The following is a 288,358-nucleotide window of genomic DNA, read 5'->3' as shown; positions in this document are numbered from 1 at the left end:
TAATATATGGTGTGGGAGGACCATAAATACTGGGACAGAAGATCTAATGTACATGGAGGGTGCTTGGGGTTTTCTTTCACCTGAAATGACCTAAGCCTTGTTCTGATAAATGTTGAGGAGAGCTACATGATACCCAAAATTTATTCCAACTTGGTAATTCTAAGATTTTTCCTACTGGAATGAAAGTAGTCTAGAACTTCCCTGGTGGCACAGTGGTTAAGAATCCGCCTGCCAATGCAGGAGACATGGGTTTTAGTCCTGGTCCGGGAAGATCCCACATGCCACGGAGCAACTAAGCCCGTGCATCACAACTACTGAGCCAGCGCTCTAGAGCCTGAGAGCTACAACTACTGAGCCCGAGAGCCACAGCTACTGAAGCCCACGTGCCCAGAGTCCATGCTCTGCAATAAGAGAAGCCACCGCAATGAGAAGTCCATGCACCACAATGAAAAGTAGCCCCCGCTCGCCGCAACTAGAGAAAAGCCCGTGCACAGCAATGAACACACAACACAGCCAAAAATAAAATAAATTAAAAAAAAAGAAAGTAGTCTAGAGTGCTTTCACGTGGCCCAAGTTTTAGAGGCTCTGAGACTTGTAGATAGGCACTCATTTGTATTAATAATTTCTAGTTGCAGTAGTGTGATTTTTGAAAAAAGTTTATAGTTCTGAAAGTAAAATGATTTGGTCTTATGCTTTGCATTAGCTCTCCTAGAGATCTTATTATTCATTTGGAAAGAATGTGTTTGTGGTGATCAGGACAGTAACAAGTAGAAACTTTCTGAATGGGCACTGAGCCCATTTCTCCCCTGGGCACCAGATAAACTCACACCACAAGTTATCAGCAGAGTTCTATGTGGTTAAAAATATCCAATTGAAACCCAGAAACCCCATGAAACTCTGAAGCAATCTCTTCATCTCAAGGTTTTTTCCTAGGCTCAGAAGGAAATAGCCTTATTTGAATTACTCTGAAAATTCTCTTCAATCCTAAGGCTAGCATCAGAACACATAAACAAGCTTGAAATTTCTTTTTTTCTATTTATATTTGTTTTCTCTCCATCTGCCCTGCAGAATGATAATGGGATAAAGCCATTGCTTCCATTAACCATCATGGCTCATATCTCATCTTTTCAGTTCTGATGCTAATCACGGCAAAGCCGCAGCAGCCCCTTGAAGCACTGCTGAGTAATCCAGGTTCAACTGTGACCTGAATTCTAAAAGTGAAAAATAAAGCCAATGTTTCCTAATAGCTTATCAAGAAATGTTTTCACAGATAGCACAGTCCAATTTCAGGCACTCTTAAGATATGACATTTCAGTTATTTATTTCCATGTTCTTCTTTCTGTTCTCTTTTCTCATACTGGTTTGAACGTTCCTGTGATCCTTAGCATTTATATTCATTGCTGATGATCTGATTATCATTCATTTAGATGAGAAAAATATGGTTGTTGCTCTCAAAGGCTTTATATAGATGAATTAAAACAGGGGTAGGGGACCTATGGCCTGTGAGTCATACTTGGCCCAACACCTGTTTTTGCATGGCCTAAGAGCTGTGAATGGTTTTATATTTTTAAATAGTTAGGGGAAAAATCAAACAAAAAAGTATTTGGGGACACATGAAAATTATATGAAATTCAAATTGCGGTGTCCATAAATAAAGTTTTATTGGAACACAGACATGCTCATTTGTTTATGCATTATCTATGGCTACTTTCATGCTACAACAGAGTTGAGTAGCAAATACCAAGACTGCCTGGCCTGCAAAACTGAAAATATTTTCAATCCAGCCTTTTACAGAAAGTTTGCTGACCCCAGAATTAGAATATAAAGTAGGAAATTCTAAAATGCAGACATGAAGAAAGTGCTGCCCTGAGGGGGAAATGAGTAACTGCCTGGAACAGTTACATTTTCCACAATCAATTTTTCCTGTTTAATATTGAAGATATCTCATACTTGCAGAGGTTTTTTTTCCATCAATAGTATTTAACCATCACAGCTAATACAAGCTAAGGTGACTCCACAATTACAGTGAGTCAGAAGGAAATGGCTCTTCCCACCGTGAATGAGGCTTAATGAGAAAACTGAATCCATAGGAAAGGAAAAAATTGCTTTATATGTAACATTCTCCTAAATATTAATGAATAAATGTGCATTGCTAAGGGAATTGGAGAAGAATTTTCTACTCTCCCTAATATTGCCTTGGCTATTCTATGGCTGAAGAAGAGTCTAGGCCTAGGGTTTCACGTATGAAAGAATGATGAGCAGAGAGGCAATGCTTTCCCAAGATTCTTCCACATAGCTGATTTCTAAATTCTCAGTCCCTTCTCCTCTGCCTATTTAGCCATTTTGGGGTCAATCATCCCTTATCTTTGAGATTAAGGAGACTTACAATGCTTAATCCCATTGCATGCTGCTTTCATTTGTCAGGTCCTGATCATTATTTAGCTGGGTACATGCTTTTTGATGAGCATTTTTAGTACTCCACTCCTCTGTAAAGTTTCTGAGCATCCTGTCTACTGATTAATGTCTTAAAGAGAGGAACAGTGGGAGAAAGAGGGAAGAAAGAACTAGCTTCCAAGAATATGATCCTTACAAAGCTACAGTAATCAAAACACGATGGTATTAGCACAAAAAAACCACATAGATCAATGAAATAACATAGAGAGCGCAGAAATAAACTCACCCACCTGTGGCCAATTAATTTGCAACAAAGGAGGCAAGAACATACAATGGAGATAAGACAGTCTCTTCAATAAGTGGTGCTGGGAAAACTGGACAGCTACATGTAAAAGAAAGAAATTAGAACATTCTCTAACATCATACACACACACACACACAAACACAACTCAAAAATGGATTAAAGGCCTAAATGTAAGACCTGAAACCACAAAACTCCTAGAAGAGAACACAGGCAGAGCACTCTTGGACATAAATTGTAGCAATATGTTTTTTGGATCTGTCCCCTAAGGCAAAAGAAATAAAAGCAAAAATAAACAAAATGGGACATAATTAAACATAAAAGCTTTTGCTCAGCAAAGGAAACCATCAACAAAACAAAAAGAAACCTACAGAATAGGAGAAAATATTTGCAAATGATATGAACTTATAAGGGGTTGTTATTCAAATTATATAAATAGCTCATACAACTTAATATCATAAAAACCCCAAACAACCCAATGAAAAAATTGAACAGAAAACCTAAATAGACATTTTTCCAAAGAAGACATACAGATGGCCAATAGACACATGAACATCATTAATTATTAGAGAAATGCAAATCAAAACCACAGTGAGATATCAACTCATACCTGTCAGAATGGCCATCATCAAAAAGTCCACAAATAACAAGTGTTGGAGAGGGTATGGAGAAAAGGTAACTCTTGTGCACTGTTGGTGGGAATGCAAATTGGTACAGCCACTATGGGTAACAGTATGGAAGTTCTTAAAAAAACTAAAAATAGAATTATCACATGATCCAGCAATTCCTCTCCTGGGTAAATATTCGGAAAAAATGAAAATACTAATTCTAAAAGATACATGAACCCCAATGTTCAAGGCAGCACTATTTACAACAGCCAAGATAAGAAAGCAACCCAAATGTCCTTCAACAGATGAATGGATAAAGAAAGAGTGATATGTATATATATATATATATATATAATGGAATAAAAAGAATGAAATTCCATGAAAAGAATGAAATTCTGCCATTTGCAGCAACATGGATGTTAGGCCTAGAGAATATTATGCTTAGTTAAATAAGTCAGACAGAGAAAAACAAATACTGTTTGATATCACTTATATGTGGAATCTGGAAAAGAAAATGAATATATACAGTAAAAGAAAAAGTTTATAGACTCACAGATATAGAAAATAAGCTAGTGGTTACCAGTAGGGAGAGGGAAGTAGGGAGGGGCAGAAAAGGGGTATGGGATGAAGAGATACAAACTACTATGTTTAAAATAGATAAGCAGCAAGGATATCTTGAATGGCACAAGAAATTATAGACATTATTTTGTAATAACTTTTAATGAAGCATAATCTATAAAAATACTGAATCACTATGCTATACACCTGAAACTAATATAATACTGTAAATCAACCATACTTCAATAAAAACCAAAAACCAAACCAATCAAACAAAAAAGAATGATGATCCTGATTCTTTATTATCTCCTTACACAGTATGCCTTTTAAAAGGCACACTTAGCTGTGAAAGTGCTCCCTGGAATTAAAGAGCAAAAACCTACTCATGAATAGCAAATGGGGAGGGTTAGCACACCTATCCTAATTTGACATCTGAGAAAACTGAGGCTTGAAAAGGTTAACGAATTACCCAGGTTTATAGAGTTTGGGAAGTGGCAGAATTGGAATGTATACCATTGGGTAGAAATCTTGAGCTCCTTCTACTTTATCACAGCTACCTCTCTGTTATAGAATATAATGAAAGCTACATGTCTAGACGTAGCTCTGTTGGACAGAGCTCTCTGTTGGACATAGTTTAAATATATTAACTTAGCATATTGTATCTCTGCAAGAAAATCACCCTGAAACCCATCATATGATCTGTATCACCCAACACAGGGCCCCTTGGAAGGTCTTGAAGCCCTATACCTGACAATATCAGCTCTTAAGCTAACATTGTCTCGAGACCTCCATATTTATATCAAGGCCTGAATGATAACTTTCTTTTAAAAGCAAGATAGATGCAGATGGCTCACAGAAGAATGAAGACAAAGTCTTGCCAGGTGGGGCCCCCCAGATAACTCAGTGCAGACTCGACCAGATGTGTGGCACAGGGAAGGAGTACTGGCAGGGGAAACCAGTCCTAAGTCAGAAGTGGAAAAACTCCCCTCATTCAAGTGGAATTCTGTAATGCTTACCATCAGGTGGGAAGGTATCACAGAAGTCCTATTTATGCAGGGCTGTCTTAATCTATACTGGACTTTCTGGAGGATATAAAGCTCCTCAGAGAGGTTAAAGTATAATTAGGGAGATAGGACATATATTATGTGACAGTGTTCTCATTAAATAAAATTGTGCTCCTTGTAAAGAATCTGAACTTGGGCAGCTCTTCTGAGTTATAGATGGTAATAGCTATATACTGACTTGCCTGTTATTGCACAATAGTAGCTATTAGCTCAGGAAGTACAATGAGGAATTTTCCATCCACATAAAGAAACAGTGTACAGGTTAAAAAGTGGTCTCTTGAGGCCAGCTGCTTCCATTTGGATTTCTCATTTACCACTTTCTACCTCTGTGATATTGGGCAAGTCATACAAACAGTTTGTGTCTCAGCTGCAAAACTAGGAGGACAATACCTAATCTGTGAGGATTAAATAAACTATCACATGTAAAGCACATTTAAGTTGTTTGACACATAGTGAAAATTCAATAAAAATAACTATAACATATACATTAATGATCCAGTATACAGTTCAATATTTCTTTAGGGTTCCAATTCCAATTGGAGCATAAGCAGTAGCTTTTGAATTTGAATTTTGCATTTGAATTTGCTGGATATATGCTGAAATGAAAAATTATAATGCACTTTATCATGGGAAGATGTGCCATTATCATTGGTACAATCAGAGAGAAAAGATGAAAGTAAAATTTATGATTATATAATAGCTTGTACTTATATAATAGCATATACTTCTATGTCCCAGAAACTATTCTAAGCTCTTTTATATAAATTTAATTCACTTAATCCTTACAACAATGCTAGGAGATAGGTAAGTACTATTATTATCCCCATTTTACATACACGGGAATATAGGCACAGAGAAACTGAGAGAGAAGAACAATGTCATTATTTGAATTGTTTTTTGTCTTATGTTGATGGTAACTATGAACTCTTGGCCTTTCATTAGATCTCATTCTTTTACATGTTTAAAATTAATTTAATTTTTAAAGTGAAGTTTCATCTATGAATTATTTATATTAGGATTTTGTTGATTGTTTATTCCGTGGAGGGTCATTTGAGGACAGGGCCAAGCTGACTGAGGAATGGATTTCAGTGGCTGGGTGGTTTCTGGGGATGATTAACAGATGGGTCAGAGAACTAGAGAAGCCAACACAAATGACAACTGCTAACAATAGAGTAATTTTGAAATTACTTTCTGGTTTAATATAACCAGATTCCAAAATGTTAAACATGTTTCCTAGGTACTTAGTCAATCATTTTATGAGTAGCTCATAATGGCAAAAGCTCATCTAGCAAAGCATCCCAAGAAGCTTTCCATCAGAAGTACCAATAAAAGGGTCATGATTTCTAGCTATTCTCTGAAACGACTCTTTATTTAGGTCTTCTTAGAATATGTTTCTGCTTGAAATCCATGAATTTACTTTCTTATTATAAACAGTGACCTTTGAAAGGAACATAGTCAGTGCTATTACCACCCACTCAGTTTGAATTGAACCAATTACTCAAATCATGATGGATTTGAATTAGTTTTCTTTGTGTTTATGAAAATGTGCTTGTGGAACTGAATTTTTCTTTTCCATCATTTATCAGTAAGAGGAAAGTGCAAGTATTTCAGAATAAGAGTATAATTCCCTATGATTGGTTTACAAGCGATGTTGAACTATTTTGATACTCAAATGGATTGTGGAAACTACTTTTAGATAGGTGATATTTTCAATTTTAAAGGTTGGCTTGTATATTGAAGTTGCTACTGTGCTTCAACTGTAACAGACCTACTTCTCTCTTCTGCCCCCAGAGAATGGCCGGCGTACATGTTAGAACTGGATAGAAGTTCCTGCAAAAGGAAGAGATACTTCCTGCCTCTCACCACACTTCAGAGCCTTCACTCCTCAACTTCCAACATCTGACTTTTGACTCCGCAGGTGAAGACTCAAGGCAAATAGTAATGTAGAGTTACCCTATTCCTTCTGTCTTTGAGTGAAGCAGTCTATAAGGCAACACTGCAAAATATTTTTCTGAAAAACATGCGAGAAAACTCAAGAAATCTCTCTCATCCTCCAGATGGAAATTTCCTTCTAATTTTCCTCCTGAAGTGCTGGTGGAACCATTCCGCCTTGCAGAGGTGGAGTTCCCGAAGGGCTTGTACTCCCTCCAGTTATCCTGATGGAGGTGGTAAGTGTTCTGGTAAGCTCTTCCAAGCGTGGGAAGACAGTGGTGATTTTTTCTTGTGAGCACATGATAGATGGAGAATCATAGAATTTTAGGTCTAGTTATACCCTTCTTGATTTAACAGCTGGGGAGCATGGGACACCAGAGCTTAGGATGACTTGGTTTCACAGCCAGTGTAAGAATGCAGATCTCCTTGTGCTACTTTGCCTCCTCCAGGTCACAACTCAAAGGGTCCAGGAGTCTTAGGTAACTCTTAATTCCTCTTTTCTCAGTAGCAGATTATACTGTTCTGAGTGTAATGAGTAGTAGATTATACTGTTCGTGAGTTATCATATCCAAAACTGTATAAGAGTCCCTCCAAACTACAGCTAGTTTGCATTCTGTTTAGAATATATAGCTGAGACTCAAAACCATTCTCCTTGACATAAAGGAACTCAATATTCTTCGAGTAGCAAAACACTGATTGCCTTATTTATTGATACTTCCTACAGTAAAACATCATAGACATGGAGCATGGAGCTCTCATTTGGTTCCAAGCTAATTAGAGTACAGTTTTGAGAAATGATTTTATAATATAAAACATTAACATAAAAAATATTGATGAAAATTTCTTCTTTAAATCAAGTTATAATAATTTACGTGGAATTGTAAGTTAGACGATCTATTCCCCCAACCAACCCCAGACCCAGTTCTATGCTCAGTTTGGAACCACCTATAATGTAATATTTTAACTCAAGAGCAAATTTAGCTGTCTAAATGTAAGAGGTGGAGGTAGGTAGCAAAGGACCAAGAGAACTCAGCTGCCCACTAGTTGGGTTAGTCATCTGCTACATACATGGTGGTCACTTCAAGACCCATATTAACCTAAAAACTCAAAATCCATGCAAGAAGGTGAATGGGTCAGTCCCCATTAAGAACATGGACTTCAGGTATGAGAGTGGGTTTTCTTTTCCCTTCCTTCCTCCCTCCCTCCCTTGTTCCCTCTCTTCTCCTTCTTTCTTTTCTTTTCTTTTTTTTGTTGTTCTGAAGAGATTTTTTGCCTCTGCACTCAGGAAGGCCTCAGGCTTATGTTCTCTTCAGAGGACAGCAAAGTAGCAAAATCCATTACACGATGTTTATGCCTTGAGGAGTCTAGTCTAAAGGATCACTTCTACCTTATTAGAAATGGTGCTGATTTAAAATTCTGATTCTATATGGATCTAGGAGAGGGGTTGGCCAAGGTCATGGTGGTTACAAGAAGGATTTCAGAGGTTCTGTCCAACTGGAAAAAAGCAGTAGAACAATAAAAGATGGTACAGGAGAACAAGGAAGACAAATACGAATAATCTCTGATTAACAAAAAATTATTTTTGAAACAGTGCAAGTAGGTCAGAATGATGAAAAAGAGGCACCTAAATAACTTTCCCCTTAGGATCTCAAACCCAAGAAATCGTTGGCTGCCTTATTGCAGAGATCCAGCTCGCTGTCTCCCTCCCAACCGTCCACCCCTCAAACTCACCAAGGCCACGCTCTGTCTTTCCATTTGCAGGAACGAGACGTTCCTGCAGACCAGAGGGGCAATGCTCAGAATTCAGGTTGGATGCAGTCTCTTGCAGTGTCCACATCCACCTTTCCTGCCCACTAAGAAATGAATGTCACTGTTTCTCCAAAAGCCTCTATCAAACTCTGAGTTATTTTAAGACACTGCCATGTCTATTTATCTTAGGCCCTGCATAAAAGTGAGAGGTGGGCAAAAATATTTTAAATGTGATCTTCGTGTTCCTGAGCAAATCACTTCACCTCCCCAAACTCTGTCTATGTAGATATAAAATTGGAGTAATAATGATATTTTGTATCCTGGGTTGGTATGGCCCCTGTGAGGTACCAGGTATGATACCTCACCCATTAGGCTGGAGCCACAGTGTGGGAGTGGGTCTGGAAACGTCAGACTGTGACAGCCCATTATGAAAGAGCCGAAGGTTCTGGGATTGCATCAGAAAGGCAACATGCTCAATAGACTGCCTTATTGTGCCGAGCTAGAAAGGAAATGATACATTTGACTCCAACTTGTTTGATGATAACATTGATATCTTTGCTGACCTAACTGTAAAACCGAAAGAAAAGTCCAAAAAGAAAGTGGAAGTTAAGTCTGTATTTGATGATGATATGGATGATATCTTCTCCTCTGGTATCCAGGCTAACAACCAAACCAAAAAGTCAATCTTCACAGACGATGCCTGAATCAAGATCTGAACAGAAGGTGTCCAACATATTTGATGATCCCTTGAACGCCTTTGGAGGCCAGCAGAGTGTACAGGGTATCCTTCAGCTACATCCTTGAGTTAATGATGCTGTCTTCTGCATCCAGAAGAGGACCCAACAGATCAGAGGCTAAAGAAGCCAAAGGAACCCAGGCATCAAAATCCAAACGGAGACTAGAAGCAAAGGGGAGGCAAGAAGGTTTAAGCAGGAGATTTGACCTAGATGAGGTGGAGCTGGAGCTGGATGGGAGACAATTCGGTGCAGGTTGAAGCTCAAGGATGCTGAGATGCCAAAGAAAGGTTATTGTGGGGGCATAATCTATGAGGGGTAACTTTGTAAAGGGCAGAATTCTAGTTAACGAGTTAACAGTCTACATAGTCTAGTAATGGTGGACTATGCCACTGTTTGACAGTGTTCTGTGCTCCTACCTAGGGAAGGATTATACCATTCAGCCTATTAAATTCAGATGTGGCCATGAGATTTGCTTTGTCCAATGCAACTTAAGCCACTTGGCAGAGCAGAGTCCCCAGATGACCCTTAATGAACATGTAGCAAGAAATAAAATTTTTGTTATTTGTTGCCACTGAAAAAAAATTTTTTTTAAATCACAGCATTATCTAACTGCTCTTGACTGATACAAATGAAGATTACCGGTTGGAAGCCAGTAATTAATGGTCATGCCTGGTTAGACTTATTTTAATATGACAGGCAAAGTAGGACAATGATGTTGCAAGAGAAAACAACTAGGAACAAATACGACTACAATGTTTACTTAGGATGATTTGTAACAAAGAGTGAAGTCTGTGGATAAATTATTACTTCTGCTAATAGTATAGCCAGTCAAGTGGAAAAATACATTAATAGGAGATCCAGCCTTCTTTATTCTCAAGTATCTAAGTATTCAGCCTAATCAGAAAGCCTGAACAATTTCACACACACACACACACACACACACACACACACACACACACACACACACACTACTTTCACTGGATAAAAACATGTAAAAAGGTTCAAGTCCTGCCACTGTAAGAGTCCAAAGTCAAAGAAGACCAAAGGTACAAGTTTGCCGAGTTATATTATTGTGATTGTACTGTTATTCTAATTATCATCATCATCATCATTATTTTACTGTTGTTGTTGTGATGTTAGATATTAAGAAGATATAAAAAGAGCAGTTGTTGACAGGAGTTGAAAAAATAAGTTCCATTATTCTTCTTTGCCATATTTAGTTCTCTGAGCCAGGTAGCCTTTGAATGGACAATACTTGAAGGAAGAAATGTAATTTATTATTTTAGATAAATAGAGGGCCTAGGAATAGGGAAGTGGTTTTGTAGTGATGGGAACTACAGAATGAGAGAGGTTTAAAAAAAAGATGCAAGGAACTGTAATCAGGGAGCCAGACAAGGCATGGACTCCAACCTAGAGGGAAATCAAGACAGAGCCCCAGGAGCCAGTGAGAGCTCGTCTCAGATCATAGAAGCTAATCCTTAAGGTAAGACTAGGGAAGGGGTCTCTGTTAATGATGAATGTCCCATTCTGCCATCCTGACTAGGCCTATGAACGTGGGCATGTGCAGGGAATGATGGAGAGATTTTTCTTCATCCTTTTCGCATTTGCCAACACAGCTTTTCTTGGCTTGCACATTAGTAATCCATAGTCCACTGAATACTGCATTGGTATTTGACCCAAGCCCCTAACCATATTCGTGATATGCAACACCAATTATGGGGTTACTGGGAACACTAAATGTTCATTTTTCTCAGTTGATGCCACACCTACTTTTGAAGTAAGAAAAATGTTGAGAACAAAAACAAGGGCCCTTTCTGAAACTAACAATGAAGGGCATTCTCATGAGGACAAAGGCAGATGGAAGTGAGACTTGGCTGATAATCTGCTCTGTCTCAGCTTATTTTAAGGTGCTATCCTTGAGCATTTCAAATGAAGAGTTGACTTTTTCACAGCTCTTTGAAAATTGTTACTGAACTCTATTCAGTCCCTAGTAATTCGCCATGTAGCATTTTCACCTCTGCGGTAGTCATCTACACTGAACATATTGAAGTATCAATATACGCTATGCATTTGTTTATGTACAATTGCTACAAAATAAAGTTTATAAAAACCTAGTTTTTTTCTTTTAGATTAAACATGCTATCTAGTGCTTCAGCCACACAACCCTTCTAAAATGACTTTATCCTTCAAAACTTGAAAACAAGTATATCTAGCCTTTCCTAGCAATGAGAAAATTCATTGAATACATAAAAAAAATTTTAAAAAAAGTCTGCTACCACTAATGACATATAATCTACTTCATAGCTTTCTTCAAACAGTTCTGAAATTTAATGGGATATAAATACATATACATAAATAAATGAACAAATAAATAATTAAATAGAAGTTAGCCATATAAATGAATAAACAGATAACGCATAAAATAGACACTGCATGTTATGGGAAAACCAGGGCGATAGCTTAGATCCTATGGCACTGCGTGTGATTACAAGAACTCAGATTTTGGGCTTCCCTGGTGGCGCAGTGGTTGGGAGTCCGCCTGCCACTGCAGGGGACACGGATTCGTGCCCCGGTCCGGGAGGATCCCACATGCCGCTGAGCGGCTGCGCCCGTGAGCCGTGGCCGCTGAGTCTGCGCTCCGCGACGGGAGGGGCCCCAGCGGTGAGAGGCCCGCGTACCGCAAAAAAAAAAAAAAAAAACAAAAAAACTCAGATTTTGAGTGCACACAAGATGCTTGAGGAGGGTGGAGAAGGATCAGCTTTACTTATATGCAGAATGGACCACAGCCCTTGAGGGGAGATTCTGGGTGTGTGAGGAAGCCTTTGTTCTCAAAGAATTATCCATCCATTTGCTGCTGGTACTTAGGATAACACTGTAAAGAGACTCATTGGGTTTCAGGCAAGATTTTTATTTATTTTTTTAATGTTTTGCTCATACTACACTGACCATCTTTGCAAAGAGAAATTGCACATAGTTAAACAACATGCACATGGTTAGACAGTCAAATTGCTTAGAAAGGCTTATGCTGAAAAGTAGCTACTCTGTGCACTGCTCATCTCTTAGATCTAACCCCAGGGAGAACGAAATTTTAACAGTTGCCCTTTTTAGTTCTCTTGATTTTTTTAATTAAATAATCGACCTCACTCTTGCCTATTTGGTCAATGTTGACAACCTCTATTCTGTTCCTGCCGTCATAAGTGATGATTTCGCTCAGTCCCCACCACCACCCATCTTGATAGCTACATCAGGATTCCTGGCCCACTAGTTAGTTACAACCCGGGAGGGCAGAGCGGTCACTCATTTTTCCCCAGGCCTTCCACTTCTTCTTATTTTTAGCCCCACTTCTCTTCCTGACCTTAGTCTTCCCTGCTGCACGGTCACCTCCTACGCAGCTGCAGCCTCCTGTGCATGTTTTCCAAGCTTGGCGTCACCAGCCAGCACTCCTCCATCCACTCTCCTCTCCCAGAAATAGACCAGCCTTTTCTCTGCCTCTTGTTCTACCCTGTTGTCTTTACCACTATGGGCTTTTATTATGGTCGTGTTTACTACCACTTTAACAGGAGGTAAGAAGGGGAGGAAGGAGGGAAGGAAGAAAGAGGAGATGCATGTATTTTGAATGGGCATTTCAGCCAGGGGTTCTCATAGCAGGATATATGCATTTTTCTAACGATGGGTCCATGCATTCAATCCATTTTTTCAAAGAGGTCTGTGATACCCCAAATTTTAAGCTTAAGGTTCTTTCCTCACAGAGTTAAAATGCCTAACATGACCAAATATTCAAGGAGAGGAAAAAAAATATTTAACTATGTTACTTTCAAAGCGTAGACTTCATACTCACTACATCATTAATCATAGTGGTTTCTTATTCAACATACAGATTCTTGGCCTTACTGAATTGAATAATCTGGACGCGGGTCCCTCAAATCTGCATGCTTAACAAGCTTGTGATGTAATTTAATATTAATTTATTTTATTTATAAGTGAGTTGATGTAATTTAATATTAATAACAGAAACACATGATTTATAACATTTATATACTTGCTATACATAAACATTTAATATGTATTATTTTAAGGCAAAATTATAGATGGTAGGTCTCTTATCAAGGTTTGGAATGTAGAACTGAAAGAGAAACGTGTACCTTCATTATGTGCCTTTTAACATAATATGCTATATGACTGGAACTTTTGATTGATCTCATTGAAATATTTGTAAACTTAAATATTTTTTCAAGCAGCAACTGATTACATACATAATCTATCAAATGTTGAGGCAGCTGAAATTTGCATTCAGTAATCACACACCATAACTTCTGCTAATTACCACGTTCTCAGCCTCCTTTCATAATTTCTACAAGTTTATAAATATCAGAAATTGAGCTTGGTTTTTCATAATTTTTCAACAAGAATTTTTAAACTACTTCATATGATTTTTTCCTCCTCTGTTTTCAAATTAACTTTACAGTGGCAAGATTTTTAGTTCCAGAATTTTGTCAGGTATAAAAGTCAGGCTAAAAGGTCAGTAATTCTCAGGTACATTCTATTTCATTTTCTAAATCATCTTGATGTTCTAAGCTGCTTAATCCTCAAACTGTCCATGCAGCTTCCCTTCTAAAATGCAGCCGTTGAACAGAAGGAAAGAACAATGCCAAAATGACAGCATAAAGATTCAGAGGGATGGTTTGCATAAAACTCTAATTGGCACTTTATATGACATTTTAAAGGCATTAAGTATTTCAAAGTCATTAAGAAAATTGTTATTATTGCACAAGTCATTTTAAAAGAATAAATTTACCCACCAGGCTATTAACTCCTCAGTATGAATTTCCTTTGAACAGTGAATAATCCATAGTGATGTTCTTACACTTTCATACTGTAATTAGAATTAATAACTTAAATTTTACAAATATTGTCTCTAAATAAAATTAATACAATGTATCTTGTGAAGTTGTTCCTTTTTAGGGTTGGACATCAGCATTTTCATGAGCATGATGTATTTCCTTCCCATATGCTTTATTATTTTTGAGTTAGAAAGGAATAAATAAACAAATGATAATTTTTAGGGCAATCTGTAATCCTGACAAGTATAAATTTCTCAGTGTTTTCCTTCTTTCAAAGGTAATTCCACAGAGTTGCTCATTGTTTGTCTCCCATTTTCATTTAGAATACTTCTCTGTTCCAGCTTCATCGGCTAATTGAGTATTCACCATACCACAGATGCGATGTGTACAGAAATGCGTTCAAGAAAAGATTAAACCAGGAGGTTGCCAATTTGCAGTTGGACTTTAACCTGCTTGCTTTTAATAATGCTTGAATATAGATCCTAATTTATAGGCTTGGTGCGAATAGTATTAAACCTTCCTGACTATTCCCTTGCACTTTGAATGTTCACTGACCTGTGAAGATAGCCAAGTGGATAAACTTATACTTAGACCCAGCAAATCAGAGGGCTATTAGAAATTGAGCTAATCTCAATTTTTTCTTTTAACTTCATGTTACATATGTATTGATTTTTTTTTAAACTAAGAAGACCTGAAAATAAAAATGACACACTTAAACTGACTTTCAATTCTTTCTTAATGAATTGACAGTGATGGAGTCATTAATGCATATCCTAGTCTGCCTGTTTTTACATCCTCAATTTCACATTTCCTGGTAGTCACGAGTTATACTTGGCTTGAGCCTCAGAAGGCAAAAGAGAGCCTCTGAAGGCAGAAGGCACCAAAGAAGAGGGGCTCTAAGGGCTGAGATGTCAGTTCCTGCCACTCCATCCATCTTGCTCTGTGTATTCTTTCATCGGGACCTTCCTTGAAGAGTGTGGTCAGCCATGTCCAACGTTGCCACAAAGAACAAGGAAGATTAATGCTAAAGGTTTTCTTGGTTTTGGTTTTGGTTTTTTTGCTTGAGGCAATTAGAAGCCACAGATAACCTTGTGAAATCAAGTCCTGTAGAGAGGTAAGGACATAATTCAGATGCCTGCTGGGTGAATAGTGAAGGGGAGGTGAGGAAGAGGGAAATAGTGGTGGAGGTGGGCTCATCTGTCAGGAAGCTTAGCAACCATTGCTAGAAAGTGAGCTCCTGGGGCCCCTTACCAGGGAGCCTCCTAGAGTTGTGCAGTGCACAATCTGAACCAAGTCAAGCAGGGACCTAGTACCCATAGCTTTTATTCTTTGCAACACTGAACACAGAACATAACTGACCCTTAATGAATGAACTTAATGAATGTTCCTTGAATGACATCAAAGAAAAATGTACCCAAAAGAAGGAAGAAAAGATTCTTTACCAAGAATCTAGTGATGAAAATGAAAAGAAAATCATGTTTCTGTTTTGAAGATTATACCAAGAATCAATTCAATTTTATTTTGAGAATTAGGCAGAGTCAGAGGAAACATAATGATAGTAATAACAGCACAGCCTTGTGTTGGCATAAAGCTTGACTGCTCATGAACTTTTTTTTTCATATTCGCTGTTTATTTCTTTATGGAAAAGTGCAGCATAGGAAATTTAGGAAAGAACTGTAACCTAAAGAACATTAAAAGTGAAACAAAAGGTAGGAAAAGAGAAGGTAGGGAAAGTTCTTAAAACAGATTTCCAACAATATTAACTCATGGTGTTGTGTAGTAAAAAGAAAGATTGAATTGACACCCAGGAATAACCCTGGGGTCGGAATGGATCAGAGAAGCATAGCATATATAACCTATGAAATCGTCCTACGTCATCACAATTTCATGTTAGTCTAAAACATGAAACAGCTCTGTGTACCCTCCTATGCTCCCCGTTTAAAGCTGGACAAGAAAGCAGAAATCTGGGGAGGAATTCAGAGAAGAGCTATAAAGATGATTAATGACTAAACGACTAGGACCTACTGTGAAATTTTCAAAGAAATAAACTTTTTGTAAATCCTTATTCATTGTTGCAGAATTCATGATGATTGAAGTAATGTAACTGCATGGGAGAGGGGCTGATACCAATCATTCCAATGATGATTATTCTAGAAAAGAAATATCCAAACTTGGCTGGAAGATCTTTGTAGCAACAGATCTTCATCAAATGTTCTTTGGTTTACCTAGTTCAGCTTCCTTGGGGAAGCGCATTCCAACAGAATCTTGTGGTGGTTAATGACTGCAGCGGGGATAGAATAAAAAGAAATGGGCCGACTCATTTAGACTAAGTAAGCAACGGAGGAGTTAGTTTAAACAGAGGTTGTCAGAGGGGGATTTGGAATCTACTTCTCTGGAGAGTTTTAAAAATAGGCCAGGCACTCATCTCCCTGGGATGGCCTCCGCCTGCAGAGTAGCTAGAGGACAGCTACAGCCTTCTTGTGTTCCCTGCCACCTCTACCCATAGCAAGGCGACAATATCTGAGGGGGCCTCCGGGCAGGGGAGCCTGCAGTAATCCAGGCTTGTTTCTAACTAGAGTCCTTTCTTACCACATGGCCACATGGAACGACAAGTATATAAGTGAGGGTGAGGTCAGAATGTTCCCTGAACCACACTCTGTTAGCATTACTGAGACAGGGAGTTCTGTCCGCCAGCACCGTCGGCTGAAAAGCATGAAGGACACCAGTTTGTATTGAATGGCAGTGCTCTGTTGGATTTCATTTGTTCCACTGTTGTGTGTGTGTGTGTGTGTGTGTGTGTGTGTGAAGATACAGTAAGTTACACTAATTGGAAAGGAATTTCTGTTAAAAATCTGGAAAACATCTGGGGAAAGAACCTTCATGTTTCTCGTGAGGTTAGGTTCTAATGTCAAGCATTTGATTCTGACATTAGATCCTAACATTTAGCATTTGAATTTCCTTGGGTCTGAGACTTATCCGGGATTGTTGTCTCTTGCTAGCAGATAGGGGTTTTCCTCTTAGAAAATGAGCTCCCTTCCAGTCCCCTAGAGCTACTGGGTCACGGCCAGCTTCTCACAAGAGCTGAAGAGACAGCAGAGCTGACAGGCACAGGCAGAGTTAGCTTTAAATACCATGCACCCCATCATTTGGTGGGTGGGTATTGTTGCTATGTTTCCCCTTAAACAAAGAACGTGGTGAGTTGCCAAAAAAACAAGGATGTTCCATCTTAAGGATTAGGCTGAATTCTTTCCAGAGAAGCACCTTTTTTTTTTTTTAAGATGAATTTTATCCTAAAATATTTTCCAAATTTATTCAGGCATTCTATCCAAGGAAAATAAGTATTGTGCCGTGTAACTATAATCTTTAGAATTAGTACAACTTTCTCTTAACAAAGGTGTATCTTTATTCATCAAGTGGTCTCTGATGGCCTGTGTGGGGTGAGGTGACTGCCAAGGTCACAGTTATGCAGGCTGCCCAAAGGAGACACTGGATCTGGCGACCTACCACGTAGTCAATTTACAAACAGGTGGTAAAAATAGGATTTTGTTCTCTTTTAATTGTTCTTTCCTCAACGCCCCTCATAACTGCTGCTTTTCTGAAAGGGCAATTTTGTCTTCTTTAGGAAAAGGAGTCTTCCCTTTACCTCCCAAATGCTAAGTTGATGCCCTTCCCCAGAAGTCTTCCCATTAATTAAGTTGGCCTGAAGGTCATAAACCATGATCAATTTGGAGGCTGGTCGCTGCAAGGTGCTAATTAACACCCCCAAAGAGGAACAGTGTCAACAATCAATAGAGAAGAACAGAGCCCTGGTAGATTTATGGCTTTGATTTTGAAAAGGTATGGGAATGCCCTGTGATGTTTTCCCCCATACTCCTTTTGAATGTTAATGCTTTCTTGAAGATGATTTCAGACACACTGCTAGGATACTGCCTCTACTCGCTGAAGCAGAATCCTCTGAAGAGTTGCTGAGGCAGAACCGAAATCATGGCTCGCCTCAGAGAAGCAGCTGTATTGGCCGCTAATGATGCCTCACACAGAAAGAGGATGCTCCTTTAACTCGGGGTGTTAATGGGAAGTTTCTAAGCCTGAAACAACAGCTTTAGCTCTGGGGTATGTCATCAGCTGCTTGCAGCTTACCACTGTCTACTGCTTTAACACAGCTTGGTTGGGAAGAATGGAAACTAAAGAGGCTTGTAACTACCTGTAACTGTTCCACCAGGAAATGGATCAAGTGTTTGTTCAGCCAGATCCAGGTATTTGACCAAAATCTGTATCTCTGATGGGCTAATTAAACGCTTTTCTCTAACTTTAAATATATGCATGAGCCATGATCGCATGGATGCCTTCTGGATCCAAGTTCTGAATTTAGATCTAGCTGTCAGATAAAGTCTAATTAAATAGTTGCTAGGTAAAGTTAATGCGAGCGGGTGAAATGTAATGATGCCTTTATTTTTAAAGCATGCTTACGTTTATAATGCTACAGATACTGGATAAAGAGTAGTAAAACGCTTTTTTCTTTGCTAAGCTGCAGTAAATTATTCTTGAAAGCTCTTTGCCCATTACAATATATTTTTTTCTGTTCACCTAAAACATCCAGCCTTCCAAAATGTAACAGGGATGTTCTAATTTGTTTACAAAGGATCTCAACCCAACAACTCATAATGATGGTGCTGACCGTCCCTGCTGTCCCTGGGTGATGAGCAATGTGCAGCCCTAGCCTTTTGAGGTATCAGCAAGCACTCTCTTTCACTAGGAAACACACAAGGGAAAGAAAACTGAGTAGAACAGTAAGGTTTATCGTTTGAGGTTAAAAGTTCCGGTTTGCTAGTGATGCCTTTTGATACCCCCATTTACTGACTGGGCTCTTGCACGGTATTTTTCTGTTGTTCTCAGCAAGGCTGCAACCTTGCCCTGCAGTGCCTTTAAAACTCTTTAAGCAGATATTAGGAGGAAGATGAAGATAGGGAAGAAGTAAAACTGAGGTTAGGGCTCAGGCTGAAGACAAAGGTCTCCTGCTGACCAGCATGGTGAACCAGGTACAACAGGGTTTACTCGCAAACCCAAGCAAACGTGTCTGCAGGCTGACTTTGCAGGGATGGGCAGAGGAAACAGACTTTCTGGTGCAGTAGTGGGGGCTGGCAGCAGTTCTGAAACTGCCTGTTGACATTTGTAGCTGACCACATTCGCTTGTCTTTAAAATCATTATTTATGGACTTTCTACTAGCCTTGGTCTATTTTTTGAGTGTTCAAAATAATTTTACTCTTAACCATCCTGTGAATTCGGAAGCATCAGGACTGTTGTATTGGAACAGGAGTTCTGTATTTGGAAAAGAGGAATATGGAAGTAGCCATGTATTTATGTGAGCTGAGAAAATGGTGTGGGGGGAGTCATGGTTAAAACGCAGGAAGTACTTAGAAAGAGCCAGGAAGTCTTTACCTGAAGGTCTTGGCTGGCCACCAAGAGGGCCATGAATTCTTTGAATTTATAGGAAATATTTTGCATCTTTGCATATATATCCTGGAATGCAAGTTGCTGTTCACTGGATTCAGCCACAGAATTTCCAAAAGAGATGAGGTGGCTTTGACGGAGGGCTCCCAATTGTGGGAGGAGATGTATAATAGGGTTGATGGGATGCTTAGACGTCTGGGGTGGCTGGGTGGGATGGAGGGTGGGGAGTGCCTCCAGACACTTCAGCTATACAAACAGCCATGCAGCTGAGGCTTCCTTTAGCTCAGAAAGTCGACAGTGATTCTCTTCTGCATCAGTCTCAGGATATGTATTACTTCAATCATTAAAAGCCAGGTTAACATTTCAACAGCCAGTTTCAGAACGGTTGCAGGATAGTGCAGCACTTTGAGGAAGTTCGTCCCTGCCAGTCGTTGCAAATTCAGTCCCGCTTACGTAGCCAATTCCCTTCCTGTTACAGTCTACTGACTGGTCTCACCACGCTGCCAGATAAATATAAACAAGGTACACAGGATGTCTTTGTGGGACAAAGTATCCTGTCCGTCATGTGTGAGTGTATACTGGACAAGCCTGTGAGTGTTCTTGTTCAATGGACGAACTACTTTTTACATCTCCTTTTGAAATTATGTCAAGTCATATAACTAGGTTTGTGGCCTAGAAGTTTCAAAAATTAGGTACAGCAATTATGTGGTTTCGGAGTACTTAAAATACAGACTGCATTGTTTCACTGTACCCTGCATGCCATTAACAGCTGAGGGATGACGACTTCCTACTGATTCCGACATTCTTTTGGGGGACGCTACTCTTCTGAATTTTATGATTTGGGGTGGTTTACTTACAATCTCCATTCCTGGCTTGAAAATTAGAAATAAATCTCATTTTGCACAAAAATCAGTTAAAGAGAAAACAGTCGCTCATCATCACCTATTTCTTGAGCACACACTATGTGCCAAGCAGGACTACACACGTACTGCATATACTGCAGCTGTTATTGCAATTCACTGCGGGAGGGAGGGTGCCTGAGTTGAGGACCACAGAAGTGAGATGGTGAAATCAAATGCCTGTGTGTGGTTTCCCAGGACAAGGGGGCAAATGCACTGAACTGATTCTGTTGCTGCCACTTGAAAACTAAGAAAAGAAACACGTCATTGTTTTAAGATAGATTTTCTCCAGATAAAATATTTTTTCTTACCGTGAAATTGTAAAATAAGATGCTAATGAGATGAAAAGTCTGAAGGACCCAAGCTTGAGATGGGTACGTGTTGACATTGATAGTTTCCATGTAAGACAATGGGATTTAGGATATTTTAAATGACTACCCTTCCCCACCAAAAAAGCAAGATAGGTAAGAAAGGATTGACCCCTTAAACATAGGGAGAGTGCTTAATTCTAGCTGATTTCTCTATTTTGGACCCATCAGCACTGAGGCCAAAGAAAATTAAAAAAACCAAACAACTGCTTCTTAAATCATGAGCTTTATGACTATTAAAGTGTCGTTGTGACCCAGACTATTTGTGATTCTTTGAAACAGGATCTATTTCAAACACAATGGTCTGACATCCCAGTTAGGCTGGATGACATGTGCTTTTTTTCCCCTTCCCTGTATCAGCCGGCACCTCCAAGTTTAAATTCAGTTCCCTGGACTCTAAGGGGCCAGAGATTTGCTTCAACCTCTATTTAGAGAGACAGTGACCACAGAGCAGCAAGGAATTCCTCAAGGACCTTGTTGTTTAATAAGGGGAAGTTGACGAACACCGTGGAGACATGTCCTGTAATAGATGCTGCCACAGGATGCAGGTGAAATGCTGCTGGGGACAGAGCAGGAAGCCCTGGTGCCTTGGGTGAAGGGAGAGACGGAGGCTCCACCAAGGAGGTGGGATTTGGTGTGGACCCCGAGGGAGGGAGAGAAAGCTGAAGGTGGGAACAGGGCGAGGAGGAGAGGATCAGGCAGAGAGCATCACGACTCAAAGCTCAGAGGTGGGAAACCTGGAGGTGTTCAAAGAATAGCAGGTGTCAGGTAGAGCTGCAGAGCAGACAAGAGTCAGGACGCTCTCCTTAGGTGTCTGCAGATCAATTACGTGTAAGTTTGTTTTTGTCCACTGGCCATTTTACTCAAAACCAAATGTGATTTGATCTTTGTTGTTTTTTGAACTTATTTTGAAAATATAGTAATACCTTAGAAAAATTTCACTGTCAGAGTATGTGATCTAATTTGTGGTCCAGAAAACAAGGGTATTGGGTCCATAAGGGGGTTGATGGATGGGTTAGGATCTTGGACATGGGAGCATGTGGGTTTTCTGAGGGGAGGAGTGGTAAGACTTGAGCTTAGAATGATGAATCATGACGCAGTATAGAGGAAGTATGGGGAAAGAAAGAGAGGGCTTCTTTGCAAATTAACCAAAGTGAGTGGCCTATAGTGAGAAGGACCATGGCTGGGATGGACTGCTCACACAGGGCTTCGTGACTAATTCAGGGTGTATACACTTTGGAACATCAGAGTCCAGGGAGCTTGGTTTGAGAAAAGGGATGTATTATATGACTTTTGAAAATGGCATCTTTTAACTAAGGTTTCCTTAGTCCATATTAAAATTAGACTTTATTTCCTAAGCACACACAAATGGACCCAGCAAAGGGAAGACAGGTATGCTGCGTGATGGGGGAAGCCAGTCAGGATTAAAATACTGCCACGAGTAACTCTGGTCCTTCTTGTACTTAAAATAACTGCCTTTTATTTTTATTAACACTGATGACGGTTGTGTCAAAATCTTTCGAAATAATTTACTCGCCCAAATTCCACTGTTCATCTAAAAGAAACATTGCATTTTTTAGGTAAAAGCAATCGTGAACATTTCCTAAGAATCATTTCTACCCAAAAGGGACATTTTACTCTAAGACAGACATTTACAAAATTTAGAGGTCTTTGAATATTTTTGTACTGTGGTGGCCAAGTGTTTACATTTATTTCTATTTCTGCATCTTATTATACTGATGCTTCCTTTAACTTAAACATGCTGTTGAGCTTTCCAAATCTGTAAATTATTGATTAGCTGATTGCAGGTTTAAAATCAAGCAGGCTTTTCTAGGGATTTCCATCAGTCCCAGGCAAAATTGTGTAACAGTTGCCATTTCTTTCTGGACCTCTGGATCTCCATCTCCCTTTATAACCATCTCCTGCTCTTCTCATCTCTACCCAGTCTCCTTCATCCTTCCCCAGGACTCTCCTGCTGGACGATCTGCTCACAGTACCCATGTCTGCTTCCCACAAGTCCTTTCTAGCAGCCCCTCGTTCCCGGCAAGATACTCCTTCAATTTCCTTTCTATCTACCACATTTCTCCCTCCTTCAAAAAGGAAAAGTATTCAAAGACAAATCCCTACTAATGTGTTAATGTGTCACTTTCCTTGATAAAATACTGCAATTTAATAGAGACCTTTGGTGATTTGACCAAATGAAGTTATTTTAATAGGAACTTGGGCACCACACAATATGCTGGGAAGGGAGAGGCTTACAGTTTATAAAGATTTGTAGAGTTCTCAAAATGCTTTCATCTCTAATGTCTCCTCAATTTGGTATATCTAAAAGGGGTTGGTGGTGAAAGGGTCAGAGAATAAGAGTATATATTTATATTTTAGCAGGCTTCTCAAAACACGTGATTAGGCTACAAAGAGGGTTAACCATATCCTTGCATCTGCCTTTTAATCAGCATAGGGTGGTAAAATTGCAAATTAAAACTGAGTTTTAAATCATTCTAGTTGTGGCTTCCCTGTGAAGAAGCGAAACCCCAGACTTATTTATAGGGAGATGTGGCTCATAATTTGAATTAAGATGACTAGGTTATTTACTGGATCTTCTTGGAATGGTTGCCCATCAGTGCAGCCCCCAAATGAATTGTGTACCCATTCTAAAACCTGAGTTATGGGATAAGCCTAGAAATTATAAGATGTTGAGCTAGGAGAAGAAGACTTGATACTTTGCCTCGTACAAAGGCCGAGGCTGGAGAAGACTGGTCCAGGGAGTCACGGCGGCGCTCACTGAGTGGAGACCAGTGGTGGGAAGGGAGGGACTGAACAGGTATTGCTATACTGGTCAGCCAGCTTACGGCTAGGGAGTCATTAACACAGGCTCACAAGGTTCTGTACCCAGTTCTCCACTGTTTCCATTGAACTTCACAGACCTAGCAATCTTTATGTTGTAAATGTACACAGTTAATGGTCCTCATTTTTCTTCTACTTCCCATTTGGATTAGGTAGTGTTTTCACAAAGAACTTCCTGAAAATGCATACCTGCCTCAGCTGTGTTGAGAACAGACAAAGACAAGGGCTCTGGCTTCATTGGGGCTGGGGGGAAAATGGACATAGAATGGGATTTTAGTAAGCCAGTGGGGATGGCAGGGGCCAAAGGGAGGGGTCCTGAATAGGATATGAAAAGACAAGAGGGAACATGGTAGGCGCTGCCTAGGCATCTATTCTTCTATCACTACATGGCTTTCTTTTGGCCCAGCCCTTGGAGAAAGTGTAGAGATTCCTTCTTTTCTCTGAAAAATATGATGGTGAGCCCAGAAATAAAGTTGCCCGTTGGCGTTGACTCTTTCTCCTTCCCTTTCTTTATTCTGCAGCTTCTTCAAGGTGCAGCCACCATGATCTCAGCAGGCTGATGATGGAAGAGAAGGAACCTGGGAGACCCTGTGCTCCAGCTTCCCTGGACGATGGATGGAGGACAGCCTGTCCCTTCACCCCTAGTGCCCCTTGGGAACGTGTCATCAGATTCTAGCATGTCTCTGGAGCAGAAAACCACATTTGTTTTTGTGATTTTGTTGTTTATTTTCTTGGGCATCCTCATAGTCAGGTGCTTCCGGATTCTTCTGGACCCGTATCGGAGCATGCCAACCTCGACCTGGGCTGACGGACTTGAAGGCCTGGAGAAAGGGCAGTTTGACCATGCCCTTGCTTAACAGGACAGGAGCAGGAACCCATCCTGAGGAGGAGAAATGCTTCATGTCTTGGCGCAGGATTCTCTTTAGTCAACGTTCTCAGCAACTCAAATTTTATCCGTATCTGATTCTAGAACCACAGTTCATTTATTCGGTGAACTTTTGAGGATATTGGAAATGGAAGTTTATATTCCTAACCCAAAATAGGAAGGTTTAAATTTCAATATTTACTCAATGAATGAATGTTGAATGTGTGTGATGGTGCAACTGAGAACATCTATAGTGACTTTGCCTAAAATGAAGCCCTACCGGACCTGACCAGAGAAAAAGACTAGAAATGATCTGATCTGAATCTGATGGCAGGGCCAAAAGAGACTTCCTTGTTCTAATCATGTCTCCCAGTTTGTTTTATTTTCATGGGAAGCTGGGTCCTGGGCAAAGAATGAGGAAGAAGTTGCTGAGTGGACCCAAAGCAGGTATTTGTTTTCTCCTAAAGCAAAGAGCACTGAAAGGCAATAGGAATGCTTAGAAGAGGTGGTTGATTCCTGGAAAATATGGGTGAGGATGATATCATTTTACTTTTCAAATAAAACTGAATTCAAAGGCTTACGGAGGTTTAAAAACTATTTACCAGGCCAAGTACATTCTGGGTATTCATATTAGTAACATGCGTAGAGGTAACTATACATAACCTGAATTTACTTTCTTTGCACAACTGGTTGAAATAATAGGTTGCAAGTACTGCTTCAACGTTTTTTTAAAATAAAAAGTTAATTGTTTAAAGGAGAAGACTTTTACAGTCTTAAGAGGAATGTGTGTTTATGACTGAATAGAAACCAAATAAAACTTTTCAAGAAACAGAAGTGTCTCCTCTCTTATTTCAGCGCTCGGGAGGCAGAGAGTGGCATCGAATACTGAGGGCTAACTGTTCTGAGAAAGAGAGCAAAGACCACAAAATGTCATGTAATTCATCCCTCTCCCATTTCAGGAAGGGTTCCCACAAATTTTTCTGACACGTAAGACCTATTCTAAGCACTGTTTAAGTCCCCCCAAAAGAGAGATATGAAAACCTCTTATTCCAACTTCTGTACTGATAGGAAAAGCTTGCATCTAAACTCCTTAGGTTGTATTTATAGTCTATGTCTTCTAATTTTCTCCTCAGCTAGCCATCATTTTTTACATTAAAAAAAAGTTAAAAAAAACCAACTGTGCCTAAAAAGACAGCCCTTAGTAAACAAGCTCCCTTGTATCTCTCTCTCTCTCTCTCTTTTTTTTTTAACATTTTGACAGTCCTTCTGCCCAGATTTCCCCCCTCCCCATGTTCCCTCTTGATTTTTTTCATTAAAAAAAATAACAGCTTTATTAAAATATAATTCACATACCATAAAATTTAGCCTTTTAAAGTATACAATTCATTGGCTTTTAGTATATTCACAGAATTTTGTGTGACCATCATCACAATATAATTCCAGAATTCTATACTCACCAGCAGTCACTTCCCATCCCTCTTTCTCTCAGACCCAATAATTTCTAATCCAGTAACTTCTAATCTATGGATTTGCCAATTCTGGATGTTTCATACTATTGGAATCAAAGAGTACATGGCCTTTTGTGTCTGGCTTCTTTCACTTAGCATGTTTTTAAAGCAGGTTCATCCATGTTGTAAAATGATCAGTACTTCATTTCTCTGTATGGCCAAATAATGTCCCGTTGTTTGGTTATACTACGTTTTGTTTATTCATCATCGATCATGGTAATCCGTTGGCCAGTCTGAAGAATGCTGCTATGAACATATCTGTACACAATTTTGTATGGATATGTGTTTTCAATTCTCTTGAGTAAATTCCTATGAGTGGATTTGCTAGGCCATATGTTAATTCTATGTTTAACTTTTTGGAGAACTGTGAGATTGTTTCCCAAAGCAGCTGCATTATTTTACATTCCCACTGGCAATGTATATACGTTTTGATTCTTTTCTTAACTCTTCCCAACTACTCAGATTTCTTCTTTAGCTATAGAATTTATAACTGAACACATCACTTCAAGAATGAGCCAGGTTAAAAAGAGAACCACCTCATAGTTTCTTCATGCTACAAGTTAATTGATGCCTTCAAAGATCCTTTGCTTCTAGATCTAAAACAAAACACTGATGCTGATCTCTGATCATCCTGTGCTCTATTAAGTCACCTGAGTATTTTTTCTGTCTTACTATTACATCTTTCTTTAACCCACTAATTATAAAGTTTTCTTTTTTCTTCAAATGTACCATGTCGTGTAACCTTATTTAATTTTTTTCCTATTTTTATGGGGAGTCTATTCAAACCCATTCAGGTATTTATTGAGCACCTGCTTTGAGCCTGGCATTTCTAGCACTGGAGAGATAGGAAAAGTGCAGGGCTAGTTCTTGCTCTTGAGTAACTTTCTACCTCATTGAAGAGCTGAGAAATGCAAGAAGACATGTGTCTGAATCATTGTTCAAATGACTGTGGCAACCTATGGCTCCTACGCCATCAGCATCATCTGGGAGCTTAACAAAGATATATGCCTCCACACACACTAATTTTAGTATAAAAGGTGTATATGATCACAGTAAAAATGTAGAAACAATATGGAAAAATATAAAGGAAATAGCAAGAGTCAACATTCTGCCTCCTTAGTTCCTTAGATCGCCTCAGTTTCTCTTCCTGTAAACTCTTCCTGTAATCAATCTAGAGATTGATTCTGTAGAGGTGGATCAGTGAACAAGTGCTTCAGGAGATAGAATATGGGAGAGATGGATGTGGGCCAAGATAGTCAAGGAAATGTCCCAGGAAATAATGGCTCAGGTGAGGATGGTACATGTTTAAGTGCTTGGTATAAAGCTTTATGCAATGTAAGTTATTATTCTGAAATAAATTCTATCTTGACCTAAGAGGATGGACGTGTTTTAGATATGTGCAACGGAAGAGAGGAGGGAAAGCCACAGAAGAGGAGAAGGAGGTGTGGCTGTGGGGCTTTTAGGCAGGAGGGCAGCCTGGCTGAGAAGACAGCCGGAGGGGTAGCTGGAACTCACATAGGCAGGATGAGGGTGGAGCTGAACATCCAAAGGTCCTAAGAGTCAAAATGAAAGTGATTTCTTTCTCAAGAATCCCTGTAGATTCTTGAGAAAGAAAATGACACGAGGAGTGGTGGTCAAGGCCGGTTTCAGTACCCTCCCTCGGGGCCACGCTAGGATCTGCTTCTATAACGGGAACAGACTGAAATAGCCCTCCACGAGGCTTTTGAGAATACGACTGCCAGTAAGTGCCACAGGGCCTCCCAAAGCCTGCTCTTCTTTCTTTCCTCCCTTTATCCTCCTCTCTATTTTTGTTTTCCCTTCTCAGATTACTGCTCCTTCTTCAGCCACCCCCTCGCTGGGTCCCCCGTTCTCCACCCTCCATCGTCCAGAGCAAGAGACCAGAACAGGTGATAAAATGCTTTGGGCTGTTCGGGGTAAATTGATCCCTCCTGTGAGAAGTGCTAACTCTCTGTTTTAATTACTCAGGGCTCCTTGGGGTGAACAGCATATTCTCAAAAGGTCACAGAAGCCCTCTCTTTCCTGGCTACAGGAGTTACAGTGCAGCATTTTGCCTACCTTACAGGATATTAATAATGAGTGCAGCTGCCCTCTATCATGTATATCTGCATCCCAGGATGACAAAAATTACTTTCCCAAGGTCACTGTAGAATAGAGCTGACTTCTGATTCAGAAAAATGTGGCAAACTCATTCTCAGTCTGGGCTCTGACTGGTTAGTTCTCCCAAGAGACCCCAAGTTCTAGATCAACATTTCTCCCTCCAAGAGACATCTTTATTAAAGCATCTTAAATACTGTAAAGTAAGTCGAATATGGGGTTTGAAGGAGATTAACTTGACTCCTGCTGTTAAATTAATGAACATTCCAAGTGAGATCATTCTTTTACTATATTTAAGGGTTAAAGCTGAAACAAAATAAGCAACAGCTTTTAGAGGCAGAAATTAGAGCAGATACTTATGTATGCAGGAAAAAAATATGTATTCAAGTTCGTTTTTTATTGAATTCATTTCATGGTGTTTTTTAAAAATTGTTTAATTTTACTTATTTTTTATATGGCAAATTCTTAATAGTTATCAATTTTATACATATTAATGTATACATGTCAATCCCAATCTCCCAATTTATCACACCACCACCACCCTCCGTCACTTCCCCCCCTTGGTGTCCATACGTTTGTTCTCTATATCTGTGTCTCTATTTCTGCCCTGCAAACCAGTTCGTCTGTACCATTTTTCTAGGTTCCACATATATGTGTTAATATACTATATTTGTTTTTCTCTTTCTGACTTACTTCACTCTGTATGACAGTCTCTAGATCCATCCATGTCTCTACAAATGACCCAATTTCATTCATTTTTATGTCTGAGTAATATTCCATTGTATATATGTACCACATCTTCTTTATCCATTCATCTGTCAATGGGTATTTGGGTTGCTTCCGTGACCTGGCTATTTAAATAGTGATGCAATGAAGAGTAGGGTGCATGTGTCTTTTTGAATTATGGTTTTCTCAGGGTATATGCCCAGTAGTGGGATTGCTGGGTCATATGGTAGTTCTATTTTTAGTTTTTAAAGGAACCTCCATACTGTTCTCCATAGTGACTGTATTGATTTACATTCCCACCAACAGTACAAGAGGGTTCCCTTTTCTCCACACCCTCTCCAGCATTGTTGTTTGTAGATTTTCTGATGATGATTATTCTAAGTGGTGTGAGGTGATACCTCATTGTAGTTTTGATTTGCATTTCTCTAATAATTAGTGATGTTGAGCAGCTTTTCACGTGCTTCTTGCCCATCTGTATGTCTTCTTAGGAGAAATGTCTATTTAGATCTTCTGCCCATTTTTTGATTGGGCTGTTTGATTTTTAATATTGAGCTGCATGAGCTGTTTTGCATAATCTGCATAATCTCCAATATTTTGGAGATTAATCTTTTGCCCATTGATTCATTTGCAAATATTTTCTCCTGAGGGTTGTCTTTTTGTCTAGTTTGTTGTTTCCTTTGCTTTGCAAAAGCTTTTAAGTTTCATTAGGTCCCATTTGTTTATTTTTGTTTTTATTTCCATTACACTAGGAGGTGGATCAAAAAAGATCTTGCTGTGATTTATGTCAGAGTATTCTTCCTATGTGTTCCTCTCAGAGTTTTATAGTGTCCGGTCTTACATTTAGGTCTCTAATCCATTTTGAGTTTATTTTTATGTATGGTGTTAATTTCATTCTTTTACATGTAGCTGTCCAGTTTCCCCAGCACCACTTATTGAAGAGACTGTATTTTCTCCATTGTTTATCCTTGTCTCCTTTGTCATAGATTAGTTGACCATAGGTATGTGGGTTTATCTCTGAGCTTTCTATCCTGTTCCATTGATCTATATTTCTGTTTTTGTGCCAGTACCATATTGTCTTGATTACTGTAGCTTTGTAGTATAGTCTGAAGTAAGGGAGTCTGATTCCTCCAGCTCTGTTCTCTTCCCTCAAGACTGCTTTGGCTATTCAGGGTCTTTTGTGTCTCTATACAACTTTTAAGAATTTTTGTTCTGGTTCTGTAAAAAATGCCATTGGTAATTTGATAGGGATTGCATTGAATCTGTAGATTGTTTTGGGTAGTAGAGTCATTTTCACAATGTTGATTCTTCCAATCCGAGAACATGGTATATCTCTCCATCTGTTGGTATCATCTTTAATTTCTTTCATCACTGTCTTATAGTTTTCTGCATACAGGTCTTTTGTCTCCCTAGGTAGGTTTATTCCTAGGTATTTTATTCTTTTTGCTGCAGTGGTAAATGGGAGTGCTTCCTTAATTTCCCTTTCAGAGTTTTCATCATTAGTGTATAGGAATGTAAGAGATTTCTGTGCATTAATTTTGTATATTGCAACTTTACCAAATGCATTGTTAGCTCTAGTAGTTTTCTGGTGGCATCTTTAGGATTTTCTATGTATAGTATCATGTCATCTGCAAACAGTGACAGTTTTACTTCTTCTTTTCCAATTTGCATTACTTTTATTTCTTTTTCTTCTCTGATTGCTGTGGCTAGGACTTCCAAAGCTATGTTGAATAATAATGGTGAGAGTGGACATCCTTGTCTTGTTCCTGATCTTAGAGGAAATGCTTTCAGTTTTTCACCACTGAGAATGATGTTTGCTGGGGGTTTGTTGTATATGGCCTTTATTATGTTGAGGTAGGTTCCCTTTATGCCCACTTTCTGGAGGGTTTTTATCATAAATGGGTGTTGAATTCTGTCAAAAGCCTTTTCTGCATCTATTGAGATGATCATATGGTTTTTCTTCTTCAATTTGTTAATATGGTGCATCACATTGATTTGCGTATATTGAAGAATTCTTGCATCCCTGGGAAAAATCCCACTTGCTCATTGTGTGTGATCCTTTCAATGTGTTGTTGGATTCTGTTTGCTAGTATTTTGTTGAGGATTTTTGCATCTATATTCATCAATGATATTGATCTGTAATTTTCTTTTTTTGTAGTATCTTTGTCTGGTTTGGGGATTGGGGTGATGGTGGCCTCATAGGATGAGCTTGGGAGTGTTTCATCCTCTGCAATTTTTTGAAGGGTTTGAGAAGGATGAGTGTTAGCTCTTCTCTAAATGTTTGATAGAATTCACCTGTGAAGCCATCTGGCCCTGGACTTTTGTTTGTTGAAAGATTTTTAATCACAGTTTCAATTTCATTAGTTGTGATTGGTCTGTTAATATTTTCTATTTCTTCCTGGTTCAGTCTTGGAAGATTATATCTTTCTAAGAATTTGTCCATTTCTTCCAGGTTGTCCATTTTATTGGCATAGAGTTGCTTGTACTAGTCTCTTAGGATGCTTTGTATTTCTGCAGTGTCAGTTGTTACTTCTCCTTTCTCAATTCTAATTCTGTTGATTTGAGTCTTCTCCCTTTTTTTCTTGATGAGTCTGGCTAATGGTTTATCAATTTTGTTTATCTTCTCAAAGAACCAGCTTTTAGTTTTATTGATCTTTGCTATTGTTTTCTTTGTTTCTATTTCATTTATTTCTGCTCTGACATTTATGATTTTTTTCCTTCTACTAACTTTGGGTTTTGTTTGTTCTTCTTTCTGTAGTTCCTCTAGGTGTAAGGTTAGATTGTTTATTTGTGATTTTTCTTGTTTCTTGAGGTAGGCTTGTACTGCTATAAACTTCCCTCTTAGAACTGCTTTTGCTGCATCCCATAGGTTTTGGATCATTGTAAGTCATCTCTAGGTACTTTTTGATTTCCTCTTTGATTTCTTCAGTGATATCTGGGATATTTAGTAACGTATTGTTTAGCCTCCATGTGTTTGTGTTTTAACGTTTTTTCTCATAGCATTGTGGTCAGAAAAGATGCATGATATGATCTCAATTTTCTTAAGTTTACTGAGGCTTGATTTGTGACCCAAGATGTGATCTATTCTGGAGAATGTTCTGTGTGCACTTGAGAAGAAAGTGTAATCTGCTGTTTTTGGATGGAATGTGCTATAAATATCAATTATATCTATCTGGTCTGTTGTGTCATTTAAAGCTTGTGTTTCCTAATTAATTTTCTGTTTGGATGATTTCTCCATTGGTGTAAGTGAGGTGTTAAAGTCCCCACTATGATTGTGTTACTGTTGATTTCCTCTTTTATAGCTGTTAGCACTTGCCTTATGTATTGAGGTGCTCCTAAGTTGGGTGCATATATATTTATAATTGTTATATCTTCTTATTGGATTTATTGCTTGATCACTATGTAGTGTCCTTCCTTGTCTCTTGTAACATTCTTTATTTTAAAGTCTATTCTATCTGATATGAGTATTCCTACTCCAGGTTCCTTTTGATTTCCATTTGCATGTAATATCTTTTTCCATCCCCTCACCTTCAGTCTGTATATGTCCCTAGGTCTGAAGTGGGTCTCTTGTAGACAGCATATATATGGGTCTTGTTTTTGTATCCATTCAGCAAGCCTGTTTCTTTTAGTTGGAGCATTTAAGCCATTCACGTTTAAGGTAATTATCGATATGTATGCTCCTATGACCATTTTCTTAATTGTTTTGGGTTTGTTTTTGTAAGTCCTTTTCTTCTCTTGTGTTTCCCACTTACAGAAGTTACTTTAGCATTTGTTGTAGAGCTGGTTTGGTGGTGCTGAATTCTCTTAGCTTTTGCTTGTCAGTGAAGCTTTTGATTTCTCTGTTGAATCTGAATGAGATCCTTGCTGGGTAGAGTAATCTTGGTGGTAGGTTCTTCCCTTTCATGACTTTAAATATACCATGGTACTCCCTTCTGGCTTGTAGAGTTTCTGCTGAGAAATAAGCTGTTAATCTTATGGGAGTTCCCTTGTATGTTATTTGTCATTTTTCCCTTGTTGCTTTCAATAATTTTTCTTTGTCTTTAATTTTTGTCAGTTTGATTACTATGTGTCTCAGCATGTTGTTTCTTGGATTCATCCTGTATGGGACTCTCTGTGCTTCCTGGACTTGGGTGGTTATTTCCTTTCCCATGTTAGTGAAGCTTTCGACTATAATCTCTTCAAATATTTTCTCGGGTCCTTTCTCTCTCTCTTCTCCTTCTGGGACTCCTATAATGTGAATGTTGTTGCATTTAATCTTGTCCCAGAGGTTTCTTAGTCTGTCTTCATTTCTTTTCATTCTTTTTTCTTTATTCTGTTCCATGGCAGTGAATTCCACCATTCTGTCTTCCAGGTAACTTATCTGTTCTTCTGCCTCAGTTATTCTGCTATTGATTCCTTCTAGTGTATTTTTCATTTCAGTTATTGTATTGTTCATTTCTGTTTATTTGTTCTTTAATTCTTCTAGGTCTTTGTTCTTTAATTCTTCTAGGTCTTTGTTAAACTTTTTTTTTTTTTTTTTTTTTTTTTGCGGTACGCGGGCCTCTCACTGTTGTGGCCTTTCCCGCTGCGGAGCACAGGCTCTGGATGCGCAGGCTCAGCGGCCACGGCTCACAGGCCCAGCCACTCCACGGCATGTGGGATATTCCCGGACCAGGGCACGAACCCACGTCTCCTGCATTTGCAGGCGGACTCTCAACCACTGTGCCACCAGGGAAGCCCTGTTAAACATTTCTTTCATCTTCTCGATCTTTGCCTCCATTTTTTTTCTGAGGTCCTGAATCATCTTCATTGTCATTATTCTGAATTCTTTTTCTGGAAGCTTGCCTATCTCCACTTCATTTGGTTGCTTTTCTGGGGTTTTATCTTGTTCCTTCATCTGGTACATAACCCTATGCTTTTTCATCTTGTCTATCATTCTGTGAATGTGGTTTTTGTTCCACAGGCTGTAAGATTATAGTTTTTCTTGCTTCTGCTGTCTGCCCTCTGGTGGATAACGCTATCTAAGAGGCTTGTCTCATTTCATAGTGTTTTACTGAAACAGTGAAACTTTTATATTATATTGATAAATTTGGTTTGATGAGAAATTTTACTTGCCCACCATAAATCACCTAAAAAAAACTTGTAGTTTGAAGAGGTCAGCTTTCAGAATTGACATGTAAACATATTGAAACACAATTATTTTCAAAAAATATTTTAAGCTCCAAAGCATTGAATAAATTCTACCTGATTTTTGAGATCAGAGATGTATGTCTTCTGAGACAAATTATGCAAAGGGGGATGTCTCAATTATTGATTCATCACAAAGTGCAGAGCTGTGATCTCCAGAAAATATGCTCAAATCCCTATATGTGCATATGTAATGTGGATCAAACTGGCCCACACCAGAAGAGGTTAGTTACTTGCTTGTTTTGAGATGCAAAAGAAGGACCATCTAAACTTTGTGTCTCCTGTTACTTAAAAGAATAAATTAATTCTTTCCAGATAGGTGTCTACCTCTTCAGGAGCAAGTCCTCCCCATCCTTACAGCTTGCTCTGGCCTGATGAGTCAGCATCCAATCCTTCAGCCAGTCTGGGGCCCTTACCAAAGTCACTTTTTAGAATAGGATTCCCTGATGAATTGATAATAGAATGGAACTTTTGCTTCCAGTTTCCTGCCATAAACTACACTTATGTCTTGTCACAACAAACACCACAAGATATTCTTATATAATTCCATCCCATAGACTTTTCCAGTATCCTGATTGATGTGTCTATGCTTTAGCCTCAGAGAGATTCCCTTAAACCATCTTTCAAAGGGAATTTCCACTTCTTTTCTTCTAAGATTCCCATTATTTTCTTCTATGCCCTATTACATTCTTAGAGCTCTGAATTTTAGCCAGCTTTTAAGAAAGCAGTTCTTCCTGGATTCTTTGGAGTTTTCAAAGCTGGAAAGAAATGCTGCTGTCATCTATTTCACCCCCTGTTACTTTTCATATAAAGAAATAGAGAGGCAAAGAGGTCAAATGGCATACCCACAGTCACATCTCCACCCATAGTTGTGTCATCTTACATATGTGGTGTGTGTGCACGTGAATTCAAACAGAATGAGCAGTTAATAAATCTATGAAGTGAAAAATGTCCTTTTGCTAATTGACATGAGAGTTATTCTTAAATAATCTCTTTTTTCTTGGAGGGGGGAAGACACTTGTGTGTTTTTAAAAACAACCCTATGGACAACATATTTTCCTTTGGGATAGTCCCAAGCTCCAGTTTAGGCATCTGGACAACCAGAAGTATTTCCAGGTAGATTATAAAGGATTCCTTAGCAAAGATTCTCCTTCTCTAGACAAAGGATAATCAATCTAGGATAAGCCTTCAAAGTTTCTTTATTTCCAAATAGATCTTTGAGCTGTTTTTCTTAGCTGAAGAGACCCACCAAGGGAGATTACAACATAAAGTTCATAAACGCTTTGGATTTAGCCCTGTCTCTGGTTTATCAAAGAGATGTCTGGGTCCTCTTAGGACATAGATAGAACTTCAGAAGTTATACAATGAAGTATTTCAAGTTTGAAATATCCTTTTCTGTCATGCATTTTTTCCTAGTTTCCTCACTTCTTTCCTTCCCTCTGTTTTCTGATAAGTGGAGTTCTGGAAGGAGCTTAATACAACATTAAATTCAGTACTTCTCTGGTATGTGAATATTTCTTCAATAGTCACAACAAACGGCTGCCTGACTTCTGCCTCAACATGCCTAACTTCTTAAGGAGTCCATTTTGAGCTTGTTCTGTTTTATATAAAATATTTTTAACCTACTATAAACTTGTATTTTGGCAATTTTCACTAATTGGACACTGTTTTTTTCTTCTGAAGTGACAGATTTCTAATATTCTTTAACAGGACAACCCTCGAGATATAGCTATTGTTGAACGAAAATTCTCCATGGATCCCTCTTCTTTTTGCATGTCTTTCCAGCCAAGTCACTGACAGCATTTTGTTCTTTTCCAAGATGTTTGTTTAGAGATCATATCTCCTTTTCCCTAATAAGATGGTTAGGCAGATTTGCTTGTAGCCTATTATAAAATATTGGGATTTCCTAACTCGGGGTTCCTCTCCTATAAGGCAGCCCACTGTGTGTGCAAGCATTATCTGGTCTGATTTGCATTGCCCTGTGGGAACTGGGCTAAGAAATTGACACCGGGAAGTGTTGATACTCTGGGTACTATGATTGCTGTGAGTAATGAACTTCTACCAGCATCCATGAAACTATGTCAGGCTAACATGTCAGCTTGAAAGTATGGTCAAATTTCATCTCCTTCAGCGTTTTTGACAGTTACCATTATTCCCCGAGGATAAAAAACTCCACTTCCTTCAACCACCCTTCATCTTGTCATACGTTTTGAATCATCTCTTGTTCTTATCAAACATTCTGGATGCTCTTCAGTTTAACTATGTCCCTGCTGCATAGAAAGGAAAATAATAGCCCATACGTGGCTGACTAAAATGAGTAAAACCAAATTATGATTTATTTCATTCTGAGAAGCACATGTTATAAGGCAGCCCAAGATGAAACGATCCTTTTTGCCACCACATAACTGTTGACTCATACCAAATTCACAGTCAGCTGAAACTCTCAGGCATTTTTATCTATACCAAGGTAGAAATTTACCTATGCCATGTTATGTCAAATGTTATGTCAAACGTAAATTCCCATTCTGCTCTTGTACAGTTTTAAAATTTTGCACCCCAGTCTAAGAATTTAGCATTTCTCTTTCTTGATTTCATTGTATTCCATTTGGTCCATCATTCTAGGCTTTTTATAATCTGATTCCCTCATTATCATATTCATTGTGCTCACCATCTTTGTGTCATCCATATGTTGGTTCAGCAAGCCTTCTATATTTTTATCCACATTAATGCTAAAACTTTGAATACATCAGAGCCAAGTAGAGAGCCCTGGGCCATGCCACAGAGATCTCAATGCATTTTAGGAGTTCAGTTGGCAGGAGTAATCATAAGCAATTGCCCCCTATGGTAATCTCCACGGAGATGTTTAACTGAGGGGAAATCTGTGAAGCATGACGACTCATTCAATTCTGCAGCAAAGCTTCAGAAGACAGTGAAGCCATCAAAATGATAGTTGCATAACTTTCAGAGTGCAGCTGACGTGCTGTGGATCCAAATTGGCAAATGGGAGTCACACAAATGGCAACAAGAGACTCTACATTTACTAGAGCTTAAAACTCATAGGCAGTGAAAAGACTTTTAGCTACACCCACCTCTCTGCCCAGCACTGTAACTTTGGTTACACATAAAAATAATCATGCAATATCCACCGGAGAAAATTCCTCCTGGTGGCAGAGATCATCAATCATATATTAATCCACTTGAGATAGCACAGAATAGTGAAAGAGCACACATCTGGCAGCTTGGGTTCTTTACTGTCCTGCAACGAGCTGGCTGAGAGGCTTTTTAAAGTCCATTCATTCCTCTAGGCCTCACTTTCTTTACTTGTAAATTGAGAAGTTTAGACTAGTTAATCTCCAAATACCCTTTTAGTGCTAAAAAAAAGCATTTATAGCTAGAAATTTGGGAACCATTTACTGAACACAAATATGAAAGAGACTTGAAGAACTTAGATAATATATCTCAGGTCCCATGGCCAGTGTGAGGCAAAGTGAGAATGTGAATTCAGTTTGCCATGGAACGCTTGCCTATCTACAGAATAGCCCCAGGAATCAAACCAATAGCAAAAACTATAAGTAAGACAAACTCTAGAAATAGAAATAGGGTTTTCTAGAAATACTAAATTGAATCAACATTCTCCTGACACTTCTGTTGTTATTATTATTTTTAAGAAACCACCTGGAAAAAAGATTTTATGGGCCAAAAAGGAGCCTTTCACAGGACTGTGAGGTTGACTTAACATACTAAGTTTTGCTTTGTTTTGGATACTCAGCCTGTTTACATTTGGCCTCCAACCCTTGTTCATTTTGTGGCCTTGGGAAAGTGACTTAACTTTTTTTGTGTGTGGTACGAGGGCCTCTCACTGTTGTGGCCTCTCCCATTGCGAAGGTTCCGGACATGCAGGCTCACTGGCCATGGCTCACGGGCCCAGCCGCTCTGCGGCATGTGGGATCTTCCAGGACTGGGGCACGAACTCGTGTCCTCAGAATCGGCAGGCAGACTCTCAACCACTGCGCCACCAGGGAAGCCCAGGAAAGTGACTTAACTTTTGTATACCTCATTTCTCATCTGTAAAATGGGCGTGCTATTAATAACATCTTCCCCACAGGGGTTTTTACAAGAACTAAATGAGAAGATGAGACTAGTACCTAACTAACAAGCTTTTGACAAATATTGACTTGATAACGATTTCAATGCAGGAGGGATATTTTACATGTGTACCTCACTGAGACACTAAGTTGTGTAAATAGGCACACCAAACACAAAACTCTGCCATTAAAAATTAGGCTATTAAGGGCAAATTTTATAAAACTGTGCTTTTGTGATTCCAAGTTCTGGATAAAATGAAGAAATATCCAGTTAAAGTAATGATTAATTTGAGCTCATTACCTAAAATAAAAGCTTTATCTTTGGAACTAGTTTAGACCTCTAGGCATTGAGAGACAAGGTTTCTCTTTTTCATTCCCAGAAGTGCTCTTTGATCATACAAATTTTTTGCTTTACATGAGCCAACTTTGAAAATATTTGGAAGCAGAAAGGATTCACTCTCAGGTTTCTTATCATTACTTAGCTGGTGATCTTGGTAAAGTCAATTGAGTTCCTTCATGTTCCCCATAAAATGGAAGTAATAAATGGGACTATTTGGCAAATAAATCAATGATCTTTTAAGTGTGCAAAATCTTGCCAAAACATTAAATATCAAAATGTGTATATTTGAAAATAATTTCTTTTATGGCCCCAAAAGAAATAGATTAAGCACACATTTTATTGATAAAACAACACACATGGCACGTGAAATGCTACTTCATAGTCCCCGAGTAATGTATTTAATCCTGAAATATTGGAGAATTTTTTGTGGATGTTCTCTAGCAGTATAATCCCTGCCCCTTGCCAGCCTGCCACCCCCTTCTAAGGTAAGTAGAGCCTTTTGCAGCTATTTTTAGTTTTAAATTAGTTTTAAATAGGGAAAACACTAATCTTGTGATTACCCTCCTCACAGAATTCCAAGACTGAGTTTTCATGGCGGCGACTCTGTTCCTCTGAGTGGTCTGTAAGTGAAGTTTCAAAGAATACCCAGCTAGTGAGTCCAGGAATGAAACTATGTGTTTATTTAAATATCTCACCAAGGAGGGCAAAATATGAGAAGGATATGTCCTCTAAGTTTTGCAAAGGAATTCTTGGCAATAAATCTCGTTGACACTTCAGAATTGGATAGGTCTGCTTAGTACGTTGGACAGTTTTCCAGGATATCAGGTTATTGGCCACAGCTTTTGGTGGTAAGGTTTCTATGGGGTAAACATCTCTGGGGAGAAATCTATGACTGGTGCATCCTATAGGATGTCACTGTGAGACTGCATAGACTAGCCCCTGTGGCCAGCTACTATCCTCCCCTAGAAACTTTTCTCAGAATGTAACTTCTCCCTTATGCCCTGGGAAACAGCTGCCTGTGTTCTTGGATTGTTCTATATTACTGAGTCATTCTCTACCTTTGCTTACCTTTCTGGGTAATTTAAATTTAAGAAGTGAAAGTGTCCAAATGCTGCAAGATCACATTTTGCATTAATCAATTAATTCATTCATCAACATACATTACTGAGTCCCTAATGGCTATCGGGCATTGTACTAGGGCCTCATTAAGTTTACAGAGATATATAAAAGTACCTACTCTTGAGGAGGAGACATTCTAGTTGGGAAGCAGAAAATGGTTCAACTTCTATTTATTACTTTTTGAAGAAGCTAACATTCTGATAATATTTTGCCCAAGATGCCCCTTAAGTTTGATTTGTTTCAATTTACTTTCTAGAAACAATATTACTCTCCATTAGTTTTTAAATGAGTATAATTTAAAAACATTTCATAAAATTCAGTAAAATGCAAAATATGAGTAAATGTTATTGAAATATATAAATATCTTAAATGATGTCTTCAGATCTCAGAACTACCCAATGTTTTATTTCTGGAAGTGTCTTTAAGATAGAGTTAGAGAAAACACTTGGATTTAGGCCAAATGATGAACCATAAGTTCTAGGAAGCCAAATTAAATAAGTTAAATGATGAATAGAAAAAGTTATCCAGGTAATTCAGACCTCTTCTCCCCTTAAGGAAACAGTGCTAAAGTCTGTAAATGGAGAAAGGGTTGACACTCAGATCAGCTGATAGATAAATAGTATCCACAGTACCTGAAATCTCTGCTTAATCTGATGATAGGAATTATTTGTAATCATCTTTATTGACCACATATTTCCTAGTCAGCACACTGATTTAGATATAACAAATACTTAATAATTATTTGTTGCATAGAAGTGAATTTAATTGAGGTAAGTGCCCGAATATCTACTTATCCCTGTGGCCACTAAATACTGCCTGTGATAAACTTCCATACTTTTGACTCTTAAGGTCAAAAACACGAAAGGCCTGTTAATGTCTTTTTTTTTTTTCTTTCTTTCTATCCAACCCCTCCCATTTAAAAAATTATTAGTAAATCCTCTATGAGGGAATTTTGTGTGTGTGTATGCAGCAATTTTCCTCAGGGCTAACTCTCATTTGGGAAATAAGTTTTACTTTCTAACCATCCTTTGAGCCCCATGTAAAGAACATATTTAAAAATAGAAATATATTGGTGATTTTGTCTCTTTTAAGCTTAACTCATCTTATATGAAATTTCTGCTTTTGAAAAGTTACCCTACAACCCTAGTTTGAAATGGAGTTTAGTATAATAAACATTTACTTAATAAACTATACCAGGACAGAAGAATTGGATGATGGATTATCATACATTTAAACATCCACTGGCAAAAACTAACCAACTCTTTTTCAATTTAACTTGACTGGATCTTTTTGGCTGGCTGCCCTTCTGCACTCAGCTGAACTGGCACTCCTCATATTTTAAAGAGACACATGGATTTCCAAACTTAATCTTTAAATCCCTAATAGCTTGGTCTCTGCTAAAATTCACTAATTCCCTTCTGCTTGTTCTAATGAAAGGAAAGGCTTAGCAAGGAGGGATGAAATTATTGTTTTTGTTTAAAAAAATCACTAACAAACCTTGAAAGAAATGTGGAGTCTTTTATTCAAGGAGACCAAAATGCATTGGATTATGGCTTATATTTTTTGCCCATTCATGCATCCATTTTTCTCATATTATAGATTCAAAAGCCAAGGTTTCAATTTGCTATGTCATATTCCTTTGTTCAATCATTTTTTTGACAGAAACGCTTGGAGAGTTTCCTGCGTGGATGGCATTTTACTGGATGTACATTGAGTCAGATAGCATCATTGGCTTCAAAATGTTTAAAATCCAATAAGGGAGCTAAGGATCACAAACATACAGCAGGTTACAGACTGAGTGTGGGCAAAGAAGGATGGACTTCTGCTGGTTGGTCATAATGAAAGAGGTGACATTTATCTTAGGTCTTGAAGAATAGATGGAATTTCAATAAGCAAAATCAGAAGAAAGAGGAAGGGTGAATGATGTGGTATAAAAGGAACAAGACTGGAAAGTGACAGATCTGAGTTCTGGAAACTGCCAGAAATTCACTTCATGGGCTGTAGGACATCAGGGTCTTCATTCATAAAGTGAAGAATTGGGTTAGGTGATCTCTGCCTTCCCTTACAGTCCTATCATCCTATGGCCATGGAAATACATAGAATCTGTATGGATGGTCTGGAATGAGCAGTAATCAAGATGAGCTGGTGTGTAGGGGTTCATGTTGGAAGAAACGGTAGTAGGATTTGGTCTTGAATATCAAACTGAGGAGACTACCTTCAACAATATTAACAATAATGACAAGGTCTACTATTAAACAGTATTAGATTTTTGTGTGGAAAAACAAAAACTTCTGAGTCATCTCCACCCATCGGTTGTCATTCAGAAAAACATCCTGAATGACCTGATATTTACATTAGGTTTTGTTACTCATCTGTTTGTTCTTCCAGTTATGTATAATTGCTTCAGAAAAGTTTGGTTGCTTTTTGCTCTTCTCAGAGAGGAACCGGTCGCACTGGTGGGTAAAATTTAGGTATTTGGGATCTTTAAGACACAATGTTGGCATCTCAAAGGAGGAGCTAACCCTCTTCAGTGGCATCAGGAACCCCTCCTTCTATCCTGTATTTACACAAATTACTGGGTTTTGTCAACAGATTGGTGGCTTTGGGGACTCATAAAGGATGTATTATTTCAGCTTATAAAATACTTGCAAAGGATAAATTTTTCTGAGTCAGGCTTATTCAAGTTAAAGTAATTGAACAGCCCCTATGGAGATGCCACATGACCCCTCCCCCAGCTTCTTCTCAAAAAACGAATAAGATTTTTCCAGCTAAGCAGAGCTTCATCTTGCTATACAATACCCTGTTATCCCAAGGCATCACAGCTAATATGTGAAGGAGGAAAAAGCTGGGGGGCATAAGGTTAACAGCTGATCTTTCAGCAGAAACTCTGCAAGCCAGAAGGGAGTGTCAGGACATATTTAAAGTGATGAAGGAGAAAAACCTACAACCAAGATTACTCTACCCAGCAAGGATCTCATTCATATTTGACAGAGAAATGAAAACCTTTACAAACAAGCAAAAGCTAAGAGAATTCAGCACCACCAAACCAGCTTTATAACAAATGCTAAAGGAACTTCTCTAGGCAGGAAACATAAGAAAAGGAAAAGACCTACAATAACAAACCCAAAAGAATTAAGAAAATGGTAATAGGAACATAAATATCGATAATTACCTTAAATGTAAATGGATTAAAGGCTCCAACCAAAAGATATAGACTGGCTGAATGGATACAAAAACAAGACCCATATATATGCTGTCTACAGGAGACCCACCTCAGACCTAGGACACATACAGACTGAAAGTGAGGGGATGGAAAAAGATATTCCACACAAATGGAAATCAAAAGAAAGCTGGAGTAGCAATTCTCACATCAGACAAAATAGACTTTAAAATAAAGACTATTACAAGAGACAAAGAAGGACACTACATAATGATCAAGGGATCAATCCAAGAAGATATAACAGTTGTAAATATTTATGCACTGAACATAGGTGCACCTCAATACATAAGGCAAATACTAACAGCCATAAAAGGAGAAATCGACAGTAACACAATCATAGTAGGGAACTTTAACACCCCACTATCACCAATGGACAGATCATCCAAAATGAGAATAAATAAGGAAACACAAGCTTTAAATGATACATTAAACAAGATGGACTTAATTTATATTTGTAGGACATTCCATCCAAAAACAACAGAATACACATTCTTCTCAAGTGCTCATGGAACATTCTCCAGGACAGATCATATCTTGGGTTAAAAATCAAGCCTTAGTAAATTTAAGAAAATTGAAATTGTATCAAGTATCTATTCTGACCACAACGCTATGAGACTAGATATCAATTACAGGAAAAAAAAAACTGTAAAAAAATACAAACACATGGAGGTTAAACAATATGCTACTAAATAACCAAGAGATCACTGAAGAAGTCAAAGAGGAAATCAAAAAATACCTAGAAAAAATGATAATGAAAACATGACGACCCAAAACCTATGGGATGCAGCAAAACCAGTTCTAAGGGGGAAGTTTATAGCAATTCAATCCTACCTTAAGAAACAAGAAACATCTCAAATAAACAACCTAAACTTACACCTAAAGCAATTAAAGAAAGAAGAAAAAAAACACCCAAAGTTAGCAGAAGGCAAGAAATCATAAAGATCAGATCAGAAATAAATGAAAAAGAAATGAAGGAAATGATAGCAAAGATCAATAAAACTAAAAGCTGGATCTTTGAGAACATAAACAAAATTGATAAACCTTTAGCCAGACTCATCAAGAAAAGGAGGGAGAGGACTCAAATCAATAAAATTAGAAATGAAAAAGGAGATGTTGCAACAGACACTGCAGAAATACAAAGCATCATAAGAGACTACTACAAACAACTCTATGCCAATAAAATGGACAACCTGGAAGAAATGGACAAATCCTTTGAAAGGTATAAACTACGAAGACTGAACCAGGGAAAATGCAAAATATGAACAGACCAATCACAAGCAATGAAATTGAAACTGTGATTAAAAATCCTTCAACAAACAAAAGTCCAGGACCAGATGGCTTCACCGGTGAATTCTATCAAACATTCAGAGAAGAGCTAACACCCATCCTTCTCAAACTCTTCCAAAAAATTGCAGAGGAAGGAACACTCTCAAACTCATTCTATGAGGCCACCATCACACTGATACCAACACCAAACAAAGATACTACAAAAAAAAAAACACTACAGACCAATATCACTGATAAGTATAGATGCAAAAATCCTCAACAAATACTAGCAGACAGAATCCAACAAGACAAATAAAGGATCATACACCATGATCAAGTGGGGTTTATCCCAGGAATGCAAGGATTCTTCAATATACGCAAGTCAATCAATGTGATACACCATATTAACAAATTGAAGGAGAAAAACCATACGATCATCTCAATAGATGCAGAGAAAGCTTTCAGCAAAATTCAACACCAATTTATGATAAAAACCCTGCAGAAAGTAGGCATAGAGTGAACTTTCCTCAACATAATAAAGACCATATATGACAAACCCACAGCCAACATCATCCTCAATGGTGAAAAACTGAAACCATTTCCACTAACATCAGGTAGAAGACAAGTTTGCCCACTCTCACCAATATTATTCAACATAGTTTTGGAAGTTTTAGCCACAGCAATCAGAGAAGAAAAAGAATCCAAATCGGAAAAGAGGAAGTAAAGCTGTCACCATTTGCAGATGACATGATACTGTACATAGAGAATCCTAAAGATGCTACCAGAAAACTACTCTAGCTAATCAATGAATCTGGTAAAGTAGAAGGATACAAAATTAATGTACAGAAGTCTCTTGCATTCCTATACATTAATGATGAAAAATCTGAGAGTGAAATTAAGAAAACACTCCCATTTACCATTGCAACAAAAAGAATAAAATATCTAGGAATAAACCTACCTAGGGAGACAAAAGACCTGTATGCCGAAAACTATAAGACACTGATGAAAGAAATTAAAGATGATGCAAATAGATGGAGATATATACCATGTTCTTGGATTGGAAGAATCAACATTGTGAAAATGACTCTACTACCCAAAGCAATCTACAGATTCAATGCAATCCCTATCAAACTACCACTGGCATTTTTCACAGAACTACAAGAAAAAATTTCACAATTTGTATGTAAACACAAAAGACCCCGAATAGCCAAAGTAATCTTGAGAAAGAAAAACAGAGTTGGAGGAATCAGGCTCCCTGACTTCAGACTATACTACAAAGCTACAGTAAAGAAGACAGTACGGTACTGGCACAAAAACAGAAATATAGATCAATGGAACAGGATAGAAAGCCCAGAGATAAACCTACGCACATATGGTCACCTTATCTTCGATAAAAGAGGCAAGAATATACAGTGGAGAAAAGAGAGCCTCTTCAATAAGTGGTACTGGGAAAACTGGACAGCTACATGTAAAAGAATGAAATTAGGACACTGCCTAACACCATACACAAAAATAAACTCAAAATGGATTAAAAACCTAAATGTAAGGCCAGACACTATGAAATTCTTAGAGGAAAACATAGGCAGAACACTCTATGACATAAATCACAGCAAGATCCTTTTTGACCCACCTCCTAGAGAAATGGAAATAAAAACAAAAATAAACAAATGGGACCTTATGAAACTTAAAAGCTTTTGCATAGCAAAGGAAACCATTAACAAGACAAGAAGACAACCCTCAGAATGGGAGAAAGTATTTGCAAATGAAGCAACTGACAAAGGATTAATCTCCAAAATTTATAAGTGGCTCATGCAGCTCAATATCAAAAAAACAAAAACTCTATCCAAAAACGGGTAGAAGACCTAAATAGACATTTCTCCAAAGAAGATATACAGATTTCCAACAAAAACATGAAAGAATGTGCAACATCATTAATTATTACAGAAATGCAAACTAAAACTACAATGTGATATCATCTCACACCAGTCAGAATGGCCATCATCAAAAAATCTACAAACAATATATGTTGGAAAGGGTGTGGAGAAAAGGGAACCCTCTTGCACTGTTAGTGGGAATGTAAATTGATACAGCCACTATGGAGAACAGTATGGAGTTCCTTAAAAAACTAAATAGAACTACCGTACGACCCAGCAATCCCACTACTGGGCATATACCCTGAGAAAACCATAATTCAGAAAGATTCACGTACCACAATGTTCATTGAAGCTCTATTTACCATAGCCAGGACATGGAAGCAACCTAAGTGTCCATCAACCAATGAACAGATATAGAAGATGTGGCACATATATACAATGGAATATTACTCAGCCATAAAAAGAAACAAAATTGAGTTATTGTGTTGAGGTGGATGGACCTAGAGTCTGTCATACAGAGTGAAGTAAGTCAGAAAGAGAAAAACAAATACCATAGGCTAACACATATATATGGAATCTAAAAAAAAAAAAAAAAAGGTCATAAGAACCTAGGGGCAAGACGGGAATAAAGACAAAGACCTACTAGAGAATGGACTTCATGATACGGGGAGGGGGAAGGGTAAGCTGGGACAAAGTGAGAGAGTGGCATGGACATATATACACTACCAAACATAAAATAGATAGCTAGTGGGAAGCAGCTGCATAGCACTGGGAGATCAGCTCAGTGCTTTATGACCACCTAGAGGGGTGGGATAGGGAGGGTGGGAGGGAGGGAGACGTAAGAGGGAAGAGATATGGGGAGGTATGTATATGTATAACTGATTCACTTTGTTATAAAGCAGAAACTAACACACCACTGTAAAGCAATTATACTCCAATAAAGATGTTTAAGGAAAAAAAAATCCTGGGGGCTATAACAGTTTAGACTTTATCTGATGAACAGAGAGAAGTAATTTTTTAAAATTTTTGAGTAGGGAATGGTTTGATTTGAACCATTCACTAGGAAGAATGATTTGGAGACAGAACGCAACATGGATGAGGGACATTGGAGGAGGGAGATTGTAGACAGGGAAACCTGCTAGGATACATTGTAAGAAGCTTGAACTAGAGGATAATAATAAGACTGAAATAGAAGATATTCAAGAAATATTGAGGAGGAAGACTAGAATAATCTAGAACAACACAGTTCAATAGAAATATAAAGTAATCCACAGATGTAATTTAAATTTTCATGTGGCCACATTAAAATAAAACAAAAAGAAATAGGAGACATTAATTTTAATATTTTACTTTGCACAATATATCCGAAATATTGTCATTTCAACATGTAATCAATGTAAAAAAGTATTAAAGAAATATTTTATGTTCTTGTTCACTGTACTAAGTGTTCAAAATGTAGTGTACACTTTGCACTTACATCTCATCTCAATTCAACCTAGTCACATTTCAAGTGTTCAATAGCTCCCTGTGGTTAATGGCTACCATATTGTTCAGTGCAGTTCTAGAATGACAACAAATCATACATGAACTGGAACATGGAAGAAGAGAGGAGAGAGAATCTGAGGACATGAGTCTAAAGGAAGAAGGAGAGAGGCTCCTTTATTAAAACTGGAAATGTTAGAAGATGCTTGTGGTTGGGGAAAAAGAGTGGATCTAGAGGACGAACAAGTAATGAGTCCATCATTTTGACTTGAGGGTTCCAGTAAACAACTATAGGGAAATATGGAGCAGGCAGTTGGAAAGGCAGGGTTAAAATTCAGCATTGGAAGACAGAACTCAGAATGGAGATACAGACTTGGGAACTGGTTCTAAGGGAGTGACAAATGGAATGGTGATATTCAGTGGGTTATCTAGCACAGGGAGAGGAAAGAGCCTTGAGAAATGCTGCAATTGGAGGATACAAGAAGGAATGCAATTTGGTAAATGAAAAAGGGTCACAGCAGAAGCCTGGAAGGAGATCCAGGTCTGGCAGAGCCAGAGTGAGGGGCCAGTGCACTGGAGCCTACCCAGGATTCAGAAGGCACACTGGACTGGAGGGAAATGGAAGCACAATAAGAAAGTTTTAGTAAGAAAGGCATGTCTTAAGTTTGAGTTTCATTCTGCTATTCACTGACTTTAGAGAAACTACTGTCTGAATTTCCACTTTCTAATTGTAATAATAAAATAATAGAAGGTAAGACATATTACTTGCTTCCTCTCCTGCACCAAATACTGTGCTAAAAGCTTTACAAACATTATCTTATTTAGTTTTCACAAAAGCCCTTTGAAATAAATTTTAGGGATTATGCTGTGATAGAGTATTATTAGACGATGATATGGCTAAGGGATCCATTTACAAATTATTCTAGACATCTTTCTTCTTAATGAAGCTCTCAAGAGGTAGACAGATGTGTATGGGGCATGGAAAATAGCAGATTGATAAATTTATTTCATGTACTTACATGTATTTTTTTATCCCCCCCAAAAAACACTGCTTATATCAGCTTAACAACATACTTTCTTGGGATACTGGGCACACTGATGTCAAAACACCAAGTTATTATATGAGGGTTGATTCTGAAAACAACTTTGCTGTACTAATTTGGTCTAAACTCTCTGGTCAGAGATCTAAAAAATGTCCAAGACAGGGGAAAGACATTACATTTTAGACTTTAGTTAAACTCTGTTAAACTTGATCATTCTTACCTTGTGTTTGGCATAAACCTCCTGTGATTTAACTCAAGATCCCGCCTCCCCATATCTTCTTAAATAGATTATTGATCTTCAAAAAACTGAGCCTAAAATAACATTGGTTTTTTCAAACCAATAATAGCCAACGTTTTGTGCAAGTTGCCAATTTGGAAATATGAGCTATGATTTTCATTCAACCATAGCAAAGTAGTCAGCATGTATACTATGTACCAGGTATTCTATAAGATGATCGTGAATTAATTACTGTAATTATCCCAAGATTCTGTGAATTAGATGCTATTATTATCCCTGTTTTATAGAGTAAGTCTAGGCAGAGGACATTTATGCTATCTGCTCAAAATCACACAATAAGTAAATTGGAGAGTGGGATTCAAAAAGAGTGTGGCTTTAACCCATAAGTTATATTACATTTCAAATAGAGGAAATGGATGTCTGAAATGCACAGAAACATTCTAAAAAGTTTAGGCTGCAATTTAAGAACCAGTTATAATTTCTTAATCAAAATCACAAGCTAATTGGAAATTCTGTCCTTTCATTATATCAATGCTCATTTACTTAGCATCCATGATACAGCATAGCAATGGAAGACGTGGTCATGCATAATGATAACACAGAGTTCTTGCCCTTGAGTTATCTATAATCTAGTTGTGAAGACAAAACTGATGCACAGATCATTCAGAGAGCAATAAAAGCATGTAGTTAAATGCTAAGTCAAGTGGTGCGTAAAATCGTATACTAGACAGGCAAGAAGAGGGAGAAGGCAGAGGGCCAGTGGGCTGGGAAAGACTCTCAAAGGATTTTAAATGATAGGGAGAAGCTGGATGAGGAGACAGGATAGAAGGATATACCTGTCAAGAAGTTCAAGATGAAGATAAATGGAAGCTCTTTAGCACTGAATAATATTCCATTGTCGGGATGTACCACAGTTTATTTATCTGTTTACCAACCGAAGGACATCTTAGTTGTTTCCAAGTTTTGACATCTGCTCAGCTTTTCTGCGTACCTAAAACAGCTCTAAAAAATAAAATCTATGAAACATACCAAAAAAAAAAAAAAAGATAAATGGGAGCTCAGGGAGGGGAATGAGTATGGTGTGACAGTTTTTATTCTTCATTCCTCTCTCATCTTCTTCATCTTCTCCCTCTATCTCCCTCTCTCTGTACACACACACATTCATACATAGATACATGCTTATGGCTCTATGAGTGTGTATGTAGGTAAATATACATAGGTTTACTTCCAAATAATACTTGTCTCCCACCAGTATTAAAATGTTTCTGATAAACTCAGAAACGTGATATGCTGCTGGATGATGACAATCTATAATTTTTAAATCTGCATTTTATGGCTAACCCATAAAATGAGAGGGCATGAGGAAGAAATGAGGTATTGGCTGCCCCTGACTAAATCCAACAAAACCATCCTCCTTTCAGAAATCAGGGACAGGTCAACACCTACAACAGGAAGATGTTTATATTAAAAAAGGACTCTTTATATGGCAAAATTGATTGTTTTTTGATTGACACCATACTTTAGTCTTACTTATACACATTTTTGGTTTAACATTGCTATGGGCAATAGAGAGAAAATTGCTCTGTAATATTATCCCTCTGTGTTTGACAATAAAATCTAAGAAAAATAAAGTATTCCTCCAGTACAATGAGTTAGGTGACTGAGATGAAAATTCAGTTTTATAGGTTGAAGTAAAGTTGTGAATCATGGGTGCTATTACCAAAAAGCTAGGTTTCTAAGACCAGGGTAAGGAATTCTTATATAAAATTCACAATGTCTTCTGCTACCTTGATTGTGTAAAACAAAGGGACCAACATTTCTGTTTTGTTTGTTTTTTAATTTTGAGACATAGTAAATTGGATTGGATTTGCCACAGGATTTTTACAACTGGTAAAAATATATTACTTCATCTTTACCTCAAAACTGCTGTAGTTCACAGATTTGGACTTAAAAACTATCTTTTCCAACATCAGTTGAGTATGATATTCTTGTTGTTTTATTGTATCTTTAACAACCTCCATAAGCAGTTTGTGGACGAGTAGCCATAGCTGTATTCTGCAGTTGTACTCAACTGGGCCAATGAAATCTGTGAGTTCACTGACATGGTATAACCAGGGGACAAAATTGATTCTCTCCTCCTTTCTTTTACAAAACCCATCATGAATTTATAGATGTGATAAAAGGCATCGGCAGTAGCATTATTTCTGGTTCCATCCATAGGAAGTCTATCTGTATGTGAGACTTCATGTCCAGGTGTGTAACCAAGACAGTAGCTTCTTGGAGTAAGTACAAGTATTCTAGAATTCGAGTCACTTTTCCTTTAATGTTTAAGTAAAAAATTCGTTGACTCCTCTTTTCACATATTGCTGCAAATGTGAACAATATGTGAAATCTCTTCTCAGCCTTTCACTTGCTGTCGGGGCCCTTTCTTCACTATTTCACTCTGCTTTACGCCGTCTGAATCTCTCTACTAGCAAAATACCTTTGAGTCTAGGCTATGTGCCTAGCAGATTTTCTGGAAGGACTTCAGGTGTTAAAGGAGAGTTATATAAAATATGCAGCATATTTGACCGACTTTAACCTTCAATGTTAGACAGGTTTGTTCTTAAACTTGATCATTCCTACTGAGTTAATTTTTACTGGTTAAATACTTGACTTTGTCTGCAGTCTACTGTCATGTTGCTGGGTTCCCCTCTCTTCATTCAACTCTTTGTCTCTCTTCATCTTGCTAATCCTTAACACCCAAATTCCTGTTCACTTCTTCTCTAGAATAGTTTATGTATATCTTCAAGTAGAAGAATATTACCAAGTATGGTTACACTAGGCTCTGCTCTGAAGACCTAATCTTCATCATCAAAACACTCCTTGATACTATTTATGTGGTTAACTCATACGTTTAAAATGTTTTTCTAAAGAGTAATATATGCTGAAAATATTACAGAAGAAATGATATGTCTGGAGCTTGTTTCAAAATAATCTGAGAGAGAGAAGTAGGTAGAGGTAGACATGAAACAACAGTGACTATAGGTTATTGTGTCAGTATTGTTGTGTTGTGTCAATATTGATCATGACTGTTGAATTTGGGTGATGGATACAAGGGGTCCATTATATTTTTCACTCTACTTTTGTATATGTTTAAAATACTCTATAATAACAAGCTAAATTTTTTCTACCTGATATATATAAATATATATAATATATAATTTATATATCATCAGTTAAGATATACTATAATATATAAAATATAATATATACTATATAATTAATAATTCTACTATATATAATTATAATACATATAATTAGTATAAACCAGTCTAAGAGATTAACAGACAAAAATTGGAGGATGTAAGCAAATACTGAATGAAAGACAAACTTAAAGGCACACTACAAGTGTTTTAAGAAGAGTTGCAATGATAACAAACATATTAGTTTGTGCTACTAAACAACCAATGGATCACTGAAGAAATCAAAGAGGAAATCAAAAAATACTTAGAGACAAACGAAAATGAAAACACAATGATCCAAAATCTATGGGAGACAGCAAAAGCAGTTCTAATAGGGAAGTTTATAGCAATACAACCTTACCTTAGGGAACAAGAAAAATCTCAAATAAACAACCTAACCTTACACCTAAAGCAACTAGAGAAAGAAGAACAAACAAAACCCAAAGTTAGTAGAAGGAAAGAAATCATAAAGATCAGAACAGAAATAAATGAAATAGAGATGAAGAAAACAATAGAAAAGATCAATGAAACTAAGAGCTGGCTCTTTGAAAAGATGAAGAAAATTGATAAACCTTTAGCCAGACTCATCAAGAAGAAAGGGAGAGGGCTCAAATCAATAAAATTAGAAATGAAAAAGACATTACAACTGACACCACAGAAATACAAAGGATCATAGAGACTACTACAAGCAACTCTATGCCAATAAAATGGAAAACCTGGAAGAAATGGACAAATTCTTAGAAAGGTACAATCTCCTGAGACTGAACCAGGAAGAAATAGAAAATATGAACAGACCAATCACAAGGACTGAAATTGAAACTTCCAATGAACAAATGGCCAGGACTAGATGGCTTCCCAGGAAAATTCTATTAAACATTTAGAGAAGAGCTAACGCCTATCATTCTGAAACTATTTCAAAAAATTACAGAGGAAGGAACATTCCCAAATTCATTCTATGAGGCCACCATCACTCTGATACCAAAATCAGACAAAGATACCACAAAAAAGAAAATTATAGGCCAATATCACTGATGAACATAGATGTAAAACTCCTCAACAAAATACTAGCAAACAGAATCCAACAACACATTAAAAGGATCATACACCATGATCAAGTGGGATTTATCCCAGTGATGCAAGGATTCTTTAATATTCACAAATTAATCAGGGTGATACACCACATTAACAAATTAAAGAATAAAAACCAAATGATCATCTCAATAGATGCAGGAAAAGCTTTCAACACCAATTTATGATAAAAACTCTCCAGAAAGTGGGCATAGAGAGAAAAATACCTCAACATAATAAAGGCCATATATGGCAAACCAACAGCTAACATCATTCTCAATGGTGAAAAGCTGAAAGTATTTCCTCTAAGATCAGGAATGAGACAAGGATGTTCACTCTCACCACTTTTATTCAATATAGCTTTGGAAGTCTTAGTGACAGCAATCAGAAGAAAAAGAAATAAAAGGAATCCAAATTGGAAAAGAAGAAGTAAAATTGTTACTGTTTGCAGATGACATGATATTATACAAAGAAAATCATAAAGGTGCTACCAGAAAACTACTAGAGCTCGTCAATGAATTCAGTAAAGTTGCAGGATATAAAATTAATACATAGAAATCTGTTGTATTTCTGCACACTAACAACAAAAGATCAGAAAGAGAAATTAAGGAAACAATCCCATTTACCATCATATCAAAAAGAGTAAAATACCTAGGAATAAACCTTCCTAAGGAGGCAAAAGACCTGTACTCAAAAAACTATAAGATACTGATGAAAGAAATCAAAGATGGCACAAACAGATGGAGAGATATACCATATTCTTGGATTGGAAGAGTCAATATTGTCAAAATGACTATACTACCCAAGGCAATCTACAGGTTCAATGCAGTCCCTATCAAATTACCAATGGCATGTTTCACAGAACGAGAACAAAAAAAAACCTTAAAATTTATATGGAAACACAAAAGACCTGGAATAGCCAAAGCAACCTTGAGAAAGAACAACAGAGCTGGAATAATCAGGCTCCCTGACTTCAGAATATACTATAAAGCTACATTAATCAAAACTGTATGGCACTGGCACAAAAACAGAAATATTGGTCAATGGAACAGGATAGAAAGCCCAGAAATAAACCCACACACCTATGGTCAATTAATCTATGACAAAGGAGGCAAGAACATACAATGGAGAAGAGACAGTCTCTTCAATAAGTGGTGCTGGGAAAATTGGACAATTACATGTAAAAGAATGAAATTAGAACATTCTCTAACACCATACACAAAAATAAACTCAGAATGGATTAAAGACCTAAATGTAAGACCAGATACTATGAAAACATAGGCAGAACACTCTTTGACATATAGTGCAGCATATCTTTCTGCCTCTACCTCCTAGAGTAAGGAAAATAAAAACAAAGAAATGGGACCTAATTAAACTTAGAAGCTTTTCCACAGCAAAGGAAATCAGAAGCAAAATGAAAAGACAAGCCACAGAATGGGAGAAAATATTTGCAAATGATGTGACCTACAAGGGATTAATCTCCAAAATATACAAGCAGCTCATACTGTTGAATACCAAAAAAACAAAAAACCCATAAACCCAATCAGAAAATGGGCAGAAGATCTAAATAGACCTTTCTCCAAAGAAGGCACACAGATGGGCAAAAAGCAAATGAAAAGATGCTCAACGTTGCTAATTATTAGAGAAACGCAAATCAAAACTACAATGAGGCATTGCCTCACACTGGTCAGAATGACCATCATCAAAAAGTCTACAAACAATAAATGCTGGAGAAGATGTGGAGAAAAGGGAACCCTCCTACACTGTTGGTGGGAATGTAAATTGGTACACCACTATGGAGAACAGTATGGAGGTTTCTTATAAAATGAAAAATGGAACTACCATATGATCCAGCAATCCCACTCCTGGGCATATACCTGGAGAAAGCCATAATTTGAAAAGATACATGCACCCCAATGTTCATAGCAGCATTATTTACAATAGCCAAGACATGGAATCAACATAAATGTCCATCGACAGAGGACTGGATACAGAAGATGTGATACATATGTACTATAAAATATTACTAAGCCATAAAGATGAAATAATGCTATTTGCAGCAACATGGATGGACCTAGAGATTATCATATTAAGTGAAGTCAGACAGAGAAAGACAAATATCATATGATAACACTTATATGTGGAATCTGAAAAAATGATACAAATGAAATTATTTACAAAGCAGAAAGAGACACACAGACGTAGAAAACAAATGTATGGTTACCTAAGGGAAAGGTGGGGGGAGGGATAAATTAGGAGTTTGGGATTAACATACACACACTTCTATATATAAAATAGAAAATCAACAAGGACTTACTGTATAGCACAGGGAACTCTACTCAATACTCTGTAATAACCTATATGGGAAAAGAATCTGAAAAAGAATAGATATATGTATATGTATGACTGAAACACTTTGCTGTACACCTGAAACTAACACAACCTTGTAAATCAACTGTACTCCAATATAAAAAAAAATTTTGGAAAAGGCACACTAGAAATATTTTAAGAAGAGATGCAGTGATAACAAATATATTATCTTCCAGTACACAAGAAATTATAACAAAGTTTAGTGGCTAAAAACAACAAATACTTACTATCCCAAAGCCCTGTGGGTCAGGAATCTGACCATGGATGGATCACGGTCTCTCACAGGGCTGCAAGTAAGTTGTTGATTAACACTTAAGTCATTTCAAGGTTTGACTAGGTAAGTATGTGCTTCCAAACTCATTTATGTAGCTCTTGGCGGGTCTCAGATCCTGACTGATTGTTGGCCAGAGACATTAGTTCCTTGCCCACGTGTGTCTCTCCACTGGGTAGCTCCACAACATGGCAGTGGTTTTCTTTAGAGAGTGATTAAGAGAGCAAACTTAAGGTAGAAGCCACAGTCTTTTTGTCACGTAATTTCAGATGACATGCCATTGCTTCTGTTATATTCTGTTTGTTAGAAGCATGTCAATAATCCAGCCCAGAAGGGAGAGGATTACATAAAGTTAGAATACCAGGAGGTGGAGATCACTGCGGGCCGTAAAGGAGGCTGTCTACTACATTCTGCACTTTAGGCCCCAATAATTCACATTCTTCTCACATTCAACATGCATACACCCCCTCCAAGGTCCCCAGAGTCCCATTCCTTAACATCATCAGCTCAAAGTCCAGAATCTCATCATCTAAATCAGGTCCAGGTATGGATGAGGCTTCTCAGGTGTAGTTTCTTTTCTTTTTTTTCTTTTGTTTTTTTTTGCGGTACGCGGGCCTCTCACTGTTGTGGCCTCTCCCGTTGCGGAGCACAGGCTCCGGACACGCAGGCTCAGCGGCCATGGCTCATGGGCCCAGCCGCTCCGTGGCATGTGGGATCTTCCCGGACTGGGGCACGAACCCGTGTCCCCTGCATCGGCAGGCAGACTCTCAACCACTGCGCCACCAGGGAAGCCCTCAGGTGTAGTTTCTTAAATATAGTTTTTTTGTGTGAAATTTTTCTCAACATACGGACCTGGGAAACTAAAGATCTAGGTTACCTGCTCCTCACACACTCAACATACAATGGTGAAACAGACCTATAGGATAACCATTATAAACATTCCTAGTCAGAAAAAGTGAAAAATGGGAGGTCACAAAGGAGAATTTGATGCAGTGTAATTCTGAAATCTAACTGGGAAAATGTTGGAAATTCCTTGATTAGGCCCAGCAATCATTCTCTGCGGCTTTTGACGATGCCCTCTGGACTTGTATTGGCTGGCTTGGTCTACCATAACAATACCACAGGCTTGGTTGCTTAAACAACAGAAATTTATTTTCTCATAATTCTGGAGTCCAGAAGTCCAACATCAAGGGGCCAGCAGTGTTGATGTCTGGTGAGGCCTCTCTTCCTGGTCTGCAGACAGCTACCGTCTTGCCATGTCCTCACATGGTCTTCCCTCTCTGCATGTGCAGTGAGAGAGGGAGATCTGGGGTCTCTTCTTCTCAGAAAGATGCTGTTCCTGCCCAACTAGGACTCTACTTTCATGACCTCATTTAACCCTCATGGCCTCCTTAAAGGCCATATATCCAAATATAGTCATACTGAGGGTTATGGCTTCAACATATGAATTTTGGGAGATATAATTCAGTTCAGAACAGGGCTCTCAATTCAACCTGCTGAGTCATCCTTCCTTCTTCATGAAAGATGTCACATTTGCTGATGAGTAGTTTTCCCAGCCTACTTTCTGATATCTTGGGGGACCTGTTTGCCTCTTTGTACTTTTAGGTTGTCTGTGTCCTTTTCAACCCAAGGTGGCATGGTACATCTTTAATCTCAAAGGGACTTTTGTGTGACTGAATAATTCTCTGAGGCCCTACCTTTCATCTTACTAAGGTCCTAATAAAAGATTTTGCTGTCATATGCTCAGCTTCATCTCTAGACCAAGGGCATAATATTATGTCTTTGGTATTTTTGTCAAAAATGCACAACTGAATTTAATCATGAGGAAACATTAGACAAACCCAAACTGAGAGACATTCTACAAAATAACCACCCGATATTCTTCAAAAGAGTCAAGGTAATGAAAGATGAAGAGAGCCTGAGGAGCCATCCCAGATTAAAGGAGACAAAAATGATGTGACAACTAAATACAGCATGGGGTCCTTTACTGGATTCTACTCCAAAAAATGGACATTAGGGGAAACCTGGCAAAATCTGAACAAAATATGTAGATTACTTAATAGTATAGTCATTTAAGGAAGCTGGATGAAAGTTATACAGGCATAGTACAATACTATTTTAGAAAATTTTTTATAAGTGTGATATTCAAGATAACAGGTTTTTTTTAAAAAAAACTTTAAATAATTTACCAAGGAGTAGTTATACAGAGAAGATGTAAATTTTAAGAGTGTAGACTAGGAAGTAGTTAGTAGTAGAGGAACTGTCAGAAGAACAAGCTAACAGGTAAAACATATTACTTAGCCATTCCCAACTATTCCAAATTTTGAGGCCTCCAAATTGAACTAATTGTGGTCATGAAAATTTGGTCTATGTTGAGCATTGAATATCTCTGTTGATTTTGTTCATTTTATTTATGTTTTATAGATAGAAATGTAAAGATACAAAGATAGAAATCTCCCATCCCATCATTTAGATGTCAATTCAATATGTATAAAATTTGGGACAGATTACTCATTTGTAGACCATTTATCTTCATAGCTATTAAATAACAAGCCAATAAATGTATAATATTACATATCCAAATAAGCAGTGATGGCATAGCAGAAAAATGTCTTCTCTCTGTAGGTCTGAATGCTAGAATGCTGTTATGTTAGTGGAATGTTAATATGACAGTCTTATACGAAATGAGACAAAGTGAAACCAAGAATCTCCACATCTGGAACCAGGGCCACAAATCTAGCCTTAGGACAGGTTATTCCAGGGGCACTGAAGATGGAAACTTGTGTAGCATGTGGGTGGAGACAGAGGAAGAAAATGGAGCTCTCCAAATTAAATTGTCAAAGGAATGTGTACACTGAGGCATAGTTTAAGTTTGTGCTGACATTCATCTCCAATCTGGTGAGTCTGCAAAACCAAAGGCATCTCTAGACAGTCCTGATTCAAAATTGAAGCCATATCATATGGGTTAGAGCAATACAGACTATCCAGTTTAGCCAAGTGGGAAAGCATGGTATATGAATATGTTAACTCCCAGAGAATAATAGTCAATAAAAAAAAGGGTACACAGGGATAGTGGAGTATAGAATAGTCATTAGCACAGTTTTTATCATCATATAGTTTCTGGTGCTGCCCAGTGATGTGAGGTTTGGAATGATAATTAATTCTGATCCTTGGTTTCAGCATAGTACACCCTACCTCATAGAGTTACTATGCACATTAAATGAGGAAATGTATATGTCAAGAACATGGCACAGAGAAAGCATTTGATAAATGGCAGCCTTTGTTTATGTCATGATAATGATGATGATGATGATGATGATGATGATGATGATGATGATGATGATGATGATGATGGTGATGATGATGATGATGATGTTAAGCCACATCTAAGCAGACTGGTGTTTTGTGCAGAGGTGTCCCACAAAGACACTGGATAACGAAGCAGCTAAAAGGATGAAAGTTGAAAGAACTTTCATGACAATTTGTTAATATTCCATGAGTAAGGGCAAGAGTTATAGCTAAATAAGCCTTGGAAGTTTCAGGGTTCCACTCAGACACTACAGATCCATGGCTGAATCCAGAAAGACTATTTCTGGTCTCTCCACCCATAGGTAGAAGTGGAACTAATATGTTCATTTTATTGCTCAGTAAATGAAGATAATTCAGCTACAATTGTCTTTCTCAACAGCACCACTACAGTTATTTTGGGTCAGAGAATTCCGAACCCTGGTTCCCTGAAGAATGGGTAGGTGGGAAGAATGAAGTAACTGGCAACTAAGGGACCCCAAATATGAATTTATTAGGCTTGTGTTTCAAAGGCATGGAATGAAGTTCAAAAATATAATACTATTTTCTACAATTAAAATATATCTTCTGACTTTGAGTCTTCATGCACACAAACAGAATCATAATTTATTTTAGGTAAACTCAGTGAAAATATGGTAATTTCTCAGACAATCCTAGTTTATAATGCAGGCACACTCTGGATAGAACTTCCTCTTTGGCTTTTCTCCCTTCTCTTCTCCCTGGATTTGAGCCTAAGTTGGAGGAATGGGGTGGGTTAATAAAGAAATTTGCTCCAAAGCCATGCAGTATATTATTGGGAAGGAAGCCATTTGCTTCTTAGTTCTGATGTGTTTTTATCCTATGCAGATGTCCTTTGAGCTGTTACTAATCTGCTTCAATTTTCAGGCATATCTCATGTTTTACCACCTGCCAAAATGCACAATTTTACAGTCAGAGTTTGATCATTAGACTCTGCCCAGGGTTTATTTATTTAGAAGTTTGTGGCGTTGCCATGGTCTCTGGTTGTCACACTACATTTTCCTTAGCCCAACCTCTAGGCTTCTTTTGGTCTTCCTTTCCATGTCCTAGTTTTTCTCCCCCCATCTTGAGATTCAGGGTTCAGGGATACTCAGAGACTCTCACTGCATCCCTAACACTGCCTCTGACCCATCTCTGCTCTATTATCTACAAACTCTGCTCTCATTAGGACACTGGCTTGGTGGCTACTCCTAGAGTTCAGACTGGACCTGTGAGGTATTCGCTTCTATCATGATGGTGTCAGGAACTTCTCTATGCAGTAAGCCTCACCCAGGATGCAAGAGATGTGTCCCTTTTGTTATCAGAAATCAAAATTTAAATGACAATTTCACTGTATTTTTCTCCATCTTCAGGTGTGGGGTGAGAGATGGGGAAGGGGAGGGGCAGGGCACAGAAACAGACAGAAGTCTGTAGGTTCTTGCTTCTCTTCCAGATTTTCTCTCTTTTCCTGCACAGCTCAGATGGTTTTCTGCTCTGAGGGCAAGGGTAGAAGCATGCATGAGCTTTACCAGATTGCTTTTCCTTTCAAGACTTTTTGGTCATACATTACACCTGTATCAACGCTTTTGAACCTAGGAGCCAAGAATTTGGAGTCTTTGCTCTCCGGCCCTATCAGAGAATAGATCCTATGTGAATGACAGCCCTATATCTCAAGACCCATCATGGAATGGGCACAGGAGGAAAAGATGAATTGGTATCAAATGATTCCCCTGACAAGTGAATATTGTTCAGGTCTAATGTGTCTTCTAATAGAATTCCTTCCATTCATAACTCTGCTAACAATAGCTTGCAGGGCACCCTGAAAAGCATTCTAGCATCTCATACACTCCTCTGATAGAGCACCACCAGCTCTCCTTGGAGGAGTATTCTGATTTCATTCATTCCACATGCATTCCCCTCTCCGTCATCTGGTTCCTGTTGTTTCACAGACTGGAGACGTCCAATCTTCCCTTCATTTTCCTGGTTCTTAATTTCAGCTGTCTCATGACATCTTTCCTAAGCATCTCTCTTCTTTAACTAGCTAAAAGTTAATTCCTTCTGTTTTCAGTTGTTTAGGATTTGTTTCATGATTGTTACATATTTTCCCCTACAAGAATATGTCACTTGAATGTAGTAATCATGCCACATACTCTATTTATATGCTGTGAATTGTTTATTATGATGCTGGTACATAGTAGATGCTAAACACTGATTCATCGTTCTACACTGGTTTAAAAAGAAATATGGAAGTCTAAGCAGTGTTGTCAATTGTTTTCTAAGTTTTAATAACAGTTTGATTTCTGTTTCCTGGAGACATAAAAGGCTTCTGAGAAACCAAAATTGAATAAAGCCAATTTCCTAAATTTTTACCTAATGATTTACAATGAAATAATGATCATAGATATGACAAGCATTTAAAATTTCCAAGGAAACAGTCTAGTTTGCTTCTGTGTATTTGCCATTACTGATTTTCATCATGTTATGCTGTTTTCTGAGTCAGTTATACTTGCCATTTTAAAGTTCTCTTTAGAAGGCATGGGTACAAAAATATGTTTAATAAAGCAAAGAAAGGCCAGTATAACATGAGTATAGAGATTGGAGGAACAATTAGATATGTTATTAATACCAACCATAATAATAATTTCTCAGAATGTCTTTCTTGTAGATAAAAATAACTAAACATTCCAATGAATAGATGAAAATTATGTTCAATTATAAAAAGAACTATATAATTGTATTATTATTCTATTATTTTTGTCTTACTAATAAGACGTGATTTTGTCAGTATTACATCCGTCTATTCATTCATTCATTCATTCAACAAATGATTATTAAATACTTACTACTTGCTAGGTATTGAGGTTACAATGGTCTCTGCCATCACAGAACTTAAAAACTGTAGTTTCTAATTCTGTTGACCAATTTTCTATGTCAGAAAGGACTATAATTGGATGGATTTAGAGACTGTCATACAGAGTGAAGTAAGTCAGAAAGAGAAAAACAAATATCGTATATTAACGCATGTATGTGGAACCTAGAAAAATGGTACAGATGAACTGGTTTGCAGGGCAGAAGTTGAGACACAGATGTAGAGAACAAGTGTATGGACACCAAGGGGGGAAAACCACAGTGGAGTGGGGATGGTGGTGTGATGAATTGGGCAATTGGGATTGACATGTATACACTGTTGTGTATAAAACTGATGACTAATAAGTATCTGCAGTATAAAAAAACAAACAAAAAAAAGAAAATACCTTTTTTCATGCTTTGTTCCTTTTTCTCTTGGTGCTTGACATATCAATATTGTATGTAGGTATGTTTATATCTTGGTTAATTTTAATAAACAATATTGTATGGCACTGATAGGACTCTTCCAAATTATTGTTTGTCCTTTTTAGCTCAAGCAAGTGTTGTAAACTTTGACTACTACTTTTGTTCTTTTTTCCCCCATATGTTATCTGTTAAAAGAAATGGCAATAAGACTCTAAAAAGCTTTGAGAAAACAACAACAAAAAAGAAAGGACTATAATCAAAATAAGAATTTTTTCAGGTATCTTGTAAACTCCCTATAACTCTATATTTGTAAACATTTTTAGAAACTTTAAAAATATTTCATGAATATGCTTAAAAGTTAAAAGAGCAATAGAATTTCCTAAATATATGACTATTTTAAATTTTGGCTTAAAATATGTATTTGCTTTTTAACTTCTGGCCAAGCAGACACTTGTGATTTGTGTTGAAAGAGGCAGCACAGTGACTTATACTTTTCAAAGATAATTGCCCCTATGGAAGACTCTAGAAGAGAAGAAATGATGCTCAGAAACTCAGGCTCACAGTCGCCTGAATCAAGAGCTTTGTTTTAATATTAGCACTTAGAAGATAAACACTAGCAGCCTCCAAAGAGGTGATGTTCACTGGATATCATATGACTTCAAGTGGGAAGACAGAGAAACTACTCAACTGTTGAGAAGCAGAGGCAAGTAAACATTTATGCCAGAAATGTACACATTTACCATCATAACATCACTCCTACTCAACTGCCTTGGTAGATAAATAGACATTCTAGAGTCCTCCCAGGAATATGGCATTTGTAGGATATTATTTTACTTTAAATACTTTTCAGTAGGATGTGAAAGAAAGTCTCTATACAGACAAATACACCAGATATCTAATAGCTCTTTGGATAATTTAACAGAGCCCTACCCAACATTCTTCATGGCCAGAGACTGTCATTTGACAAGGCTAGAATATTACCAGCACCTCTGCTTTTGTTGGTATGCTGTACTCTGCTAATGTCTGTGGTGCTTTGTTGACCTGGGAGAATATTAGTAAATATTAGGAATGCATCGATACCCCATATTCATTTTGACAAATGAAATACAGTCCTGGAGGGAAAAATGGGCCTTTGCAGTTCCATCTTCCAGGCCACTACTGAAGGCATGGTGAACAGAATCCCATTACCTCTCTTTTTTCCTTTGCTAGAAATGGCACATAAATTGCCAATCACCCTTCTAAAATTCAAAAGTAATCCAACAATTAAAATGTATCTCTGTTTAGAAAATATTAGAGCCCAGTTGCTCAGTTTTTTTTCTACTTCAAAGCTGAACAATGTATTTTCAAACAGCATTCTCATTAGAGGAGATTTTTGTAAGCTTGCTTTGATTCTTTGCCTTTGATTCTTTGAATACTCAGTTGGTTCCTGCTCAGGTTATTTTAGTTTGTTTAGTAAAGCTCACATTATGATTTTCTCAGTGTAGGCAAAAACTTCTAGTTAATTAAATCACATCAATCAATTGCATCCATCTCAATTACTTCTGAGACGTGATATACTAATAACTGTTCCTTTTAATAACTAAATTAAATGGGTCATGAGTGAAGGCTAAACCACTTGAAATATGACTGAGTGAGGAAAATTTACCACTGGAAGGGGGCTAAAAAGTAGAGGATTTCTCTTGAATTTATAAATACTGGTTAGGTTCTCTGGTTAGGTTCTCTGGTTTAAGTATTAAAATATCAAGTTACAGGGGCCTCAACATGGCCAGGAATATTTCCTTCACTACAGCCCCAGAAAAACAAAGGAGAGATTCCTAATTCACATGGGGTGGGGGTTATTCTGCATTTCTCATCTGATTTGAATGGAAACACAGGTAGATTTTTTCACCCAGGTCTTCACTTTTGCCAAAAATCTTAGATTGGAAGAAAAGCACACTGTAAGTCAGGGAAAAGGAAAAATATTTGAATAATCATTTTCCATTGTGTAAGTTGTTATGAGATTCTCTGTTTTTATAATAGACACCACATAACATAAAGTGAATAGAAGAGAAATTGCCAAGGGTCTCAGAAGCCCACCTCAGAAAATGTAAAATGAGAAAAAACCCCTTGAAAATTCTCCTAATGTATCTCTCAGGATGGAAAGAACTATAACTATTTTAGGTCTGCACTTCTGATCCCACTTTCCTTCTAGCCAGTCAACAGAATTCAATAATCAAATTCTCCGAAGGATGCCAAAGGGTCTGACATAATTCACAGGGACAGTTATTGGAGTTACTGCTGGGGAAAGGCAGAAACTATAGGTGCATCTTTGTTGAGTCTAGGTCTGATTCAAGACCAGAGGAAAGCCATTAATGCATCAGGCCAAGAAGACAATTGTATGTTTGCCCTTCCTGTAGAGACAACTGTAGGTCTATTAGACTTCCACAATGTCTCAAAGCAAATTTCTGGATTTTATCTACCATAAATTCCCTTCCTGAGACTCGTAGAGCAGCCCACATTCAAGAACAAGGTGCTGTATAAAAACAAGATTTAATTAGGGAGCCAGGAGGTGGCAAAGATTTAGCATTATGCAATCAAATTAAATATTCTTCTGAAGCTTTTTGTTTTCTTAACAGCTTAGCAAAGTTACTCGGAATATAATAAATCCAATGGAGAATAAAACCAAGTGATTAATCAGTAGTGGCAAACTCTATGACCTTTTCAGAGGGTACTTGGTTGTCCATTTTTGTCTGAATCCATTCCAAGAAGAACTAACATCAGCAATAATGTGGAAAATCGTTTGATCCAGTGTGAAAAATTCTGGGTTTTGTTAGAAAGAATCAAATTGTGCCTTTATGTCTGAGAATCTAGGGAGTACTATTTCAGTGAGTTCTTTACGTTTAAAAGTTTTAAGTGTCCACTGTGGACTAACTGGGAAAGCACTGGGGTCTAGTTCTAGCTTCATTCATTAATTTCTTTATTCATTCATTCATTTACTCACTCACATTACTCATTCTTTCTACAAATACTTGTTGGGAATTACTATGTGTTAGGCACTAGTGATACCATATTGATAAAAACCAGCCTTTGTCCTTCAGAGCAAGAAGGAAACATGACACAAAATGATGACTATACTCTAAAGTTCTTTAAAGGGACATGATGTTATGACAGGACACCTCAACTAGTCTGGGCACCAATGGAAAGTCTCCTTGAGGAAGCAAGGTTTAAGTTCTTACTTATCTGAAGGATAAGTAAGAAGAGTTCACTATGTGAAGAGGAGAGAAGAGCATTCCAGGTAGAGGGAATAACATATACAAAAGCCTTAGGCAGGAGAGAGGATGATGTTTTGGAAAAGGTAAAGAAAGCCTAATGTGAATTGAAGGAGCAACAACCCTCAGAGTTTGATTCTTGGTTTCTAAATATCATGTATCAGCAACCAAAACCAGGACTCCCTGGAAAAATGGCCAATTCCAGGGCTAGGGATGGGAAAGTACAAGATGAGGCAAAGAAACGTAGTAAGGTAGATAGCTAGTTGGAAGCAGCCGCATGGCACAGGGATATTGGCTTGGTGCTTTGTGACAGCCTGGAGGGGTGGGATAAGGAGGGTGGGAGGGAGGGAGATGCAAGAGGGAAGACATATGGGAACATATGTATATGTATAACTGATTCACTTTGTTATAAAGCAGAAACTAACACACCATTGTAAAGCAATTATACCCCAATAAAGATGTTAAAAAAAAAAAAAAGAAATCTTGCTGTCAGAAAGTAAGGAAGTGCTCAGAGTATAGAGGGGGTCTTGTCAAAATAACACTGCAGCAAAGCCAGCTTTAAGAAGCCAGGATGCAACAGAGAGGAGATATGGGGATATATGTATAGCTGATTCACTTTGTTATAAAGCAGAAACTAACACACCATTGTAAAGCAATTATACTCCAATAAAGATGTTAAAAAAAAAAAAAAAGAAGCCAGGTCATGAAGCAACCTAAATGCCCACCAACAGACGAATGGATAAAGAAGATGTAGTAAATATATACAACGGAATATTACTCAGCCATAAAAAGGCATGAAATTCGGTCATTTGTAGAGACATGGGTGGACCTAGAGACTGTCATACAGAGTGAAGTAAGTCAGAAAAAGAAAACAAATATCCTATATTAATGCATATATGTGGAATCTAGAAAAATGGTATACATGAACTAGTTTGCAAGGCAGAAATAGAGACACAGATGTAGAGAACAAATATATGGACACCAAGGGGGGAAAGTTGGGGGGGGATGCATGGTGGTGGGATGAATTGAGAGACTGGGATTGACATATATACACTAATATGTATAAAACAGATAACTAATAAGAACCTGCTGTATAAAAAAATAAAAAAAGGAAGTTCCATTTGACCAATTTCTGGCAATTTGAGTATTAAAATAAGTAATAATAGTAGCATATTATAAAACAATGAATAAAATAGAAAATCATGAGTCCATACTGATACAATTATTATACACAAATAAATTTAAAGTTTGGTAATGAATGAGATATTTACATAGTCTCAAATTACCTTCCTACAAAATATTTCTTAATTACAAAGGGAAGAAGAATACTTTACAATGGAGGATCTTGGCAGACACCACCTTGTTATCAAAATTAACAACACTAGTAATCATAAAAGTAGAAATTGTATGCTATTTTAAAGTAATCAGTGAGAAGAAAACAGTTTCATTTCTCCAATATGCACAATCGTCATGAAGAAAAACTGGACCAATCCAAACGAAGGGATATTCTCTGACATAACTGGCCTGTGATCTTCAAGTTTCAAGATGATAAAAGCCAAGGAAAGCATGAGAAAATGTCCCAAGTTGAATGAGTCTAAAGAGAGGTGACAGCTAAACAATATTTAACTCCAAATTGGATCTCTGACTCTAAAGGATATTATTTGGATACTATGTAAAAACTGAATGGGATGCAAGAGATGAATGTGATATGAAGATTTTGATGGTTGTGTAGTAAGTATGCAGGTGAATTCTCTGTTCTGAAAGAGTTCATGTGATTAGGTTAAGCCATTCAGATAATTTCTCTACCTTAAGGTCAATTGATTAGTAACCTTAACTATATCTGCAAAATCCCTTTCGTTGTAAAACAACACAATCATAGGAGTAACAACAGGGAGCAAAGATTGTGGGGGTAGTTTTAGAATTTTGCCCATCACAAGATGGAAGAGAGAAATGTATTCAAGTCTTCTATCAAACAATATATGTAAAGAAGGGAAGGTGAAAATCTGCTTCTCAGATTCATGAAATGGGCATTGGGAAATTCTGGACTATGACCTTTGAGACATCTTCAGCAGTGAAATTCTTTGATTTGTCTTTATTAGGCTGTAAGAGCAGGTGCAATATGTTTCTGATTTACTGTTGCATTCCCAGCACTTAGCTTAAGGACTGGCACATAGTAGATGATCAAAAATGTTGAGGGTATGAAGAATAAACTATGAGTGAAGAATTAGCTATGGCAACCATAGATTTATTTCCTTATTTGACTAACCAAAATCTACAGTGCTGGAGGGAGGAACACTCCCAAACTCATGCTACGAGGCCACCATCACCCTGATACCAAAACCAGAAAAAGATGTCACAAAGAAAGAAAACTACAGGCCAATATCACTGATGAACATAGATGCAAAAATCCTCAAAAAAATACTAGCAAACAGAATCCAACAGCACATTAAAAGGATCATACACCATGATCAAGTAGGGTTTATCCCAGGAATGCAAGGATTCTTCCATATACACAAATCAATCAATGTGATAAACCATATTAACAAACTGAAGGAGAAAAACCATATGATCATCCCAATAGATGCAGAAAAAGCTTTCAACAAAATTGAACACCGATTTATGATAAAAGCCCTCTAGAAAGTAGGCACAGAGGGAATTTACCTCAACATAATAAAGGCCATATATGACAAACCCACAGCCAACATCGTCCTCAATAGTGAAAAACCAAAACCATTTCCACTAAGATCAGGAACAAGACAAGGTTGTCCACATTCACCACTACTATTCAACATAGTTTTGGAAGTTTTAGCCACAGCAATCAGAGAAGAAAAGGAAATAAAAGGAATCCAAATCAGAAAAGAAGTAAAGCTGTCACTGTTTGCAGATGACATGATACTATACATAGAGAATCCTAAAGATGCTACCAGAAATCTACTAGAGCTAATCAATGAATTGGGTAAAGTAGCAGGGTACAAAATTAATGCAAAGAAATCTCTTGCATTCCTATACACTAATGATGAAAAATCTGAAAGAGAAATTAAGGAAACACTCCCATTCACCATTGCAACAAAAAGAATAAAATACCTAGGAATAAACCTACCTAAGGAGACAAAAGATCCGTATGCAGAAAACTAAAAGACATTGATGAAAGAAATTAAAGATGATACCAACAGATGGAGAGATATACCACGTTCTTGGATTGGAAGAATCAATATCGTGAAAATTACTATACTACCCAAAGCAATCTACAGATTCAATGCAATCCCTATCAAACTACCAATGGCTGAACCAATTCACATTCCCACCAGCAGTGTAAGAGTGTGAATTGGCTCAGCCACTATGGAGAACAGTATGGAGGTTCCTTAAAAAACTACAAATAGAACTACCATATGACCCAGCAATCCCACTACTGGGCATATACCCTGAGAAAACCAAAATTCAAAAAGAGTCATGTACCAAAATATTCATTGCAGCTCTATTTACAATAGCCAGGACAAGGAAGCAAGCTAGATGTCCACTGACAGATGAATGGATAAAGAAGATGTGGCACATATATATAATGGAATATTACTCTGTCACAAAAAGAAACGAAATTGAGTTATTTGTAGTGAGGTGGATGGATCTAGAGTCTGTCATACAGAGTGAAGTAAGTCAGAAAGAGAAAAAAAAAATACCGTATGCTAGCACATATATATGGAATCTAAAAAAAAAAAAAAAGGTCATGAAGAACCTAGGGGCAGGACAGGAATAAAGATGCAGATGTAGAGAATGGACTTGAGGACACGGGGAGGGGGAAGGGTAAGCTGGGACGAAGTTAGAGAGTGGCATGGACTTATATACACTACCAAATGTAAAATAGATAGCTTGTGGGAAGCAGCTTCATAGCACAGGGAGATCAGCTCGGTGCTTTGTGACCACCTAGAGGGGTGGGATAGGGAGGGTGGGAGGGAGACGCAAGAGGGAAGAGATATGGGAACATATGTATATGTATAGCTGATTCACTTTGTTATAAAGCAGAAACTAACACACCACTGTAAAGAAATTATACTCCAATAAAGATGTGGAAAAAAAAAAAGAAAGTGAATGCAAAAAAAAAAAAAGTGAAGCTTGAGGTTATACTAGCTAGTATTTGTTCTTGAAAAGATCTGAGGCACTGATATGTAGGGAAGGGGAATCGTACCTACTTCTCCAGTTTTCCAGAAGTAAATGTGATTGCCAGGACTCTAAATATTCAGTGGGTGAATTAGAGTACTCTACTTCACAACCTAAAAATATCCATGATAACATTTTGAGTGGTAGTGGGCTATAGGAAATATATTATAGCACAGTGGCAAAGAGTATAGATTTTAGTAACAAAAAGACATATATTTGAATTTCAGGCCCTCTAGTTACTAGCTGTGAGATCTTCGGTAAATTATTTAACTTCTCCAAGTCTTGGTTTCTTCATATGGGAAACAGCAATAATCATAATGGCTGTCACCACACTATTAAAATGAAATAATGTAAATAGAACTAAGTCTGGCACAGTCTAAGATCTCAATAAATGATAGCTCTGTTTATATTGTTATCATTTATGCATTCTTAAGTTATGTATAAAAATGAAGATGTTGTGATATATTTTAATGATATTCCTAAGGTTCTGAGTCCATTCATCCTCATAATCAATACACATATAAATTTGTCATTTTATAGCAGCATTTTTCTCTTATGTGGGTATACTTTCTTTGGCAAAACAAACTAAATCAATATTTTGTAAACCAAATTACATTTGATAATGAGGGATGGGCATTACACTAAAGAAACATAATTTTTAAACTTTGTTGAAACATATAGTCTTTCAGAAATCTGAGGACAGCTCTGTGTCCTTTTTTTTGGCCAAACGCACAAATCCTTACATACATAAAACTTTGTGTACAGTTAAGGCGGCACAAGGACCTCCTCTAAAAAAAACTGAGGTTTTTAATGAGGTGAATAAATAATTAGTATTTCAAATAAACCAATCCTTAATCTATCTGTTGTAGAAATTCAAATTTTCACATAATGACATTTAATGAAGTACCTCACATAGACTATTGATGTTTAATGTGGTCTGAAACATAGTCATGTGCCATAACGTTTGCCAAAAAAACCCATTTTTATCCCAGGCTTATTAACTATGTTGTACCTAGCAGTTTTGTATCCAGTGAACAGTCACTGGTGTACCATTAATATTAGTGTTGGGGGTAATACGAAATCATACAATCTGATTAATACTTTTCTTTTATGCTTTTTCTGTACTGAAGAGCCAGCAGCAAACACAATGGCCTTTTTTTTTTTCCAGAACAGTTTTTTTAAACTTTATATTTTCGATAAGTCTCTCTTAGAAATTTCTGTAAAGTACTTATTTTTCTAGTATATCTTGTCTAATAAATATTAAAAACATATCTAATGGGAGTAATTGAACATTTGAATCTTAAAATCAATCAGTAAGGTGACAAGTTTTCCCCTAAATAACTTGACTTTGCTCCTATAGCCAATACTACATTAAAGTTAATGTAATAATGCAGTGTTTCAATGTTTGAAAATAACAAACATCAACAGACTTTAAAGACTCCCTTGCCAGCAAAATCTGTCATTTCTGCTAATAAAAACAAATCACAACAACTTCTGAATATACGTTTAAAGGTAAGTTTTGAAAGATACAAAAAATCTTGAGGAAATAGAGTTTAGTTACTAGTTAACTTCTACATTCTCATTTCTGAAGTTGCAAAATAACCACAGAAATATTTTACTTTAAGGAGAGGTTTTCAACCTAGGATAAGCTACAGTATCATCTCATTTGTGGGTTTGATCTCCTTTATATTTCCAGCTTCAACTAAGGGAGTCTGATGGTTTGCTTCATTTTTTTCTTCATAAGCAAATTCATGAAACCTCAGTGTGAGATTTACGGGTTTTAAAAACATTGTCATTAGGTAAATTAATAGACAAATGAAAGTAGTTCCCATAGTGATAACCGAGCAACCACCTCCACTGGCAGGAGTTTTGTTTGGTTGCTGATCTGTTGCATCTGCCATGTGTGAAATGATAGGAAGATCATTCAGGAAATTCAATATACCCACAGGAAGAAGCCAAATGTGTCAGCTTATTTTGGGAACCATTCTATCATGAGGATACATTTGTTCTCAGAGCAGCCTCACAACACCTCCCTTTTATCAGACTGTGTCTTGATTAAAAGGACAGCTGATGTCTACTACATAGAGAATGGTTTTCTCTTGACAAATTGGTCTTATTGTCAATAAATATTTCATTGTTAAATATTTGTTTTTTGTCTGTTTTCAGCAGCACAGGTTGAAAGATGGCTCCTGGAAGGCTCGGCACAGTCATCTCATAAATTACCACTAGTAAATCCTTATAATAATGCATATGGCATTTTAATCTTATAAACAATATACTGCTGAAGAAGCAGACATGGGAATGTAACTGCTATTTCTTTACCTTTTTTATTTTTAAGTGTTAGACTTGCAGTATAGTTCACCAAAATTCATTTAGTAACTAAAATTTAGAAACCAATTTAGAAGCTATTGTGTTTTTATAAGAGCCTTTAGATGAAAGCAAATAATTGTATATTAATTGTAGTTAAAATTAAGAATGACAATTATTAATGCACTTCGTTATGTTTTTTATTCTCTTGAATTATTTTCTTTCCTTTACCTATAATTTCTACCCAATTTTGGGATTTACAGTTCATGTAACTTCTTTCACTAATGCAAATCAGAATGGCCAAAATAATCCTTCGCAAATGGTGAGTAACAAGTGTGATATATTGAAAGTGGTAAGGCAGCTCCATCTTACCAGTTTCTGGGACTGAAACTTTTAGATTCAGCAAGAATGTCACAAACTTTCTCATAGAATAATAAAATAATAATCAAAGTCTTACAAGGACAAGCAATAATTCACTTATTGAAGTGTGTCTGGTAGATTGTGAGCATTTTTCTCCCTGTGTGGTATAGGCTGGGTGTTCCTAATTAACACTAAGAACACTGACAAAATTGCTTGCCTTTTTGAGTTGCTCTATTTAAACTTTTTCCCTTATTTTTTACCGGCCATACATTAACCTGACCAAGGTCAAATTTACTCCTTAAAATTAAAATAATAAATAAAACATCCTCAATACTTTTTAGTTGTTTAAGCTTAACTGATTTTTGAATAATTTTCTTCTGTTGTCTAGGAAACACACAAATACTGTCCTGCGCTGAAATGGGCAGATTCTAAGAGGAATCGTTTCTCCACTGTGCTGATACTTCATGATGACGAATACTTCTAGAATGGCGAAACGTTCCCTGCATTGAATAAGTACAGGTGGTGCTGATTGTCTTTCCTACTTGTCATTTACTTTCAACTCACATTCATGTCAAGTTCCAAAGTGTTGTCTTCTTGGTGAAGGGTAATGAAGATGTGACTTACAGTCATATTTAGACTCTGGTAATTGGAGTTGAGAACTCTTTCCTGCTACTCAGTGGCCTGATATAAGCCCTTTTGTAAGGAAAATGCGTGTACTTTTCTCATATCTCCATTCTCTCCTGTCCTTATCCCAATTCTGAATCTTCTGACCTCTCTTTCAGTGTTCTATGTACTTTGGGAAGGGTATAGAAACCCTTCAAAATCCTTGTGCATTGTACAAGTAACACACACACACACACACACACACACACACACACACACATACACACACCTTCAGTGCTCAGTAGTGCCTGGCACAGACTAAGTGTTCAATCAATTGAATGCAGTCAATAAATGGTAGAAAGAATAAAGGAATAATAATGAACTACATTAAATAAAGGAATAATAATGAACTACATTAAATAATAATGAACTGCATTAAAGGAATAATAATGAACTACATTAAATAAAGGAATAATAATGAACTACATTAAATAAAGGAATAATAATGAACTACATTAAATAAAGGAATAATAATGAACTACATTAAAATAATAATGAACTAGACTGAAGGAAGATTTCAGTGAATTTTTGAGCTGATCAAGATGTTTTGTTTTGTTGCTGGTTCTATGACAGTAAAGATAAAGTTTCATCATTCTCAGGATAGAGAGATTAAAATGGATGTCTTTTCCAAAGTAAATAAACACATCATTAGACATAAAAATTTTAAAATAATTTCTAGTTTATAGCTACAAGATGATTGGTAATTTCACAAATGTAATAGGGTTAGTGAGTACAATGTATTTTAAGTAGAAATATTATATTCTGAAAATAAATGATATATAAACTACTACGTGGTTACTGTTTATTTACTACATAGTATTATCTAAAATAGTGCTTCTCAGATTATATTTCAGATAAAAATATTAAGTGCTCTTACCCTTTGACTTTTTGTTTCTCCTGCTGGTATATACCTCAATGAGAAAGAATAAAAACACAAAAATAGAGATATAATGACCTTAAGGATTGTAATAGTAAATTAATCTTACTGAATATTTTTCTAGTCTAGATAACATGAAAAAATATGTAAAGCACTTATATGGCAACATCCTGTATTTGTAAGATACAATCATTCTTATTTCTAATAAAATAATCAAATAAGAAATGCATATGTGAATTATATACAAATTATGTGCAAACGTATGCCTGCATTGGCTAGTGTTAAAGCCTCCCAAATATATTTCATCCTTCCTCACTATGTAGTGGCCATGTGATCTGAATGACATTGATCCCATCCCCAGTCCTAAGGGTGGGTTCTCATGGATACTTTTCTGTTGCCATAGTAGTTGGTTTGAGGGTGGGTATATATTTAAGATTTGAGTCAATCAACATTTCCCCAGCCAAAGTGATTCAATTATTTAGGATTACCCAATTAAAACAAAACTTATGACTTTTGTTTTAAAGTTTTGGAAGGCAACTCTCTTTCTCTATCTCTAGCCATGAACAAAATCACCTGTAGTCACATTTACTACTGGCAGCCATTCTATGCCCACGAGGAAAGCAAGCCTTCAGAAGAAGCCAACACTGTTGATAGAAGAATGGTGAGATACTATGTGCTGATACGATCACTGGTTAACCTTGAAGAACCTTTAATCTCTGGACCTCCTACTCACATGAGCCAGCAAATTCCCTTATGAGTTAACTACTGTGCGTTGCCTTTCCTATTACTTGTAACTGAAAGTGTCCTTCACAATTAAATGTTCATCAAAACATGTTCATTCATTTGGCTGTGAGCCATGAAAAAAATCCTAGTGGGGAAGATGATTTTTCTGAGAAATGGCTTCTTAGGATTCTCTACTGTCACCTTGTTTGGTTTTACTTGTTTGAGTCTAGATTCTTTGTTGGAAGTATAAAAAATCACTAAAGAGCTAAAAATATAATATTTAAATAAATTATATTTAATCTTACAGCTAACAAATCTGTAAGAAATTTTAACAGAGACACAATTAGAGTTATAAAGGACATAGAGTCTACAGAGCCTAGTGTAGCAAAGCATTAGGAGAAACATGAAGAATATTTAAAAATACTTTAAACTAAAAGAGAAAGTTTTTGGTGAGTGTACCAATCTAACAAATATGTCTTGGAACCATTACTGTTTTTAACTATGTCTATCTCCAATATCTTACACTGTGATAGGAACATACATAATAATAAATGTTTTTAAATGAATGAATGATTTACTCTCAAGAAGTGAATAACTATAAATGAACAGTAGGTCAATCGTAGAAGGAACACGAGTATGTCCTCAACAAGAGCACTGAATGTAAGCAGAAGAATGAATGAGGACTGTGCTGTAGGTTGAACAGTTGGCTTTCCTGGATAAAAATCAACAGTAATATGAAAAATATAAGTGCATGAATTAGACTTTGGTTCAAAGCAACAGAAACCAATGCTGGCAAAGAAAAGAAAAATGGAATTAATTGGCAGTATATTAGGGCTCATGAAATCAGCAGAGGTTGCAGTTAGGGTTGGTTAGGAATGGGCAGAAACCAAGGCCATTCCAGAGACTAAGGAGCAGGACTCATAATAGGGAAAATTCAGGTCAGGATGCAGCGATTGAAGGGAGGTGACAAGGTGGAAGTTGGTGGTGGCCTGAATGAAAGCCATTCCAGAGGATACTATGAATGGCTGGAGAAGACTGAAGAGAGGTGGAAAAATAAGCAAGTTTTTGGATGCATTTTTCTGTGAAGGGGAGCACACAAAGACATGAGGTCAGAGAGGTTTTCATGCTGCTACTCAGAATGTTTCTATGACAATGGGACTGAACCACTGGCTAGAGCACTCTTCCCTGCAAGGGTCCCTAGGCTGGTTTCTTCCCATCCTTCATGTTTCAGTTCTATGCTATCACCTGCTCCTAGTTGTACATCTTTGTTTTATTCTCTTTACAGCACTCGTTTCTGTCTGAAATTACCTTCTGAATTTTTTTATTGCCTCCACCAACTCAAGTATGAAGTTGCTAAGGGCAGCAACTTTGTCTTTCTTATTACCACTATATCACCAGCACCTAGAAAAATACCTGGCATGTAGCAGAACCTCAATAAATATTTGTGAAAAAATTAATGAGCAAATGGATAACTAGAACTTCAACTGCTTCTTTTATTCTTATATCACTTGTTTGAGATTCAAAGTCCCAGGATCCAGTTGGTGAATAGCCAAGTTCAGATGCTATGCAGTCCTTTGTCTGGTCAGGGTTTGTCCCTCCTTGGGTTCTATGGTGGGTGCTGAGTACATGAATTTACTGTCCCTCTAAAACCAAGTACAAGGGGACAGAGACAATTCCCACAGAGACATTAGGGCTATTTGGGATCTCCAAATGACAAATGCTCATGTAATACAGAATTGTAAGGAGGGAAAAGGAATATTTACTTCCTGCCATAAAAAAGCCATAAATGAAAAGTTTACATTCCTGCTCATCAGCTAATTGCTTTCAATTTATTCCTGTTTCCTGACAAAAGACTTTAGGACCAAGGGGTAAGCAAGTCTCTCTGCTCACACAGATAAACATTCCTCTCCATTAAAACAGGCTGGAAGCCTGGAGATAATGAGACCCACTGTGCCAAGCAATCAGCAACACAGGGAAGAGGTCACAAAAATGACAAGAGAGCTGGCTAATTCTTGAGAGAAACAGAAGGAAAATCATTGCAATCAGTTGAAAAATGTTTGGGTTGTTAAGGTTCATGGAATGAGCAATTCACGTACTTGTTTGTAAGATGTTACTGTGGTTTTTTTCTCACCTTCATGACCTCCTCTTGTCCTCCCATATAGCTCAGACACACCCTGACTCCCAGTCACAGGTACTGTCACCTTGTGTCCACTACAATGAAAACATAGCCAACTTCCCTAGGTCAACTCTGTGAAACGTGGTCATTTGTCTCCACAGGACGGTACCTCCACAGGAGGAGTACCTATGAGGTACTTCTCTTTGCTTTCATTAATTTATTTTTTGGTGCTAGGGATCTCTTAAGTTAGAATACCCTTTGGGAAATCCAAGACTTTCTTCATTTGCTCTTTTTGCAATAGAACATTCATGGCTACTAGAATGACAACCTTGATGGAATGATAAACAGATCAGCTGAATTGATACTGAGAACAGGGACCGTACCAATTTTATTTATGCTTAGCACCATGCTTGGTACACAACGGGTCTTCAATATTTATTGAAGAAGTGAATGTACAATTGAAAGTGAGTGGACGGATAAAAGCCAAAGGTCTATTTCCCAAGCACAAACTCTAAAAACCTCCACTGCAGCTTTGTCTTCTCTCCTCAGCCATTCTACTTCATTGTAAATCTACTATCTGTTCTGTCTTGCTCTCTCCTCATTATATGTTTCTTTTTCTACCTTCCTTTCTGGTCTTATCTTATTTCAGCTCTGACCTAAGTTTGATAAGGCATCCTGATAAGTATTAGGATGAGAGCACATAAAGTATGTATAATCCTTGAGTCCTCCTTATATGCATATATATGATTTCTGATTCTAAGAAAAGATGCACTTCTGACAGACCACGGGTAAGTTTTCAAATTGTGCATAGTAGTCTTTAAGAGCCCTGATGAGCTGATGAGCTCACAGTATTTTTTGTTTTTTTGAGTTTAAAATACTTTTAATGGTGGAAATGCCAATGATTTATATATATTTCTAGAAGTTTTGTTTTAACACCCCCTCTTTTCCTCTAGACTAGGGGAATTGGTAGTTTTTCTAAAAATTCAGCCCAACTTTTTTTTTTTTTTTTTTTTAGCTGAGAGAACATTTAATATCATATGGATCATAATTATTAAATGCAAAACAAGTTCAGATTTAAGAAATATAGTCAACAAACTGATAATACTTGTGTAACTAAGCAATGGGCTATTCTTCAACTGGTTTCTTTATTCTACCAATAATAGGATTTTTCCTTTCAGGAAGAACAGATCACTAAAATTCATGATGACTTTCAAATATTTGAATGTTTGGAACAATTGACTTTCAAATATTCCAAGACTACACCGTCCCAGGATGGTATTTCCAAACCCGATGTCTTGGACTTATGAGCCTCATTCCCAGCATTAACTGCAATCTTACCATTCTCCTCCAATAAGATTACAATCTTACCACTGAAATAAATTTTTAATATCTTTTCACTTTTAGTCAATGACTCACATTTTTCTAAAATATTCAGCATTACTGTTTTTCCCACTATTTCTAAAAGTACATCTGATTCTGAACAAATAAAAGTATTTTGGATTAAAAAAAAGATGAATACTTTCACCAAAAAATAACTAAATTTTAGCATCCCTTTGGAAGCAAAATGACAGTCGAACTAATATCCAATATTTAACTTTATCTCAGGATTCTCAGTTCCTTAAAACACCTTGGAAAATGCTTTTAAAACAGAAGTCTTGCACTTATAACCAGATGCCAGCTACGGTCTCTTTGTCCCTTAATATTTAAGATGTCTTTTTGCATCCCTACAGAACAATGTCCTCTCAAAGATTGTGCTTCACATTCCCTGACTCTAGCATTTTCATGGTTTCTGCTGGCTCTGAGCTCCTGCTTTGCTAAATTAATTAAATTTAGGGATCATATTGTATTTCACTTGTGTTGTCCTGCTTATACCTTAGTGAAAGTCAGGACTTTTATTTAATTTCTTCCCTAACAGACAACTCACATAGTATTAGTTTGCATTAAATATTTTAGGGAAAAAAATGGAAATTAGAGTTAAATATTCTTTTTATTTTTTAATTTTTTTTCAACTTTCAAAAAAACTTTATTAACCATATACATGAGATTAACTGCAGGTTTCTTTAGACCCAATATCTAAAACCTTAGACAAAAACTCACTAATCCATATTATAACTGCTAACATCCCTCTTCCAATCAAGTGTGGTCATGGGAGTTGAGAGACATAAAACAATACAACTCCAAAATGAACTTAATGATTAGACATAAAATAAGCCAGTAATTAGAATAAGAATGGCTACCATGCAGACAATCCAGAATATGTCTACTCTAACCTAATATTAATTGTAGTTAACTATCTGATTCATCCTTTTTTTTTTTTTTTTTTTTTTTTGCGGTACTTGGGCCTCTCACTGTTGTGGCCTCTCCTGTTGCGGAGCACAGGCTCCGGACGCGCACGCTCAGCGGCCATGGCTCACGGGCCCAGCCGCTCCGCGGCATGTGGGATCTTCCCGGACAGGGGCACGAACCTGCGTCCCCTGCATCGGCAGGCGGACTCTCAACCACTGCACCACCAGGGAAGCCCTGATTCATCCATTTCTAAAGAAAAATTCTATTTGTATTCCCACCAGTATTACCCACATCCTATATTTACTTTCCACTGTGGACTGACATACTAACATTAAATTACATTTAGACTCAGAAATGTTTATCACCTATCAATTTTTTCTTTTTTTTTTCACACACACACTGTATTTTATTTTTACAAGAGATAAATAGACTGACACCAAGCATTGTAAATGGATGACCACAATGAAAGCAACAATGATTGCAATTACCAAACACGAAACACACTCATACTATGTCATAATATTGACATTCAGTCCAGTAATCCTCCACTATAACAGTGCCTTTACTTTGCAGTGAAAATTGATTTGTATATTTTTGGCCTCTGAGTCCTTGTGGGTTTTTTTTTTTTATTCAAACAGAAAGTCACAAAAATTATAATCACCCTCATCAGTTCACTCAGTCCCATGTAATTAATTTTTTTTTTCATCTTGATCTTTTGTTAGCACTTTTATGAATTCATCAGTTTTCCATTAGAGTTCTGAAAATGCTTATTCATTCAGTTCAGCAGTATAGTCAGTTACCAGAAACCTGTACTCGTCAGAGTCTTTTCCATGAATTCCTTGAAGATGAAACTCTTTTATAGGAACAACCAACTTTTAAAAATAAGATCATTTCAATGACTTTCATTAATAAGCACTTTCCTTTAACTTAATCACACAAGGATAGTATCATTTATTTCATTACTTAGCCTGTTCAGTCAAAAATTCTATAGACCAATATGTCTAAAAATAAATCTGCTAATTTCTTCACCATCTTCTTCTGAAATCCTTCCCTATAGTATTCATTTAAAGAGGAGTAATAGTGGAAAAGTCACTTTGTTTTCAAGGACTTTTTGAAAGCCTGTTTTTGTACCAGGCATATCTCCCCACCTCTTTTTGATCAGTGAGATGTAAGATAAGATTAATAAGCATTACAAATAATTAGTGCTTACACTGCCTTTCACCAGCCATTACTGAGATGACCTTCCTTTCATAAATTGTTATGAACCAACTGCATAGTGAACATCTGCACATTCCTCTAAAATGCACTAAAGTATAATCCACAGTGTGGGTTATTTTATAAGATGGGCTAAGGAAATGGAACAGAATATTAAAGCTGGAAGGGCTGACAGAAACAACTCAAGTGAGTCTTTTATAAATTAAAAGAAAAATGAGGTAAGACGATTTTCTGAATTCCACACAGGCTGCCACCTAGATGCAAGGCTAATACCCCAATCTTTATCTTTCCACACCTACCTAGTTAGTGCTGATTTTTCCACCCAGAACACCAGCTGCTCAGTAGTTCATAACTTTACTCATAGGGTTGTTTTACCAAGGATCTGGGTGACTTAAAGTTCTATTGAAGAAGTAAATGCTAATTACACTCTTTAAATGATAAGTTTCAACTATTCCCACTCTTATTACTGCTATTTGGTCTATACGCTCCATCCCTAGAAACAAACTCTGTGATTAGAAAAATTTCTGTCTGACCAACCTAATTTGTTTTGCGATGGGCTGTGTGATTAGGCTTGGGTAAGCCCAGGACATAAGGGATCAAAACCCAGGAGTGATTCTGATCTGTAGACTGCAAAGGTCCTATATGTACTTCCTGCCAGAGCAGGAAGTGGAATGAACACAAGCTGACCTGGGTCTACAAATGCTTCCAGGGAGAGATGTAGCAACTGTCTGGGAGAAAGTGGCTGGGGTCTTTCGAACAAACAATAAAGAAGAAGGAGCAGTGGCTGCAGATGAGTTGTGACAGTGAGCAGACCGCCAGCTAATCAGCACAATTTATCACTTCTGCAATCTTGGCTCAAGAAGGAAGCCTTCATTAGGATGTGGCCAGGTGAGATCTTCTGTCTGGGGTCTGTGGGTCCCAGAAAAGGAAGATTATCACAAGGAGAGGTGGTCTGCTGCGAAAACCACTGCTAGCCTGTAAACCAATCCATTTCTGTGAATGCACCCCTCTCAGACAGTGTGATTGTTTCCTTAGCACTGGCTCTGTATGTAAACATGTCATGGTTTGAGCACAAAACCACTGCTTCTGGCCCACTTTGAAAGCATTTTCCAGAAATGATGAATATGTAGTGAATTTTTATCTATACTCCTGCCTGGATCTGATTTGTGAGATGTTTTTAGAGGTTACTGTGGCTTTGTAATTGAAATTTTTTTCTCTGGGAAGTTAACTGTCCTTTCCACAGTCATTGTGGTTGCCTAGCAACAGGGGACAGCAGAGCAGTAACAGGGATTCTAAACCTCTAAGGAATGGGGATAGTCAATGTCTGTCCCATGGACAGGGTACCTCAGTGGGCCTGATTTGAGATGGGAGAATGTTATAGCAGGACATCTGTGGCCCCAGGGTATGAAACCCCAAAGAGAAGCAGGTGAGTTCCTAGCTCCTCCTGTTCCAAAAGAATTCATGGGAATTTATAGATAAAGTAGCCTTCACTCTGTGCTTCAAAGAAAACCTTTCCTTCATGTCTGAGGAAAACATCAGACAGACTTTTTCTCCTTTCCTGGAGAATGATCCCTTTCTTTGAACACTGATGTCTTCCCAGATCATAGGGCAGGGTCTGACATGCAGTAGGTGTTCAATAAATATTTGTTGAATGAATAAAATGTCCCTCACTTGCTCGTCTCAAAATCACATACTCACCCCAACCATTATACTGGTGTAGAAAGGGGGAGCTGAGCCAGCCCTTTTTCAGAACCACTGGAATGAAATGTCAAGAAGAAACTAGGTCATTCCAACCATCCCCAAACAAAAACCCAAACCAACTCTGGCCACAAATATGGAAGTACAGTTCACCTTTATAATCAATCTATAGTTAATCACTAGGAAATTTGCATGTTGACAAAATATTCCTTTACGCTTAAAATGTGGAAATACCTTCCATTTAGAATTTTCTTTTAGGCCTTGAATGAGAGATGGCCTTGCCTTTTCTATAGAAAGAGCTGTATCCTAGAAAATGGTGTCCTTGTGATATGTACACATGTAACCGTAGTTCTGCTTTGTTAAGATCTAAAATGTAATTTCATTACATGAAATGTGTGGGCCTTGTTTTTATTTATTTTTAACCTTGTGTCTATGGTCCATAGATGATGTGGGAAATTCACAAATTCCTCCAAATTTTATGAGAAATGTTTCTATGTGCAAAGAAGCCTGTGACCCTCAAAAGAGTAACAATCTTTCCGAAGGAGGAAGTTTTGGTGAACATAATGTTACCAAATAGAGGAAAAATGGTCTGTGATTAACAACTTTGAAACGAATAGCATAGTGTACCACCAGCAGGGAAACCAAGTGGAAAGCATGACTTTGCTCTCACTGTAAATTATCATTGGTGTTTCTGTTCTCCTGGCATATGGAGCTGAGTGTTCTGTGCAAGCATAGAGCAGGGCTTTGATGAAGGAGACAGTGGAGGACCATGATATCTTTGTTCACCTTTAGGAAGGTTCGATTCAGCTCCTTCAGTCCTAAGCAGCAACAAACTGGTCCCAAGTGTCTGTTTGCCTACCCTACTTTCTCTCCCCACTCCTCTTCTCATGCCCTTGAGACAGACCTTCTCCATAGTTTATATAAACCAGATGGGAACTTGAGCCTATGTTGTCTAAGCCAGGGAGGGTTAGACCTTGGATGCAGTCAATCTAGGGAACAAAACAAAGCACTTTCCCAGGAAATCCTCTCCTAGAAAAACTGGATTCTCAATAGAACCAAACCAATTTTATTAAAATATTTATTAACATGGACTGATGACTGATTACTACTCCATCATAAAAAACAGGGTAAAAAGTTGGGAGAACAGATATAAAGATATTTCACTTAAAGGAAGGAAATATTTATGTTCTCGTTGAATACTGAAAAAAAAAAAAAAGCAACTATAAGGCTTATATGTCATATTATTACCCTCTGCCGAAAGAAATTTAAAGATTTGTTTCAGCTTTTCTATGAACCCTGAAGAAAACACTGCAATAAAAACGTTTCATAAACACATTTGTTAATTCTAATTTGTTTTTTCTCAAGGCTAATAGGCTTTCTAAAGCTTTTGTTCCCTTAATTATGGTACAACATGACTTATACTGTGTATGCTGAGTTACTATGGTTACTCTGAGGCCATGACTTATGACCTTTAAATATTATTGTCAGGCAGCCAAAGCTCCTTCACTTTTAAACCAGTAGTTTTGTTTCAGGCATTATTAAAAGAAGGTAGCTACAAACAGTACTTTTTTCTTGTCTATCTGTGGCACATCTGAGTGGCACATCTGAATATGCACATGTATTGTACTCAATTTTTTTTGGCTTGCCTTCATTCAGTGACCAAATATTAATTTCTTGACAAGGTATAGTCCTTGTTTTCTGGGAGGTGTCACTGAGAAACGCAAAAACATAGGGAGACAAATAATTGTACACATCATGAAATGTAATAAGAACTATAAAAGACAGACATCCAAAAACTGCTTGTGGACACAGAGGCAAGAGATAGTTCTGACTAATAGGACCAAAGAGGCTTCAGGGGAGGCAGCCTTTGAGTCCTGGTGTGAAGAATAGGCAAGATTTTAACAAACAGAGATGACAGCATGAACATTCTGGTCAGAGGAAACACCTAAGAAAAGGATAAACACATTCCCTGGAACTAGGGGTAGTACATTTAGTGAAAATACCAGTTTTGTGAGTTACATTGATAGAAGACAAAATCAGTTAGAAGGTAAAAGTGCCCACTTATTAAGGTTGTTGTCTTGTTCAAAGCATTTGTTGTTTTGCCCAGCAACTGTAATGATCAAAAGTGTGTTTTCCATTTCATGATAAAGAGGTACTGTCAAGTAGAAAGCACCAAAGTACCAGGTTTTGCTGATCTAGGTATGATGCAAGAAAAGCAATTACATCTCTCAAAACCCCAGTGTGTCCTTCCACTAAGTGGGAATTTAATTAATTTTGTTCAAGAGTCACTGATTACTCTGTGAACATTTTAAATGGTTTCAATTTTTTTAAAGTAAGAGACATGTACAGAAAGGAGAATAAAATAATACACTCCTCAGGGAGAGAGTAGGATAGAAAATAATAAAAGTACCCCAGTGTTGTAAAGTAAGACTTATTGGTTGGTAACAGCAGAATGAGACTTACTAAGCTTGGAGGCTTATTCATTCAACAAATATTTATTGACCATTCTAGCCCTCTTCAAGATGCTAAGGATAGGGTAACAAAAAAACAGCAGAAAAAAATTCCCTATCTTCAAGGAATTTATATTTTCTGTTGGGAGGCAACACAATAAATATAATAAACAAGCAAATTATATAATATAGAAGGCGGTAAGCACTGCAGAGAAAAATCAAGCAAGGTGATTTGAAAGTATATAGGAGTGAGGAGTTCAATTTTAAATGAAGCGCATGTGGTGGGCATGCTTGAGAAAGGGATATTTGAGCAAAGAAAAGAAGGAAGTGGGAAAGAGCCAGGTGGACAAGTGTGGATGAAGTGTTCCAGGCAGAGGTGATGGAAGCACAGTGAGGACGCCAGTGTGACTCCAGTGTTTGGGAAGGGAAGAAGGGTATGGAATGGAGTCCTACGGTTGGTGGGAAGGCTGAATGGCAGAGAAATCTATAGGACCTTGTACGTCCTTATATGGGCTTTGGCCTTTATTCTGAGTGAAATGGAATCCTTTATTGGATTTTTTAGCAGAGGAGTGAAATAATTTTTCTATTTATTTATATTAATTAATTAATTAATTTTTGGCTGTGTTGGGTCCTTGTTGCTGCACGCGGGCTTTCTCTAGTTGCAGCGAGTGGGGGCTACTCTTCATTGTGGCGCACGGTCTTCTCATTGAGGTGGCTTCTCTTATTGCGGGGCATGGGCTCTAGGCACACAGTCTTCAGCAGCTGTGACTTGCAGGCTCTAGATCGCAGGCTCAGCAGCTGTGGCGCATGGGCTTAGTTGCTCCGCGGCATGTGGGAATCTTCCTGGACCAGGGCCTGAACCTGTGTCCCCTGCATTGTCAGGAGGATTCTTAACCACTGTGCCACCAGGGAAGTCCCATCATTTTTCTTATGGATGATGTATATTGAAAATAGAAGGTAGGGGGCAAAGATGCAACCAGAGAGAGCCATTTAGGAGGTTAATGCAACAGTCCAGGTAAGAGCTGGATGGTAGCTTGAGGCTTGAACCATTTCGTTAACAACGAAGGTGGTGAAAATCGGCTGGGTACTGGATATATTATGACGGCAGAGCCCAGAATTTCCTGTTGGATTGGATTTGGGTTCTGAGACAAAACGGAAGGTCAAGGTTTTAGCCTAAGCAACAGGAAGGATGATGTCATCATCAACCGAGATGGGGAAGACTGCAAGTAGAGCAGATTTGGAGTAGGAATCAGAAGTTAGGTTTTAGAAATGTTGAAAGTGAGATGTCCATTAGACATCCTGGTGGAGATGTCAGGAAGGCAACTGAAAGAATGCATCTGGAATTCAAGGCAGAAGTCTGCCCTGGAAATATGTATTGGGGAGCGATCAGCATATTGATACTATTTAAATCCCTGAAGTTGGAGGAGTTCACCAAGGGAGTGAATGTGAGTAGAGAAGAGAGGAAGCCCTGGAGCATGCCAATGTTGAGGGTTCAGGAAGAGGAGAAAGAACCATCAAAGGAAACTGAGAACGAGCAGCAAGTGGATGGGAAGGAAGCCTGGGGCCTTAGGATGTCCTGGGAGCCAAGTGAAGAAAGCATTTCAAGGAGGGGCTGTTGAACCATGTCAAAAGTTTTAAGATAAGTTGTGATACATGACCACTGGATACAGTAATGTGGAGCTCACTAGTGAATTCAATAAGTGCAGTTTCTGTGGAATGGTACTTGTGAGAATCTGAATGGAGTGGCTTTAACAAAAAATAGGAAGAAGAATTAGAGACAGTGAGAGTATAATTTTGCTTTAATGGGGGTCAGAGTAATCAAGCAGAAACTAAAGGGTTAAGAGGGCTCAAGATGCAATAAACAACAGCATGTTGGTAAACCATTGGAAATGATCCAGGAGAGAGAGAAAGAGAAATTGATTGAGAAAAAGTGTAGAAGATAAAGAATTCCCTAAGTCTGCTGTTTCATAGGATATTCTTTCCTCTCTCTCCTTTTTTTTTTTTTTTTTTTTTTTTTTTTTTAGTTGAAATAAGATATTTTGCAGGTTTTCAGAACAGATTGTACTGTTTGGACTGCTTACTCTCAAGAGGACCTTTAAAGGCTATTTTATCTTCTTCAAGTAAAGTTTACATTCTCTAGTTCTGATTTCCTTTAGGAATGTTTAGAAAATGACATTGGGAGGAAACGCTTTAGAAAATATATCTTCCATGTTACAGCATAAAGATCTATCTGATGTGGGGTGTGTATGTGTGTGTATGAGCGTGTGCATGTCTGAAATAAAATTTTGGAATTCTGAACCCTTACTTTATTTCAGCACCACATCTGGAAGTTCAGAGTCAAATACACAACAAAGGAACAAAATATCGGTAAGAAACAAAGTTTGCATGAATTCCTTTTTTTAAAAAAGCATTAGTTAGTGAAACTGTAACTTCTTTAATTAATGTTGATATTTTCCTAATATAGTTTCACTTTCACATTTTACTAGTAAACATTTTAAAAATAAAACATAGAATGTTCTTTTTCAAGTAGAAGGAGGTAAAGTGGCCAGAGTGCCAATGAAGGGATGCTGCTGGGCAGGAGGGAAGTTGGTGTGGGGTGCCTGTCCCCATTTGTACTTGTGATCCCACACTGCTCTCTGTGGCCCTACACTATTGCAGACATCCTGGGTTACGTCAAAGTATTTGCCTGTACGTGAGGAAATTCTGGAATCAGACATGATATAGATTGGGTAACTCATCTTATTTGGTTTGTTTAGGCTTGGGTTTAAATCACAGTCTATTCCCGATATTCTCAGCTCATTCTCTTTCAAGTCATCCTGGGACAGCTGGGTCCTTTCTACAAAAGCCTCTAGTCCCTCTCGAGGCCTCAAGTGACAACAGGGTAGGTTGGTGAGAAGTGTTGAAGCTGGGTGATAGGTTCATGGAGGCTCATTATACTAGTTCTCTACTTTTATGTAAGTTTGAGAATTTCCCTTTAAAAAGAAAAAAGTAAGCTCTCTATATGCCCTCGATTCAGTTTTAGTAAGTATCCCCTAGTCTCCACACACAGACATTTCTGGAATAACTTTTTCAGCTTTAATGCAGAGGCAGTGTGGTATAGAAGAAAGACTGTAGGACTAGGAATTAGGCCCAAGTTTGCCACCTGCAAGCTGTGTGATGATACCCAAGTCATTTAAACTCTCTGAGCCTTGTTTTTCATTCATAGAGTGAGGATGAGACTTTAATAGTCTCTTCAGATAAGATGTTTGGGATGTGAAAATGGTTGTGAACATATCTACAAGTGTATAGGTATATAGCTACTCAGAATCGATTCAATTCAACCAGGCTCCCCTGTGGACCATGGGACCTCGCCTTTTGATTTCTCTATTTCTTTCTAGATTCAGCATTCTGCTTTTCTACTCTCATCCCACCCCCGCATCACCAGCTAAGAACATTTGATCTAGTGAGGTGCATATTCAGAATCTCACTTCCACACAATTATTTTTGTTCAAGGTTAACATCTCTTTTCTAAGAGTTCATTTAATCTGGCCCCAGACAGACTGGACATATATCTCAAACCAACAATAATTTTCAGGAAGAGGGTTTTGGGTGAAGAAGTATAAATCAAAGGGAAACCAACTTAGATTAGTAGAATATAATTTTAATTAAAATTTTGTGTTCTAACTCTAGTGATAGTTTAATATGATATTACTTTTTTTTCAGTGAGCTTTTGTTTTATATAGTGGATCTACTTACAATTCTGTTGGCCAAAGAAAGAGTGTTCCTCACTGGCACTATATGAAAACATATTTTCTCTGGTTAGTTGGAACCCTTGAGCTAGTAGTTAAATTGGAGTTTTGGAAAAGGGAGACTTCAGCTCACCAATCTCGGTTTACTGCCTTTCCTCTAACAATGCTAATCAATTAGTGCCCTAGAGGTAACCCTCTCCCTGGCTGCCTAAGACACTGAAAAGGACAAGGTGCCAATTACTACATTTAGGATTTCTGCCTAGGGCTCCCAATTAGCTTCCTGGAGCCCAGAATCTATCTCCTTTCAATTTACATTTCACATAGGTGGGAGCCCTGGGGCTTGAAGTAACTTGTTCTGCTCTAGTTACTGAATTCTTACATTTCTAAAAGAATGCATTTAGCTCGAGGTAGAGGTTAGGATTAGGGCCCTGAAGGCCATAGGATAGTCATGATTAGTGCTGCCTCCTTACCCCACGACCCCTTTTAAGTCTTGGAACTGAAAGACTGGTCACTCAGCAGAACAGATTCTGCTCCGTACCATGAGGAACCCAATTGCCGGTGGATCTCAGATGCCTCTTTTAAATAGCTGTGGTGAGTTCTGGCAGAGAAGATTGGGATGAAGGATAAAAATCTCTTCAATTCTGTGAGGATATCGACCACCCAAGCAGAATGAAATATGCTCCACCTTTGTGGCATCCAGTCTCTGAATAATACCTTAACGTTTTGACTCTCCCAGTAAACTGTGCATTCTTCGAGGCTTTATTCATCTCTATGTCCCTGAGACAAAGTCCCTGATATCAAAACGGCATTTGAAATAGAACAAATGGACTAGGTGACTGAGAGATGCTGTCCCTCTGAATCCTTACAGCAGCAGACAGCGGTGGTTTCTAAGAATCATCACCGTTGTGTAGATAGTTTTTTCTCCTCCTCTCCCTCCTTCCCTCTCTTCTGCTTCCTCCTCCATAAATATTATTATTACTATTATTGCTACTTTAGAAATTAAGAAATTTTAGAGTCAGGGAGATTGAGGGAGAGTCCAGCTGTTGAGTGATGAATGAGTCATGTGCTGACTACAGAGTAAGAACCTTAAGAGATATAATCCAGTGAGAATTTACTTAGATCCACTTTTCAGGTGCCAGGTTGTCCCTGTTTATCTGGACCTTATACCTTTGGAGGATTAGAATATTATTTGAACCGTTGCCTTTGCTCCATTTTAACATCCTCAGACAGTGAACAGCTAGTGCTTATAAATCATCTCATTTGAAACTGTTTAGGAAATAAATAAAAGTTCTATCGCAAGGAGGCGTGACCTGAACTGGATACCTGGCTCAGGGTTTCTCCCCTTGAACTATTCCTGAGAACTGTGACAAATAGAAATGAATGATGTAAAAACACCAGATGATCTTTGGTTATGTGGAGTGGCACATCCAAAAATGAGAGTGTGGGTATGAATTCATTAATACTAGAATATGTATGAAGTATTTCACTCATTGTGCAAAAACTAGGCTTGTTATAAAACCTTATAAGCCATTTAGTGTTCAAGTTGTAATTCAGTGACGGCTTCATTAAAGAATTATTATTTTAAGTGCCAAAAATATTAAAGCACTTTAAAATTTTAATTTGTAAGGTCAAACTCATAGCACACTATATAGGAAGTCAGTTTTATAAAACAACCTTAAATTAGCTAAAAAATATTACATTTGATAAACTGGGAAAGGCAAGCAATGCCTTAAATTGTGTCAAATTATGTAACTTATGTTCTTCTAGTACTTGGTATAATATAGCATTATTTTTTCAGGAAGTGTATATTTGGTCACATTTCTGATATTCCTAAACTTTAGCATTCTGAAATGGCTTTCAAAAGATTCTTCCCTTTGATGAGCAAACTTTCAAATCATTGTTGTTAATATATCACTTGTGCTTTAAATGAACATTTTAAATCATTTAAAGGAGACGTTCCTATTTATCTTAAAATGAGATCAATATAGAATTACATTTCTGTGTATATTTAAATATAAAGATTTGTTGCCATTGAAAGAAATAGGTTATTTATTTTGCCACTCTAATAGGCAAGAAATATCTCAGAACTTTTTGTTTTGGGTTTTGTTTCTTTTCTTTCTTTTCCTTTCTTCTTTCCTCCCTCTCTCCCTCTCTCCCTCCCTTCCATCCTTCCTTTTTCACTCTCCTCTCCTCTCCTCTCCTCTCCTTCCTTAAGCATACGTGACAAATTTAAGGTGTACAACTTGATGGGTTTTGACATATGTGTACACACGTGAAACTGACATCACAGTCAAGATAATGAAACTTTCCATCACTCCCAGAAATTTCTCACGCTCCTTTGTAATCCCCTTCACCCACTTCTTCCCACCTCATTTCCAAGGAAGCACAATCTGTTTCACGTCATTATATATATTATTTTGCATTTCCTTGAGCTTCATATAAACAAAGTCATACAGTATGTACCCCTTTTACTGACGTCTGTCATTCTGTAAAATTATCTTGACATTCACCCATGTTTTAGTGTGTATAAATAATTCATTTTTATTGCTAAACAGTATCCTGCTGAACTGAATGTACCAGTTTGTTTATGCCTCTACGCGCTGACTGACATTTAGGTTATTTCCAGTTTTTGACTCTTTACAAATAAAGCTGCTATAAATATTCATGTACAAATCTTTGTATGGACATATGCTTTCTTTTCTCTTGGGTAAATACCTAAGAATGAAATGGCTGAATCACATGGTAGGTGTATTTTTAACTTTCTTAAAAACTGTCAAACTATTTTCCAAAGTCATAGTATCATTTTACATTCCCACCAGCAGTGTATGAAAGTTTTAGTTCATCCACATTCTCTCCAAGGTCAGCCTTTTAAATTTAGCCATTCTAATAGGTGTGGTGGTATCTCATGGTGGTTTCAATTTGCATTTTCTTAATAATTAATGGTGTTTGAGCACCTTTTCATCTGTTTATTTGCCATCCTTATATCTCATTTGGAGAAGTATCTATTGAAAGGTTTTGTCCATTGTTAAGTTGTACTGCTTGTTTCTTATCATTGGGTTTTGAGAGTTCACGTGTGTTTTGCAGGTATTTTCTCCAGTCTATGGTTAGTCTTTTCACTTGCTCAATAGTGTCTTTAGAAGAGCAAAAATTATTAATTCTGATGAAGTCTAATCTATCAATTTGTATTGCCATGGATCATGCTTTTGCTATATGATCTAAGAAATCTTTGCCCAAGATCACAAATATTTTCTTTTTCCCTCCAGAAGTTTTATAGTTTTAGGTTTTACATTTAGATCTATGATTTACTTTCAGTAATTTTGCTTGATGATGACTAACAGCTGAGTCTATCACCAGACATTTCCCTCCGATGAAGGTACTCCATTGCCCCAAAGTCATCCCCCTCCACGGGATCAACCTGCATCCAATAACTGGTTGATGCAGGGCTGCAGAACCTGGCCCCCTTCCTTTGAGGACAATTCTGAAGAACCAGCCCAGCTCAAGGACTCCCCTGTGGAACCGGCTGAGGCTGCTGTTGCATTCCTGCTTCTTTCCTTCCTTTATAGGTGTTGCCCCCAAGAACCATTTCCAGTAAGCCCTCTGTAGCCAGATCTCTCAGTCTGTGTCCCAGGGACTCTAGCCCCATAGAATAACAAAATCAGAATAGGTCTAACTGAATGAATGAGGTTTTGGGAATGGAAATTCATAGGAAATGCAAAGCAGCCATTGTGCTGTCACTGAGGGCAAGACAAAAGACTCCCCTGGTGGCGGAGTGGTTAGGAGTCCACCTGCCAGTGCAGGGAACATCGGTTCCAGCCCTGGTCCGGGAGGATCCCACATGCCGCGGAGTAGCTAGGCCCGTGTGCCACAGCTACTGAGACTGCGCTCTGGAGCCTGTGAGCCGCAGCGGCTGGGCCTGCGTGCCACAACTACTGAAGCCCGTGTGCCTAGGGCCCGTGCTCGGCAACAAGAGAAGACACTGCAGTGAGCGGTCCGCACACCGTGGTGAAGAGTGGCCCCCGCTTGCCGCAGCTGGAGGGGGCCCATGAGTAGCAACGAGGACCCAATGCAACCAAAAAAAAAAAGTTGTAACGTTCATTTAATCTAAAATTTTTTTCCACAAAAGAACATGAATAGTATAGAAATTGAAACTTTACTTCTAGAGATATCTGCTAGTTATCTAGATAATATCTAACATTACAAACATTACTGTATCTGGGCAGGTAATGTTATCTCCCCAGATGTTAGGACTTGAGATGTTAGCTGGAGTTTCTACACACTGTTCAACCTCTCATATAACTACTTTCATATTGAGATCTTGCCATAAATGAGGGGCTGATCCAACATAATGCTTTCCTGCTCCCATCCCACTGTTGTCCCTATACAATCATCTCAAAGTTCACCTAGTTTAATAGTGTAAATTCTATAAGCAACAACTTCAACAGAGAGTTCAGGTCAAGCTGTACATAGAAAGGTAGTAGCAATGGAATCATTGGTGAGAAATATATTTTTTCCTTTGGTTACTATCAAGAAAGATCAAAACTTCATTAACATTTTGGAAGGTTATCCATTGTAATTGGCTAATGGCTTATCTTAATATTTTATTTTTCTGAGCAATTTATTTCTTCTTCACAATACCCATCCAAGATGGGAGGCAGAGGGACTCTATTCATCATAGTTACTAATGATGTTAGTAATCAGTTACTTAGTCATAGTTACTAATAAACTATTTACTATGGTAAATAGTTACCAATGAGTTATTCTGGATGGAAGCTTCACCTGGGAGTGCACTTCTGCAATCCGGGCAGGCAGCAGTGAGAGGAGGGGCCAATTGCACAGAGAGTGCTCAGCCCAGAAGTTACACACACCACTTTTCCTTCTTTTTCATTGGTCAAAGAAGTTGCGTGGCCAAAAAGAACTTCAAAGGACTGGGCAAGTGAAATCGTACCATGTACCTAGGAGAATTTTCAGAAATGTATTGATGGACAAAGGTTACAGCAATATAAAATTAGGTATAAAAAAAGAAAATAATTAAACCAAAGAAAGCAAAAGGTATAGATAGATACAAAATAAAAAGATTACCTCCAGAATTTCTCATTTTAATAATAAGTTCTATTTAACTTGAGAACAGAGGCCATAAAAAAGATCTTAGCTGTTTAAAATAAGATTGGCCAAAGAACTAGACAGTGTCTTTTAGAAGATGATCCTTCATAAGCAATTAGACAAGATGACCCATTTTGTTTTCAATTCTTCTGATAGAGTAAATGTGTAAGAAACAAAAGGTCCTGTTTTCACATGCAAATGTATCCCTTTATTTTTTTTTTTAAATGTCAACAGGCAAAGGAATTTAGAAAACATGTGGCACCGAATCAGATTGTTTACAGATAGATTGTTTTTCAGAATTTCCCCAAGAGGCATCAGTGGTGCAAAGGACCTCTATAAACTGAAGCATTTGAGTGTCTGCAAATTTGTTTCGTCAGATGCCCATTATGTTTTTTCTCTATTTGGCTTCTTCAAATGGCAAAAATTTCCAAACAATAGGCATTATTTGGGGAAAGCATGGTAATTTGTTCTGTGTAGTGCTGACACTTTTTTTCTGTGAGGTTGGAAACATTGAGAAGTTTGTGTATATACACAAAAGGAAGGAAGTTTTGAAATGTAAAACGGAGACAGAATTTAAATGCATATATAACTATATAAAAGTTAAATATATTGTATTAGTCGAATGCAAGGGTTACTCTGAAATAATATTGTGGATAAACTCAAATTTCATGTATAATTTGCTCATTTTCTGAAACCTGAATGTTTAGATCAGAGGAAGACAGGGCAACGGAAAAATGTGTTTTGGGGACAATGTAGTCAATCAGTCTGAGTATGAGAGCACACTTCAATTGCTGTGGTCTGAAGAAAAATATTTCCCCTAACTTCCACATTTCCTTGAGAGAGAATATCCTCCCAAGCGGCTAGGACAGTTATTCAATCTAGCCTTTCCCAAAGGAGTAAGTCTACCTTTGGGAGGGTCTCTTTGGATGCTTGGAGAGAAACTGGAAGAGAGTGGGGTGACTTGGGAGTGAGAAGCACAAGGATGCGGGCTCTCAGGCATAAAGCGTGGCTTCTGGCTTCCCTCAGTCTCATCAGGCAGATTGGATAACATCAGCTTAATTTGTTTAGATAGATTTGTTAAACTGAAATTTGCTGCTGGGAATAATAGCCCCAAGTCCTCATGTCAATAGCTGAACTGTTTATGTTAGGTTAGGTAACAGAGTGAATCAGTTGTTTCAAAGTATGTCTAACAATTTGAATCAATGTGTGATGTGTTATCTGTACTTAATGAGGTTCAGAGAAATGGAGCTTTCTCCAAGTTTTGATTAGAGTTTACTTCAAAAATTTCACTCTCTTCTTGAACAAAGTTATGCATTAATGCACAAAGATGAAAAGATAATTGAGTCTCTGGAAATTCTGTATCTCATAAGAATATGTACCACTATTCCAACCCATATAGGAAGAATTTATAAATATTCAAAGTAAGTATTAGAACATATTTATAGCATCTATTACAACATAATGTCCTTCATATATTAAGGTCTCATATAAATCAATGAGGAAAAGATTAGCCCTTAAATTGAAAATGGACAAAGGACACAAATTACAATTTATAAGAAGACATGCAAATATCCAATAAGATGTCCAAGCTTGCAAGTATCCAATAAGATGTCCAAATAGAAAGCAAAGAAATAAAAAATTTTAAAACTTAGATATCATGTTTACCTGCAATTTTGACAGACATAAAAAGTACTGAAAATATCATTATTGGCAAGGGTGTAAGAAAAGTCTGACTCTCATGTACTGTGGTGGGAGGATGAATTTGGGGGACGTAATCTTAAATATGTATCAAGTATATATTCTTTAAAATCCAGTAACCACTTTTTCCATTTATATTAATAAAAAACAAGTTCACAAAGATGCATAAATAATGCTTATTACAGGGTTGTCCAATAGTATGGAAAATTGCATATATACATAATAAAATTTATTGTGACCATTGAAAGTTATGGTAATTTTTAAAATTACAATTTGTGGAAAATGACATTCATTATTATTCAAATATAGTTACCTATGATATACTGTTAACTGAAAATGATTGTAATTTAACCATATATAACCATGTAGAGTATGAATCAATGTTTTATATGTTATGCATCTTCAGGTACACACACACAAGTCTAGAAGATTATACACCAAATATGGTGTCCTAGTCTGTTCAGGCTGCCATAACAAAATACCACAGACTGGGTGGCTTAGAAAACAAACATTGTTTTCTCACAGTTCTGGAGATGGGAAAGTCAGAGATCAGGTGCTAGCATGACTGGATCCTGGCTTGCAGATGGTTGCCTTGCTGCTATATCCTCACATGGGTGAAAGGATGAAGGAAGGAAGGGAGGGAGGAAGGGAGGGGGAGGGAGAGAAGGTGACACAAGGAGAGAGCTCTCTGGTTTCTTCTTATAAGGTCATTAATCTCATCATAAGGACACCACCCTGCTGACTTCATCTAAACCTAATGACCTCCCAGAGGCTCCATCTCCTAATACTATCACATTGAGAGTTAGAGCTTGAACTTATGAATTTGAGGGCACCTGGAACACACACATTCAGTCCATAGTAACATGTGGCGATCTCTGGGTGGTAGGATTCTGGATGATTTTCGCTTCCATTTTTATACCTTTTATATTGTCTGAATTTGAGGGACATAATATATTGAAAAGTCACGGCCCAGTGATGGTGCTCAATACATGTCTTTTTTTCCCCTTCTCCTCTCTCATCCTTATAATATTGAAGTCCACTTATCTGAACATCTCTCCTCCCTTTCTCAACCTTCTTCACATTATGAGTTCCTGGAGGGTTGGGAATTTGATGAATTCACCTTTATCTCCAGGATTTAGCTCTGGACCTTACATATGAAAGGCACTCAGTCAATATGTGAGAGGTTCTCATGCGTTTGTTATTAAAGAGCTGGACACATTTGTCAGTTAGGGAAGAAAATGCTCTTGAATCATACATTTAGTGCAAACAAAGATTAAATTGTAAAATATTTTAAAATTAAATGTAGTGCAGAAACATTCTTTGGCAAGGAGTAAGCCCTGTTTTGCCTGCCTCAAATGCCTAAGAAAAATGCTATAAATTCTAGAATAGTCTGCTTTCCCCAGGGGCTATTTCTACTTGGAATCTTTCTTAAAAAAGAAATATCTGTGTCCATGGTGGTGACTATATTCTGAATCCTATTAATTTTTCTCCTTTTGAATAAAGCAGCATTTGGCCTTGTGCCTTCAAATGTGTTCATACATTCTTTTCTGATAATCACATTACTGAAAATATACAAAAAGTCTCCCATAATACCTTTCTTTGTGACTGCTTAACATGTAATGCCGAGATCTAAATGGTCTGATCTCAGAACTGCTTTGTGGTAAAAACAAACACAAACAAGCAGTCTAGTACCCATAAGGTAACTTTCAAATTACTCAAGTTCTTAACCCTTAGTATACTAGGAAAATAGTCATCATCACTGACTAGTTGAATTAAATAAACCCACCTAAATTTTTTATTTTTAAAATCATTTTCAAATAATTTACAGAAGAATAAAGATGTAGGTTTAAAAAAAGAACCTCGTTAGAAATTTTGATCAGAATTTAAACACAGCAAATCTATTTGTTGCCAAGTAAAACTTTTGGCACATAAATGTTATAAAACATGGCAGAATGCTGTCACACATCCCCTTAACAAAAGAGAAAGGTCCAAGTTCTTGTCACAAAATTCTGTGTGATATAGCCTGTCTTGTATGAGAATACCCTATTTCCTTTTTTGTCCTTAGAGGTATGTTTTTCACTTACTGATTCATGACTTTGAGGACATTCATCTAAGTCTCTCGGTAGTCATGACCTGAAGATGCATAGTCTATTTCACTTACATGACTAATTCCACCACTTAGAGCTGCACTGTTGAATAGAAATATGTAGTTTAAAAGCCATATATATAATTTAAAATTATCTAGTAGCCACATTAAAAATTTAAATAAACAGATAAAAGTAAATTGTAATAATATATCTTATCTATCCTAATATATTCAAAATACTGTCACTAATATGTAATCAGTACAAAAATATATTGAGATCTCTCATATTCTCATATATTGTTATACTAAGCCTTCAAAATCTCATATCTATTTTATACTTACAACACATCTCAATTCAAACCAACCACTTTTCAAATACTCAAGGCCACATGTGGCTGGTGGCTACTGCATTGGACCATGCTGGTCAAGAATGCTACTGTTCACATTCACCTTCTGATTTGTGTAAGAATTGTGAAATGTATGTCTCTGCCAATTTTCTTGTCTTTGGGCATTATGGATGAAAAGAGAATTCAGCATGCTCAACTACATTAATGAAAGAAAAAATGTGCTATAAAAATGATGTTTCACCAAAAAAAAAAAAAAAATGATGTTTCGCTAGTGGAGCCCGTGTTTTGAGGGGGAAGGGAAGGAGATGGGGTGGGGTGACAACCGGGTGAATTTTCTGACTGAAGGCCATGCTGTGATGGTGTAGCAAAGAGTCTCTCTGTATAGGAAATAGACACTGAGAGGTTCAGGGTGATGGGGCATAAGGGCACAACATAACTCACATGGAAAAAGAAAAAGTTCTCTGTATTCCAACTGCTCTCTAAGTGTGTTATTTGTTTCAAAATTTAAAAAATTAAAATAAAGCAAATTTAAAAAATGGTGTCTCCCCTTTTGTACCTTGAAAGGTGACATCATGCTTTTGACAACACAATAAGAAATTGAAGGATGATTATTAATTTTACTAAGTCATAGTTAGAAATACTCAATGAATAATGATAAAAAATAACTCCTAGGATGATTAAGTAGCAATATATTTCAAATATAGGGAAAACAAGATCACTGAGATCCCAGAATATATCTTGGATTATATAAAAGGCTCCAATGGATCTGTATGATAATTATAATATGGAATGAGTTTTATTCTATATAAAAGAAAAAATATGTATATACGTGTGTGTGTATATATATATATACATAGTTTGTAAGACCTCTAAGAAAGAAAAAAAGACATGAAATATAGATTTTTATGAAGAGAATGGCTCAAAAAAAGAAACTCAAAACTAATTTGGGTCCAATAAACTCTGATGGTATACTGAGGGTTAAATTTCACTAATTAAACAGTATGTGAGGAAAAATTTCAGAGATCCATTTTTTAAAAGTCCTTCTTTCCTTTTCCATAAGCATCTATTTCACATGACAGCTTTTCTGAACTTTTCTCCTCAAAAGTTCTTTGGAAAACTTTTTCCTTTAGCCCTACTCCACACCCCACTTGCTCTTCTTTAATCTCCCCCCTTTCATCTCAGAAGCCCCCAAAACCACATCTACCAAGAAGGTCAAGAAAAAGAAGAAAGTGAGCAGACCAAGTATAATCCCTATTCAGCAGGCAGAAGAGGGTACAGGCTGTGCCCTCTCCTACTACATTTTTGAATTTTTGCTCTTATACTTAATGTTTTACTTTTCCAACAAGGAGTAACCAGGCTAGGTGTGGCTGCATGATGCCAAGGCCACCAGAGATTCTAAGAGTTTTTGTTCCTTATGATCAAGAGCTCAGGCTCTTTCCAAAGCTGTGAGCTCCCAGAAGCTACACCATAGACACGTAAAGTCTAGAGCTTAAAAAGAAGATTAAAAACAAACAAACAAACTTTCTTCTGTGGGTCAGGCATTATGCTCAGCATTTTTCTGCATGACCACATTTAATCACCACAGCAGCCCTCAATGAGTTAGCATTTCTTCCATTTGTAGAGGGGAGGAAGTGGAGGCTCAGGATAATTAAACTACTTGCTTAAAGTCACGTGAACAACAAGTAATAATCAGTCAGATTTGCATTTGAAACCAAAAGAACCCATTCCAGTTAGTATTAAGGAGAAAATGGATTTCAGAGGATCCCTAGGAGAGTCAGAGCATCAGTCTTGGAGACTATACTCAGCTTCCCTTCACTAGTGGAGGACCTATTACTGCCACCACAGGGCAAAGGCATCACAGCCCTACTACTACCCCTGAGTATGAGAGGTTACTTCTAAGTCTTCTGTCACTGCATCCTCTGAAAACAGAATGATCCTATCGACCTGGCCAGATTCCATTCTATTTGGCACCTTTTTCGTATCACTCTAATTTATACTGAATTCTTAGGCTGGTGTGTCTGATTGGGGGAGGCTGAGTCACATGCCTATGACGTGGTGCAAAGGAGGCTGGAAAAGGAGTTCCTGGTTTATACTTCAGAGAGATGGGATTCATGAGATGGGAAATACTGCAAACAGGGAAAGACATAGCATGACAAATGGCCACCGCAGAGTGCAAGATGAATTAGAAGTAATGATCTTCTCATTTCACAGGCGAGAAAACTGAGTCCCACTGCGTGAGCTCTGCCATCTTCTCTGATACTTTGGCCATGCCTCTTAGTAATATTTTGACTGGGAGACCTTAAAAGAAGTGGAAATTTACAGCAAAAAAGAGCTCTCTCATCTGTCCTGCGCTTACCTTATCACATTGGAATGTACTATGGAAATTGTGGCTGAACTTTTATCTGATCCAGAAAGATGCATAACACATTTCTCTTTCAGATCTTGGTAAAGAGGGCAGTCTGAGCAAATGTCAGGCTGGGTTGGGGGAAGGGGAGATTGATCATGGAAAATGTTTCTCATGGAACATCAAGTTCAACTAAGGACTTTCCTGCTAGGTTTTGGGAACCGCATCATTGGAGTCTTTAAGTTTTTATCATTACAGTTAAATTTTTGGACTTTTTTTAGAAGTTTACTTATTTGGAGCCTAAAATTCACTGGCAGACAAAACATTACTTTCACTTTGAATAATGTCAATCATAAATCATTTGTTCTTTATTACACACAGAATAACAAAAATTTATTCACAAAACTAAGCTTGAAAAACTTCAGTTTGGGCAATAAAATTCCATCACCTTACTCATAAGCTGACCTGAAAATCCTTCTTCCTACAGGCATGTGCATTAACTAAAATACTGGGATACAATGGGAGAATGAAAACATTGTTGGTCAACATGCCGAAGTATTCAAAATCTAAACTTATAAATTATGTGGAGAAAATAAGTGATCCTGTCACAAAAAACTCAGTTATACAAAGCATTAACTTTATAAACAGGGAAAGTCTTTGCATTATTATATGTCCCACTAAATCAAAATTTAATTTAAAACAACTAGTATTTTTTGAATTTTTTTTAAATTAAAGGAATCAAAATCTTTCCCTTCAGTAAGACTGCCTTACTATGTTTTTTCCTTTTCTTAAATTTCATAGTTTTTATTATGAGCAATCTTTTTTTTTTTTAATTCTTTCTCACAGCAGTCCTGTGACGCATAGGTAGAGTAGTTGAATTAATTTTAGTATTGACTAATTCCTCCACTCCATAATTTATCTGCTCTATACATTTGTTTTATAAGTTATTTAAAAATTCTTAATTGTGGTAAAATATGTGTAACATAAAATTGACCATTTTAACCATTTTTAATTTGTAGTTCAGTAGTGTAAGGCATGTTCACATTTTTGTGCAACTTATCTCCAGAAGGTTTTCATTTTGCAAAGCTGAAACTCAACACTTATCTATTAAATAATAAGTCCCCATTTCATCTTCTCCTTTATTTTTGTAAAAAATAAAAATCATTTTTCTGGGACCTAATTAAACTTAAAAGCTTCTGCACAGCAAAGGAAACCATAAACAAAATGAAAAGACAACCCACAGAATGGGAGAAAACATTTGCAAAAGAAGCGACTGACAAGGGATTAATCTCCAAAATACACAAAGAGCTCATACAGCTCAATATCAAAGAAACAAACAACCCAATCAAAAAACGGGCAGAAGATCTAAATAGACATCTCTCCAAAGAAGACATACAGATGGCCAAAAAGCACAAGAAAAGATGCTCAATATCATTAATTATTAGAGAAATGCAAATCAAAACTATAATGAAGTATAACCTCACACTAGTCAGAATGGCCATTATCAAAAAATCTACAAACAATAAATGTTGGAGAGGGTGTGGAGAAAAGGGAACCCTCCTACACCATTGGTGGGAATGTAAATTGGTACAACCATTATGGAGAACTCTATGGAGCTTCCTTAAAAAATGAAAAGTAGAACTACTATATGATCCTGCAATCCCACTCCTGGGCACATATCCACAGAAAACCATAATTCGAAAAGATACATGCACGTAAATATTCATTGTAGCACTATTTACAATAGCCAGGACATGGAAGCAACCTAAATGTCCATTGGCAGAGGAATGGATAAAGAAGATGTGGTACATATATACAATGGAATATTACTCAGCCATAAAAAGAACAAAATAATGTCATTTGCAGCAACATGGATGGACCTAGAGATTGTCATATTGAGTGAAGTAAATCAGACAGAGAAAGACAAATATCATATGATATCGCTTGTATGTGGAATCTAAAAATGGTACAAATGAACTTATTTACAAAACAGAAATAGAGTCAAAGATGTAGAAAACAAACTTATGGTTACTGGTGTTGGGGGGAAGGAGGAGAGGAGGGATAAATTGGGAGACTGGGATTGACATATACATAGTACTGTATATAGAATATATAACTAATAAAGACCCTCCTGTATAGCACAGGGAACTCTTCTCTCAATACTCGGTATGACCTATATGGGAAAAGAACCTAAAAAAGAGTGGATATATGTATATGTATAACTGATTCACTTTTCTGTATACCTGAAACTAACACAACATTGTAAATCAACTATACTCCAATTAAAAAAAAATTTAATTAATTAATAAAAAAAAGAAAGCAGCAAATGTTACAAACATTGAAGCAATTAGAACAATGGGTCAGGGTACTCACAGAGGGGAAAATTCTGTTTTAATGTCTCTGGAAACATACTACCAATGTTTTGATAGATGCCTATAGCACGGATAAAACGTAAGACAAATTGTTCATAAAATCACATAATATATAACATTTTAATACCTGTAAACATCTGAAATACATTCAATAATTCTAATGCAAGTGCTAATCAAAGAGGAATAATCAAAGACCAGTCACAGTTCTCAAGCTATTTGGCATACAACTTGATGATTAACCAAGAACCACAGGAAGTACCAAGTGCTATTTGTTTTTGTTTTAGAAACATCCAACACTGTCTAATTCAAAGTTACTCTCCCTGCTCCCAGTGATTTTAGAACAAACCCAGTCTAAATTGATTTACTGGGGAAGATCAATCCGCAGATATTCAGCAAGAAGAAAACACAATATTCATGGGCCCATACTGCCGGTACAGAAAAAATGACAACATAAGACAATGTACACAAAGTTGCTGACTTTAGCCCTAGAGTTTCAAAGAGATCATCTGAAGAAATGAAGTCGTTACTAATGCTTAATTGCTAGTGTCATCTCTGATGTCAAAAAAATGCTTTTTTCCTCTGACAATAAAAAACAGGAAAGAAAAACATTATAAGTACAGGATAAATCACGTGAAAGCTCTGTGAAAAGCTTACTTACCCCCGGTGTAAAGAGCTTCACATCAAAGGCAAATAAATTGAAAAAGGTTATCAGCTATTTATGCTGTTTGTGGCAGACCCTGTTAGCTGCCTACCCAACCTCTCTTGTCATCTCTTCCTTACTAATAAAATCTTTATTTGGATGTTGATAATGAACTCAGTACAAGAAGTAAATCATGATTTATACATAAAAAATAAAAATTATTTTTTAATAGCAAATTATCTTGCTGTGTCCTTTCTCTTTTTTTATTATGAAAGAAATATATTCTCATTATTAAAATCTTTACTTCACCGTCAGCAGGAGGGGTTAGCACTAGTTGCTGTGTAGTTCAGTTACAAGAAGCAGGCTTCCCTGGGAAGGTATGCTACTTGCTCTACTCTCCAGAAGGAAGAGCCATTTTGTTTCTTTTGAGTTTGGAGTATGTCTCTAGGAAGAGAAGATTATTCGTTTGTTCATCTGCATGATTTACAGTAGAGGCACCAAGAACGTATTAATACTCTCGTTCATTAATATTTGGTCTTTTATTTTAGAATAAAAACTAAAGGTGCTGGAATACACTATTCCCTCTAAATAAGGAATTCATAATTTGGGCTACATGAATAGCACTGAGAAAAACACTTAAGCACCCAGAAAGTATAGGCAAAATAGTGTGCATGTGTGCTTATTGTGTGTGTGTGTGTGTACACAAGCATGTACATAGGCATTTTTTTTCCTAGTATGAGAATTGACATATATCATCAGGTAGTCCAAGAGATTTGTGATGCCCAAAGTTTTAAGAAATCCACCCATAAAATCAAAACGCTGGAGGGCTATTTTAAGTCACAGAACAAATTCTGTAATATAACATGACCCCAAATTCAGGTGTCCTGTAACCCAGTCCTTGTTTTACTGTTAACTTTAACTGAAATGATGGAAGATACGAACTATTTACTAGGTCCTTTGCTCCTCTTATACTATTGGTTCACAGTCTGTAAGGAGTTATAAATCAATATTGTTTGAGATAGATCTGGAATATTTGAAAACAGGTTAGGCCTGCCTCTTACCTCTTTCTAACATCTACCAGAATCCTCATCAAAGAGAAAAGAACAAGGCCCCAAAGCACAGAGCAATATTTTATGAGTGAGAATAAAAATAAAAATATTAAATTAATCACCAAACTCTTGACATTCTTTTGATTTTTACATAAAACTAAATCCTAGGAGTTTTGTATTGGAGAGAAATTCTAAACTGAGAATCTGGTGAGGGTATTAATCCTGTATGTCTGGTTACTATTTATTTCTCCATTGCTTAGCACAGTACCTGGCGAATAGTGAGCCCTTAATATTTTTTGAACTTAAATGAACTGAATTGCTTTGAATTGAACTAAAATGACTTGGCCTGTTAAGAGTTTCAGGTAAGCCATTATTTAAAGTTATTTATGAAACTATCATATGTCACAGGGCCATTTCTCTTTCTTTAACTTCCTCACCAACAATCTTTTTATAAATTAAAATCTGAGTTAACAATTCCTTTCAAATACGTTTTTCATTTGTTCTATCGGTGATGCTATAGAAATGGAAAAGGACTTAAATCTTTCACAGGGTAAAAGGTTGACCTTTACAAGTGTGGGTTTTTTCCTAGAATAACTATCTTGGAACTGTGCTAAAACAACTTGATACTGAATTCAGGTCCATCTTGGACTTAGTCCAATGGAATTCAGGGAATGTAGCTCTGGAATAGCCACCTGACAAAACAGTTAATGTATAATTTAACAGAGATCACTTAGATAGAGGGTCTCTACACTTTTAGATTTCATAAACTAGTAAAAATTTCCATCAAAAAATAATTAGGTTTAGTTTTTGTAAGACTGCCAATTTTTCTTTTTTTTTCAAGAAAAAACAGTAAAACACAAAAATTCCCATGTACTATCACCATCATTTGTTAAATACACATCCTCTTAACACCAAAATATATAGAATGAACATAAGCTCAGAATAAAGGACAGTCATCTAAATGGAATAAATTTGGCTTCATGAAAAATTCACAATGTCCTTTTCAAAAGTTAGCATTTATCATTTTCCTGCTGACTGGTGAAAATGTTATCACAAACCAACACTGATCTATGGGCTGGCATTTGGGAACCACTAATAGCATTAAACCCCTCTGGCCTGAGATATCTTTGTTGCCCCCTCCATTATCCACCCTCCACCCTTCCCCCACTCTGCTCTTTTCCAGGGAGCTGGTCTCTCTGCACTTCTTGTTGAAGCTCTCTTGCCCTCTGATTTCTCATTGGGTTCAGCCCGAGGAAGATGGAGACAGAAGTACAGTGGGTGAAAGGAGAGGAGGGTCAGGCTATTTATTCCACTGGTCCATCAACCACTACTGCCTGGGCACAGGTTGGCAGTGGCTGTATTTCTCTGCCCAAGGTCTCGGTTTATAGCATGGCCCTCTCCCAAGCTCTCTTTCTAGATCCTGTGATAATGCTCTCCTATTACCTCTCCCCCTACCTCTTCAGGTCAAGGTAAGGCAAAAAGTATCTTTGCATGCAGGGTGTGTCTCACCATCCTTTGTTGACTTCCATAACCGTACCCATGCTCTTCCCTTCATCACACTGCCCTCAATCACTCCTTTGGAATGACCATCTGTTTTCTTCTGCAAACTGACCAGTGTATTCTTCATTTAAAGATGAAAAAACTGAGGCCCCGAGAAGTGAAGCCCCAAAGTCACATAGCCCAAGACACACAGTCAGTGAGACTCAGGTCAGGTAAGGAACGTGTCCTTCCAGAATCCAAGCAGAGCTCCCCTTAGTCAGTGCTCATCTGTCATCCTCCCATGACCATCCCTTTCGGGGTCATATTGATGGGCACTTTCTACTTAGAAACCCTTTCCACTGGGCTTTGACAATAGTTGTAATTTGTTCAAGTTTTGAATTTAAATATCTTATTTAGTGATTAATGACACAACCCCAAACACAGAGGAATACTGTTTTCACTTGAATGGACTGGAATCAAGAGAACTGAGTTGTTAAATTGTTGCCTAAATAGAAATTGGCAATTTAACCTAAGAAACTATTGCAAATGCTAAGCACAGAAGGACATGAGAGTGATGAACTTTCCACTGTAAAATGAATTCTGATCACCAGAGACTGAGGGAGGAATGGAAAAAGTCTGCCTGGAGGTAAGGGGCTAGCGTGGGCAATATGAGCAGGTCATAGAGGAAAGTTTAGGGCCTTCGGCGCTTGTCAAGCACTGGGAAAGATGAATGGACCACGGTAATAAATAGGGGAGACATCAAGCAGGAAGTTTGTTGCAAAATGTGTTGAAAGCGTGTTTTACCTGGCGGGAAGTTACCGCACTACGGGGCAGGGGCTGCGGCTGGAACCCTGCACGATAGATGCTCCAGATTGCTAGAAACATTTAATTGTCTTCAACTGACTCAGGTCAAGTTGCTCTTGTGTAGAGGTGGAATTTGCCATAACCACATCATTATTTAGCAATCTTGCTTTTAAAGAAATGCACCCACATATTTAACATATTAACTTTGTTCTAATTGCATACTTGACTGAATTTCTCACTGCTGTGGTTTGAGCGTTTGCTGTTACCAAAGGGCCTCTATGGGAACTTTCTTTTACTAGGGTTTAAAAACAAGTTAGAAAGTTTTAATATCAAATGATTCCCTTAAAAGAATTAGGAGAATAGAATTATTCAAAATAATCTTAATTGAGCACTTCATCTGTCCAAGCATTTACCTGATTTACGTCATTTAATCCTCACATCAGCCCTGCCGTCATCACCCAACGCCACGGCCACCTCCTTGCCCTCTGCTACGCTGTCTGGCCCCTGGCCTTGGCAAGTGGACTTTCTCTGGGGCTCTGATCCTTGTCAGTGTTCTAAGCCAGATGCAGGGGAAGTGTTGCTCAAAGGAGTCACTGTTACAGCCTCTCAGCGTGAAGGACCGCTCTATCTGGTGCAGTCCCCTTCTCTGACTGCTGAGCCTTCGATCAATCAACAACTCTTATTGAGCTCCTACTAAATGCTCAGTGCAGTGACCAGTCTAGCCTCTGCATTCAGGCGCCTTTCTAAGTGCCGCACGTGGATTCAGAGGGATGTGGATGATCTGGACGAATCAGAGACCTTGAACCAGTCCTGAAGGGTGGAGGGGATTTGTTTGGCTGAGAAAGAGCAAGGTCATTGTAAGACAAAGAAATAATGACTTAAAAGTAAGGAAGGGGACAATGAAAAGGTACTGAGATGGGTTAGAGAAATAAGAAAAATTAACTTAGAACAAAGAGTAGATTTTCCTCCAGATTCTCAAATGAGGAAACGTTGCAGCTAAAAGAAAATCTACTCTTACAATTTTCCATAAGGTTTGTCAATTAGTAGACTGTCAACTTTAACACACATGCATAGTAATCTAGTGTCTTTACTGTAGCCAAAAAGTTTATAGAATTATTAATATTTTGTAATATTCTTTTACTTTGATCATCTTGGTTATCTTAGATACATGCACTTAGATTACTGATGGATATTTAGGTAGAAAATTTTAGGACAAAGAGTAGAAGTTAAAAACTGGAATACCCACTTGAAGTGCTGCAATTTACCATTTGGAAATCCACAGACACAGGCTCAATCCCCAAACACCTATATATATCATATGTTTTCAGTTTTGATTAATATAATTCACTCTTCCATTACTTTAACCACCAAGACAGTTTCATGTTCATAAGAAACATAAATCAATTTATGTACTGTGTGTCCACATGTGCCTGAGGGAAAATGAACTTCAGGGTATAAATCCTAACTTTCTGCTCTCGTACCACTGCATCCTGCAAAACTGGGGCAAGGACTGACTACACCTAACTGTTTAGAGTCCCTGAAAACACACACCTACCTCCAAAACTTCCAACGCCAGGTATTTACTTATTTGTAAGATTATTCTTGATTTAATCTGTATTCCTTTGGTTAATGGAGGTTGTCTCCTATTAAAAAGTGCCTGACTTTGTTTAGGCCATTTTTTCGCCAGTGTAGATACATTCATGGCTCTTCCCCTTAAAGGAGAGGGGGACAGAAAGGCAAGCCAGGGAGTGGAGAGTGACAGCTGGGGTAAAGGTGGAGACAGGCTTTGCATTCCTCACAGTTTGCTCAGGACTCTCCTTGTTCTATAACACATGATGATTTCTTAAATCTACCTGTACAAAAAGTCCTATGTTATTTAATAACAGTCTCCAGTCAAGCCTGTTTCATTTGGCTTTGACTTGCAATGCTTTTGTCTTACTGGAAATGGTTGTCCTTCTTGTCAGGGAAAATTAGGGATGTTTGGAGAAAAAGACCTAGAGAAATAGATTAGATGATCTTGTTGGGTCTACTTTTAAAAACTTCCTCGAGGTCAAACACTGGACAAGAAGATTCCCCCTGGAAATAGCAATCTAGGTCAGGGATCCTTAACCTTTTTGGAAAAGTTTGGACTTTTGACAATTTCTCCTTTATGCATGAAATGTTTTGTAGCATAAACTACCTGTAAGTATAAATACACAAGAATTTTGTTTTGAGGCTTTTGTTTTGAGATATTTTGGACTGACTGTTGAAATTATTGGAATCATATATGGGAGGCTGAGGGTCATTTGTTCATCCCAAATATCACTGTTCTAACCCAAGATGTTCACCCCCCAAAGGCTGACCTCGGGGAGATTATGCAGCCATGTGTGATTTAGGAGCCATGCTGTTTTTGAACAGAGCAACATTTATTTATATCAGAGGTCCTTGCCAGGGTCCTAAGGTTCAAAGGATGGCATGAACAATTATAGGAACTGAATAAATGCTTTGTTTTTATGGCTGGTTCATTTACCACCAGATGGCTCTATTGTATCGTCAGGAAATGCACATATGTATAAAATTGGTGGGCTCCTAAACCAAAGGGGAAATAAAGCAGCAGCGTTTTTTTTTTTCTTCTTCTTTTTTTTAATATGTAGGAACTCAGTTCTTTTTTTCCTGTGGGGTTAATTGGAAGCAGCTGCAGCAGCCTGAACTTTCACAAGAAGACAGGACACATCCCAGGAAGCTATAGGAACCTCATAATCCTAGCACATATGAGGTTTTCCTTTGAAGTCTTCATATTGCTGTGTCTTTATTAATTAATTGTCTCAATGGCCAAAGAGTAGTCAGGAAGTGCTCTAGTCTCAGTAGTGCTGGTAACTGATATTCTCATACCAACTTTGCACATTTTTCTGCTTGTACGTGATAAAGAGCAACTTAATTTTGAGAGGGGAAGTCTACACATCTGCTGATTTGAGTCATATTAGCCACGTTCTGGGGAAGAATGATCTGATTCTAAACCATGTAGTATCTTTGCTTTAATTAAACTTGTGATAAGAAGGTAACAATCAAAGGAACCAAGAGCTTCTCTGAATTCAAATGACTATGACCCCCAAGCTAGGTGAATGTTAAAAATGTAGGCATTCTAGATGACATCTCTTATTGGGAATGTGAAATTCTGGTTCTAACCTCTTGAAGAAAAGCTCTGTATCAGGAATAAAAGTTGCAGACTAACCAAATTTCAACATGGATATTTTATTCTACCTTTCTAAAGCTGTTCATTGCTCATTAATATGCATTTTTTTTTACTCTGCCTTTAGACTCTAAACTGTTAAATAACACTATTGTTTTTGTAACATTTCATTGTTTTATTGCTATGTTGAAGAAGAAAAGGAGATGATTTGTGTGAGTTTATTAAGACTGTCCTTAGTCCCCAGAGTTGTTTGAGATGCACTCAGGAAACTACCCATGTCAAAAAGTAATACTTGATTATTGTTTTAAAGAAAGAGTCCCTGGAAACCAGACAGATGGCGTTTACCTTGGCGCGGCTCGAGGCCTTGGAGATTTGCCTGATGGAAGCAGAAGCAAAGGCTAAAGTCTTATCCGAACAGGTAATACCTGTCACTGGGATTGGAAATATATGTTCCTCAGTGTGCAGTAGAGCAAGGAAAATCTAAATACATGTTTTAACCTCTGTACCTAATGACACACACACACACACACACACACACACACACACACACACCATTTCATTCATTTTACTTATAACAATAATTACTTCAATCTGTATGGAGCTTTTCAGTCTTTAAAACTCCTCTTAGATTTATATTTTGATTTTCATTTGCCACAGCCCATGAGTTAGGAAAGCCATCTTTAAGCAAGTAGATTTCTGAATAAGTGAAACATATTTGCATTATAAACAGATAAGCCCCAAAGTAAGATAAAACCTATAGGAACTACACAGGAGCAACTTTCTCCAATTATGTGAAGAAAGAGAGTGTTTCAAATCCTGGCATCCCTCTTGGGCTGTGACACTCACAGAAGCAAAGCAAGTCATAGGTGGAGTGTAGCCTCTACCGGCCGTCGGGTTGCCTTATATGTCATCTGCCTACACACCAGGTCTCCGATTGCGGAGACACGGAGTATGGCTCTCAGTAAAGCTCAGACCATTTCCCAACACAATTACACTTTGCAAACAGTATAGTGTACGTGGTACAAATCCTGCTGTTACCGTTGCCCTTGCCCCTGGGCAGGGGGGCTTGGCAGAGGGCAAAGCTGCCAGGAGTGTGGGTCCTCCCACAGCACAGGGCACCAGTGCTCACTGTTGGTGGCAGTCAGTGGAGGAAAAGGACACAGACCCTGAGATTTTATAAACATTGATTGATTTGTCATGGATTGAGACATTTTGCAAATAAATTTTTAGAAACTTTTGAAAAACAGTTTTAATAAAAAAGGTCTGTATAGCAAAAGTTGAGTGCATCAGAATTTTATAAGAATTTTTGCAGAGACGAGGGGGAAAGTGTGCTTGTGTTATGACAAAAAGAAGTACATTTAACATGTATTGTAGGGATACATGTACAAATGGCCTCCATTTTTTTTTTCAGCTTACCAAAAAAGTACATCTCTTACTTTGGGATGTGTTTATTGCTGACTACCTAAATGTGATAGACGCAAGGGGTCACAGGGGCCTTCTGTCAATTAACAAAAGCGTGGTGCCCTAGGCCCAGACCCACTGGGGAAAGATTCCATCTCACCCATGTGCCATAACGCTGGCTTGCCAACTCATCTTTTCTTTAAAACAACAGAAAAAGCAAGCTTCAAACTGTGGCAAAATTTGAATTACAAAGAATATAATGATAAACATGAGGTACCATTTCAAAGCATAAAAACTAAGGATTTCAGAGCACGCAAACTTGGAAGAAATTTTGAATGGCTAACTAAAAAGGGCACCCTTGCTGGTATTAGGTTACACTAAGAAGATGTATGCTTATTTTGTAACTGAACGTCTTTTAATGATTTAAATCAGTAAAATTCAGTTCACCCATAAAAGTCCTCATCCCTTTTGTTCTTTATAAAATGTTTTTCTCCAGCGCAAATAGCCCCTAATATTTAAGATTCTTAACTGGATGATCCCTTTATGTAACATCAAACAATTAGATACTTCTTTTCAGTGTTTAGCAGATTAATTACATAAAATGGAAACTGGATTTCACTCAACTTCTTTGTAACTACCGCGAGTAAGCTGTTAGTTAGCAGTTTGAGGGAAGAAAAATAGATAAGCAAAGCTTTTCTACCCAAGTAGCTCACAACCAAAAGAATCACTGTAGGGGCTGGAGAGTGAAAATAGTAGGTATTTGTATGGTTCCCAGATAGACTGCAGCATAGTATCAAGTTGCAGGATCTGTGTATGTTATTTTCCTGAAGTATTGCCCCTGGAGTTGCCAAATTTGCATATAACCAAGGCAATTTAATTGGAAGTTGGCAATGGTGTGAGGAAAAGGAGAATATTATGTGCGAAGAAAAGCACATTACAGGCATTTTCAACGTTACATTTTTAATTAAGCTGAATATTTTATTAGATTTGGCTGTCTCCGCTGTTACTGTTGAAATAGGTTAATCAAATATAGACACTGTTCTCAGAGGATTTAATCCTGAAATTTTTGCTTTCTCCAGTGTTTCAGTTTAGTCTTATTCTTGAAGAGATGAAAACTGTAACGACACTCCCCTCCCCCCTATTTTTAAATTCAGTAGATGTTTTAAAAATGTGATGGCAGAAGGATAGGGAAAGGTAAGGGGAGCAAATAGCCTTTCTTCAAGCTAAGAAAGGAGAATATTTCTGAATGGGACACCTGTCTCAAACAATCAAACATTTGTCCACTGGGTGCCACTGTCTTCCTTACCAGGCTAGGCCACTTTGTGGTTGCAAAAAGAGAAACTGTCTTTAGTGGTCCAGACAATGGTGTGTGTGTGTGTGTGTGTGTGTGTGTGTGTGTGTGTGTGTGTGTGTGTGTGTGTGTGTGTGTGTGTGTGTGTGTGTGTGTGTGTATGTGAAGGAGTATTTTTTCCTGTTTATGTGTATACATGTTAAGGCTTCTTTTTTAACTTCTTTATTGGAGTATAATTGCTTTACAATGGTGTGTTAATTTCTGCTTTATAACAAAGTGAATCAGCTATACATATACACATATCCCCATATCTCTTCCCTCTTGCATCTCCCTCCCTCCCACCATCCCTATCCCACTCCTCTAGGTGGTCACAAAGCACCGAGCTGATCTCCCTGTGATATGCAGCTGCTTCCCACTAGCTATCTAGTTTACATTTGGTAGTGTATATATGTCCATGCCACTCTCTCACTTCGTCCCAGCTTACCCTTCCCCCTCCCCGTGTCCTCAAGTCCATTCTCCAGTAGGTCCGCGTCTTTATTCCCCTCCTGCCCCTAGGTTCTTCACGACCTTTTTTTTTTTTTTTTTAGATTCCATATATATGTGTTAGCATACGGTATTTGTTTTTCTCTTTCTGACTTACTTCACTCTGTATGACAGACTCTAGGTCCATCCACCTCACTACAAATAACTTAATTTCATTTCTTTTTATGGCTGAGTTAAGGCTTCTTTTAAATACCATTAATTTAGGATTTGTCACAAAGACAGTGGGAATGCTAGCTGGCTTTCACTGGTAATCCAAATCATTTTGTCAGATGGGCTGGCCTGGTGGGCTAGAAACAAGTGGGAAGAGGAGAGGAAATGTCAAGGACAAAGATTTGTGCTGGAACTAGGGAGTGGAGGCTCATGGTATTGTCAACCAGTGGGTCCTGCCTTGCGAAATGGCTAAATTTTGACATTAGCTGAGTTCTTACCTCCTGGCTCTGCCTCTTAGTGATGCACATAGAACTAACCCAGATAGATGCCTCGGGGTTCATCTACACTAAACACCTGTTGGTCCTGGGCCTCAGGTTACTTAAACTAAACCTTTCTAGGGTCCCTTCCAGCAAGGTCTCTGTTGGCTTACTATGCAAAAGAAGGAACTTAGTGAGGAAATAAGGAGAGTGTGGCGCTTCCTCTGTGAGGTCACAGACTTCTTTGTTGGATTCCCTTAGCTAACAATTATTCTTTATTTCTCTGCAGTCATGCCACTAGGGTCAAAATAAAAGAAATATGACAGCAGGATAATTTGCAATTAATACTTTTAATCTGGGCTGTTCACAGCTCTAAGAAGTAAGTTTGCAGCAAGTCAGCTGGCCAGAGTGAGAAAGGGACATAAGAATCCATCTCTCTTCCTGGGTAATAACTGTAGATAATTCAAAACATTGTCAAGTTTTGCTAAAGAAAATACTTGATTATATTTCCTGCAGGTTAAGACCCGTGGGGGGAAATGCCTGGAAATTAGTAGAGAAAGGACTAGAAGGAGGCACAGGAAAGGAGGAAAAGAGTCAAGAGGAGAAAAAAGAAGCGTGAAGAGGTTTCAGGGGAAACTCAAAAAGAGGCAGTTTTTGCCTGTGTGCTGGCTTCTATCCCCAGTGCACATGGGAGGGACAAAGAAAGGGGCTCCGGGGGTTGTAGTTGATGACTGTACGCAAGCTAAGAGACTGCACAGCTTTTGTGCTAAGAGAGTGTCAGAAGCCACAGTGTCACAGTGGAGCACAGATCCAGAGAGCCACCAGCGCAGAGGGACGAGGGAGGCCAGTTCCTGAGACATTTCCTCTGGGAGCAGCATCGGCCCAGTGTGTCTCAGTCATCACCAGCCTCTGGTTCCCGGCTCCCAGCAGCAGACCCAGGAGAGCTCCGGCTTTGTTTCTGCTCCAGGACTTGCTAGCTTTATGACCTTGGGCAGTTCACTTAGTCTCTCTGAGTCACAGTGGTCTTATGCAGAAGAGGGTGAACACATTGGTTTCATAGGGCTGTAGTGAGGATTGAACGAGATGAGTGTAACCTGGTTCTTAGTAGGTTCTCGATTAATGTTAATTTATCTCTACCGCTGCTAGTGGTCATAACAGAACTGTATATTCTGAGTCATATGTCATGGGCTTGTGTGTGTGTGTGTGTGTGTAAGTTTCCTTTTTTACTGATGTCTCTCAAAGTGTTTGAAAGACACCCAGATCGCAACACAGTGGTTCTTCTCCAGTGCTCACAATCTCAGAGTCTTTCAACCAGGAAAGGTCTCCTTCCCACCCCAGCTCCCTTGCCCTAGCTGGCTTTTTTTTTTTACCACCCAGCTTTCTCTTATCTTCTTCCTCAGCTCCTCATTTGGTAAAGGGACTTTAGTACTTTAACCTTCTTTCTGCTTCATCTCTTAAGTCTTCTATCTGTTTCTGCCCATTCTCTGATTTTGCCAAGATTGGGAGCTGAATTGCCCATTCAGCTCCAGTGTCTGGTCTTTTCAGAATTTGGAGGGTGGCGGGCGGAAACTGGAGAGTGAGGAGAATCTGTGGTCATTTTCTCACCAAGGAGGTGAATCCAGTAACAATTACGTAGTCAGAATTAGCTTCAGGCGTCTTTCGGATACCATACCTAGCAAAACATTAGTTATATATTAAGTGTGGCATATACGCTAGCTGCGAAAGAGATGTCATTATTTGAAGCAGGAGGTAGGAGGTGGGAAGCTCGGTGGGGAACTTGATCTTTTTTTCTACCAACTGTGTTTCCCAGGTAGGAATAAGACATAGACAAGACACAGCAAGGGGCCCCTGATGGTCTTTGGAGCATAAAAATAATTGTGCCCTTTTTGTTTTCATAAAGAGAGATTTATTGGTGACACTCAAAGTGCAGAGAAATTTCAATGGAGAAGAACATGCTAGTTTTATTTCTCAACTTTTGAAAAAAGCACATGGGAGTCTTTTTCTTACTTCTTAGTCATAGCTCATATGCCAGTTAGCATAGTTTTCCCCTCACCTGATGAGAGAGACATTTCCGAAAGCCCCAAATAAAACTAGTAACAGCAGCTTCCTGTATCCTCACTCTTTTTTTTTTTTTTTTTTCCTCACTCTTTACTGAACTGGATCAATTACGTTATATTCCAAGAGGATTCCTTTCCCTTTCTTTTTTCCCCTGGGATCTCCCTAAGTTTCTCTTCCATCTTAAAGAATAGCAGAAGCAATAATGGAGACAAAGCATGAAAGGGGGTGTAGTGGGGTGGCGGCTAAGTTCACATCCTACAGGGATTCAGGCCTGGTACCAGACCCCTGCAGTGTATTGCCAATGGCAGGCAGAGTAGAGAAACTGACATTCATTAAGCATCTATAGTGTTCCAGGTACTGTGCTTCGATTGACAGACATTTCATCTGATCCACACAAGAACCTTATTAGGGGCACTATTATTATAATCTCCATGAGGAAAACGAGACTCAAAAATGTTAAGCCATTTTCCCAAGGTCATACAGTTAATAAACAGTGAGGCTGATATTCGAACATAAGTATTTTTAAAATTCAAAGACCCTGTTCTTAAGAACGTGTGGTTATAGGTCAAAGCCATTTAAAGAAGTTTCCTACTCAAGCAGCACTGAACAAAAAGAACTCACCCTGGTTCCCAAACTGGAACCTAGAGGCTTGTTAGACAGATTGCTGGGTCCCACCCCTAGAGTGTATGATTCAGTCCATCTGGGGTGGAGGTCAAGAATGTGCATTTCTAACAAGTTCTCACTCTACACTGAAGTGAATTTCCAGCCCTAACCCAAACCAAATGGTGAAGAGGAAACATCACTCTTGCTTTGTGCCCCCCAGCTCCACAGTAACTAAGTGAATCAGTGAGGATTAATCTTGGGTACATAAAACAACAACCCAAATAAGAGTGGCCTAAACAAGTAATCGAGTAAGTCTGGACACAGGGAGCCCAGAATAGGCTCAGGAGCTCTGCAGCTCTCAGAGGCCTGGGCTTGGTCTCCGTGCATTCACAAACATAGCTCCCATCCTCAGGGTCCAAGAGGTACCTGCAGCTGCAGCCATTCATGAAGTCAAGTAGCATGAAGATGAAAAAGGCAAGTGCAAAATAGGGATGGACAACTGCCAGCTGAGCAGCCTCTTTGAAGAGCTTTTCTCCAAAACTCACCTAATGAATTCTTACATATGCCTGACCACGGTTAATATCATGGGGGCTAGGAAATATGGATTTTTAACTGGGCACATTGTCACCCCAAGAGTATAAGGGGTTTTTTTTGTTTTTTTGTTTTTTTTACTAAGAAGGGGAGAATGGATATTAGGTTAGCAAATACCTGCTTTGCTCATCCAACCCCTTCACCATACTGTTGCATGTAGTGCTTTGTCTCGTCAAGGTTCTTTTGCATGTAAATATCCAGTTTTCCTAGCACCATTTGTTGAAGAGATGATTTTTCCCCTTTGAATGGTCTTGAAAGCCTTGTCAAAAATCAATTACTCATAGATGCATGACTCTATGGACTCTGAATTCAATGCCAATGCTCTATAATGGAATGACTTTCAGCAGTTATTTCTGGTTGTAAATCTCAGGTGAATTTTTGAGCTGGAATTTAGAGTCAGTCTTCTGGGTCCTTTACCAATACTTCCTCTCAGTGTGAGAACTATCATGAACCCCTCTGACATATGCAATAGTTTCTGGCGATTGAACGAAGCTTCTAACTGATCTTTTAACTTTAAGACTGAGAAAAGTAAGCAGAAAACCAGAAAGACAAAAGGCTAGTATGTTTGACTCTAATAACCAACATTTATTCATCATTTTGTACCTAAGGCTCTAAAATAAACTCCCATTATTTGCGTCTTAGTGTTCAATCTACGTTTTCTTTAAGTTTAGGAATAGAAAGAATATAGATCTCCAGCAAATTTTTAGTTGCTGAATATGTGTGTAAGTAGCTAAAAGTGATTTGATACATATTGAGATTGCCACCAAAAATGTTCTGGTTCTTTTTCCATTGTTTAAATGCAACAGTGGATCCCTTGATGTCAAGTTTATTCGAAATAAGTAATGTGCCCTTGGTAGGAGTATTCATTTCTGCAAACGCTCAGAAATTATGCTTGATATGCCAATCTGAAATCATGAGTTTCTGTGAATGAGTTTTTGTTTTCCAATCCGTTTGGAAGTCTACTTTAATGCCACAAAATCACAAGCAGCTTGTTTGACTTGGAATGCGTTTCCTAATCACCATGAAACCAAGCAATTGAGAATTTTGTTAAACAATTTGGTTCTAGTTTATTTTATTGCAGAAGAGTTCCCTCTTCACACACACACACACACACACACCCTCCTGTCTAAGCAGTTGTCAATTTTAACCCTCTTACTGGATTGTTGCACACCAATTGGGAACCTCAGAGAATATAAGGAAAGAATACAAGCTGGTGAAGAAATGTGTTGTTTTGAGTGGAGTTGAGCACAATGACAAATGGGCTTCTGTTGTCAGGGATGCGTGGACTTCTGGCCTGTTACATAACTAAAGACTTCCTTTTGCTTGTAAATGTCAAGATCAAACAGAGGTCAGTTTTAAATAGCTGACCCAGTGCTAATAAATGTGACTTTCTTGTCTAAGAAAAAGCAAATGCCTGGCCCCTTATAAGCCTTGGCTCTGGTGATAAGAGCAAGTATCTTTTTGCATGGGCATAACCTACATGTTCTTCATAAAATTTTCTCAGAGATGGCCAACTAACTTTCACTTTGCTTAACCTCTACAAGGAAATTAGTAAATTAGGTGTACGCTTTTGTTGAATTATCCATTTATTCATTCAATAAAATATTTATTGAGCCCTTACTGTGAGCCAAGTGTTCTGCAAGGTACTCCTACGTATGTTAGCTTGTGTATTTTTCCCACTGGTCCTGGAAATTTGCATTCCCATTTTGCAAATGATGAAAGCTCTTTTGTGGGATTGCAGCCTGCTTGTCTGCTCTTTCTATACATTCTCCCTTAGTGACTTGCCTTTAGAGCACAATCCACAGAGAAGAACCAAGTTTTCATCATTAGTCCTTATCTTCCTCCTGACCCCTGACCTGGATATCCAACTGCCTACTGAATAGGCCCACCAAGGTTCTCAGAGGCAACTCAAACTCTACCTGTCCATTAGCTTCCTGCCCCAAATCTGTTCCTGCTCTCAAATCCCCTAGGCCAGGGAGAGGTGCTACCTGCACCCCCTGTGGCTTATATGAGAAATCTGTGCTGCTTTGATTCTTTCTTCTTCCTCACCCCACACATCCAATTGCTAAGTACTATGAATAATTTCTCTCAAACGGTTCTTCAGTCCATCTTCTTTTCTCTATCTCTACCACCATTACCCTTGCCCAGGCCACCAACTGCAGAAACTTCTCCCTACTTTACTTTCATTATGGTCCTTGTTTGATGACTCCTCAACACTATAGCCAGAGTGAAGATTCTACAACGCAGACCTCCTATTTCTCCTCGCTTAAATCCTAAATTAGCCCCCTAAATTAGCCCCGTCAGAATCAAATATATACTTCTTAACAGATTTTATAATCCTCTGTGGTCTAACCCCCTACTTATTTCTCCAGTTTTATCTTATACCACAGCCAGCATATTACTATGACACCACTTTCAATTTCTTGAAAGGAATGTATTCTCTCTTACTTTCTTATCTATAAAAAAACCAAAAGGCCTTGTTCCTTACAGTCAAGTTTTAATTAATGCATCCCTTTCCTCTACTTCTGCAGAGAATTGCTCTGCTCTGTTTCCACCACCTCCTCTCATCCCCTTTTCCATTAACCAACAAAACCCAACAAACTTCTCCCTTCAGGTCTTCAATTAGATGCACTTACTCCAAAATGCTTTTCTTCCTCTTTCAAGTTTGAGTTAGATGTCCTCACCAGGTGCTCTCATAATCCTTCTCCCATTTTATCACCTTCCCCACCCCACCCCCAGTAACTGGAATGGTCTATATCTCCCATTACACCATATGTTCCATGGAATAGAAGTACAGACAGTGATTTCCCTGAGGTCTCAAATCAACTTAGGATTCATCCAGTCATCTCTCTGATGTCAAAGCTATGCTCTTTCCATTATGAAAACTGGTGTTTTCATAATGGATCAACTGGTGTTGATCAGATTTGCCCTCAGACAGAAAACTCTGTGTCTACTGAGAACAGATTTATTAGGAGACCAGTGTCAGGCATATCATGTGTCAGGGCTTGCAAAAATCCAGTTTAGAAATGATAAGTGCCTATTAGTAGTGAAGAGAAGAAAGAGACAAGAAATATTTACAAGATGGTTTGTAATTAATTAAATGGAAAAGTAGTATTCAAGACTGATCCCAACCATCGCATCAAAAAGAATAAAATATCTAAGAATAAACCTACCAAAGGAGGCAAAAGACCTGTACTCTGAAAACTATAATGAAGAAAATCAAGACAACAAAAACACATGGAAAGATATACCGTGTTCATGGATTAGAAGAATCAATATTGTTAAAATGACCATACTATCCAAGGCAATCTACAGATTCAGTGTAATCCCTATCAAATTACCAATGGCATTTTTCTCAGAACTAGGACAAAAAATTTTAAATTTGTATGGAAACACAGAAAGTCCCAAATAGGCAAAACAATCTTGAGAAAGAAGAACAGAGCTGGAGGAATCATGCTCCCTCACTTCAGACTGTACTAGAAAGCTACAGCAATCAAAACAGTATGGCTTGAAAGCCCAGAAATAAACCCATGCACTTATGGTCAGTTAACCTATGACAGAGGAGGCAAGAATATACAACGGAAAAAAGACAGTCTCTTCAATTAGTGGTGCTGGGAAAACTGGACAGCTCATGTGTAAAAGAACAAAATTAAAACATTCTCTAAAACCATATACAAAATTAAACATAAAGTGGATTAAAGACCTAAATGTAAGACCAGATTAATTTCCAAAATATACAAACAGCTCATACAGGTCAATATCAAAAAAAACCCAACCCAATCAAAAAATGAACAGAAGACCTAAACAGACATTCCTCCAAAGAAGACATACATATGGACAACAGTCACATTAAGAGATGCTCAACACTGTTAATTATTAGAGAAATGCAAATTCTGATCTCACACCGATCAGAACAGCCATCATCAGAAAGTCTATAAATAATAAATGCTGGAGAGAACGTGGAGAAAAGGGAACCCTCCTACACTGTTGGTGGGAATGTAAATTGGTGCAACCATTTTGGAGAAAAGAATGGAGGTTCTTTAAAAAACTAAAAATAGAGTTGCCATATGATCCTGCAATTTCACTCCAGGGCATATATCCAGAAAAGATGAACACTCTAGTTCAAAAAGATAAATGCACCCCCATGTCCATAGCAGCACTATTTCCAATAGCCAAGACATGGAAGCCACTTAAATGTCCATCGACAGATGAATAAGAAATAAAGAAGATGTGATATACATACACACACACATAAATGATACATATGATATATAAGATGTGACATATATATATATATATGAATATTACTCAGCCATAAAATTGAATGAAATAATGCCATTTGCAGCAACACAGATGCACCTAGACATTATCAAACTAAATGAAGTAAGTCAGATAGAGAAAGACAAATATCATATGATATCACTTATACATGGAATCTTAAAAAAATGATGAAAATTAACTTATTTATGAAACAGAAATAGACTCAGAGACATTGCAAAAATACCTATTGTTAACAAAGGGGAAAGGGGGGGAGGGATAAATATATATATATATATATATATATATGTATGTACTTCAATTTAAAATAAAAGACTGATCCCAAGTTTCAGGTGACCGGATGATCTGTGGTCACCCCAGTTATCTTATGTTTGAATCATTAGATGTTAAAGGTGACATTTCCTATGGAAGGCTCCATGTAGGCTCAATGTACCCCATGTATGCCCTGGACTCTTCTCGATGCTTTGTAATTTGGATTTCTTCATTTAAGTCTTCTGAATATTTCAGTCCTTTGATACATCAGACCCTTAACCTATTTCTTAGAAATAGTTTTTCTTTTTCCCATTTTTCAGGGCCTGGGGCTTCAAGAAGAAAATTTTAGATGACCATGTGTTTTGTATGAAGATCTCATTTATTAGCTTCAGGAACAGTTTAGTGCTTAAATTTAGAGCTGTATAAATATGAGTCTCTTGCAGTTACTGAATGGATGTATAGTGACAGGCTGTCCCTGATACCCTTTAGGGGCTATCCAAGTCAAAACTATTTACGTAATAATACTAATCGTTTATTGACCTTTTCTACTATCATTCTTTCACATGTAGAAAGAGAAGTTTTCTAGATGTTACATGAAAGACAACACAGATCAGGTATGAGAATCCAGCTGTCCTCTATTAAGTGGGACACTAAGGAGATTTGAGGAGAAAGAAAGACCCGTGAAAGAAACTCAAGGATAGCAGAATGCATATACCACAAGCCAGAGAGTGGAGAGTCGGTTCTGTGAGTCCTACCAGCAGGGAAAGCCTTTGCCCTGTTCCACAAAAGTGCTCTGAGAATGTAACAGGGAAGAGCCAAATCTGACTACATGTTGGATATGTTTATTTTACTTTAACCTTTACTTACTGTTGCTCTTGTTCACTAAACAGATACGGTCTCTACATAATGGCCTGCCTCAGGGAACCCTGCTCCTCTGCCTGAATGTTAAACCAAAGTGTCTTTGTTCAGGGAAACATCCGGACCCTGTCCACCTGTAGATGGATGCAAGAAAAGAAAATAACACATCCCTTCCTGGAGGCTGGCCATTCCAGGGGATATTTGCAAAACTCATGGCCTTTTTACTTTACTTCCTCATCTCTTCCCCCTCTCTGTGCTATAAAAGAAACTGGCATCCAAACTCTGATAAGATGGTTATTCTGAGACTTTAGTCTGCTGTCTTCTCGGTCTGCCAGCTTTCCGAATAAAGGCGTATTCCTTGCCTCAACACCTCGTCTCTGATTTACTGGCCTGTCGTGTGGTGAGCAGAGCAAGCTTGGATTCGGTAGCAAGAATGGACCAGAACTTAAAGGGACTAGCTGTACCTGAGGAATGGGTCCTAGGCCTCTTCAGTTGTTGGCTTTAATTTCTTAGAACCTGATACTATTACTTTTTGACTTTTATAACCAAACACTTTATCTTTACATGCAAGTTAGCGATTAATTGCCTCACCTTTTCCCGTGTCCCACTTCTCTCTGGTATATTTATCTATTCATACAGCCCAGAGGACTTATTTGAAGATTAAAAGCGTCTTAGAAATCTCTATGTCTGGATCCCTAACTTTATATTTCAACTATCGATTGACTTTTTGGTGAATATTTCTATTTTCAGTCAGAGCTTAAATGTTTCTTCATTACTCAGAGTTCCCTGCTTCCTCCCACTCCAATTTGGGGGTGTTATGGTTAAATTTGGTCCCTTCCAAATTCAAATGTTCAAGTTCTAACTCCTAGGACCTCAGAACATGACTTTATTTTTTGCAGATGTAATTAGTTAAAATGAGGACACGTTGGAATAAGGTGGGCTCCTAATCCAATATGGCCGCATCCATATAAAAGTGGAAATTTGGACACAGACATACAGGGAGAAAATCATGTGAGGATGAAGTCAGAGACAAAGGCCGTACTTCTAGAAGCCAAGGAATGCCAAATATTGCCAGCAAATTGCCCAAAGAAAGAGAAGAGGCATAAAACAGATTCCTCATCACAGCCCTCAGAAGGAACCAACCCTACCGACACTCGATCTTGAACTTCTAGTCTCCAGAACAGTGAGACAATAAATTTATTTTTAAGCCACTCAGTTTGTGGTACTCTTTAAGAGCAGCCCTAGCAAACTAAAACAGGGGGTAACCATGCTTCTAAATTATAGGCCTTTGGGAGTCTATTTTAGGATGTGCATAACCTAGGAACGGCTGGAAATAACTTGTTAAAGTAGAAATATTAATAAATGTAAAAGTCTGTTTTGTCTAGGATAGGGGTAGCATGAGGAATGAGGGTAGCATGAGGAATTTGTTGTTTGTTTTTAGCTGTAAAATTGAAATGAGACCAAACCAGTTCTGTGATCTAAAAGTATCTTCAGACATAGGGGTTCCTGCCCATTCCACAGGTAGGATAGGTAATTTTTCCAGTGCTTGCCTCGGTTATTTATTGCCAAGGAATTTCATAGCTTGTAGTCCAACATAGCTTGCAAAACTTTTAGCACAAAGGAAGCCTTTGTTTTTCAACAAAGTCACTACTCTCTGTAGCGTGAGCTCTACAAGGGTTGCCAAGACTCAATTTGTTTTTGAGTGGTTTTTGAGTGACATTGGAAACCTTGTCTACAATATTAATTGCTGTGTTTGTGGGCATGGGTTGTGGGGGAGATGATCTAAGAGGAGATAAACATAACAATTCACATTACTTAATGGGGTGGTTTTAATAATTGTCCTCTGTGATGGATTAGGTGGACTGTGAGAGAAAGAGAAGATTTAAATACATTTGTGGCTTAACCATATGGATGGGTGGTTCCATAAGAGAGGGAAGTCTGGGGAAGGTATAGAATATAAGGAGTTCATTCTGAATACATTAATTCTTTTTTAAAATTTATTTTATTGAAATATAGTTGATTTACAGTGTCATGTTAATTTCTGCTGTACAGCACAATGATTCAGTTATACATATATATACAGTCTTTTCCATATTCTTTTCCATTATGGCTTATCCCAGAACATTGAATATAGTTCCCTGTGCTATACAGTAGGACTCTGTTGTTTATCCATTCTATGTATAATAGTTTGCATCTGCTAATCCCAAACTCCCAATCCATCCCTCCCTCACCCCCTCTCCCCCTTGGCAACCACAAGTCTGTTCTCTATATCTGTGAATCTGTTTCTGCCTTGTAGATAAGGTCACTTGTGTCATATTTTAGATTCCACATATAAGTGATATCATATGGTATTTGTCTTTCTCTTTCTGACCTATTCACTTAGTATGATAATCTCTAGGTCCATCTATGTTGCTGCAAATGGCATTGTTTCATTTTTGTATGAATATATTAATTCTTAGTTGCCTAGTAAATATTCAAGTGACAATATTAAGTAGGTTGTTGTATATATATATCCAACAAGCCAAGTGGTTGTATGTAAAAAAATTGGGAGTCATAAACATGTGTATAACTAGTGTTTCAACCATGGCACCTAATGAGATCAGCTAGGACTTTCAGATTTTGATATTTAGAGGAGTGGAAGAGGAGGAAAATCTAGCCAAGGAAACAAAGAATCAGGAAGAAATCCAGAGACTCGTGTCCTCTAAGCAGTAAAAAGTGTTTCACAAGGCATGGCATGTTCAAATGTGTAATATTTTACCGGGAGATTGAATAATATGACCAGAAATGTGTCCACTGCATTTGGAAAAATGAGAATCATAGGCAACCTAGGGAAGATCAGTTTCAGGGGAGTAGTGGAGGGCAGAAGGCAATCGAAGAGAGATTAAGAGAGGAAAATAATCCAGAGTAGCCCTCGTCACAGCCACTGGGAAAATTTTCTTTTTTTTTCCGTATCATAAAAAGGAGTTAGGTTAGGAGAGAGGGAGAGAGAGAATTCTGAGAATCTAATTTAAGACTCAGAATTTAGGGGTGCCTCTACTTCTCAGTTAAATGAACCAATTAATTATATTTTTTAATCTAAAGCAATTGGCATTAGCTTTCTATAACACAACTGAAATCGTCTTGATAAATAGAGAAATAAGTGGCATACCCAAAACTAAAACTTAGTACAACCCTTACCAAAGGAATACCCTCTGGCCTTTTTCTTGATTGTGACCGTGGAAGAAAAGGACAAAGAAGGCTCCCAGAGGTCAGAAACAGAATCAATCAGATCAGAAACCAGGACAGGCCTTAACATTGCTGACTAATATTGATAGAATGTGACATTGGCAATGGTCTATGACAACTGTAAGTTGTTTCCCTTTTTCCTTTTTTTAAAAAAGGTAATAACACTGTGATTGTCCTGTTTTCCCTGTATTTTAGACATATGTGGGTGGGGGGGGGACATTTAAATTTTGTCTTTAGGTGCCTATCATGGTGAGTCTCATCTGGATTTGATTTAGAGAGATACACACAAAATGTGAAGCCAGATGTAGGAACTCGAGATGACACTGGGTTATCTCCTTTTGAGAGGGGAAGTGCATTTTCGGATTAACGTAGAATAGATGCATCATATTATGCAGGAGCATTTGAGGAAAAGCACATCCTCATGAGCATGAGGATATAATTGTGCGGAACACCCAGAGGGTGAATTTTAATTGGCCTCTATTTTCATGTTTACCTTTTCTGGAGAATAGCTCCTTTAGGCTCCAATCTTTTAATAATCCTGGGGCTGTCAACCACAGTATTCCTGACTAGAGGGAATGGTCTTTAAGCATATGACTGAGGTCCAGTCAATTATGATATCCCATTTTCCTGACAATAAAGAACAATCCAGGAGTGGCCGTACGAACATAGATGGGGCCAAAAATAAGTCCTTTTTCAACTTGTTACTGGAGGTCAAATTGTCTTACTATTGAGGACCTGAACCTGGAAGGCAATAGGTAACATCTTCCCCAATGTGTGAAGAAATCTTGTCTGCACTGGGAAATCATGAAGCCAACACATAGGACCAAGATATAGAGGTTAAAAAGAGACAGAATACTATGATTTTTTTGGATTCTGTGGAATCTAGTTGTGAGTGAAACAAAAATCTACTTCTGACTCCCCACTTATATAAGCCAATAATTTTTTTCTTAAAAAAAAGTGAGAAGATTGTAAGAAAGTGACAACAGTGTGGGTAGGCAATCATTTTAAGAAGTTTGAGTGGGAAAAGAAGCATAGAAATGAGATGATGACTGGAGGAGGAAGTGGGGGAATGTTCAATAGACAGCTTTTGTTTATGGGAATTACTATAACATGTTTATATGCTGAGCAGAATCATCCAGAAAGGGTGAGAATGAAGAAATGGATGGGGGCGTGGGCTGTAGAAATTACAGGAGCAAAGGCTTTTGACAGATAGAGGAGATAAGATTCAAAGCCAAGCAAAAGGTTTGGCTTTTGATAGAGGAATATCTTCTCCATTTGTTCAGTAAGAATGCTTTTTCCTTCAACTACCAGAAACCCAATTAAAGTAACATGTTAAGGCCCGCTATCATCGCACATAAGATTAAGTCCAGAGATGGAGCAGTTCCAGGGCTGGTTAATTCTACAGCTCAAGAATGTCAGCAAGAACACAGGTGTTATCCATCCTTTGCTCTACCATCCTCAGTGTTGACTGTCTTACCACAATGTCTGCAACAATTCCAAGCATTACATGCAGTCAGAACATCCTTTGAAAAAGAGTTGTTCTTCCTTATGTATGTCTTTTTAAAAAATCTGGTAAATTCCTTCTCCCCAGGCTCCAAGGGCCGCTACTGGATTGCAGGCTCATGCCTAAAGTCATTTTTTATGCATGGGCATGAGACCAACAAGCCTGGCTGAGCAATTGTGATTCATTCCCTGGAGCTGGACAAGACCAAGTTTCCCTAAACACATGGCTGCTGGCTAATCCAAATTGGGTGTCTGGCAGTAAGGGATAAATGGGGAAACAACCAATGGGAAACAGATTAGCAGGGCCTGCTGCAGTAAGGTTTAAATATTGGCTGATGAGAAGGTGAGGGAGTAGCCATCTGGCCCCTATTTTTTCAGTGAAATATTGATGAGGTGATCATTTGGGGAGAGAGGGTTGAGGGTGGAATTTTGAAGGGAAAGAAAGCATGAAATGATACTTGAGGAAAGAGTAGAGAGTAATAAATAGTTATCTCAGAGAAGAGGAAAGCCAATTTACTAGTGGTAAAGTATGGTATTTTGATGTCAGGGGAATGTAGAGTACCTGTCTGAGATTTGAGTTCATTAATTTAAAATTAAACCAATCCAATATTGTTATTTTTTTCAAATAACATTCAGTGAATGGATGTAATGATGACAATTTTCTTACCCACTGAGAGCTAGCTAGAAAGTCATTTTATTTTAAAGGAGGTGAAATTCACATAAATACAATTAACCATTTTAATGGATGCAATTCAGTGGCATTTAGTGTGTTCACAATGTTGTGTTACCGCCACCTCTCTCGAGCTTCAACGTTTTTTCTTCACCCCAGAAGAATACTTTGTACCCATTAAGTAATGATTCCCCATAATCCCTACCACCCATCCCCTGACAACTGTTAATCTGCTTTCTGTCTCTATGGGTTTACCTATTCTGGATATTTCATACAAAAGGAATCATACAATATGTGACCTTTTGTGTCTGGCTTCTTTCACTTAGCACGATGTCTTCAATGTTCATTCAAGTTCTAGCAAGTATCAGTACTTCATTCCTTTTTATGGCTGAACAAAATTTCATTGCATGTATACAACACAATTTGTTTATCTGTTCTTCTGTTAATGGACATTTGGTTTCCACCTTTTAGCTATTAAGAATAATGCTGCTATGAGGGTAACCAGCTCACAGAGGCTGTGATGTCTTCAGATACTTTATTTTACAATTTGATAAATAATAAATATTGGGGTAGAACCCGTATGAACGCTTACAGAAGTCTAGAGGAGGTGGAAGAAACGATAATAATAGCTACTAAGTATTTGATTTATTCCAGGCATTGTTCTAAGTGTTTCTCTTGTATAAACTCATATAAACCTCAAAACAAATGCATGAGGTAAGTACTATTCTTTTTATCCCCATTCCCATCTACAGATAGGAAAATCAAACTCAGAGAGTCTGAGCAACTTGTCCAAATCACAGAGGTAGCAAATAGAAAACTGGGACTTTTACCCAAAGGCTCTGACTCCACAGTCTGTGTCTTTAGCCATTACACTAAACTGTGTGATAAAATGGAAGGGTGCTCAGAGAAACCAGACTACATTTCCAAAGCATCATGTACCTGAGAGTTAGACGTGTTAGTGCCCATGTGGAGCACTGCAGGCCTCCCAGGTCACTGAGAGCTGAAAAGCAAAGCCAACAGTTCACAGCATATGTGTTCCCTTTGACCCTCCTGCTGCACTTTCATAATCGCCTGCACATAACACAATGGTTGCATAGAGAGCCAACCAGACAAATATTTGTTGAGTGACTGATGGTGTGGGTGGGTGGATGGATGGGTGGATGGATGGATGGATGGATACCAGTATATATGATGTGCCCAACTTATTTCCATGGCAGACCAATCTCATAATGCTTCTCCATCCGGTAAACTGTTTAAATATTTGTTGCCCTTTTCAAGATGAGACGGTATGCTTTGCAATAATACTTGGAGTAATACGAAAGACATACTTAGAGATAAGCCGCGCCTAAGAGCATGAGAATTGGAATGAATACAAGGTTGTGTGTCCCTTTCCAGGAACTCTTTCAGAATTGTTGCTGAGTTATAGAGAAAAAGCACAATAAGCTTCCTGAATGAAAGAAGAAGCTAGTCCAGGGGCTCTCCAAGGGAGTTAAGGGAATAGGGACTATCAAACTACCACTCTCCTCAAGAGGAAACAGTAAAACAGTCACTTCTAGACATTTTTTGGTTATGGTTTAGCATAGATCTGCCATTGATCAGACTTCAACTAGAAATTCCTGTATTTCCCTTCAGCTCCTTCTACCTCACTGCTTAATGGTAAAGACCCAAGGGAGTCAGAACTCCTGCTCTTTCTAGACAGCTGTAGTCCCCCAAGAGTTAAGTTTCAAGAACCCTATGTAAACCACAATACAGATTTCAGGTTCAGCTGTACAAGTAAAGTGCAATGTTTAAACATAATAAAGATGACTGTTGAGATTGTTGCACCACAAATCTCTCTGCCTGCTGAACTATGTGGTCTCATCTCTTGCTCAGAAAGATCTTTATTATTAAAAATAAATAAAATCAACATTATTTCCTTAACTCTCTATACTAGTCATTTGTCATCTATGAGGAATGTTTCAAAAGCCATTTTCATATTTAATAGATATTGGTGGAAGGCAATTCATTTATAAGTCGGACTTTTAAAAGGAGCTTTAAAAAAAATCATTGTACTTCCATACACTTACAAGCAAATGTCTTTAGCTTTCAGCCTCTGAAGGAACAAAATCAAAGCTGCTTGAACAAGTTTCCTGGCTGGAGAAAAAACTAGAGGCTCTGGACCGAAAGGAAGACAGGGGGGAACCATATGAAAAACTGGTCCTTGCAAAAGACCAGGTATGTTGTAGAAGAGAAATAATCTTTATTTCTAAAGATTACCTAAACTTATATGAACTGACAATTCTATAGTAATTTCTGGCTGGGTTGGAAGTCCATATTTAAGTTTAAGATGGTAAATAACAGTATTTGTATTTGCTCAATGTAACTGTATTCCCTGATGAATATTCACATACAAAAATTAACTTTCTTGGTGATATTTTTAAAGTTTGCTTGACATGTATTCTTTTGAACCATATTAGCTGAATATTCTATTTATTTTGTACATGATATTGACTACATAAATGGTTTTTGGGTTTCAAGGTTGAACTTAATCAAGGAATAGCTTCTTTCTCTGTAGTGAAACAAGTGGATCAGAAAATTTTTCATTGACTTTTAATAAATCAGTTTATAAGAAATTACCAATCTCTGAATTTCTAGATATTTATATATGTCATTACATAAATTTATCTCTTGTTTGTTTATCATATTGGTTTGTATCTGCCTTTGGGATAGATAGATAATCTGTATCTATATGTAAATATGTATATTCACACAGAATATATCCATATATTCCAAAGGCAGATACAAATCCATTGGCTCCCACATGTATGTATATATGATAAAAGGTGGGTTAACATTACCTACAGTACATCAAGCAAACATTATTTTTCCCAATCATCTAATTATTAATAATTCATGTACTCTGTTGCTGGATTCTTCCATAGAGTGGAAGAGAAACAGGGATGGGAGTGATGATTTCTTTCTTTCTTTTTCTGGGGGGAGGGAATGATGATATCTTTAATGATGATTTTAAAAACATCTAGCTGAGATAATGCTGCCATTCATAAGATATGAGAACTGGTACATGTTTATATCTGGAACACTTTGAACGAGTAAAAGGAAGAGTTATGTACTTTGTTTCTAAACTTTGCTCCTTTTCAGTGTATTGAAAAATTACAAGCTGAAGTGAAAGCTTCCCAGGAGCAACTTGTAGCCTATGTAAGTGTTTTTCTCCTTTATTTATCCCTTAATTTATATCATTGTTATTCTGGAAACGAACACAAACTTTTCAGAAGTTATAACTACGGTTTCTCCACTGCAAACCAAATCACAAAGCTAAGAATCAGTATTTTTATTACCTCTACAAAGCTGCTTTCTATAAATTCAATTCTGGTTTGTGTTGATGATAAAAATTACAAAACTGAGTTCTTATATATAATCAGATGGTCTAATCAGGTACTATCAGGATAAGAGAACTGGAAACTAACGGTAGAAAGACAAGCAAGTCAGCCTAGTTTAGTGAGTGAACGGAAGTGGAAATTATAGATACCTCACATATAGGCCTAGGGAAGTGCTTCTTAAACTTTAGTATATCAAGAAGTATCTGGAAAACTTTTAAGAACAAATTGCTTGGAGTTTTCTATATGCCTAGGATAGGACCTGAGAATATGTACTTCTAGGGGATGCTAGATTCGGATGCTGTGCTGTTGCCCATCTTTACACCATATTTTGAGAAGCATTGTTTTATATATATTTATTTTGCCCCAGTCTTGTGATTTTTAGGCAAGTGCTCATATAAACAAATCAGATATGGAACTGTCCATTTTGTGCTACAAGTCCTCCCCTGAGAGAGAGACCCTCTGAAGTTCCAGGAAAAGTTTCATTTTTACTTTAGCCTGTCTTCACTCAGAGAACAACTAACGAGCATCTCTTGTCACAATAGCCTTGTGTATCCACGTGCATAAACCAGTGGTCGTCACCCTGCCACTGTCCCTTCCCAAGGATCTGAACAACCCTGATGCCTTAAGTGTTTCCTCAAAGAGTTGATCGCCATCTTTTTAGTTATCTCCTCCATCCTTATCCTGGGTGTTATGGGATGACTTCTTGATTAAGAACAGTGGCCAGTCATGTTCAATGGCCAATCTGAACAACAACAAACTCAGACCCATCTGAGACCTGAGAGGCTGCAGCCCCAAAGTCCAACAGAAAAGACTGCAAAATAATAAATTCTGGTCACCATCCATTTGGGATTTGCAATGAGCTAATCTGGATAAAATCATGGTGTGGGATACGGAGGGTGGGAGGGAGATGTAAGAGTGAGAGGCTATGGGGATATATGAATATGTAGAGCAGATTCACTTTGTTATAAAGCAGAAACTAACACACCATTGTAAAGCAATTATACTCCAATAAAGATGTTAAAAATAAAAAAAAAAGAATTCTCCTGTGAAGCCATCTGGTCCTGGGCTTTTGTTTGTTGGAAGATTTGTAATGACAGTTTCAATTGCAGTGCTTGTGATTGGTCTGTTTATATTTTGTATTTCTTCCTGGTTCAGTCTCAGAACATTGTGCTTTTCTAAGAATTTATCCATTTCTTCCAGGTTGTCCATTTTATTGGCATATAGTTGCTTGTAGTAACCCCTCATGATTCTTTGTATTTCTGCAGGGTCAGTTGTTACTTCTTTTGCATTTCTAAATCTGTTGATTTGACTCTTCTCCCTTATTTTCTTGATGAGTCTGGCTAGTGGTTTATTAATTTTGTTTATCTTCTCAAAGAATCAACTTTTAGTTTTACTGATCTTTGCTATCATTTACTTCATTTCTTTTTCATTTATTTTTGATCTAATCTTTACGATTTCTTTCCTTCTGCTAACTTTGGGGTATTTTTCTTCTTCTTTAATTGCTTAGGGTGTAAGTTTAAGTTGTTTATCTGAGATTTTTCTTGTTTCTTGAGGTAGGATTGTATTGCTATAAACTTCCATCTTAGAGCTGCTTTTGTTGCATCCCATAGGTTTTGGGTCATTGTGTTTTCATTGTCATATGTTTCTAAGTATTTTTTGATTTCCTCTTTGATCTCTTCAGTGATCTCTTGGTTATTTAGTAGCGTATTGTTTAGCCTCCACGTGTTTGTATTTTTTTACAGTTTTTTTTCCTGTAATTGATATCTAGTCTCATAGCGTTGTGGTCGGAAAAGATACTTGATACAATTTCAATTTTCTTAAATTTACCAAGGCTTGATTTGTGACCCACGATATGATCTATCCTGAAGAATGTTCCATGAGCACTTGAGAAAAATGTGTATTCTGTTGTTTTTGGATGGAATATCCTATAAATATCAATTAAGTCATCTTGTTTAATGTGTCATGTAAAGCTTGTGTTCCTTATTTATTTTCATTTTGGATGATCTGTCCATTGGTGAAAGTTGGGTGTTAAAGTCCCCCACTATGACTGTGTTACTGTTGATTTCCACTTTTATGGCTGTTAGTATTTGCCTAATGTAGTGAGGTGCTCTCATGTTGGGTGCATAAATATTTACAATTGTTATATCTTCTTGGACTGATTCCTTGATCATTATGTAGTGTCCTTCTTTGTCTCTTGTTAACAGTCTTTATTTTAAAGTCTATTTTGTCTGATATGAGAATTGCTACTCCAGCTTTCTTTTGATTTCCTTTTGCATGGAATAGCTTTTTCATTTTCCTCACTTTCAGTCTGTATGTGTCCCTAGGTCTGAAGTGGGTCTCTTGTAGACAGCATATATACAGGTCTTGTTTTTGCATCCATGCAGCCAGTCTGTGTCTTTTGGTTGGAGCATTTAATCCATTTATATTTAAGGTAATTATCAATATGTATGATCCTATTACCATTTTCTTAATTGTTTTGTGTTTGTTATTGTAGGTCTTTTCCTTCTCTTGTGTTTCCTGCCTAGAGAAGTTCCTTTAGCATTTGTTGTAAAGCTTGTTTGGTGGTACTGAATTCTCTTAGCTTTTGCTTGTCTGTAAAGGTTTTAATTTCTATGTCGAATCTGAATGAGATCCTTGCTGGGTAGAGTAATCTTAGTTGTAGTTTTTCCCTTTCATCTCTTTAAATATGTCCTGTCACTCCCTTTTGGCTTGCAGAGTTTCTTTTGAAAGATCAGCTGTTAACCTTATGGGGTTTCCCTTGTATGTTATTTGTTGCTTTTCCCTTGCTGCTTTTAATATATTTTTTTTGTATTTAGTTTTTGATAGTTTGATTAATATGTGTCTTGGCATGTTCTCCTTGGATTTATCCTGTATGGGACTCTCTGCTCTTCCTGGACTTGATTGACTATTTCCTTTCCCATATTAGGGAAATTTTCAAGTATAATTTCTTCAAATATTTTCTCAGACCCTTTCTTTTTGTCTTCTTCTGGGACCCCTATAATTTGAATGTTGGTGCATTTAATGTTGTCTCTGAGACTGTCCTCAATTCTTTTCATTCTTTTTTTCTTTATTCTGCTCTGCAGTAGTTATTTCCACTATTTTATCTTCCAGGTCACTTATCCGTTCTTCTGCCTCAGTTATTCTGCTATTGATCCCTTCCAGAGAATTTTTAATTCATTTATTGTGTTGTTCATCATTGTTTGTTTGCTCTTTAGTCTTCTAGGTCCTTTTTAAACGTTTCTTGTATTTTCTCCATTCTAGTTCCCAAATTTGGGATCATCTTTACTATCATTACTCTGCATTCTTTTTCAGGTAAACTGCCTATTTCCTCTTCATTTGTTTGGTCTGGTGGGTTTTTACCTTGCTCCTTCATCTGCTGTGTGTTTCTCTGGCTTCTCATTTTGCTTAACTTACTGTGTTTGAGGTCTCCCTTTTGCAGGCTGCATGTTCATAGTTCCCGTTGTTTTTCGTGTCTGCCCCCAGTGGGTAAGTTTGATTCAGTAACTTGTATAGGCTTCCTGGTGGAGAGGACCGGTGCCTGTGTTCTGGTGGGGGGTCTAGATATTGTATTTCTGGTGGGCAGGGCTGCATCTGGTGGTGTTTTGTGGGGTGTCTTTGAACTTAGTATGACTTTAGGCAGCCTCTGTGCTAATGGGTAGGGTTGTGTTCCTGTGTTGCTAGTTGTTCGGCATGGGGCGTCCAGCACTGGAGCTTGCTCGCTGTTGGGTGGAGCTGGGTCTTAGTGTTGAGACCGAGATCTCTGGGAGAGCTCTCACCAATTGATATTACATGGGGCCGGGAGGTCTCTGGTGGTCCAATGCCCTGAACTTGGCTCTCCCACCTCAGAGGCAAAGTGAATCATCTATACATATACATATATCCCCATATCTCCCCCCTCTTGCGTCTCCCTCCCACCCTCCCTATCCCACCCCTCTAGGTGGTCACAAAGCACCAAGCTGACCTCCGTATGCGATGCAGCTGCTTCCTACTAGCTATCTGTTTTACATTTGGTATTGTATATATGTCCATGCCACTCTCACTTTGTCCCAGCTTACACTTCTCCCTCCCCATATCCTCAAGTCCATTCTCTACAACTCTGTCATTATTCCTGTCCTGCCCCTAGGTTCTTCATAACCAATTTTTTTTTCTTTTTTATATTCCATATATATGTGTTAGCATATGGTATTTGTTTTTCTCTTTCTGACTTACTTCACTCTGTATGACAGACTAAGTCCATCCACCTCACTACAAATAACTCAATTTCATTTCTTTTTATGGCTGAGTAATATTCCATTGTGTATATGTGCCACATCTTCTTTATCCATTCATCTGTCAATGGACACTTAGGTTGCTTCCATGTACTGGCTATTGTAAATAGAACTGCAATATACATAGTTCTTGACACAAATAGGTTTACCTGTGGAGTGAATGGACAAGCAACTGAGAGAACATATCTATCTGTATATGCTGGCTGCTTTTTAATGTTAATTTTTTAAAATAAAACAACAACAAACAAGAATGTCCCTCTAGTTTACAGCAAATCATCCAGAAATACCAAGAAATTATTTATTTATAACTTTATACTATTTTCAAAAGGGAAGAAACAAAATTTTTAAAAATGTATATCTTGAACATAGCCTGGCATTTTATGAATATTAAACTTTATCTGTTCCCTTGATATAATTTTACTCTGTCATTAAACATTAAATATAATATTTAATTTAACCATATTTATTTATATTCTAACTTTACAAAGAGTTTGAGGTTGCCCATAAGAAATACAAGTATAAAATAGCTGAATTTTTAAAAGCATATAAGTAAACATAATTAAAAACATATATATTGAAATAAAATAACAATAAAAGGAGAAAAAATAGAATATTCATGTTTAAGTCATAAATTTCCATACGGTATAGTTGAAACAGAAATATAGCTTTGATCTTCCTAAAAGCCAAAAGTAAAGCAAGGAAAATGATCAGATAAATAGTTCTTATCTTATTAGGGGTAGGAGATATTACTACTTATTTTCTAATGAGTTAACTCTGAAATGAGAGTTTATATTGGATTTCATATAGGGAATATTGAAATATATAGTGAAGGGGAAAACCCATCAAAAATATCAGATCTGCAAATGCAGTAATGGGTTTGTTTTTCTGTTGTTGTTGTTGTTTTTTGTCTTGTCTTTTTTTTTTTATAATAGATCTTTAATAATGAGGTTTATATAGCTGTTTCTGTAAGTTCCATCAGAAGAAGCCCCGGGCATAACATGCAGATAAAGTAATCTTTACTCATTGCAATTGTAGTCTGATTGGACTGCATAGTTTTTTAATCCCCAACTATTTACAATAATCCAGCAGGCAAATTCAACTGCATTCAAAGGCCAAGTAATTAATGCAGGGAGGGGGGGATGGCCAGAACAAGTTATGTTAATCTAGAGAGTGCATGACTTACACAAAAGGGAAAATGAAGCCCCAGTTGACCAAATTATCCAGTTTCTCAGATGAAAGTCCAAGTTTTTTGTGAAATTTCCTCATTTATAAATGTTGGCAATTAATTCAAACAAAGTAGAGGGCTTTGTGTGGCAAACAAACACATTTATAGGTGGCCTAAATATGGACTTAATACTGGATTTTAATTTAGATGGCTGTTTTGTTACATCTATTCTATAATTTTAAAGATGTTCATTACAAAGGACATGAGTGTGTGATTACACATGAGGGGAGTTTGTTTTTATAGTTGTTGACTTTTTTAGTTAGGATACAGCTTGCTGTTGTAACAAAGGGACTCTAGAATTTCAGTGACAACACAACAGAAGTTTATTTCCTGCTCATTCCAGTAAGAGTCTATTGTGAATGTTCTTGTTGATGGGCAGGTTTTGCTCATTCATCATAACTCAGTGTCATTCAAGACTGAATGACCCTTTGCCATCTTTGATGTGTAAATTCCCAGGTTACTTTGGGATCCTCTCTATTCCCATTGGCCAGAGGAGAAGAGATCATGGAGGTATTCACTTGGGAGGTTTATAATGGGCTGTATCTAGAAGTGGAGCACCTCACCTCTGCTCATGTTCCATTGGCTAGAACTCAGTCATGAGGCCACATTAATTATGCTGGGAGAGGCAGTTTAGCCATGCACCCAGGAAGAAGAGGGAAGCATGGATTTTGATCAGTGGATGTCAGATTCTGCTACACCAGTGTTTAAGTCATTCATCTTATCTTGGATCTATAGGTATCCACAACATGACCTCAGAGTGAGCAACGTTAGAAATAGTTTTATTTTAAGAATTATTATTATTATTAAACCAGGTAAAACTTGAGATTAAAAGTTATGCAATAAATTCCAGAGAATGAAAAGGGATGAAAGAGAATGTACAATATCCCTCCACATCTTGCTGCATGACAGTCAATGGACAAAAATATCAAATTGCTTTTAAAAATAAAAAATACAAATCTGACAAGGCCCCCTTTTGTCATTGTTAGCAAGAAATTTGGTTTCAGGCATTTGGTAGGTAGAGTGGTCTTCTCTCCTTCTTGGGATCTGCCTAGGATTCCCAGGGATTTTACTATCCCAAAGTTGGGGGGGCACTATTTTCTAGTGAAGTATGGCTGCCATTCCCTCTGCCTATTGGCCCTTCAAAGACCAGTGGCCTTTTTGTTCAGTGCTAAGCCTTACCAGAAGATTTGTGGGAGCTTCTGGTCTATGTACAGCAGTCAGGATTCATCCTTCCTTAACATTCCTGCCTATTTGAGGTCATATTAACCAAAGGACTTGGGTAGAAGTGCAGTCTGGTCCCTGTCATCTGAAGCACCCCCAGTACCTCATCCTCTCTATTTTGAATGAACCAACTTCCTCCCCTTGAGTTGGTTTATTTTCATTTCCTTCTCAAAGCAATGAACTCCAGCCCCCACTACTTGAGATATTTGTAGGTTCTTATATTAATGAGGTCAGGCCTCTCAACCACAGGCTTTCCAGATGCTCAACCCTCCATCAGCAAGTGTTAATTTCCTCTCCTTGCAGGACAGTGCTAGGTGGGTGGTGTCAGTCTTAGAGCAGGGGCAACTCCCCTTCAGGATGGTGAAGTCTCCAGTTTGGATTTATTTGAAATTTAACGGATTGTCTAAAGAGTTGGGTATAAATGTATGCTTTGATAGTTGAGGGAAAATATAGCCTATTTTGTAGTTTATTTTGTCGTTAAATGTGAAGTACTGAAATTATTAAGTAAAATAAACTCTGAGCTGTTAACTTTAGCTGTTAGCATTGAAACTGATTTTGACCAGTCACATGTTAGAGAACTTCTAATCCCCAATGATCGGTCTATCATCACTACTAGGTTTACTAGGCAGTAACATTCATAAGAGGAAATGTGAGCTCTCACACCAATCATCATGAGGTATAAGAGTCACTGTCAAGGTCTGAAAAGAAGAAAAGAGATGGGAAAAAGGCCTGTACCTCCCCTCCTCAACCTCTCCTTCACAATACCCATACACCCCCCACACCCATCCCTGCCCCAGCAAATTCAGAAAATTGGTTAAATATTTAAGAAACGCTTGAGCATCAACTGCTTGTATAAGACATTTTTCCCTCGGAACATTCCAGACAGACTGTGGGGTGAGAGCCCTGTTCCCCTGGCTCACGAGCTGGGTGACCTTGAGTAGGTTGCTTGATTCCTGAGGCTCAAGTTCCACAACTTTAAATTGATGATAATACGTGTATCTAGCTCACAGGGTTGTTGTGAAGATTAAATGAGTTAACACTTACCAAGTTCTTAGCACAGTACCTGCCACACAGTAAATCTTGTATAAGTGTTGGCTAACTAATGCAACAAGACAAAATCAATAACAACAAAACCCAGCAAACATCCCTATGGCTTTGTTCATTGCTGACCTTAACAGCATCAGTGGCGAGAGAATGCTCTGAGAATTCTGCATCATGATTATCTGTGAAACGGGATAATCATAGAACCTGCCTCAGTAGGGTTATCGTGAGGACCAGATGAGATGATACAGGTAAAGGATACAGTGCCTGGAACACAGCCAACACTCATTAATCTTGACATTAATTTTTTTAAACTTATTTATTTATTTTTTGGCTGTGTTGGGTCTTCCTTGCTGCGCACAGGCTGTCTCTAGCACAGTGAGTGGGAGCTACTCTTCCTTGAGGTGCACAGGCTTCTCATTGCAGTGGCTTCTCTTTGTTGCGGAGCATGGGCTCTAGGAGCCCGGGCTTCAGTAGGTGTGGCACACAGGCTCAGCAGTTGTGGTTCGCGGGCTCTAGAGTGCAGGTTCAGTAGTTGCAGCGCACGGGCTTAGTTGCTCCGCGGCCTGTGGGATCTTCCCGGACCAGGGCTTGAACCCATGTCTCCTGCATTGGCAGGCAGATTCTTAACCACTGTGCCACCAGGGAAGTCCCTTGATATTAATTTTACTTCTGCTACTTTATCCTGATCATCATTTGCAATAAGTGTTTTGACATTTTTCTAACAGTGTGAAAGCATATATTTTTCAGCACCAGATTCCCTTTTATTGAGTTTGACTCATAAGTACTTCACTGTCTTCACAATAAATACATGTCCCTGTTGAACCTGGAAAAGTACATATTCCTTTTGCACACTGGGAGAACTGAAGGACACTCTCTGCACCTGCCAGAGGAGGCGCAGAGGAACATGGGCATTTTTGCTCCCTGTCACCTGAGTAAAAACACAGTGATTGCATTAGGCAGCTGTCAGTGCCATGGGGAATGGAAAACTACTGCTGAGGAGCTGCAACTGGAAAAGATCATCTTTGATGCTAAGAGGCAATTCTGACCACACTCCTGTCCCTCTAAGTTCGCCTTCCTAACCTTTACTTACTCGGCCCCCTGGAGAATGTCATCTCACCTGATTCTATCCGATTCTTGCTTGACCCCATAAACAAACATCCCACCTGGGAGTTTTGATGACGCATATTCCCCGTGTGTAGTACTAAATGAAATGCAGCTGACTTAGCCAAAGTTTTTTTGCCGTTCGTTTTTGGATGCACATCTCTGAAAACATCAGTGTGCTTGTGGTAGGGGAGCCAGCGGAGGGCAGAGGAGGGTCAGCTGGCACATACTTTTCCATGTCCCTATTTTGTTCTTCTGTCCTTTTCCTGCTTTAGCCTTCGCATTCTCAAATACTGTCAGGAATTCCTCTAGAATAGAAGCACCCTCAATTGAATTGAATAAGGGACCTCAGAATGGTCAAGAATTTATTTTTTAAGCAAGTACATTTTAATATCATTTCCTAGAAATCATTGGAGATGTCAGTCTCTTCTTTTGCAAAATGGAAAAGGAAAATTGTTTCTCATTTTAAATGTTAATAACTGCTTATGTGCAGATGTTTGTCACTTGTAGTGTTTGAAATATAAATAATCCTGCTTTTTTGCCCAATCTCTTTCTCTTGTTTTAAGTCCCTTTATTGAGAACTGACATAAACCCCACTGGGAGACTGCAGGGAGAGAGAAGGGCTCAGGAGAGTTCTCTTGAGCCTCTATAAGTGAAAAGGTATTGTCATAGCCTTGGAACCTGTAACAATAATCAGCAACCACATAACGTAAATGATTTGGACAGACTTGTTTAGACGGGTGTGGTTTCTCAAAGGAGGATAACCAGTCAGAGAGCTGACAAATGGTTTAGGTATGAGTCATCTTAAAAATGAAGAAAACCTAAAATAATAGCTCTACACCTTTTGAACTTTGTTTCATGAAAAATTTATGGCAATTGTGTGGCAGGAACTAAGGAGAACTTGAGCTTCTCACAGAAAGAAGTCAGTCACAAGATTCCAGGAAGAGGCTAAGGAACGCAAAACCAAAAGATATCGTTATTAATTGTTCATCCTTCAACTATTTGTGCTGATCCTAACAAGCCAGCCTCTCATCCTTCAGGCTTATTGGGTGCAGGGAGACTTGATTGTTCCTGCTAATGAATTGTCTTTCTTGATTGAATTGTTATTGTCTGTTTTTACGGAAGAACCAGTTAAGAGGAAGTGTTAGGAGGAGGAAGAACCCTGGAGATCAAACAGGGAGGCTGCTGTCCGGGGAGGGGAGAAAGCAGGGCGCACCAGGCTGTGGGTGGGAGTGGGAACAATGCAAACAGTCAGACTGGAAGTTCAGAAGAGGGACTGGGCAGAAATGAGAATAAGAGGCATTATTCTGCTTTGTGGAATTGCTAATGAGAATACTGCCAGATGTTGGCATTAAGCATTAAGAACAAGTTATGTCCAGTTTGAGCTCAGGGGAATGTTTTCTCCTGAACACTCTTCCACACCTGAAACATACCCATCCCTGGAGATAGAAAAGTAATTAAAGAGCTTTATCACAGTAACCCTTAAAACGCTTAGCTAGTCATTGCTGTAGACAAAAGTTACACTGGATGGAAACCTAGGACTGAGGTGGATTTCAGCCTGAAAAACTAGCGTGTTAAATGCTCATAAATGTGTAGGTTTTTTTTTAGCATATTGGAATAGTTCAAAGTTTAGTTGGAGAGACTCAGGAACATTTTGAAGATAGTTCCATAACTTCCCCAAAAGTATGTTGCCTGGGGTGTTTACTTTGCCTTTCCGCGGTGGATCTCAGGATAAGACTTTAGACTTCAGGATGACTTCCTAGCAAATGGATCTTTTTCTGGTCAGTTTCAAGTGTGACCCTTTGGGCATTCACACCAGTACAATTATATGCCACTTGGACCCCACTGCTCCCCCATTCAGGTCTTATATATCTGCATTGTTGAGGATAAACAATTGTATTCAAAATAAGTATGCCAAATTTGTTTTCTTAGGATACTTTGTGATTAGTTTTCATGGATGAATTTTTATTTGTTTTATTTTCAAGAGCATATGTTCTGGGAAAATTTTCTAGCCTAAAAATATAATTCTCTACAGCCCTCATGAATAAACATTATGACAGCAGGGTCTCTCTCTTTTTGCAATGACTATGTGTTGCCTTAAAAATGCACAGTAGCAAGGCTCCAGGCTGGTGTTTCTCAGTCTGAAACTGTAGGTTCGCAGATGTATTCTTAGGTCTATATGGTGTGTACATATACTGTGTGCCTGGGGAGTTATTATAGACATCAGCTTCAATATATTTTAGAAAGTAACAACTGATATTTGTGACATTTCCTGTGGACTCCCACATGCCAGAGCAAACCAAACCCAAAGTAGATAAAGATGAAATGTCAAAACATCAACCGAAGTACTACTTCTCTTCTGGATTTCATTTCGGAGTGATTTAAGAAACCCAAAACCTGGTCTCTTCGTTATGGGCAGTAGTCTGTTTGAGGATGGAGGGTGTTGGGGAAAGAATCAGGTTTGACATAAACAGTACATTTCAGTACATTCACAGGTTCTTGCATGGGATTTTCTTTGACATCACAGAAACCATCTTCTTATGGATGTTCCAGATTGCTCACTAGAGTCTAAGGAGTTTCTTTATATCAGAAAGTATAGGAAGGAATTTGTTGAAAGCAATGGCTGGATATATTCTTGATTAGGTGTTATTAAATATACAACATGTATATACAAAGTTCAAAACTCACAGATTCATATTTTTCCTTAAAACTTTCCATTTATCCTTGATGCTTAGATAAAGCTATCAGACATTGTATTTTAAAGCTGCTGTTGTACATACATATGTGTTAAAGAAAGGTAGTGGGACAGGGAGGTTGATTAAGAAATAAGACCACCTAAACTTATTAGGCTGATGGACTTGGCAAAGAGATCATGATTCAGAATTAGTGTTTTGCAGAGAGTACCTTAGAAATCAGCATACTGTTGTGTAGGCAAATATTTTATAATTAGTGTCAAATATCACAAAGTGTTCAGATTGCATCAGTGAAACTTCTTATACTCTGAGTGGTAGAGAGAATTTGTCAAACTGAACCCAAAAAGGAGGGCTTTTCTGTCAAAGAGATTTGCCAGGGCCCTAAAGCTAACCAGTGTATTTGGAGCAAGCTTCTAGACAGTTCAGCATCAGTGGGGCCTCTAAGGTAGAGTCCTGTGATACCCACTGTATTCTTGTTTAACAGAAATACATTCCAACCAATTTAAACAGAATAGGAACTAAATGAAGATCATGAGTGACTTCCAAACTCTCTAGGAGGGCCAGAGGGCCAGACTTGGAAACTGAAGCTGGGAATGAGGCTTAAATTATATAGAACTGCCCTGGTGGAACCATCCACCCCCATGTTGCCCAAATAGTACCTCTGATGCCAGCCCTGGACGCTTCCTCTAGAACCTCTGCTTGTGTACAGGGTGCTTCTGCTGTGAGTGGAGTGCACCCAAAAGTGTTCTGATCTGAATTCTGGCATGGATGCTTTTGACTGGTGGAGAGCAGGGCTCCAGCATGCACTGAGGATGCAAGGGAGGTGGCAAGTGAATTTTAGGCTTCTACCTTGAGAAGGTGAGGACTCATAGGTAGGGAAACCTCCAAGTTTAGGAAAAATGCTCAAAATGCTTGGAAGGCAAAAAAAAAACGTCATTTTTCCACCATACCTACCAAACCCAGAATCTGGTTCCTGGGGTGCCTGACCAGGTAAGCTCTTGGTTCTCAGACAAAAATAAATCAAGGCAAATTTAACTGTAGCCTAGGAGGATACTAGAGTTCTTAATGATTGACTTACTACTAGTTATTTGTTTCTTTAAATCTTGTCTGTTACATCAGGATTTAAATTTGTCAAACAAAGACAGCAGTGTGATACTATTAGCTATTTATACTAGCTTGACAGTTATCTTTTTATTTATGAATCATCATTTATTGGATGCTATGATAGCCCTTCTTTTCCACCTGTTAGCAGATACAATTTCACACCGGCTAGCAGTTGTTAAGATTGCAGGTGCAGTGCCTTGGAGGAAATAGAGACACTAGGAAAGCGGTTCTCAATCTCAGTGAGTCTTAGGATCACCTGAAAAGGTTGTTTAAACTACAGGTAGAAGAGTTACCATATGACCCAGCAATTCTACTCCTAGGTATACGTCTGAGAGAATTAAAAACTTGTTCACACAAAAACTTGTAAACAAATATTCATAGCAGCATCACTGACAATAGACAAAAGTGAAACAGTTCAAATATCCATCAACTGATGACTATCCCATAAAAAATGTGGTACGCCTAAACAATGAAATTTTATTCAGCCATAAAAAGGAATGAAGTACTGATTCATGCTACAAGATGAATGAATCCTGAAAATACAATGCTAAGTGAAAGAAACCAGAAACAAAAATCCACATATTGTATGATTCCACTGGTATGACATGTACAGAGTAGGCAAATCCATCGACATAGCAAATAGATTACTAGTTGCTATTGGCCAGAGGGAGGGGTAGGTGGTAGATGGGGAACGGGTGCTAATGGGAAGAAGTTTCTTTTTGTGTTGATTAAAAGTTTCTGTAATTAGATAGTAGTGAGAGTTGCACAACTTTGTGAATATATAAAACCCACTGAATTGTACACTTTAGAAGCATTAATATTATAGTATATGAATTATATTTCAATAAAAAAGAGAAAAGATGCAAGTAGATTTCTCATTTTTTGCCAAAGAATCTAAATCCAGGTCTGGTATGTAGTCTGGAATCATATTTTAATGTGCAGCTGGCCCTATGAAGAACACTGAGAAACAGTGAACCTGGGCCTTACACATATAATCTAAACTATAACACTGTAGAAGTACTAATACAAATTCGCAATTCTTCAAATTCATTATTTTACCTTAGAAAATGTACATAAAAATAGTATAGAATACTATCAGAAGAGTCTTCAGAATATAATATATGAAAAAAACACAATAGCTTTCTCCTAAATAATTGATGTAAAGCCAATGGACTTAATGATTTTTAGTAAATATGGTATTTGTATTTTTTACTTTTAACCCACTTATATTCCAGAAAAAATCTGATACCTCTTGATATCACTTGGTAAAAGTCTAAAATATTCTAACTTGTATTAATTTAACAAAATTTTGTCATCAGATAGGCTTGTGCGCTGGGTTGATGCATAAAAGAGCCAGCCCACCCTCTAGGACTTGGCCATCTAATGCAGTGGTTCTCAACCTTGGCTACACATTGAAATCGACTTGAGAGCTTTAAAAAACTCTGAATCTTGGGTTCCATCCCCAGAGACCCTGATTTCGTTGGTCTGGAGTGCAGACAGGGCATTAAGACTTTACAAATCTCCTTGGATCATTGTAATGTGCAACCAAAATTTAGAGCCACTGCTATAAGGCAGAGAAGGACAAATATGATATTGCTTACATGTGGAATCTAAAAAAGGCATTCAAATGAACCTATCTACAAAATGGAAATAGAGTTACAGATGTAGAAAACAAACTTATGGTTACCAGGGGGTAAGGAGGGGAGGGATAAATTGGGAGATTGGGATTGACATATACACACTACTATATATAAAATAGATAACTAATAAGGACCTACTGTATGGCACAGGGAACTCTACTCAATATTCTGTAATGGCCTATATGGGAAAAGAAGCTAAAAAAGAGTGAATATATGTATATGTATAACTGATTCACTTTGCTGTACACCCGAAACTAATACATTGTAAATCAACTACAATCCAATAAAAATTTTTTTAAAAAGGACCACTGCTATAAGAAAGAGATTGACCAAACACGGGTCATATCGCACGTTATCACAGTAATCAAAAATTACGATGGGGGAGCTCACAGGAAGCATCCCTAACCCAGGCTAGAGATGGGGTTGCTCAGTAAAGCCTTCATGTATGGGGTTGATACCTGAGCTGAGTATTAAATTATGAGGAGGAATTGGCCAAGTGAAAATGGGGGTGAGCATGAAAGAGATCCAGGCCGAGGAAGCAGACTGAGCAGAGGCAAGAAGAGGTGAAAGCCTAGTTGTTATCTTGAGGAGAAGACTGAAGTAAAAGGCCAAGAGACATGTCATAATTTTATAGCTGGCTATGCTATTAGATGTTTCCTCAGAAACTGACTGGGGTGGGCAATGCTGGGACTTTCAGGTCATGGCATCTTCTTCTATTGCATTTGAGGAAAGACAGCAGTTTCTTAGTACACTGTATCAGGGATTCGCAGTAAAGAGTTTAGTAGTGCTGGGCTTTCCTGGTGAAGTTATTAGCTGTTGAAGTGAATCCTGGAATTATGTGTTTTGTAAAGTGTTTATTACAGGTCTACTCATATCAGTTGCAGAGCCACTTTTTCAGAAGTGCTTAAGCCCATGTCCCAGGTAAAGATCCTCTGTCATCCCTAAATTAACTAACCACTGAACAGCAGAGAGGACACAAATTAGGCAAATATTACTAGGAATCAAACTAAAAAGAAATGTCCTTATAGAGCAAGAGGTGCCCGTTTCTCTCTTATTCCTAAACGAACTTTGGGAGTTGGAGAGTTACCACCTAATTATGTCAACAGACCCAGCTTTAGGTTCCTGGCCCTGTGCTCTCATTATATTTAAAGTCTGATAGACAGACAAATACAGGTGGCTCTCTGGTAGAGTAAACAATCTATGTTATTTCCAGAGGAATAGTTGAGATTGTAGGAGGATTGCCTTTATCTGATGTGGTGGAGTCAGTGATACAATTATATATGTTCTCTTTTATGGAGTCTGTGTGGTCACTTCTATAATATGCTTTAAAGATCTGAAATGAAAGCTTACATCTCAGCAAACATTTAACACCACAGTGAATATGAGCACAGGAGCCAGGCCTCCTGACGGTTTTTGTTTGTTTGTTTACATATCTCTACTGCTAAATTGTATGTACTGCATCATGGCTTCTGAGATCCTTTCATAAAGAAGCTTACTCTCTCCTTGGATCCCCACAATTTACAGGGAGATTCAAGAGCTGGTCCAAGGTTAGAGAGTCATTGTGTCTTACTTGGGACAGGCAGAAAGACAGTTAGGCTCCAGTTCCTCAGCACAAATTAATTGTCCATTGTCTACATGGTGCCTGTATGTGTTTAAGCAGCCTTGGTCTCCATTTTCCGGGATAGCTTTATCCTTTTTTGTTTTCACAAAGGATTTTTTTTTTTTTTTTTTTCTGCGGTACGTGGGCCTCTCACCTCTGCAGCCTCTCCCGCTGCGGAGCACAGGCTCCGGACGCGCAGGCCCAGCGGCCATGGCCCACGGGCCCAGCCGCCCCGCGGCACGCGGGATCCTCCCGGACCGGGGCACGAACCCATGTCCCCTGCATCGGCAGGCAGACCCCCAACCACTGCGCCACCAGGGAAGCCCCTTCACAAAGGATTTTAAAGCACTTACAAACATACACACACCCTCTAATATTTCTCATTTAACCTTAGCATTTCATGAACAATCATCTTCATACACTTACTGATTTGTATTATTTTAAATTTTTCTTATTTTGAGTAGCTAATGCTGCGAATGTTGTATGTAAAACTGAATGAAGATTACTTCTCTCAAAAATTTTCATCTACATTTATGACATTTCATTCATACTATTGACATTTCTAAGTAAGTCACTCTTTAAAAGTCATTTTGCTAGGCCCTTGCTCTGCAACTCCAAAATGTAACCAATGAATACCTGGCTAAAAGGTCAATAAGATAAAGGTATATGAATTTTAAAATTTCCTTCTTTTTCTTCCTACCTTCTCACTACTTATGTCAATAGCATGTAATTTCTATACTCCGTAACATAGAAAAACACATATGCAGATGTAAATTTTTTAAAGTTGGTATGATTTTGTTTGTTTTTATAAAAATATGATCTTCCACATGTATCAGTTTCTAACCATATGTACCACCTTGGCTCCTTATCAATAAGTCATAGGCATCTTTATAATAATTCTTTTTAATGACCTACTCTTAAACTAGTGAAATTTATAACAAGAATTAGTCTAAATATATTCTAACATAAAAATGTCTCATTAGCTTTTAGATCATACTTCCCAGGCCCCCTGTTCACCATACGGCTAATATTTTTTCAAACATCCTTTTATCCTCCTATCCCCATAGTATACGCATATTACATGTGTCTCCACACATATACACACACACCAAGTCCAAGGAGGCAAACTGTCACTGTAATGTTAAGTGATGACTAAGGGCTAGTGCTGTGCTGGTGAATGTTTAACTACCAGCTCTTGGGAGAGGGGGAGGAGCCCCAGTTTATAGTGTTTGCCTATTTCAGTGGTTTACATTCATACTCCCACCCACTCTGGCCCTTTTTAAGATACCAATGTTAGATCATCCAGCTCCTAACTTTCCTGAAAGTTAACAACTTGCTCTCGTGAGCCTGTACGAGCTGGCTCCAGAACGCCACTGACTGAGGCCGCAGTGCTAACAGCAGAAGGTGCTGTGACTTGTGTAGGGCATCCTGAGGCTAGAGGAGTCATCTAAGGACCAGCCTCTTTTTTCAGAAATCCAAAAATCTTCTCAGCCCCTTTTCTTGATCCAGTTCTACAGGAGGTTAGAGAACTGATCTTTCTAAGAATCCCGTGAATCTCTTCTAAACTCCCTAGGCATCTTTAATGTGGGATTGGGCAACCAGGTTTTCCTGGACTCTATGGGTTTATCTCCATTTTACCAACATCGAAGCTATGAGTTTATCCTGCAGGAAGTCATAAAGTCCACCTCAGAACTACTGTCCCTGGCATGTGGAATTTAGAGCGACAGAGAAGAAGGAAGCTTGGAAGATCAGGTACCTCCTAGGTGGTCCTTAAGCCCTCTGATGTTTAAAGAACCTTTCCTAATGGCTGACTACTTCCTCCATGGCAGCATGACCATAACTGCCATGAGAGATTTCACATAAAAGACGGTATCCAGAAACCAGGGAACAGATGGGCTAACAAAAAATCCAGTCAATTATGAATCATACTATAAAACTTAATTTTGATATAACTATACATATTTCCCAAGCTCTAGCGGCTACCTTGGTTTCCAAAATGTAAATCAAGGGACAGTAAAGGGAAGATTTAAATAAATTAAAATCTAGAGACAAGTCAATAACTATTGGACTCTGGCATTTTCTAAGGCCACATTTGAATCAACTATCCTGATTCTTTTCCCCTAAGGACAAGAAACTTACCATTGCCACTCCACCAAGGACAATATTCTGAGCTTGGTAGGACCCTGCCTTATCACCTAATATCACCTAATCAAGAAACACTGAAAACTGCTTGCCCTTCTCAAAATGAAGAGGTTTTCACTTTGTCCCGTGGGTACATTGTTTAACCTTGGGACCCTGGCCCCATTCAGATAACATCCTTTGCAAAAAAAAAAAAAAAGCCCTTTCCATCTGTCATTCCCTTGATGCCCAAACTGAGAGAGATCAGAGTTAAAAGCTTCGCTTAAGACCTCACGCATTTATTTCCCAAATATTTAAAGGATGCCTATGGTTAGGAAATAGTAAACAAAATAGGCTAAATCCCTTCCCTCATGGAACTTATATTCTACTGGGGTAAGAAAGGTAATAAGCAAACAAACCAGTAAATGTATAAAAATGTCAGATGGTACAAAAAGGCTTAACAGGAAAATACAGTATGGGAATTGGGTAGATCCTAGGAGAGGGGGGTTATTTTATATAGAGCGACAGGGAAAGGTCTCACTGGTAAGATAATACCAAAGCAGAAAAGGGAGGGAGGGAGCTCTGGGAATGTCTGGGGAAGGACATTACACCAGAGGCTCCAGAAAAAGCAAAGCCCACATGCTTCATTTTAGAGCACAGATCTCTGCAGTTGAAGAGTTCTGAAGCATGACAGATAGGGCCAGACATTGCGACACGTCCTCAGGCCCCTGAGGCACAGTGAGTGATATCTAGCTTCAGGGTTAGTCTATGTCTGTGTTGCAGGCTGGATACCATCCTCAGAGTCAGGCCTCAAGGCAAGATTTCCAGGGAGAAAAGGAAACAGTATCCCTTAATGCTTCTCAAGAAGTGCCCCAACCCAATGAAATACCTTGCCTATCGGCTCTGCATTGCCAGAGAGAAATGCAGGCCAACCTGCCCCTCCCCTAATAGTGTCTACAAAGGCATTTGGTTGTTTTGTACTTGTTCTCTGAGTAGTTACTGAAAGCGCTGGTGCACTTGGTCATCTGACCATACAGGTGTTTCTCCCATACTTTGTAGGGGGAAAGTCCATCTTTTCACATCTGTGGGTACAGTTGATATTGACAAAGCCTGGGGCTATTCACAACCACACATCTTTCCTCTACCATCTGCCCAGGTCTTCGGTCACAAAAAGGCCCTCTGCATTTTTGCTTTTTTTTTTTTTGGAAATAGAACTTTTATTAAATATAGGCAAGTACACATTTACAGCAAGGAATTAAGAAATTAAAAGAAATCTCTTTTATTCCTTTTTCTTCTGTGATTGCTGAGGCTAAAACTTCCAAAACTATATTCAATAATAGTGGCGAGAGTGGACAACCTTGTCTTGTTCCTGATCTTAGAGGAAATGGTTTCAGTTTTTCACCATTGAGAACAGTGTTAGCTGAGGGTTTGTCATATATGGCCTTTATTATGTTGAGGTAAGTTCCCTTTATGCCTACTTTCGGGAGGGTTTTTATCATAAATGGGTGTTGAATTTTGTCGAAAGTTTTTCTGCATCTGTTGAGATGATCATATGGTTTTTCTCCTTCAATTTGTTAATACGGTTTATCAAATTGCTTGATTTGCGTATACTGAAGAATACTTGCATTCCTGGGATAAACCCCACTTTGTCATGATGTATGATCCTTTTAATGTGCTGCTGGATTCTGTTTGCTAGTATTTTGTTGAGGATTTTTGCATCTATGTTCATCAGTGATATTGGCCTGTATTTTCTTTCTTTGTGACATCTTTGTCTGGCTTTGGTAACAGGGTGATGGTGGCCTCATAGAATGAGTTGGGGAGTGTTCCTCCCTCTGCTATATTTTGGAAGAGTTTAAGAAGGATAGATGTTAGCTCTTCTCTAAATATTTGATAGAATTCACCTGTGAAGCCATCTGGTCCTGGGCTTTTGTCTGTTGGAAGATTTTTGATCACAGTTTCAATTTCAGTGCTTGTGATTGGTCTGTTTATATTTTCTATTTCTTCCTGGTTCAGTCTTGGAAGGTTGTGCTTTTCTAATAATTTGCCCATTTTTTCCAGGTTGTCCATTTTATTGGCATATAGTCGCTTGTAGTATTCTCTCATGATCCTTTGTATTTCAGTTGTTACTTCTCCTTTTTCATTTCTAATTCTATTGATTTGAGTCTCAGAAAAGAAGTAAAGCTGTCACTGTTTGCAGATGACATGATACTATACATACAGAATCCTAAAGATGCTACCAGAAAACTACTAGAGCTAATCAATGAACTTGGTAAAGTAGCAGGATACAAAATTGATGCACAGAAATCTCTTGCATTCCTATATACTAATGATGAAAAATCTGAAAGAGAAATTAAGGAAACACTCCCATTTACCACTGCAATAATGAGAATAAATACCTAGGAATAAACCTACCTAAGGAGACAAAAGACCTGTATGCAGAGAACTATAAGACACTGATGAAAGTAACTAAAGATGATACAAACAGATGGAGAGATATACCATGCTCTTGGATTGGAAGAATCAACATTGTGAAAATGACTATACTACCCAAAGCAATCTACAGATTCAATTCAGTCCCTATCAAACTACCAATGGCATTTTTCACAGAACTAAAATAAAAATTTTCACAATTTGTATGGAAACACAAAAGACCCCGAATAGCCATGCAATCTTGAGAACAAAAAACGGAGCTGGAGGAATCAGGCTCCCTGACTTCAGACTATACTACAAAGCTACAGTAAACAAGACAGTATGGTACTGGCACAAAACCAGAAGTATAGATCAATGGAACAGGATAGAAAGCCCAGAGATAAACCCATGCACATATGGTCACCTTAGTTTTGATAAAGGAGGCAAGAATATACAATGGAGAAAAGACAGCCTCTTCAATAAGTGGTGCTGGGAAAACTGGACAGCTACATGTAAAAGAATGAAATTAAAACACTCCTTCACACCATACACAAAAATAAATTCAAAATGGATTAAAGACCTAAATGTAAGGCCAGCCACTATAAAACTCTTAGAGGAAAACATAGGCAGAACACTCTATGACATAAATCACAGCAAGATCTTTTTTGACCCACCTCCTAGAGAAATGGAAATAAAACCAAAAATAAACAAATGAGACCTTATGAAACTTCAAAGTTTTTGCACAGCAAAGGAAACCATAAACAAGACGATAAAACAATGCTCAGATGGGAGAAAATATTTGCAAAGGAAGCAACTGACAAAGGATTAATCTCCAAAATTTACAAGCAGCTCATGTAGCTCAATAACAAAAAAACAAACAACCCAATCCAAAAAAGGGCAGAAGACTTAAATAGATATGTCTCCAAAGAAGATATACAGATTGCCAACAAACACATGAAAGGATGCTCAACATCACTAATTAGTAAGGAAAAGAAAATCAAAACTACAATGAGGTATCACCTCACACGAGTCAGAATGGCCATCATCAAAAAATCTACAAACAATAAATGCTGGAGAGGGCGTGGAGAAAAGGGAACCTTCTTGCACTGTTGGTGGGAATATAAATTGATACAGCCACTATGGAGAACAGTATGGAAGTTCTTTTAAAAACTAAAAATAGAACTACCATACGACCCAGCAATCCCACTACTGGGCATATACCCCAAGAAAACCATACTTCAGAAAGAGTCATGTACCACAATGTTCATTGCAGCACTATTTACAATAGCCAGGACATGGAAGCAACCTAAGTGTCCATCAACAGATGAATGGATAAAGAAGATGTGGCACATATATACAATGGACTATTACTCAGCCATAAAAAGAAATGAAATCAAGTTATTTGGAGTGAGGTGGATGGACCTAGAGTCCGTCATACAGAGTGAAGTAAGTCAGAAAGAGAAAAACAAATACTGTATGCTAACACATATATATGGAATCTAAAAAAAAAAAAAAATGATTTTGAAGAACTTAGGGGCAAGACAGGAATTAAGACACAAACGTAGAGAATGGACTTGAGGACACGGGGAGGGGGAAGGGTAAGCTGGGACGAAGTGAGAGAGTGGCATGGACATATATACACTACCAAATGTAAAATAGATAGCTAGTGGGAAGCAGCCGCATAGTACAGGGAGATCATCTCGGTGCTTTGTGACCACCTAGAGGGGTGGGATAGGGAGGGGGGGAGGGAGACGCAAGAGGGAGGAGATATGGGAATATATGTATATGTATAGCTGATTCACTTAGTTATAAAGTAGAAACTAACACACCATTGTAAATCAAGTATACTCCAATAAAGATGTTAAAAAGAAAAGAAATCTCTGACTATAAGCCTCTGCTTCAATGGTTGTTTCTTGTATAAGTAAAAATCACAATATCCTAAAAGTGGGGCCTCTGTTTTTTATTACTGAGTGCGAGGTTGACCCGTACACCCTTGGTATAGTCCAGAAGTCTCCATATGCCACCTTGTTAGAATTCACATTTTAATATGTCCTTAAATGTTAAATATATTCTGTTCCTCTCTACTTATTTTCTCAGTTCAATTCCCCACACTGAAGATTATTTTACTAGTGAACTAGCCTCTCTCCACGTATGGGTTAAAGTCTACAAAGCTGTACTGAGCCAACTTTCCCCCATGTTAATCGATAACTTCTATTCTCAAGCCTTGTTGAGGTCTCTGCCTTACTTCTAAAACAGCTAGTGAGAACATGATGCTGTCTTTGGAAGGAGCCATCCCTAAATCTCCATTCGCCTCTGACCTCTAGGGTCACCCTGAGTGTCCTTCTTATATGTTCCAAGGAGATCACAGGATTTTCCCCAATGCTCCTTTACAATCACATTTCAGAGTTTTTATTAAAATTGGTGAAAGGCTTTCTGTTCCAACCGTGCCCACACAAAAGAATCATTATTGATTTGACATTTAATCGCCAGCTAGCCAATTTTTTCTTTGCTGATAGAAATCATGGGCATTTCCAAAATGCTCAGTCCTCATGCCACCCAGCGTACCAGGCCAGTGGGGTTTTCGTATCAGCATGTACCTCCAATCCAACCCAGGATTCCTAACCATGAACATACACAGGAAGGAAATGAGAGCCAATAAATGGAAGCCTTAAGACTTCTATTACCACCCCTCGCTCTTTGAGAAATGGTAGTAACACCTAAAAGAGCCTATCTTCAGGGACATGACCAAGGCTGAAAGCTGGGCTTCACTTAAGAAAACACTTAGCAGCTGTAGTTTTCTTTGAAACATTATCAACAATATCAACAAGTTCTTTCCTAGCCACTCAAAGGGAGGGATAGAGCAAATAATATAACCTTTAGTTTTGACTGAGAAAGGGACTGGAATTGCTCAATGTCCCATGAAATTTATTTGAATGGATCCTGTTTAAATGTGCCAGCTGGGGAAAATATTATTTATAAAAGCAAACAAGCAATATTCAAAAAGGAAGCAGGACCTGTGAAATAATGTGGAAAAATTTTCTTTCAAAACTCCTGTTCTTAACGTTTTCCTCATTGGGGGCTCATATAAATTAAACAGGTTTTGTTTGAGCGTTTCCAAAACTCCCCAAATCTCTCACTGAATGAAGTTCTTTCTGAGCACTTTTCTCATGGAATTTCACAGACCTAAGGACAAAGATACAGTTGCCCAGATTTTAGAGAGCATTAATTTCAACATTGTCTTAGACAGAACAAGATGAAATCAGAGTCTGTGTTAAAAAACCAGTTGTGATTCATGGAGATGGGAGCCTTATGTGTTCTATAGAATGCGGGGTCACCGCATAACTCACCCACCTTCTCTCCTCCTGCCCCATGGGAGATGCTGTCCTCCAGTCAGAGTCACTCCCTCTTGGAAAAGAAAATGTTCAGGAAGTCACACTGCTCCTTACAAAGTAGCTTATTTTTTCACCACCTACATTAAAATAAACGAGGTTGTATTGGTGCCATATCTTTGAATTCAAACATATTTGTTTCAAGAGAAACAATGAAAGTTTTTATTAAATGGCTTTAATATGGGAGAGGACAAATTTGGTAGTTTTCAAGCACATGAGCTGACCTTTAAGATAATATGGATATTTTGACAGGAATACCACGATAGAACTGTCCAGCTCTTTGACCAGTTTTTGGTACTCTTATAAAACTAAAAATTAAAGCATCTTCAGTAAGTATTGGTCTGAAGAGCCACGTGAAGGACTAAGAATGGATAGTCACTTGGAAAGGGATTGCTAATAGAACTACTTCTGTTTTATCTATTAAAACTCATTCCCAATTTACAATGAATATAAAAACAAGTTACCCACACTGGCATCAGAGTAACAGTTCAGAGACACAGCCCAGAAGCCAGCAGGTCATATTTGTGGTATCCGTCTCCAAAACAGTTGGAAATAAACTGTATAGCTTATAAAACTCTGAGCAGAAACATGTGCAGTCATCTCCTCGTCAGTCATAAATGGTGACTCCTAGGGACAGCAGGAGCCTCGGAGGCCATCTGGTTGAAAGCCCATAAGCAGCTGAAATGTCTCAGCAGCAGCCCAGTGCTTGAGGGATGACCAGATATGCCCCATTAGGCATGCTTCTGGCTCCCAGAAGTTCACCAGCCCTTCAACTCACAGCCCAGGAGGCTACAGCTGTCCTCAGTTTGTTACACCTAGGTTTCTGACAGAATGGCCCACAGCCCCAGGTTCTTTTGGCAGGGCCTTCAACTAATCCAAAACTACGAATCCTTTCTTCCATTTATTGCCAAAGATGTACAATTCCATACACATTCACTTTAGTAAAGAATTGAAGATTTTTTTACTAGTTAAACAGAAGACGAGTTAGTATGCATTACTAATATTTGATGTTCATAAACTAAACTTAGCACATTGTTAGAATTTCAGGAAGAAGGTATTTTATAAGTAGTCAGTCTGAGGCAACTCTTGCAATACTGGAAAGCTACTGGTATGCATGGAAACAACTAGTATGCTTTGTTCTCAGGACTTCATCAACCTTGTGGTTGATTTTTGCTTTGTAATTATAAATTAATGTCAAGTTTGCTTTATAATTTTCAATTTAATTTACTGAGGATGTTTTGGTTACTGAGGATCATTTGGTTAAAGCTTATTTGGTTATGATCTGTTAATGAATATTTGCATTAATGATGTTTTTAGCTATATCGTTCAAATAACTAGTTATTAGAATATGTGCACATTGAGGTTTAAATAGGAATCATCCACGTCGCTAATGCTAGAGAAGATGTGTACAACCCACATACCACCACCTCAGCCCACCTCCATCAAATGGCTAAGTACATGCACCTTGTTGGTAGGTGTACTAATTCAATTTGTGCAGATTAAGTGAGTTGCAACACACTATCAAGGTAAGTGTGATAAAATAAATGTATCATTTTTTGGTGTAGAGGGCACTGTTTTATAGCACATGTGTATAAGCTCAAACTACAAATTGTTTACTTTTTTCTTCTATCGTCATCACTGAGTTCTTATCAATGGAAAAGGAGGAATGAACCAAGTAGATGGACTAGAACTTTTGGCTTCCCTCCATCCCCCTTCACTGAAGCAGGCCCCGATTTTTTGTTTTAAAGTGAAAGAACCACTGCTTTAAATCACAATATATTCTGAAATGTATTAAAGTCAGAGAGGTACAAACATAAGCCTTTTATTTTTTACTGGGGACACAGTTGGATTGCCAAAGAAACCATTTTAGCATAGATGAAAATACTGCTTTAAATCACAATAAACTCTGAAATGTATTAAAGTCAGAGAGGTACAAACATAAGCCTTTTATTTTTTACTGGGGACACAGTTGGATTGCCAAAGAAACCATTTTAGCATAGATGAAAATAAACAAGTGACAAAATTCTTATCTCCTTTTGGCTGTCCTATGCCCAGTCTGTGTGTTTTCTGAACCACAGATAAAATGGGCTGTCCATTTATCTTTTAAAAGTACTTCAAGACTTTAGTGAAAATTTGGCTTCAAGAAAATCTGGAATTTATGCCTTCGAGAAACAACTGTCTCCAATTCCTCTATGGTTTCAACCTGGTAATTCTTCTTCTTGCTGAGTTTTGACCCATAGTGATCTTGAACTGAATTCTGTAATGAACTTAGAAATAAGTCCCATTTACTAGAGAACAAGAATAAAAACCACATCTCAAGTTCTACCTCCAATGTCCTGATGACATGGTGATAATTTTAATAAAGTAATTTTTTAAAAGAACCATGTTTTGATCAGTATACCTTTCTATGAATAATTTCAAATCAACTATTAAAACATTTATACTTGTTTTTAAAATATGATCAATCAAGATGAAACAGAATGCTGAATAAAACATTAGTGAAGTGGAGGAAATAAGCCACTTATGTTCCCTCCAAGGCCTGTGGTCCAAGATGTTGGCAGTGGAAGAAACAAGATGTGTGGAGGACTGGGCAGGCTTCACGAAGTCAGCCATGAAAATTCCCAAAGTGCAGAGCCTTTTTCAGAAGAGTTGAGTTGTGCCTTCATTTCTTCCAGGAAGAGTAAAAGGAATACAGGTTTTTTAGCAGGCACCAAATACACATTTGGTCTGTCAAGACCTTGGATCTTGGTAGTAAACTTCAAAGGCAGTTTCTAATGCTTTATTCTAGCATCTGCTTTTTGGGGGCCCCATATAACATTCACTGTGTCCTTTGGGAATAAAGCCTGAAAGAAGAGAATGTTGCCCTGGAGTCTTTCCCACTTCAGATATTCTTGATAGCAGCACAGAAAAAATTCAGTTTAGAAAATTAGTTTATTTTTATCATTCTAATGGTGAATGATTAGCCCAAAGTCTTAGAGATGTCTGACATTTTAAAACTTTTTGATTTAGACTGGCATGTTTTATTGTCTTTAAATAAGGAACCTTTCTGTTCTTAAATATTTAATCAGTGTAAAAGCACTAGGCATGGCCAGCAGAAGAACTCTTTGTGCTGTTGACTGTCATTAATGCTGGCAAGTCTCCCCTGCACCAGACACAGCTGTGCAATGTACAAGGACTGTATTGAAACACTAGACCAACATATAAACGTCAAAACAATAAAGGAACTCTTGCCTCCAACTTGATCTTTCTGTCAGATAGTAACTTCCTACTCATTTGGAGCAGTCCTAACAGTTCCCAGACAGAAAAATAAAAGGCATACATATACCTGGACTCTCCCTGCGTAAAATCTTTGATCAAGGTCAGAAACTTCCCACGCATTTATTTACTAACAATTTGCAGCTCTGATTCATCAATTCATTTGTAAAATCTCCATCCAGTCTTGTAAAGAAATGTATCCTTCACTTTCTATGCACGTACTCTGGAAAAAAGGCTAGACTTCTCTTGAATAATTAGGGACCATTGGGAAGAATACATTACACTTGAGAAGAGCAGTGAGTCATGGCACTTATTTATTGGCTCTATTATTAAATAACAGGAATGGACTAAAGAGTCGATGTTTTGATCCATTTGGAATCAGAACCATCTAACTTTCCTTCCCTGTCATCACACTGTCCTTGAGAGTTGTATGAGGAATAAGATAAAGGTTCACTTAAGGTAACCTCTGGATTTTTCAAGCACATTTGAGTAAACTGTTACACTTCTAAAATATTCAAACAAAAAGACAGAACAAGGGGTCCATCAGAAATAGTGTGATTTTTGTTTTCTAATTACTTTTTATCTGTTCATTTAATAAATACTTATTCATCGTCTATTATGTGCCAGGCTCTGTGCACCCAGAACAGTGAACAACATAAAGATTGCCTCTGCCTTCTGGCACTTTCAGGCTGGTGGATGACATAATCAAGTTCAAAGGCACTTGCAATGCAGTATGAAAAGTGCTAAGACAGGGTAAATACACATCTTTGTGACAACACCTGAGAAGGGTCCTTAACTGAGGCTGAGAGCAGGTGAGGGGGTTTCCCAGAAGAAATGACATATAAATTGAGACACAAAGTGTGCATAAGAGTACAGGTGAGAGAGACTATCAAGCAAAGGAGTATAATGTTCATTTCTTCAAAAATGAGCATGGGCAGGGGACTTCCCTTGTGGCGCAGTGGTTAAGGGTCCGCCTGCCAATGCAGGGGACTGGGGTTCAAGCCCTGGTCCAGGAAGATCCCACACGCCGTGGAGCATGTAAGTCCCTGCGCCACAACTACTGAGCCTATGCTCTAGAGCCCGGGAGCCACAACTACTGAGCCCATGTGCCGCAGCTACTGAAGCCTGTGCGCCTAGAGCCCGTGCTCCACAACAAGACAAGCCACCACAATGAGAAGCCCACGCACCGCAACGGAGAGTAGCCCCCCGCTCGCCGCGACTAGAGAAAGCCCGCGCGCAGCAACGAATACCCAACGCAACCAAAAATAAATAAATGAATAAATAAATTTTAAAAAATGAGCATGGGCATATTTTGGAACAGAAAGGTGTCCAGAAATAGGTTTAAAGAGGTAGGTATTGCTAAGAGCAGATGGTAGCCACTGAACAGTTGTAGATATAATCAGATTGGTATTTTAGAAATATCAAACTGAGGGCAATGTAGAAAGTGAACTGGAGAGGATAAGCCCAGGAGACCTACTGCAGGAACCTGGGTGGGAGGTACCTCCCATGGACAGAGACAACAGGGAAGGAAAAAGGAAAGTAGACAGTGAGAACTGGAGATGTGCAGAGGGAACAGGGGAGAGCGCTGTCAGATGCAAAAGCTTGGGGAGGGGGTGGAACGTGGTGCCGCTCACGAAGGGGGAAAGCTGTTGAAGAGCAGGCGGGGGAAAGAGAATTAATTTGATCTTGAACGCACCGCCTTTGATTTGCCTATGGGACATGAAAAGTACACTTGGTGAGAAGTAAGTTGAAACTGCGGATCTGAAGCGAAAAGTGAGAGCAGGGTTGGAAACAGTTTCAAGTACAAGTCAAGTAAAGAAAATGGGCAATTTAGATCCTCCTTGACATGATTTTCTCAGAATTGCCTTATGGTAATTAACTTTATAAACATTTTCTGGAATCTGCAAAGAAGAAAACACAAACTACCTCCTATCTTTGTCCTTCAAATATCTGGGACAGCACTATAATTTCTAATGAATTTATTTTTAACATCATTGCTGGTAACCAAAGAGAAAAGATAGCAAGGAACAAAAGAAATTGCTATAGGAGGAGCTGGGCGAAGGACAGCTAACACCATGAAATGTATTTTTAAAATCCCCACAGTGAAAATTTTCCGAGTTCATAAATTATTTGCAATAAAAATTAGATTCATGAAGAAATAGAATATTTTACTGGGTTTTTATCTTTTTTTTTTTTAAGGTTACTTTACTTCTCAGATAAATAATCTCCAGAATCAGGGCTTCATGTCTTTGTTGATTTCTATAGAGGCATTAAATACACTGAAATGTAGTTGCAGTATCATTTTCCCGACTGTAACCCCCATAACTGTATACTGATGGCAATATAGACGCAGACAAGGATCAGTGACAAGTGAGAATAACATAGTGGTGGTTTAACCAGAGTCATGAAGAAAAAAATGTACTTTTTTTGCAACAAATTATCCATTTTCCTGGAAAAAATTGAAGCGGAATGAAAAATAAAATGTGAACACCTATTTCTTACCTACCTTTTAGTCATTCCAAATTCATCTCTCAAAGTCAGTTTTTAAAGCAATATACATGGTTAGATCATGATACATTCTGTATAGCAAAGAAACAAAGATACATTTATAGATACATACAAAGATACAGCTATATATATATATATAGATACATACAAAGATACAGCTATATATATACATATAGCAAAGATACATTCTGTATAGCAAAGTGCTCACATGCACGAGTTATACAGCTGCCTTTGCAGTCTCTAGAAAACAGAGATTTCCTCTAGTGTGCTTATGTGTTTTGTCCTGTTAATTTTTTGTCAATGGATACGTTCTTGTCCTTATCAGGCCTCTAAGACTAGTAAAGAAAGTGATCTCTGGCAGGGATTTCCATTAATTACTGTGGAAGACTGAAAAAAAGGAGCGATTATATATTACTTTGCTAAGGCTGCCATAACAAAATACTACTGATTGGGTGATTTAGAACACAGAAATGTATTTTCTCATAGTTCTGGAGGCTAAAAGTCCAAGATCAAGGTGTTGTCGGGGTTGGTCTCTCCTGAAATCTTTCTTCCTGACTTGAAGACAGCTACCTTCTTGCTGTGTCCTCACATGGCCCTTCTTTGTTATGGGTGCCTGTTGTTCTTCTTCTAAGGACACCACTCAGAGTGGGTTAGGGGCCACTCTGAAGGTCTCATTTTAGCTTAAGCACTTCTTTAAAGACCTCACCTCCAAATGTAACACAGTTACATACTGAGGGTTAAGACTTCAACATATGATCTTCTGGCGGGGGAAGGGCAGGGGACACAGTTCAGCCCATAACACCATGCTTGCCTCAAATTCACAGTCAGAGGGCTTGGGAGGCAAAAGGAAATGGGCACTGTTCCCTCCTACTCCTATGACTTTGTAATCCACAAATGAACTAAAAAAATTCTTCTTTATGGAAAAGTAAAAATTTAAAGTTATCTAAATACAGAATGTTAAATGATAGTTTAAGGACATAGTTTGGCAACCCATGGAAATCATAACTGAGTATCTGTTAATCCACTGTTTTCAGTAAACTCACCTAGCAAGCTTGGCACAGAGGCAAAACCTGAGGTCTGGTGAGTTGTTTACAGTTAATTCTGAGGGATGCCACTTCTAAATCTGTACAAGCTGTAGCTCATGGTATTTTTGTTGTTTGTTTTTAAGGGCTAGCATCTTTCTAAATACAATTGACAGTTCGAAAGATAAATCTGAAGAGCAAAATAAATTTTCTCCCCTAAAATTTCAATTATTTCTTCTGTCTCAATGTTTTTGAATTACTTATGCTGTCAAGAATTAAGAAATACTATATTTTTTAAAGTTCATAAGCATTTAGCACTAACTATAGTAAAAAAAAAAAAGAAATGAATTTAAATTCAAATGTGTAGTTATATAAAAATAAATTATGCTGTAGAATATTTAAAATGCTGTGTGTGTATATATTCACACATATATGTATATGTATACATATACATCTCCAATTATAGAATTAGCAAACAACCTTTCATGTGAGATAGTTTTGTAGTCTGAACTTTCTCACATAACTTTATTCCCATCAAAATCAACATGCATATTGTGTGCATGGGTTTTTTTAGATAGTTGTTATTAGAAATCAGATAATGTCAAAAAGGAAATGATTTTTTGAGGTATTAATCACTGAATATAACGTATTGATTTTTAAGAGTCTTGGAAATAAAATAATAACCACATAAAAGTGATTCCTAATAGTAGAATTTCAAATATTATGACATAGTGGTGAAAAATATATCCTTGATATCCTTCCTTAGTCAGTGACACTGTCAAACTTCAAGTTTTTTAAAATATTTCTGAAGATTTATCTTCATTAAAAAAGGATATTGAATTAGTAAAAATAGGCATTATCAAATAACTAGAAACTTACTCCTCCCATATTAGAATTAACTCCCTTAGCAGACTTTTGGGCAAAGAAGTAACCTGCCAATGACAATGACCCAAGACTTTGAGCCTTTAAAGAAGACATATCAGATGCAGGAAATCTCCCAAGCTGCTGTGAAGATGTTGAAATGTTGGGTTATAACAATCCAACCACCCCATTAAAAAAAAACCTTGAATACATAGTCTAGATTGAAACTAAAAAAATTTTAAAAAAAAGAGGAAATTCTCAGATGCCAGACATCCAGTGTAACTCAAAGTGAAAATGCTGAGTTGAAGCTGATGTCAAGAGGCTCAACAGAAATTAGGAACAAGTTATTGATTAATGGCTGGGGACTTGGATTACTGTCAGAAGGGAAACTAGACCATGGGACCCTGGGAGCAGAGAGCTGGAACTGACCTTCATGCATAAAGCTAGGGGCTAGGAAAAACTATTCCACAAATGAAATGGAAACAAGATATTTCTGGAATAACTAGGAGGAAGTTTGTTATCTACTTACAGCTGTATGTTGAAATATAATCAACCACAAGAAACTGAAAACCTAAGCCTGCTCTGTTGAAGAATAGAGGTCTGACTTCATGTGATACACAAGGCCCTATGTCCCCAAGCTGAGAAATTAACATTAAAAATCTACCAAAGACTAGGACAAATATGACTGCCACAGAGATGAACCCCAAGAAAGAAGAGATTATAATAAAAAAAATGATGACCTCTCTGAATAAAGTAACCACCATAAGAGTGAGTTGGCAAACAGAGGATTTGTGTAGCACACTGGGAATGGAGATAATGAAGCAATTTTAAAAGGATTTCAAATCATTTACAATGTTCAAAATAGAAAGGAAGAAAACCATAAAACAAAGGTGAGGTGGTATGAAAAAGAACAGGAAGATTAGAAAAATTACCTAACAGAAATTCTAGAAATGAAAAATGTAGTAATTATAAGTTTTAAAAGCTCAAAAGAACAAATTTAACATTAAACTAACATAGAGAGACTAAATGAATTAGAAGAGAGAAGATTCTCTTGGATCACAAAGAATCCTGCACAGAAGGACAAATAAATGAAAAACATGAAAGAGAATTTAAGACATATGGAAAAAAGAATGAAAAAAGCTAAGAATTCCTAGAGAGAGTAGAGAAGAAATATTCAAAGTAATAATGAATATGAATATTTAGCATATAAGAAACATACACATCTCCAAGTTGAAGAATTTAAAGTTTCCAGGAGAAAAATGAAAGTAAGTTCACATATAGATACATTGTAGTAAAATGTCAAAAAGTAATAATGTGACCTTTTGACAAATCAATGTCAAAAAAGAGAAAATCTTAAAAGCCACCAGAGAGAAAAGATATATGCCTGTAAAGAAAAAAACTGATAGCAGACTTCTCATCAACAATGATGACTGGCAGAAAACAATGGAAAAAAAAAATCTTTATAGAGCTGAGAGAAAATAATATTTACCCCCAAATTCCATACACAACTAAATTATCACTCAAATAAAAGTGAACTAAAATAATTAGATAAACGGAGTCAAAAGATTATACTATTTTCCCATGGAAAGAACTTCTAATATTCTTCATCAAGCAGGAAATTGAACCAAGAAGCACAGTAGCTGGATGCAAAAATAAATGGTGAACAAAAAAATAGGTAACAGATTTTGGCAAATATAATTTACTGTTGACCACTTTAAAATGTTTTTGAATAGATTAATTTAGAGACCCTAAAAAGTGAGGTAGGACCCACTGTAGACTCCCCAGAGGCCTAAAATGGAAGAAATTAATAATATTAAGTGTTGGCAAGAATAAGGAGCAACTGGAACACGTAAACACTTATGTGGGCAGGTAAATGAACACAATGACTCTGAAAACTGAATTTGGGCATACTTTGTGACCCAGCTACTCTGTTCTGTTGGAACATTCCCAAAATAAATGAAAATTTAACCAGAAGAAATGTACTAGAATGTTCACAGAATCTCTATTTATAATATCTCCACTATAAACTACCCAAAACCTATAATAGGAGAATGGATAAATCATTTATATGTTCACACAGTAGAATATTAAACAGCAAGAAGAATGAACAAAATTAAGCCACCATACAACAATACACATGAGCCTCACAAAAATAATCCTGAGTGAAATAAGCCAGGCACAATAAGGTATATCCTGTGTGATTATGTTTAGTCACAGTATAAAATCAGACAAAATCAATCATGATGTTAGAAGTTCAAATAGTAGTTACCTAGGAAGTACCTGAAAAAGGGTATAAGGGGAGTTTCTAGAGTGCTGGTGATATACTGTATCTCAGGCTGGAGGCTGATTAGTTACATGGATGCATTCAATTTGTGAAACTTCATTGAGCAACACACTAATGATATGTATACTTTTCTGCACGTAGTATGCTGCAAAAAAACAAAAAATTAAAACAAACAAAAAAACTAAAGGACAGGCACCGCTACAGATTACTTATTAATGAGAAATGGGGAAAAGTGACATATACAATGGTGCTATCTGGAAAACACCACCCTGGCCAAGTGATCCAGCCTAGCATCATGAGTACTATGACAACATGTTATTATGTACCTCCTGATAAGGCTATAAAACATAATCTATATAGTCTTCTGGTCCAAAACTTTAACCTAATCATAAGAAAAAAATAGTCAAGTGAATCCAGACTGTCAGACGTTCTACAAGACAACTATGCTGAACTCTTCAAAAATGAGAAGATTATGAAAGAAAATAAAAGGCAGGGAGTGCTCCAGATTAAAGTAAACTAAAGAAACATGACAACAAAAGGCATTGAGCATATGATCCTTGGAATGATGTTGAATTTAAAAAGAAAAATGTACAAGGGCTATTTTTCAGAGCCATTGGAGAAATTGGAAAGTGGACTGGATATTGTATCAATATGAATTTTGGTGGTGTAATGATGGCATTGTGGTCCTATAGAAGAATGCTGTTTTCTTAGGAGGTGCTTGCTGAAATACAGGCATACCTCAGAAATATTGTGGGTTTCCTTCCAGACCACAGCAATAAAGCAAATATCAAAATAAAGCAAGTCACATGTATTTTTTCATTTCTCAGTGCAGACAAAAGTTATATACTGTAGTCTATTAAAAAACAATGTATAGGGACTTCCCTGGTGGTTGAGGGGTTACGACTCCATGCTTCCAGTGCAGGTGGTGCCGGTTCGATCCCTGGTCGGGAACTAAGACCCCACAGGTCGCGCGGCACGGTCCCCCCCGGAAAAAAAATGTATATACCTTAATTTAAAAGTACTTTAGTGCTAAAAATGCTAACCATCATCTGAACATAATCAGTGAGTCATAATCTTTTTACTGGTAGAGGGTCTTGCCTCCATGTCGATGGCTGCTGCCTGATCAGGGTGGTTGCTGTTGAAGGTTGGGGTGGATGTGACAATTTCTTAAAGTAAGACAACAGTGAAGCTTGCCACATCAAGTGACTCCTCTTCTTACAAACGATTTCTCCATAGTATCCAGTGCTGCTTGGTAGCATTTTACCCACTGTAGAACTTCTCTCAAAATTGGAGTCAATCTTCTCAAAACTTGCTGCTGCTTTATCGACTAAGTTAATAAGGTAATATTCTAAATCCTTTGTTGTCATTTCAATAGTGTTCACGGCATCTTCACCAGCAGTAGTTTCCATCTCAAGAAACCACTTTCTTTGCTCATCCATAAGAAGCAACTCCTCATCTGTTAAAATTTTATCTCGAGATTGCAGCAATTCAGTCACATCTTCAGGCTCTACTTCAAATGCTAGTTCTCTTGCTATATTCACTACATCTGCAGTTACTTCCTCCACTGAAGTCTTGAACCCCTCAAAGTTACTGATGAGGGTTGGAATTAACTTCTTCCAAACTCCTGTTAGTGTTGATACTTGTGCCTCTTTCCATGCATCATGAATGTTCTTAATGGCATCTAGAGTGGTGGATCCTTTCCAGAAGGTTTTCAATTGACTTTGCTCAGATCCATCAGAGGAATTGCTATATATGGCACCTACAGATTTATGAAATCTATTTCTTAAATAATAAGACTTGAAAGTCAAAATGACTCCTTGATCCATGGGCTGCAGAATGGATGTTGTGTTACCAGGCATGAAAACAACATGAATCTCATGTTCATCTCCATCAGAGCTCTTAGGTGACCAGGTACATTGTCAAGGAGCAGTAATATTTTGGAAGAAATCTTTTTTTCTGAGCAGTAGGTCTCAACAGTGGGCTTAAAATATTCAGTAAACAATGATGTAAACAGATGTGCAGTCATCCAGGCTTTGTGGTTCCATTTCTAGAGTACAGGTAGCATAGATTTAGCATAATTCTTAAGGGTCTAAGATTTTCAGAATGGTAAATGAGCACTGGCTTCAATTTCAAGTCACCAGCTGCATTAGCCTCTAACAAGAGTGTCGGCCTGTCCTTTGAAGCTCTGAAGTCAGGAATTAACTTCTCCTCTCTAGCTGTGAAAGTCCTAGATGACATCTACTTCCAATAGAAAGCTGTTTTGTTTACACTGAAAATCTGTTGTGTAATGTAACCACCTTCATTCATTATCTTAGCTAGATCTTCTGGATAACTTGCTGCAGCTTCTGCATCGGCACTTGCTGCTTCACCGTGCATTCTGATGTTATGGAGACGGCTTCTTTCCTTTTCCTTAAACCTCATGAACCAAACTCTGCTAGCCTCAACGTTTTCTTCTGCATCTTCCTCACCTCTCTGAGCCTTTATAGAATTGAAGAGAGTTAGGGTCTTGCTCTGGATTAGGCTTTAGCTTAAAGGAATGTTACGGCTGGTTTGATCTTCTATGCAGATCGCTAAAACTTTCACCCTATCAGTAACAAAGCTGTTTCACTTTCTTATCATTAGTGTGTTCACTGGAGTCACACTTTTAATTTACATCAAGAACTTTTCCTTTGCATTCACAACTTGGCTATTATTTGGCACAAGAGCCCTACCTTTCTGCCTACATTAGCTTTCCACGTGGCTTCCTTACTAAGCTTAATCATTTCTAGCTTTTGATTTAAAGTGAGAGATATGTGACTCTTACTTTCACTTGAGCACTTACAGGCCGTTGTAGAGTTATTCACTGACCTAATTTCAATATTGTTGTGTCTCATGGAATAGGGACACCCAAGGACAGGGAGAGAGATGGGGGAATGGCCAGTAAATGGAGCAGTCAGAACACACGCAACATGTATCAAGTTTGCTGAAGTGCAGTAAAGTAAAGCACAATAAAACGAGGCCTGTATGTAGGAGTAATATGCCATGATGTCGGCAACATACTTGAGAGAGAGAGAGAGATAAAGCAAAAGTTGCAAAATGTTAACAATTTCTGAATCTAAGTGAAGGGTACATGGTGCTTATTGTATTGTGTTGGTCTTTCAACTTTTCTGTAGGTTTGATATTTGTCAAAATAAAAAGTTGGTGATGGAGTAAACTTAGATGCAATTACCATTTTACACAACTTGAACATGAAATGTTGTAGGCACTGGAAGGAGATCTGAGTTTAAAAATTTTAATGTCCAATCTTTGACAAAGAAGGCAAGAATATACAATAGGAAAAAGACAGTCTCTTCAGCAAATGGTGTTGGGAAAGTTGGACAGCCTCAAGTAAATCAATGAAGTTAGAACACACCCACTCACCATACACAAAAATAAACTCAAAATGGCTTAAAGACTTAAACATAAGACATGCCACCATAAATCTCCTAGAAGAGATCATAGGCAAAACATTCTCTGACATAAATCATACCAGTGTTTTCTTAGGTCAGTCTCCCAAGGCAATAGAAACAAAAAGAAAAATAAGCAAATGGGACCTAATCAACCTTACAAGATTTTTGCACAGCAAAGGAAACTACAAACAAAATGAAAAGACAACCTACAAAATGGGAGAAAATATTTGCAAATGATGCGACCAACAAGGGCTTAATCTCCAAAATATACAAACAGCTCATACAACTGAACAACAAAAAAACAAACAACCCAATCGAAAAATGGACAGAAGACCTAAATAGACATTTCTCCAAAGAAGAAATACAGATGGGCAATAGGCACATGAAAAGATGCTCAACATCACTAATGATTAGAGAAATGCAAATCAAAACTACAATGAAGTATCACCTCACACCAGTTAGAATGGCCATCATTAAAAAGTGTGGAGAAAAGGGAACCCTCCTACACTGCTGGTGGGAATGTAAATTGGTGCAGCCACTATGGAAAACAGTATGGAGCTTCCTCAGAAAACTAAAAATAGAATTACCATACGATCTAGCAATCCAACTCCTGGGCATATATCCAGATATATAAAAGATACATGCACCCCTATGTTCATAGCAGCACTATTCACAACAGCCAAGACATGGAAACAATCTAAACGTCCATCAATAGATGAATGGATAAAGAAGATGTGTTACATATATATGCTGGAATACTACTCAGTCATAAAACTGAACAAAATAATGCCATTTGCAGCAACATGGATGCAACTAGAGATTATCATACTAAGTGAAGTAAGTCAGAAAGAGAAAGACAAATATCATATGATATCACTTATAAATGGAATCTAAAATATGACACAAATGAATCTATCTATGAAACAGAAACAGATTCACAGACATAGAGAACAAACTGGTGGTTGCCAAGGGGGAGGAAGTTGGGGGGAGGGATGCAGTTGGAGGTTGGGATTAGCAGATGTAAGTTTTTATATATAGAATGGATAAACAACAAGGTCCTACTGCTTAACACAGAGAACTATATTCAATATCCATAAGCTGGAAAGAAGTGAGACAGTGGCATGGACATACATACACTACCAAATGTAAAACAGATAGCTTGTGGGAAGCAGCCACATGGCACAGGGAGACCAGCTCAGGGCTTTGTGACCACCTAGAGGGGTGGGATAGGGAGGGAGACGCAAGAGGGAGGAGATATGGGGATATATGTATATATATACATGTATATGTATATATATACATATATATATACATATATAATATGTATATTATAATTTGTTATAAAGCAGAAACTAACACACCATTGTAAAGCAATTTTACTCCAATAAAGATGTTAAAAAAAATCCTATGATAAACCATAATAGAAAAGAATATTTTAAAAAAGAATATGTATATGTATAACTGAATCACTTTGCTGTGCAGCAGAAATTAACACAACATTGTAAATCAACTATTCTTCAATTAAAAAATTGATAAAAGAAACTTTTAATGTTCTTGTAACATTTGGAATAGGATGTAAAGGTACTGATTAATTTTAGACCTTGTTAGTTCAGGTAAATGTGTTTTAAAAAATAATAAGGGTTAACATGAAAATGTAGGAAATAGAGTATATAACTGCCAAACTACTAATGAGAATAAATGAGAGAATTCTGAGAGACAAAAATGAGAAAGAAAAAAGGAATAAATAAGCTTGATCAATCCAGCATAAGACCTGAAAGGGAACAAGAAAAAAGAGAAAATAAACAAAGTATTAAAAAATGTAAAATAAGGTGACAGAAATAAGTCCAAATATGAATGACAATAAAGGTATACATATTAACTTCGGCACTAAAAATCAGAGATGAACAGACTGGATTAAAAATATAAAAATCCAGCTCTGTGGAATTCACCTGATGTACACTTAAAGCAAAATAGCATGGAATGAAATAAAATAAAGATTTATTTATTTACTTATTTATACTAAACAAAGATAAAACCACAACTAGCATAATAATAATAATATGAAACAAAATAGAACTAAAGGCAAGAGTTTTAATAGTGATATAAAGAGACTCTGCATAATGATAAAAAATTTCTACCAAGAAGACATTAACACTCAATGAACATGAATACTCTTTCGATGTGATCAAGAAGTATTTGTGTGTGCTGACAGAATTACAAGAAGAAAGAGAGAAATGCACTATTACAGCTGGATATTTCAATACACTTCTTTCAGCAACAATGGATAAATCAGAAAAGTTAGAAGAAAGAGTATAGAACATTTTTTAAAAAATGCAACTGACAAATTTTTCCTAACATGTAGAATCCTGCATCCATTAATTAGCAAAAATATATTATTTTCAGGGATACATAAAACATTTTCCAAAACTAGTTATTTCCTCAAAAGATTCAGTTATCACATAGACCATGGTCTCTTATTGAAACAGAATTAAATTTGAATTCATTAATAAAGAGATACTTAAAAATGCATTTGAAAACTGAACATACACACACAGACATGCGCACACACACTCACTCACTCCTGATTAACCTATGAGTTTAGAAAAATCACAGCAGACATCATGAAATACTTAGAAAAATATTACACTGAGAATGTTATCAATACTTTTAAAAATCTTGCAAATAAAACTTAGAGTGATACTTAGAAGGAAAATCATAACCTTACTGTATTTATTTCTCAAAAATTGAAAATAAGTTTATTTAACTGCTAATTTTAAAATGCTAAATAAAGAATAAAAAAGTAAATTCAAATAAATGGAAGGAGTGAAATAAATAGAAAAAAATACGAACTCCTACGTGTCATTTTTTAAAAACGAAAAAGACCAAATCAGCAAGGTACGAAAACAAAACTGTGAAAACGTAGAACTTACAAGTGAAACTGAACGGCCAATAAATATGTGAAAATATCTTTAATCTCACTAGTAATCAGGAAAAGAGAAATTAATACAAGGATACAATTTCACACTTATCTGATTGGATAAAATCAAAGAAGTATCAAACATTGGAGAGGACGTGCGAAATAGAAAGTCTCACAGAATGCTGGCAGGAGTTTTCAGTAGTGCATTCACTCTGGAGCCATCAGGCAATACCTAATATAGCTGAAAATGCACATGTCCTGTATCCCTATAATTCCACTTCTGGGTATATTCCCTGAAGAAATTATGGCACCAGGATAATCACTGAAAACTATTATATAGACATAGATATGCTATGATAGATAGTAGAATAGCATTAATGTGAAATTTAAAAAAATATGAAACAATAAAGGCATAAAAACATGTCTATAGTAAAACTACTTTTAAGAGAATCAATGGAACAAAGTAGAATAATAAAAAATTTAATCTGAAAGAATCACCAAAGAGAAGTAGTAGCTGCTTGTAGGGGGAAAAGAAATTTGGGAAATAGAACTGGGGATTGGAACAAAGTGGATTTCAAATTTATTAGTAATGTATATAAATGATGCACTCAACAAGATGGTAACTATTACTGCCTCTGAACTAAATCACCAAAAACCAAAGTACATATTTATGTTCTGTTCTTTTCTAGATAAAACCGACCAGACAAAACGAGAGCACCTCAGAGCCTGGGAATCCTTGAATTATCTTAGGGAGCACATGTGTCATCTTAGTTGTGCTAGCAGGTCCTGTCCAAGCCCCAAGCTACTGTGGGCTCTCAAGAGGCTTGAGCCTCCTGAGAGTTGAAATGGTAGCCAAAATAGCCCATCTTTTAAAGCAATTATTCCCAACTTAGCCAAAGAAAGGGATGATTCTTCAGGCTGATAGAAATTGAAGGAAAAATTTAATTATGGCCACATTAAAAAGAGTTGGCCCTATTTTTAAGAGATAATCTTATTCTTTGGCTGCCCCCATGTAGTTCTCACTCAAAATACAGCTTGGAGTAAAATTCAAGTGTTAACATCCTCTTATGCCCCTTCTTTCTCTCTCATTTCACAGTCCCACCTTGTTCACTTTCACTGATGGTTGATAGCAGATAATCAGCTAATTACTTCTCTCATGACACACAATTTATACCTCTATTCTAGTAGCTTAATTATCTGAATTATTATACCAAAATTGTATTTTGTTAAAATTATTTTAAGCGGTCATCTCTTTCAAAATTATTTAAGCTTCTAATTCACTGTCCTAGTATCCAGTTTTGGGCACACTCAGTGCTCAATAAATACATAATGATTTGAACTTCGATTTGTTTCTTCTGGTCTCTGTTTATACTACATTATAAAGACAAAATAATAAACTTCTTGAGAGCAGGAACATTATCTTCTGTGTACTCTGCTTATACGTTTTACTATTCCTTATTTATATACCCATAGCAATTGGTTCATATTGCTTGAATGATTGTTTAGGTAGAAGACCACTTTAAATTTATTTTTCCTTACCAAAGCAAAACTCTCTACTTATGGACCTCCAGAGACTTCCAATGCTTGAAATTAGTACTTTTTTGCAGATGACTTATTATTTGTGCTCTTAGAATAAACCTATTAATAAAAAAGCTAATTTTCGAGCTATGTAAGATCAAATCACTGCCGTTGGGCAGAATAGTGTTAGAATGAACTGTATAAAAACAATTAAGTTGAATTCTTTGTCTCTCAGGAACGTTCTTCATTTCCAACCAAGACAGAGACCTTGAAAATTTCTCTTTGATCACACACCAAAAAACTTACACATATTTTACCATCCATCCAAAAGAAGTAATTTGAGATCGAGTGAAGAAATGAAAATCACAATACCAAAAAGTGAAACTTTAATATCACTTTATTATAGTGCTTAAATGAACTTTATAAATCATACAATTTTGTTTTATACTATAACATGTCATAATCATAGCATCTTTGCAGGCAAAGATTTCAAATTGAAAAACAATCCAAAATCATCACGAGGAGAATGTTTTAAAGGGAGCAACTGTTTTGTGCAAACAACTAGCTCTCCTGAGTAGAGTCAAGCAATCCCTTCTCTGAGGGATTGCCTGCTAATGGCTTAAGCCTCCAGCTAAGGTAATGCAGCTGTGAGTGTCTTGAACCGATAAAAACATTATCATTTAATGAGTGAAGAAAATATGACAGCACAATCATGAAATGCGGGTAAATGTGTTGTTCAGTGCTCCAGTAGCCTACAGGGGCCACTGTGTATTTTTCTTTCACAAAGTAGAGAAAAGCAGAGTTTAAATTATTGGAAAACTTGATATAAAATTTAAAAATGACATAGTTCCAACATTTTTTCTATCTTGTCAGCCAAAGTCTGCCAACTGCCTCAAAAGCATATGCAACTTGACAGGAGAGATAAAAATAATGATCATTCTAACAGGCATGCTTTTAAAAATATGTTTAGTTCTTTCTATTTGGTCCTATGGTATGTATTAGGTATGCATACATCCCATCTCATTTAATAAGAAATTCAGAGGGATTCTCAATTAGGTGGTACATTTGCTTAAACTGAAATAGTAAAGAGAAAATTGGTCTCACATACCAGGAAATATTTCATATTTTTCAGCAGTCAACCTAGAATCTGCAAATTTTCCCAAATTCACGCTAATATTTTCCCCTTTGGAATCTCTTCTCATAAAGTTCCTTTCGCCCAATGTCTATGGCTAAATTCCTAATCAGCTTTTAGTCAAGTCCCCGACGAGCCCTTCACCAAACAGTTTTCCTTTCCTTTGAATGATGGTTCTCTCTTATGACCCTCCTCAGATAATGCCCTGAGTTATAGTGATTCTAGAGAAATCTCTCTCCCCTTAGAAGGTAAATGCTTCGTGCACAGGGATTATGCTTTAGCTATGTTTTAAGAGCCACCCTGAAAAATGGCACCATTACTATCAAAACAAATACTCATTGTTTAATACTGAATAATAAGAATGAGGCCAGAATCCATACTGAATTTCTGAAATGTGAATTCTAGAAGCATTAGTTATACACATATATTTTATCTACCTGACTCACCCCCATGTAGGTAAGAAACCCCATTCACTCTTCTGTTTCATTTCCCTGATACCCAATAGACTTTCAAACGTTGCAGCAGTTGATAGCCGCAGGGAAAACAGTATTTGCACTTGGTTGCCCCTAGAGCACCTAGCACAGGGTCACACATATAGGTGACAGGTAGCAGATACTGATGAGCGCAGAACAGTTACAGATAGTAGGGGGCTTTAGTTTCACTTAGAAAAAGTTATGATTACTTAGAGAGTTCTAGGTTGCTTAATTGAAAATTAAAAGATGTTACTGAAGACTTTTAATTGGGGATACTGAGAAAGTATCCCTCAGTCATCAAAAGACATTAATTTTCAAGACACATTCTAATCACCATAGTAAACATGAATGTACCCAGGAAATAAAATCCAGAGTTGACAGTAGTTATTTTCTGAAGGTGGGAATATGTACAAAATTTCTTTCTGGGGATTAATGGGTGAGCTGTCAGGAATGTGAAGTCTTCCCAAGGGCTCTCTTAAAACTCCCTTTATATGGTCCACTGTGACTTTTTTAAGGCTAAGCTCTGCTATAATGATTACTGGCTGATTTTCCCTCTCTCTTGTCAGTAGTGAGAAGAGGTAAAAAGAAAATGAGACTAAGAAAATGAGCCCTAGAAGTGCTTAGATCAAATTTCCTAGTTTCCAATTCCTGTATCCACTGTTTCTTCGTGCCCCAAACTCTAGAACCCAACATTGTGAGAGCAGTGTTCACTTTGTAGCCTCCACCGCAGTGTGGTCACCAGAATTTGTATGGCACAAAGGTCCTATTGCTATGGTAACTCAACCTCAAACACACTGACGCCTGGGCCTTTTCTAGTGAGGATAAAATCCGCTTCCAGAGAGGCTGAATAATGCCAAGTAGCAGCTCCACAGGAAGCCACTGGTGTGCTCTTTGGGAAATGTTTCCCACCTGAGCTCTGGATTTTTCAGATACTTCATGCTCACAGGTCTTCTTCTGTGTGGGAGGCGCATACTCTTTTAATTCTACTGATAAGCTGAGGAGGCCATGATAACTTAAAAAGAAGTATAAACAGTTCTTGGAATCCTAAGACAGTAATAAGGCTGCCCATCACATGTACTTACAGTGAACACTTGGCAAAAACCTAAGTGTTCAATTATAGTACAACCCTACAATGGTAAGTTAGAAGGCTATTCAAAGTGTTGCATTTATACAACATGTAAAAACATGGGGAAATGCTCGCCATACAGTGTTAAAACAGAGCGATACAAAACTGCATCACTGATAAGTTACCAATGCTATACATACACAGACACTTGAACAACATGGGTTTGAACTGTGCCAGACCACTTCTACACAGATATTTTTCAACAGTAAATACTACAGTGCTACATGACCCATGGTTGGTTGAACCCAGATGAGGAACTGCAGATACAGAGAACTGTGGATACGGAGGGCCAACTCTAAGCTTTATGCAGATTTGTGTGTGTGTGTGTGTGGTACACGGGCCTGTCACTGTTGTGGCCTCTCCCATTGCAGAGCACAGGCTCCGGACGCGCAGGCTCAGCGGCCATGGCTCACGGGCCTAGCCGCTCCGCGTCATGTGGGATCCTCCTGGACCGGGGCACGAACCCGTGTCCCCTGCATCGGCAGGCGGACTCTCAACCACTGTGCCACCAGGGAAGCCCTTATGCAGATTTTTGACTGCATGGAGGGTCAGCACCACTAACCCCTGGATTGTTCAAAGGTCAACTGTATGTGAATGTGCATAAGGGGAAAAAAAGCCAGGAAGAAATATACCAACATTTTGACAATACTACTATCTTATAGTATTCAAAATGATTTCTATTTCATCCTTAAATTTTTTGCTCTTTAAATTTTACAATTAATATGTGTTAACTTTTAAATCACAAAAGGAAAATAATCATTGGTTTTTAAAATGATACACTTAAATCTGATTATGAAAAGGAAATTATGGAGAAAAGAAAAGTATCAAGGATCACTGCCCTGAGTTGCAGAGTAGTGGTTAAGAGATTGGGCTTTGGAATAAGACTGTATGGCCTCATGGCCTTAAATTAACTTCTCTGAGCTTGTGTTCCTTGTCAGTTGGATGGGGATACTATATTTCTTCAAATCGAAGATTCCATGGATTGTAAAATACATACACCAGCATTTTATGTGCCAATAAGATTCTTCAAATGCTACCAATACTCCATTTTAAGACACATCCTTATTTTGGAATGTGAGATAAACATGTCAGAGAACTGATGAATTATAGTAATAATTGTACCTACTTTCATAAGCTTTTGTGAGGATTGAATAATATAATCCACGTAAAGTTCTTGGGAAAGTCCATTACACTTAATAAATGCTTAACACATGTGAGGTATATGGCAGACTCACTTGAGATGACTAAGACAAACCCTGAGGGTGAAGGTAGAGATCTCAGCTTGAGAGGCCTGAGAAGGGCATGTAGATGGACATTTAAAACAAGAGCAAATGTGGCTGAGCAGTAAGGAAGAGTGACTCTCGTCATGGAGACCTGAGGCCAGAGCATCTTGCCCTTGCTCAACTAAGTTTGAGAGCCACAGGTAGAAAAAGCCTACAAAAAACACGTTAGTGAGGATGTATAGCAAAGGAACCCTCATACACTGTTGGTAGGTTATAAATTGGTGCAGCCACTATGACAAAGGGTATGGAGTGTCCTTCAAAAATTAAAAATAGAATTACCATGTGATCCAGCAATATCACTCCTGGGAAAAAAATCCAGAAAAAATGAAAACACTAATTTGGAAAGATATATGCACTCTAATGTTCATAGTAGCACTATTTCTATCAATAGACAATTGAATTAAGGAAACGTGAGATACACACACACACACAAAAAAACATACAATATGGAATATTACTCAGCCATACAAAAGAATGAAATACTGCCATTTGAAGCAATGTGGATGGACCTACATAATATTATGTTTAATGAAATAAGTCAGACAAAGACAAATGCTATATGATATCACTTATGTGTGGAATCTAAAAAATAATACAAATTAATGTATATGCAAAACAGACTCACAGATATAGAAAACAAACTTGTAGTTACCAAAGGAAAGATGGAAGGAAGGTGGGGACAAATAAGGGGTATGGAATTAATAGTCAAACTACTACATATAAAATAGACAAGCAACAAGGATATATATTGTAATAGCACAGGGAATTATACCCTTTATCTTGTAATAACCTATAATAGAGTAGAATCTGAAAAAATACTGAATCACTGTGCTATACACCTAAACTAACACAATATTATAAATCAACTATACTTCAAAAAATAAATGAATCAATAAATAAGAAAACGGAGCCATTGTTTTAGAAAGCAATATTACATTAGGGTCTTAAAACTTGAAATTCTCAAATAACTGGGTAAGAAGTTAAATGTTGAGGGTTGAGGAGAGAAAAAGAGGAAGAGGAAGAAAGTTTGAGGTTGAGTGGCTTAAGTATTACAGTCATCAAATTATCTCATTTATCTCTGTCTCTTGAGTAACCACAGGACACAAAGAACCGTACGGTTACATGGGCGTAGTGGAGATGGAACCACAAGGAAAAACCACATTTGCAATCTCTTTTAGTAAGGACTTTCTAAACAAGTGAACAAAAGAAAGACATACATGCAGCATTATTTGCAATTCACATGCCTATAACAGTATACATTATAGTAGAACTGAATAAAGATGAATGCAAAAATGGGACATGCTAAAACAAAATTTTATTAAATTATTTCACATTTCCTGAACTGCAACAAGCCTCGAGGAAATTAATGCTTTTCTTCAAGTGTTTGTTTTTAAAAAGACCTATTGTGACTGAACGTAAAGTATGCATACTTATCTTTCCTTAAGAGCAGCAATAATGAAAGAGTTATTAAAAGCATTAAAAAGCAGTATGTTTTATATTGGTCACTTAAAGAATAAATCTATTATGTCTTTATTTATTCATATATAAAGTACTCATCAAATATTTACTTACGTCGGTGCTTAGGTTAGATGAATGCAAAAGTGCTGGCAAAAGCTACAGCTAGGAAATGAGGTAAAGAACGTTAACCAAGTAGGGGAAATCTGGTGGAATGAGTCAACCAGAACCCTGACCAATGAACCTTTTCAGGTTTGGTATAGAACAAATCTCGTATAGAAACAGACTTGGCCTGGAAAGGGTCCAGAAAATTGAAATACTCTATGATGCCAGGAATCACAGGGAGGTCAAAGGGAAAAAGGAACTGTTGACAGAAAGATTTTTCCTTTAGTTTTTATGTGTCCTTAGCAGGCAAATCTGTTTTAGAGTACAGAACAGTGGTGCTGTGAGGTCTGTAATAGACTTCAAGCTTATGAATTTTGAAGCTCAAGAGAACAAAACCCATCATTATGGGACATATTATCATTTAGGAAGAGCTAAGTCCTTTGGATTTATCCTCCAAGTTCCCAAAGAGCATGATTTATTCTTTTCAGAAGAAAGATTCATCAAAGTACATCAGGTGGGGTCGAAGGGAATGACCGATAGTTAACACTCTATATGGGTGTTAATTTTAAAAGGGTGATTTTTTTAAAGAAGCATTTGTGCTTGCCATTTTTTTTGTTTTAGTTTTTAGAACAAAATCTTTTCGGTTTTCATAAAATGAAAGACTTTCCTGAAACCTAGAGTAGAAGGGTTTCTACTTATTTTTTAGATTCCACACATAAGGGTTTCTACTCTAGGTTCCAGTAGAGTTTCTACTCTAGGTTCCATCTTCCAGTCTTGCATTGGTCCACGTAATCCTTCTAGAGGAAGAGAGGCATGTTGAGGTCATGCCAAGCTACCTCTTGATATATGTTCACCATCCTCCCTTAACTGCACTGTCTTAGAACAAAAAGTGTTGTCCAACCTGTGTGTGGGTGACTCCTACTTTCAATTAGCAATAAAAGCCTCATAGTGGGTCACTGCCCCCAATGGGGAACAGTAAGCATGTCTTTGTATGGGCAGTTATAACCTTGGGACCAGAGGACACAAACTTGTATTTCTGCAGTGGACAGGCAGGTTATATAAATGGCACAGTGAAGTCAGGGTGAAAAAAATCAACTGAGCAAGTGCAATGATGAATGTTGACTGACACTTGGCCTCAAAGTAGGAGATAAAGGGAGTGAAGGAGGCTGTGATGACTGTAGGCAGGCAGGCTCCATTTTAAAGGGGTAGCTGCCATTCAGCTCCCACTGATTGCTGTCTGAGGAATATGGGCCTGAGTGCCAGCTCCTCTGAATTTTCACGCGATGCTGGCTTCTTGGGCATGCCACCTGTGGAGGCACGCCAGCCCGGCACTTAGACGGGCCCACACTTGCTCTCATGCTCTGCTGTCACTGTCATAAAATTCTCAATTATTTTTGAACAAGGGCGGCTGCATTTTCATTTTGTCCTAGACTCCCCAAATGATGTGGCCAGTCCTGTTTTCAAAAGAAACTGTGCATCCATACTTTTCTGTGGAATATTCCAATTTTTAAATATTGTCAGTTAATTCAAATTTTAAAAGGTAGTGAATGGTACACATTTGCAAGCTAACTTGTCTAGCAGCAGGCAACAGATTTTAACCCTGTGGATCGTCTCAGTGATTATCCTGGAATCTTAGAACTTGGAGCTGTGAGCTTTTTGATGCAACCTGGCCAACCCCCTTATCCTCCGGATGAGGCAAGAGTCACAAGAAATAAAAACAGGCTGTCATATATAACATCCGCTACCTGGGCCTGTTAGGAGCAGCTGTTCCTGGACACGCTTCCCAAGCACAAGGCATCTGAGTTTTATGGCATCTGTGACAGTGTGCTTTCTGCTTCAACATTTTAATTTTGTGGATGGTGGATCTGCTAAGAAAGTTTCTTTCAACTTTATGTATTTTCTCCAGTGATTGGGAGCCACTGTTGATTTTATTATGATTTACCCAGTGATTATCCAAGTACCATCTCTTGACCTAGGCAGGGGTCTATACATTTCTAGGGCCTAGTCAGCTGCAGGAACTATACTATCAGATCACATCCAAGGGCTGCAGTCTTTTTTTTTTTTTTTTGGCGGTACGCAGGCCTCTCACTGCCGTGGCCTCTCCCGTTGCGGAGCACAGGCTCCGAATGCACAGGCTCCGCGGCCATGGCTCACGGGCCCAGCCACTCCGCGGCATGTGGGATCCTCCCGGACCAGGGCACGAACCCGTGTCCCCTGCACCAGCAGGCGGGCTCTCAACCACTGCGCCACCAGGGAAGCCCGAAGGGCTGCAGTCTTTTACGTGGACAATTTCTTTCTTTTCTCCTTTTTTCAAGCCACCACCTGTGGTAACACGTTATGGGATGTAAGAGGGGGGAAAATAGCATGTACAAATGTATAATCATATTCTAGTATGAGTGTTTTAATCTCCTTAATCATTAGTACATTAGAAAGGTATGCATTCTTGGGTTACTGGACATTGTAAGGACTGGCTATTTTTATGAATTTTAATTTTGTGTTGAACCCAGCCCTATTTTTTAAGAATGTGAAATAAAAACCACAATCTCTCTTCAAGAGTCCCCCAGTTTAAATGTCTTTTTTTTTCTGGCCCCATTTCTGTGTCTTTCTCTCTGCCCTGTTCCTTGGCATCCTGTGGCCTCAGAGAACTCTGGTAGGCTATTAGCAATTGAATATGCGCTTTGACGGATCCTGGAGCAGGCAATGATTACATTTCTAATAGTGAAATTTTATACCTGAAGCTGCTACTGTAATCATTTCATTCCTGTGTGCCTCAAAGTTTCATTTTCAAAGTCGATTAAACTTTCTAATGGAGTAGTAGGATTTAGACACAACTTAATTGAAAAATACTGTGTTGGATAAGACAGGTGTTAACAGGAGTGGATTTGACAGACTATAAAGGGAAATGTCAAAGCCAAACAGACAACCTGTGCCTTGGATATAATGGAGCCCTAGTCCCAGCCAGATGAAGGGTTTGATTTAATTGAAGCAGTTTTTCTTTGGAATGCTCACCCTGCCCTGTGAGGGTGTCTGTTCTTCCCCAGGTCACCCCAAGTGGTTAGCTGCGCTTTTACGCCCAGGGCTAGACTGGACTGGATTTCCCTCTCGCAGAGACAAAGGCTGGATTGGAAAGATCTGTGGCAGACAAGTGTGATGCTTTGGGGACGCAGCAGGATGTGGATGGCGTGGCTGCTCTTTGTGGATTCATGGTGGCAACCAGCTGGGCCACCGGGCCAGCACTGCCCTGTGTTTGCTCCTTTGTTGTTTTGTACCATGTGGTGCCAGCAGTGCTCTGGCAGCTGATACCGTCAGCAGGTGCCCCTAAGATACCCAGTAGCCCTGGGAAGGCAGGAGGAAATAATGTTTGTGGTCACATAGGGCCTCGTGCCACCATTTCACAGGGCATTTGGTTTTTGTTACTTGTTTGTTATTTTTAAGCCAAAGGGCGCCACCCTTCTCTCTGTGGTACGTTGAAGATAGCAAGGTTCCATTGCTTTTCTCTGTTCTTAAGAAGGGTCATGTGTGAAAGATAAATAACCCCATCATAATAAGAGGGAGCTGGATTGACTTGAAACAGACACACTTGTAATAAAACACGTGAATACCACCGTCCAAGCAAAGCAGGAAAAGGTGGAGTTTTCATTTTAAGAAATAGCTGCTATCATCCAAAACACTATGTGACGGGTATAGGATGTCTCGGTGTATCCAGTGTGGTGTTCCTCAAGGACGCATGATGTTCACAGGCAGAATGTGAGATAGACTGACTGCCTTTGGGATCTGGCCCCCATAAGCAGACTTAAGTCACTGTATACATGACCAGCAAACTCTTCCTATTTATCTGCATGTTCCAGCCTTGTTCTATTAATGAAAAACGCTATAGCCCAAAATAAGAGTACCCTGCAGGCACATGTGTGACAGGCATTGACTTCTTCTGGGGAGGTAATAGCTTGAAGTTGAGAGCAGTTTCCATCACCCACAGTTCAACTCCATCTCCATATTTACTTCAAAATATTGGATCTATGGAACAGAGTCATTTTTCAGTCAAAACCTCGTCTATCAAAGGAGGGTAGTTTTGCCTCTAGATTTCAGGAAAATGATCAGTTCTGAGAGAGGAAATGCTTTAGATCAAAAGAATATAATCAAGTATTTAGAATGACTTACCCAATGTAAACTACCCCGAAGAAAGAGTGATGTTATATACTTCACATAGAAAACCTTCTTAATGTACATCCTTATAAATTATTTAAAATCTGAAAGTGGTCTGGGATATTTAATTTCATTCAATCAGCCTAACATATTTTCATTTACTCCACACCTTTGGATCAGATGTGGAGACGGGCCATTCTGGAGAGAGCTGAGGAGTGAGTGGGAGATGACAGTGGAAAATAGTGAGAGGGTGGGCAACTCTTGCAAGAAGTCTGGTTGTGATACAAAGAGCTCAGACAGCTCAATACCAAAAAAAATAATAATAACCCAATCAAAAAATAGGCAGAAGTCCTAAATAGACATTTCTCCAAGGAAGACATACAGATGGCTAACAGGCACATGAAAAGATGCTTAGCATCACTAAATATTAGAGAAATGCAAGTCAAAACGGCAGTGAGGTACCACCTCACACCGGTCAGAATGGTCATCACCAAAAAGTCTACAAACAGGGCTTCCCTGGTGGCGCAGTGGTTGAGAGTCCGCCTGCCGATGCAGGGGACACGGGTTCGTGCCCCAGTCCGGGAAGATCCCACATGCCGCGGAGCGGCTGGGCCCACGAGCCATGGCCGCTGAGCCTGCGCGTCCGGAGCCTGTGCTCTGCAATGGGAGAGGCCACAACAGTGAGAGGCCCGTGTATCGCATAAAAAAAAAAAAAAGTCAATAAATGCCGGAAAGGGTGTGGAGAAAAAGGAACCCTCCTACACTGTTGGTGGGAATGTAAATAGGTGCAGCCACTATGGAGAACAGTCTGGAGCTTCCTTAAAAAAGCTAAAAATAGAGCCACCATATCATCCAGTGATCCCACTCCTGGGCATATATCCAGAAAAGCCAAAAACTCTAATTCAAAAAGATACATGCACCGCAATGTTTGGAGCGGCACTATTTACAATAGGCAAGACATAGAAGCAACCTAAATGCTTGGCGATACATGAATGGATAAAGAAGATGTGGTACATATATACAATGGAATATTACTCAGCCATAAAAAGGATGAAATAATGCCATTTGCAGCAACATGGATGAACCTAGAGATTACCATACCAAGTGAAGTAAGTGAGAAAGAGACAGACAAATATCACATGATATCACTTATATGTGCAATCTAAAAAAATGATACAAATGAACTTATTTACAAAACAGAGATAGACTCAGACATGGAGAGCAGACTTACAGTTGCCAGGGGGTAGGGAAGCGGGGAAGGGATAGATTGGGAGCTTGGGATTGACCGATACACACTACTATATATAAAATGAATGGACAATAGGGACCTGCTGTATAGTGTATAGCACAGGGAACTGTATTCAGTGTCTTGTAATAACCTATAATGGAAAAGAATCTGAAAAAGAGCCTATCTATCTATGTATCTAATCTGAGTCACTTTGCTGTACACCTGGAACTGGCACAACATTGTGGATCAACTATACTTCAATTAAAAAAAAGAAAAAAAAGGTCTGATTGTGAAAGTAAAGAGAGGGTGATAGCTGGAGGGGGATGTGAGATGAATAAGGTGGTTGATTTGTCAATTTGTTTTGAAGAAAGTCTTATGCATATTTATAGCTGTTAAGAATAAGCCTGAGGGGGGCAGTATGAAGATGTGGGAGAAGGGATGATATGATCAGAGAGAAAAGTCCCTGAGAAAGTAAGAGGCAAAGAAAGCCAGATCATATATGGGCCAAGGGGGAGGAATGAGCCACATGCAGAAGGAGGGCACCTCTTTCACTGCGACTGCGAGGGAAGGAGGATAGGGTGGAGTCCAAAGCAATAACTCTATGGCCTTCGGGGCCTAAATTTGAAGAGCTCCTGTCTCAGTTGTTTACCTGAGTGAGTTTCGTTATTTTTCCCTGTGCAGTAGGTGAGCAAGGTCAACTGTTGAGAGTGAGAGGAGGTTAAGTAGTTTAGGAGATTTGTCAGCGTGAATGAAGGCCTGATCAGGCCACTGCTGGGAATGAGAGGAAGCTGCGAGAGAGACTCAGAAGAATAGCTGGGCCCTTTTGAGAACTCAGGTGAGACTAGAAACCAAGATGATAAAGTGTCATTAAAAGCAAGATTGTGAGGATTTCCTCCCAAGGAACTCAGCAGCACCAATGTTGGTTCCAGAGGGACAAGAATCAAGGGCAGCCTGTGAGGAAGGTGGCAAGAGAAGGATGATAGAGTTAAATCGTGCCAGATACTGAGAAGAGAGATGAAGTGACAGGACGAAAAAGTCACAGTGGTTAGACTTGACTGATCTCAGGGAGGTCGTAACTGAGATCGCTTCTACAAGCCCCCTTAGTGAACAAATAAGGAAATTGAGGCTCAGGGAGGTTATGCTTAATCACTGATTTTTCTGAAGACTAATGTCATCAAACAAATCATTATAATGTACTTCCCAGGTTCCCATATGAACTTTGTAATAAATGAGGATTTCATTGTGGGGCCAAACCCTGGCTTCAAATGGATAAACAGAAACAACAGTATGTAATAAAAGAAAATAAAACTATAAATCTTGGTAATATTTTAATATACAAAAATTATGCTGACTCAACAGGAACATATATGCATTATGCATATTAACATATGTACGAAAGGCTTCCATATAGCTCAATGTACCCAGGGAATAAAATTTAATTCTTATGCGTCATAAACTTGTCCTGAAATTAATGTTCTAGTTACTTTCCCTAGAATATAACCTCTGTAGAAGCCAGGACTTTGTCTTTCCTACAATGGTATCCCCAGAACCTAGAATAGGACCTGGATGAGTAGGTATTCAATAACATTTGTTGAAGAAATGAATACATGAAACTGGGCTGACTCTTCCCCTTGACCTCTTAACAGCACCTTAAAGTCAAAACTGGATTCATTTTGTGCCCATTCTCACCCCACACACTCCCACCCCCATGAAAGAATCTGATCTTTCTTTGTATTACCTAATTCAGTTAAAGGTGTTTCTATCCACCTAGTCAACAAAATGAAAAAACAGGGAACCATCCATGATTCCTCCCTCATTCCCATTTCTAGGACTAGTTGGTTCTCATATCCTGTCAATTTTGTCTTGCAAAAGTTTGATCAATACTTTCCCCTCTCAGCGTTCCCGCAGTCCTGCTCTGTGCAGGTCTTTGTCATTTCTCAACTAGATTATTGTGTTGGTTCTCTATTTAGGTTCGCTGACCCAAATTTTTCCTCCATTGGTCCAGTGTTATTTCTAAATGCCCATCCACTGGCTAAAAATATGACCCATTATTTTCTTCAGAATAAATTTCCTTAGCATGGCCTTTAAGAGTTTCACAGTCTAAACCCTTGCTATGCTTGGGGTTTTGTCTCTTTCCACTTTGCACATTTGCCATTCAGGATGGACCCATACTTTTTTTTTTTTTTTTTAACATATTCTTTCCTCATATAGATGTCCAAAAATTCCGCTACCACAGAGCATATGGGCTGCACTAACTTTCTCCTTTCAAACTCAGCTACAGCAGACCCTATTGCCTCTCCTTGGACTAAAGCTTGGGCTCAACTCTCCAACCCATACTTTCCAATTTTATGCCTTTTCTCAGGTTTCCTCTGCTTAGAAACTCCTGCCTCCTAGCCCATCTCATAAAATTATAATTATCCTTCACACTTTTCCTCTATTATTAATTCATCTTCCAATAAGCTTCTTCACTTGAAGTTAAAATGGTGACTTCTTAGTTACACCTTTGCTGCTAATAGTATTTCTCCAAAAAACCCTCCAATTTTAAAAAATATGGAACAATATTAGTGTAGGAGTTTAATAGAAAATAGCAAAATTAAATTAATATTTAAACATTATATAATGACATAAAATGTAGGCAGATAAAACCTTTTACTTCCCTTGTAATTAGATTAAGTCAAAATAACTATAAAAAACTGTAAGATGTAATTTTTCACCTTTCTGGTTGGCAAAATATAAAAGTTTGATTTAAAAAACAGGATATGCTAGGAGATATGCACTCTTAAATACCTTGTAAGAATGTGAGTTGGTAGGCCTTTTTTTTACATCTTTATTGGAGTATAATTGCTTTACAATGGTGTGTTAGTTTCTGCTTTATAACAAAGTGAATCAGTTATACATATACATATGTTCCCATATCTCTTCCCTCTTGCGTCTCCCTCCCTCCCACCCTCCCTATCCCACCCCTCCAGGCGGGCACAAAGCGCCCTTTTGTGATAACATCTTTCAAATTTGTAAATGCAGGTAGCAATTGGCATTGATAAGATTGTTTCTTTTGTGGGCCTGTTTGTTTCTAACTCCTCAGTTGCCCCCATTTTCATTTTCTCATTAGAAATTCAGATTCAAACAGGAGTGGGATCCTAACAGGAATGGGTAGATTTTTTAGTAAATAAATCTTGTTCCCTTTGGTTGTATGCCACGAATTTGTTTCTTCTGGACAATGTGGCTTGTTTTTCTGGAAAAGAAAACCTATGAAGGGTTCAAGTGAACAAGCTGTCTATAGCCAGAGGATTTGGAATGTCTGGTTAGGAAATGTGAAGCAGTATTTGTCTTCAGGCAACATGCATTCGTACATATGTGCTGACCTTATCGGAGAAGATTTGAAGGAAGTGGCTGTAAGGCTAGAGACATTTCTGCTGCAGTATGCCTATCAGTGACAGCAACACAGGGTAGCTTGGAGAGCAAAGTGCCCTCATCCCCCAAGCCACCCCGGATAAAACCATGAGCTAACTTAACACTACTTTCTATGAAAGCACAGGCCTAGACCGGTGCCCTGGTCACACCCAGCCATCTGGATTGGCCCCAAAGCCTCTTGTCCAGAAATTCTGGACCCACTACTGAGGCTCATTAAGACCTGAGTTTTACATCTCTACCAACATCATGGGAGGATCAAGCCATAGGAAGTAATGAGAAGTGAGGGAGGGAGGTCTGGCCTTTTTGGTTGTGTTTTATTTTTAACCTGACTTGAAAAGGACAAAGGTATTTTCACTCAGGAGGACAACATATACCTGTAATTGGTCTTCCTTTAATAACCCCACTAAATAACAAATTTCTTTCATTCTTTTTCATCTTAAGTTGATTTTCCTTTTCTATATATTAGATGGCCAAACTGTTGAGTGACAGCTGTTTTCTTGTCTTTGCTACTCCTAAGCATGGGCCTGGTTCTTCCTCATGGTTGCAGTCTAGGAAGCATTTCTGCGTCCTCCTTGAACTGTCCTGTAGTAAACCCTCAACATAGTCATAGACTCCCAAGTTCTTTTATTCTGAGGGTCATGAAACAACTTCACAACAGATGGACTACAGAGGAGGTCAGCATTTGTCCAACTTGAGAGTGAAATCTGAATTCCCTAGTCCCCTGAGTCTGTTTCCATATCCGTACTTTCCCTTTCTCAATCCACACTTTCCTCCCATCCTTTGGCTATTCATACCTGACTCTACTTCCTCTAGCGTTCATCCTTTCTTCCTGGAAAGCCTGGGGTGCTTTCCTTTCCAGAGTCATTGTGGCATAAGAACCCAGACCTGGAGCCAACTTTTGGGGTTCAAAATCCACCTCTGCCACTTAGTAGCTATGTCCTCTTACCTAAGCTCTGCCACTCGCCTTGGCCAATCTTCTGTGCCTCGGTTTCCTCAACTGCAAAATAAGGATGCTAATAAGAGTCTCTACCATGTAGAATTCTTATGAGATTCTCATGAGTTAATATAAGTAAAGTGCTTAGAATAGTGCCTGACATAGAGAAAACACTGAATAAGTGTCAACTCTCATTATTACTGCAGAGACACTTAGTTCATTTTGGGAAGAAAGGTGGTGTCCATTGTAGAAACTGGAAAAACTTTAGTTATGTAAATTTCACGTGGAAGCTAGAACATACAATAGAGCACTTCACCACCTACCCTGAGATAAAGGCTTCTGTGTAAACATTAGAAATACTTATTTCCTACCTCGAATTTATTTGAAATTAGTAAGTACAGATTGCCTTATTGTGCCTTAATACTTGAGCTGGAATTTCTACCTACTATTTCACCTTCATGGCACTCCCAGCCCAGCCACAGCCCACGGCACAGCCACAGGGGCTGGACGCTGCCTGCATCTGGCTTATTGCTAGGGGCCCACTCTGATCTAGGGCAGTCATAGCCCTGGCTCACCTCTGTTTTGGAGAATTTCTGGAAGATAGTCAGCCTCATGAATACAAGAATACAGAAAGAGCTGGTTTTCCTGGGATGCTGTGATTTCAGCACCCCTCAGAGAACATTTCTCTGCTGCCTAGTATACCTAATTTCCATCATTAGAGATTCATTCTCTTGGCCTTAAGTTTCTTCAGCTTGTAAAAATCAAAATGACACCAAATGATTAATTTACACCTGACTTGGGTTAGAGACACACAAGACCCATGACAGGTGGGAGAGATACAAGGTGCAGGGAGAGGAAACGAATCTTCAACTTCTCAGTGATACATTTTCCTAAAGCCAGTCCTGCTTCCTAGCCTGAATCAAGACCGACAGCTGAGGATGTTCTAAGCTAAGAAAACTTTCTTGTGAAGAAGAATCTCTCAAAACAGGACTCAGAAAAGCCAAGGAAGACCCTTCGAATCCTGAGTCACAATAAGGTCACTTGAATTTATCATACTTGGCCAGACATCTGCACTCAGAAAATAGCAACAAGAGTAAAAAAGGGAATTTATCTGCCTTTTCTGATAACATTTTGCCGATTGACTGTGAAGCAATAGTTGATGGCTTTAAGGATTATACAGTGTGGGATCAGTGCTGCCGCCTAAGTCTGCCAATTCTGTGATGTGGTTTCATGATCACGTTTAATCCCCTTACCTTTGGCAGGTGTAGCGCCATCAGGAACATTGAGTATAGCTGGGTAGGTTATTCTGTGAACAAGGCCACCCAGCTGACTGGCAAGTGTGGACTAGTATCCAGCTACATCCTGCTCGCCTAGCTGAGCACCTTGACTCGGTAAAGGATCCCCTAGAGGAACGGGTACTTTAAAAATTCTCTCAAAAGATGCTCTCATGGCTAACACAAAGATGCACCTATCTCCCTGGGGCACCTTTTACTAATTCCCACAAAGGTGCTCCGTGGGATGCAGCAACAATCTCAGAGGACATTTTGAGCTGCCTAGAATTCTAATCCCCTTACCTAAGAGGGGGAATTCTCCATTATGTAGGTCTTCAAAAAAAGCAGAGCCACTGGGCCAAGCAGGCCAGATTACCTTCCAGGTTCCCTTGCAGCCAGAGTGAAGGAATACGAGCAACCAGATGCACATTCCCTGCACTGTGAATTGGGAGTTGAAGATGCACAGAAAAAGTCAGGGAGGATTCCTAGGGGCAGGAGCAAATTTCAGTTCCCAAAGCAGCAGAGGCAGGGGTAGCAGGAGCTGTAGCGAGCATCCCTCATTCAGGGCCGTAATGAAGGACTTGCAGGCTGCGCTGCCTGCAACTCTAAACTAGTTCTGTCGAGTGTTTGCTGTTCCGGCTGCTGCAAAGTCTCCCTTGTGACCAATATGTTTCCCAGTTTGATTCTCCAAGTTTCTCGGCAGTAAATTTGTTTTGTATTTAAATTGGTCTCAGTGGTTTACAAATAAGAACCATATGCAGCAGGGATCAGCACAGAGAGTGCTTTGGTTCTCGTACCTCTCTATCTTTTAGAGCTAAAAGTTATCCTAGAAAGGTTATCAGACAGGACTCTTCTCCTTCCTACCACCACACATATAGGTATACCTACTTCTTCTGGGTTAACACCCATCTGGTTTTAGATCCCATTCTCGCACCATCTCAGGAATCTTAGAATATCAACTCTTCATTTCTTTCTTGTATATTTAAACTCACCCTCTCACTAGATCCTTCCTGTTAACATTTGGATTATGACCACATAGCTCCCGGTTATGTAAAACGATTTGCCCTGAGCCCACATGCCTGTCTAGCTATTGGTGTATCTCACACAATTTATTTACCAGCAGGGGTGCCAGAGAACTCTGTGTAACAATAACAGATTCTAGGTCTGCCATGAGATTCTGAAGGTTGTAAATATTTATAGTGATAAGTATTTGGTGAATTAGGATCTCTAGAAGTAGGACCCATGATGCCTATTTTAAACTTTTCCTGCTAGAACTCAATGTAATTTTGAAGCCTAAGGAATTATATCTTAATTTCTAGAAAAATTTTCCACCATTTTTACCTCAGATACTGCATCTCCTTCATTCTCTCTTCTTTCTTTCTGGAAAACGTGTTAGACTTACCTTGGAGATTCTCCTCCCTACCCTATGTTTCTTAAACGCTCTTCCATATTTCCCATCTCTTCATTTCTGTAGGTTCTCATGAATCCCCAGATTGTCTACCAATGTCCTAATTCTCTTGTCTTTTAACACATACATTTTTCAATGATCATAGTTTTTATTTTCAAATTTTTGCTTGGTTCTTTTGCATACTTTTTCTTTTTCTCTATAATCCCTTATTTTTGTCATAAGAGTCTCAAAATTATTTTTGAACATTAAAACCCCTTTAATTCCTCTACTGTCAATAGTTCCTGGGTGTGAGTTCTTCTATTTGTTGTGTATACTGACATCCTCTCACTCATTGCAGTCAACTTTTGTGCCTTGCAGTTTTGGTCTGTGAGCTTATCTTCAGTGGGAATAGCTTCCAGGGGAGCTCCAAACATTCAGTTCCAAGTTGGCCTCTCTTAGAACCCTTCATGTTTCATTATTTCTGAACCGTTTTAAAAAGTATATTTGGCTAACAGTTTCTGTATGACAAGTATGAATCAGAATCACACACCATACATGACATGGATTTGAGATTCATATTTCTCCAGGATGATTCTTTGCCACACATTTCCTCCATTCTTGCATTGTCCCTGAATTGGAGGTGGTATCTTTGTAGCCATTTTTCCCAACTGAAAAGCCTCTTCCTAGCTCTCAAGGGAATATGCAGGGGAAGGACAGCCCTGTTCCAGTTGCTAACTGTGTACACAAGGCCTACAAAGCTTGACTCCCATTCCTAACTGACCATGACAACTCCCACCCCTAAAGGTTTATGTCTGCTCACAATATCCCTGCAGGCTGCTTCATTTCCACTCCTGTTCATGATTACTTGCTTTGAGTTTCCTTTGCATTTTTGAGACCCAGATATTTTACTTTCCAGATTTGGAGCCATATATATATATATATATATATATGTTTTTAGACCTGTAATGTATTTTTCTGTGTTACCATATGACTTGAGTGGAAAGGATGAGTCCCCAGATCAATCCTATCTGTCATATTGATCCATAGTCTGGATTGCCATTTTAACAAACTCACTAGGTACTTCTTATAGACACTAAAGTTTGGAAATCATACATCAAGTTTGGAAGTCACTGTGTGATGGAATTCAATACTTTCTCTTTCACCACTACCCCGTCCCCAAACCACCCACAAACACAGAGCCAATCACTCAATCAAATATTACTTCCTAAATATTTTTGTCTTCCTATCACTCCTCAGTTCATTTGGACCATTGAAATGCTTTTATAACTGAAATCCCTGTATCTAGACTTTCTCCCTTAAAATTCTACTCACCTCAGGCCATGAGGGTGATCTATCTATAGCATACATTTGTCCAAGTCTAAAATACTTCCATTCTCTGGAAAATAAAGCCCAAAATTCCCAGAACTGTATAACAGATCATGCATAATCTAGCCTTTATCACTCTTGCTTTTTATCTTGCTATCGTGAGCTTGACCTCATGAGGGTTCCTACATAGACAATGTTTATGAACCTCAGTCTTGAGCATACTCGAATGACCTTGTCTACATACCCCTTTCTTCACTTATCTCATTCCTATTTATGTTTCAAGATTCAGCTAAGGCAATATCTCCTCTAGGGAACCTTATCTGACCCTCCAGGCAGGGTTAAGTGTCCCTCCTCTGTGCTCCCAAAGGACCCTATACATACTCTGCCATAAAACATTATATTGAAACTTTGTTATATATTTGTTTATTTCATAAGACAACAGCTTCCAAAGAGAAGGGATTATGCTTTACCTTTGTATTTCTAGCATCTAGTTTAGAGGCTGGCACATAGTAGATATGTTTGTTGAACTAAATTATTATTGAGGATCTCACAAAGCCAGCTCTTTCTAATGAGCTTGATTCTTTCTTAAAATTTTATCTACTTTGGAAAATTTTAACCTGGTCAGAAAAACATATCCTCAAAAGTCATAGACTAAAAAGTTTTCTAGTAGTTTATGCACTTGGAAAATTGGGATTAGTCCAGTAGAAGCATTCAACCCTTGATGATATGCTCACTTGGCTCCCCCAGGTTGATAGAAATGTCACCTCTAGTATAATTTCTTATCTAATTTACAGATTTTCCCTAATTTACTCTATCATAGAAGATAGTAATAACAATCCCATTGGAAAATAAGAGAGAAATAATTAGATACCATCTTTTCTCTCTTTAAAATTATGCACAGTGTGACTCAAGTTTCAGATAGAAAAAAAAAAACAGAAATAAATGATCAAAGACTGTCTAGGAACTATACTCCACATTAAGCCTCTCAGTCAACTTAAGATTCCCCCTTTTCATATATTGGAATAGCTTGGCGTTACCTTGGAGTACTTTGAGGTCCCACAAAGTATTTATCCCCCTATAATGCACCAAAATTAAGCTAGCCAGCAAAGATCTTTGAGGTGTTTTGTGCCACAAAAATGACATTTCTTTTTCTTTTCTAGTGTGTGTGTGTGTGTGTGTGTGTGTGTGTGTGTGTGTGTGTTAAGTGCACACAGGGATTATCAAGGGATTTAGAACATTTAAGAAGCACAGGTTCCTTTTTAAAAAAATCTTGAATTACTTTTAAAAAAGAAAAAGAAGATATAATTTTAAAGCTAAAAAAGGAGATTTTCCTGAAGTGCCCTTTTCATTGTGTCTGTTCCCCACCTCACCCTGAATATTCGAGGCTCAAATCATTTAAACGGAATGAGTTAATTCATCCATATGTAAACCCTGAGGTGGTTTAAAAAATTCCATTTGTCATTAGAGAGTGAATACCAAGGCACTCGCCTCAGATTTCTGTGTTGTTGACAGACTCGGGAACAGAACTTAAAATTTTCCTGCTAGATTTCTTTGAAGCTTATGAAAGATGATGAAATAACTTTGAACAATGCAATGAGTGTGAAAGCAGGTGTGGGAATTTTCCTCAGCTGCTATGACCTGCAAAGAGTTTCAAGGGAGTTCAGAAATCAGAGGCACTGAGGTGTTTTGCACCAAGTCTGGGAGGGAGGGAGTGCTGGAGCTCTGAATGGCTTGGTGCCCTTTGGTACTTTGATTACTATCTCTTCATATTTACCCTAAGAACGGAAGCTGATGTACTTCACAAATTCCTTAAGTGCACTGCCATAGGATAATGTGATTTCCAGAACCAGAGATTCTTTTGCTCCAACTAGTTCCTTTCTTTCTACAGCTGAAACTGGTAAACTAAAGAAAAAATAGACGTTTTGTGGACCAAGCCCCCATGGAAACCTCCCCATCTGCAGCTTACTGTGATTGCTGCTCTCCCAATTCCCCAACTCACATTCCTGCCTGCCCTCGGATATATGAGCACACAAATGTCCACAGGAAACTCACACTGCCTTTGTGGCCAGCACTTGGCTCTTGTCTATAGGTACTCCTCCAGTCAACCTATACAGATATGCATATCAGAACCAACCAGAAAGCTTAAAAACCAGATTATCAACCCCATACCCAAACTCTTTCCAATTCTGATTGAGTAGAAGTAGAGAGAAGCTTGAGCCGATGTATTTCTTTTCAAAACTCCTCAGATGGCTCTGATACGCAGATGTCGGTTGACGTATAGAGCAGGAGGGGAAGCCTTAACAGCCCCTTTTTGAAAGGGCAGTTGAAAAAGAAAGGTTCCTCATTGAATTAGCTTGTCTGATAATCATCTGCTCCTCTGTGCTGCTTTTCTAACAACCACTAAATATCTATCAAAATTCACCTATTTCTTAGGCTACTGCATTCTTGAGTTATATCTGCCTGATGATCCCAGGCCTGTTTGTCAGTGGGGTTTTACATTTCCTAACAAAAGAGTTGTAAGTCGTATTGACAGTATCATTGGACTTTCCTTTATTAAAAAGGAGGAAGGCCCTATGTCAGACACAAAATAAATGCCTGATTTAGAAATCTTTGATAGAAATCTTATCAAAATCATTTAATAATATCTGAGATGACTTCTAAATGACTTCCCAATTTGGGACCAATGTTCCTGGTTGACAACAAAAACTAAAAGTAAACATTTTTAGTAAATGAAAATGCAATTTGTAATTAAAAGTTTCAGTTCATCTAGGAAAGACAAGTGATTACCGTACTACTATGATCGCTACTGCAAGAAATGTCTTCAACACAAAGACAAGAGGTACAAGCAACATGTGTCCTTCAGTGGTTGAATGGACAAACAAAATCTGATACATACATTCAATGGAATATTATTCAGCCTTTAACAGGAAGGAAATTCTGACACATGCTACAACATGGATGAAACTTGAGGACACTATGCTAAGTGAAACAAGGCAATAAGAAAAAGACAAATATTGTATAATTCCACTTATGTGAGGTATGAGAGTAGTCAAATTCATAGAAACAGAAAGTAGGAGGGGGAAATGGTGAGTTGTTATATAATGGGTATAAGAGTCTCAGTTCTGCAAAATAAAACAGTTCTGGAGATTAGTTGCACAACAATGTGCATATATTTAGCACTACTGAACTGTATACTTAGAAATGGTTGTGATAATAAATTTTATGCCACGTGCTTTTTATGACAATTAAAAAGAAAAAAGTTGTCTTCAGTTGAAAAGCCATGTGCATTTGTGACTCAGTAACTGATATTGTCAGTTTAGATAAGGCACTCTAGAATTGAAATTAGAGAAAGTAGCTGTCAGCTTTAACTTCAACACATGATATTTCAGCAAAATTAGGGAGCATATTATTCATCTATCCATTCTTTTAGATAGTTAAAAAGTATTTACTTGTTGTGCATCTCCTAAACTTTAGTTTCATAAAGGCTTGGCTGGCATTGAGTCAGCCTCATTCTTATCTAGAGGGGATTAGATTCAGTCCAGGGTGTCCCAAGTATGTATTTCTGGGGAGATGACATGTCCAGATCTGGGTGGTCTCCTGTCAAGTCAGTGTTGTTCCCCCTATTACTAAGGATGACCTGGAAGTTCAAATCTAAAGAAGCATTGATCAAATATTTCTCCTGTGGGTTTTCTAGGTCAGGACCAGAACAGAAAACTCACCATTTGTCTAACTTGAGAAATCTTCAACTTGTTCCTGATGAACAACACATCTGATTATCCCTAAATCTTACAATCAGTCTCAGACTCTGGAGAGTGTGACACCAGAAGTCAATAGGGAGAGATGAGGCGAGTAGCTTTAAGCCCAGTACACATGTTCCCCGCCCTATGAATTATCCTCGCCCATCTCAGAAACAAAGGTGTGTTGATGGGAACAGGCTTAGAGGTCTACCAGATAGCACTTTGAGATCTACTTAAAGACTCCTGTTTGGAAGTTTAGATTCATATGCTATCTTTTCACTGCTAGCTTTCTTAACGGAATTAGAGAAAACACCATGCAAGAGAGGGAAATAAGAGAGACAGACTCTTGAGTCCAAAAAACCAAGGAACAATCCATATCTGGTGACTTGTCTTAAAACAAAGACATTTGTCTAGACTTGTTGAAATATGCAATCTGAAACTTGCAAATATCTACATAGCAAAAGTTCCAATGATTGTCACACCTTCCCTCCCCCACAGCCCTTGACTCTTTGCATACTATTCACAATGCCTCTTTCAGAGGGGTTATACCTTTGCAACATCATCTTGAATGCACAAAAGTCAATTCATATACAGCAACAGATTCTGAAATTAAACTTTTGTTCTAAGGACTATTGAAAGTAACTACACATAATCCAAATATCCTTATCTCACCACCTGTGAAATGTGGCTTCATGACATAAACAAGACAGCTTCTCTAAATAGTGGAGGACAAGACCAAATAAACTGGGGGGGGTACCTTCAAGATGGTGGTGGCGTAAGACATGGATATCATCTTCCTCCCCACAAACACATCAAAAATACATCTACATGTGGAACAACTCCTACAGAACACCTACTGAACGCTGGCAGAAGACCTCAGACCCCCCAAAAGGCAAGAAACTCCCCACATTCCTGGGTAGGGCAAAAGAAAAAAAAAAAAAGCAGAGACAAAAGAGTACGGATGGGACCTGCACCTCTGGGAGTGAGCTGTGAAGGAGGAAAAGTTTCCACACACTAGGAAGCCCCTTCACTGGCACACACTGGGGCTGGGTGGGACAGGGAAGCTTCGGAGCCACGGAGGAGAGCGCAGCAACAGGGGTGCGGAGGGCAAAGCGGAGAGATTCCCGCACAGAGGATCGGTGCCGACCAGCACTCACCAGCCTGAGAGGCTTGTCTGCTCACCCGCCGGGGTGGGTGGTGGGTGGGAGCTGAGGCTTGGGCTTTGGAGGTCGGATCCCAGGAAGAGGAGTGGGGTTGGCGGCGTGAACACTGCCTGAAGGGGGCTAGTGCGCCACAGCTAGCTGGGAGGGGGTCCGGGAAAAACCTGGAACTGCCTAAGAGGCAAGAGACCATTGTTTTGGGGTGCACGAGGAGAGGGGATTCAGAGCACTGCCTAAACGAGCTCCAGAGACGGTCGCGAGCTGTGGCTATTAGCACAGACACAAGAGACAGGCATGAAAATGCTAAGGCTGCTGCTGCAGCCACCAAGAAGCCTGTGTGCAAGCACAGGTCACTATCCACACCTCTCCTCCCAGGAGCCTGTGCAGCCCATGACTGCCAGGGTCCCGTGATCCAGGGACAACTTCCCCGGAAGAACACACAGCATGCCTCAGGCTGCTGCAACGTCACACTGGCCTCTGCTGCCTCAGGCTCACCTCGCATTCCGTACCCCACCCTCCCCCGCCCCGCCCCCCGTGGTCTGAGTGAGCCAGAGCCCCCAAATCAGCTGCTACTTTAACCCCGTCCTGTCCAGGCAGGAACAGATGCCCTCAGGCGACCTACATGCAGAGGCGGGGCCAAATCCAAAGCTGGACCCCAGGAGCTGTGCAACAAAGAGGAGAAAGCGAAATCTCTTCCAGCAGCGTTAGGAGCTGTGGATTAAATCTCCACAATCAACTTGATGTACCCTGCATCTGTGGAATACCTGAATAGACAACGAATCATCCCAAAATTGAGGTGTTGGACTTTGGGAGCAACTGTAGAATTGGGGTTTGCTTTCTGCATCTAATTTCTTTCTGGTTTTATGTTTATCGTAGTTTAGTATTTAGAGCTTATTATCATTGGTAGATTTGATTAGTGATTTGGTTACTCTCTTCCTTTGTTTTATATATATATATATTTTTTTTCCCCCTTTTTCTCTTTTTGTGAGTGTGTATGTGTATGCTTCTTTGTGTGCTTTTGTCTGTATAGCTGTGCTTTTGCCATTTGTCCTAGGGTTCTGACTGTTGGGTTTTGTTTTTGTTTTTCATAATTTTTAGCACTTGTTATCATGGGTGGATTTGTTTATTGGTTTGGTTGCACTCTTCTTTGTTTATTTCAATTACTTTTTTAGTTTTAATAATATATTTTTTAATTTTAATAACTTTATTTTATTTTATTCTTTACCTTCTTTCTTTTTATTCTCCCTTTTATTCTGAGACATGTGGCTGACAGGGTCTTGGTGCTCCGGCCAGGCTCTGGCTGGAGCCTCTTAGTTGGTAGAGCTGAGTTCAGGACATTTGTCCATCAGAGACCTCCCAGCCCCACATAATATCAAACAACGAAAGCTCTCCCAGAGATCTCCATCTCAATGCTAAGACGCAGCTCAACTCAATGACCAGCAAGCTCCAGTGCTGGATACCCTAAGCCAAACAACTAGCAAGAGAGGAACACAGCCCCACCCATTAGCAGAGAAGCTAAAATCATAAGTTCACAGACACCCCAAAACACCCCACCGGACAAGGTCCTGGCCACCAGAAAGACAAGATCCAGCCTCATCCACCAAAACACAGGCACAAGTCCCCTCCACCAAGAAGCCTACACAACCCACTGAAAAAACCTTAGCCACTGGGGGCAGACACTGAAAACAATGGGAACTATGAACCTGCAGCCTGTGAAAAGGAGACCCCAAACACAGTAAGTTAAGCAAAATGAGAAGACAGAGAAATATTTAGCAGATGAAGGAGCAAGGTAAAAATCCACCAGACCAAACAAGTGAAGAGGAAATAGGCAGTCTACCTGAAAAAGAATTCAGAGTAATGACAGTAAAGATGACCCAAAATCTTGGAAATAGAAAGGAGAAATTACAAGAAACGTTTAACAAGGACCTAGAGAACTAAAGAGCAAACAAACAATGATGAACAGCACATAAATGAAACTTAAAATTCTCTAGAAGGAATCAATAGCAGAAAAACTGAGGCAGAAGAATGGATAAGTGATCTGGAAGATAAAATAGTGGAAACAACTAACACAGAGCAGAATAAAGAAAAGAGAATGAAAAGAATTGAGGACAGTCTCAGAGATTTCTGGGACAACATTAAATGCACCAACACTCGAATTATAGGGGTCCCAGAAGAAGAAGAGAAAAAGAAAGGGACTGAGAAAATATATGAAGAGGTTATAGTTGAAAACTTCCATAATATGGGAAAGGATATAGTCAATCAAGTCCAGAAAGTGCAGAAAGTCCCATACAGGATAAATCCAAGGAGAAACATACCAAGACACATATTAATCAAACTATCAAAAATTAAATACAAAGAAAAAAATATTAAAAGCAGCAAGGGAAAAGCAACAAATAACAAACAAGGGAATCCCCATAAGGTTAACAGCTGATTTCAAAGCAGAAACTCTGCAAGTCAGAAGGGACTGGCAGGACTATTTAAAGTGATGAAAAGGAAAAGCCTACAACCAAGATTACTCTACCAGCAAGGATCTCATTCAGATGCAATGGAGAAATTGAAACCTTTACAGACAAGCAAAAGCTAAGAAAAGTCAGCACCACCAAACCAGCTTTATAGCAAATAATAAAGGAAATTCTCTAGCCAGGAAACACAAGAGAAGGAAAAGATATACAAAAACAAACCCAAAAGAATTAAGAAAATGGTAATAGGAACATACATGTCAATAATTACCTAAAACGTAAATGGATTAAATGTTCCAACCAAAAGACACAGACTGGCTGAATGGATACAAAAATAAGACTGTATATATGCTGTATACAAGAGACCCACTTCAGACCTAGGGACACATACAGACTGCTGGGATGGAAAAAGCTATTCCATGCAAAAGGAAATCAAAAGAAAACTGGAGTAGCAATTCTCATATCAGACAAAATAGACTTTAAAATAAAGACTATTATAAGTGACAAATAAGGACACTGCATAATGATCAAGAGATCACTCCAAGAAGAAGATATAACAATTGTAAATATTAATGCACCCAACATAGAAGCACCTCACTACATTAGGCAAATGCTAACAGCCATAAAAGGGGGAATCAACAGTAACACAATCATAATAGGGGACTTTAACACCCCACTTTCACCAATGGACAGATCATCCAACATGAAAATAAGTAAGGAAACGCAAGCTTTAAATGACACATTAAACAAGATGGATTTAACTGATGTTTATAGGATATTCCATCCAAAAACAACAGAATACACTTTCTTCACAAGTGCTCAGGGAACAGTCTCCAGGATAGATCCTATCTTGGGTCACAAATCAAGCCTTGGTAAATTTAAGAAAATTGAAATTGTATCAAGTAATAACAGGAAAAAACCTGTAAAAAATACAAATACATGGAGGCTAAACAATACACTACTAAATAACCAAGCAATCACTGAAGAAATCAGAAAGGAAGTCAAAAAATACCTAGAAATAAATGACAATGAAAACATGATGACCCAAAACCTATGGGATGCAACAAAAGCAGCTCTAAGAGGGAAGTTTATAGCAATACAACCCTACCCCAAGAAACAAGAAAATCTCAAATAAATAACCTAAATTTACACCTAAAGCAATTAGAGAAGAAAGAACTAATAAAACCCAAAGTTAGCAGAAGGAAAGAAATCATAAAGATCAGATCAGAAATAAACGAACAATAAAGGAAGGAAACAATAGCAAAGATCGATAAAACTACAAGCTGGTTCTTTGAGAAGATAAACAAAATTGTTAAACCATTAGCCAGACTCATCAAGAAAAAAAGGGAGAAGACTCAAATCAATAGATTTAGAAATGAAAAAAGAAAGTAACAACTGACACTGCAAAAATACAAAGGATCATGAGAGATTACTACAAGCAACTAAATGCCAATAAAATGAACAACCTGGAAGAAATGGACAAATTCTTAGAAAAGCACAACCTTCCGAGACTGAACTAGGAAGAAACAGAAAATATAAACAGACCAATCACCAACACTGAAATTGAAACTGTGATTAAAAATCTTCCAACAAGGTCTTCCCTGGTGGCGCAGTGGTTGAGAATCTGCCTGCTGATGCAGGGGACATGAGTTTGTGCCCCGGTCTGGGAAGATTGCACATGCCGCGGAGTGGCTGGGCCTGTGAGCCATGGCCACTGAGCCTGCATGTCCGGAGCCTGTGCTCCATGACAGGAGAGGCCACAGCAGTGAGAGGCCCGCGTACCGCAATAAAAAAAAAAAAATCTTCCAACAAACAAAAGCCAGGACCAGATGACTTCACAGGTGAATTCTATCAAACATTTAGAGAAGAGCTAACACCTATCCTTCTCAAACTCTTCCAAAATATAGAAGAGGAGGAACACTCCAAAACTCATTCTATGAGGCCACCATCGCCCTGATACCAAAAACAGAAAAAGATGTCACAAAGAAAGAAAACTACAGGCCATTATCAATGATGAACATAGATGCAAAAATCCTCAACAAAATACTAGCAAACAGAATCCAACAGCACATTAAAAGGATCATACACCATGATCAAGTGGGTTTATCCCAGGAACACAAGGATTCTTCCATATACACAAATCAATCAATGTGATAAACCATATTAACAAACTGAAGGAAAAAAGCCATATTATCATCTCAATAGATGCAGAAAAAGCTTTTGACAACATTCAACACCCATTTATATAAAAACCCTCCAGAAAGTGGGCATAGAGGGAACTTACCTCAACATAATAAAGGCCATATATGACAAGCCCACAGCCATCATAGGTCTCAATGGTGAAAAACTGAAACCACTTCCACTAAGATGAGGAACAGGACAAGGTTGTGCACTGTCACCACTATTATTTAACATAGTTTTGGAAGTTTTAGCCACAGCAATCAGAGAAGAACAAGAAATAAAAGAATCCAAATCAGAAAGAAGGAAAAGTGTGACTGCTCGCAGATGACATGATACTATACATACAGAATCCTAAAGATGCCACCAGAAAACTACTAGAGCTAATCAATGCATTTGGTAAAGTAGCAGGATACAAAATTAATGCACAGAAATCTCTTGCATTCCTATACACTATGATGAAAAATCTGAAAGAGAAATTAAGGAAACACTTCCATTTACCCTTGCAACAAAAAGAATAAAATATCTAGGAATAAACCTACCTAAGGAGACAGAAGACCTGTATGCAGAAAACTATAAAACACTGATGAAAGAAATTAAAGACAAGACAAACAGATGGAGAGATATACCATGTTCTTGGATTGGAAGAATCAACATTGTGAAAATGACTAGAGTACCAAAGCAATCTACAGATTCAATGCAATCCCTATCAAACTACCAAAGGCATTCTTCACAGAACTAAAACAAAAAATTTCACAATTTGTATGGAAACACAAAGACCCCTGCAAGACCCCATGCAGTCTTGAGAAAGAAAAACGGAGCTGGTGGAATCAGGCTCCCTGACTTTAGACTATACTACAAAGTTACACTAATCAAGACAGTATGGTACTGGCACAAAACAGAAATATAGATCAATGGAACAGGATAGAAAGCCCAGAGGTAAACCCATGTAACTATGGTCACCTTAGCTTTGAAAAAGGAGGGAAGAATATTCAATGGAGAAAAGACAGCCTCTTCAATAAGTGGTGCTGGGAAAACTGGACAGCTACATGTAAAAGAATGAAATTAGAACATTCCCTAACACCATACACAAAAATAAACTCAAAATGGATTAAAGACCTAAATGTAAGGCCAGACACTATCAAACTCTTAGAGGAAAACATAGGCAGAACACTCTATGACATAAATCATAGCAAGATCCTTTTTGATCCACCTCCTAGAGAAATGGAAATAAAAACAAATATTAACAAATGTCACCTAATGAAACTTAAAAGCTTTTGCACAGCAAAGGAAACCATAAACAAGACCAAAAGACAACCCTCAGAATGGGAGAAAATATCTGCAAATAAAGCAACTGACAAAGGATTAATCTCCAAAATATACAAGCAGCTCATGCAGTTCAATATTTTAAAAAAACAACCCAATCCAAAAATGGGCATAAGACCTAAATAGACATTTCTCCAAAGAAGATATACTGATTGCCAACAAACACGTGAAAGGATGTTCAACGTCACCAATCAGTAGAGAAATACAAATCAAAACTGCAATGAGTTATCACCTCACACCAGTCAGAATTGGCCATCATCAAAAAATCTACAAACAGTAAATGCTGGAGAGGGTGTGGAGAAAAGGGAACCCTCTTGCACTGCTGGTGGGTATATAAATTGATACAGCCACTATGGAGAACAGTATGGATGTTCCTGAAAAAACTAAAAATAGAACTACCATACGACCCAGTGATCCCACTACTGGGCATATACCGTGAGATACCATAATTCAAAAAGAGTCATGTACCACAATGTTCACTGCAGCTCTATTAACAATAGCTAGGACATGGCAGCAACCTAAGTGTCCATCGACAGATGAATGGATAAAGAAGATGTGGTACATATATACAATGGAATATTGCTCAGCCATAAAAAGAAACGAAATTGAGTTATTTGTAGTGAGGTGGATGGACCTAGAGACCGTCTTACTGAGTGAAGTAAGTCAGAAAGAGAAAAACAAATACCGTATGCTAACACATATATATGGAATCTAAAAAAGAAAAAAAAATGGTCCTGAGGAACCTAGGGGCAGGACAGGAATAAAGACGCAGACGTAGAGAATGGACTTGAGGACACAGGGAGGGGAAAATGTAAGCTGGGATGGAGTGAGAGAGTGGCATGGACATATATACACTACCAAATGTAAAATAGATAGCTAGTGGGAATCAGCTGCATAGTACAGGGAGATCAGCTCAGTGCTTTGTGGCCAACAGTGCTTTGTGGCCAGCTATCCCTCCTGGGATAAGGAGGGCGGAAGGGAGACACAAGAGGGAGGAGCTATGAGGATATATGTATAAGTATAGCTGATTCACTTTGTTTTACAGCAGAAACTAACACACCATTGTAAAGCAATTATACTCCAATAAAGATGTTAAAAAAAAAAAAAAAAAGGTTTCTGGGTTAAATCGCACAGACACACACAGACACACACACAGACACAAAAGACCCCAAAATTTTAACTAAAATCATAGCTGGATTATGAGGAGTGAAACTGAATTTAGGTTGTAAATGTTGCTTAATGTTTCCCCCAATGTTCAGCCACCTTCACAGAGCAGGACTGACACCTTTTAGTATGGAAGTTTTCAGGTGTGGCAAACCATTGTTATTTCTTGGGTCATCTTTAAAGGTTTATGGTACAGGTTGCCCCAGTGGTCAAGCACAGAAACTGCAAGAAAGCCCTATGGGAGAGACTAAGCGAATGATCACCAGATTGAAAGGTTTTAGAAAAGCAAAGAAAATTTTTGTTGCAGTATTGGAAACATGGTTTTCTTGTTAGCAAATGGACACAGACTACAGTGTCACCAATACTAGATAAAATGTCATCTGTCACACATGCATCATCAGTACACATTCATAAGGTATCAGGAATGTGAACAGAATTGGGGAGGGCACTACAAAATGTCTTTGCAGTGAGACTCCCAAAGTGACCTTGCCTTGCAGCACTTGGACAAATGAACCCTAAAGCAGTTCAGTTTTGATCATTGGGTTATATCTACAGTCATCAAGACTGTATATTTGTAATTGATTTGAATATCAACTGTTTGCTTTGTTCCTGTAGCATCTTTGAAGAATTCGATTTTTCTAACTGAAGGCCAGGACACAGTTTTAGTGGCACTTGATATCCCCTCTGAGTCTTTTTTTTACAATATGACTTCCTATTTATTACAGTGGATAGCTGAGAAGAAACTGAGAGGAGGAAAATCAAGAAAAGAGAGTGTTTAGGAAGCAATAATAACTGAACTGTTAAACACTGTCTGAGGTTTTAGATAAAAGTAGTTGGTCTCAGCCTATGTGAACTATGTATCGTTGATTCTGTTGTCACTTCCCAACATCTGCTTCAGCAATTTATTCTCCTCACTTGAATTTATATTGTCAGATTAGTTTAATATTCAAGTGAATCCTCCCTTTCAAGTAAAAGAGTTAAAAAGACAAACCACATCTTGAGCTAGGAGTTAAGCTGGATGCTTTAATTCCTGGTGATTTCTCCATATGCATTTAAAAGTCTTTAGTCAAATTAACTGTCAAACATGGCTTGCAATGAACCTGACTGGAAACTTTAAATTTTTTTAGGGAGAAACTTGAGATGCTTGCCTCTTATGAAATTATTTTTATTTCCAGACATATACCAGATTAAAGGAATTGAAAAATTAAAGAATGGACAAACTGCTCATTTAATTGCACCTAGAGAATATTTGACTAATAGATATCACTGTAAAGCCCTTTGCTCAATAATTCATTGCCAAGAACCAACATCTCAGAAGTCCTACTTATAAAGAATAAATATCCTAAAATAATAATATCACTATCAGTATTAACTAATACAATGCCACTAAGCAATTTACAAAACATTCACCCATACACTCAGTCTCTTACTTTTAACATTGTAAACATTTTTATATGAGATCAGATCCATTTCACCTTAAACTTAAAAATTTCTGCTGTAAAATTGTTTCAATTTTGCATTAAGAAAGCAGCAGTTTTTTAAAAACATTGTCTTTCATGGGAAAGTAATACACATCACAGAGAACTTCCTACTTTGCTGCTTTCTCTAGTTTCTCTTAAACACTGTACAAAGCTATTTCATGCTCTATGAGAATCATTTCTCCTATGATAATTTTCATCTCTTCTACTTAGATTTCCTTATGATTTGTTAAGCTGTTTTGAGACCAGCTCCTGTGCTCACTAAGCCTATATCCCCTATAATTTCACTGCTCTTAGGGAAGAGCGGTGTTTCTGAAGGAGAGGGATATTTCTTGGGAAGGTTAACTTAATTAGGTTCTTCATCACACAGAAAAACCCTTCAAGGTGAGTTAAGCAACTTGGTGCTTCAGGATCTTAATTTTTCAGTCCTCGAACACGTGCTTGTGCTTTATGATTCAAGATAAGCCACAGACGGCCAATAGCTACAAATTTTTTCCCAGAAGGCAGCCTTAGTCAAGTTCCAAAGGAGTGCTGAGCACAGAAAAACAAAACAAGTATCTGCCCAGTAATAAAGTCATTGCAGAGAAAAAGCTCTTCATTATTTTCATAATCATGTTGGAGGAGATGGGTAGCGCTGTCATAAGGCAGATATAGGAATTCTTTTTCACCACCTGTATATTCTGTCCTCTGATTTCTGTGCTCTTCCATTATGGATGTTTGCCTATGTTACCCACACCTGTAGAGGTGGGGCTGAGAAGCTGAAACTGCTTCACATACATCTTTGGCCCTTTGGGCTTTCTCTGTCGCCAGAGAGGGTTGGACTGAAAAACAGGCTTCCTAGCAGGCTCTGTTAGATGTGTGACTTAGGTGCACTTCTCCCGCCATTCTCAGGGTGTGATTTGAGATGGTAAGCCCAAAAAGTAGATTTGGGTTTAGCAAACACTGGCTACGTTTTCTTTTCACAAGACCTATTGAACACTCTATTTTGTTCTGTGCTGTGCTCAGCTAATAATAGAAAAACCTATTTATTGCACTGTAGGTTCTTTCTCAAAAATCTCGGCTGCAACCATTGTAAAGCAATTATACTCCAATAAAGAAGTTAAAAAAAAAATCTCGGTTGTCAGCCCGATTAATGTTTACTGGGTAAGAATATTGAGGCAGGGTTACACTCACATAAAGAAAGAACGTACAAGCGGTACCCGTTATCTCAGAAATGGATTTGTTTCAGTACAGATATTCTGATGCTATATGAAAGCAAGTTGGCCGGTAGATATTGGTGCAGCTTATTTTTTTGAAGTTAGCAGGATCTCAATTATCTAAAAATTATTCTTTCTATCAAGTGTAACCCTCATATGTATCATATAGAATGACCTGAGTCCAGTAATCCCTGTTAAAAGTGGGCTATAAGGGAAGGCTGCCTGCCTATCACAACCCATGCTATAAAGGCCTTGCCATCACACTTCAATACTACTCTTTCATAATCAACTCTGTTATACTGACTTTCTACTTGTACTCACTCTGTAACTATCCAAGGTTACCTTTACGAACCTAACAAAGTAATGGTGCTATTGATTAATGAAGCCTCATGTTACCATTGAAAATAAAAATCAGCATCTGGAATCGAAAGACCTGGATTCAAGTCAATTTAGCTACTTCCTTACTAGACGCCATGATTAGATCTACTCAAGCTCTCTGGGACCTCAGCTCTCTCCTCTGCAAAATAGAGACGCTAACGTAGATGACAATTAGGTTTCATCAATGAGCAGCGGCTATTGGGAGTGCAGGTTAAGGATGATGAAGCCACAGGTGCAACCTGTGAAGGGATCCCCACATCAAAGGCTTGCCATAGAGCACTAAGAAACATCCATGGAACATATTCATCATCCCTGGGCTTTTAAAATATTCACCTGAGGCAGTATAAACATAAAACAAAACAACAGACGTGAAACTGATTGTTTAAGCCAAGTTTTATCCAAATGCTGCTCTCACTTTTAATAGTTTCATTATTAATGATGGGTTGTTAGAAGAGAAGTGAAAGGAGAAAACTAGCTATACCTTCTGTATTCAAACCATTCTCTTATATGTCCTTGGTAGTGAGCATTTTATCAGCAGTCCTCTGGAGACAAAACCTACCTGTTATGTATGCTCTCTAAGGGAATGACGGTGGGCTGGATGGGGTAGATTTCAGACAAAATGGGAAGAAGCTGTGCTCTGGCAGGCCCAAGACAGAGATTCCACAGGAAGCAAGAGGCAGGGCCTTAGAGCACTCCTCATATCATTCCAGGAAGGCAGCCACCTACTTTGCCTAGGCGTCGGGCCAGCTCTGGCAGGAGATTGGATCGAGGCTATTTGCATGTCTGTTTCAGGACATTAAGTTTTGTCTACCCATACAAAGTAAGGAGGAGATCAATGCAATCAGGCAGAAAATGTAATTTAGAAGAAGAAAAAGGAGGAGGAAAAGAAGAAAGAAAAGACAAAATTTTGCTTTCAATGAAGTATAAATTTTATTTTTTGTAAAGTGTGACAGAGTCATCTGTAGAGAAGATACTTTAGTGTTTTAGTGGCCAGTTTAGAGTTTCCCTGACGTGTTTCAAGGAATAATGACAAAAACCAGAAAGACATACCCACTACATTGCAAACATAGCATTGGGTACTGTCATTTATGTGTTATGTCATTTAATCCCCACCAACTCTTTGAAATGGGATCTAGAGCCTGAAGATGTCATGCGTCTGGCCTAATTTCTCACGGCCAATAATTGACAAAGCCCAGCTTTAGAATCCGAGGCCATGATTCAAAGTGTGTAGAAAGACCAAGAAATTTTAAACAGTGCTGGCAACTCTGTGTTGAAACTCTTCTATAAATAGTTGCCTGATTATTCCTAATTCCCACTGACTTGGTATAATGCAAGCTATTCAGCAATGTGATACGGATAAATATTTCCTTTTCAAAACACTGCACAAATACATGATTTCCTCCCTCTGTCCACCCTGTAGGAGAAGTAGGAAAAGAGCAAGGTAATAGGAATTTACCTCTAAGCTATAAAGCCTTCCTATCCTTTCAGTAATCACTGAGGGGAGCTCCTGCTTACTGGGGAGACCATAACAGACTCCATTAGATTCAAGTACAACACTTGGGTTGCCTGGCTAGAGAATGCCAAAAAAGCAAAGGAAAATATTATTGTTACTGAAATCATTTGATGTCTATGACTAATAAAACACATGTTGGCAAACGGAATTTTTAGAAATGCCCAAAGGACTTGGTTAAAGCTATGAATTAATAGCATACAGTAGTTCTGTCTGGAGAAAATTAAAAAAAGAAAAAAAGACAATGCTGTTAAACTGTTTTAAACTTTATCTGAATAACCAAGAAGTCCAAACAGAAATCTTAAGCAACCAATCTAGGTCCTTTATTCAACTTTAAATTTAAATTTCCCCTCCCCTTTCTCTTACAGCTGAATAAGAAAGTTTATACATTTTGAGTCACATTATTCTTGAATTCTGAGGGACCCACAGGCCTTCTTGGCCAACATCTCACAAATACCAGAATTATCTCTAAAGTATCTCTGACAGCTGTATCCACCTTAGAGACTATGAGGGTTGAGGTGGCCATTCATGCAAGTGCTGTGTCCCTGGAGGGCTAGGGGTGGAAGGAGTTGGGGGTAAGCCAGACCTCCAGTTACTTCTTGACCCAGGTCCCAGAGGTTACTCTGGGCCTGCCTGAAGATGTCCACCCAGGCAGGCTGTGCCCGAGTCTGCCCAGAGCAGGAGGTCTTTGCCTCATCCTATCTTGTTATGGATTCAAGCTCTAACTGCTGGAGGGTGCTTTCTCATGCTGTGCCACAATCTGCCTCCTTGTGTTTCCTCCACATTGTTTCTCATGCTATCTCTGGAACAATACTGTTTGACTCAACTTCCTCTCCTCTTGAGTACCCCTTAGATAACTGAAGTCAATTGTCATAACTCCCATATATACTGTCTCCTCCAAACTAAATATCCTCAGCTTCTTTCTCAGATCATAAGGCAAATAGACAAATATTATAACAATAGTAAGAGACAAAAAACAATAAGAGAAAGACAAAAAGGTGGTCTGGAAACGGGAATTTTTTGAAAGAGCTGTCGTCTTTTTCGCAAGAGGGAAGAGATATGGCAACATATGTATAACTGATTCACTTTGTTATAAAGCAGAAACTAACACACCATTGTAAAGCAATTATACTCCAATAAAGATGTAAAAAAAAAAAAAGAGTTGTCTTTTTAACTGAAAAGCTGAAAATTTTAAGTGATACCGAGGAGCGCTATATCTTTCCACTGAGTTCCTGTGCACTATCCCTTAAGTCATCCCGTCAGGATGGAAATGTAGCTCGTTAAGAGTTTTACTTAATGACACCATGCCAGCTCCTAGGGATCAGCCAGCAATTCTCACCAACTTGCATTTATTTTTGCTTTATTTAGTATCAATGTCTACTCTGAGAAAAGTTTCTGGAAGAATATTTACCTGCATACGAATAGATGTGACACGTTTTCAGAATTTGAATACCACCTATTAAGAATTAAGGGAGGGGCAATGTAAGGAAACTAAATCCTTAGTTCCTTCTCCTCCCAAAATGTTATCATGTAAAATTCCACATACAGAAAAGTTGACATAATTTTATAGTAAACACCTATATCCTTCATAGCTAGACACTACAACTGACACTTTGCTATCTTCACTTTATCACGTATCTATCATTTTCTCTATCCATCCATCAACCCGTCTTACCTTCCTACACGTTTCAGTGTACATCGTGCTCATCAGTACCCAAATCCCTGACACTTCAGCCTGTATATCATTATCAGTTCTTTTTTGAGACTTTTCACTATTAGCACTCTGTTCTGAATCCCTCTTGCCATCCTTTCCCTCGTTCCCTCCACTTTCTCAATTTTCGTTTCTACATCTTTCCTCCCACTTTCCATCCCCAATGTCCTAAGTGGTAAAAGCAAAGTGTGAAAAATCTGAGCATGGAGCCGTCTTGAAGCAGCATCAGGAAAGGCCCCTCACAGGTATGATCGCCATAGACCTGGGATAGATGAGGTCAGCATGAACAAGCTCATGCAAACCAATTTACAAGAGAGAGAAGTACAGATTAGCCAGACAATTTAATTTACTGTCAGAAACACAGCTACCAAATACTTAGGCACCGGCACCTCTTCATCAGCTCAGTCTCTCCCTGAACTAAGCTGCATGACAGGCCAAATTGTGAAGGGTTTAGGTGAACAGAGACACAGAGAAAGACAGTGAGTAAGAAGGTCTTAGTGACATGGAGCAGAGATCTTATCAGCACTGGTTTAACAGCTGGCCAGCACGGTGTCTAACACCAAAGGGGTGCTTCATAATTAGTACAATGATAAAATGAGCACATGAATGTTAACTGCCCCTCTAGCGGAATGTCTGTGGCTCAGGGCGCCTCTCACCTGGATGGGCTAAGTAAATTCTGCCCACTTCCACCCCTCTGACGCTCTTTAATGAAGTTCCATGACCACCATTCTCCTTTGAATAATGCATTTTCTTTTATCCGGGTATATGCCATTAATTAAGCTTTCATGAAGTCCTGTCTTTAAAATGAGAGGTCTGTGACTATCTAATCCCATCTTTGATAAACTGATTTTATTGGCTTTACTCTCAAAACAGGGAGTGATTCCCTGCTACCTGAGTGTACTCTTTTTAAAGATCAGGGAACACCATCTTCCCTGGAGAGCAAAAACTATTCCTTTCCTTATCTCAAGACTTATGTCAAGAAATGTTAGTCGTTTATTTTCTGGGCTTCCTAATTACCAGCCCACAAAGACTTGGCAAGGTGAGCTCTTCAGTGGAAAGGCAGCAACACAAAAATGCAAACGCAACACTTTTCACAACAGACAGCTTCTCTGTAGTTGCAGAGAAATCCAAGTTTGGTAAATCAAATCCATCGTGAGAACCATAAATGGAGACTTCTAGTCGTATAGTTTCAATGGGAATCCTTTGGTTATGTAACAACTTCTTAATGTAGTTCCTTCAAAGGTCTCGATGTCATAAATCAGATTATTTTATAGCAAGGAATTCCTGTCCTTGCTATTTCAATTGCTTGAAAACCCTCTTACCACTGACCACTTTCTCGAATTCTCTAAATAGATACCATAGTAAATATTTATAAACATCAGCATTTCATGGTAGCATCACATGTTTTAGAGTTTATTTGAATGCAAACCGTTATGGTGTTAGGGCAGAAGTGACAGAATCAAGGCGGTGATTATTTCATGTGAGTCTACGTACAGACTGGAAAAAAAATCAGATGTTTTCAGGTTTGGGCACTTCCATGGTAAAATGCAGACTGCCAGCTAGAGTTCTTTTCTAATTGCCTCTCTATATAAGCAGCCAAAACACAAGGCTCAGATCCAGATAAAAACCATTCAATAGGGTGAACGATACTATGATGCAGAGAGTAGGCTTTTATTGTTGGTGATTCCAGGTCTCTGACAGGAGCACATGTACCTCAGACAGGACTCAGTCTAGATGAACAGGGAGCATTTCATCTAAGCCGGCTTTCAAAGGCCCTGTTTGTTCAGACATCATTAGTTCTTTTTATTCCTTTGATGCATGTGTCTCTAGTGACGGAAACTCTTATTTTTTTAAGAAACTAAAGCACAAAAGGAAACTGAAAAAGCTACAAACTGATTTGGCAACAGCTAAGCAAGAGGCTGCCATCACAGTCCTGGAACTCAATGAGAAGATAAAGACTCTACGTGAAGGAAAGCCAGCCCCTAGAGGTCAGTATTACCATGTGACAGTCACACACTGGCCCTTGGTCCTAGGTGATGCATATAGCTTTTCTGGCAACAAAGCAGAAAGCAAGGCCACAGTGCCAGGCAGTGTGCTGGTCTGGCCCGATCTCCATTCTGCATGATTAGAGACAGCACGCAAACTCCTAACTCCAAGCTGGGTGTGATTTCACCGTGTGAGAGGCAGGGGATGAATAAGCGGTTCCTTAAAGAAGAGTCTCTGAGACTGAAGAGGGGACTGAAACAGGTCTGATAAGTGTCTTGCTGGGTGGCCGTGAGGGAAGAGCAGGGCCCAAGGAGGAGACCTCAGGCCCCCAGGGATGGGGCTCTGAAGTAGGGCAAGGAGAGGGGCTTGTCTAAAAGTGTAGACGGGCCAATAGACTGACTAAGACGGGCATGGGGAAGGAAAGAAATTTGTGTTTTAACAATAGTCTAACGAGCTAGAAACAAACAGGGGAGCCTGGTTGGGAATGAAATCTAGTTCATTCCCAGAATGAATCTGGTTCAGAAAAATTTAATAGCCACTCTGGTTTGGATTTTTTAAAAAGTTTTCTCTCAGAGATGATTACAAACCTGGGGGAGAAAACCCCTCGGACTGTCATCATCAGCAATAATACGAGTTCACATTTAATACTACATGGCAGGCATTTTGCTCAGTATTTCATGTGCATTTAATTCTCAGAATAACCTCCGAAGCAAGTACATTTACGGATTCCACAAGAATAAGCACAGGCTTAGAGATGTGGATTATTACCTGGCCCCAGGACAGACATGTGTGGCAACCTGGGCAATCACCCCAGGGCGCCTGCGCAGCTCTGGTGCAGTGAGGCTATTTCTCTGCTCTGCGGCAGCGATAGCAAACCTCATTCTGCCGGGTGAAACTCTTGTAAAACTACGATTCCTTGGGATGAATGTTTTCCTTTGATGTGCAGCACTCTTGTAAAGCCAGGAACATGCAATTGTTCTTACTCCTGCTTCCTTTATTACTCATAAGTAATTATGAAAAAAGAGGAGGAATGTGGAAATAGTGGAGGAGGAGAAAGTAGGTGACGTGGTGGCTGCAGAAAGTGAGACACTCCCAGCATCCTGCCCACATGGGAAACTGTTTAATATGAGTTTGGTTTTAATTTTCAATTTTGAATAGCACTTCCCCGAGATTGAAATGGCATGTAACACCATCACTTTGAAACGCAGCCTTTTCTCTTTCCACAAACAACATAAAGACAGTTTAATTTGCTTTCACCACCTTGAAACCTAAAAGAATAAAATCCAATAGAGAATATTATGCATTTAAAAGTCTTTATTCTAAGGCATCATGGCCATATTTCAAATTGGTTGCATAAGAAGAAGCTGATGATGATTGTACAGCACATTGGAGAAAGTTCTCCAGCTCACCTGAGAGAAGCTTTCAACTTCTCAACTGTATTTTGAATCTAGTGGAAAAAAAGATTTTATTGCAAGGTATCTACTTCTCATTACTCTCTCTTTTTTTTTTTTTTTTTTTGCGGTACGCAGGCCTCTCACTGCTGTGGCCTCTCTCGTTGCGGAGCACGGGCTCCAGACGCGCAGCCCCAGCGGCCATGGCCCACGGGCCCAGCCGCTCCACAGCATGCGGGATCCTCCCAGACCGGGGCACAAACCCGTGTCCCCTGCATCAGCAGGCGGACCCTCAACCACTGCACCACCAGGGAAGCCCTCATTACTCTCATTTTTGACAAAAATAGTATCATTTGCTATCTAATGATGATTTTGTCCCTTTGAGAGTTTGATGGGTCAAAATTAAAATTGTACTGAGGCACGAGGACTCTAATGGTTGTGGAGGGAGGTTAGAAAACATTAAATCCCACCTTTGCTTCTTTGTCCATTTTTTTCTCTATATTTCTGTTTAAAAGGGAAATAAACTACCTGTACAGGAAAAAGCAAAACAAAACAAAAACCCTAATGTATTATGAACAGATATAAATTTAAATAAAGTCAAGTACTCCAAGGTCAATTATGGATGAAAGCAGGGACTCCCTTTTCAACCCATGTGTTGCTTCTTTTTTTTGGTGGAGAACCTGAGTCAGTGAACTGACATACAGCAGGAAGGTCTTAAACCAAATATTTGCACAGTCTTACTCTCCCATGGGTCTCATGCAGCCTCACCCTGCATTCAATAACCCAGGAGATTGTCAAGGCCGTTGTGGCCCCAGAGTAATATGAGCTCTCATTCTCAGACTTTGGTCACCTTGCCCTACCTCTCAACTGATTTGAAAGTAAAGTCTGAAAAGATGTAGGTAACTTTAACACACAATGAATCCCATTTAACTGCTGGACAATTAGGGTTGACCCAGCTCCCATACATAGTCCTTGACCAGAACACCACTCCTTCCCTAGTTAGTCCTGTGTCCTTTTATAAAATGCTTGTTTTTGGTTTTTAGACATCTGTTTGTGAATGGCAGATGCCCCCAGTTATAATAGCTTAAGGAGAAAGGGTGATTTATTGGCACAAGTGTAAACAAACTAAGAAAGAGCATGCCATCAGCCTTAGAGTCCCATAGATTCAGGGTCTCAGATCCCATCAGGGCACCTGTGTCTCTCCACTCTGCTTCTCTCTGCATGGAGACTTTCATTCCCTCAAGTGGGATGTCAGGAGAGTCTGGACACATGGCCACAATTAATTAAGGGCTGCCCTCCTTATCTCTCCTCCAGAGAGGAAAAAAAGCATTTTTCCACCAGCTCCAGTTAGAAAAAGTACAAGAAAATACTCTGTCCTGGTTTGGGTTGGGTACTCATCCAGGGCCATGAATCAATCTTTGTAGCCAGGGGTGGGGAAGTATGATTGGACAAGCCTGGTCTGCACCAGCCGCCGGGCGGAGGGGCACAGGGAAATAAGAGGGGGAAAGGAGGATGTTGTGAATAGCGGCTCCCAGAAGCACAGAGCTGGACTGGGAGAAGAATACTTCCTTAAAGGAAGGGATAGCCCATTGCAGGAAAGAAAGAGCGAGGCACAAAATCAATATGTCCAATCCACTTTCAGCTGGTAATCAAGTTAAAATATAATAAAATGCTTAATGAGTCACCCATCCATGTGTATTTGCACTTTTTAAGTAGATTCTTCTTGATGAACAAAAGATCTTCATGATCCAACAAATAAATGTCCAGCAGTATAACTTCTGACCCCACAGTAGATGGAGAGTGAACCACTTTGGGAAAGGAGACCCCTTCCAGCCTCCATCAAGGGACATCGTGGTCGTCTACTCTGAAAGCTGATCTTACTGTAACAATTGAAAATGCAGGAGGGGAAAAAGTGTTGATTCTAATTGACATGCTATCTGGATTAACATGAAGCTACTTCTCTGCTATAGTTACAAACCAGTGCCTATAGTTATAACAAGCAGATTAAAGAGATGGATGCAAATAAATTAGAATTTCTTTTTATGCAAAGGTGCACAATTTTTCCCTGTTTGGTTCATTTTCTAAGTAAGACTATTTATAAGGTTGCCATTCAACCTCTGATCAGAGGAATGTCCTGGAATACTAGGAATACTTTTAAGCATGTTCAAATTGATGAAACAGTGAGCTACCAAATTTTTTTTAACACGTAAACACAGAAAAACTATTTCGTTGGCTATGTACTTAAATTACCTCCAAGGAAATAAATGATTTTAGTCAATGGCAAGTTCAAACAAAAAGCAAAACACCTTTATTATAAAACTGGCACTGCAGGAAACTTACTTAACAGCCTATCCTTGTTTGCTGATCTTACTTTGTACAGATAATCACAGCCCAGGGCATATTCCTTGCCTCACCTCCACAACCTGCATCTGAAGTGCTCACAGTTTAATTCACTCACAGAATTCAGTGAAACGCCTATTATACCCGTTCAAAGCTTGTGTCCACCTTTTGGTAAACATTAGTAGGCAGGAACCTACGGTTAGATTTCAAAACCATCTCTGCTCCCTTTGGTTTTGGAGCACTAAGTTACTTTGTAAAGGACCTTGGTGACTAAGTCCTGTTGTTGGCACATAAGCATCAAGTCACCTGCTAAGATGAAAGCTTGTATCTTTGACCAGAAACGTCCGGGACCTGGTTTATAGACTTCAAGCTAGCATACTAAAAGGAATGCACTCTTCTGGATTTTATTTTCCTTTTAGTTCTTTTCTCTTAATATGCATAGCTGGTATATCAAATAACATATATCTAATTCCCACAGGCAAGTGCCCATTGTCCCACTGAAAGCCGTATCAACTTTAAGTCATCTCTTGGTTTTACTCTCATTAAGAAGACTCTCCCAGGTAGTACAGGTACATCCCTGGGCATTACCCAGGGCTCATGGTCTGAATAGAGCCAAACACACTTTCGAGGGAGGCTTGTAATAGGATTGACTTTTCAGTGACACAAAATTATTTTTAAACACTATCCCATTAATTTTAAGAATCATACTTGCTGTCCTACACAATTATGAAAGTCAGGAGATATATCTCTTTGCCAAAACCCCAGAGCCAACTCTAACTAGCATTCTAAAGAGTATCTTTTTATCATGATGTCCATCCCCAGGCACTCAGCCCAAACCTTCTCTCCCTCTTTTTATTCTCCTCCTGCAAACCTCCTTGGGATCAAAACTACTACTGCAACTAGATGTTAAGAAAACAGGGATTTGAGGGGGATAAAAATGTTCTGGAATAAGATAGTGGCAACACTTGCACAGATATTGTCAATACAGTAAGACCACTGAATTGCACACTTTAAAATGGTTAACATGGTGAATTTTATGTTATGTGAATTTTATCTCAGTTAGAAAAAAAAAAAACAGTGATTAAAATAATCCTCACAAAGATGTAACACCCTGTCAAGTGTATTTTAATGAGAATGCTTTGGGCCTAAATAAAATCTTGCCCTGGTAGAATTCTAAGCTTTTAGAGAGCGGTCATGTTAATATTTATTGGAGTAAGGCTAGTCTTGAATAGTTGTCCTTGTGTGTCTAGTCTCTTAAACAATGCCATCCTCTCCTACTGTCTCTCAGCACAGCTCTTGGAAAGGCTGCTATTCCTCAAAGTAGGAACCAATTTCTTGACCAATAGTTCTGCATACAACCTTCTTTTGCCATTGAACACAGATTTTTTTTTTTTTTTTTTTTTTTTTATCTGTCTACCTAGAGTTTTCTAAGAAAGTAACAAGGAGGGCCCTGGGATCTCACTGTTTCAACTGCTGGGACTTTGTCAAAAGCACTGCTCACCACCCATGGCATCAGATTGCATGAAGCTCAGTGTGACATTTGATCAAAGCACAACAGGCAGCCTGCACTTTCCTATTGCTGCCAACTGTGTTACTGCCTTGATGGAAAGTGACAAGAACTCAGGGAAACAAAAGGTGGAGATTTTCCCACACACATAATTATCCTTACATTTGCAGAAAAGAGTTTTCTTTGAGGCACTCCTACTGAATCCTTAGATACAGAAACTGTTCCACAGTGGGATATTTTATATTTAGGCCAATAAACACCAGAAATTAAAATTAGGAAAAATGAGAGAATGTACGAATAATAACTTCAAGGTGTACTTTTTAAGTATAACAAGTTCCTAAGGAGTTTTAGTATTTACCTCATAGAAATAGTTTATATTTATCTTTATAATCCCTAGTCTTATTCAGAGATTACCCGTCAGGTTGCCTCTTCCTTTGTCCACTGAAGTCTTCCTGAAATAGAGCTGTTTCCTGGAATAGAACCCCAAAGGCAAAGTCTTCTCACTGATTTCAGAAGTTCCCTCAAGGATAAACAACTCCTCCAGGAGTCCCTGAAAAACTTAGGGACTTATTGCAAGGAGATCCCAAGAAATGTTACTTATTCAATTATGTACAAATTGGGGGTGGTTCTTAATTTCAAAAGGACATTCCAGAGGCCTCTAGGCCTAAAAATAACTCACATAAAAACGAGTCGTCACTCAGGACTTTGTTGGTTGCAAGTGACAGAAACCAAAATGAAACTGGTTTAAACAGAAATGTCTGAGCTGCTAAGGCTGGCAGTGAGGCCGAGCAGGGTTTCTGGACTGTTCGTTTGGCTCTTCTTTGCCTATTGGCCCCATTTGAGCTATTGCAGGCACAGATCAGGAAAGGTCCCCTGGCTGCCCTGGCTTATCAATCTTTGGTGAACATCAGTTTCTGCCTGCTCAGAACTACTTTCCCCTTCTTTTAGTAACAGAAACATGGTTTTCCTTTGGGGAACAATGCCTCTCCTGCTCTCTGCAGTCCAGGGGGACTGTCAATCAGTGTCCCTTTCCTACTTAACCTAGGAAAAGGCTTGTGACTAGCTGAGCCAATCACACTTGCTTTTTTTCTGGAACTTGAATCTTGAGCTGAGTTGAATGAGGGAGGGTAGAAAAAAGCTAGAGCTAATTCATTCCGAAGGTTGGGCCCTGCCGCCTGAAGAAATTGTCTATTTTGATACCCGTATTCTAGAGGCTGACTCCACGAGGTCAGGCTGTTAAGCTTTCCTTCATCACTGAGAGCTTTCTCATATCCTTACAATAAACTCTCTTTTTGATTAAAGTAGTCTGCATTGGCTTATAATACTTGCAACCAAAGAACCTTAATTTGTACCCAACTAAAGAGAACAGAACTTCTTTCTCACAGAATCTATACAGAAATCTCAAGGAAGCCGTTTGACTGACTCTACTTGCATCACCCTTGGATCAACTGCTCTGGCCAGGGCAATGGGATTTTATCACACCTGGGTCATGTGCCAGAGGTCAAGGGCTAGGGGACACTATCAGATAAAAGAAGATGGGAGAATTTTCTGGACAGAAGCCAAAAAAAAAACCCAAATACTTTTCACTGTCCCCTTTAATCTATTTTAGTTAAAGCTCATAAACTTGGAGAATACGGCCATGCGATGAAGATCAGTTTTATCTTGCGAGGAAAGTAAAAAATTTCTCTTCTTTCTCTCCCTATCATTTTCAAAGTGCATATTTAAGCCCTTTCTTTGCAAAAAGTCTGGAAATCTATTTATTTTATAATTAGCAAAGGGTAAGAAGATTCATTCTGAAATTTTTGGTTGAGGTCCAGTATTTGCTAGCTATATCAGCTGTGGGAATTCAATGATGTCAGGGTCCCCTCCCTCCTTTGTTTGTAAGACTAATTTTAGAATTATACTGTTATCAGGAAATGGTGCTCCCTTCCTTCTGTCCATCCCTTAGGAATAGTTTTTTTTATTTTTTATTTTTTTAAAGTCTCCTGGCTTCTGTATCCAGAGAGTTTGGATGAAAGGGCAAGCACCAGCTAAATGTCAGACAAGGCACATGGGAATTGGAGCTTGATCAATTTCAAAGGTTTCTTACTTAACCGTGGCAAGTGCTATGATCACCAGAAGAGCATGTGCTATTTGGAAATAACTGCTAAAAAACCCAGACCAGAGGCGAGAAGGAAGATGTTTCCTTCTAAGAAATGTGTAGAGAAATAGCACTCCTTTGTCACACACAGCAGATGGAGATTTGTCAACAGAAGATAAACTGGAGAGTTTGAGGTTGCAAACAACTGTCAGTCAGCTGTAGATACTGGTGCAGCCATTCCTGATACCAACCTCTTGGTGCCAAAGTACAAAAAGGGAACGATGTTCTCTCCTGTATTCCCCAGAAACCACAATGTTATCTTATTTAATGACTCAGTGTTTCCTGATAGGAGGTTGAAGTTAGAGGCTAGATACACTGGTCATATGCATAAATTTGGAGGAATGAGTGGATACTTGTGGGGGGCTTGAGCTCATCAAATCAAATTTAGAAAGGATGCCTAGGACCAGATTGTCCTGGAGAGTGGAAAACTTCTCTTGGAAGACACAGGATTTCTTTCTGGCCAGTGGGATTGGGTTCAATTTATACTCTTATGTATATATTAGATACGTATGTGCAGTGTAGTAGTCTGGAAGAATATTTGTTTTTAAAGATATACTGCCTTGGACTAGATGACCCTACTATGCCTTTAATTTTTTTCAATTAAATAAAGCCACAATTTAATACTGGACAAAGAACATAGAACTAAGAAGAAATAAAGAGCTAATGTAAGAGGCACAGCATTATTCCTGATTTTCTTAATATGCATTGGATCCAGGAGGTGTGTTAATCATGCTGGCATAATAATCAGTGCCTGCAAGATCTGAAAACATTATGGCTCTTCTGCAGATGCTTTCCTTAATCCCAGAAATTATCATTGAGAATGTTGCTGTGATTTTCCAGTAAGACCTGAAGTCCTGCCATGACAAGCTGTCATTTCAACCTGGGCACACTGTTAGAACATCTGTTCTGCAAAGATAGACAGTCTAGACAGCATCCAAAGGCCCCTTTTTTCCTGGGTCATTTCTAGTGAATAAAGAAGGAACCCTGCTCCTATTCCAGGGAATTTTGTATAGAACTTGTCAAACAAAGAAGAGAGGAGCCCTCGGCCACAAACAGAAATTGTATTCTCATAAAGTGATCATTTATAACTCCAAAAGGTGACTCTCTGAGGTCAAGGAAATAAAAGGATGCAAAAGAGATGGTGGAGAGATACCCATATGCTTCATGCATAGATGAAAACAAGAATTCTTATGAGGCCTCAAAGGCAGAACAAGCATTAAAAGACTCAGGTCAGTAGGATAAAACTTACTTAGTTCTATAGAATCATAATATTACCTTAAATCTTAAAAGCTCTTAAATTTAAAAAATAATTGAAAGGCAAAATTTTTATCACACTGAACTGTCTATGACAGGATTCTGACCTCAACTGTTTAACAAATCATCCCTTCCAGGCCCTTATCCCAGTTGACCAGAGTAACAATTTTGATAGCTCTTTAGGGTGAATAGGTTTTTCTAATTCAAGGTGAGTGCCAAGAGCTCTCATCTTATGCCATGTTGCTAAGTAAATTTCTGACAAAAGGTAGTTTCAATATGCTTTTACTTTTTGTAATGTATGCCACCACCAGACACTATTCACTTTCATTTATAGTAATATATAATGTTAATTAATTCATATATAACTGTTCTTAAAAGATTACCTGCAGTTTTAAAATGAGAACTCTTTTTTTCTTTTCTTTTTTTTTTTTTTTTTTGCGGTACGCGGGCCTCTCACTGTTGTGGCCTCTCCCGTTGCGGAGCACAGGCTCCAGACGCGCAGGCCCAGCGGCCATGGCTCACGGGCCTATCCGCTCCACGGCACGTGTGATCCTCCCTGACCGGGGCATGAACCCGTGTCCCCTGCAGGCGGACCCTCAACCACTGCGCCACCAGGGAAGCCCAAGAACTCTTTTAAAATGCACTTTTCATTTCAAAGTTTTAATGTCTCATATATTTATAGTGATTATATTATTAGAACTAAAAATCAAAACGCTGCCTGAGTTCTAACATATAAATTTACATCCATACTCAAAAATATTTGAAACCAGGACCATGCTACAGAATCCTAGATGTATTATCATGATACTGATAGTTAAACAGGATTGCATGAGGAGTGGAAATGCCACATTTACCTAATTGATGTTATTTGTGGATCTGAGCAGACAAGAGCCTTGGGATCTTAGAAGTGAAGGTTAGTGGAATATAATTAACACCCCAAATCCAAGAGGACGTCGGGGGACAATGAGGAAAATACAGAGCTGACTACTCTGAAAGTAAGAATCAGTGCTTATCTTTTTAAATTGTATCATCAGAAGAGAAAATATTAGAAGCAGACCTTGTATAATCCATCTATCTTAATGCTATAAACATCTTCAGATGCAAGTGGCTGATCTTTCCTTTTTTATAACCATAACTTTTCCATGGAAGTCCCAAGAGTCAGTAATTGAATTTGAGAAAAGATGTCCTTTTGAGGTTGCTTTGATCTAAAGCCAAAGGGAATTAATTTATTTAGCAGAAACTGTGGGTTCTAAACAAAGATGTATATGTGGGAATATTGGCAAACAAAATAAAGTACCTTAATTTCTTTGCCAATAAAGCAGTATCAAGATGCTAAAAATTCACTTCAGAATAAATTCTTAAGAAAACAGAAACTGGTTGAAGGTTTTCTTTTTTCCTTCCCCATCAGCACATGCTAATGAACACTCTAATTTATATTATATAAAAAGGCTTTGGTCCTTCTTGAAAAACATTCCCAAAGAAAAATAAAAGACTACCTAGTCTTTTATTGCCTCAATTACATCATTTCCTTTTGCTTAATTTAAGGCAATAAATTAATATTCTTATCCTTGTTAAATGACTGATTTCACACGTCTTTCTACATTAGTGAAAGTTTATGTATATTATTCCTTCATTTATTACATGCATCTACTGTTAAGCACATTGCTTATGAAAGTTAAGCAAGAATAAAAATCGATTGAACTTCAAATTGAGGGAGGGTAAAAAACATAATACATGAAGATTACACTAGAGAAATAAAATCCACATGAAACAGATGAAGTCCAAACCTAACTGAAAATTTATTTTAGCATCTTTATTGGAGTATAATTGCTTTACAATTTTGTTAGTTTCTGCTGTAAAACAAAGTGAATCAGCTATATGTATACATATATCCCCACATCCCCTCCCTCTTGCGTCTCCCTCCCACCCTCCCTATTCCCACCCCTCTAGGTGGTCACAAAGCACCAAGCTGATCTCCCGTGCTATGCGGCTGCTTCCCACAATCTATTTTACATTTGGTAGTGTATATAAGTCCATGCCACTCTCTCACTTCGTCCCAGGTTACCCTTCCCCCTCCCCCTCCCCGTCTCCTCAAGGCCATTCTCTATGTCTGTGTCTTTACTCCTCTCCTGCCCCTAGGTTCATCAGAACCATTTTCTTTTTTTAGATTCCATATATATGTGTTAGTATATGGTATTTGTTTTTCTCTTTCTGACTTACTCCACTCGATGACAGACTCTAGGTCCATCTACCTCACTACCAATAAGTCAATTTTCTTTCTTTTTATGGCTGAGTAATATTCCATTGTACATATGTGTCACATCTGCTTTACACATTCATCCGTTGATGGACATTTAGGTTGCTTCCATGTCCAGGCTATTGTAAATAGTGCTGCAATGAACATTGTGATACATGTCTCTTTTTGAATTATAGTTTTCTCAGGACATATGCACAGTAGTGGGATTGCTGGGTCATATGGTAGTTCTAATTTTAGTTTTTTAAGGGACCTCCATACTGTTCTGCATAGTGGCTGTAACAATTTATATTCCTACCAACAGTGCAAGAGGGTTCCCTTTTCTCCACAACTTCTGCAGCAATTATTGTTTGTAGATTTTTTGATGATGGTCATTCTGACCAGTATGAGGTAATACCTCATTGTAGTTTTGATTTGAATTTCTCTAATGATTAGTGATGTTGAGCATCCTTTCATGTGTTTGCTGGCAATCTGTGTATCTTCTTTGAGAAATGTCTATTTAGGTCTTCTGCCCATTTTTGGATTGGGTTGTTTCTTTTTTTGATACTGAACTGCATGAGCTGCTTGTAAATTTTGGAGATTAATCCTTTGTCAGTTGCTTCATTTGCAAATATTTTCTCCCATTCTGGGGGGGCCTTTTCATCTTATTTATGGTTTCCTTTGCTGTGCAAAAGCTTTTAAGTTTCATTAGGTCCCATGTGTTAATTGTTTTTTAATTTCCATTTCTCTAGGAGGTGGGTCAAAAAGGATCTTGCTGTGATTTATGTCGAAGAGTGTTCTGCCTATGGTTTCCTCTAAGAGTTTTATAATATCCAGCCTAACATTTAGGGCTTTAACCCATTTTGAGTTTATTTTTGTGTATGGTGCTATGGAGTGTTCTAATTTCATTTTTTTACATGTAACTGTCCAGTTTTCCCTGCACCACTTAATGAAGAGGTTGTCTTCTCTCCATTGTATATTTTTGCTTCCTTTATCAAAGCCAAGGTGACCATATGTGCGTGGGTTTATCTCTGGGCTTTCTATCCTGTTCCATTGATCTATATTTCTGTTTTTGTGCCAGTACCATACTGTCTTGATTACTGTATCTTTGTAGTATAGTCTGAAGTCAGGGATCCTGATTCCTCCAGCTCCGTTTTTCTTTCTCAAGATTGCTTTGGCTATCCAGGGTCTTTTGTATTTCCATACAAATTATGAAATTTTTTGTTTTAGTTCTGTGAAGAATGCCTTTGGTAGTTTGATAGGGATTGCATTGAATCTGTAGACTGCTTTGGATAGTATAGGTATTTTCACAATGTTGATCCTTCCAATCCAAGAACATGGTATATCTCTCCATCTGTTTGTCTTGTCTTTAATTTCTTTCATCAGTGTTTTATAGTTTTCTGCATACAGGTCTTCTGTCTCCTTAGGTAGGTTTATTCCTAGATATTTTATTCTTTTTGTTGCAATGGTAAATGGGAGAGTTTCCTTAATTTCTCTTTCAGATTTTTCATCATTAGTATATAGGAATGCAAGAGATTTCCGTGCATTAATTTTGTATCCTGCTACTTTACCAAATTCATTGATTAACTTTATTAGTTTTCTGGTGGCATCTTTAGGATTCTCAATGTATAGTATTATGTCATCTGCAGACAGTGAAAGTTTTACATCTTCTTTTCCGATTTGGACTCCTTTAATTTCTTTTTCTTCTCTGATTGCCATGACTAAAACTTCCAAAGCTATGTTGAATAATAGTTGTGAGAGTGGACAAACCTGTGTTGTTCCTGATCTTAGTGGAAATGGTTTCAGTTTTTCACCACTGAGAATGATGTTGGTTGTGGGTCTGACATGTATGGCCTTTATTATGTTGAGGTAAATTCCTTGTATGCCTACTTTCTGGAGGGTTTTTATCATAAATGGGTGTGGAATTTTGTCGAAAGCTTTTTCTGCATCGATTGAGAAGATCATATGGTTTTTCTCCTTCAGTTTGCTAATATGGTTTATCAAATTGATTGATTTGCGTATATTGAAGAATACTTGCATTCCTGGGATAAACACTACTTGATCATGGTGTATGATCCTTTCAATGTGCTGTTGGATTCTGTTTGCTAGTATTTTGTTGAGGATTTTCTCATCTATGTTCATCATTGACACTGGCCTGTAGTTTTCTCTTTTTGTAACATCTTCATCAGGTTTTGGTATCAGGGTGATGGTGGCCACATAGAATGAGTTTGGGAGTGTTCCTCCCTCTGCTATATTTTGGAAGAGTTTGATAAGGATAGGTGTTATCTCTTCTCTAAATGTTTTGATAGAATTCACCTATGAAGCCATCTGGCCCTGGGCTTTTGTTTGTTGGAAGATTTTTAATCACAGTTTCAATTTCAGTGCTTGTGATTGGTCTGTTCATAGTTTCTATTTCTTCCTGGTTCAGTCTTGGAATCTTGTACTTTTCTAAGAATTTTTCCATTTCTTCCAGGTTGTCCATTTTATTGGCATATAGTTGCTTGTAGTAATCTCTCATGATCATTTGTATTTCTGCAGTTTCAGTTGTTACTTCTCCTTTTTCATTTCTAAGTCTGCTGATCTGAGTCTTCTCCCTTTTTTTTGATGAGTCTGGCTAATGGTTTATGATTTCGCTTGTCTTCTCAAAGAACCAGCTTTTAATTTTATTGATCTTTGCTATTGTTTCCTTAATTTCTTTTTCATTTATTTCTGATCTGATCTTTATGATTTCCTTCCTTCTGCTAACTTTGTTTGTTTGTTTGTTTGTTTGTTTGTTTTTTTTGGTGATTCTTCTTTCTCTAATTGCTTTAGGTGTAAGGTTATGTTGTTTATTTGAGATTTTTCTTGTTTCTTGAGGTTTCTAAAATCTTGAGGATTTTATTACTATAAACTTCCCTCTTAGAGATGTTTTGCTGCCTCCATAGGTTTTGGGTCATCATGTTTTCATTGTCATTTGTTTCTAGCTATTTTTTGATTTCCTCTTTGATTTCTTCAGTGATCTCTTGGTTACTCAGTAGCATATTGTTTAGCCTCCATGTGTTTGTATTTTTTACAGTTTTTTTTCCTGTAATTGATATCTAGTCTCATATCATTGTGGTTGGAAAAGATACTTGATATGATTTCAATTTTCTTAAATTTACCAAGGCTTGATTTGTAACCCAAGGTATGATCTATCCTGGAGAATGTTCCATGATCACTTGAGAAGAAAGTGTATTCTGTTGTTTTTTATGGAATGTCCTATAAATATCAATTAATTCCTTCTGGTCTAATGTGTCATTTAAAGTTTGTGTTTCCCTATTTATTTTCATTGCGGATGATCTGTCCCTTGGTGAAAGTGGGGTTTTAAAATCTCCTACTATTATTGTACTACTGTCGATTTCCCCTTTTACGGCTCTTAACATTTGCATTATGTAGTGAGGTGCTCCTATGTTGGGTGCACAAATATTTACAATTGTTACATCTCCTTCTTGGATTGATCCCTTGATCGTTATATAGTGTCCTTCTTTGTCTCTCATAATAATTTTTATTTTAAAGTCTATTTTGTCTGATATGAGAATTGCTACTCCAGCTTTCTTTTGATTTCCATTTGCATGGAATATCTTTTTCCATCCCTTCACTTTCAGTCTATATCTGTCCCTAGGTGTGAAGTGGGTCTCTTGTAGGCAGCATATATATGGGTCTTGTTTTTGTACTAATTCAGCCAGTCTGTGTCTTTTGGTTAGAGTATTTAATCCATTTACATTTAACGTAATTATCGATATGTATGTTCCTATTACCATTTTCTTAATTGTTTTGTGTTTGTTTTTGTAGGTCTTTTCTTTCTTGTGTCTCCTGCCTAGAGAACTTCCTTTAACATTTGTTGTAAAAATGGTTTGGTGGTGTCGAATTCTTTAACCTTTGCTTCTGGAAAGGTTTTAATTTCTCCATTGCATCTGAATGAGATCCTTGCTGGGTAGAGTAATCTTGGTTGTCGTTTTTTCCCTTTCATCTCTTTAAATATGTTATGCCACTCCCTTCTGGCTTGCAGAGTTTCTGCTCAAAGATCAGCTGTTAACCTTATGGGGATTCCCTTGTTTGTTATTTGTTGCTTTTCCCTTGCTGCTTTTAATATATTTTCTTTGTAGTTAATTTTTGATTGTTTGATTAATATACGTCTTGGTGTGTTTCTCCTTGGATTTAACCTGCATGGGACTCTCTGCATTTCCTGGACTTGATTGCCTGTTTCCTTTCCCATGTTAGGGAAATTTTCAACTATAATCTCTTCAAATATTTTCTCAGACCATTTCTTTTTCTCTTCTTCTGGGACCCTATAATTCGAATGTTGGTGCATTTAATGTTTCCCAGAGATCTCTGAGACTGCCTCAATTCTTTTTTTTTTTTTTTGCATTTTATTTCAGTCTACACATTTAATCATCATTACAATCAATAAACTCTTCTTAAGAGATGAGCACACCTCCAGGAAATGGTTTTGAAGAAATTAATTTTTCAAAAGACGAACTTAAAAACATGGAAATTCCATAAAATAATATGGCCTATATTGTTTTGTAAAGTTGCATCGAGTTCCTGTATGAGTAAAAGGAAATAAACGAACACACCACTTCTCTGCTTGCTTTGGCACTTACCTTTAAGTCTTTGGAGGCTGGAGTATTACAGCAACAATTCCATTGAAAAAACAAAGCACACCCACCCCATGCATAATTCATACCAAATGTCTTCCCTAATTGTTCTGAGAACTCTCACTGCTTGAAGAATGGATGTATTTCCAGATCATTCGCCAGAGAGATGGATACAAATCCCCAGACTGAAACTTCAGATTTTTTCTACATTACACGGTAAACCCAAAATAACACCTGGAAACCTGTGGGTTGTTTCAGAGCAAGGGTGGCAGCCTGTTTCTCTGTATCATACTAACGTTGGTATGAAGAGAAAGTTACATAAAGGTGTCCGTGTGTATGTTTCTCTGCCTCCCAGTATTTTGTTTGTTTGTTTGTTTTGTTTCTTTTGCAGTACGCGGGCCTCTCACTGTTGTGGCATCTCCCGTTGCGGAGCACAGGCTCTGGACACACAGGCTCAGCAGCCATGGCTCACGGGCCTAGCCGCTCCATGGCATGTGGGATCTTCCCGGACCGGGGCATGAACCCGTGTCCCCTGCATTGGCAGGTGGACTCTCAACCACTGCGCCACCAGGGAAGCCTGACTCCCAATGTTTTTATCCTTCCCTCAGTCTGCCTTTTCATCCTTTAATCTTTGCCTATCTCTTCCTCCTCACGAATCATGGTATAGAGACTTTTTTATCATATGTCTTAGACTCTGAATATTGTTTTGTCATATCTTTTGGGCTTTAAGAAAAGGTCCCCCATTTGTCCTGCCCGCTGCATCCCAGATCAAGCTCGGATCTCCCCAGCCACACTTCAGGAAAGGGCTCAAGCTACATTTGCAGTGAAAAAGAACCAGAAACAGCAGAAGAAACTCTCATTCCTTCACAGACCTTCCCCCTTCCCTCTTCGGTACTGTGTGGCCAAGAGGTACACCTCTGGTGATTCTTTCCTGCTGGCTTCAGGTTTTACAGTCCTTGTTTTCTGGAATTCCTCTGTCAGTCTCTTCTGTAACCGACGGCTTTGACTTCCAGCCCAGGTTTTTCACAGGAATGTTCCCCCTGGGTGCAGGACTTCTGGAGCCATGTCCAGAAGGGACAAGCAAAAGCTGATGAGCCTGTCATGGTCGAGGCCCCGGATCCCTGTGGCGTTGGGTGCCATGTCACTCAGAATCACATCTGCTCTCCCAGCAGGTAGCACTTCTCAGATTCTCTGGAAGGTTCTTGGGTCAGTCACATCAGCAGGGCACAGAAGAGTTGCTTCTTCCAGGGGGAATATGTGAAGGAGATCTACCCCAAGCACAAAGCCAACAGGAGCACTGGGATCTGTGCCTGCAACATTGACACTGTGCACAGCCACCTGGCTCCACACGCCAGGAGCGACACCACAGTCTAACACCCAGAGACCAGGCCGCAGAATCCGGTGCCTCTTGTTCACCTCCAGGAGCTTGAAGGCACTATGACACCTGTAACTCTCCACCTTCGCAGCCTTCACAAACGGGTCCCTCAAATACCGCATCAGTCACAGGTGCTCAGTGCTGGTCCGGCCCTTGAAGCAACTCCCACCAGTGTGGAACCTTTGACGCTGAAAGGAAGACCACACCAGCTTCAAGGACCTGGCCATGAATGCTGACTGCTCCAGCTGCCACCACCACCTACCTCTATTCTTTTCATTATTTTTTCTTTATTCTTCTCTGAGGTAGTTATTTCCACTATTTTATCTTCCAGGTCCCTTCTCCGCTCTTCTGCCTCAGTCATTCTGCTATTGATTCCTTCCAGAGAATTTTTAATTTCATTTATTGTGTTGTTCATCATTGTTTGTTTGCTCTTTAGTTCTTCTAGGTCCTTGTTAAACATTTCTTGTATTTTCTGCATTCTATTTCCAAGATTTTGATTCATCTTTACTATCATTACTCTGAATTCTTTTTCAGGTAGACTGCCTATTTCCTTTTCATTTGTTAGGTCTGGTGGGTTTTTACCTTGCTCCTTCATCTGCTGTGTGTTTCTATGTCTTCTCATTTTGCTTACCTTACTGTGTTTGGGGTCTCCTTCTCACAGGCTGCAGGTTCGTAGTTCCCATTGTTTTTGGTGCCTGCCCCTAGTGGGTGAGGTTGGTTCAGTGGCTTGTGTAGGCTTCCTGGTGGAGGGGACTAGTGCCTGTGTTCTGGTGGGTGGGCCTGGATCTTATCCTTCTGGTGGGCAGGGCCACGTATGGTGGTGTGTTTTTGGTGTCTGTGAAATTAGTACAACTTTAGGCAGCCTCTCTGCTAATGGGTGGGGTTGTGTTCCTGTCTTGCTAGTTGTTTGGCGTGGGGCATCCAGCACTGGAGCTTGCCTGCCTTTGGGTGGAGCTGGGTCTTAGTGTTGACACGGTGATCTCTGGGAGAGCTCTTGCCGGTTGATATTACATGGAGCTGGTAGGTCTCTGGTGGTCCAGTGTCCTGAACTCAGCTCTCCCACCTCGGAGGCTCAGGCCTGACACCCGGCCTGAGCACCAAGACCCTGTCAGTCACATGGCTCAGAAGAAAAGGAAGAAAAAAAAGGAAAAATAAAAAACAAACAGATAGAATCCTAAACCAAATGGTAAAAGCAAAACTTTCTACCTGTCAGACTGGCTTCTGTTCAAGATTTCCAAGCTATTGTAATTCTGAAAGTCATTCTCATCTCTGCTCTTCTCCAGTCCTTCTGAAAATTATGAACCAGGAACTAATCTAGATCCATGGATTTCACTAGTAAAAAGCAGTCCAAAATGTCTGGCTTCATGGAGTTTATACAGGAACTGAATTAGCTGGCACTTTTCATCTTGGACTCCCCAGCCTCCAGAACTGGTCTTCCTAAAGCCAGGCCACCTGCAGCAGCAACTTCTTCTCGCCATGGCTCTTTTAAATTAGATTTTCAATGCCGCTTCCATGAAACTCTTGGCTTAGCTGGGCAGTGTGGCTGGGGGTCCGACTCTGGCCGCCACCATCCACTCAGGGCTAATTGAAGTGTTACAGCCATGTGCAACTACTAGAAATTTCCCCCAAAGTGCCACTCTGCTCGGTTCGTGAAGGCTTTGCACCAGCTATTTCCTCTTTGTAAGATGCCTTAACCCTTTACCTCTCTCCCAGCCCTGTCCCCTTCGTGTCTTCTGATCCTTCTTCAGAAAGTCTCTTGCAACCACTTCCACGACCACTACCATCTCCCCACCCACTCACTAGCCTTTCCATGAATCTTATGCATACCACAGTCATAACATCTATTATATAAATATCTCTTTATCTTTCTTTACTAACAGATCTAGAGTTTCCTTGAAGAGAAACAGAGATGGCATCTTACTTTTTCTTTGTATCCACAGCCTAGCACAGTGCCTGATACTTAATGGTCATGAAATGTTGGATGGATGGACATTAAATAAAATTTAATGGAATTCTGTCCTAGTGTTCTGTTGCCTAATATGGTTATGAACTCCTACGCATTGGAGAAAGTTTGCTTATAAAATTAAAAATTTAAAGCCACCCTGAGTGGCAGATTTACCAGGGAAGAGATTGCCAGTAATATCTGTAGGACCACTAGCACAGATGCTGGCTCCCTGGTAGAAGGAGATTATCAAATCCTAGGATTGATTTAAAGCATTACTAATTCTTCTACACTGTATTGTAACAAGCTGATATTGATTTATCTCCAACTATATTATTTTATGACTTTTCACTTCACCATTTCAACTCATACTATGGTAAATACATATATTTAGATGGCATAAAATCTAGGACTCAGGGTTCAGATCCAAGCATTATCATTAAACTGGCCAATCCTGATAAACTAAACTGAACATTAGATCCAAAGTCCTTTCTATTCTACTCTCTAAACTGGCTGGCCTCCCTGCCCTACTTAGCACTTTGGGCCAGCACCCGGCATCCTTGTGTTGGCTGTAGTCTATGCCTTCTGACTCCACGCATCATGCATACCACTTCCTGAACTCTTCCTGACCTCCACTGGCCCTATCAATGACCAACAGTTTAATGATTATTTATTTGGTTCCAATACTCAAGGTGACTCTTAAGTTCTCACTCATTCTGTGATTAATCAGTATGTCTCTTGATGTACAGCTGTTGCCAGCTGCTTTAAGTAATATCCTGCCTAATCCCTGTCCAGCTTGTAGGATTCTCTCCCCTGTAACCTGATAATCCCATCAAGTTGGTTTAGTTCCAAAAGATACCAAGATCTCTTAAGAATTCAACCTTCAGTGGTCTGGTTCAAGTCAACTGTTGCTTACTTTCATTTAGGTCTTGATTATCTAACCCCTGGTCCTTCACAAATATTCTTGTTGGTTTTATTCTGTAACCATCTCACTGCCTTACATTAAAGGCAGGTTAATTATGCAAGAATATAGTTTTGGTAATGTCACTTTCATAGTGAGAAATACTTTAATGGCTTCTCATTGTCTGTGAAATAAAGGTCATATATTTTAGCCTGACATTCAGAGTTCTCCATGAACTGGCCTCAACATACGTTTGTAGATTTATTTCTTAAAACCTCCTTTTACCTACTCATATTCCCTCTCTCCATCACTTGCCTGACAAAATATCTGATAGAAACCCTCTATCTCTGTTCTTCATATCTGCTGACAAAATAACAAAACCTGCCTGATTGGTTTGTATGACTACAGACCTCAGATGAGCATGAAACTTTTCCCAGCAGAACAGCTGTGATTTTTTTCCGGTAAGTTGCTTTCTCCCTCTCCTAGACAACTATTCTGTACCCTCCTGTCTCTTCTCAAATTTCCCTCTCCTCTTCCACACTTACACCCAGCTGATGACCTCACCTGTAACTCACTGAGAATACGCGGGTCATCAAATGGAGACTCTCGCCTTTCCACTACTGACGGAATTTAATTCTTGCTTCATGTGGTCACCTGTGCTCTTCTGATTGCCTTCTGTTACCAGTGGAGAAAGTGTCCCTCCTCTCATTCAAGGTTCTATCCTCCTACTAGTGCTCCAGATCCCGCGGTTCTCACCTTCTTAGGTACGTCACTTATTTATCCAACCTCACACTTGCATCATATACTCTTTCCTAGCTCATTCCTATCTGCATGGGAACATGCTGGTATCTCACATCCCTGCAAAAACTTCTTTGATTCCTCATCACTCAGTACCATTTTCCCACTCTTATTCTAAAGTAAACAGCTCCAGACTCTCTTGACTTCCTCACCTCCCTCCCATTTGCTGTTTAATCCACCTCAATCTTGTTTTTCCCACCCCATTTAGATGATGGTATTCCACTGAAAGTACTCTAACCAAGGTCCCCAACTATCTTCATGATGTCAGACCCAATGTAAACTTCCCTGTGTTCATCTTACTTCAATTCATAGCATCACACCACACAGATGATCACTGCTTTGTTCCTGACACATTTCCACTCTTGGCTATGTCAAACCACAGAGTCCTAGTTTTCCTTCTTCCTTATTGGTTACTTCTCTAATGTGTTGAATTCTACTTTATAGAACCTCTGAAGACTTTCTAGACCTAGTCCAGAGCCCCCTCTTTCTCTCAATTTTCAGTTTTTCCCTGGATTGTCTCATTCATTCTCATGGCCTTAAATATCACCTATCGTCTAATAATTCCTAAATTTGTATCTCCAGTCCAACTCTCTCCCTTTAACTCCAGATTCATCTGTTTGCAGGTCAACTTTACATTTTCTCTTCCAACCTAATCATGCTTCAAAGATGGTCTTACACTATCTTCTCCCATCTTAGGCTGTGGCACCACCATTTACCCCGTTACTCAAGATAAATAAATTGGTAAAAAGAAAAGTTACAAATTGGGTAAGTGCAGTGAAGAAACTACATGGAATTTTATGATATAAAATAGAAGTTGGAGTAGGGTAGAGAACACTTTGATGAGGTAGATCAGCAAAAGCCTCTTTAAGAAGGAGATGACAGGGCTTCCCTGGTGGCGCAGTGGTTGAGAGTCCGCCTGCCGATGCAGGGGACATGGGTTCGTGCCCCGGTCCGGGAAGATCCCACATGTCGCGGAGCGGCTGGGCCCGTGACCCATGGCCGCTGAGCCTGCGCGTCCGGAGCCTGTGCTCCGCAACGGGAGAGGCCACAACGGTGAGAGGCCCACGTACCACACAAACAAACAAACAAACAAAAAAATGAAGGAGATGACATTTCAACTGAAACATGAATTATGAGTAGTAGTCAAGCATATAGAGAGGAAGAGGACAAGCACACTCCAAAAGGAAAGTGCAAGTATAAAGCTATTTCAGGGAAACAGTTTGATGTATGTTCACAATAGTAACAAATCTAATATCCCTGAAGTGGAGTAAGTAAATGAAGGGGAAAGTGCAGGGGATGAGTGTGTAAAGAGGGGCAGGGACTAGATCAAATGTAGTATTTCAATAGTCCAGGTGAGAGGAAGTGGTGGTATGGACCACAGAAGTAGAATTGGAGAAAATGGATTTAATTTAAAAGTGTTAACTGTAGTATAATACACATAACAGAATATTTATCATTTTAACCATTTGTAGCTATACAGTTCAGTGGTATTTAACATATTCACAATGTTGTATAACCATCACCATTATTGATATCCAAAATTTTTTCATCATCTCCAACAAAAATTCTGTACCCATTGAACAATAACTCCCCTTCCTTCCAGCCCCTGGTAATCTCTATTCTACTTTCTGTCTTTATGAATTTGTCCATTATATGTACTTCATATAAGTGGAATCATATTTATCCCTCTGTTTCTGGCTTATTTCACTAAACACAATGTTTTTAAAGTCCACCCATGCTGCAGCATATATTAAAATTTCATTTCTTTTTATAGCTGAACACTATTCCATTGTATTGTATGCCATATGTATATGCATATGCCTTTTCTTAATCTAAAATAGATTTAATCTTTATTTTAGAAAAAGAATTAGTGAGACATGGTGATAAACTGGATGTGGGGGTGAAGGAAGGAGATGAAGGTAACAAAGATGAGTCCTTGGGTTCGTGAAAAGAAGTGGCAGGAGATTAATTTAATAAAATGGAGAAAACTTGAGAAGGATATTCATTTAACCCAATCAAACTGAATTAGAATTCATAACCTCCTGGATGGAGGAGGATTCTTGACGGATGAGACCCCCATTGGGTCTTAAATGATAAGTACGAGTGTTAACCATGTTGAGAGATATGCATGAGACAGGGTGGCCGCAAAAGAAAATTCAAAAAGAATGGACCAAATGATAAAAGTCATGAAGATCTTTGTTTTGTTTCTGTTTCTGGAATATCCTCCCCTAAATGTCTAAACGTTTCCTGATCTTCAAGTCCAAGGTGAAATGCCCAGCTCTTCAGAACCCCTTAAGCACTTATCTGTGCTCTTTTAATGGTGTTTATCAGCTTTTAGCTTATCTAACAATTTTTGTCCATCTCTTCCCTATTATACCATAAGCTCTTTAAGGGCATGCATTACATCTTTAGCATATTTGTGTCTTCCAACAATATCCAGTATTGTTGCCTTGCATAAAGAAAACTGTCAATAAATGTTGGTTTTCAGCAGAGAATCATCATCAGGAATGATGATGACTTATAGCCAAGAGGCTATAAAGAATGTTGGTTACAATAGTTATTATCTGAAGATTTTTACTTTGCATTCTTTTTTTCAGAATTAAGTTGTACAATTATCTGATGCCATTACATTTTTGGAGCAATGAGGGAAACCCCTAAGTTAAAGAATTAAATGTCATAGAACCTCACTATCTCAAAAGAAAACCTAGGGCTTCCCTGGTGGCGCAGTGGTTGAGAGTCCGCCTGCTGATGCAGGGGACACGGGTTCGTGCCCCGGTCCAGGAAGATCCCACATGTCACGGAGCGGCTAGGCCCGTGATCCACGGCCATTGAGCCTGCGCATCCGGAGCCTGTGCTCCGCAACGAGAGAGGCCAAAACAGTGAGAGGCCCACGTACCGTAAATAAATAAATAAATAAATAAAGAGAAAAAAAGAAAAGCTAGACAATCCTGAGATAATTAAGGGGCTGTTTTTTGTTGTTGTCATTGTTCTGTTTTGTTACTATGCAAATCTAATCATTAAAAAGATTAATTCCTGGATAGAACTAGTAGTAGAGAAAGGTACAGATGTAGTCATTTCCAACTTGTATAAAAATTGGTTTAGTATCTAAGATGCTGACATTAGTTGAGATGCAGCTTAGATTTCCAAATACCTTAATCTACGTGAATTTAAAATGTACTTCCTTAATAAACAGAAGTACTTGCAAATGTGTATATAGATTTCAAATACGTAGGTAATATGGAGAGAATTGAAATTTTATCTTCACTAACTCTAATAGTTCATTTGGCAACTAGCAACGTGATCCTCTGACATCATCTTATTATTATTGTCCAGTTTTATGTGGTATTGTTTTACATGATGTTCTAAAGAGAACCTAGATTACTGTGGATTTTTAAAAAAGACTTAGAAATCTTTATTATAGTTGTACAAATGTGCAAATAAAGATTTAAAAAGTCAAGAGTCTGGTTAAATATAAGCCCATAGCTCAGGGTAAGGAAGAGAAAGAGTCTAGAGTAGGTTTATGTGAAAATAGAACGGAAAATAATGCTCTCCATTGTTTTGAGTGACAAAGAATTGGCAGGAATCCCAATACCACAAGAGACAAGATTAATATTAAGTATATCTGTCAACATCCTGTTTGAAAATCTCAGCCAGGATCTGAGGTATCTGAAAACATTCAAAGTGGGTTTTGCCTAGGAATGAGTCATAGTCTCTGTAACAGAAACCCCTAAAATATCAGTATAGGATGTTAAAAGTAAAACAGACTTCAGTGATCATACTGTCCAACTCCCATGTTTTACAGATGAGAAAATTGGGGCCCAGAAAACCCTCTCTCCACTCTGTAATACTGGGAGGCACCAGGAAGTAATGGACAAAATATGGACCTTGGAACCATGCAGAATTAGGTTCGGATCCCAGTTTGGTCATTCAGACAAGTCCCTTACTATCTCTGAGCCTCAATTTCCTCAGCTGTAATATGGGAATAGCTACTTTACAAGGTGGTTGTAAGATTATGAATAATGTACATAAAGTATCTGGCACAGAGACAATCAACAAATGCCAGGTCTTATTACCCAAAATCCTGGGTTCATGGCAGAACAAGGATGCCCATCTCAATCCAAGTGTGTCTTCAATATACCTTTAGAGATTCCCCAGTCAGTAAATCTCTTCTCAAAAACAGAGTGAACAGAGAGGGTGGTAACCCTTCTGTAAATACTCAGGCCTTTAGTAATCTGGAAATATCAAGTGAGTCCATCAGTACTGTATAAAATGCTGAATGGTACTTCTAAAATTTTCCAGGACTTCAATATAGCAAAGGATAGTTCAACACAAGGGGTAGAAATCTAATAACTTTGGGATAACACCTCTAAATACAACTGAAGGAATCTTTCTGAACTTAAGCTTTTATACTTAAATATGTGTGAGAATGGGGTGTCAATGTTGCAGATATGTATGCGAAAGTAGGTTTTGGCAATTATACAATGGTCTATTTTTTAAAATTTAACTATAGTTGATTTACAATATTGTGTTAGTGTCAGGTGTACAGCTTCAGATCCTTTTCCATTATAGATTATTACAAGATATTGAATATAGTTCCCTGTGCTATAGAGTAAACCCTTGTTGTTTATATATTTTATATATTGTGGTATGCATCTGTTAATTCCATACTCCTAATTTATCCCTCCCTCTTCTCTTTTCCCTTTGGTAATCATAAGTTTGTTTTCTATGTCTGTGAGTCTGTTTCTGTTTTGTAAGTAAGTTGATTTGTATTGTGTTTTTAGTTTCCACATATAAGTGATATCACATGATATTTGTCTTTCTTTGCCTGACTTACTTCACTTAGTATGATAATATCTAGGTCATCCATGTAGCTGCAAATGGCATTATTTCTTTTTTTATGGCTAAGTTATATTCCATTGTATATATATACCACATCTTCTTTATCCACTCATATGATAATGTACATTTAGGTTGCTTCCCTGTCTTGGCTATTGTGAATAGTGCTGCTGTGAACATTGGGGTGAATATATCTTTTTGAACTAGAGTTTTCACCTTTTCCAGTTATATGCTCAGGAGTGAGATTTCAGGATCACATGGTAACTTTATTTTTATTTTTTTAAGCAATCTCCATACTGTTCTCCATAGTGGCTGCACCAGTTTACATTCCCACCAACAATGTAGGAGGCTTCCCTTTTCTCCACACCCTCTCCAGCATTTATTATTTGTAGACTTTTTGATGATGGCCATTCTGACCAGTATAAGGTGATACCTCATCGTAGTTTTGATTTAATGGTCTATTTTTTTTAATTCAACAAAATTGCATTAGATTTATCTAACATTTAAGTTGGAAAAAATCCAAACCTTCAAAGATCGAATGAATTATACAGAAGGTAAAGAAAGATTCCCAAAGGCTTTCTGATTTGTAAAAGAGTGAGACAGCAGAAACATTTATTTGTCCTAATTAGCTATCTTTACTGTATATGTACATGACATGGAAACATAGGCCCTACAACTTACAGGACAGACTTAAAAACTACAGGCAATCTGATTGCTCAGATCCTTTAGTCCTGTCTAATCTTAACTCACTTATATGGACACAGTCATCAGCCATGACATGTTAAATGAGGATGGACAATTTAAGTGTCTACAACCAGGCATCTGCTCTGCTATATATCTTCTTAGTATTGTCCCTTTGAAACTAATATGAATGTCCTACACTGAAGCAGAATTAAGTCTATAAGGAAATACCCTGTAACTAGCTTCTCTTAGTTACTACTACTTATGTTGTCTCCAGGTGCCTAGAGTTGACAATATGGCAATATAGAACTGGAGAGCTGTGAAACGTAGAGGATATACAGGATTTGGGAACTAGAAAGGATCTTAACAAGGCCACAAATTAGCCTACAGGTTAAATCTAGCCAACCAAAGTGTTTTAGTTGTTCTTTAAAGTATTGGCCCGTGCTATATGTTAGATATTTTGCATTAGCTGCAACCGTTTAACAATCAGATTTCCTATTACAAGCAGGATTTCCAGCTTCTCTTGAAAAGTTGGACAGTCAGGCAATCCTGAGTCTGAATTCTTTCCTGGCAACTTTTGGTTAGAGCTGAACAGTGCCAGCCCCCTCTCCAGTAGCCCCATCTCCCGTCTCTCCCAATAGGTTAGCCAGGCCAACTCTACCCATGGTCCTTAACTTCACAGCTCCTGATTTAGTCTAAACGATATTTGACAGAAGAGAAAAACCAAAGCCCAGAGAGATCAAAAGACTGAAGCTAGCTCCAGAACCCAGATGTCCTAGTCAACTATGGCTCTCCCATTTGAGAAGTCTTTAATGAGTATTAGTTTGTTAACTACTTCTTAAAAGATGAATAAACACAAAACTATAATCTAGAGCAAGATTTATAAGAAAGGAAACATTTAGGTAAAAAGCTGTGCCACCTCAGACAAAATATGACTGATTATCAGTGGCTACTTAGCTTGATATTAGGTTACAAATGTATTCTTAGAATAAGGCCTAATTATTATCAGGCAATTGGCTCTGTATGATTTTTTTTTAAATAAAAATCCCTAAATTGGCTTTATTTGGATTTCAAATGTTAATATACTAAAAAGTCACCTGGAGAATTAGTGGAATTTAAATTCCTAGGCCCTTTCTAAAGACATTCTGATTTAGTATGTCTGTGTGGAGATGCAGGAATTTGCATTTCTGATGATATCACAAGTGATTTACTACATTTACTCATTAGACTTTCACTTCTTCTGTTCTGATCTTAAGCTCTAGATCTTAAGCATGGTATTCTGTTCCCCTTTATTCACAGAACAGAAGTTTCCTGTGGTCCCTGATTCTTTTCGTTCTTTTTCTATGTTCTCTGCTTTGTGGTTTATGGGGGAAAATACAAAAACAAAGAGACATCATGACTAGTGCAGTATGAAGGCTCTAAATGTAACTACCTGAATGTAATTGCTCAATCTGAATGCTTTTACCACAGTGACTAGGTTACTAATATACAATATCGCCTACCCACTCTACTGCTCCTCTTTCCAAAGAATGGTTTCTCTGAATTGAAAAAAAAAAGATTCAATTCAAATTGAAAAAAGTTTTCCTTTATGAACAAAGTCTACCAGAAGATTTTATAACTTTAGTTTGAAACTTCAAGTCAACTTCTTTTGTGTTTCTTCCCTAAAACTTGTGTTCTTTCAAGGTTTTATACTTTATCTTCTACACCTTTTAAGCAGATGTTTAATATAATCAAACAAACACTCTTACACAGTAGTTCCCTCACATAGGACCATTATTTGTTTCCACCTAATTGAACTGTATCTCATGTGCTATATTGTATCAGAAGCCATTTAAGCTTACCTTATTTAAACAAATTTTAAAGAGAAAAATTCTATATTAAGTCCAAAAAAAGTAAAAAAACAAAACACAAACAAAAAATTCATTTCTTAGAGGGAAGAGATTGCAGAAAAGGAATATGTCTGTCCACAATCAATCCATATGGAAACTGCAGAAATAACACCACATTACAGAAGACAAAGAAGAGGAAGAAGAAAAACTTCATCAAAGCATTGAGCTGAATTCCCAGTAGAATAGTTCTGAATGTGAAAGTTAAGGCTCTCAGGTTATGAGTGCTTACAATAGAGTAATTCTTGATGTAAAAGCAGGCATATATCATTAGGCCACTCTTATAGGAAGAGGTAAGGTCTTGAGGATTTTTAATATTATCTATGGAAACAAAACTTCTGTATATATATAGAATAATACAGTTTTAGAAAAAAGGCATATATAGTGTTTTCTTTTTTCAGTTTTCCTCCTAGGACTTAGCCTTTGGAGAATTGTCTCATTCCCTTTTTACCTTTCAAAATTTTACCTTAGAATCGGTGTTCTACTTTATGAAAGTACTTTTTTAAAACATCATTTGAGAATGTGAAAATATTTAATGTATTTTACTTCAAAAGTAAATTTTATTTCAATAGAGCACAAGTTAATGTGCTGCAGAAGTAATTAACTGATAGGATTCTATCTAGTAATTAAGACCCTCCCTATTCACAAAAGGGAAACAGACTCACAGACTTTGAAAACAAGTTTATGGTTACCAAAGGGGAAACGTGGGAGGGGGGATAAATCAGGAGCTTGGGATGAACATACACACACTACTATATATGATAGATAACCAACAAGGACCTACCATATAGCATAGGGAACTCTACTCAATATTCTGTGATAACCTATATGAGAAAAGAATCTAAAAAAGAATGAATATATGTATATGTATAACTGAATCACTTTGCTGTACACCTGAAACTAACACAACATTGTAAATCAACTATGCTCCAATAAAATAAAATAAAATAAAAAAATACCCTCCCTGATATCAAAGGAGAAGCTTAACGTACTGGGTAGTATAACAGTAATAAGTTACAAGAGTTAGCTTCCAACTTTATCATTAACACAGGAATTTCGGAACTGGATAGCTTAAAAACATGTTAGAGAATATTTTAATGGCCTGAAAGAGTTCCTAATATGGTCCAAGTATCAGTTAGTAGAGGAGAGCTGACTTAAGTTACTTGATTCCGAGTTCCCTATGTAATAGTTTGTTTATACATGCAGTAATTTAAGGGGAAAAAAACCCCCTGAAATCATGCCCTACTTTAGGCAGCAATAAGTAGCCTGTTTTGCAGGAATGAGGAGGTAGAGGAACAAGGGGCAAGTAGGATAGAGAGACGGGAGATGGGCTTGAACACAGCCCAGCAAGCAAGAAGCTTGTTTGACCCTATGAAATACCCAGGATATGGAAGGACCGGTCTTCTAGGGGAGCCTATTCCCAACTCCGCACAGCACTCTCCATCCTGCTGACAGGGCCAGGGAAGGAAGGTTAGAAAGATGGAGGTCACTCTGACTGAAATGGTTCCAGGGTAAATCTGTAGCAGTTCAGTACTTAGGACAGAATTACGGTTTTCTAATAATCCTGTGGCTCTAGGGCACATGGGTCACATCTAATGAGGAGAGATTGGCACTGTGAGCAGGGGTCCCTGGCCTCAGTTTTGCTTTCTTTGTGGTGCCTCCTTGGATTCCAGGGCAGTGATAAAAGAGAGTAGTTTCCTTAGAGTCAACTAGCTTTTTAGGAAGAAAATACAAAGTTTATGAATGAGGAGTGAGTCACAGACATGTTTTGAAATTTGCTTCCCAAAGTTATAGAATGCTGATAATTTTAAGCTCCAGAGTAAAAGTTAGGAATTATGTCTTTATTTCTCTGTTCTGCATTTTGGGGACATAGAGGGACTTCTTTCCAATAAAACAAAAGAAATATTTAATACATAGGTGAAGAGAGAACCACTCTAAACAGATCTCTGCCTGAGGGGAGGAAGGTGTGCAAGGAGAGTGGTGGAAAGGTTAAGGCACCTTCAGAAGCAGAAAAACAGGCCCTGCGCTGAGGCTGCTGACCGGGCCCCGTCGGGACATACATGTTTGCAGGAGGGGAAATGTTCGGAGAGAGAGTTTCTGGGATGACAGGGATGCTGGCTTAGTCATAAAGCTGCAGTGTCAACAAGACGAGGGCCTGTTCCTGAACTTAAAGGACATAAACACAGCCTCTCAGCTGGCAGACATAAACGTAAAAGTTGTTCACACAAAACACACGTGCACGCTCACGCACACACACGCTCACACAGAATGAGAAAAAGGAAACTGCTGTCCCTTCAAACCCGATCACCCAGCAGGGCACCTGCTCTCTGCTCATTTGTGAGCTTGCAGGAACTCAGGTTAAAGATTCAGGCCTGATCTTGATCTTGCAGGGCCAGACTCCCTATTTGTAGTATCTTTTTAAATATAGAAAATTCTCAAAACAACCTGCATGTTTATCTGTGAATATTTACCCAAACACCCTGCATGTATGGATGTCCCATAGAACGGCATAAAAGGGGGAAGGGGCTCTGAACTCCGTGTGGGATGGCAGATCTCCTTGATGGTTACCCTCAAGTTCATGGTTCCACTGACATTTACGTAATGGCTTCGGATCGCCAGCGAAAACTCCCCAGCAGGTCCAAAAGGCACCTGCACCCACAGATGTTTAGTATAACATGCAGGTATATCCATTATTTGTCAGAGACATTTTAACACTTGCCTTGAATATCTAGGTCTCAGGAGAAAGAGTGGAGAGTGCAGAGAAACAGAAGAACAGGGCTCCAAATCCCCCAGCTCTGCTAATCTAATATCTGGCTGTGCCTTGGTTTCTTCATTGCTGTAAAACTGGAATAGTGCTGTAAGATTTTGTTGAAAAAAATCATCTGAAAACTCCTGCATCATGAGTGCTCCTTTCCTTCTTTTTCTTGAAGGTGTCTCTTTTAGAAACGCGACATCCTAAACTCAGATGTATAAGCACAACGGAATTGTGTGTATTCTGTTAGTTGTAAGAGTCACTGAGGCCAGCTCAGATTCAAGGAGAGAGGAATTCGATTCCACCTCTTGAAGGGGTGTGGCCGGTTCACATTTCAGAGAGCATGTGGGACAGGACATATTGCTGTGGCCATCTCGGGAAAATACTGTCAGCCACAAGTGGCTTGCTTGCATGACCCAATTTTGAAGGTCAAACACTGATTATAGCCTGTTGCGAATTTTTTGTAACAAATTCCAGTTTCTTCTGAGTCAGACAAATGCTTACAGTAGACTAGATCAAAGGATTTTTGGACTCCGGAAAACAAAAGAAAAAAAACACATTAAATATTATAAAACATTCTCACAAATGCACCTATGACTCAGATAAATTGACAAGGTTCCTGAGCCATGACCTCATGGACAGAATTGCCTGGCTTCCTACAGGATTAACTAACAAGTAAGAGGGGCAGCCCAAACTCTTATATTCAATTAGGTTTCCTTTAAGATCATTTTTAAATTAAGGCAGTGCTATATAAAATTGATATTACTTTGTAGCTCAAGTCTTACTAAATAATAGTCTCTTCTGGAAAAGGACAGATTTGAGGAAAAAGACTTTAAATTCTGGGTTCAGAATAAATCTTATTTTCCCCAGAGAAAACACAATTTGGTTTTTAAAAAGTTTAAGTATTTAGAAATTATTTTTTAAGCAGAAATGTAAAATAGTCTAAACAATGAGACATGGCTTAAATTATAATCAGTTGTATTCCCCACAATAAAATTGAGCATCTACTTGCAGTAAACAAAAAAAACTGTGTTCCTTTCTTCCATGAAGCTTAGGTAAAGAAACTCATTCCATGTTGTTTCGTTGAAATATTCCTCAAGAAATTAAACTGTTTTGTTAAATCATAATATTGCTAGGTAATGACATGAAAAAGAATTCTGATTCACACGGCAAAAATCAGTCAATCCAAAAATCATGATGGCATGAATAGTCATCAGTGTTCTGCAGTTATTTTGGATAAACCTAGGCCAAAGAAGGAATGCTTAGGAGGTTATTATCAAGACTATCTCCCATTTGTATTTTTACTACTGATTAGTAAGAATTTTTGCTAATGACAAAAATATGTATGTGAGGTAATGGGCATCTCGTAAATTATATTCCCTATGAATTTGACTGATTAGAAAAGTGAACAAATAGAAATAGCCTGAAAATTAATAAAGAAAATTGAAGAGTTATTATTTAGATATGAAAAGCAAACACAATTAAAATTAAACCAAAAATAGTTAAATAATTACTGAAGGACTGAGAGAAGAGAAGAAGGTTGTTTTTCTGCTGCAGAGAAAGCTTAGGGGAAGAACATTACCTCCAAGAATCTTCCTCTATGCTTTAAATCAGTCAGGCCTTCTTTTCCTTTATCTGTCCCCATTCCATGCATTGCTACTGGTTCACCTCAAACCCCACCACCCTGCAGCTATTGCAACATCCCAATCCTATTTTAACTTAGTCCCTTACTGACCTACCTACCATAGCCCAGATCATGTGCTTCCTTCCTATTTTGGCCCTTGATTTTGTTCTAATTTTTATCATTTCCTTAATATCATATTTATAAGCTTCGTCAAACCGACTAAGTAGTCTACATTCAGGACCAGTTGGTCAACAACAGAGAGTCAAAGGAGACATGAGTATCCTTGTTTTCTCAACATGAAAACATGTCAAGTGAAATGAGGTACAAATAAGAGTAGCAGGGTGGGCAGGATAAAATCTGTGAAACTCCCTCAAGGTATTCTTTTTATAAAGGTCCTTGGAGCACATTCCTGCTCTAAGGCCAAAGTCTCAAGTAAGCAGCATTAACCAGGCACCATCCCGAGTCTTAGTCCAGCAAAACCACAAAACCTTCCGTTTTCCCCGACCTCTGTCTTCACACACATCTTGCCCAGGGATTCAGAGCCTCAGTGTTGCGCCACATATAGATAATGGTCTTAAATGGTTTAGATAAGGTGGTCAGGGACCTGGCAGATAATTTACTCCTCAGATAGGTGAATACTAGTATAGGGAAGCAAAAGCTTTTGCTCTATACTCTTATGTTCAGCTCCTAGAGCCTGCAAATTAAACCTTCAAAGGACAAATTAACAGGAAAAAAAGCATACACATGTATTTGATGTTAACATTTTTACATGACACAGGAGCTTTACAGGAAAGAGGTGAAAACCTCAAAGAACTGGCTAGGCCTGAGAGCTTATATACCATTTGAACAAAGGGGTTGGGCTTTTTAGAGTTGATATATTGTTGGAAGGTAAATATATGGGGGAAATTAATGGAAGATAAGGGTCCTTTAGTAAGGTTTGTTGGTACAGATTCATCTCAGCATCAACTCCCTGTCTCCAGTGATAAGAATGGTACAGGGAGGGCACCTTTCTCGCGGGAAATTTATGCTTTTTGCTTTTAGGCAGAAAGGGGAAGGGTAGAGAGCCCTTCCTGCATCTGTTTCTCAGTTCCCTTCAGCTCAAAATAATCAATAAGCCAAAGCACCATATTTTGGGGTGACATTTTCTGATCCCTTTCACCAGCTACCAGTTAAAGCCTGAAAAGTTCTGTCCGATCATTCATTCACTTTCTTTTAAGAGTGTTTCTTTAAAGAATGATGCTGGGATCTTCTGTATCAAAATTACTTTGGATGAGAGACACAAATTCAGAATCCTGAGCCTACCCCAGATCAGACGAATTGGAATATCTGGGGTGGCCCTGGAATTCACAGGTTTAACAAGCTTCCAAGCAATTTTCAGATTTTTGTTTTTTTTGTGCACAGGGCTGGTTTCACGCACAGTGAGAAATGGCTCCAGCTGTGTGGCCACCTCCTTTCCATGGGGACTGAGTGTCGGAGTTCACTACAATCCTTGCTAGCCCCCTTCACTCACTCACATTCACCTGACTGGCCCATGTAGGAACTTGTATTTTCAACCCCTGATTGAGAGCCTTCTGGGTTTTGTGATGAGGGAGGACCAGCAGCCTCTGAAAAATCAGACTTGCTAACAAATGATTCTGGAAAACTCTTCTGCTTAATTTTCTTCAGTTCAGAAAAAACTTCAAGTTAGAAATGGAGCAACTCTAATATGGCAGGTGACTACTTTCAGTCTCTCGGAACTTGGGGGAAGCTTATGGCCTGTCTCTCTAAGTGCATCAAAGAGCTGTCAGCAAGCAGTCCAAGAACTGATTCCCAAAGCTCTGTCCTTGTTTGATGGCTGAACAAAGGAATCAATACAATATATCTTTATGTCACCTCTTCTGAGGCTGCTAGAAGTCGTTAGGGAATTTAAGAGGCGAAACTAGGACAGTTTCCCAAGACTATGTTAATTCTGACCCTTGGGAAACAGAAGTCAGGGGAAAAATGCTTGAAAATTAACAATAGTCTACTTTAAGTCAATGACCCACAATGAAACTGCTACATACATCCACATAATCAGATCATAGATTGACATTCTTACACATAGCTGGTTATCTCTACCAAAAATATAGTACCTAACAAATATTTTATTAATAATACTAACCAAAATTTTAAGCAAGATTAAAAAGTAACCATCCTATTGCCCCAACAAAATGTTTTTCATATCAGCTCTCTTTCTACATAAATATATTTATACACATACATATTTTTATGATCAAAATATTATATTTTGTGTTCTGCTATTTTAATAAGATCTTTCAAATTTTATTACTAGGGGATCCCAAAATGATGAATAAATTGTATATATAAGAGAATAATTGTTGAAGAATGTAAATCTTTAACAATAATAACTAAATAATCTAAAGAGAACATAACAGCAGAAGCTATAAAACAGTTTTTTCCATTCTTGGATCTCGGTCCTGACAGTCACAGCATGCTTGTTTAAAAAATACTTCCTGTCCTCATTCAAACAGTTTATTAAATGCTCTTCAATTAACTTTCACAAATGTTCCTTACTATATCATCACCCCCAGTTTTCACATACCTCCTATCTGTATGCATTCATGAAACATACATCATACTTGGCAGTGAAAGTCAAGTGATGTATCCATTGTTGGACTGGTCTTCAGCAGAGCATTCAACACCCTGCACAGATTGCTGCCTGCCATAGCTATAGACAATTCTCTGAGCTTATGTGACATCACAGAGGGAATAATCTACTGGGCAATCAGCAGCGGTATTTTTATAAATGATGACACCAGTTATTCTGGGCAGGTCAAGCCAATGAAGTAGCCTAGTGCTTCAGTGATTGATTTCAGTGTGTGGGTCAAAAATCTTACTTACCAGAGGTTGTTCTAGAGCATGTGAACTTATTACCACTATTTAACTTTATCGCCCCTATCAGTCGAGACTTATGTGATTGCAAATGTCAGGAACACAAATTAAACTTGCTTAAACAAAAAAGAGGATATATAGACTTCTGTAATAAACATCTGAGGCACGACTAGTTCTAGATGCTTGAATAATGTCAGTGGGAGCCAGGACTCTGTCTCTTGTCTTCCAGCCCTGCTTTCCTCCACAATGAGTTCATTCTTAGGCATGTTCTTTCCCTTGCTAGATTGAGAAGGACACCAGTGGTTCCACACTTAAACTGTACACTCTTTGCAACCCCAGTGGGATAAGAACTCTTAGAGCAATCTCACTAAGCTCTGCAGTTCACTGTCTTGGAATTTTTTGAATGAATCATTGTGATTGGGTGATGTCAAGTTGTGGATGGGCATGCTTGGTTCATACGGGCACCAGTAGAGCCTTGAGTAAGGTCAGCTGCACCCAAGTCATATAGCCTGAGAGCCAAAATGGAAGATTACCCAAACAAAATTGGAACAGTATTGCTAAGAATAGGACTACCTGACAGAAACAGACAAAAAAATAGCTGTCCACTACAAACAGAAATGCTAAAAACTTGATCTCAAATTTGGTCTTATGTGACCAAATTATAAACCAATAATTTTTAAAAGAAATAAAATCCAAAGAAACAGAAACTTCTATTGAAAACTGTTTTGTATGAGGATGTAATGTACAGCATAGGAATATGGTCAATAATATTGTAATAACTTTGTATAGGGACACATAGTTACTAGACTTATCCTGGAGATCATTTCATAATACATGCAAGTGTCAAATCACTACGTAGTACATCTGAAACTAACACAATATTGTACATCAACTATATTTCAATTAAGAAATAGAGTAGCAGAACCCTCACAAAAAAAGGAGCAAAAAACATATATAAACAATGCCAACAAAAAAGAAACCTGTTTTGTTCTAAAGAGACAGCTAGTTATTAATATCAAATGTAAATGAGTGAATTTCATCATGATAAACAGTAGATATGATAGGTAGAATAATGACCCCCACCTAAATGCCCTCATCCTAAACCCAGGAACCTGTGAATATGTTACCTTACGTAGAAAAAGAGACTTTGCAGATGAATTTAATGTTAAGGACCCTGAGATGGGGAGAGCATCCCGGATTATTCAAGCGGACCTAATGTGATCGCAGGAGTCCTTAAAAGTGGAGAACCTTGCCTGGCTGTGGTCAGAAGCTGTGATCATGAGTGAAGGGAGAAATGCAACATTATTGCTTTGAAGGTAGAGACAGAGGAAGGAAACCAGGAGCCAAGGAATGTGGGCAGACTGTGGAAAATGGAAAAGGCAAGAAATGGATCTAAAGCATCCAGAAGGAATGTAGCCCTGCCATCATCTTGATTTTAGCCTGGTGAGATTTATGGTGGACTTCTGACCTACAGAATTGTAAGAGAGTAAATGCATGTTGTTTAAGCTGCATTTGTGGTAATTCATTAGAGCAGCAATAGAAAACTAAGGTAGCAGCTATTTTGGCACTATCTTACATCGTGTGGTCTCAATTCTCAGGACATGATCAGTTCAGACCATTTGGAACAGCTCAGACCAAAGAACCTCATTTTGGCAGAGACATTTAATGCTCACTGAATACAGATGTATCACTCCTGGCCTCTGTGCAGTTAGGTAGGGTCAATATCATTTTCTCTTGTCAATGGATTATGAGCTTAAGTAACATATGTAAAGTCCCAGACAGATACAACAAAATGCCCCTGCACACCTTCCCCCCAGCTCTTTTGTTCTCTGCCTGGGAGAACTGCAAGGCTCGTGCTGCGATGGTGGTGTCACAAGACGCAAACATCCTGGATCCCTGAGACTCTGCTGGGGAGGAGCTGCCTGCAGAACCACTGGACTTAACAACAGATTTTGTATGAGTGAAAGATAAATTTTTATGTTTTAGACTACTGAAATTTCCAGGTTTAATTGTTTCTGTAGCCTAACAAAGTCTATCCTGACTAGTGCACTTGCTTAGAATAAGACTATCCCAAGAGGCAAAGAATCCAAGCTATCAAGTTTAACAAAGAAACTACTTTCTAACCCTCTCTTATTAACCTATTAAATTATATCTTCTATGCCTCAATTTCCCTGTACATGCAATTGAGAGATATGTAATTTTATATAGCACTTGAGGAAAGATTCAATATTATATAAATGACTATTCCTTTCATTTCTGCTGTTTATATCATACAATGATGAATTTTAATTTAGAAAATAAAAACAAGTTTTGCATTTTATTAATAAATAATTTTTCAGTTTTCTGCCATGAACAGGTAATGATAATGCAGATATTATGCTTTCATGTCAAGCTTATATGATAGAAATGTAGTTCTATGATGAAAATTGTACTTTTCTATCAATATTTCACATTTAAGACATTTGCCAATATATTAATGAACCTTAGTAAAACAGTCTTCTTATGGCCATCAAAAGGTACAAGAGACAAGGAAAAGTAAACTCACAGTCTGTAAACCTTTCCTTAGAGAACTGGAATGCAAAAAAGTAAACCAAAAGCACAGTCTATTTTAAATAGAGTAATGACGTAATATTTTCCATCTAATCATCCAAGGTGATAATAACAGCTCGAGTAGAGCTACAGATTGCCCAATTTCTCTTCTCCATTTGATGGAAGAGAAAACTGAGGACCACAAAAATTAAATAATTTATTTCACTAGCCAATGGGAGAGAGATAATATGTGAGAGCAAATATAAGTGTAGGTAGAAAGCAGCTATTTTGCTAGGGGCGAGCTAGATTTACATGATCAAAAATACCATCTATTTATTGTGGCAAAATATACAAAACACAAAATTCACCATTTTAACCATTTTCATATGTACAGTTTGGTGGCATTACATACTCTCACACTGTTATACAACCATCATCACCACTGTCTATCTCCAGAACTTTCCCCTCATCCCAAACTGAAACTCTGTACCCACTAAACAATAACTCCTCTCCTCTAGCCCTCAGTAACAACTATTCTATTTTCTGTCCCTACAAATTTGACTAATTTAAGTACCTCCTACAATGCAATCACGCAATATTTGTTCTTTTGTGCCTGGCTTATTTCACTAAGCATAATACTGTATCTTCAAGATTCATCCATATCATAGCATGCTATCAATTTCCTTCATTTTTAAAACTGAGTAATATTCCATTGTATGTATACACCACATTTTGTTTAGCCATTCATCTGTCCATAGACATTAGGGTTGTTTCCTCATTTTGGCTATTTGGTAATTTAATGTTTCACTTTTTGAGGAATTGCCATAGTGTTTTGCACAGAAACTGCACCATCTTCCATTCTCACTAGGCAATGTGCAAAGGTTCCAATTTCTCCCTCCATACCCTTGCCAACATTTGGTGTAATACTTTCTCAGATTTTAGGGGTGTTTCTTCTTTGATTTCATAATAGCCATCCTAAGGGATGTAGTAGTTTTGGAAAAAATCACATCGTTTTACTACTGAGAAGCCCTACCACTGCCTTTTTATTTTAATGTGCCATCCCTTTTGAATTTGGAAATGTCTGAACTACGACTTACAAGAGGAATCATACCAAGAACAAAGTCCAACTAGCCCACAAGTTTGCAGTCATTTTAATCCTTTTAAAGCAACACAAAAAAATAAATAAAAATAATTCATTTAAGGGCAAATTTTTTTCAAATTTTCTCCTTTAGAACAAATTGAAGTATTTTACCTAACTTGAGACCTCAGATTTAGATTATTAATTTATCCCAAGAAATTTACATTGAAAAAAATTTTTGCATATTATAATTTTTTAGCCATTATAATTCAGTGTATCACAGTATTTTTAGGTATATGACAAAATCTTTTAACTATTTACTTTCTTAAGAGACTGATACAGATAGATGTTAAAGTCTGACAACTATTTCACTTTTTTACTTTAAACTGACTTTATCTTAATCAGCTATTTCAAGTAATTAAAAATTTTACCTCAATTTTATTTCAAGAGGTTTTAAGTTTCCATTAAGTATACCGCCAGCAGCTGAAACTAGTAGACACAACATGAACAATGAAATCACCAAGAATCTTTGGTATGGTGGTGACACTTCTCTAAATGGCACAACCAAGAAAATTTTTAAGAATTCTTAGCCCTTTCATAATCAGTTGAATTAATATAAAGTGACAAGCCTGATATTTGATTCAGTAACCCTCAGCATTCTGCCTTTCTAGACACAATAGGAACGGTGTAAAACTCTGCAGACAGGGTAATCGGGTTGTAATAAATAGGAAGTATAGTTGTGAAGGAGTGCAGATTATTGTCTACTCAAGGTTGGTGCTTTCTCAGAAGAGAATCACAACTCAGAGTGGTTTAATGCCATAATTTTGCTCTCCTTTAGAAGAGTCACACCACAGGATGCCTCATCTTATATAGACGCTGACTGTCCATATCTCACAGCTTATTCAGCTCTGGGACACACAACTTTATGGTTCTTTCCCAGGATGGATGATTATTTTGAGGAGGGAAATACTCAAAACATACTAACAGTCTAAGCCTAGTCATTTCCCCTGGTCATGTAACTTAACAGCGCTTTAACTTGGGCCAAACCAGTTTCTCCATTAAAAACTTAAGAGATATTTTTACCATGAACTAAATGAAATAAAGTTTATAATGAAAAGTTTTCTTAATCTTAATATTTAAAGTATAATGGAATATTATTCTTAAAACTACATTACCAGTCATTCTTGTCCCATCTTTCACTTTCCCAAAACACAATACAAACTTCAACTAAATTAGGTCAGAAATAAATTTTAGCATCACTTCTTCCTGATAAAATATAGGTGCATTCGTGCTATCATATCACTTTCTCAATGAAAACTTAGAACTATCACATCAGTTTCTGATCTGAATTTTTGTAGTGGTTTTGAAACACCCTCTGATATAATTTCTAACCTCAGCAATTTAGTTTTATTTTTATTTCTCCCATGAATTTCCTTTTGCCATTAAGTATAGGCTTTGAGACTGAGGGTTACTCCTCAGGATAGGGCAGAGTAGCAATTATATAGTACAAAGAATAATTGTTTAACTTTGGCATTCAAACTGAGATTTCTAAGTTCTATAGGGAGATAATAGTTTTGAAAATCAGGCTTTGATAAGGAAGAATAATTTTTTCAGACTCTCAAAATCATATTTTTTATAGGTTGAATCACATGAAATTTCTAATATTTAACCATTTTCTATCTACAAAAGTGGAAATTTATTATTATTCAGCCTATAGTATATATCAAAAACCCAACCTTGGAGAAGTGGCCCTAGATTGCGTTATAGAGAAGGAAGGGAGATCATGCAATTTGATGCAAAACAAAAACAAAAACAAAACCTAATTCCTTAATATTGCTGGGAGGAGGAGACAAAGAAGAAAAAGAGAGAAAAGGTCTGTCAAGACAGAGACAAGGTCAAACCTCTGGGAGGAAGCAATGGGCAGTGGTATAAACACCCAGTTAAATTGTGGGCTAATTCACCACTTTACCACATAGAGCCTGAGGAGTTTGCCCTTCGAAATAGCCCATGCTGGCTGGCCAGAAGTAGGAGCACTTCTGGTTCCCAGGTGTCACACATACATACCATCAAGGAGATATGCAAGTCAGTGTGTGTCCTAGGGTAGAGGGTAGGGGCAAAAGCTGAGACCTGAAGAGGTCTAGGGTTGGGACAAGGAGATGGCATGAAAACCTAGAGAAGATGGGCTATGTCAGAAACCAGGGCCTTCCGTGTGCAGTTCCAGAGCAACATCTAAAAAGCAGGTGAAAACAGCCAGAGCTCAACAGACACCAATCAGCAAAGAACACAGGCAAACCCTGGGACAGTACTGACCACAGGGGACCACACAAGTACCAGGCATCTTTCTGCCAAACCCTAGCAGTATGGTGTATGAACTTCTTAATGAACTTATCATGGAAAATTATAGGAGAAGGTGGGTGAAAAGACCCCAGAGCTGACTAACCTAAATCCGGTTGGGATTGAGAAGTTACTGTTTTAAACTGCAAGGACGTAGTCACCCTATGTGGGCAAGTTCAAGTTCACCTTTCCCCCCTGCTACCAAGAGAAAAAAGGAGACCAATAAAAAGAAGTCAGTTAAATTTTGAGGTATGCCACACTAGATTTGGATAAACATGTTCTTTGAAATGGATTGCATTTAGGAAACATTTTTTTTCTATTTTTAACATTTGCAACTTTTTAATTTGCTACCTAATTTGCAGTCTTTTGTGCCCTTAGTATATGATGGTCCCAATCTCAACAGCTATAAAACTGTAATGTTAAACAATTTGTCCATTGTTGCTGGCTAGTTAATGAAAGAATCAGAAGCAGCACTCCTATTTTCTGACACCTGGTCTCTTTCTAATAAAGAGAAGGTTTTTGTTTGTTTTAAGTTTTAGTTGTAAAGTACCTAAGACAGTGATGCACTGAAATTTACTGAACTGGTAAATGACATCTTTTATTTTTTTAAGTTTTCTGGTCAAGATAGAGAAATAGAAAAGTTCAAAACCTGATAGAATTGTTTATATGTACTTTTTTACTTCTCAGAGAAGACCAGAATCGCAATTCAGCTCTAAGATGTTTTTTATTGCCTCTCCTATGAAAAAGCATCAATATTAGGATCCAATTGCAGTATTTTCAAAATGTGTTCATTTTAATTTGGCACAGTTTCCTCATTTCCTCTGTGTCTGCCAAGTCAAGCGCCTGCATGAAAGAGACATGTCAAACTTAGACAAACCAGAGGGAGGGCCTATAAGAAGATGAAAATAATCAGAATGTGTTACAAAGAAAAGTTGATCTTCCTGAGTCTCCAAAGCTTCAAAGTGATCTCAGATCTGCATCTTCTGCCTGAGGTTACGGGCTAGATAGACCCTTCCTGTCTTGTTTGTACATCTGCAAAATGATATGTGCCTCTATGGCTTTCCAGGTGATGTATTACAAAATCCTCTAACTGCCATTAAACTGGGTCACTGTGTAGTGGATCCCCAGAAACCCTTGGCATGCTCACTAAATAGAAAATGCAAAAGTTCAACAGGCAAGAATGGGTGGCAGCACTTTATACAGGCTTCCTAAATAATCACAAAGAACTCATGTTCAAATGCAACCAATGCTCTACACTTCTCAGGTTTGATGGTTAGTGTATCCATCTTTATTAGAGAGTGATCGATGTAGAATGAGGTAATATAAAAGGAAACTTCCAGCTGTGCTTCTGAATGGTTGGGTGTGTGATAGGGAAATCCAGACAATAATAAGCCCCCAGGGTTGTGCTAGTCATTGTTCAGAACTGAATAAATATGCCGTTTAAATAGTTGTATGCAGGATCTCCAACCATTCCCATTGTTTTCCCATTTGCATTAAACCTGGGGGGTTCTTTCCCCATGCAGGAGCCATAAGAAAGGTGGTATCCAATAGTAAACGGTGGACCACTGACTGTCCAGATCAGAGTATTTCACATGACCCCATGCACAGGCTAATAGCAGTATTCTGCCAAAGTTTGACCCATAGGGAATAGACCTTTGAGGTTGTTTAAAAGTGGCAGGCTGTGAGAGAGAAGGCTATTTCTTTTCTCGGAGTCTAATTTAGCTGGAAAATGGAGACAGGCAGAATGTGAGTTTCCTGTAGCTTCCTGCATTATGTAATTTTATTAGACACAAACAAACTTGCTCTCAGTGACTTATTAGTCAACTGGAATATTTATTTTTATGTAAAATGTGACCTTTAAGCTGTATATGGCGCATCATCCACTAAGAACACAAAATAGCTCCCAACAATGTCCCTCCACAGTCAGTCCAATCATCAGATCCAAGAGCAGAGATCACTTTCTTAAATTTCACAAGGCATACCCTGAGACTGACAGCACTGCTAAGAGTCCCAACATTGTGGAGCACCACTGTGGGCCACGTAATGGTGCAAACCCTGGAGATCAGAAACCAGGTGACACCCTGTCTCAGTCCCCAAGGAGTTCACAGGCCAGAGGAGGGGTCAGAGATTTAGACGGGCAAATACTAACAATAATCCACAGTGCGCTGATGGCTGTCGAAAACCTGCTGCTACTGTATAAATTTGGGAGGTCCTCGTGATTCTGGACGTGTTACTGCTTACTTATAGTCGAAATGGACCCTAAAACTATACCCTCTCCTATAACTTGATCACGGGGAACTAAAACAGAACATAATGTATTCCTCTCAGTCAGTTGGTGTGCTCCATAATTTATATGTATTTATTGATAGAAATAGAGATATAGAGGGGGCATTTTTTTCTTCACGGTCCACAGAAGGGATGTGACAACATACAGTAAAACTGAGAAAGAGGGACGGAATGAATAGCACAGTTCCCTATTTTTACCTTATTTCAAGCCCTTCACCCATTAGTTTAAGACCTATACCCACTTAGTTACACATCCACCACCTCAACCTCTCACCAAAAAAAAAGTTTTTGTCAGCAAACAATATCCAGCAGGAAATGTCACTGACCTGAGACGGTGTCTTCGGGCTGTTCTTCCAGGAGCCCCCTTTCAAAGCATAAATTGCACACCCTCATTAACAGCATACAACAATGGCTTATAAAGCTGTTTTCCTGTTATCTCCAGCGTGAACATGTTCCTGGGTCTAGGAAAAAGAGAAGTGATATTTTACTGTTTTCTTTTTCTTAATTGAAGTATAGTTGATTTACAATGTTGTGTTAATTTCTGCTGTATAGCAAAGTGATTCAGTTATACATATATATACATTCTTTTTAAAATTCTTTTCCATTATGGTTTATCACAGGATATTGAATATAGTTCCCTGTGCTGTACAGTAGGACCCTGTTGTTAACTTTTTAAGTGTGGTGGTTAAAGGTTATACCAAAGGGCTTTTGAAACTTAAGTATCCCAGGAAGCCAAGGGCTTCTGCCTTTACAGAAACCAGGGGAGAAAACTAGCTCCTAGGTAATGAAATCTTCTTGAAAGGGATGCGGGCAGTCAGTCTCTCGTCTTAAATGGATTCCTTTTGGTGATAAGGAAGTATTCCTTGGAGCCATCATATCTGAGACACCCAGGATTGCTCTGGAGGAGGGACTCTCCACTCTCTGTTTAGATTTTTGTATGCATCTGAAATTTCTGCTATAGTTTTTCCTCTTCTGTTCAGCTCTCAATGAGCTCCAGATGCTTTCAGTGGGACTTCCTAAGGTTTGCTATGTGCTACCCTGTAACCAGGTTTACCTTCTACCACAGAAGAACCACAGCCAGCTGCAGATTGCCCCACCTGTTGACACCCTGTTACTTAGGTCAAGGTAGTCTTTTAGATTTAACACTGATTTAACACTATGCTCTGCTTGTAGCCCTGATCAATACCAGGTTCCATTATCAAAAGTTAAACAGTCCAAACGCTCTCTCACGCTGTATTGACAGCTAGCCATGGTTGTTTAGCAGCAGAGGGAGTGTTCTGTTTTACACATGAACTTTCTAAGAACCGCATGATGCAAGGACAAGATCAGTGTTTTTAGAGTCAAACAGATATAAACTTGAATCCCATTCAGTAATTTTCTTCTGTGACCTGGGGTAGTTCTGCAAAAGCAGATATTATGGTGCCTATGCTACTGATCAAGAAAATGAAGCCCAAAGAAGTTAAAGTAGGACACACAATGAGTAAATGGCCCAGGGAGAATTCAAATGCAGATGCCTCTTTACCATATTTCCTTTGGGTCTCTGCCTCATTGGGGCATGAATGTTCCACTTGTTCGGATTAATATCTTTATAAACCTGCATTTGCCTCTTTACTGTTCGCCTCCTTAGTAACGAAGTAGTTCTACATCTTGAGCCCTCCTTGACCACAAAAGGGAAAGAAAACATCGTGAGCGCACTGGAAAAGAGATTTTCAGGTTCACTTCTAGCTAGACTGCTGCTTTCTGTTAGTAATGTGAGGGGGGGGGGCAGATTTTTAAACCCAGCTGTAGTTATTGTGGTTAAATCTGATGTGGAGATTAAGTCTATTTTGGAGAATTTTAAAACACATGACTTCAGACTCCCTGGAGAAAGAGAGGAAGGAGCCTTAGAAGAATTTTCTCCTGGACAACTCTGGAGATCTTAAGAGCTGTTAACAAGGATAGGCCTTTTAGATTGGGATCTGCTCTCAACTTTCTGGGACAAAACCAGACAAAATTGCCTAAAGACTAGACAGTTCTTCCAACCAGTGGCTCACTCATAATAGTACATGTGCTGGAGGGCAAAATGGAGTTAAGAGGCTTGGCAGGACACATCCTTCATGACTGCTTGACTTGATCCCAGGTGGAGGAAAATGGAAAAGGCAACCAGGAAAGGGGCTGAGGGGACATATACCCACACCCAAAAATTTGAGTTTGTTTTGACCTCTATCTGATGGTGTGTATGTATGAATGTGGATAGAGAATGGGAAAGAGGGGTAAGAAATTAAAATAATTGGAGGAGGGATAGAATTACGTATCTTGATAAATGTTCCCAAACCAAAATAACTGCTCCTTGGAAATTATAGCAGATATAATAAGTAGGAGGGAAGATTGATCTGGTGATAATGAATATCATGGAGGAAACGAGTTTCACATTTTTTCAGATCTGGAGAGCTGATTGGTCCAAGACGTTTATAATTGGAGAAACTCACATCCTCACTTAATAAATCTTGCCTTCCAGAGCCAGAGATGGAAATTTCTTCTACTCTCTCTGTCCTCACTAGTACAGCTCTATAATTTCTTATCTGAAACTTGGGGGCCAAATATGTTTCAGAATGCAGAATTTTTCAAATCTGAAAGGTAATTCCAACAGGGGTGGGGATAATATTCATACTCAAATATATTAATATTTACACTGAATGGGATGTATAAATACTATAAATAGCTTCCTATCAGTTCAGATCAGATTTTGATGCCAGGTGAATTCAGATCAGGTCAGATGAGATTTTGCCACCAGGTGAGCTAGGAAAAACTTTCATTTTCCAGAGCTTTTAGGATTTTGGAAATAGAGCTATGGGATTGTGAAACTGTACAAATGAAAACTTCTACTTGACCATTCTGCTAGATAGAAACATCAAGTGATTTACAGGAAGATGGTGAACTTTGATTTGGGGAATGTGATTAGAAACAGTAGGTAGACATTAATAATGATAGTTAACATTTCTTGCACATGTGCCAGGCATTATTCTAAGATTTCAACATGAATTAACCCACATAAGTCTCTTATAATTCTATGAGATACTGTGTTGATGTACTGACAAGCCTAGTTACAAATGAAGAAACTGAAGCACAGAAAGTTTAAGTAACCGTGCACAGCACACAGAGCAAATGATCAGAGGCGCCCTAATTTGAACACAGATTGCTCCCTTCCCTGAATATTTGTACTACAGTTTTATATTCTACACAAAGAAGACAGTTCTTGTATATCATTCTATTCACATTCCTCTCACCTGTAGGAAACTGAGGGGTGTATTTTACATTTAAAGTTACTATAATATTTCTCAAGATGCTTGCTTTCATCCTGAAATGTCTTTTGTATTAGGGCATTTGTAATTCTTTATCTTGAAACTGAGTCAATTAACAGATTACTGACACAAACAAGTTTACTGTGAGTAATGTAAGAGGAATTGAGCAATTACATTTTTCCTTGAAGGTAGAGACGGATTTCTAGTCACTGTTTTATCCCTAAGGCCTATCTTAGAGGTTTGTGTCTAATAGGTACTTTGTTAGATGAATCAATGAGTTCAAATCTCCAAACCCCCCCAAACCAAATGAATCCCACTCAAAAATGATAACTTGTATTATTCCATTTATTTACATTTTTCTCTTCGTTGATGTTAATTCATTATAATTTTTAATGTGATCAAAACTTTATGTTGATTGGTTTTTATATAAAAGTATAGCATTAATGGATGGGAGGTAAACCACTTTGCATTTGGTCGAATGTAGATATTATTTTAGCTGGGCTCCACTGACTCCTGGCCACGCTGATACGTATACGTATTTACAGTGTACATATGCACATGGAATGTGTGACACATCCAGATAGCATCAGGCCTCACACAAGCAGCACTTGGGAAATGGTGCTGCCTATCCAGTTTCACTGCTCCAAATACTGGATTGCTACAGTCAGGTGCTTCCACCTGGTTTCCATGCCTGTCTCTGACAACATCTGAAGAGTTCCTTGACTCAGAACTTTGTAAAGATGAAAAGATTGGGAGTGCCAGAAACCATCCTATAAGCTATACTATATACAGTTTTCTAAATTTACCTTGAGCAAACTGTTCAGTTTCTCCTATTAATTTTCAATCCTATTCATTAAGGAATTTGTGGATGAAAAAACAATTCCTTCCTGGCCCTGGCCATATTTTGCACCATTGCCATGGCTCCACAGGATTCTCCTATGTCTTGCACTGTTCTAGCTTCAGACTTAAATGGTAGAATCACTTTTTTCAGGGCTTCTGTACTCACACAGAGAATTCTCAGTCTGTCTATCTGCAGTTGTTCAAAGTTCTCTCTCAAAGCACAAAGTTTATTTCATTGAGGTTCTATAGCAGATTCTACTCTGCTACCGTATAGGACAGTGCTGGGACTTTAGAGAGTCACTTTTTTCCAAAGCATCCCCTGCAAAATTACCCATAACTCCTCATTCTTATAGCTTTTCCTCTGCTATGGTGCCGTGCTAGATCTCCCTCTCTCCTTCCTTCTCTCCCTTTGTCCCTCTGTACTTCTATCTATTCTGTACTGCAGGAGCCAGATGAGCTATTTTGACAGAGAGTGCAGCTTTCAGGTGGGTTAAGTCCAGACAAAGGACTCCCCATTGAATAGTAGTCATTTACCCTATTTCTTTCTGTTTCACATTATCTACTTCTTCTCTGGATATTCTTGGACCACACAGACATGTGCGTACACATGCAGAGATACACACGCCAGCACTCCTATACCATCCCTGCCGCGAGATGATAATTTGAAGATTTAAGCTGTCCTATTGGCTTTACAAACATTTATTAAACCAGCCATTAACACAGAATCATTTTTAAGAGCTTATTTTTCAATTTTAATTGAAATTCTTCCTTGGTAACTTTCTTATTTCCCCCATATGGGAAATGTAATGTTACATATTACAAATGTTACAAACGTAAATATGTAACTTTGTGGTTTATCATCAATAGGGTTCATAAATTCCAGGAAGCTGAAAAAAACTAAAGAAGTATTACCCAAGTTATTTCTGCTCACCCTTTGGCTGTTTCCCTATAAGAAAAGATTGACAAGTAGTTTGGGGGGCTACTAATTAAGGAGGGAGATACTAAATAAGCCGTTCACTCCTACCATTCATCTGCCAAAGAAGATTGAGTCATAATCACCATCGTCGCCTCCAATTTCATGCAACAAGATCTGACACTTACCATGTACCCACTACCGAGGAATATAGATGTAGAATGGGCTGTTGTACCAGGTTTAAGAAACTTAAACACCAACTTGTAAACTAACAACACATTAAGTCCCCAAATAGTTTAGAATATATGCCCAGAAGTCCAAAGTCCCTAATACAATCATAGAATCCTAGAGTCAGGAAAGTTTTTCATTGATTATATAGACTGACATTTTTGTTTTATAAATGAAGAGGCTGACACACAGAGAGGCTGATTTGTCCAAGATTTTAGGAAATTATTGCAGTGGCCACCCAAGTAGTGTAGGACCTGAGCCCTCCCTCCCTCCCTGTGCATCTTTTGGGAGCTGCCCTCTCTTTCCATGCTGAATCATAAAATTCACTTTTTGGCTCTTACACACTATTAATTTATCCAAGGGTATATTTTAGAATGTACGAATATATATTTTTTCTAGTCTGTGATGTATATAGTAGACATTTCAGAAATGTTGACATTCCTGGCATTAAACATCACTGTGTGCTAAAAAGTACATGCCACTAAAAAGATTTCTTCTTATTTATTTAGATTTTAAAAGTCTCTTCAAATGATAAACAAATATCAAAGCCAAATATGGGTTTTTTGGGGGGGAGGGGTATTTTTATTTATTACTTGTTTGTTTATTTATTTATACTATTGGAGTACAGTTGCTTTACAATGTCGTGTTAGTTTCTGCTGTACAGCAAAGTGAATCAGTTATACGTATACACGTATCCCCTCTTTTTTAGATTGCCTTCCCATTTAGGTCACCACAGAGCACTGAGTTCCCTGTGCTGTACAGCAGGCTCTCATTAGTTCTCTAGTTTATACATAGTAGAGTATACATGTCAACCCCAGTCTCCCAGTTCCTCCCACTGCCCCCCCACAACCTTGGTAACCATAAGTTTGTTCTCTACTTCTGTGACTATTTCTGTCCAAGCCAAATGCGAACCTAAACTAATTCTGCATGAGTTCTTTAGCCAAAAAATAATTAACTCAATTTCCCCAATATCAAAATGTCACCGTGCATAACTTCTTCATCTTTTTCAAAACCAATAAATTCCATCCAAAACAACCAGTTTCTTATTCTGCTAGAATTTTAATACCAGTGTGGCTATTACTAGATGTTTCCTATAAATCTGATTTTTATGATTTGCTTTATTTTAAGCTGTCTTGCAGACAATGATTATTTAATTTATTGGAACTCTTGCTAGGGAAATAGCTGCAATATGAAACTCATAATAATTGGGAAAGGTCTTTATTTCTTCATTATTCATTCATTCATTTGCTGGTCTGCCTCACTTCCTTTCACTTCTGTCAGAAAATCACTGTCATAAATTGTGTTGCTTTAAATGCATTACAATGTTATAAGCTTAAAAGTCAATTGTATAGCCCACCCACTGGTTCAGAGATGAGATTTTTGTAATTAAATATTAGCCAGTGAGGGATATTTGCTGAGGCTTATGGGAAAGAAAATCCTCCTACTTTTCTGTGTTGATACAGGTAGACGCTCTCTTTGACATTAGACAGAAGGAGGTTTATCCCTGGAAGATAGTGGCAAGCATCTGGCTACCAGGATACTACCAGGCTTAGGAAGAAGCTGACATTATAAAGAAAAAGCAGAGAGGCCAAAAGATCTCCAGTTACATTCCTGGGACTACTAGTTTAAGTCTTGCCTGAAACTAGTCCTATCTCAATACATTCCTTCTATTACGTAAGCCAGTTAGAGTTGGGCTTTCAGGTTTTTTGCAACAAAAATAGTACTGAATGCCACACTACTATTGGCATTTTGTATAACAATTTTATTCACTATGGCAGACACTATTAGTCACCTACACACACCAAAAAAAAACAAACAAAACAAAAACGCTATTCTTCCTTCTTAATGGAATCCCAGTTTTATTAGTAATTAGGTAGATAATGTGTTTCAAAGGTCCTCCCCACCCACCCTAAAATGTTAAGGTTTATTAGTCTTAACCAATAATGGGGATTCTATTTCTGCATCAAGGGCTGCTTTAGGAATGTGATATGATCATAGACAAAGACACGTAAGGTAAATCTGCAGCGGGCATCATGGAAGATTTCCGAACTCTTAAAAAGACAAGACTTTCCTTTGTCTTCCAACTTTTAGACAATGCCCTGTAAAGAACAGCCACCTTGCAAATAGGAGGAAGAAACAAGAGAATCTAGGAGAAGCCAACCTGGCTTCTGTGAGCCACAGAATGAGCTAACTTTGGAATTCCCCGGACTTCACTGCAATAATAAACTCCCCATTGTCTAAGTTGCTGCGAGTCACATGTCCTGTTATTCCAAGCTGAAATCACCCTGACTGATATATTCACAGACGATATTGATTCTTTGAAGCTAATCTCAAGTAAAAATCACCTTACACGATTGACTAAATCCAATCTGAGTCTTTAGAAAAACAGAAACGTTTACAATTTTAGGCACACTTTCTCATTTGAAGGTTCACTTTAAGTGGTTTAAAGAATAGAAGTTACCAAATAATACATAATAGAGATTAAATTTAAATAATTTCTATATCTTAAACCAGAGACAAAATGAGAACTTGGCCTGCTGAAAATGAACGTGTCACTAAGCATTTGTTTATCCAGGTGGTTAGAACCTGGAGACACTGGGAGGGTCATCTTGGAAAGTGGCCAGAACAAATGCCCACGAGTCTTAATGGTAATCCTGCTGCCAATTCCTAGGATTCCTGTTATCTTAGCATTTTTCTGATCAGAAATTAATAATAGATGAAAACAAAAAAGAATGAGACACCTGGCTTGTTATTTTATTCTTGTAAAGCCAGGAATACTCCATAATCAATTGAGAAGTGCTCAGAAAATGACCCCTATGGATATGTTGTGACCCCAGATCAGGAGGATATGCTAACGGGCCAAGGCTTGCATGGATTTACATGAATACCTGACAGCAGAGGGGGAGTGGAGTGATGAAATTGCAAAGTGGCCTGCATATTTCAGATCTGGTCCTATATAAGGATTCTAGTGGCATCAGTTATAATAACAGAAACAAAACATAAAGATTTACTCTGCTTTGTTATGATTGCTAAACAAGTGCTTAGTAAAATGACATAAAGTAAGTGCTCTATAAATGTTCATTCTTTCCCCACTTCCCTTCCCCCCGCCCCTTTTCCTTCTCTTACAAGTATGGAGGAGGGGGCTATGGAAAAAAGAAAAAAGTGAAACCATAGTTATGGAAGTTCTTTGACATCTCTAAAAATTATAAATATTATTTTTCCAAAGTTTATGTACAATACATCCAAAATATATACAAAATTTCCTAGTATCAGGATGGAAGCATTTTGCTAAGTGTTTCACTAGTCTCCTAGACAATTTTTTGTGCTTCTATAAAGTGCCTTGGACTTAAGCCCAATCTGAAAATAACTCCTTTACCATTAGCTTTGATCATGTTCTCAAGGCATATAATTTACATGACAGCATAGGTGACTAATGAGAAAACATCTATGAATTTGCACGAAATATCAGAAGATTTCCTAAATAAAGAACAGCTTGTTTGAGTTCCCTCTTGGGGAATTTCTCCAACGCTTTTGAACTATCTTTTGTAATTTCAAGATGAAATTACATCTTGAAATTTCAAAAAAATAAAATCAAGCTGATAAAATTGGAATGGCATTCCACTGGGAGGTGGAATTGAAAGAATCATGCTCCACAGGCTGTCCTCAGGAACAGGGCATTTTTATACTGCCAGTTTAACTTAACAGAGGCACGTCTGGTCCCCACCCATCCCTGAGTCAGGTACCGTTAACTGTTAATAACTTACTATTGTCTAATTTCTGTGAAATTTAAACTAACACCAATTGCACAAAATAAAAGTGAAAGAAAAAGTTAATAAAAATAAAGGTAGGTACAATTACTTGTATAGGAGGTAAGACTGATAAGCAGTATTTGTTTCTGCTATTCCTCTCAAGTGTACAAGGGCCTCCCTCCTTTGTTATTTTCTTACCCATTTCAATTCTACTATTGCTTCTCATGCACTTAAACCACTTTTATGGTTCGTTCCCTAAGACGCACTCTTCACTTGGTCTCTTCTTAATTGGACCCCATAGATTCCAGCAATAAATGTCCAAGTGCTCAGGTGTACCACTCTAAATCCCCTATGTATCACCTGATAAGCTGTCCCCAGCAGCTTGTTAGTTCCTTTTGGCCATAAAGGACTAAACCTGAGGGAAAAATAGTGGAGTTTGGAAAAGTCCTTGATAAAATAGTACCTCACAGAGATATAAAAAATAATTTTTGAATAAGAATTACAAGGCCACAGAGGTGAAAGATGTTGCAGGAGCATCTTGCCTGACCTCATGGGTATGGAGACAATTAGACAGAGTTAAGCATTCTTTAGAGGTTTGAATCTACAGGACTTTGTGACAAGATGGATGGAAGAGGATGGGAGTAAAGGAGAAATCTAAAGTAACTCTCAGGTTTCTGTCCTTAGCAAGTAGATGCATGGTGATGCCATTTTACTCAGCTAGGAAGGAGATCAGTTTTGTACGTTAGATACTGAGTTCAGCTGGGGACATATTTTATCTGAGATGTTTATGAGATACCTCAAGAGAGGAGTCTAAGGTCCAGAGCTCATGGGTGACCTAGCGTTGGTCATTTGGCCATCGTTCACACAAACAGATTACAACCATGGCCACAGGAGTAAATGAAATTATCTATAGAGAGAAAGAAGAAAGTTTAAGACCAGGAATGTAAGGATCTCCCTGCAGTAATTGCTCTGAGGAGAAGCTCACAAAATGAGACCAAAGGAGTATTCAGAAAGTTTGGAGGAAAACAGAGCATCATATTATAGAAGTCAAGTGAAGAGTGCTTTAAGGGGGACTGTCAACTGTGGCAAGTGTTCAGAGGTCATTCAAGATGAACACTGAAGCAAGTCCACTGGATTCAGTGACATTAGTAACTTCAGCAAATCCTTGCTTAGTAACGTCATTAAAAGCAAAAGCTAGAGTGCTTTTAATGCGCTAACGTGAGGCAGGTATGCGGAAAGGGAGTCACAGTATAGACAACCTTTCCAAGAGATGTATCTGTGAAGGGGGTAATACAGTGGTAGAGCAACAGCTGAAGAGGCTTCAAGTAGTAAAAAGATTTTATTTCCTTTCTAAGATGGTAGCAACTGAGTTACATTTAAATGCTAATCGCTTGGAGCCAGTAAAAAGTTAACATTGACAAGGAAGGGGGGCTAACAATGGCATACGATTCCATAGGATACGGGAGGGCCTGGAATCCAGACCTCTAGCCATTTGGGAACCCTGAGCTTCCCTTAGTTGAAATCCAAGTCCCCCGGCTAAGCAGCTTCTGGGCCTCCAATAATGCATAGATTTTTCTCATTACTCACCAGATATCACCTGGGGTGGAGGAGGATAAGGAATTGGATCAGAAATTGAGGGTGATCAGATACCAAGGATGGGAGATTCTTGCTAAAGTAACTTAGCAGGAGTCTTGCTACAACTGGACTCTTGAGGACAAGGCTCAAGGATGAAGTCTAGTCAAGAAAACGGCCCAGAGGAGCCTGACTAAAGTTTGGTCAAGGAGAGAGTCTTTGCCACTGTAGTATTTTTTTTGCAATTTGTTACACCTTATGCATAGATTCCGTAACTCCAGTCAAGAAGTACTGAGTCCAGACCTAGCACTGTATCTAGGGGACTGGAAAAATTCAATGGTGGCATCACAGTCATCCCAGGGCTAATCAATCAAAAGGAAGAAAATGAGGGGCAAGGTGAGAGGGAAGAAAGAGAGCTGTGTGTTGTGAAGCAGAGCTGTACAAGTCGCTCAAAATTTTGCATAGGAAAATGACTGCACCCAAGGGTCCTGTTGTCACAGACATGTAATGGCAGTGTCAAGTCAGTGACACTAAAATGACTTCTGCCTCCTCTCCACAAACCCCGTTCCCCTACAGAGTTTACACAAGCAAAGTCCTGGTCAACAAAAATGACGACTCCTTTATCCCATCTCTCTCCACAGCTAATTTTCATTAGCAAAAAATAACCTTGCCAATACTATTATTACTACAGCATCATTTTATTTCTCAATGCCATACAATGCCAGAAACTATATTATCTTTTGAAAATTAACACAAACAAAGTAAATTGGCATTCCTCATTTGATAAGACCTAGGCTCATATAACCCCTGTGCACCCAAGAAGAAAAGCAGGAAAGTCTCACTGCTGGTCACTCTAGTGCAACACGTGGTTCAAATGATGGAAATCAGCCTTATTTTATTCCTCCAAGTGACTTTCAGTCCATATGGATTCACTTCAGAAGAATCCATATGGATTCCACTTCAGATAAGCATAGAAATTGTCCTTCATCTATTGTCTCTTCCTTTTCTTCCTTTCTCCCAAGCTCCTGGGTCTCCCGTTCCCTTGAATTTTCTGTTTCCCTACCAGGAGCCATATTTACCTTTCAGCCTCTGGCCAGGCTGTCCGTCATTGTGTTCATCCATTATTATCTTCTGAGGAGCCAGACCTATGGGAGGGGACTTCAGGTCTGCTCATAGGAAGAGGTGAGAGAGATTCCAAAACACCTTTCTTCTGCTTAGGTTGATTTCCTCTTGGCATAACTCAGGTGCACTGTTATGCTGACAATGCTCATGTGTCTTATCAAAGAACCCCTCTGTAGAACAGTCTGCTGTGATCTGAGACCCTGAAGTGGGTGGGAAGGAACCATGCACCAAAAGGGAGTGATGGAGTAAGTTAACATATGTTGTCCTACCCTCGCCCTAGTAAAACCTTTGCCCTACTGGTGTAGGTAGGAGGTGGAACACAGCATTACATTCTGCCCACCCAGCAATTTCTGGCCACTGGGTGTTCCCCCCTCCATCCTGTCCCAGCCTATATTCATTTTGTGGCACCATCTTTGAGACGTCCTCACTTGCTTTCCCATACAAATAACTCTCCCTCACCTCCCAAGCTAGAGCCAAGGTATTCACATGTCTTTCTGCGACAATGTTCTTATAAGTTTTCTTGGACATGTCACGACTCCAGCAAGCTCCAAGAAGAAAACCCTGGATTCAGATCTGCAGAGGGGATTCACTTGCTCCCTATACGGCCATGGTGGCTGTTAAACACTTATGGAAGCTGGGAGTCGCCATGCTTCCACCCCAAGGTTTGATCTCTCCCTTCCCTTCCCTTCCCTTCCCTTCCCTTCCTCTGAGTCACTCCTCATGGGAAGGAAAAGAGAGACTCCTCTCCACATCAGCTTTTGAGGAAATGGATCCATCCACACCCTGGGAAACAGAAGCAAAAACAAAAACTCCCAAACACTCACCATTTTCTCTGGGTATTCTGGAGATAATTTAGCCACGTTAGAACTGGCAAGATGAGATTTAAGACAATTAGAGGAGGAACAGGGCTGTGAGGACCACGGATGCATTGGGTCAGCTCGTTACATTTGCAGGCAGAGCCCTTTCGGGTAAACAGGGAGCGACACAAGGAGCACATCAGATGTGACCTCTCTCCTCTAGCTGTGTGCACAGCAGCCTTGTCAAGAACGGGCTTGCCTAGGGGACTCCCGGGCCTGCCTCTTAGGATTTCACCAAAAGCTTTGTTCGCCACGTCTACTGTAGGTCAGCAGAAATTCAAGTGCGAAAACCAGCTGATCATCAGAATTACCCAGGGAGCTTCATAAAAATATAGATTCCCAGACATCCTCCTAGATTCACCTGAGCAGAATTTCAGCAGTGAGGACCTGGATTCTCCATATTGACAGGGCTTGCCGGGTGCCAACTTGGAAAACCATTTTTTTTTTTAAACATTTTTATTGCCAAGGTAAACCCACATATACCAAAATCTGTTTTCAGAATTTACCTTTTCAAAAGGGAGAAGACTGAGAATGAGAATGGTTATCCCAGGTTTTAGATTAATATATAATGTACTTATAGTAAGAGGAGAAATCTTATGGACATATATATATATATATACATATATCAAATATATACAAAAAACTAAAAATGTGGAAATATTAGCATCATTAGACTATGTTCAGTGATGATATGGTATTGCTATTATAATTTCCTTGTAATTTTTTGTATGTTTTAAATAGTCAAAGTAAAAATACACTTCCAAGTGAAGGTTACTCAGTATTATGGATTTGTCCTAATCCATTCAATCATTCCCGTAATGATGGATGCTGAGGTAGTATCTAGTTCGCAATTTAAACCCCCAGAGCTTTGGGGAAAAGCTCACTTTTATGAGCTCACATCATCAGGAAGTACAGCATCCCTTCATTTTCTACACAGTGAACTAATTTCAAGTTTGCCCTCTCATGATGCCAGGAGGGAAAGAAGTTCTAATATGTCCCTCAGAGATCTGTTCTTGCCTGAGTTAGGTTACAGTTTGTGGATTTTCCAGACTGTGGAGGATGTGGTGACTACAGAGAGAAGGTCATATTCGTCAGTAAAATACTTTTTTTCTGCAAGAATTCAGCATACATGTCCACCACCTAGTGCCCATGGTGCTTCCAGAGGCAGTGTGGAGCTTGGAAACAGTCCTTCACTTAGTGGAGTACGGAAGATAACCACTGCCCACAAGAAAAACAACCTCCATGTTGGTTTCCGAGTGGTTTTTCCTTTCCCCTGCTTTAGTTTTGCCCCTGACAGGATGATTTCCTAATTCATTGTTCTTTAAGTTGCTCTGATCTGCATCAAAAAAAAAAGGAGGCCTGGATCAGGTTCAGAATGCTATTTTCTTCCTTCTGAAGCCCAAGCCCTGGTGAGCTTTGCAGAGTGTTCAGAAGAGCCTGAAAATCCTGGAGGGTCCTCTTCCTGGGGATCAGGATTCAAAAAAGTTTGTACCTTTTACTGACAATCTGTGGATGGCAGGAGTTGACCTAAAGGCTTCTTGAGGTTTCTATATATTGCTGGTGCTGTTCGCTGAGGGCATGACTCTGTGTGCTGTGGCCAACAGTCTGCCTCAGTGGGTCCCTTTTTGAGGATCCCACTCTGCAATCAGAGCCTGGCAGCACTCATCCCACCACTGCAGAAAGTAAGATATGTCCACCTGGCCCAGATCCTGTGGTGGTTGTTTTTTGTGTTCAGCTTGAGGCTGAGAATAGTCTTCCAACTGCAGTAGTCAGTCTGTTCTTGGTGATCCTGGCGTTCTTCTTGGTATTGGGGCCAGAAAGGATACCGAGTATCTGGGTCTCCTCCTATAGTCAGCAGTCCTGGCACATAATTCCCAAGTGTTAGAGTAGAGGAGAGTTCTCTCCTCCCTGCACAGCCTGCATGGGCTGCATCATGACACTTTGTCCTTGGATCACACAAGGGACAGAGGATACGTGGGATGGGAGAAAGGTAGAAATGGTTGGTTCCTGCTGAAAGAACTGGAGGAAGGAAAATGATGAGATCTGCCTGGGAAAGTGCACAGGTCAATTTCGTGCTGCAGAGCTGTCAGACCAGGTCTCCCATTTGGGCCATCCACCGAGGAATTCACAGGCTCACTTCTGTTCTGCCCAGGGTACAGAGATCTTGGGTCCTGAAACCACATTTGAATTCTCGATTCTGGAATGCCTGTTTGGCTAGTGTTTTCCTGTTTGCAGTATCAAGGAATTGGCTCCTCTTGAAGGCTTGAACTAGAATGTTTGATTGAGATCTTGGGACGGATGTCTGGTCTCGTGTGGCTCCTTTTGGTAAGTATTCTTGAGTATAAGGCTGAGGCTGGTTCTGTCCATGGATTTGGTCTTCTCCTAGGGAGGAGCTGATCCCCAATCGTCTCTGTCTTGCTCTGTGGTTTTTAAGCCAAATCTGAATTTTAAATTCTGGAATGCCAGTTTCCTTGGCCATTTGTTTCCTGTTTGCTTTTTCAGGGTAAGGGTCATGTTCAAGCCACGCTTGCAGGATATTCTTTTGACCCTAGTTGTAAATAATCTTGCCTTGCCAGGTTTCTTTTTGTAATAGTATGTCACTTGCAGTGCTGGTCAAATCCATCTTGGGAAGAGGTATCCAGATTCTAAAAAGATGAGTGGACAACTCGGAAAACCATTTTTATAGCTTATAGAATCTAAGCCACAGATCTGGAAGAGATCTACTCTAACTTTTCCACTTTTCTATTTAAAAAAAATTAAACTCGGAAAAGTTAATTGCAATGTTGTACAATCATAACAGCTTATTTTCTTTAAAAATTGCAGTAGTGAAAAATTTTGTTTGAAGAAAAAATGTGCCTGGTGAAAAAACTGAGGGACCAGCCTAGTGATATACCAATTGAAACCTCTGGACTGATCACGGCCATGGTGATTTTGTATCATTTATGCACTTAACTTTCATTCATTTATTCACTTAACAAATGAGTATCTACTATGGACCAAGGCTGTTTTAGGAAAAGAGGATGCAGTAGTGAAGCTACTCTGCCCTCACCGAGCTTTTATTCTAGTGGAGAAGAGAGACTAGCGACAAGATAAAAATAAAATATAGAGTAGTCAGATGTAGCCTGTCAGTAAAACTAAAGTGGGGAACAGGGATTTGAAGTGTTCAGCAATGGGGGTTGGGTTGACATTTCAGACACGATGGCCAGGGAAGGCTTCATTATATGAAGGTGACTTTGGAGAGAAAAGACCTGAAGGAATTGAGGGAATTGGCCATGTGTAGATCAGGGGTACAATTATCAGGCAGAGGAAGGAGCAAATGCAAAGGCCCCGGGGTGGGAATATGCTGGGTCTGGTAGGAATAGCGAAGATGTTGGTGGGAATGTAGCAGGGTGAATGAGGAGAGGAGGGTGCATAGGAGGTGTGTCAGCGAGGCACAGGGGGGCCAGATCACACGGGTCGGTGTAAGCACTTGGGTTTTTAGTCTACATGAAATGAAAAACTATTGAAGAATTTTGGACAAGAGAGTGTTTATACCCAACCTATGTTTTAATGGAACCTCTCCGGGCAGAGTTGAAGGCAGACTGAAAGGGCAGTAGCAGAAGCAGTGTGGCCAGATATGAAGCTATTGCAGTACTTCAACTACATGTTCTGGGTGAGAGAGCATTAACCATCTCCATAATGCTAAGCATGGATATCACAGTGTGTTTATGCTTCAGAGTGACAAAGGAAGGACACTGGGAATCTGCAGTTCCCTCGGCCTGCTTGGCTCCCACACACGTCTCACGGTGAGAGCATCCTGCCAGCACAGGAGTGACACTAGTGGTTAGTGAGTAGTGCTTTTCATTCCACCTGGTACCCAAACACTAAACAAGTCCTCAAAGCATCCGTATCAGCAGACCCCACATGCTGGCTCTGGGGACTGGCGCAGGAACAGCGTCTGCTTGAGGCCAGGGAGCTTGAAGCAACAAGTACTTCCTACACAGTCTCTCTCACTCCTTGCTTTTCCTAAGTGTTTTTTTTTTTTTCATCAAGTGTTCTATAGGCTCTCTGATCCCTTTGCTCTCCGGAGCACTTCCCCATGTCATCAGGGCTACAGCCTTTCCATCAAGGTTTCAACTAAGTATGTTGTCCTTCCAAAGCACTTATTAAAACAGACAGATATTTTTAAGCTCTTAGGTATGGGACTGTTGGGCTGTTGCTGGGTGAAAATGTCTATTTGCTCCAGTCTACAATTGCACCTCAAACTTTTCCTCTAAAACACAATCCTGTTATAAGACAGGTCATCATTATGATATGGGGAGTTTTGTGATACATATCAAAACTTCCTAGCAAATATCAGACTGTTTTTAATTATTTTAGCTGACTAAACTTATTTGCCAGGTCAATCTGTTCTTACAATGCTACTTGGTTTTTTCCCAAGTCAACAAATTTGCCAACTTCAAATGTATTCTAAGTGTTCAAATAAAAACATTGATGGAGGAGGGTACACAAGCCTGCAGGATGTAAGACAAACCTGATTTTCAAGAGGTAAAACATTTGTGCTACAAGAATGCAAAATGTAAGCGAACCATTTTATTGCAGAGAATTACCATTCTCAAATGTTCATTGCAACAGTCTAGAGAAGGAGAGAAAATTAGGAAGGTTTTTGTCATTTTGGATTTTATCCAAGTAACGAGAGGCATATATTTACAAGGATGTGCCAATTTTCAAGTCCAAGTATGGCAACAGATGAAATTGTACTCCCTCGGTGGTTACTGTGAAATATACACAGCTTTCAAAACCAGCATGAAGGTGAGTCAGAGTGATGGGCATTTGAGCAGAGGAGGAAGCTGACATAGTCTTTTAGGCCAAGCAGTAATCCTGGGTGCCTCTGAGGGGAGCGAGGTATTTAATCACCTCACCAGTGGGCGTCTTTCTTATTGAGTAAATACCTGGCAGCCTCAGCAGTCAGCTTGAAAGGCAGAGAGAAAAGTAAATGTCCACAGGTGAGTACCCAGTGGAGGTGCTTGTTTAAGCTAAATCCTGTGTGTCCTCTAGGGCCTAACTCAGTGTTGCCTCTCCTACCCAACTGTGGAACTGTGACTGGAGCCAGCAGGCATCTGATTTATTCTCTATGTGCAGGGTCCCAGTTACCAAACTAATTATTGAATGAATGAATGAAAAAGATGACCATGAAGGATGCTTGAGATCCAACTGGGAAGAAGTGTGTTTCCCACTGTTAGAGGTATTGGAATCAGATGCTCGATCAGTGGTTCTTAGCGTTTCTCTGTTCAATGAACATTTTTGGGTGGTGATATCAGTAAAGGGATCGAAAGGGGAACACCCCTTTTTAGAAAGAAATATTTATAAAAATTTTAAAAAGCTTTCCAGCCATTTGTTGGCCACTTTTCACACTACACCTCTTTCCTCTGATTAGCTGTAAGTTGTACTCTGCTCTCCTCCAGTCTGTCCATGACAACCTTCCACCAGTCAGATAGCTCTATAACAAAAGGCAGCTGCACTTGTGGCAAAATGCAAATTTCATTCTTTGATTACAATTGGCAGCTGACCCAGGAAGAGTTTGAGGGACACCAATGTCTGCAAGCCACTTAGAAAATCATCATTTAGGGATGCTGCAGAAATAATTCCTGTACAGGTGAGATCAGAGCACCCGCAAAGCACACATTCCAACTCTAAGTCCCTAAGCTTCTCAAAGTACAATTACCTCTGCTGTTGTCAATTTAGTCATTTTTGACATGACTCTCACGTGACCCTGTGCTAAGAGCATGAAGGTTTTGAGGGTATAAAGAATGGGAAGCTGGAAATGGCCAAAGGCATTTTGTCCTTCAAGGGTGACTTAGAAACCTGAACGTAGCCTGGCCCAGCTGGAAGAAGGCTCCTATTGTCTGTCCTCTTTCTAAACCTGCACAACTATCACCACCCCTTCTCCTGCCTCCTCTTTGCCGTGACCCTAAACCCGCAGTCTCATTCCTGCTTCCCACCGTTGTAAGGCAGAAAGAGGGGAAATCCTGAAAAATAATGTATGCTTGTAAAAACCTCTACAATAGTAGCAATTGTGATGACGTCATACCCTGACTGTCGCTAGTCAGGTTTGTCCCCTCTGTCTGACAGAGAGAAGATTCTCTCTTGTCTCTGGGTCTCCTACTGCCTCTGGGTATAAGGTTAAACCTGAGATTATCTGGTCAGCAGACAGAATCCTCCACATCTCAGGCAGCCATGGCCTTGGCAAGACTATCTGAGCTTCTAGCAAAAGGCCATGGAAGACAACAGGTGTTTGAGATCTGGGGGCATGTAGAGCTGTCAGGACCTTAGGGACACACATCCCTTCCTATTACAGATGAGGGAGTTTGGAGTAGGGAAGAGCAGTGCAGACAAGGTTATGTGAAGTTTAGTGGTAGAGTCTGAAAAACTTATTGGAGTGGCCTTGGGCTGTTTCCAATACAAATAGGATGTGAATCCTGGAGTCCCTCACTTTATTGAAAAGTTTAAAACACTTTTATTATTCATACGTGTTTAGAAACGGAACAAAAATATTTTTCTTATATGTGTAAAGAGATCATTTAATGGTAAAATATACTTGTATGAGAAATCTCCTTTTTGGCACACCAATTCTTTAGCTTGTCTCCTTATCGGCATTTTCATGTAATACATGAAAACATTACAGTAGAATTAAAGGTCTCATGCCATCTCTCCTTTTTTCAGCCTCATGTTTCTTCTCTACACTTTTTCCAATTGTCTTCTCCCTGTGCTATGGGCAGAATTGTGTCCCCCACAAAAATCCATATGTTGAAGCCCTAACCCCCCAATGTACTAGTATTTAGAGATGGTGCCTTTGGGAGGTAATTAGGTTAGATGAGGTCATGAGGGCAGGGCCCTCTGAATGAGGTTAGTGCCCTCATAAGAAGAACCTGTGATCTCTTTCTCTACCATGTGCAGACACAGCAAGAAGGCAGCTGTCTGCAAATCAGGCTGAGAGTCCTCACCAGAACCCAACCACACTGGCACCCTGATCTAGGACTTCCAAGCTCTAGATCTATGACAATAAATTTCTGTTCTTTAAGATACCCAGTCTACAGTATTTTGTTGTGGTAGCCTGAGCTAACCAAGACACCCTGACTCTCTTTCTCTCACTGTCATTCTACTTTCTCCCTCTACTACACTCTTCCGAGAGGGCAGAGACAGAGGGTATAGACCTGGTGACTGTGATTGCCTATGTAAGGCCACCTTGCTGCATTTTTACCCCTTTATCATTAGAATTCAGTGAAAGAAGTGTCTTACCTATATTGCGTTATTTTTTTAAAAAACAAATTAAAAAATATTTTTGACCAGTTTGCCTTTGGGAATGATGCTAAACTCCTTTCTTCCCTGTGCAATTGGTAGAAAATAACTTCTCCTAAAAAGAGAGGGAAAACTGGGGAAAGAAAGTATTGAAGGAGAGGTCAACGAGAAAGGAGAATCTGACAGACATAGACAAGGAGAGATGCTTCTGATGTCCCCTTTGTCCCTGAGCCTCATGGTGCCCAGCCCTCTCTATCCTGCCTGCCATTCCTTTCCTTAACATCTTCCCACTGCCGCTTGCTGCCATTTCCCTTCTATTCTTTCCTCTCCTGTTGAAACTCCCTTCAACCCCTAAGAACCCATTCTCCCAAGCCCAGATTTCCATGCCTCTACCTTCTAGAGTAACAGAAGACATGATCTCTGTGCTAATAGTTGAGGACCAGCAATCCTCCCTCCCGAATAACAACTGTACATGTTAACAAGAGCCATCGGCAGGGAACACATCCACCTTTGTTTCAAAGACTGCTCATCCAAACCTAAGTGTCCATCGATAGATGAATGGATAAAGAAGACTGGCACACATATACAATGGAATATTACTCAGCCATAAAAAGAAACTGAGTTGTTTGTAGTGAGGTGGATGGACCTAGAGACTGTCATACAGAGTGAAGTATGTCAGAAAGAGAAAAATAAATACCATATGCTAAAACATATATATGGAATCTAAAAAAAAAATTTTGTTCTGACGAACCTGGGGCAGGAAAGGAATAAAGACACAGACGTAGAGAATGGACTTGAGGACACAAGGAGGGGGAAGGGTAAGCTGGGACGAAGTGAGAGAGTGGCATGGACTTATATATACTACCAAATGTAAAACATATAGCTAGTGGGAAGCAGCTGCACAGCACAGGGAGATCATCTCGGTGTTTTGTGACCACCTAGAGGGGTGGGATAGGGAGGGTGGGAGGGAGACACAAGAGGGAGGAGATATGGGGATATATGTATGCATATGGCTGATTCACTTTGTTATACAGCAGAAACTAACACACCACTGTAAAGCAACTATACTCCAATAAAGATGTTAAAAAAAAAAAAGAGTTCTCATCCAAAAGGAAACTCCAGCTCAGCACTATCCAATAGAACTATAATGAGAGCCACAAATGATACTTGAAATTTTCTAGTAGCCACATTTTTAAGAAGTAAAAACAAATGAGTAAAATTGATTTAAAAAATATATTTTAGTGCAATGTAATCTAAAATATATCATTTTAATACATAATCAATTTTTTAAGCCTAATAAGATATTTCACGTTATTTTCAAATCTGTCTTCCAAATCAAATGTGTATTTTATACCTGCAGCACATCTCAATTCAAACCAGCCACATTCAGTTGGTTAATGGCAGCATGTGGTAAGTGGCTACCGTATTGGGCAGCACAGCTGTAGTCAGAAAAAAGGAAAGGTGAGGCCCAGCATATCAGCAAATGAGGAAGCCCCCCACCCCATCCTATGGACTCCTTCTTCTGGGCTTGAAAGCACAGGCCTCTTGAAGAGGGCACAAATCAAATGCTTCTTTGCGATTTGAGATTTTTTTCATTGCTTTTTAAGAAAGATACCCAAACTACCGTCTCCTTAAATATTATCATTAGAATCCCATATGTTCAGAACAAAGATTTCTCCATAGATTCTTGAAACGTAGTACATTGCTGACAGTAATTTCTAAAAGCAGAGACCAGCCTGATCTCTCCTCTCATCACTTTTGTGAAGCCAAAGCATTGTGTCCAGTGTGCAATGTGGTGCTCAAGCTCTCACCCCGCGACTTCTCGAGAAAATTATGGCCACAAATTAGTTTTATTTGCTGAGAAATGGGTGATTCCCTGCCTGCACTGGCTATCACAACAAAGCTGCCCCAGCTTTAACAGGTGTATAGGTACACAATAGTAGCAGCCCTTTGTACCCTGGACTTACTGTTATGTTTCTTTCAAGTGCAGCTGTGGGTTTGCTTTCACTGCGGTTTGAGTAGAGGCTGGACCTTCAATTACAGCAATTAGCTGTAGACACCATGTGTCAAGTTCATTCATATGCTATTAGCTCAATTAATCCTACCATGGTGCCCAAGCCCTTGATGTCCCTTACTTTTTATAGCTGAAGTCTGCCTTTTATACAACGTAGAGAAATTATTTTAATGGTAGAAATTTCAGGATGAGTGATGTGGAGGGTGGTACTGCTAAAATCTAGTAGAATGAGGTTTCCTTTCAGTAGTTAAATTTTTTTGACCATCTAGTGATATTTGTTTTCAAGGATTTCCTGCTTCCAGTCACTAATCTTTTATCTCTTTGACACAGCCTCTCTTTCCTTCCTTACTCAGACCTTTATCCTTATCTGAGGGGTTACCTTATAGAAATTGATAAAGATAAGTTTTTATATTCAGGAGGCATTTGTGATTTTATTGACATGCTGAAAAGTATTCAGACCTAAAAGAAATTAATCTCTATACCCTGCTACAGAGTTTTCCTGATCACCTCAAATTACACCCCTGCCAACTCTAAAGCTGACTTGGGTTAAGAAACTAGTCCTTTCTCATTATCACTTTTCCCAAAAGGGACAATGGCAACTTTTTTTTTCCCAGTCAAATTAAAATTCACATTGAAGTGTATTTCTACTTGATTGTAGCTCTTGTGAAGAATTATGAAGAAACGATAACACGAAATCTGGGATGGCTACTGTTTGTAGATTGGATTTTCAAGGACAGCTCATTCCCATGGTTAATTGAAAGTTAAATGCGTATAAACAAGAGTTGGCAAAGATTGATTCTCCTCCCTCTCCAGAGGCTTCTAAGATTTCTTTTCACGAGCACCCAGGGTCCTTCCCCACACTGGTGCAGATTCCGTTCTCAGTATATCTGGCCAGATGACGCAACATCTGTGTTCTCTTTTAAGAACGTGAGAAATGAAACTTTTTCATCTTCCCTTTCTTTGAGTTCTGGGAAATCCAATTAAAACTGTTCAGATTTTCCTTTTCTTGTTTGCTTTAGAAGACAGCTTACTGGAAGAGGGCTGTGGTGGTCTCCTGCCTGTGGAAGAAGGTGACCGAAAAATCAACCTGATTGTGGAGTTGTCGACCCAGGTTTCCCATCAGACTGAGAAGATCACTCAGCTGGAAAAAATTTTAGAAGAAAAGGAAAGGAAGATTCAGCAGCTGGAAGCCGAGCGGGAGGCCCATCCTTTCCCAGAGGTCAAAGACTCTCCAGAATGTTTACAAGAGGCCAATTTTCTTTAATTTTCTTTAATAATAGCATCACTCCTGTGGTCTATGACGAGGATATTCAAAGATTCTCAGTAAAAAAAAAAAAAAAAAAAGTTTATTAAGTGTCATCAAGGTAAAGTCCAGAGCCCAAGCAGACTCACTGGCAAACTCAAGTTCAAGTTCACGGGTTTGACCTATTCTATAAGGTTCATATCGGAAGGAAACAAAACAAAGGGAAGTCCTCAGATGCAAACACTGAATGTTTCCCCTTTAGACATTTGTCACATAATCCACACAGCTGTAGAATACTTTGTTTTCAGACATTCCTGATAACAGAGGGAGAGGAAAAAACACAAAGCTAGAGAGATGGTCAAAGAACTTAGCATTATCCTCTTACCAGAGGTTTGTCACACTGCAAGGGAAGAGTGGCATGAATCTCATTTTATTATGCAGCTCAACTGTGAACAGAAAGCAGTCATGGAGGGTGAGCTTCAAACTGGGGAATGTTGGGGTACTGAGAGCAGAATCATTGCCAACAGATTAAATAGCCATGAGGTCTGTCTTTTCGTATCCTCTAGAATATATTTCTCAATGGCATGTATTTTATTAGCATTTAGCAAGGGTAGAAATGAAGTAAAACCAAACCAATCAAAAGAAATAAAGAATGGATGAATCAGAGCCGCAGTCCTTTGGGAGAAGTGTCCTGGGACAACATCTCCTTGGGAAAACACATAACACTGATTTTTCCCTTACGAGCAACATTAAGACCAAAGCAAAATACACCATTACAATTGTACCGAGGAGCTGTGGATGGCACAAAATAACATCAGGAAAAATAGAGGATGGGCAAAGGAAAGCTGCCCTGTAATTAATGGAGTAGAAGACCTCATATCATATCTCACTCATCCCCTTCAAATGAACTATTTCTCATCCAAAAAGACAAGCTAGTTACTAACTTTAAGACCTTGGGGCTTAATTCTTACTCTCTCTGTACTGCAGGACTCAGGCAAACAGCTATAGCTATCCCATGAGTCTGACTGTATTGCTACTTCTCGATTTAATTCAATCAGTTCAACAACTACTCATCAGAACTCTTCTATCTACCAGGCACAATAGTAGATGTTAGCAATATCCTAGAAAACATGAAAATCACAACTTTTATCATTCAGGAATTCACAGGCACAGTTAAAGAGTCTCCTTAAAACAAAGTTTTTAAACCTGACTTTTTTTTTTTTTAAGGAAGTATTGAGTTTTGGACTCATAATAGCTTTGCAATATTGACTCTAGAGGTTCACTACAAAATAAAACCATGGTTTTACCAGTAGGTTCTATGTTCCTATAAAGCTAGAATCTTCCCATATCTGTACATAACCTCAGAATTTCACCTGAAATGTCTGCAAGTATGTACAGGTGCAGTCCATTATCAGAAATGAAACCAACTTACAACTCTATGATCATGAATACACACCTACCCCAGAAAGTGACTTGAAGCACTTTTCCACGGTTCCAAAAGAAGCTTTTCCATGGAGTCTACATCAGTCCCTCACTTCAGAAATCCCTTCTCTCCTGTCCCTCCTTCTCACCTCTTCAAACCTTATGATCCCCTTTGTCTTTCCTGTTTCTCTGGTATTGATGAGGGTACCCTGTTCCAGTCTTGAAGTTCTGCCCATTGTATCTGACACCATGGTAAGAATGAAAGTTGCCACGTTTTTACTGCATATTACTGTGAGAAAGCTTTAAATCTTTCAGTTTGGTAAGAGTGGACTATCTCCAAGACAAACTATTCCCTGCAATTTTCTTGTGTTATTTTGATCATCAAGTCTCCATTTCTTTATTTTACCAAAGATTATCTTAATCCCATGGGATACTGAGGCTGAGAAAGATGAAAAGCAGGGAGGGGGAGGGGGGAAAAAAAACACCTCATCACACCCCAAATAGGAGGGTGTTCACTTCTAGATCAATTTCCCCTGGCTAATGTCTTGGCCAACCCTCAGCATGAAAGTAGCCTTACAGCGGAGATAAAATGACAGAGCTGGAGCTGCTGTTAATAATTAATAGAGCCTGTCACCTCTACATATCTAAGGACCAGCCACTGAAGAAGAAAGCATCCAGAGTCATATTACCCTGCAAACCCATCTTTACAAGAAACTGATCTTGACTCAGGTCTAGGTTATCCTCAAATCAGAATCGGGGGGGATATTTGGTCCAAAGGTGAACAGACTAATCTCTGTTACTGACACCTAAGCAAGAAGAATTCTTTAGATATCCAGGTTTGATGAGGAGGTGGGAGGTGAGAAGGGTTGTTACTGGCCTCTGGCCTCTGAGACATTTATAAGTACAAAATTTCACATTCCCTGCTGAACATTTATGCCATTGTGTGCCCCCCAAATTTCATTTCCATTTTCTGCCATTCCTCCAGAGAACTGGGTAGTAAACTTCAGATTGTGCCAAATACCTGGTTCAGACAAACTACAAATCAGATTACAGCCCACACTGTAAAGCCAAAGTCTCATTTTTTAAGAGCCAGTTGGATTGCTGAAACAGTTTACTGATCTTTAAAATATCTGTTGTAAATATCACAAGACAGCATGCTGATGCCCTTATTCTTAAAGAAAATTTAGGCAATCATAAGGTAATATACCTGGTTCAAAATAATTGGAAATTAAAAATTTAAACTATTTAACAAGTAACAAAAGTCATTCTCTAATAGTCTAAAAACATTTACAGAAATATATGCAGTTTTAATTCTCCTTTTTCACCAGTCATTAACTTTTCTCAGGGAGGAAGTTAAGTTGAACGTGTGGTATGGCTAATCAATTTAATAAATGTTGGATTTTTTAACAATTTAATTTCATTATTATGTGCATGACAAGCTGAAATCATAGTAATAGACCTGTTAAAGACTAGCAGAAAAGTAAGTCACTGGAGAAACTGACCCGGAAATGTGAAGGGGGTGCCTTAGGTTTCAATGAAGTTCAGCAAAACTATACTATTTTTGCCTAAATGCATTTCTGGGAAAGAATGAATTCAGTCAAGTTTTAGTTATCTCTTACACTCTCTGCTTATCCCCAAACCCAATCATTTGCTTCTACGTTACACTGAAGTAAAGAAGTATTACACTGAAGTATTTATTTGCTTTAATGCAATAAATAGAGAAGTGCTGATGAACATTGCCGGCCTAAGTCAAAATAATATATATTTGGAAATTATCAAGTATGGGGACTGCAGAGACAAAACTATTCCAAAAGACATAAGAAAAGAAACATATTTAAAGGACTTGGAAAATCAGCTTGAGATTCAAAAATTCGACTCTCGTAATTTGAAAAAATTAGACAAAAAAAAGAAAAAAGTAATTTCTAAAGGCTAAATTATTACTATAATTTCTCCCCTGCTATTACAACAAAATCTTTTGTTAAGATTTCCCATACACGAGAGAACATTTTTTGCTAGTTCAAGTAGGAAATAACCTTTTTAAAATAAAGTACTAGTACACTGGGACAAAGTTCACAGCAAAAGATAGGGCTGGCCGTGAGATTTCCCATACCTAATGAAATTAGGTCTTTTACGGTAACACAAACAAACAAAAAAACCACTAAAAACAGTTATCAGGTTCCCAGAGCAATTGAGCATCTGAATTAGATACTCAGTACATTCCCAAAAACATGAACCTGTGGCAAGAGGACATTTAATGAATTGTCTGACCATTTCCATCCCAAAGGTTTAAGTTCGCTTTTTATTTAACAAGAATGACCCTTAGTGCTCAAATCCAATAATACCCAATCTCTTGTTCTTGGGTGAAAAAACTCACATGATGTATTGTCTAATAACTCTTGAATCCATTTTCTTAAAAGTCACAAATTAGCTTAAACAAAAGTTTACTGTCTGATGTCACATTTTTCAAAGAATGATGTTATCACAGGCAAAAGATGACAGCTGAAGGGGAGAGAAGGAGCTAGCCTAGCACCAGCTCTTTGTCATATGGGGTCCAAACAATAATAACAGTGAGTTCTAGTTAAAAGAAAAAAGCTGATAATATAATCTTTGGCCCTGTACTAAAAAGATGTGCCTTATTTTTTAATATAAATTTATTTTATTTTATTTTTGGCTGCATTGAGTCTTCGTTGCTGTGTGCAGGCTTTCTCTGGTTGTGGCGAGCAGGGGCTACTCTTCGTTGCGGTGCATAGGCTTCTCATGGCGTTGGCTTCTCTTGTTGCGGAGCACAGGCTCTAGGCGTGCGAGCTTTAGTAGTTGTGGCACACGGGCTCAGTAGTTGTGGCTTATGGGCTCTAGAGTGCAGGCTCAGTAGTTGTGGCACATAGGCTTAGTTGCTCCGCGGCATGTGGGATCCTCCCGGACCAAGACCCAAACTCGCGTCCCCTGCATTGGCCGGCAGATTCCCAACCACTGCGCTACCAGGGAAACCAAGGTGTGCCTTATCGCGTAGCTCGTATTTGAATGATGTTGGTATGGTAACAGTGAAAGAAACAATAAACAGCTATAGTGGATGCCCTATTATCTTGCTAGGGACCTGCATTTGCTAGCCAACAGTTATGTATATAGGAGTATAACTAATATTTACATAGCAATTTATAGTTATCTAAACATTTTCAAATAGATTATTTTATTTAATTTTCATGAGATAGGTTTTAGCTAGGTAATTAATCCCAAGCTTATAACTAGGAAATGCCAGAACAAGGGCCCGCGGGCCCCAGGCCAGTATAACTTTCACAACACTCACCACCCCTATGCAGTTATATAACAAAGACATCCATTGTCTACACATCTTTCTCAGGTCAGCCCGCATTGCCATTTAAAGGAAAAACAATTTTCCATGGGTACCTTCTTTCTCAAGTTTATTCCACAAGAGGAGTCAAAAAGCTGTCCAGATTCAACTGATCATATTAATTGGTTTGGTCAAAACTGTGTTTTGTCTTTGGTTTGCTCATTGTGTTTTATTTTAAAGTAATTGCTTTTAAGAAGAGTGGGGCCGCACTCTACAGTGTGCCCTGGGTCCCACCATTTCCTATTGTCTTATACCAGGCTGCTTAAGACATTTATTTTAACTGCCTTGCCCTATAGATAAATGGTTTGGAATCCCTGCCTGGAATACAATGCGTACGCCAGGTCCAGTTTGGTATGTTGTTACCATAAATTTAAATGTCTTGAGTTTTTGATTTACAGTCATATATATATATATATATATATATATATATTCAAAATAAGAAATTTTTCGATAAAAAATTTTAGACAAAATGAGTACATTACATCCTACATTCAATTGTTAATTAAAACATTTTCAAATAGATTATTTTATTTCATTTTACATTCAGTGGTAATGCATATTCCCGTATGCATGACAGAGGCAGCACAAAGACCTAAAGAAAGTAACCAAGAGTTCACTGCAGCTTCCTCATCAGTTCAGGACAGTTTCTAAATCTCTGGGGGTTTTTTAATCAATTTTTTTGGAGTGTAGTTGCTTTACAATGCTGTGTTAGTTTCTGCTGTACAGCAGTGAATCAGCTATACATTATACTATATCCCTCTTTTGTGGATTTCCTTCCTATTTAGGTCACCACAGAGCATTGAGTAGAGTTCCCTGTGCTATGCAGTAGGTTCTCATTAGTTATCTATCTTATACATAGCAGTGTATATATGTCAACCCCAATCTCCCAATTCATCCCACCCCCCTCTTCCCCCCTTGCTATCCATACATTTGTTCTCTATTTCTTTTTTAATGTGTGTGCTGTGTAGAAGGGAATTCTGACAGAAAAATGTCATTTGACCCACACCACAAAGCTCAAGTAAGTAGGTAAATGATGACTAACAGAACTGGTATTTTCTAAAGGAAGAAATCCAACACACAGACGTTCTACTTATTTCATCTACAAAACTCCCCTTTGCATCCAGTGGCATCAGTTCTATTTCATGCAGATGGAGAAGCAAAGACAATTAAGGGACATCTGTAAAGATTGTTTGTTCTATTTCTAGTTACTTTTTTCTCCTATTTAGATGAAAACTTAGGCATTAGGTCTCCTTAGCACATTTAGCATATTTAGTAGTAATGCCTTACATTTATAAAGTAGAATTAAAAATTATGCCTCTGGGGCTTCCCTGGTGGCACAGCGGTTGAGAGTCCGCCTGCCGATGCAGGGGACACGGGTTCGTGCCCCGGTCCGAGAAGATCCCACATGCCGCGGAGTGTCTGGGCCCATGAACCATGGCCGCTGAGCCTGCGCGTCCGGAGCCTGTGCTCTGCAACGGGAGAGGCCACAACAGTGAGAGGCCCGCGTACCGCAAAAATAAATAAATAAATAAATAAATAAATAAAAATTATGCCTCTGCTTGACTGACAACCCTGTGTTTCCTATTTACAGATGGGAAAACTGAGCTCCAAACGTTGGAGCTAGACTTGTAGAGTCCAGAACAGGGGTCAGCAAACTACAGCTACAGGCCAAATCAGGATTGCCACCTGTTTTTGTGTGGCTGGTGAGCTTAGGGTGGTTTTTACGTTTTTAAAAGGTTGAACAAAAAAAATCATATTCATAACACAAAAATTATATGAAATTCACATTTCACTGTCTATAAGGTAAGTTTTATCCGAATACAACCATGCTCATTGTGTAGGTATTGTCTCTGGGCTGTCTTCCTGCTATGGTGGCAAGGTTGAATAGTTGTAACAGAGACCTATAGCCAGCAAGCCGAAATATCGAGGCCTTCATGGAAAAAAATTGCTGACCCCTTGTCTAGAGCAAATTAAATGAATTGCCTGAAGTCATACAGCTAGTAAGTTTCAGAACTAGGCTTGAGTGTGATGTTCTTACTCCAGTTTGACTCCTTATGATACAGACACATTTACACAGACTCATTCTCAAATTGGCATCACAAGGAAAATATGTTACCCAGGGATCGCCAAATCTCACCAGGTTATGGTTAAAAAATAAGCTCATATGTCTTTTATTACTCTGTAACAGAATGCTTTTTCAGATTATTAACGCATTTTTCTCCCTGTATTTATCTCATTCTATTCCCACATTAAAAATGTAGCTTGCTCTCTGCTCTCTTGTCTAGAACCCAAGAGTTTTGTATAAAAGCAAACGGAGAAGCTAACCATGAGAGACTTTCTTTCTATGCTTTTGTTTCCAAAGCTTAAGTCCATTGCAGAAAGAAGGGTTGAGAAAGAGTCTCTGAGGGGAGTGTGAGGAGACAGGGAGGGATTCCCTCCACCCCTGAGGGGAGATCAAGAGAGGCATGTGTGCCCCGTCAGCAGCAAGAACCTGTCCCTTCTCCCTGCCCTTGCTTTAGGGATGCAGCAGGATCTCAAAGGGATCAGCCACATGGAACACCAGGCAGGTTGGATTCTGAGGACCAGGATTTCAAGCCCTGCCACGAGTTTCATACCCATGTGTGTCTTCAATGTGAACAAGCAGCAGACTTGAGGGGACCAAGCTGACTGGGAAGACAGGGGACTCAGCATCAGCAAATGACAGAGAAGTGTCTCAGAACCAAGAATCCTGGCATGAAGCCAGGGGAAGGGAAGACTCAAAATGAGTCAAACTTCCTGCCTCCTTCATGGGATAGGGACTCAGAGTCACTATTCAAATAATTTATAGAAAATAAAGAAAGGAATTTGTGCAGACTTGAGTTTGCAGATTGAGATTCACATGAGCCCTACTGTTTAAAGTCTCCATTAAAAATGCAAATCACAAAGACTCCACACCTCCACCCAAAAATTCTTGCTGGGGCCAAACTTCCGTTGGGTTCTGCTCCCCAAGAAACTTATGGAAATCCCACCTTGCTGGTGACTCAGCACCTCAATCTGCTGTTCTCACCCCTAACTGTAGGTACAATTAATTATAATCATTAAACACAGAACAGGGAACTTCCAATCTGAACTGCTCATCACTTTCCCAGATCAAGGAAATGAGAGAGTTAAATGTTTTGTTTATTGCCAGCTAGTACTAGTTATACTAAAAGGTTTGTTTTAAGATGAGTTTGGTGGAATTTTCCCCAAAATGAAGTTGATTAGAATTTGCCCTAAAGTTAGATAACTTGGTAAAGCACATGTCTTATATATATTAGATGCTCATGGATGATTCCTAATTCTTCCTGATGATCTAAGTAGTGTTGGAACAAAGGGAATATTATGGCAGCTTTATAAAATAAACAATTTAATTTTGCTCCCAGTTTGAGAGCTCATTATGAGACTCTTCATTCTGTTACATTTTTTTTTAAAGAATTTTACAGAATTATAGTCAGTTGGATAATGAAATGGCACTGACATACTTTTCACCTTGAAAGCAATACACACATGATTGAGATAACTATCATTTCAAATGCATTTGAAAATGTGCAACTCTTTCCCATAGCCAATAAGAGACTTTAATAAGTAATGTATATATAATGTAATATCTAGAGTAACCACTAAAAATGCTGTACAAAGAGAGACAGATGAATCAAAATAGATTTTTTAAAAATGCCCAAATAACCCAAAAGAAAGCAGAAAAACAGAAAATAGAGAAATAAGTAAACAAACAAAATTTAAAAATAAAATAGTGTTAAACCCTAACATAGTAACAGTTCCATATAAATATAAATGATATAAATATACCATTAAAACACAGGAAATGGAAGAGCAGATTTAGAATATGACTGAACTATATGCTGCCTCTGAGAAAACCATTTCAAATATAATAATATAGGCAGGTTGAAAACTTAAAAATGTAAAAAGATATATTATACAAACACTGCTCAAAGGAAAGAAGCAGTGGCTATATTAATATCAGATAAAGTAGACTTCGGAGCAAGGAAAATTACCAGAGATAGAGAGAGACATTATATTGTAATAAAAGAGTCCACCAAGAAGATATAGCAGTGCTATATATATTGGCATATACAACAGAGCTGCAAAATATGTGAAATAAAACATGATAGAACTGAAAGGGAAACAGACAAATTCACAATTGTAGTTAAATAGTTTAAAACCCCTCTCTCCACAATTGATAGAACAACAAGAAAGAAAATCAGCAATGATATAGAAGAACTCAACAACACCATTAACCAACAGTATCTAATCAACACTCACAGAACATTCCATTTAACAAGAGAAGAATAAAAATTCTAAAAAAATCAATAAAAGAGATGGTTTTTTGAATAGATCAATATAATTGACAACTTCCACAAGTCTGACAAAGAAAAAAGAAAGGAGACCCAGCATGTTATATCAGGAACAAAACAGTTCCTGGGAAGTATAATAAGAGAATCTGCACACTGAAATTTGACGATTTAGAAGAAATGAACCAATTCCTTAAAAAAGCTCAGACCACTACAACTCAGTCTATATAAAATAGATAATTTGAATAGTGCTACAAATATTAAGGAAAGTGAATTAATAATTTTAAAACAAAAAATAAATCCCCAGGCCCAACAATTTTACCAGTGAATTCTAAATATTTAAAAGTATTAATACTAATTTTATGTAATCTCTTCCAGAATATAGAAGAGAAATGTATTAGACAGGGTTCTCCAGAGAAACAGAACCAGTAGTGTGTGTGTGTGTGTGTGTGTGTGTGTGTGTGTGTGTGTGTGTGTGTGGATAGGTAGATAGATAGATAGATAGATGTGTGTGTGTGTGTGTGCATGTATTCATGGAGACAGAGAGAGCAAGCAAGGGAGAGAGATTTATTTTAAGGAATTGGCACATGTGAGTATAGGGACTGGTAAGTCCAAACTCTGCACAGTAGGCTGGAGACCCACAGAAGAATCAATGTTGTAGTTTAAGTTCAAAGGCAGTGTGTTGACAGAATTCCCCTTCCTTCAAGGGAAGTCAGTTTTTTCTATTAAGGTCTTCAACTGCTTAGATGGGACCCACCCATACCATAGAGGGTAATCTGCTTTCAAAGTCAGCTGATTTAAATGTTAATTTCATTTAAAAAATATTTTCACAGAAATATCTAGAATAATGTTTAACCAAACATCTGGGTACCATGGCCTAGCCAAGTTGACACACAAAATTAATTATCACAAGAATACTTTCCAACTTATTTTATAAAGTTAGTATTACCTTGATGTCAAAACCAGATAAAGAAACTAAGACCAATATCCCTCATAAATATAGACTCAAAAAATTTTAACAAGATTTTAGCAATACAGTATTCAGCAATAATGAGAAATAATTATACATCATGACCTAGAGAGGTTTATTCCAGAGATACAAGACTAGTGCAATACTCAAAACTAAATCAATGTAATCTACCATATTAACAAGCTAAAGAAGAAAAATCACATAACACATCAACAGATATACAAAAAGCATTTGACAAAATTCAATACCCTTTCATAATTTTAAAATTCTCAGAGAAATAGTGATAGAGAAAAATTTGTTCAACTTATTCCCTCATGAACTTATTGTCTTGATAAAGAGCACCTATAAAAAACTTACAGGTAACATTACAGTTAATGAGAAAAGACTGAAT

General features: G+C 38.4%; 2 protein-coding genes and 2 pseudogenes across 2 annotated transcripts; 2 read left to right on the top strand and 2 right to left on the bottom strand.

Moving 5' to 3' along the window:
- Positions 1-18,150: 18,150 nt before the first annotated feature.
- Positions 18,151-25,392, top strand: CTXN3 (cortexin 3). The gene is made up of 2 exons (XM_049707284.1): positions 18,151-18,437; positions 24,266-25,392. The coding sequence occupies exon 2, from the start codon at positions 24,356-24,358 to the stop codon at positions 24,599-24,601; it is 246 nt and encodes an 81-aa protein (XP_049563241.1). The 5' UTR covers positions 18,151-18,437; positions 24,266-24,355; the 3' UTR covers positions 24,602-25,392.
- Positions 25,393-85,675: 60,283 nt separating this feature from the next.
- On the top strand, positions 85,676-284,293 carry CCDC192 (coiled-coil domain containing 192). Its single transcript, XM_049707872.1, is given in 9 exon segments — positions 85,676-85,979; positions 106,483-106,670; positions 109,519-109,626; positions 128,971-129,102; positions 130,027-130,083; positions 211,297-211,429; positions 277,675-277,916; positions 277,919-277,978; positions 284,261-284,293. Coding segments are annotated over 9 exon segments (1,257 nt in total).
- LOC125963812 (tigger transposable element-derived protein 1-like) lies at positions 165,066-167,030 on the bottom strand (annotated as a pseudogene).
- On the bottom strand, positions 226,852-229,036 carry LOC101274213 (rRNA methyltransferase 2, mitochondrial-like; annotated as a pseudogene).
- Positions 284,294-288,358: the final 4,065 nt, after the last annotated feature.

This window comes from Orcinus orca, chromosome 3 (genome assembly GCF_937001465.1).
Source record: "Orcinus orca chromosome 3, mOrcOrc1.1, whole genome shotgun sequence".
Classification (NCBI taxonomy): Eukaryota; Metazoa; Chordata; class Mammalia; order Artiodactyla; family Delphinidae; genus Orcinus; species Orcinus orca.
The sequence above is the reverse complement of the archived record's forward strand: the minus strand, read 5'-3'. Positions and strand labels throughout refer to the sequence as shown.

Coding starts and splice junctions, on each gene's coding strand:
- CTXN3 (XM_049707284.1), top strand. CDS start 24,356: ATGGATGGAGGACAGCCTGTCCCTTCACCCCTAGTGCCCCTTGGGAAC.